We start from the raw sequence: 256,574 nt of genomic DNA on the forward strand, positions 1-256,574 counted from the left end.
GCACGGCCGGGAGTAGCAGCAGGCCACTTAGAGGGTCTTTGCGGCAACGACCCATGGCCTCCTTGTAGCTCAGCCGCTCCTTGGTGATGGGGTCTGTCAAATCCTTCTCATAGACTGATTCGTCCTGCAGGAGCTGGCCCAGGTCTTCACTGATCATCCCGCAGAGCACAGCCTGAGGGACAGGGATGCGTCCCGTCCTCTTGGGGTCAATGAGGCCCCCAGTCAGGTGTTGCGCCAGCAGGTGGGGAAGCACACTCTCCTGGGGCATCCAGCCCTTCTGGATGGCCTCGCCTACTGACAGCCTCTTCTTGGTGACTGGGTCCTCAATGCCGGTGAAGGCCTTCTGAGCGTTGAGCAGCCGTTGGGTGGAGGTGTTCTCGATGAGTCCCCGCTCCATCGCCTTGTGCACAGAGTATCGCTCTCGGCTGAGAAGGTCCACAATGCCCCCTGTGGCTGCCTGGGCCTCCAACAGCTTCTGCCCAGTGATGGGGTCCAGCATGTTCTTGGCCACGGCCGCCTTGATGCTGCACTTGCTCTCTGTGGTCGTGTCATAAACCCCGGCGATGGGGAAGCAGTCGTCAGTGAGCCCGAGAGAGAGGCTTGAGGAGAAGAGACCGGTACTCTGGGGGCCCGGGGAGCAGAGTGGGGACTTAGAGATGATGGATCCAATGGAGAGTGAGGAACAGGGCTTGGTCTCCCCCGCCACAAGCAGGGCAAACTCGGAGATGGGGAGGCGGCCGTCCTTGTACCTGTGGTATTCTTCCTTGGAAATCCGACGGCAGCGGAGCGCAGCCTCAATGGAGTATTGCTTCCCGCTCTTGCGGTCCAAGAGCACGGACTCCTCCCCACAGGGGCTGGAGGTGGTCACTTCCTCCCAGTCGCACTCAAGCTCCTGCAGCTGGAGGTACTGGCCTCTGTCGATGATGCCCCTCTTATAGGCCTCGTACGGAGACATGTCATTCCCGGTCTCCGGTTCCAAGATGCAGATCTTAGTTGAAAGGTTGGTCTCCCGGGTCTGGGTTTCCTGGTTGAGTTCCTCCCGGCTCACCTTGGTGTGCAGGTCCCGGAGGGTCCTCTCCTTCTCATAGATCTTGTCCTTTTCATGGAGAATGGCTGCCTCGAGCTGCGAGAGGGCCTGGCCACGCTGGGCCGCCTTCTGGCGCTCGCTCTCCGTCTTCTGGCTTAGTAGCCTCCCTTCCTCCTGCAGCTCCCGGGCCTTCTGCTGCTTCTGCCGCTCCAGGTCTCGCAACTCTTGCTGAAGTCGCCCACAGTCCTGGCTCGCCTGGTCCCGGGCCTTCTGGAGATCAGCTTCCTCACGGGACCAGGACCTCCTCAGAGCCTCAGCCCGGTCAATCCTCTCCTGCAAGCTCCGTACCTCCTCCTCCCGGGCCCGGTGGGCGGCACGCTCCCGATTGAGGGTCTCCCACACTCGGGCCCTTTCCCCCTCCAGCACAGGGTCCTTCTCCACCCGGATCACCTCCTTGTAGATGGTCTTCTCCTGGGATTTGGTTTTCTGGAGGACGTCAACCTGGACCTGCAGGCTCTTGCACTCCCGGTGGAGTTCCATCACCCGGCTCTTCTCTTGGTCCAGCTCCCGCCTCAGGGCTTCCGTGGACCTCTCTAGATCCGGATCCTTCTCTAACTTGACCACTTCCTCCATGATGATCTTCTCCTGCAGGGCGGGAGGCCGCTTCTCCAGCTCCTGGATCTTCAGGGTCAGCTGCCGCAGCTCCTTCTCAGCAGCCAGCTTCTTGCTGCGGTCCTCCTGGAAGCTGAGCAGGGCCTCCTTCTCCTCCACAGCCGCGCTCAGCTGCCGCACCTCCAGCTCCAGCTGCCGCCGCCGCCCCACTTCCTCATCCAAGCTGCGGCTCAGCCGGCTGTGCTCCTCGTGCAGCTTGGGGTCTTTCTGGGTGACCACCACCTCCTGCACTACAATCTGCTCCTCGGGCCGCCTGCGCTCCAGCAGCAGGTACTTGTTCTGCAGCTCATAGACCACGTCCTCGGCGGCTCGCCTCTTCTGGACCGCCTCCCGCACCTCCTGCCGGAGCCTCTCGGCCTCTTTCTCCAGCACGGGATCCTTCTCGTGCCGCACGACCTCTTTGCTCACCATCTTGGTCTCCACCTTGGACCGTTCGCGCTTCCACTCATCCCGTTCTCCCTGCAGGCGGATCAGCTGCTCCTGGCAGCGCCCATGGGTGTTAACCAGCTCATTGAGCTGAGCCTTGAGGCGGTCGATCTCACGGAGCACTTCGGGGCTCTTCTCGTGCCTCACCACCTCCTGAGTCACCTCCTTGTATTCCACCACGGGCTTCTGAGCGCGCAGGGCCTCCAGCTCAGGCAGCAGCTTCTCCACCTCCCTTTCCACGCCGCTCCTCTTGCCGCCTGTCTCCTGCAGCTGGGCCCGGAGCCGGGCGATCTCCCGCTCCGTCTCAGGGTGCACCTGGAAGATCTCGTTGACGCGCTCCTGCAGCTGTACCTTAGGCTTCTGCTTCTCCACCACCCTGTACTTGCCCTGCAGGTCTTGTAGCTCCCTGGCCAACACGACGTTCTTGTTCTTCTCCTCCTCCAGGAGGCTTCTCAGCCTGGACGCTTCCTTGAGAAGGCCAGGGTCCTGCTCCACCCTCTTGACCTCCTTCACGATGACCTTGGGCTCCACCGAGCTGATCACCAGTTCCAGGTCTTTGATGCGCGCCTGTATCTTGGCAACCGCCTCCTTCGCCCCCTTCCTCCTGGCGGCATTCTCCTCAACCTGTAGCCGGAGAGTCTGGACCGCCTTGACCATCTCCAGATCCTTCTCCACTTTGACCACCTCCTTCACCACCACCTTCTCCTTCACGTTCGTCTCCTTCTGCTCCAGGGCCAGCAGCTCATCCTTTAGTTCTTCCAGCTGGGCCGTCAGGGCGCCATTCTCCCCACGCAGCTGTTGTATCTCACCGTGCAGCTGGGTGGCCTGGCTGTCCAGGCCAGGATCCCTCTCAATTTGGGTGACCTCTTTGGTCAGCAGGTGAGGCTGCATGGCCCTCCTCTTGCCCTCCAAGTGGACGACCTTTTGGGCCACCACCTCCAGCTCGGCCTGCAGGCGGGCCCGCCTCTTGCCCTCCTCCTCCACCTGGGATGACATTCTAGCCATGTCACTCTCCAGCTGGGGGTCCCGGTAAAATTCCACCACCTCCTTCTCTTCCAGCCTCGCCACAGGCTGCTGGGTCCTCAGCTGCAGGAGCTGCTGCCTCTGCTCCTCCAGCTCCTGCTGCACCTCAGCCACCCGCTTCCGCTCTTCTTCTAGCTGGGACTTCAGGGCCTCTGACTCTGCCCCTGCTTGCGCTGGGTTCCCGGATCCCTGCCTTGCTCTGTGTGTCACTTGGATGCCCTCACTAAGCTCCTGCGGTGGGGGAGGGGAAGAGAGAGAGAGACCTGAAGTGAGTAAAGACTGGAGCCCCATTTTTCTGTACCCCACCTCTGAGGTCAGAGACCCCTCCCTGCTTTCTGTAGATCCCAGGTCATGGAGCTGAAGACATGGAATGCTTAAGACACGAGATTTTGAGCTCAGTTAAATGGTATTACGGTAGAAGGCAGGGTCCAGGTCCTTTGCAGCAGATAGTACCCACAGGAACCTCCCAAGCCTCCTGGCTCTCAGGCCCAACCTTCTCCAGTAGAAGCTGAAATATGGCTCCGGAAGATAAAAGCTGGCCAGCCACCGGAACCATAGAGAGCTCCTGATCTGCTCTACCAGCAACGGAGACCCCAGGTGGCCTGTCATCAGTGTGACTGGGCCCTACGGCTGATGGTAGAGTGTTTCTTGGCTCTCTGGGGCTAGAGGCCAGGTCCCCATCAGAGGATTGCCTATGGCTAAGCAATGACTAGAGGCCATCTCCAGGGTCTGCCCGGAATAGGGACAGGCCTGTATGAACTTCTAGCGAAATCTTCATGCCCAAACCCTCCAGGGGCTAGAGGCTGCAGGAGAGAAAGGATGACATCCAGGCCAACACCAGGCCAGATGGGCTGCCATGGGCACAGGGTGGGCACTGTCTCTTTACTTTCTCCAGCATCTTCTTAGCGAACTCCAGCTGGTACAGCTGCTGCTGCTGGGCCGCCGAGACCTCCGTGTAAGCCTTGGCAAGGTTCTTCTCCTGGAGGTCGTGAAGTGGGGGAGAAGACGGGAGTCAGCTCTGGCCTGAGGAACTGCGGGGTTAATAATGCCAGCTGCTAGGCCCTGCCAGGACCCGCCTCACCTGAGCCTGGATGCTCTCCTGCAGGGAAATCACTCGGACTTTCTTAGGCGCTGACACTGCCAGGGTGGGCTCCAAGGAGCAGCGGTAGGTATCTGCTTGCAGCTCGTAGTCCTGAACAGGGAAAACAGTCACTGCCAGAGCTGAAGGATTGGAGTCTGGAAGAGGGAAGGAGGCTGGGGGAGAAGGCGGGGAAGCCAAAGTAAAAGCATTCACCTGGAGAGCTTCCTGCAGGTCCTGGGTGAGGCGGGACACTGTGGCCCGGTCCTGCTCACGGCCCAGCACTTCTTGCATCAGCCTCTGCCAGGGAGGAAGCAAGAGTCACAGGGGCCGGGAAAGGCTCCTCTCCACTAACTGGCATCTCCAGGGTCACAAGCAACCAGATACACAGAGGCAAAGGGGACCCAGAGGTGCTTGGCTTCTCTGACACTGTTCTCCGGGACCTTGTCTGATGGCTCTAGGAATTCTGTCTTGGCCCAGAGGTTCTCTCATTGTAGCTTTAGTGGCATTAGGCCAAAGATCGCTGGCCCCAGCTGCCCAGTGAGGGACTCTGCAGTCCTGAAGAACACGCTGAATAAGCTTCCAGGTGATGCCAATGGTACTGGTCAGGGACCAGTCTCTGGGAACTACTGGGCATCCCACCCATCATTCTGAACCTTGGGTACGCCCTATGATTTATCTAGACTCTTAAAAACAAAACAAAAAACAGCCGGGCGATGGTGGCACATGTCTTTAATCCCAGTACTCTGGAGGCAGAGGCAGGTGGATCTCTCTGAGTTCGAGGCCAGCCTGGTCTACAGAGAGAGAGTTCCAGGACAGGCTCTAAAACTACACGGAGAAACCCTACAAAACCACCAGGTGGTGGTGGCACACACCTTTAATCCCAGTACTTGGGAAGCAGAAGCAGGCAGATCTCTGAGTTTGAGGCCAGCCTGGTCTACAAAGCGAGTTCCAGGACAGCCAGGGTATACATAAAAACCTTGTCTTGAAAAAAAGCAAACCAACCAAACAAATAAAAACAAAACAAAAGTCTCAATGCTCTAAGAATTCAAACTTAGCCGGGTGGTGGTGGTGCACACCTTTAATCCCAGCACTCGGGAGGCAGAGGCAGGCGGATCTCTGGGAGTTGGAGGTCAGCCTGGTCTACAAGAGCTAGTTCCGGGATGGGCATCAAAGCTACAGAGAAACCTTGTCTCGAAAAACCAAAAAAAAAAAAAAAAAAAAAACCAAAAAACAACAACAAAAACAAAAAACAAACAAACAACAAAAAAAAAAAACAAAAAAACCCCCCACAAGAATTCAAACTTCATTTTTTTGGGGGGGTAAAGGTACTGGGCCCTCTAACCCCCCGGGCTTCTGCTCTGGCTCCCCTGAGGCCTCCCTGTCTCTATCCACACGCCTTTTATCCATTGTCCATTTGGAGCAATAGACCACTTTCAAACAATTTGAGGGTGACCCTCTTCTCCCGGGGCTCTCAATGCTGTAACGTCAAGTCCAGATTCCTTCCGGTGCTGAGAAGGACCTGGGTGGTCTGTCCCTGCCTCACAACCACACCTCCTTTCTCTGGACCACAGTCCTCGAGTGGGTCATTGCTCCTCTACCGACCTGCCAGGCTTTTCCCCAGGTCATTTGCCCTCGCTCCCATAAGTGTCCACCAGGGGGCGCTCGCACCGAGCTGGCGTCTGGTCTCGGAAAGCGTTTATCAGGCGCAGGCATGGGATGGGCAGATTCCGCGCGGCAGGAGGTTTGCCCGCAGGAGGGGGTCTGTACCCTGCACTCCTGGCTCCTCACCTACAGCCTTGACAAGGATCGGGATGGGCACACAACAACGGCTGGAATCCCACCAGAGGAAAGTGCTGTTCCAAGCCCCTAAACCTCCTGGCCTCAACTGTGAGGCCTCTTGCTTTGGAACCTTGGCCTCCTGCATACAAACAGCTGTCCCTTGGGAGGAGGGGTGACTGGAAAGAACAGGTAGCTAGAGCCCCCCCCCCCCCCCCCCCCCCGCTCTAGGCCAGGCTCTGACTCAGAGCATCGCGTAGCCCCTGCCCCTCACCTTCTGTGCTTGCAGCTTGTAGGCGATTTGGCTGGGCCCGTCGCTGGGCTGCACCTCGTTGCGGGGCAGCTGCTCCAGCCAGGAGTTCAGGTTGTCCCTGACATTTGTGAACTGCTGGTAGATGAGCCTGGCGTCTTGTAGGGTCTTCTCCCTGCCAGAGGACAAGGTCCCATACGGGAGTGAGAGCTGACCTCCAGGGAAGGGTTCAGGAGGGAAGGGTACACAGAGGAGGTTGATAGTGTCCCCATCCTGAGACGGAGCAGAAGGCCTGAGCGAGAGACCCTGTAGGTCCTCTGTATCTCAGAGACACAGTGGACAGTACCTGCCTGGAACAGGTACGGGCCCCGAGTCAGTATGGTTTATCACCCCGTTGTGGAGGGAGGAAACAGCCTCAGAGAGGTTGTCACTAGCGCAGCGGCAGCCAATGGTGCCTGAGCCCCCCTCCAGTCCACTCACCTCGAATCCAGCTGGTCCCCCACGGCGTGGTAGCGGTCAGTGAGGACGCGCACCTGGCGCTGCTGGTGCGGCAGGTCTTGGCAGAACTCTTGGAAATTGTTCTGCAGTGCGCCGCAGGCGTGCTCCGAGGCTTTCAACTGGCGGTGCAGCCCCAGCACGCAGGCCTGTTGCTGGAGCAGCTCTTTCCGCTGGTGCTGGAGGAATAAAGAGCCAGAAGGGAACATGCGTGCTCCAGGCTCCGTGGGATAGCCGACCACTCCTCACCTGCCCCTTCCACCAGGAATCTGTTGCTGAGCCTACCTGCAGCTCACCGACCCTCTCCTGCAGTGACCCGGAGCCTTCAGGGATGGGGCCCTCCTGGGCCAGGGTGGCCTCAAAGCCCCGGATGACCCTGTCTGCCTCCTGGATCTGCTGCTCCAGGCCCAGAGCAGCTTTGGCTCTGCGGTGAGGAAGTGACGGTCACTAACTCAGTCATAACCACCAACTCCCTCCAGATGCCCCCTCCCGAGCACTCACTTCTCCCCGTAGAGGCGGCACAGGCTCTGCACGTCATTATACTTATTCTTGACCTTGGTGAGGGCCACAGGAAGCTGCAGGGCAGCTGGGCCCACAGGCTTAGTAGACAGAAAAGCCTCACAGGCCTGCTGGGCTGCCTCCTTCTCAGTTCCCAGGCTCTGGAGATGCTGTGCTGTGCCCTGGGTCAGGGGTGGAGTGGGCAGAGAACGCAGGTCAGAGATCTCTAGGTCACCTGATCCTATGCCCACGAAGGCATCATAAAAGTTGGAGGCCAGGGGCCTAGAGAAATGGCTCAGTGGTTAAGAGCGTTGACTGCTCTTCCAGAGGTCCTGAGTTCAATTCCCAGCAATCACTTGGTGGCTGACAACGACCTATAATGAGATCTGGTGCCCTCTTCTGGCCTACAGGCAGGATACTGAGTAAATAAATAAATAAATAAATATCTGATTCCTAATTCTTTAAAAAAAAGAAAAAAAAAATTGGAGGCCAGGCCTGGCTAGTCTCACCGGCTTCGGGCTGGGCAGGCAGAGCCCTGACTCAGCTCACTGGGGGCTGCTGCCCGCCGATCTTATATCACAACTAATTCACCCATCCCTTAAGGCAAATGTTTGAACTGGGCTTTTAGTGGTCTTGCCAACACCTCTGATATGGCAACTGACATCAAAACCAAAGGACCACCGGATGCAGTGTTTTATGGCTGTAATCCCAGCCCTCAGGAGGCTGAGGTGGGAGGGCCAAGAGCTTGAGGCAGTCTGGGCCACAACAGAAGACTCTGTCTCAAACCAAGCAAACAAACAAAAAACCCCACAGACCTATTTTGGTGTAGGTCTCCAACATCCTGTACCCACATCCTCCCTTTCACGAACGTCCCATCTGTGAGACTCTCCAATGAGTACCCAGCCTCCCCCACCAATGCGAGAGCATCTATGTGCAGCACCTGACTTCATAGCCTCTGCCCTCCTCCCTTGCAGGCTAAGCTGCTGCCTCCCCTCCATCCAAGCTGTGCAGCAGATAGACCAGAACAGGTTATACAACAATGTAAATGAACATGGTTCGCATTTTTAAAAGCCAAACACTAAATGGCATGCTGTATTTGAACAGAAACCGGTTTGGAAGGCTGACTGGAGTGCTTGGGCTTCTACCCAGGGCGCTTCCAGGGCGCTGGGTTCATGTGTCAGAAAAGGTGGTCATCACTGACTGACACAGCATCTCCCCATCCCTCCAGGGAAGGTTTCCATGCCTTGCTGAGAAATCTCCCCCTACAGGGTATCCCAGACTTCCCTGAGGGACCCACAACCCTCGCCAGAGAAACGTCGGTGTGGGGGGTCTCTCTCTGGCCAGGCATGGTCACACTTTCACCCTCAGGATACCCGAAGGATCTGGGGACCACTCTGGACACGAGGAAACTGAAGCTCAGAAAAGCGACATGTCCAAGGTAACAGAGCCATAGAAGAACCAGGATGGGAATCTTGGTTTCTGAGCCCCAGGAGTGTGAGCCTCAGAGCGGGACCCTTTCTTTTCCCAGGCTCTCAGTGTTGCTCCTGTACCTCATGGCCGTGGATGCGGTCCTCCAGGTCTGTCAGCGGAGTAGACCGGTTCAGCGGCGTCCGAGCCCAGGTCAGCACCTGCTTCTCTATCTTTTCCAGGTCCCCAACCAGCTGGGTCATCTGTGTCAGGAGTTTCTGAGCCTGTGGGTCAGCTGAAGCTGAGCCTGCTGGAGCTGGGGGCAGAAGTGCCAGTGAGGGTTCAGGCCTACCTTGTGTCTGCCTAAAATGGTATGGAGGACCTGGAGGATGGACTGGGCCTAGAGATGGAGTACCGCCCACCGCCACGGCCCTCCCATCTGGCCCCTCCCTGACCATCCTCTGGTACCCTGCTGGCCAGGTGGTAAGGGTTCTACCACAGCATTCTTAAGACGGCTCTTCACCGTAGACAGTTTCTGCTTCAGGGTCTGCAGCTCCGTGGCCAGCCTGGAATGAGGAGATGAGAGAAGTGTGTCTCTCTACCTGTCCAGCTCTAGCTCCCACCACCTCAGGGGAAACATGGGCCTTGGTGCCTGTGGGCATCTTGGGATGAGCCACCTGGAGGCCCTGGCTACAGCGTCAGGGTCTGGTGCTGGGATCCAGAGGCAGGCTGCGGGGGCGCTCTTGGTCTCTCCTCCGGGGCTCTGAATCACCCACGTGTATGGGTCAGCATTGTCTTTGAGTGTGTACTGCTCTCCCCGAAGCAGCTGCACCTGAGGGAGAGGAGAGGGGCTCGTGTGGGACCAAGGATAGATAGGAGCTGGAGAGATGGCTAGGGTCAAGATGGGTAGGTGCTGGGGACAGGCATGGGTGGGGTCAGCGGCTGGAACGGGAGCCGGAGGAGGGGTGGGAGGGGCTGGGGTAAGGACGAGGACAGATCAGAGGAGGGACAGACTGGAGAGGGGTGGGGCTGGGTCAGGGAAGGAGCGAGAAGAGGGAGGGGCAGGGAGGAGTGGATGAGGAGGGTAGGTCGAGCTCACACCTCTCCTGAGTCCCAGTCACAGATGCTGTCCACGCGCAAGGGCTGCTGGGGTGGGGTCCTGCGCTGCGACAGTGGGGCCACCTTCCGACTCTGCTGCTGCAGCTCCCCGACGGCCCTCTCGGTCACAGCCAGCTGCTTCTCCTCTGCCTGTGGGGGACCCAGGGAGCAGGAGCTCAGGTCAGGCTGCAAAGAAAGCCACCTGCCCGCTTTCTATTTCCCAAGAGGGGTGTGGCCTCCATCAGGGAAGAAGTCTCAATCAGACTGGCTGTGGATGGATGAGGATAAAGACGCTGGCTAGTACCACAAAGGCCTCCAGAGGGGAAGCCACGGGGTCCTCAGAGCTCCCCCAGCTTCTCTGGTCACACTGCAAGTGGCATACTGAAGTGTAGGAAGTTTAAGGCTTCTGCTGGAGCAGCCCTTCTCCTGGGGGCCTTGGGGCTGAACTGGGGACCTCTTTTCTGGAGTCAGCTCCATGCCCAGGAGCAGGATGCAGATGGCCCAGTGGGGCCGTGTGGGGACATCTCACCTCCAGCTGTAGCAGGAGCTCTGTGGCAGAGCCAGAGGAGTCCCCAGCCACGAGGCCATACTTGGTGTCCAGGTTGGAGTTAAGCTTTGCCAGGGTCTGGTTGATGGAGTCCGCCTCTTCCTGGAACTAAGGTCGCCCAGAGAGTCAAGGGCAGAGTCGGGGAAAACCTGCTACCCAGGGACCCTGCATAGTAGCTGGAGCCCTGACCAGGCTGAACTCACTCAAGTCAGGCTAAACCAGGGCCAGCTATGCTCAAACAAAAACAGGTTAAATCTCAACCAGCTAAACGAAGACCAGCTACAGCTACCCAGGCACTGGGACCTTTATAAAAGGGAGTGTCCACAAACGGGGCGTTTTTGGTTCATTGAAAATAACTTTTAGTGTGTTATAAGACAATCTGCTGTTTCTTTGTACTCAGGGCTCTGGTGCATGCTGCCTTCTACTACTGAGCTGTGCCCCTAGCTACTTATCTTCTTCCTCTTCCTCGTCTTCCTCTTCTTTTTTCTTGAGATAGAGCCTCAGTAAGTAGCCCAGGCTAGCCTCAATAAGTAGCCCAGGCTAGCCTCAGTAAGTAGCCCAGGCTAGCCTCAGGCTTGTCACCCCTGCTTTCTGCTCCGAGTGCCCTTTCTCTCACCGTCATCACACTAGACCCTGCATGCTATTTTATTATTATTAATTTTGGTTTTTTTTTTTTTTTTAAAAAAAAACAGGGTTTCTTTGTGTAGACCAGGCTGGTTTCAGACTCACAGAGATCCGCCTACCTCTGCCTCCCAAGTGCTGAGATTAAAGGTGTGTGCCACCACTGCCCAGCTACTAATAAATTGTTGAAACAGGGTCTTACTATGTAGTCTTTGTTCACCTTAACTTGCTAGGTAGACCAGGCTGTCCTGGAACTGATAGAGATCCTCCTGCCTCTGACCGCCCCAAGCACCTGCACTCATCTGCACACATTCAGACTCAGACATACATATGACAAATAGTTTAAAATTAAAAAGGGGGGGGCTGGTGAGATGGCTCAGCGGTTGAGAGCACTGACTGCTCATCCAAAGGACCTGGGTTCAATTCTCAGCACCCATGTGGCAGCTCATAACTGTCTAAAATCCAGTTCCAATATATCCAACACCCTTATACAGATATACATGCAGGCAAAACACCAATGCAAATGAAATAAAAATAAATAAGTATATAGAAAAAAGAAAAATGAGCCGGGCGGTGGTGGTGCACACTTTTAATCCCAGCACTCGGGAGGCAGAGGCAGGCGGATCTCTGTGAGTTTGAGGCCAGCCTGGTCTACAGGACAGGCGCCAGTGAGCAGGCGATATAGCTCGGTTTAGGGTGTGTAGAGAGGCCCTGGGTTCAATCCCTAGCACCATAACTAGGTGTGATGGCACATGCCTTAATGCTAGCCAGCACTTAGAGGATCAGAAATCCATGGTCATCCTCAGCCATAGAGTGAATCTGAAGTCAGCCTGGGTTTCATAAGATACTGTCTCAAAAACAGTTATTTTAAGAATTAGAGCCGGGCGGTGGTGGCGCACGCCTTTAATCCCAGCACTCGGGAAGCAGAGACAGGCGGATCTCTGGGAGTTCGAGGCCAGCCTGGTCTACAAGCGCTAGTTCCAGGCCAGGCTCCAAAGCTACAGAAAAACCCTGTCTCGAAAAACCAAAAAAAAAAAAAAAAAAAGAATTAGAAAATAAACTCGCGAGGGGTGAAGGATGTAGTCTTGACATCATTCCCCTACGGGGTTGCAGGCTGAACGCCACGGTTCTGTCTTTGCAGTGGGCCCTGTATTCTGTGCTGCCCTAAGCCCCCTCCCCGGCCGCCAGCACCCTGGTCCCCAGCCACGGGCTCACCCTGCGGTAGTCCTCCACGTGCTGCAGCTGGCTCTCCTGGCAGATGCAGAGGTTCAGGAAATTCTGCCACTCCATCTTGAGCGCCTCCTGGTGGACCTGGAGCACAGCAGGGTGAGCGCTGGGGTCTCGCCACACCCTCCAGCCTTCCATCCCGTTTGGGGGCTCACGGGCGGGACCTCCACACCTGAATGGGTCCAACGGCTGGGTGGCCAAGTTCCACCATGCGTTCTGCGTCATCCTCCAGCTGGTTTATATTCCGCTCCTGAGCCAGCAGTTCATGCTCCTTGAAGTGCTAGAGACAAATGAAGTGGGGATAGCCATCAGCAATAAGATAGCCCTAGACACCCCCACTGCCTGGGCCTGTCCCCACAGACCTCATACTCTCGCCTCACACCCGTGGGGTCAGGCATGAGGTCACTCCAATCCTGCTGCAGGATGCGGCCTTGCTGCTCCGCCAGGGCGCTCAGCTGCCGAGTGCAGCCCTGCAGGTGCGTGTACAAGCTGCCCAGACTCTGTCGGCGCCATGAGGCCGCCTTCTGTGCTCAGGAGAGAAGGTGACAGAGGTGGTACCAGTGACCCCAGGAAGGGTCCAGGTAAGGAGGTCCCACCAACCGCAGCACCCAGGCCTAAGCCCATCTCCCAGCTCACCAGCAGGTCACGGTATTGATTCCTGATGTTGGTTGCATCCTGCATCAACCAAGGAGAGAAACAGGGCCAGTGAGAAGCAGGGTGTAGGGTGATGCCCTCCCCCAGCATCTGAACCGCTTCCACCAACATCTCTCCCTTGAAGGCCAGCAGATCTCCCCTGGCACACCAGGCCGGACAGGGATGCACTCACAGGTCCCACCAGCGTCCGCAGCTGCTGCCCGTAAGCCTCGATCTCCCTCTGTAGGATGTTGTGCTCGGCCACCTGCTGTTCCAGCTCTGCCATCCCAGGCCCGTACTGGCCCTCACAAACCAGTTTCTGCAGAAGAGCCCAGTCCTCAGTCCCACCAGGAAGGCCTGGGTTCCTACAGCTTGGAGAACAACTCCCCACCCTGTCCCTACAGCCACTGGTACCCTCCCCACTCAGGAGAACCAGGGTTAACCATAGAAGCGAAGACCGGACAGGCCATGTGAGCAGCCTGGATGAATGGCAGCTCTTCCCCACAGCAGGGACATGCCGTCCTCATGTGGCCATCAGGACTAAGCTCTGAGACACCGGTTCTCAGAACTCAGGTTCCACACTGTGCTTCTGTGTTATCTGTATCCTGAAACCTCAGCAAGAGCTGCCTGGAGGTGGCCAGCCTGACCCAGGACCTGCCCTTCCCCACAGTCCCTGGCTGTCATCACAATGCATCAAATGAAACCGCTCAGCATCCTGTGCCTTGGTGTGCCCACTGCCCATCCTACCCCACTCCTCCGGGCAAGAGCCTTGTGCCTTCCTGGGAGGTCCTCGCTCTTCACTGTGACCCAGCCAAGTCCTCCCACCTCTCGGTGGCTTCTGCAGGAAGCCTTCCCTGGCTATGCTGCCTGCCCTGCTGGCTCCCCTCCTGGATTCCCGAGCTAGCCCCAGGTTCAAATTCAAAGCCCCAGTAAACACATTCTGTCTTGCTCTCTGACGGCATCGGGTGTGGGTTTGAGATCCTGGAAAATACGTTGATACTAGGGCACCCAACCTGTTTCTGTTCCAACACACGTGCCCAGTCGACCCTGGGCCCCACATCCGGCGGCAACACCATCTTCTCATACAGGGCGCGGTATTCTGCACACTCCTGGGTCACCCGTTCGTGCAGCTGCTTGATGCTGCCAAGGGGTAGCCATGGGGTTAGAGCTGGGCTGGGTTCTCCGGGGACCCCCACGCTTCCATGGTGAGGCCCAGCTTACTTACTCCTTCTCAATCTCCTCAGCCTGAGGGTGCTTGAGCCGCCGAGCCTTGTCTACATCCAAGAAAAGATCTTTGAGTAGCACCTCGGCCTCCTTCAGGTTGCGGCCGGTCTCCTGCTGGTGCTCCAAAGCCTGGTTCTGCTCGCCGTTCTGCCGGTCCTGGCGTGAGACACAGAGCCACGTGCAGGGCCCAAAGCCTCACATCCATGTTTTTTGTTGACCTGTTCCTGCCAGACTGAACCCCGTCCCCACTTCGGCTTGGTTTGGACCCTGGTTGCTCCAGCCCACCTTGGAGACCACCAAGCAGGGGGCTAGGGCATCCGTGTGGCAGGTGGCAAGGACACCTAGGTCAGATAGCAAAGGGTCCCTCTATTTTATTCCCGAAGTAGGAAGTGTGACGTAGAAAGAAAGTCGAGCCTTCCCTGTGACTGGGGTGGGCTGCGAATGGTTGAGGGCTAGGCAGGTTGTCTGTCCCTCTTCCCAGAAGGCCTTCTGGGGACCCCTAGGCATTGACTCTGGGCCTCTGGGTTCCCCAGTCCCTGGTGCAGGGTCCTTACTTGTTGCAATCTCTTCTGAGTCTCCAAAATGTCCCTCTCCACCTGGTCAGCGTTGGCTTGCATGCGGGAGATGAGCAGAGCCAGCTCCTGGGTCGCAGCCCTGGAGGGTGACCAGGGATAGAGGATAACATTATGGGAAGGCCCTCTGTGCCTGCCATGTGGGACCTCCCCTGTCCTCCCACAGGGAAGAGTCCATCGTCTGAGCTCTGAGGTGCTCAGCCCTAGACAGGGGTGAGGGTACTGTCCCCTATCCCCTGCAGAGGGTTTGGAAAGCGACAGTCCAGGGCCATGTGCTGCTATAAAGCATGTATATATACCTCAATCACTCCAAACCCTGTCCAACTACCTGCCTGCTTCCTGGGGTGTGTGGGGAGGTGGCCCAGGGAGAAAGTCAATTACCTAAGACAGCCCGGTTGGCTTCAGGAGGCACAGCTGAGCTGAGTGAAGACAGGGAAGAAGTGGCATGTCCCCACCCCAACTTCCTGCCATTCCTGCCTCGTCTGCCCCCACCATTCTTCTTGCCCAAGGGACTTCAGCAGTATGGAGACTTTAGTGACTCCCTGGAGGAACCAGTGTTGGGACAGAGAGAGGCCACGAGATGGCTGGGGTACCCCGATATCCTCCAGGGACTGAAGAATCGGGCCTCTGACCTGTTTCGCCCTTTAGCACATCAGGGAGCCTGTTGTTCGACCCTCACAGCCCCCCTCCCCCTGCCGCCCCAGCTTCTTCCCTAGGCCTCCTTCAGTGTCCTCTGCAGAGCTCCTACTGTGAGCTTGCCCTCTGAGGGAGAGGAGCAGGCAGACTTGAAAAGCCATCTGCTAGGGCCTCTTGTGCATGGCACCCTGCAGGAGTCACAGTCCAGGGAACCCAGAAGTGTTAGCTGAGCTGCACCTGGACACTCATAGGGCAGTGCCCGTGAAGACACAGCCATCTGAGAAGTCTGTAGCCAAGAAGACCTCGGTGTGCTTCTTCTTGCTAGTACACGGTACATAGCCGTGAGAGGCTTGCTCATCCTGCCTCTGCCTCCTGAGGGGCTGAATTCACAGAGATATGCTTCCACATCTGGCTTACTTATTACTGTTATTTCTGTTATTATTATCATCATTATTATCCTTAAAAACACAAACAACAATAAGAACCCCAAACAAACAAGTCTTATTCTGTAGCCCAGGCTGACCTGGAACTCACCATGCCCGGCCCTGAACACAGAGTTCTCATTGGCATTTGAAGAATTAAGCCGTTAATCCCAACACTCGGGAGGCAGAGGCAGGCGGATCTCTGTGAGTTCGAGGCCAGCCTGGTCTACAAGAGCTAGTTCCAGGACAGGCTTCAAAATCACAGAGAAACCCTATCTCGAAAAAACAAAAAAAGAAAAAAAAAAAAAAGAATTAAGCCGTGAGAAACACCCAGTTCAGACCCTCACAGTTAGCACCCAGGGCACACTGTTCTATTTTTATGTGTATGGATGTTTTGCCTACATCTGTGTACCGTGGGCATGCCTGCGGCCAGTGGAGACCAGACAAGGATGCTCTGGACCTGAAGTTACAGCTGTTTCTGAATGTAGGAGCTGGGACTCAAACCCAGGTTGAGACAGGATCTTACTGTGTACCCCGAGCTATCCTGGAATTCACTATGTAGATCAGGCTAGCCTCCAACTCACAGATCCTCTTGTCTCTGCCTCCTGAGCGCTGGGATTGAAGGCGTGCACGGCTACCACCACCACCGAGCACCTTGAATGTAGGACACCACTCTTTCTCTTGCAGGGCATCCCCAGAGCCTAGGGCAGTCCTGGCACACCGAGGTCCTCAATAAAGAAGAGCTAATTGAATAGGCACCTCTGAGGGGAACAAGGAGCCCTCAGGGGGGCTTGTGAATAGAGCTACAGAAGTCCGGAAGGCAAGGCCAGGAGGCTTCCGGGACTCCAGGGAGCACCCAGCCTCAGGTTGGGTCTCCCAAGAGAATGCACTCCACCCTGGGCTGGGCTCGGTGCCTTGTGGGGACAGGTCAGTCTAGTGAGAGTCTTTACCGCTGTCTTTCCTGTCCGCCCAGATGCTCAGCCTCTGGGTTGTCACCCTGATCCCTATCGAGGTAATGGGTACCCAGACTTCAGCCTTTCATCTATCTTATCTTGACACCTCTGCACCCCAACACCTGACTCCAGGCAGGCTGCCACCTCCTCCTACTGAGGGCTTGAGGCCAGTGAGCGGGAAGAACATGGCCAAGTCTCTTTGCAGAGAGCTGGTGACGGGAGTGTGGTGCCACCTCCTCTCACCCCCATGAAAAAGGCCTCCTGACTCTTCACAGCCAAGACCCAGAGCTGGAACCTGGGGAAAAGTGTGTTAGGTGGGGGATGTAGCCCAGCCCAGAAACCCTTCTCTTGAGCTTCTTGGTCCTGCCCACCCTGGGCCCACGCTCCAGGACTGATCCAATCCAGTGGACAATCAGAGTGGCAAACAGGGAGGGAGCCAGACTCTGAAGTTCCCAGTCACCTTGTCCAGCACCTCTGCAAAGCCACCCTCCACCTATGCCCCCCTCGCACCCCCAACCAGCAGGAGAATGTGGGCAGCAGCAGGCTATCCATCCCTTGCTCAGCCTGGGCCAGAAGCAGGAGCCCTTGGCCTCAGGACACCAAATGTCAGAACTGGGCTCCCAGGTAGCTGGGATACCGGGGCCCTGCACCACCCTGATCCCAGCACCGCTACCCAGGGGCCCCGCTCACCGATTGTGCTTGTTGGGGGAGCCCTTAGGGGACCCCTTGGCTGGGGAGCCTTTGGGGGACCCCTTCCCCTGGGAGCCTTTGCTCAGCCCCTTGAACATGGTGGTGAAGCAGGTACTGGCTCAGGCTGGGCTCTCCTGGCAGGAGGGCGGGAAGGCGACGCGCGTCCTCGCTGGCTACTAGCCGGGCTCTGGAGAGGTGGGGCGGCGGTCGGGGATGGCAGTTTCTGGGAGGCCCCTCCCTGCAGGTGTGGTGTCTCGGTCAGGCCCGGCCCGCGCATGCCCCAGCGCCCGCCCGCTCGCCCGCCCCGACGTGCGCGGCCAGCTCCTGCACAACCAGTCTGGGAGGAGAGGGCACAGCCCAGGGGCGGGGCGCCAGCGCGACTCCCACGGAGGTTTGGACTTGTTAGACCCACACGCCCAGCTAAAGAGCAGCGGTCACACCCAGGTGGGGAAGTGGCCGGAGCAAGGCTAAACAGACCGACCTAAGCACATAGGAAGGCGATGGCTCAGCGGGTCCTAGAACTGGGCTTAGCCAACACCGGGGCCCCTTGCACAGAGGTCCACTATCAGTCAGGCCCCCACCCATAGCTCGGGAGAGGTGGGGCCACCGGAGCCTTGCTCTGTCTCCCACGGGGAAGCTGGGAGATAGTCCCACCAGGCAACTTTTTTTTTCTTTTAAATTTGAGACAGGCTCTTGCTGTGTAGCCCAAGCTGGCGATCCACCTTCCTGCCTCAGTCTCCGTGCTGTGATTACAGATGTGAGCCGCCATCACTGCTCACACCTGACACTTTAAAAATGCAGGTGCTACCCAGCTGGTTCCCCATGGGTCCCCCAGCTCCATGCATGGTTAGGACCCACGGAAGATTCTAATGCTAGCCTCAGAGAGGCCAGGCTACCCACTGTACACCTTCCCTGTCACTACCCGAATTGGTCAGGCCTACAGCTAAGCCTCACAGAGGTCACCAAAAAGTTCATGGTACCCTGGTTGTTCCTCTGTCCGGTTTCCTGGTAGAAAAGCCACTGAGTGACCCTTGTGGTTTCTGCCAAGTCAGGCTGAGTGTTGGGTTATCACACTGATTTAGTGGCTTTTCCTCACATCAAGGGCTGTTTCTAGCAGCACCTCAGGGCGACGGAAGAGGCCCAATCATCCCTTGGCTACATCTCACTGAGAAGCTACTGAATTTGGCCACCGAACTAGAAAGGAAGATTCAGTTTTTGTTCCTGAAGAGGTTGATAGCAGCAATGGGTGTGTGTGTGTGCATGTGTGTGTGTTGTGTGTGTGTGTGTGTGTGTGTGGAGAAGGCCACAGGAGGCCCTGCCAGAGCAAACAGCCATAGGAAACAAGGAGGCCCACAACATCCTCTGCTCTAGGTACAATACAGCATGATTAGGGAGATGGCACCAGGGATACGAGCCACCCAGCCTCTGTCCCAGCCCTCTCCTACTTTAACCGGGTGATAGTTTCCTGCTAAACACTAACGTCCCCGCCTGCAATCAGCTTGTCTCACAAGGGACCATTTAAGTGACTGCATGGCCCAGAGGTCCGCGCTAACTACCACCTTTCTCTCGGACCTGTGTCCACACAGCTGTCTTCACCCTTGAGACAGGGCCCAGGAGGCAGTGACTGTGGGAGGTGGGGTAGGGTGGTAGACAGTACCCAGGCCAGCTGGTCTGTGCCCCAGAGCTCCACTCCTCTGCGGAAGCCCTCCAGGCAACAGATGAGCACTGTGGGGCCGGTGTGTGCTCAAGGCTCAGGGGCTAATTGACTCATTGCAAGAAAAAACAAGAGCTGACTCCCTGGTATGACTGTAGGATCCAATTAGATGGCTCCCAGCTGAGGGCTGGCCAGTGCAGGCAGGGCTGCCCAGAACTGTCTCGGCAGGGGGTTCCTACCCAGACAGCAGCAGCATGGGTCCCAGGAGAAAGAACGGGGACTTGGAAAGAGCTGTGATTGTGTTCCTGTCTCCATGAGACCTGCAGTGTTGCACACGGTAGCCACAGACTTGTGGTCACTGGGCATTTGAACACGCCTAACCTGAGCCATGTACAAAATCTCTCCCTCTCCCTTCCCTCTTTCTCGGTTTCTCTAACAGCTCTAGTTGTCCTGGAAGTCACTAGAGATCTGCTTCCCTCTGCCACCCTAGTAAGTGCTGGAATTAAAGGCATGTGCCTCCACCTCCTGGCAAGTCTGTTTATTTCACGTTATTATTAATGAATTGTTGCAATGAGGTTTTGAGCATATTGTTTTTTTTGTTGTTGTTTGTTTTTTGTTTTTTTTTTTTTTTTTTTTTTTTTTTGGTTTTCCGAGACAGGGTTTCTCTGTGGTTTTGGAGCCTGTCCTGGAACTAGCTCTTGTAGACCAGGCTGGTCTCGAACTCACAGAGATCCGCCCGCCTCTGCCTCCCGAGTGCTGGGATTAAAGGCGTGTGCCACCACCGCCCGGCTATTGTTTTTTTTAGAACAGGGTTTTTCAGTAGTTTTGGAGCCTGTCCTGAACTAGTTATTGTACACCAGGCTGGCCTTGAAATCACAAAGATTCACCTGCCCCTGCCTCACGAGTGTTAGGATTAAAGGTGTGTGCCACAGCCGCCTGTCTCCCTGCGTTTTTTATTTGTCTTTTACTGCTGGGGATGAAGTTCAGTTGGCAGAGTGCCCGCCTGGCACTCGCGAGGCCTTGGGTTCAATACGCGGCCCTGCACAAAGCCTGCGCAGCAGCACTTGAGGTGCAAGCACTGGAGTGACAGAGGCAGGGAGACAGCAGTTCAAGGTCACCAGCTGGAGCTGTCTTAAAAATAAATGGCTAGGGGCCAGAGAGGTGCTTCAGCAGTTAAGAGCACTCACTGGCTACTCTTCCAGAGCACCCCAGGCTCAGTCCCCAGCACACATGTGGTGGCTCACAACTGTCTGTGACTCCAGTTCCAGGGGATCTGATGCCCTCTTCTGCCCTGAGCATTGCATGGATGTTGCGCATATGAAAGCATGCAATAAAGCATTCACATAAAAATTGAAAAATAAAGCCAAGTGTTGGTGGTGCACGCCTTTAATCCCAGCACTCGGGAGGCAGAGGCAGGCGGATCTCTGTGAGTTCGAGGCCAGCCTGGTCTACAAGAGCTAGTTCCAGGACAGGCTCCAAAGCTACAGAGAAACCCTGTCTCGTAAAACCTAAAATAAAATAAAATTTAAAGTAAATAAATACGTGGTGATGAGGGAAGCTTTGTTAACCAATCACCTCTAAGAAGTGGAACCTAATTAAGGCGTGGCTACCTGGAGCCCAGGGAAGAAGAACTGGGATGGACCAAGTGCTCACACTCACTGGGTGATTCCCGCGGGACACAGCGGGCTTGGCCTTCCCATTCTCATGGCGTGAGTTTCCTCTTATAAAAAGTAAAAATATAATTGTTTATCTTCAAGCTGGGCTGGTTATTTCACGAGTCAAGTTAACATTTACAACGTGGCTTTAGTGAACTCACCAATACAGGTGAGGCTTGCATCTGTGGCTCCCATCGGAATTCTCTGGGATACAGGTGGGTGTATTGACAAGGCTTGTTACCCCAGTACTTGAGAGAAGGTCAGGGGTTCAAGGTTCAAAGTTCAGCTATGTAACAACTTCAAAGCCAGTCAGGCCTCCATGACCACCACAAAACAAAAATTCTATAGCACAAGCCAGGAATACATTCCTGTACCATTCGAGGCAGAGGCAGCATTGATGCGGCCTTAGAGGCCAAGCTGGTCTACGTAGTGAGTTCTAGGACAGCCTGGGCTTCATGCCAAGACCCTCTCTAAAATTGAGAAAGAAACAAGAACAAAAAGACTCAGAAGCATAGGTCTGACCTACCAGCAGGTGTCCACTTCCACCCCTGTAGGTCATGGCTTCTGGTTCTCCCTGTCCCTTGCCCTGCATCCTCCTCTGTGGATCCAGAGGTTGGAGATCAGATGATTCCCAGAGTGCTCCAGCCCTCTCCCTGTGACTTTGGTGGTGGTGTGCTCACGCCCCCAGTCTGCAATACCAGCTACAGGGCCTATGGGGTCTGGGGAGGGCTGAGCAGACCGGGAACCACATAGCACAGCTAAGTACAAGTGCAGCCAGGCCCTGACGGGGTACTTGGCAAAGACGCCAGGGCTCAAGCCTCTTCCAGCTCAGGGGCTCCTTCAGAGGACCTCGTACCCTGGAAGAAGATGGAGGTGATCCTCTTTTCCCTGGAAGTAGGAAATGGTCCTTAGTTTGCACAGGATCTGCCCTCTGACCCTTGAAGAACCTGAATGACTTCCTTCCGTTATGTTATGCTCCTTGCCCCAGTGAGGAATAGAGGAGCCGCCCACCAAGTCCTCCAACTGGGCCTAGAGAGGACCGCTGGGTGGGGGAGTTGGGAGAAGACTCCTTCCATCCGTCATCCATCAGATGCACAAGGTTGGGCCACAGGAATCTGCAGGGCTGTCTGGGGGAGGTTCTTTTGGCGGGGTGTCTGATAAAGTGGAATGCCAGAGGAAGGGCTGCCTGGGGAGGAGCAGAAGGTGGCACAGCCCCCTGACTGAGACAGCACCAGGACCGCGTGGAGGGCGCTGTAGCTCTTCGCTCAGGGCCTTCTACACCAAGCAACGAGAAGCAGCACCTAAAAACCACCCAGGGCTGCCAAGCTTCATCCAAACCACAGTGCCCAAGGCAGTAACCCACGGTGGAAGGAGAGGACCCTTGAAAGTTGCCTCTGACCTCCACACCCACACCACGGAATGGAATGTGTGCACCCCTCCTGATAAGAGGAAATCAATTTAAATGTGTCATTTGAGATTAGTTTTGGAAACTACACGTTAACAATCCCCCTGTAGACATTTGCGGCGCCCTCCCCATGTACTAGATGGTGTATGGATGTCAGGGATGAGCCCCTCACACGCACATGGGGACAGCTGGGCTTCCTGCCTACCCACGAGTGCCCCTGATCACAGATGTTTCCCAGGCTCTGCAGACCTCTGGCAGGGCAGCCACCGGGCAAGTATGTCTAAGGCTAAAAGAACAGCAGGTTGGATTGTTCCAATCGGCGCTGTCAGGGTACAGGCAGCTCTCAGTTTATCCTCTCGTGCTTTGGGGCACCCCATAAATTCTGCAGCTCAATCTGCTTTCCGTCTCCTTCGTAGCAACAACTGTCTTCAAAATAAAAATAAGGAAGTCAGAAGCAGCACATAGCTTTGCTATCTTTGGGTATTTTCTCAGCCCTCAGAAGGTGCTGAGCTCTCGGGGCCGCAGAGAGCAAGGGGCTGCGTAGAATTCTGCGAGCGACTGGCTGCTCTGTGTAATTAATGGCGTGCCGTCATGGCGGATGACAGTGAGCAGGGCCCTTCTCTCCTGGACAGGGTGAAGCCAGCACCCCAGCTTTTAGGAAGAAGCACTTCCTGCAGTCCAGGGCCACTGAGACAAGGACTGCTTGGTCATCATGGGCTGTCACCTCACTGCCTGGGTATGAGGCTCAGTCGCTGTCAGGGCAAGGACACTGGAGTCAAACCTGGCAGGGTCAGGGGTTCCAAAAATTTACTCTTGACAGGCTCCACAGCTATAGGGAAACCCTGTCTTGGAACACACACCAAAAAACACAAAAAACAAACAATGCAGGACTAGCTTATCCCTGGAATCCCCTGTCAATCAGGAAGATGAAAGAGACAGGGACAGTTCTTTTAGGAAGGGAAGTGAGCCACAACAGAACAGGGTCCACTTCCTGGGCCTAAGGACTGTGACTCAATCTGCATGAATATCCATGAGTCTTGCCAATATGAAAAATTTATGAGCTAGAGATGTCAGTTCTGACCCCCGCCAAGTCCGTTTTCTTACGTAAATACACTGTGTGTCCCAAAAGCAATGTTCTACATCATTATGTCATGGTCAGCATGAGGTTGACAATGGCCAGTGTTTTCCAGGGAGCTGAAGGCAGAGACACTGGGAGGAAGGAAAACCACTGAAGCATTCTGAAGAGCACCTCCAGAATAGTGTGTGTGCACCTCTGGCTCTACCACTGGGGGTGTGGATGCCCATGGGGCAGTGCTGGAGAACGAGACAGAGACCCTCTTCCTAGGAAGATGAGGAAAGCAGCAGAAAAGACTCTTCAACTCTGTCCCCCATGGTGCATAGACACTGGCACAAGGTGGGCTGAAGGCTTCCTGCACAGCAGGGCTTTGGAGCACTGAATAAGTCAAAAGGGGCAGAGGACGTGTACAGGGAAATGCAGAGCTAATGTGGGATCCCCTCTGCTGTGAATATCACTGGTTAGTAAAGGAGCTGCTCTGGGCCTATAGCAGAGCTGTAGGGGAACAGAGTTAGGCAGGGAAAACTAAACTGAATGCTGGGAGAAAGGAGGCGGAGTCAGAGAGAAGCCATGGAGCTGCTGCTGGAGACAGAAGTGCTGAAACTTTGCTGGAGGCCACGACCTTGTGGTGATGCACAGATAAATGGAGATGGGTTAAATTAAGATGTAAGTTAGCCAATAAGAAACTAGAGCTAATGGTGATTTAATTAATACAGTTTCTGTGTGGTTATTTCGGGGTTGAGTAGCCCTCTATCCAACACAGAGCCATGGCCGCAGCCTGTGCTGCTGCAGCACCAAGGAGTAGGGCAGACCCAGTGTGTGCAGGACCTGGGCTCCATCACCAATCCCCAAAGAAAATTATATGACCTGGCACCCCCTCGCACGTTGTACTAAAGCCAGCTGTCAGCTCTTGTCAGCCATCTTGCTCTATCTTCAGAGCGAGGGAAGGGAGGGAGGCAGAGGGGCAAAGGAAATTCTTAAATCACAAGCAGATTGTTAAACTTCAAAACAAAAAAAAAATAATGAGTCCCAGAACAGACAAAATTATACATAATAAACTGCTTCGAGGCTCCCTGATGCCCAAGCAATTGCCTAGGGCGTCTCCGGAACCCCGGCATGTTTCCTCCACCCGGTATGCAGGTATGCATGCTGGGATACAGTCTGCCCTTGCTCCATCCAGTGTGTTCTGGTCTGAACCACATGGAGCCAACATTTCATTCCTGGTGGATTCCCCCTCCACGGTAGAACAAAGAACCTTTGCTCTCCAAAGGGACTCCAGAGGTTTATTCTTTCTTACACTGCTTGTTGGGATGTCCATTACTGATGCTGTAGCAGAAATTAGAGAAAAGTATGTCCACAGAAAACAGCGACAGGGTATGGAGGAAGAGGACGGAAGTGGGATGGCATCTGCACTCACAGATGGGCACTCTGGCAGCAGCTGGGCTGGCCAGGCAGGACGCACCTGCCCTCGCGGCCGCTGAGGAAAGAATGGGCACAGTCTCCATCATCTTTGTCTTTTAATAGAAGATTTGGTTTCATTGTTTATGTGTAACATAGTTAAAAATAGAGAGCTCTGCTTGTTCTCAGAGGAGGGGTAAGGCTGACCATAATCCTGGGGTACACTGCCCATGCTTCAGCCACTGACAGACTTCAGGGGATTCTGGATGCTCAGAGAGAGGAGGAGTTTGTTTCAAATCCATGGGACCGAGGACCGAGGACAAACACTCCCAAGATCCCCCGAGTCTGGTATGGAACTCCCAAACACATTGACCAAAAGTGATCAGCCATGGCTTACAAGGGCTAGGACAGCAGTAGTCCCCAGGAGGCACAGGGGACAGAGACCCCGACTCTGGGCCCAGCAGATGACAGGTTATGAAAGTAAGTCACAAACACACAAGATGTAGGGACTCAGGGCTGAGATGCTGAGCTTTGCCCGCCAGCCATTTGCAGACCTGGATTTAATGCCATGGAACTTGCTGGGTCTGTCTCACAATATAGAGTAAGTCAGGGCCTCCCTGCCCCCGAGGAAGAGCCTGGTTAGCTCCTGAATCCAAAGATGCCCTTGATGTATCCTGTGAGGCCACTCTTGGTCTTCTGCTCCAACTTGTCCTCGAGAGGTGGGAAGGCCACATGGTTGAGGGCCAGGTCAAAGAATAAAGGCTTGCAGGGGATGGGCTGGAATCCTGGTGGGAAGTGCACGAGGTTGGCTTGCTTGGTGACGAGGGCAGGGTCCAGGCAAAAGGTCTCAAACCGTTCAACCAGAGGCTGGAAGACAGATCAGAATGTCCATCAGAAGGCCCACAGTGGTATGCTTACTGTGCTGGGCATGCAGCTTACATGTGCTTTCTTTCGGTCTCAGTTTGTATGGGCACGTGTGAACACCTGCCTGATGTCTACATAGCATGTTCCTAACTTATCTTTTATTATTGTTACTATTATTATTTTTGCTTTTTTCTTGTATGTATGAATGTTTTGCCTGAACATACCACCCGCATGCCTAGTGCCTGCAGAAGTCAGAAGAGGGCTTTAGCTCCCCTGGAACTGAGGTTAGGGATGGTTATGAACCTTCACATGGCTGCATGAAATCAAACCTGGGATCCTGCAAGAGCAACAAGCGCTCTTAACTGCTCTCTCTCCAGCTGCACGTTCCCAGCTTTCATTATTTACTGACACTGAGGCAAGACTGTTCTCTACTTCCCTGGGGACATGGACAACTAGCAAGGCATCTAAGTCGTTTGTGGGTGTCTGGGCAAGAAAAGGGAAGAATTAGGGGTGCCTAGAATCGGAGTGGAGTGTTTTCCTACTCCCCAAATGCCACAGCTGCCTTACCTTATTGTCTTTGACTTGAGAAGATGGCTCTGCTTGATGGGAGTCGTTTGCATCTGAAAATTTTACAGGGATTCAGTAAGGATGGGGACTCCGCACATGCTTGCCACATAAGGCTTTCCACCACGGTGGTCAGCATGGCTCTAAATACCGAGCAAAGCCCGTCAGCAGGGGCAGAGAGAGTGTGAGGCTTCCCTCTTGGTTGAAGAAGGGGAATAAACAGCGACAAAGCCCAGATCCACTGTGGTTAATCCCTAGGAGCTGTGGGGTTTGGAAGATGCTGAAGAGAGGGGCAGCGACTGGGCTTTTCCAATCCCTCTGCACAGTCAGTGCCTCGTGTGGTAGACAATAAGGCCAGGAAATAGCAGTCTTAAGAGAGTAACCCAAACAATGCTTTCTATGGTAAACCAGTGGCGTGGGTGTGGAGGAAGAGCGCCAGAGGTCTGGGGCGGCTCACCCAGGATGGCTGCAGCCTGCAGCGAGCACTTCTCCGACCGCACTTGAGTGATGAGCTCTTGCACATCAGGCAGGTCCTGCAGTAACAGACAACACACACTCACCAACAGGCCAGGCGGAGCAGCAGCCACATGAGCCTGTGCTAGGTGACCTCACTGGGGCTTTGTGATTTTTTTTTTTTTTTGGTTTTTCGAGACAGGGTTTCTCTGTGGCTTTGGAACCTGTCCTGGAACTCGCTCTTGTAAACCAGGCTGGTCTCGAACTCACAGAGATCCGCCTGCCTCTGCCTCCCAAGTGCTGGGATTAAAGGCGTGCGCCACCATCTGTGAGATTTTTTAGACTTAAAAAAAGAAAAAGAAAAAGTCAGTCAGGCAGTGGTGCTACATGCCTTTAATCCCAGTACTTGGGGAGAAGCAGATCTTTGAGTTTGAGGTCAGCCTGGCCTACAAGAGCGAGTTCCAGGACTCTGTTTCAAAAACAAACAAACAAACAAAAAACCAAAAAAAAAAAAGTCTATTTAAAAAAATGTCTCTACTAGCCTGGTGGCTAATGCTGTAATCGCAGCATTTGGGAGGTAGAGGCAGGAGAACCAAGTTCAAGGAAAAGGCTGACACAACTGAAAACAACGCCCGCCCAAGAGCATCCGCACCCTGCTGGTCAAGCTCAATGCAGCATGCAGCCCAGGCCCGATACCTAGAGTGCACACAACTGCTAACTCCATCTTCAGGAGCACCCGGGGGAGCTCTGGACGTCCAGTTGGCAAATGAGAGCCCCTGAAGCATGTCAAGGGCAAATGCTGGGCCACCCCCCAAGAAAAAGGGTGGGATGCCCAGGCCTCACCCAGCTCACCCCTCTGCAGTTGTCTCCCCCTCCCCCTCCTTTAGAGACAAGGATCTCACTAAGGCTCCAAGGTTGGCTAAACTCATGGTGCTTCTCCTGCCTCAGCCTCCCCACTGTTGTGACTATAGATGGAAGCCATGATGCCAGTCTGCCCCACCACTTCCTTTTGTTTTTTGAGACAGGGTTTCTCTGTGTAGTCCTGGTTGTCCTGGAACTCACTCTGTAGACCAGGCTGGCCTTAAACTAACACAGATCTACCTGCCTCTGCCTCCTGAGTGCTGGGATTAAAGGCGTGTGTCGTCACTTCTACCATGCTCACAATGGCTGTGTTCTCACCCATCCCTCCTCTCTCTCAAATACTACTGGCCTCTGACATCGTCTTCATCACGCTGAGGACTGAAGTCCGGGACTCGAGCACTCTGAGCAATGCAGGGTCAGCTGTCTCCACAAACGGTGAGCCAAACTGTGGCTGCAACAACCCATGTGCTCTCCAGAGGGCACAGCCAGGCTCTCAGGGCATGGTGTGTTATGCACACACAGCAGCCGCTCTGTGCTGGCCTGGCCTGTGACCACACCAGTAACACCCGCTTTGCTTCTAAACAGGCTCTGCTTACAGAACATGGCTTCCTTTACGTAGCCAGCTATTGCTCATTTAACTTTTTAGGGTCTACATGGTCCTGTTGGTCTAGAACTCATTATGCAGCCCAGGTTGGCCTAGAACTCAAGCTCCTCCTGCCTCCGCTGCCTGCGTGCTGGACAGCAGGCTGCAAGTGCTGGAGGCTGCATCCCTAAAGGCAGCCAGTCCCTAGCAGGTGTTATGCAGGAAGAAGGTCACGCCTTGACATCAGAATCACCATGGAGCTTCAAAAACTCCAGTGTCCACTCCAGATCCCACCCCAGTCAAAACCAGACCCTCTGATGAGGACACATCAATCTTTTAAAACTTTTGTCAGATGACTTCCATGAGTAGCCAATCTGAGAACAAGACAAGGGTTTGTTTCTTTTTAACGGGAGAAGTGGCATTTTCCACTCTGTCTCTGTGGAGTCAAGGCTGGCTCTGAGCTTGCTCTGAAGCCTAGAGTAGCTTCACACTCCTAATCCTCAGCCTCAGCCTCTGCAGGGCAAGGGTAACAGGTGTGCCCCACCACAGCTGGATGAAATGCTGTCTGTCACAGCTACGTCCTCTTCAGGCCTAGAGCAGGGTAGGTCACACCAAAGATGACTCAGGATGATGGGAGGGGAAGGGCTTCCTCAGAAGCTGCCAGCTGCTGTCTCCTCATAGACCCCGTACCCCTCACCGAAGCTTGGAAACAAGGAGAGATCACCAGCTTACCTTCAGGCTGTTCTTGAAGGCGCCCCCATCAGAACTGACTTCATTTGCGTACTTCAGAACCCTGTCATAGAGCACGAGGGCTTCGCTCCACTTCTTCACCAGCACGTAGGACTGAGCAATGAAAAAACACCTGATGGGGAAAGAGTCACAGCGCTCTAAGGCAACAGTTGCCTGCCGCCAGGCTGTCCTTGCTGTCAGGCTCAATGTGAAATCTGGAAACAGGATTCTTAACTCTGGATCCTGGTCTGGGAAACCCCACCCTAGCCCTTAGCACACGTCAGCAATCTGGGTGCTGGCACACTTCCGGGTGCGCTCCAGCAGCCCCAGCACCTCCAGCACTGCGGCTCCAGCACAAGCCCCTGACTTCTGCTGGCTGCCTGCAAAGGAGGCGGTTCCCAAGGATGGTGGCAACTAGAGGCCGGCAATGGAGCAATGCTGATCAGATCCAACAGGAACCCTCATTCACCGTTGCCTACATGTCGAAGACACAACTGTTTATCCATCCCTAATCAATCATTCACCGTTGCCTACATGTCGAAGACACAACTGTTTATCCATCCCTAATCATCTCTTTTCAAAAACCAAACCAAGATTTATGGGGCCCAACAGAACCTTAGTATTGCCCCTGATGAGCAAAGGCAGGGCGCCCTAGGGAGTCCAAGAGCAAGCGAGCCAGTGAAAGATGAGGGCGTGCACACTCTCCTCTACCATCTGCCTAGATCCCTGGCTTTGCTGAGTGTCCACTTCTGAGTGAGTCACACCTGGCCTCATCTCAGGAACTGAGATGCCCAGCGTCCTCCCGCTCAGCTTGGGTTCCCTGAACCGGCTGTTCTAGTCCGCCAATGCCCTTTCCAATGCTTGGCTCTTCCAGTGCTTCCACTGGGAGGGAAGAAGCAAGAGAAGGGAAGCCCAAAGTCTCCCAGAATGCAGATGAAGAACTTTGAAACGACTGCTGCCATCTTTGCTGGGGGCTCCCTGTAAAAACTTCCTATCAGGCCGGGTGGTGGTGGCGCACGCCTTTAATCCCAGCACTCGGGAGGCAGAGGCAGGCGGATCTCTGTGAGTTCGAGACTAGCCTGGTCTACAAGAGCTAGTTCCAGGACAGGCTCCAAAACCACAGAGAAACCCTGTCTTGAAAAAAGCAAAAAAAAAAAAAAAAAAAAAAACTTCCTGTCAACACTGAGCGTCCTCCAATGACCGCGTGGGACCACAGGGCAGGACGGGCTGCGAAGCTTACCGCTGGGACACACAGCAGAACCCTGCTCATCCTGAAGGACATTACCTGTAAGCTTTGAACACCAGGGTCTTGAGGCTTATCTCTTTCTGGAAGGTTCTATCCTCTTCTAAGCCAGGAAGCTGCAGCAATTCCACCAGATTCTGTACAACAGATGCAACAAGAAAATCCATGAGAGGAGTCTCAGAGAGATCCTGTCAGAAGACCTTCCAGGGACAGACAAGGGCAGAGACAGCGTCCACACTAGAATAGTAGGAATCAGGAAAGCGACCTGGCAGTGCAGGCCTGGCGCCCTCCGGTTCCCCACACCAAAAGTGCATTTGTCCTTCACCACTCAACGCCTCTCTCCAGCCTTCAGAGACTCCTCAGAACACACAGACCAGAACACCTTTAGACCGTCCACTCATCTGACAGGCAGTTGGTCTGTGTATGCATACACCTACATGTATGGATATGTGTGCACACGCGCACATGGAGGGCAGAAGTCAGCATCAGGCATCTTTCTCAACTCTTCTCTACCTTTCTTTTTTCTTCTTTTTGTTTTTATGTTTTCTTTTCTTTTTTTTTCTCCTTTTTTTCTTTCAAGACAGAGTTTCTCTGTGTAACAGCCCTGGCTGTCCTGGCATTCACTCTGTAGACCAGGCTGGTCTCAAACTCACAGAGATCTACCTGCTTCTGCTTCCCAAGTGCTGAGATTAAAGGTGTGCGCCACCACCATCCGGCTTCTTTTTCTTGAGACAAGGTCTATTATGTAGCCCTGGCAGTCCTGGAACTCACTATGTCGACAGTCCCAGCTGGCATCAGCCACAAACTAACAGATCCATCCACCTGCCTCTACCTCCCAAGTGCTGAGATTAAAGGCCCAGCACCATCTTTTTTTTAAAAAATGTTTTAGTTTTATTTATGTGTATGTGTGTTTGTGTATGCCACCTGTGCAGGTGCCCAAAGAGACCAGAGAAAAGTCAGATCCCCAGGAGCTGGAGCTACAGATGACTGTGAGTGAGGTTTGACCTGAGTCCTGGGACCCAAACTCAGGTTCTCTGCAGAGGACTTAAGATGCAGGGTCCACTGACCTTGAACGCACTACAGTTTGCATGGGCATCCCAGTGCCAGGATCTCAGGTGTGACTCACCATGCCTGGCCTATGTGTAACAAGCTTACTAACTGACCAACTCTCAGCCGGTGATAGTACGGATTCAGTCTCTGGATGCCCTCAGACCTTTGGAAAGCACTTAGTGAATGCCTGTGGGTGCATTTATCACCTCAAAATGCCTGAAATATGGAGCACGAGGCTTCTGATTACTCCAAGACCTTTCTTTGTCTTCTGCTAGTCACTCCTGGCTCTCAACAGCCCTTCACTACCCAAATCATTTTGTGTTCAAGATAGCAGAGGGCAGGCTGCCTTTCCAGGCCCCAAGGATTACCTGCAGAATGATGTCATAGAGCCGGATGAGGTCCTGAGGCCTGGGAGAGCGCTTGCTGTCGTCTTCTGGCTGCTGCTGCAGCAGAGCCCTGTGCAGCCCTTTAGCCATGTTCTCGTTCCTCCTGATGGCTGTTGACAGCTTGATGTAGGTCAGGTAGCTGCAATGCACATGCCAGTCATGTTCTGAGAAGTACTGGAGAGACTGGGGACTGACTGGGGCAGTGAGGGTGGTGCTGCAGGGTTCTCTGACCCTTCACACCCTTTCCCAAGGCCTCAGAGCTCTCAGTCTTCAGGAAGCAGCAGCAAGTCACCATGTGGCCCACTCACTCTAAGAGGCTACGCCATGGATGAGAAGGAGAAAGCACTGTGGACACAGCTCAGTGGAGCGTGTGCAGAGCCGGGGAGACTATAGCCACAGTGGGCATAAAAGACACCAAGTCAAGAATAGCAACATTTTGAGAGATAACACGTAAATAGGTAAAGAATGTTAAAATAACTGAAAAAATTAAATTTGAGAAATAGGTGAGGTTATGAGAGAAATTTTCCTAAAAGTAGTTATTATACACAAGTAGGTATAGGTGTACAAAGTTCCATGAAAATACAAAAGGTACTTGATTCCTGACTCATCATTTTTATACCAAAGCTGCCCTCCACAGCCTGAACCAGCCTTCTCTGCAGGTGGGAAGGTGACCTCAGGGCAAGGGCTTCACTGTCTTGCGTCCTCAGCCTGAGAGGCCCTGCTCTAGTCAGGAGGTGAGCTCAGCTCTGACTCTGGGCTCCACACACAGGTGCGGAGCTCTCCAGGAGCCTCTTTCTCCTCAGGCTGATTAAAAAGGATAACATCTTGGGCCAACCGTGTGTGATAATCAAGGATCGGGAGTCATCTGACAGTCAACTGACAATCACAAATACCAAACCCCCAAGACTGGAGATCAAGTGCTACAAGGGAAGAGAGTGTGTGTGTGCACGTGTGTGTGTGTTGTGTTTGTTGTGGGGGCCTAAGGCAGGCATGCTAGGAAAACCTTGTCACCGAGTTACACCCTGCTGGGCCTCTGGGAGTTGAGTATTTATGAGAAGCATCCATTACTGTCAACAGAGTCTCTCAGTAAACTCTACCTCTGCTGAAACAAAACAAACAACAACCAAACACAGGAGAGGAAGGGCTGGAGACGGAGGACCACAGTTACTGTGTAAGTTCTAAACAGTCAGCAAGAAACTTAAAGATTTCAAGGTCAAATTCAAAGGGAAGTTGGGTGAGAAGTGGAATTTTCAAGTAAAATATCACTTTGTGTTTTCTTAAGGATACTCTTCTTTTTTTCTCTGAGATGAAGCAGCAAGGCTCCGTGTGCTCTTCTACTAGTGTGACTTGATGGCCCAACACATATTTTAAAAAACATATCCAAAATCCTTACACTGAACAAGGTAACTATTTCAAAGGAAGAGAAAGAAAAATGAAGCTGACAAGAGAATTGAATCATGTGCATAAAAGAGCAAAAGGGGCCAGCACACTGGCTCAGGTCTGCAAGCCCAGCTCCTGGGAGGCCGAGAGGGAAGGGCTGCTGGGAGTCAGAGGCAGGTCTGAGCTACAAAGCGAGCTCCAGGCCAGGCTGGGCTGCATACAAAGGCTCAGTTTCTAAAGCTAAACAAACAAACAAGTAGAAGAAAAGCAGCAGTCTCGCAAGAACATAAGCAAGCAGTTTGACACAGCCCTACCCAGGGCACATTTGTTGTGGGACTGAAAAGGCCACAAGAACACAGATGGGTGGCCAATGACCAAGAGCACAGGAAAAAGCCAGGCACACTCTGAACTGACGCAGAGTTGCAGGTGGAATTAAGTTGAGCTGAGATGCTCACAACAGCGGACAGCCTGGGAGACAGAGGAAAGGGAGCTCTAGGTCACAGCAGCTCCAGAGGGACTGACTGAGGCTAGGGTAGTGGCTCATGCCTCAAATTCCATGCAGAAGATCGAGGAGGAGGATTTGTTATATCTAAAGAAGCTCCATTTGATGCTAGCCATCTATCTTGGTATCCACCAGATGTTTGTCTCCAGTCCCTGGAAGGAAAATCCTTCCCAATAATCCTGACTAGTGACCCCTCAAAATGTACAGCCTTGACTGTCTACTTCTTAAAAGTGCTTTTCTTTGCTTCTGTAACTTGCTTACAGACACCCAGAGACTGTTCTGAGTTGCCTTAGCCACTGAATTTGTCAGAACAGAAGAGTTTTTACTTGCTTGCATAGATATCGAAGGTCTTTGTGTGGTTTTCCCCTTTAAAAGTCCTCCCTCACACCCCTCCTTCATAGCAATCTCAAACTTGGCTCAGAGACTGTTGGTCTTGCTAACATCTAATAAATCTTTTAATTATAATTGGATTGAGTCTATGGTCTGTTCCCTGCGGTCAAACTTTATAACAGATTCTCAAGAATTTGAGGCCAGCCTAGGCTACCAGTGAGATCCTGCACAAAAAAACAAAACAAAACAAAACAAAAACAAAAATAACACACCCACACAAGCCAAGGCCTGTAGCAATGGATTAACTAGCGAAGCTGCTGGCTACACAAACCTGGACCCCTGCATTCCTCCCTGGAACCCACAGAAAGGTGAGAGAACCAGCTTCACAAAGTGTCCTCTGACCTTACATGCATGAACCCCCACAAACTCATCAAGTATGCACACAATTTTAAAAAAAAGTGAGGGCTGGGGAGATGGATCTGTGGTTAAGAGCATTGGCTGCTCTTTCAGAGGACCCAGGTTCAATTCCCAACACCCATATGGCAGCTCATAACCTTCTGTTAACTCCAGATCCAAAGGATCCAACACACAGACATACATCCAGGCCAGACACCAATGCATATGTGTGTGTGTATGTATACGTGTATATATGAAAACCAAACCAAAAGGCCCATTCACTGCCCCACAGCTTTAAACAGAACCAAGCTACTAGCTCTCTCTCCTGAGCAACATAGGCACCTACTGAACGAGACAGAGAAGTACATGCAAACCCATGAAACTTTCTATTAAAAAAAAAAAAAAAAAAAAAGAACGCAAGCAAGCTGGGTGGTGGTGCATGCCTTTAATTTTAATCACAGCATATGGGAGGTAGAGGCAGATGAATTTCTCTTTCTTTCGTTCTTTTTTGTTTGTTTGTTTTTTTGAGACAGGGTTTCTCTGTAGCTTTGAAGTCTGTCCTGGAACTAGATCTTGTAGACCAGGCTGGCCACGAACTCACAGAGATCCGCCTGCCTCTGCCTCCCTAGTGCTGGGATTAAATATATGTGCCACCACCGCCCAGCAAGCAGGTAGATTTCTATGAATTCAAGACCAGCCTGGCTCTAGAGACAGATCTGCAGTTAGGAGCACTGGCTGCTCTTGCAGAGGGCGGGGTTTGATTCCCAGCACCCACTCTGCAACACAGTGGCTCACATCCAGTTCCAGTGGATCCGATGCCCTCTTCTGGCCTCCACAGGCACAGGGACACACGTGATGCACAGACACACACGCAGGTGCCCCATACACATAAAATGAAACTCTAAATTGGCATAAACACACAGAAGTCAGCTCCCCTCACCTGTGCAGGTACTGGAGATTAGAAACCTTTCCCGACTCTCCATCAAGGGTATAATCTCTCTGTTTCTGAAAAGGTAAAGAAGGCAAAAGTAAAGCCCACAGATTCAAGTGTCGCACCCTCAGACAACATTACAACATGACAAGATGATCCAGTTGCCTTGAGTGACAGATGCTGAGCAACAGCCAGTTAGGGTTCCTGTCCTCTGTTCGGTGCTTTACCCCAAACACTCGGATCAGAGTCCCCAGGTGTGAGGACACACACCTGCAGTCCTAGCTATCATGAGACTGAGAAAGGAATGCCCACGTCTGTTCACAGTCCAGGACACCTAATGAGACGCTGGCTCAAACTAGCAAACACAAACAAAAACCCAGAGACTTGCCTAGCACGCTCAAGACCCAGTGTGTAGAACCATGAGACCACGGCACCACAGAGGGTCCCCTCAGACCCAGAGTCGGCTCCCCTGGCTCCCCTGCTCTGTCAGCTGAACAGCGGGAACAGCCCCAGTGCAATCTGCATCCTTAACCACTAGCATCCGTGGAGATGATACCGCATGGGGTAGAAGAGACTGGCAATCCTCCTGCCTCTGTCTGCAGAATGTTACAATTCTGCACCACCTCACCTTTATGGCCATCTCTGTGTAAGTTAAAATGCTGTGCAAGAACCAGTGTAAAGCACTCATGGCTATCAACCTCTGCAAGCCCAGCTCTTCAGGGAACAAGAGCTGAAGTCCACCTTGGGCTACATGCCTAGATTCTAGATTCTGCTTCAACAGAACCTTGACAGTGTAGTCATCAACAGGGAGAGACATTATAGCGAGAACTAGAATGTGGTGACCCAGAGATATAAAATGGTTTTTAGGTTTTCAGTCCAGATGCCTGAATGGATCACACCATGGAAAAGGGGAGCACCACACACCAGGAGTGCTCCTGGAGACAAGAGGCTGAAACCATGGGATGGATCACTATGAAGAAGAGGCCATGAGAATGAAGTCATAAACCTGCAGCCCAGAGGCCTCTTGTTAATAAGCTAATCACATCTGCAAATGCCCCAAAGGCTAATGGTGATGCAGGGACCCTGGGCCACCCTGAGGACAGGACAGACGGGGAGGAGGCAGCACCAGGCAGGAGATGGTCGCACCTGGTCAGGCTTGAGCTCTTCCCGCACGGCCTGCAGGGCATCTCGGCACTCACTGAGCATGGACTCGAACAGCCGCTCCTTTGTTTCTTCACTTTCAGCCTAAACAGTGGCAAATGCATCAAAAGACCGTTCTGAGCAAAACGGAGGAGGGCACGGTAGTAACAGATCCTCTCGCCGCACTAACACACTTACCTGACCCAAGATATCCTTAGGTTTTTATTTTATTTTAAATAATGTATATATGTGCTTGTCTGTGTACATACAGTTCAGGTGCCCATGGAGGCCAGACGGCATCAGATCCCCCGGAGCTAGAGTTGTGAGCCACTTAACACACGTGATCTTAACTCCAGTCTCGTGAATCCCTTAGCGTGTCATGATATACGACGATGGAAACTACACTGGAAAAGTGAACACGCTGAAGAGAGCCATGTCTGCAGGCGTCACCTCAAGCTGCCAGGGCCCTGTGCTTGGAGTGCCTCCCCACCACAGAACGCACCTCCAATGATTCTGCGAAGGCCCTCACCTAGTGCCCCTGGGGGAGTCTATAGACCCCCCAAGGATGCTGTTTCCTCACACTGAGGAAACAACACAGCAGATGTCTCTTCTCCTTCTGTTGTCAAGCTGCTGCACGTCAACGGAACTGCCCTTTTATTGCTACAATGCCTTCCCTAGACGAAAACATCCCTCCCTCCACTGGTCCCAGTGACCAACACATGCACAACTAACTCCACTGTTCACTCTGGAGAACCAATGAGTTTATCTGGCTTACAGAGCAATGAGGGTGAGGGACCACAGGCAGGAATAGGTGACCTTAAGGCTCTCCCACTGGAAGGCTTGTGCCCAAAAGGGGTAATGGCTCCTCCAAGCCTGTGCAGATGGAGTCCCCTCCCTCAGCCTTTCCCCCAAGGTCCTGTACTATTAGGGGAGAATTCATGCAACTGGATATTCAGGTGAGGGTGCTATGGCCCTACTGGCACCCTCCTTCTATGAGAAATGTGGACAGTCAGCAAGCTCAGCTATGACAATCTCTTGTGAACAGCCCCAGCCAAACTCCTGAATATGGCGCCAGCATGGCTCAGAGAGGCCTGCAAACACCTTTACAGATACAAGCCGATTTCTTTTAGAGTCAGGCACAAAACACATTACTAATCAATATCCCACCAAAAGATATTTCTCCTAAATGCCAGACTAAGTTGTCTTCTCTAGACGTCCTGATCCAGTGTCATACATATGTGGCCAACGCAGAACAACTTTTGGGCAGAAATGATTGATGGGATCGAGTTGACGATCTTTGTACAAGTACTGGGCGTCACCCTCCGCTACACGGCCTGGATAGATGACAAAGTGATTCACTCACTGAATGCCTGCCACGCCACATTATCCGCCCTAAAGAATCTGACAGAGCAGGGAACGACAGACGGCAGAAAGCAGACAGACCCGTGCTACTGGCAGGCCCAGTGAAATGAAAACAGCAGCATTCCATGGTTATGTTTGACTTTCCACAGAACTAACAGTCAACCTGAAAAACATTAACATCCAACCAACCTCCCAGAAAGCCCAGCACCCCGCCCAGAAGGCCCACTCCTGCAGGAGATGAAGGAGCTTAGAGAAAAAGCTCTACTTTCCAGAGTAAAGAATCTCCTCTGTGGATTGCCCAATGTAAACCAACAGACCCTTCCACTTACAGGTCACTTGACTTTCCTGTCCCTCACTAACCGGCGCCAAATCGGGGCCATGGCTTCCTGTAATTTGAAGGCAAACAAAGCCTCACCAGCTGGTTCCCGCAGCAGAGCAGCCTGCGGACCAGCACAGTGCAGGACGGACGGTGCTCCAGCCACGCTCCACAGTGCGGCAGGTATCGTGCATCAGCATTTAACTGAGATTTAAACGAACAATCCAAGCACATCACAGTACTGTCTGTCCAGTGCAATTCCTCATAACCATCTAACCAAATTCTTTGTATGCTTGTTTGAGACAGGGTTTCTATGTCTAGCCCTGGCTGCCCTGGAATTGCTCTATAGACCAGGTTGGCTTTGAACTCAAGAGACCAACCTGCCTCTGCCTCCCAGGTGCTGGGATTAAAGGCATGCACCACCACTGCCTGGGCTCTAAATTTTCAATGTAAGATTTCTGTGGAACTGTGACAACTGAGTAAGGCACATGACCACCCCGGCACCACTTAGGACTCAGTCAGCCACAACAGGATCAGCCCCAGCACCCATCTGAACCCACATATCTCACAGATCCACCAGAGCGCTCCTTTCAGATGGGTGGGGTTGTCTGACAGCGGGCAATAACGAGGCTCTGTCTTCCCTATTGGTAGGAAATGTTAAAGGATGCCAGAATGCTAGCCCTCTTCACAGCGGTCATCGGCGGTCAGATTTCCCACGGCTCCCACATGCTCTATGCTGCATTCAGGGTTTCATGAACATTTTCCACAGTGAAGGAAAAGGCATGTCTGAAGGGGAAGACTTGTTTGTCATGTGCCACCCACACTGCTCAGTGACTCAGAGACCACCAAGTATCAGAGAACTTGTCACAAATCTTCCTGCCCAGGGCAAAATGTCTCCAAACAGGAAGTCTTTATGTATTAACAGCACATTTATTCTAGAACCTATACTTGATGCCAAGATGACTCCTGAAAGGAGACACGCCTCCCGACATGCAGAGACAGGATTCCCTCTCCACATCCCAGCAGTCCCGTCTGCTGCAGAACCAGCAGGAACATGCTCCACACATAAAGGGCAAACTCCCTGAGTAAGAATGGGAGCTTGGCTGGACCCGGCTTCCAGGTGTGCCTATGGCACAGGGTCTGAAGCCTACTAGGTCAATCAGAAAATTCTAGATCTGTTTAATGAAACTCCAAGCATGGGGCGGGGGGCAGCTCAGGCTCTCTTCTCCAGCGGGGCATCCAGGCCAGCAGAGGCAAGGCCATTGGATTGGGCTCCAGCGTCTCCACTACTGAAGGGGTCCTGGGCTGTTTTCACTTGTTGGTAGGGACTGCTGGAGATGGTGCAGTGTGACTAAGAGACACACGAGGCAAGTCTAGCCACATTCCCTACCACACCCATAGGAGAAGCAAGGGCACAGGAACCAAGCCTCACCCCACACTGAGAGAGAGGTCCAGAAGACAGAGACACAAGGAAATATGCTAAAGAAAAGGTTTTGTTTGTTTGGGTTTTTCCTTTTTTTAGGAAAGGGTAAGTGCTCTCAATCCTACTCAGACATTAAAAAAAGATCAAATCTACTTATTTTGAGATAGGGTCTCACTGTGTAGCCCTGGATGGCTGGAACTCACAGAAATCTGCCTGCTTCTGCTTCCCTAGTGGGAGGTTTAGAAGGTACTGGCCACGAAGCCTTAAGACCTGAGTGCAATCTCTAGGAGCCACACGGTGGAAGGGGAAAATTGACTGCTTTTAAGTTGTCCTCTGACCTCCACATGCGTACATGGACTGACCATGGTAAAAAATAAAATATAAAAATTTAATGATATAAACAGCTCTTTAGATATAAGATATAATATAAAATAGATATAAAATAGCTTTTATTTTGAGAAATCTATTCTCAATAGTAATTTAAAATATAGAAAAAGTCAGATATGGTGGCGCACGCCTTTAATCCCAGCACTCAGGAGGCAGAGGCAGGTGGATCTTTGCAAGTTTGAGGCCAGCCTGGTCTACAGAGTGAGTTCCAGGACTGAGAACCTATTTGAAACAAAACATGAAAACCATCTGAGGCATAAGTCGACGGCAGAGTGATTGCCGAACATGCTTTAGGGTCTGGGTTTCGTCCCCAGCCCTGCAAACCCAAAACCAAACAAACGACAAAATCTCTTCTATGGAAAGCTTTGCTGCATCCTCACTATGGGTGCTATGAGCCACGCGCAGCACAGGTCTGATAACAGGCAAGGCGGCACTTAGGAAGCACACTGCTATTATGTGTGCTGTGACGGATGACAAACAGAAGACATGCATTTAATTCTGCAAGCACATACTTAAGAGTAATGACTAGATGAGCTGACATACTGACTGGATTTTCATTTTATTTTTTCCTTCCCAGTTTCTTCTTTGGTCAGTCTTGAACTGCCTTCTTCCTTCTGGTACTAGAGATTGAACTGAGGTCTCCAGCATGAGTATACTTCTTACCCATGAGGTAAGTCCCAGCTCCTCCAACTGCTTTAGGGTGTCTGATGTCAATCCTTAGTCACAAAAAACCCAAACACATATGTGTGTGTGTGTGTGTGCCCCTTCACAAAATAAATGTAAAAAACTAAAATAAAATTAGTTCTTCAAGTTGGGTGTAGAGGCACACTTTAAATGCCACCACTTGGGAGGCAGAGGCAAGTGGATCTATATGAGTTCAAGGCCAGCCTGGTCTACAAGAGCTAGTTCCAAGACAGTCAGGGCTGTTGCACACAGAGAAGCTCTGTCTCAAAAAACAAAAGCAAAAATTAGTTCTATTAGCTGTTCAATCTTCTAGTTTAAGAAAAACAAATTTTCTGGTGTTGTTCCATCATTCTGCCCTTTAAGCAAAGCAAAAGAAAGTGGCAGAGCAACGTGCAATACAATAAATAAATCCTTCAATTACTGAAAACTCCCCCCGCCCAAAGCAGCCACAGTGGAGAGTGGCTGGAAAAGTCTGGATGCTCAACATCCTCATCAAGTTGCAACGCAGACTCCAGGTCCCATTCATGACCTGGGGTTCACTGGTAACTGCCAGGCCTCAGAAATACCCAAAAGGCCATGGTCAGAACCTTGCTGTCTTTGAAGATGCCCTTCCTCTCCCGTGGAGGAGCTCCAAGAGCCTCAGTCATTGCTGCCTCACTAACCAAGTGCTCCAGGACCTGTGTCTCTGGGACTGCCTCTGGCTGTTCTCAGCCACAAGCAGGCAATTATGCAGTAAGTAGCTGTCAAGGACAGCTTTTGCACGACTATTACATACAGAGCACATGCAGAACAAGACATTCTGGTTCACCCAGGCTCTTCTGCAGGGCCCAGGAATGAGAGGTGGCCCTGAGGGCGCGAAGGCGAGGACACAGGTCAGACTCCAGGAGTCTAAGCAGCTGCACCACCTGCTGGCCTGCTGTGCACCTCTGCAGGGAGCACCCCCCCCCAAGGGTCACTGTAAAACCCTCCACCCCATGAATGTAATTCCCCGCTGCTTGACTTAGCCAAAGGAGTGCATCTCTAGATTTACCAACTCCCAAACCATTTGGGTTTGGGGAGGAAATGAGCACCCTGAGGGACTACAGCTTCAACTCTAGGAGACCTTCAGAAACACAGCTGGGAGCACCACAGGCCTCTCCTCCTCACCTGGACAATTGCAGCTTCATTGTCGGCCAGTCCCAGTAAGAAGATCCGCACCTTGTCGATCTTCACCGGAACCGTCCTCCCCCTCCACTCCACCTCACTCATGGTAGCCGCCTGCTTGGCTCGAGTCTGAGTGATCAAGGCCTGCAATGCAGTTTAAGAAGTTAAAGTGTGAACAGCGACAGTGTGACAACAGTGCCACCTACCAGCTGTCTCTTTCTACAACCGACACAGCACACCCTGAAAACAGACAGGATTTCTACTTATTCAAAATTTTCTCTGGTATCATGAATTTCAGTTCATGGGAAGTCAAATACTTCCAATTTTTTACATTTCTACTTTTTCTATGAATCTATGTTACTTGTTCAGGAAGAAAAAGGTTTTCAGGTATAATGGCTCACATCTGTAATCCCAACACTTCTAAGGCCGAGGCAGGACTATCATGAGTTCAAGATCAGCTTATAGAATGAGCCTGAAAACCTTCATCCTAACACTTGGGAGGCAGAGGCAGGCAGATTTATAGGAGCTCAAGGCCGCCTTGTCCACACAGTAAGATCCAGGCTATCAAAGCCACACAGCGAGGTAGAAATCAAGTTCACTAATGGATCCTTGGATCCTGGCACTCATCGGGCAGAGTTAGGTGGATCTCTCCAAGTTCCAGACCAGTCAGGATTAAACACACAAAAGAGTAGACATATAGATAATATACACATATTGATAATAAATATACATGGGCTGGGCGGTGGTGGCACACGCCTTTAATCCCAGCACTTGGGAGGCAGAGGCAGGTAGATCTCTGTGAGTTCGAGGCCAGCCTGGTCTACAAGAGCTAGTTCCAGGACAGGAACCAAAAAGCTACAGAGAAACCCTGTCTCGAAAATTAAAAATAAATAAATAAATAAATAAATAAATAAATAAATAAATAAATAAACAAACATGTAAGTTAAATACTTAAATATTAAGGGAACAGCTTTGTAATGCAGCTACAAATATAAAGATACATATATTAGTAGCAAATCTCCCCAGGAGCTGAATTACATGTTGTATCTAGACTGTTTCAAATCACCTCCCATAAACATGTATATCATAGATTACCTCCAGTTTCTCAGCAAGGAGCCCCTCTGTGCCCCCAGACCTCAGTCTCATCTGCATGAGTTCATTGATAGCTGACTGGTCCCCTGAGAGACAGACAGAGAGAGAGAGAAATCTTTTATTCAGAGTGACAGTACTTCCCCTCTAACGAAGTGGGCCCATTCGTTACTACAGCAGATCAACACATCTGCTCTGAAGACAAGGTTTTTCAAAAACAAACTGACTGGGGCATTGAAAACACTGGTAGGAATGGTGGCTACGTGTCATTATACATGTCATTACACTGATCTAAATTTTCAAGAACTCAATGTCAAGCTGAGCCGTAGGATTAATTATAGATTTTGAGACATTACGGCATGTTAACGTAGGTGCAACTGTACAAAAGTACTACCCTGGCGGGCTGGAGACGGCTCAGTAGTAAGAGCGTCTGCTGCTCTTACAGAGGCCCTGGGCTCAGTTCCCAGTAACCTTACCAGGCAGCTCTCAGTCAGCTGCCCTAGTTTGCGGGATCTGATGCTCTCCTCTAACCTCCTTAGGCAACACATACACACAGTACACATAAACTCAGGCAGGCACAAACACACAAATAAAAACATCTGTGGAGATGGTGGGAGGGAGGCTATGCAGGCGTGGGCTCAGGATGTGCATGAAAATCCTCACATCTTTCACTTAGCTTCACTGTGGACCTGAAACTCCTCCGAGAAAGTAAAAGATAGCCCTGGCTGGGCCTCTACACGGTTCTTGGGGAGTAGAGAAGATAAAGGGATGCAAACAGAAGCCAAAGAGCCAGTCTGTAGATTGAGTGAGGCTGTCACCGACAGCTCATCACCGTCACCACCCTGTGTGTACACGGGTTCACGTGCCGCAGTGCACGTCAGCAGCTCTACTTTTGCTGTCTTCAGAACTAAGGCCAAGCCAGGTATAGCAGTGCACGCCTTTAATCCCGGCACTTGGGAGGTAGAGGTAGGTGGGGCTCTAGAGTGTGAGACCAGCCTGTTCTACATAGTGAGACCCAAGACCAACCAGGCAAACACTCTCAGGCCAAGGATGGATGTTAACACAGAGAAGTTACATAAGCCTCCCAGCAAACCATGTCCGCGGAAGAACAAGGCCTCGGTGCCTGCTCACCTATGTTGTAAGCACAGTAGCGGATGTTGGGCGAGATCTCTTCCACACGCTGGTTGTACAGCACAGCCTGCTCCTCTGTGAACGCACTGGCCAGCTTCTCATAGATAGTTCTGCAAGCAAACAAATGTCAAAAGCCGGGTGGTGGTGGCGCACGCCTTTAATCCCAGCACTTGGGAGGCAGAGGCAGGCGGATCTCTGTGAGTTTGAGGCCAGCCTGGTCTACAAGAGCTAGTTCCAGGACAGGCTCCAAAGCTACAGAGAAACCCTGTCTCGAAAAACAAAAACAAAAAAATAAAAAAATAAAAAAACAAAAACAGGAGCCAGGTGGTGGTGGCACATGCCTTTAATCCCAGCACTCGGGAGGCAGAGGCAGGCGGATCTCCGTGAGTTCGAGGCCAGCCTGGTCTACAAGAGCTAGTTCCAGGACAGGAACCAAAAACTACGGAGAAACCTTGTCTCGAAAAATCAAAAAAAAAATCAAAAAAAACAAAAAACAAATGGCAGACACATGGCAGACATTATGGCAGCCATATTTAAGGAAAACAAATTCACAAAAGACACATGGTCAAAATAAAAACACAAGCCCTTTGAAGGTATTTTACTGACGACAGAGTAGCATAGTCTAAGGATAAAAAGAGAATAAACTTGCTATAAGGAAAACAAACTGTCCTAACTTCCACAGAGACTGTGCCTTAACTAGAGCAGTCCCTGCGTCTGGTCGGGAGGACTTACTTGCACTTGTTAAAAGCCTCAATGGCAGCTTTCCATTCTTGATGTTCAAAGCGCAGCATTCCTGAGAGGTAAGCTGTGTAGGCCTACAAGGGGCGGAAAAGAACTGCTAAGCGACGGGCTTCCCAGCTTTGCCTTCTGAGCTGCTTCTGGGGTGCTATGGAAGGAACCTAGGGCTCCGCATATCCTAGGCAGGTCATGCTCAGCCCAAAGAACCTGCTTCAGCACAGTGATCAGGGCTCTAGCCCCATGCCCCTCCATGGATGGTTTCTAACTTTTTTTTTTTCTTAAAGATTTATTTATTATGTACACAGTGTTCAGCCTCCATGCCTGCAGGCCAGAAGAGGGCACCAGATCTCATTACAGATGGTTGTGAGCCACCATGTGGTTGCTGGGAATTGAACTCAGGACCTTCCCAAGAGCAGTCAGTGCTCTTAACCTCTGAGCCATCTCTCCAGCCCTGGTTTCTAACTTTTTTTTTTTTTTTTTTTGGTTTTTCGAGACAGGGTTTCTCTGTGGTTTTGGAGCCTGTCCTGGAACTAGCTCTTGTAGACCAGGCTAGTCTCGAACTCACAGAGATCCGCCTGCCTCTGCCTCCCGAGTGCTGGGATTAAAGGCGTGCGCCACCACCGCCTGGCCCCGGTTTCTAACTCTTGACAGCAAGGAATTCACTGTGAAGACCAGGCTGGCCTGGAACTCACAGAGTTCCACCTGCCTCTGCCACCTGAGTGCTGGTACTAAAGGTGTGTGCCACCATGCCTTGCAATCAGGTTAACTTTTCTTACTCAAATGTGTGCAGGTGTTTTGCCTGCATATATGTCTGTGTAGCACCTGTGTGCCTGGTGCTGCTGGAGGACAGAAGGGGCATCGGAGGAGCCCCTGAGTTACAGACAGCTGTGGGCTGCCATGCTGGGTGCTAGGGACCCAGGACCTGTGTAAGAGCAGTCAGTGCTCCTAGTCACTGACCTCCTCTCCATCCCCATCAAGTTGACTTTTAAAGAGAAAACCTTAGTAAAATGATAGAGTGACGCACAGGTCATTTATGGTGCATTTCTCCCCAGGAGAAAACTTCAAAACAAAGGGCCCCTGAGGGAGGCACAGCTCAGGTAAGAGGGTCTTTTTTTTTTTTTTTTTTTTTTGTAATTTTTATTTTATGTACACTGGTGTTTTGCCTGCATACATGTCTGTGTAAGGGTGTTGGATCCCCTGGGACTGGAGTTAGTTAAGGCAGTTGTGAGCTGCCATGTGGGTGTTGGGAACTGAACCCCGATCCTCTGGAAAAGTAGCAAGTGCTCTTAACTGTTGAACCATCTTTCCAGCCCCCAAGGGCAGAGCATCTTACTTCATTTCACTTAGTACCCAGTTTCTAGACCAGCCCATAGGCATCAGAGGTTCACTATCTGGCCTTGGAGACGCTCAGCAGGCAAAAGTGCTTCAGTGCAAGCCTGAGTCTGACTCCTGGCAGTCAAACCTCCCCACAATGTTTCTTACTTCCACAAACATATCATTGGACGTGCATGTCTGCACTCACACACAAACACATCAGACACAATAATAATTTTTGTTAAGGTTCAAAACTGCCATGCATGGTAGTGCACACCTTCAAACCCTGAACATTCAAGAGACTGAGGCGGGATAGTGAGAGGCTGGCACCAACCTGGACAGAAAGCCCTGTGCTCTCCCACTCCCAAAGAAAAGGACCTGAACACATGGTTATAGTCTCAGGACTTGTTCAGGCTTGGCTGTAAAGTGAGCTCAAGTTAAGCCTGGACTATATAAGGTCCTGTTTTAAAAAACAAAAACTTCCAGGACAGGCTCCAAAGCTACAGAGAAACCCTGTCTCGAAAAACAAAAACAAAAAAATAAAAAAATGATGGAGGAGTTACTTTCATTTAATAAAGAAACTGCCTTGGCCCATTTATAGGCCAGCCCTTAGGTGGGTGGAGTAAACAGACAGAATGTTGGGAGAAAGAAGCCGAGTGAGGAGTCACCATGATTCTCCCACTCCAGACAGACACAGGTTAAGATCTCCCTGATAAGCCAGCTCATGGTACTACACAAAATATTAAAAATGGGTTAGATCAATATGTAAGAGCTAGCCAATAAGAGGCCGGAACTAATGGGCCAGACAGTGTTTAAAAGAATACAGTTTCCGTGTAATTATTTCGGGGCATAAGCTAGCCATGCGGGCGGCCGGGTGCTGGGGACGCAGCCCTGCCGCTCCTAATACAACAAAAAAACAAAAACAGGAGCCAGGTGGTGGTGGCACATGCCTTTAATCCCACCACTTGGGAGGCAGAGGCAGGTGGATCTCTGTGAGTTCGAGGCCATCCTGGACTATAGAGCAAGATCCAGAACAGGCTCTAAGGCTACAGAGAAACGCTGTCTTGGAAAATCAAAAACCAAACCAAAACAAAAAAACAGGGCTGCAGAAATGGCTCAGTGGTTAGGATAGTTAAGAGCACTGGCTTCTCCTTCAGAAGATCCAGGTTCAGTCCCTAACACCCAATTAGCAGCTCAGAACTCTCTTTAACTCAGAACCTAAACTCTCTTCTGGCCTCTGTGGGTATCAAGCACACACATTGTGCACAGACATACGTGCAGATAAAACATCCTCAAACATAAAATAATTAGCTGGGCAGTGGTGGCGCACGCCTTTAATCCCAGCACTCGGGAGGCAGAGGCGAGTGGATCTCTGTGAGTTCGAGGCCAGCCTGGTCTACAAGAGCTAGCTCCAGGACAGGCTCCAAAGCTGCAGAGAAACCCTGTCTCGAAAAACCCACCAACCAACCAACCAACCAACCAAAATAAATAAATAGAATAATTAAAAACAAATCAGGCAATGGTGGTGCACGCCTTTAATCCTAGCACTCAGGCAGGGGCATCTCTGTGAATCTGAGGCCAGCCTGATCTACAAGAGCTAGTTCCAGGACAGGCTCCAAAGCTACAGAGAAACCCTATCTCAAAAAATCAAAACAAAACAAAACCAGGTTGAATATAACCTTTAGTATCTATCATCCCCAGCATGCACGCAGAGTACAGACATGCAGGCAAAACAGCTACACACATAAAATAACTTAAAATAATTGAATATAATTAATCTATCATCTCTAAAAACAAACTGATTACCAAAAAATACTTCTGGGAACTGTCCCAGGTATAAAATATAAAACTTTTTACCTATGTACTAAAAGAAGCCTGACTATCATCAAAGTATTACAGCTAATTATGAAAATCTAAGAGCTGAAAATAAGAGACACTAACTTCACCCTCTGAGAGAGAGGGCAGGGCTGTAGCTACCGGAGCACGTGCCTGGCCGCAGGAGGCCGTCAATGTATAAGGTAACAACCTACTCTGTTTAGCTGTAGTTCTTTTTAAAGTCATGACTCTAGTCTCCACAATAAAGGAAAACTGGATGTGGAGACAATGACCTGAGCCTCTAGCTTGGTCTTGGCATCCACGCGGTTGCTCTCACACAAGCGTTCCAGTTCCTCGGCATGCTTCACAGCTTTGCGAAGGCGAGACAGCAGGTGAAACCGTTTTCGAGGCTCGGTGTTGGCTTCCTGTTTGAGTTGCATGGCATAGCTCCAGGCTCTTTCTGCATCCATCAGAACCAGCAGCAAGTACCTACAGTAGAGGGTGGAAGATGAACGAAGGCTCACCTCTGAGGGACAGTGCCCTGTCCCTCCCTCAGGACGCCATCCTCACAGCACAGGCTCCAGGCCAGCATCTCTGAACCAGCTAGGCTCCACCTCACGTTTCTAGTCACCTGCTAGGGCTAGCCCACTGAAGAGCCTCTACCACTCAAACCAGGCCAGCCTAGGACTGGAGCCCAGGTAGAAATCAAGAGCTTAAGTGCAGGATAATATGCGGCCACGGTGGTGCTCACCGGGAACTCCAGCACATAAGAGGCTGAGGCAGGGGGATCATAAATACAGGGAAGCCTAGGCTACAAAGTGAGACCCTATCTCAAAGCAAGCAAGCACACAGACTTCCAGAAACAAGAGCGAGGAAGTACTGCACTAGAGCCTGTGCTGGCGCCCACGGCCTTTCTTGCGAGCTGTGTGACTGTGGGGGCTCCAGCCTGTCTCACCTCACTCTGCACTAAATACCTAACACAGACCACAGCTGGCACTTCCTGACGGGGCAGTAACCTAAGTCTGCTATGATCTTCAGTTTTTTTTTTTTTTTTTTAAGACAGGGTTTTTTTGTGTAGTCTAAGTTGTCCTGGAACTTGCACTATAGATCAGGCTGGCCTCAAACTCACAGAGACCTCCCTGCCTTGGCCTTTCAAATGTTGGGATTAAAGGTGTGCGTTACCACACTTGGCTATCAGACTTTTTTTTTTTTTTTTTGGTAAAGGCCTCAGTCTAAGTAAACAATACTTAAATGAATTAAAGAAAACTGTTTTGTGTGTGGTATATACACCTGTGTGTGCATGTCTATGTGCATGCACTTGGAAGTCAGAGGTCAACAACGGCATTATCTCTACAGTCTCCACCTTGCTTTCTGAGATAGAGTCTCTTGCTAAGTTCACTGACTGGCTGGACCCCAGGGGATCTGCTGCTTACCCCTTCCTTGTGCTGGGTCACTCCCTAGGGGTCTGCTGCTTGCCCCTTCCTTGTGCTGGGTCACTCCCTAGGTTTTTCTCTCACATGCTTGCATGGAAGTACTCTAGCAATAGTTACTCTTGCAAACAGGAGGCAAGAGAAGAAGCTGGTCCACACCGAAGCTCCGGAAACTTCTCCACACACTGTCTTTTCTGGCGGGGATAGGGCCTCACACAACTCATGCTGCCCTCAGATTTGCTACGCAGCCAAGGACAACCCTGAATTCTTTTTGTTTGTTTTTGTTTTGTTTCTTGAGACAGGGTTTCTCTGTGTAACAGCCCTAGCTGTCCTGGAACTAAACTCACTCTGTAGACCAGGCTGGCCTCGAACTCACAGAGACCCGCCTGACTCTGCCTCTGGAGTGCTTGGGTTAAAGGTGCATGGCACCACCACCCTGCCAGACGACCCTGAAGTCTTAATCCTCCTGCCTCCACTTTCCAAGTGTTGGGATTACAGGTGAGCTACTGGGAACCCCAGTCAGGGTTCTGTGTGTGCCAGACAGGCACTCCACAAGCTGGACTACACCCCAACCCCTGCACAGCTCTTGAGCAAACTACTGGATCTCTTCACCGATAGATGCAGGAAGAGCACAGCACAGCCACCCCACAGAGCAGAGATGCTCGGAGGGCAGGCAAACGAGAGAATTCAAGAGCCAGATGTGCCACCTGGCACTGTGCAGTCCAGAACTTAGAGCCTGGCACCTGTTATCAGTCAGGAGCTCCTCGGTTACTTTCTTTCCGGTGAATTTGTGTCGGTTCCCCATCTTAAAGTTGAGTGTTTTCCGGAGACGCCTTTGTCTTCGAGAGCAGTAGCCCCTGTGAGGAAACACAAATCAAGGTCCACTCAGCCCAGCCGGTAGTACTTTGAACAGAACAGTCTATAATAAAGAGGGGCAAAGATTCCGAGGACGGTGACATCACCTGTCAAACCCGAGGGCCAATGTGACTGCTGCAACAGAGGACAATGGAATTCTACAGACCTATATGTCAAAGCACCAGAGCATCTAATTTACAATATAAAATGATTAGATTTTCCCCCTTCTTGGCTTTTTGAAATAAGGTCTAACACTGAGGCCCAAGCAAGTATGGAACTCACCAGATAGACCAGGCTGACCTCAAATTCCAAGGTAATCTTCCTGCCTCCATTTATCAAGTGCTAAGATTACATGTGTTAGCCAAATGTCTTGCTTAAAATATTTAAATATTACCTCATCATCACAGTTTTTTAAAGATTTTTTTTTCTTAATTCTTATGTGTATGGGTGTTCTGCCTACATGCATGCCTATACACCACTTATGTGACTGGTACCCTCACAGGCTAGAGGAGGATGTCAGCTCCCTTGAGACTGGAGTTACAGTCAGTTAGGAGCCATCATATGGGACTCAAACTGGAGTCCCAGCACAGTCAGTGCTTTTAACAGCTGAGCCATCTCTCCAGCCTCCAGAATCACACACATCCCTTCCCCCGCCCCCCAAGAGGGTTTTTCTGTAGCTTTGGAGCCTCTCCTGGAACTAGCTCTTGTAGACCAGGTTGGCCTCGAACTCACGAAGATCCTCCGCCTGCCTCTGCCTCCCAAGTGCTGGAATTAAAGGCGTGGCCACCACCGCCCAGCTTCCACACACAGTCTTAACAGCTGCCAGGAAGCGGACTAAACACAAGAGCCAGTCATGGCAGTGCACATACAGCACGAAGATCAAGTCAAGAGGACCAGGAGTTTAAAACAAATTCTGTCTACATAGTCAGCCCGTGCTATGAGACCCTGTCCCAAAACCCCAAATAAATAAATAGGTAGTAAAGTCTAAATCTGAAATCAAAATGCCCTTGATCCCTATTTATTTCTAGGTCTCTAGAATAACAAAGAGATTCGTCTGTTTTGGTTCCATTGTTGTAACTGTTTATAAACTCATATGCTATAAGAAACTCAAAATGAAAGAAAGACGGAGTTGGCCCTGTGCTTTGGACTGGGTGTGTAACTAGTCTCTGCCTAAGGAGCAAAGAGCTGGACAAGCTTCACCCTACGTAGCAGGCTAGAGTACAGATTAACTTTTGCTGCCGGAAGGAAAAGAGACATATGAGAGAGTGCGAGCCGGTCTCTGTGGAGGTGTGGCCTGCATGAGAGCACAGCTGTGGAGGAGCATCAGCTGCTGTGCCAGACAAGTTCAGAGCTGCTCACGTCCCCAACACAAGGACAGCACCAATCAGCATCTGCTTACTAGCAACCACCAGCCTGGTGAGGCTGGTTCTCATGAAAACCTGCTGTGTAAGAAAACCGTGGAAGAGAGCTGCTCCCAGCTGTCATCAAGCTGTGCCTGAATAACTGAAGTCATGTGACTAGACAATACCCAAGTGCAACCCCAAACAAGGAAAGAATATGCTCAGAATTTCCTCCAGCAAGGGAACAGTTAGCACAGAGAACATTTCACAGGCTGCCAGGTTACGTTGGTGCAGGGGACCGAGTGAGTGTGGGCTCATTCTGTTAAAAGGGACACGTGTGCACCACGCAGAGAAACTTCCTGTAACTAGAGTAGAACTTCCTGTACTCTCTGCTTCCTCGCTCTCCTCATGCTGCTCCACTTGGCCCCGAACCCTAGTGAGTCTTCCTCGGATGCCATCAATAGGCTGAAACTGGGGTCAGGGAGATGGCTCAGTGGGAAGACATCAGCTGACAAGCCAACGACAGGCCAGGCCGATAACCCGAGTTCCATCCTCGGGATTCACGTGCGGAAGGAAGAGAACGGACTTCCTCAAGCTGTCCCTTGACCTCTCCATGTGTGCCTTGGCATGCACGTACCCACATACAAACACATGTGAACACAAAGTAGATAAAAACATACTAAGACAAAGGGCGAGAAAGAAGGCTTGATGGTCGAAATCACTTGCTGCCCTTCCTGAGGACCCGTGCTGCGTCCCCAGCGCCACATCAGGTGGCCGGTTCGTAGCCTCCAGCAGTAACTCCAGCTCCAGGGAGCCAACGCCCTCTTCTGCTCTCCATGGGCACCAGCCCGAAGGGAACATCAGATCCCCTGGAACTGGAGTTACAGACAGTTGTCGGGCCACATGGTGAGATGCTGCCTCAAAACGCAAGACCTATGTGAGTTCAAGACCAGCCTGGTCTACAAAAGCTAGTTCCAGGACAGGCTCCAAAACCACAGAGAAACCCTGTCTCGAAAAACCAAAAAAACAAAAAAAAACACGCAAGACTTAGGGATGAACACAGCAACAGAGCACACGCCAGTGTGTCTAAGCTTCTGTGTATAACTTCCGGGGTCATAAAATAAACGAAAAAAACAACAACCTGAGACTGCCAGGCGTGGAGGCCCATACCTGAACTACCAGCATGCGGCAAGCTGACTTAAGACGATCCGAGTTCAAGGCTAGCCTGGTTACATAGCAGTTCTGAGGTAAGAGTTTTAGAGTAAGACTACCTCCAAAACAAGAAAACATAAGTCAGGTGCCCACCTGTAAACCAGGCACTCGGCAGGTGGCAAGACAGCACGTTGGAGGCCACTGTACTACACAGACCCTGTTTCAAGAATACACTAACCCAACTACACCTAAGACAGATGCACTCTGAGATGGGGCTGTAGCTCAGTAATACAGATCTTGCCAAGCATGCAGTGGTCCTGAGTTCAATCCCAATAAAAGTAAAGCTGCATCTGAAAAGGGTGCAATCTACTCTATGTGAAGATATGACCACGCTACACCTGACTTAGTAAGGGAAGACTGGGGTCAGTTATGTCAAAGAGCCCATCAGAAAGGGTTTCTGCTGACCAAGCCTCAGTCAGTTTAAGTATCAAAATATTAGCTTATAAGTCATAAAACCAACTGCACACTATGAGCACATACAGAATATACATGAATATAAGCCTAACAGGAATACACATTCACAGAATTGATGTGGGATTCCCCTCTGTATGCTGTGAATGCCACTGTTTAATAAAGAAACTGTCTTGGCCTGTGATAGGGCAAAAGAATAGAGCTGGAGGGAGGACGACAGCACTAAACTGAATGCTGGGAGAAGGAATGTGGAGTTTAGAGAAGCCATGTAGCCCACTGGATACAGAGGCCAGAACTTTAACCCGTAAGCCACAGCCTCACGGTGATACACAGATCAATGGAAATGGGTTAAATTAAGATGTAAGAGCTAGCCAATAAGAAGCTAGAGCTAATAGGCCAAGCAGTGATTTAATCAATACAGTTTCTCTGTGGTTATTTAGGGAGTCTGGGCAGCCAAAAAACTAACAGGTAGCCTTCCTGTTATACAGAATCTCAGTTTTCTCCCATAAAATACTTTCAGAGTAAAAAGAGTGACTTTACCCCGAGACCCTCCCAACCTCCTTAGTCAAAGGCCACAACAGACCTCAGCCAGCACACAAACCACACTGATTGTTATATTTTTATGTGTATGAGTGTTCTCCTGTACATACGTCTGTGCACTAGATACACACAGTGCTGTATGAGTGTTCACCTGCACGTATGTCTGTGCACTAGATACATGTAGTGCTGACAGGGGAGTTGAGAGTTGACGAGACTGAAGCATTTGGGTGCCAAGAATCAAATCCAGGTCCTCTGATGCTTTTAACCATTGAGTCATAAAATTTTAAGCCTCATATAATTTTAAAATTATACTGGGCAGTGGTGCACACCTTTAGTCCCAGCACTTGGAAAGAGGCAGACTGATCTCTGTGAGTCTTTATAGGCTAGCCAGGTCTACAAAATGAATTCCAGGACAACCAGGATTGCTACATAGGGAAACACCGTCTCAAAAAACCAAAAAAAAAAAAAAAAAAAAAGAAAGAAAGAAAGAAAGAAATTACATACCTTTTGAAGACTCAATATAAATACAATGCTGGACCATCTTGGCATACTTTTTTATACAGCAGTGAGTAGGAAACTAACAAAAGCAGCTACATTATAAAGTATCACAATTACTGCCACATTGTGTTCAGGACACTGACCTGTACCGCTGGAAGTCTCCATGCCGTAAGCCATGCTGCTGCTGGGACTCCTTAATAATCTGAAGAACTAGAGCCGAGATCAAGGAAAAGCTTACAGCAGTGGTTCCCAGCCTTCCTAGGGCTGTGACCCTTTAATACAGATCCTCATGTTGTGGTGACCCCCAACCATAAAATGATTTTCATTGCTACTTCATGACCTTACTTTTGCTACTGTTATGAATCGTGATGTGAATACCTGTGTTTTCCAATGGTCGTAGGCGACCTCTGAACACCCGTGAGGGCCTGAGGACGCTAACCCTGGATTCTTTCGTCAACATTTTCAACAGCTATCTTGTCAAAGGACAAGGCTGTTTACAGAAGAGTGAATTGTCCCCGATGTCACTATTTTCAGACCAAAGGGGAGGGCAGTCTGGTAGGTGACGCGGAAACCTAGCAGACGAAACAAAGCTGCTGGATTTCAGTGCTGACAGTCCACCTGGACCTCACACAGCACTCATGCAAACAAACCGGTTATGTACGACAGGGGCTAACTACACGTCTCGGTGCTGCCAGTGCTGGCCAAACTTAACTTTCCTTAACAGCTACAATGCTTCCAAAACCTGTAATCAACACATGTCAACCAAGATAAGCCAGTTTAAAAAAAAAAATCCAAGTTTTTCCTTCTTCCTGGAGTTCATAATAAAACTAGGGCATTCTAATATTTATTAAGAATGATACAAGTTGGAGAGATGGCTCAGTGGTTAAGAGCAGTGACTGTTCTTCCAGAGGACCTGGGTTCAATTCCCAACGCCCATATGGAAGCTCATAGCTGTCTGTAGCTCCAAGATCTGACACCCTCACACAAACATACAAGCAAGCAGAACATCAATGCGCATATCAAAAAAATAAAAAAAAATGACATAACACTACCAGAGCAAAAGCAAAGCCACAAGTCCAGGAGAATTTACACAGAAAGCTAATGTTTTATTTCAGAAGTCCCTCTAAATCATCTCCATTTGATATGCATCTCAAAAAGCACAAAGGACCCAGGCAGTGGTATCGTGTGCTTCTAATCTCAACCCTCAGAAGGTACAGAGAGAGAATGAGCAGGAGTTCAAGGCCAGACTGGGCTACACTGCAAAACTTTCGTCTCAAAAACACAAAAATGGGCTGGAGAGACAGCTCAGTGGTTAAGAGCACTTGTTGCTCTTCAGAGGAACCCAGGTTCAATTCCCAGCACCCACATGGAGGCGCTTAACCATCTGTAACTCCAGTTCCAGGGAATCCAGAACCCTCTTCAGGCCTCTGTGGGCACCAGGCACACATGTAGTACACACACACACACACACATGCAGGCAAACACACACATAAAAAAACACTTTAAAATATTTAAAAGCACACAAAACCAAAAAAGCCACGTACTACTATTGCAACCACACAAATGATATATAAACTAATAAAAACCAGGAAATGATTCCTGAGAGCTCTACACCCACGCGAACTCATACATCCAAGAAAGTAATTCCTCCAGCTCTTCGCGAATACCCCGACAAGACAAAATACCTACAGACCTACTCAGAAGACCACACACGACATAAAACACAGTAAACAGGTAAGAAGCCTTTCAAAGCACCCAGCACCTAACAGCTGTCCGACCATGGCCCTGCGCTGAAAAGTGAAGGCTGCGCTTTCCTCTCCACAGTTCAGGGGCTCGAGGTGCCAACCCGGCGCCCCGCGGGGTGGTCAGGGTGTCAACCCCAGCTCAGCCCTCCAGCTGGACATCTGAGGGGCAACGGAGGGAAGCTGCCCAGCATCTCCACACCATCTGGGGGAAAACCTTGGAAGGCGAGGAGCGTGCGAGGAAAGCCCGGACGAGACGCAAACCCTGGCCCTGTGAATGCCGAAAAGGAAGAGCAGAGGAAAGCGCACGCCTCGGCCTCCGCAGTCCGGGCCGGCACCCGCTGCCTCTCCCGCCCCCAGCCCTCCAGATCGACACGTAGTCATTGCTAGTTAGGCCACCGCTCTAGGATACTCTCCAAACTCAGGCTATCCCCGAATTCTCTGTTTGCCTTCGATCCGGCTGAAGGGCGTTCGTTTTCTTTATTCTCGTCTCCTCCGGCGCCGCGTCCACCGCCGCTACCGCCGCCGCCGCCGCTGCCGCCGCCGCCGCCACCACCTCCACCCGGGACCTGCTTCTCAGCAGCCATCTTGCCCCTGCGCCGCAAAGCAGGACGGGATAGAGGAGACGAGATGACGCGCGGCGGGAGAGAGCGGCTCCTTCCCGGCTGGCCAACGGGACACTGGAGGACTCCGCCGCCGCCGGCGTTTTTCCTATGCCTAGCCGCGTGTTGGTGTGCGTCTGCGCATCCCGGGTGGCTGTAGGTCCTGGCGTTCCTGAGGACAGTGTTACCCCACCTCCAGTCCACCGAGGGCTGGAGGACTGGAGAAAGACACTCGCCTCCTGCATCCCTGCACCGAAGGGTGGTGGCGCGCGCCTCTAATCCCAGTACTGGGGAGGCTGAGGCTGGAGGATTGCCTCGAGTTCGAGGTCAGCCTGGACTGCATAGTTAGACCTTATTTAAAGAAAATGGGGGGGAGGGGGGGAGAAAAAGCGAAAGCCTAAACACTTGGGTTTCCTGATTGCAATGTATTTCAGCTAGGGGACTCAAGAAATGAGCGTCCCCATTCTAGGGAGCACCGGACTTGAATGTAACTGCACCCAACGTTTTCTTTCTGAGGTTGATGGTGACAAACATTGACCTCAGCCAGAAGGCAGTGTCCCCAAGAGGGCTTGAGACCTGTGACCTTGTCTAGATTGTGTGACCATCAGTCAGTCCAAGGATGACATACACGAATCTTTGGGGTTGGTCACACCCGGACTCTCGAGTCCTGAGGCCGTGCCAGGCCCTGTGCCAATCACTGCGGGTGCAAAGATGCTGGGCAAGAAAGTCAATCTCGCCATGAGCCAGTTCCCTCATCTGTGACAATAGGATAGCCACTTAAAGTGGATACTAAAATGGGCATGATGGCTCATGCCTGTAATCCCAGAATTCAGGAGACTGAGGCAGGAGGACACAGAGTTCAAGGCCAGCTTTGCTACGTGGTTAAGTCTGAGGCCAACTAGGCAATATCAGACTGCATCGGTCCTTTCCTTCCTTCCACTTCGGTTGGATGGCAAAGGGTCGCTACCCTTCCGAGGTGTTAGTTACATCATTCCTCCAGACGCACTCACAAATCTTCAATTCTCATCAATAAAAACAACGGTGTTGACAGCTCCCAAATGCCGATCATATTCCTGAACAATCTCTCCACTGCACAATCTTTCTGCCAGACGTCCCAGCCACAAAGAGACTTTGCTTGTCTTCATCGGGATTGAACCCGACACAATAGGGTGCTTTTCGGTTTGTAAGCCTTGGCTTACCCTGTCCATCTCTGTGTCCCAGAGCTTCAGGTACCTGTCAGAGGCCGCACTGAGGACCTGTGTCCCTGCAGTGTTGACAGAGATTCCCTCACAGCTTTACTGTGACCAATCAATGTGTTCAGACAGCACCGGTCTCCATAAACTTCCCATAGCTTAACTTTACAGTCCATGGAACAAGACAACAACAAACGTCCAGAAGAGGAAACAGCCTGACCACACTGACACCCTTTGTGTGTCCAGACCACACAGGAATTTGGTTTTAGGGAAGACAACATTTTCAGGTGACCCAGATGACCGTAGATTAACACCGACATCCTGAGGTGTGTGCACGCAGGGCCTGCCTTGAGTGTCAGACATTTCTTCAACATGTAAGATCGTCTTCTCCTCCCCATGTCTCTCCTCTTCCCATTTGCCTTTTTTCTGCCTCTTTACAGTGTAAACGGAGGCTGCTGGTTCGTTTTCCATCTGCCCTGATTCAAATAATCACACAGAAACTATATTAATTACAACAGTGTTTGGACAATAGCTTAGGCATATTCCTAGCTAGCTCTTACACCTTCAATTAACCCATTTCTATTAATCTGTGAATCACCACGATAGTGTGGCCTACTGGTAAGGTTCTGGCATCTGTCTCCTTCGGCAGCTACATGGCATCTCTCTGACTCTGCCTACTCTTTCTATATTTATCTGTTAGGATTTCCTGCCTGGCTTTACTCTGCTAAGCCATTTGCCAAAACAGCTTTATTCATTAGCCAATAAAAGCAACACATGCAGAAGGACATCTCACTTCATTGCTGTGATTTCATCCAACTCCTTTTGTTCTTCTGAACGTTTGGCTACATCTTTTTCATCCACAAATTTGCCCATGGTCCCAAGAAACCATCAATATTAGAAGCATCATTTTCTTTGAACTTTTTCCTCTTTTCTGTTTCTTCTGACCAATTTCAAATACAAATGTCCATCTTTGCTGTTCAAAGATGAAGTCATATTGATATGAACTGCTCTAGATGTCCAGAAATCTCATTTCTGGGAGCAGCCATAGGAGCAATCTCAAAGGTAGGGTTATATTGAATTTCTTTGACAGTAGGGTCAAGGTGAACTCCAATTCCAAATCTTCCTCAACTGCCACCTCTGGAGCTGAGTCACTGTCACTGTCAAGAGAGAGCTTGGCTGAAGGCGATTTAGTCAAGCACATGAGAGAGCCGGCGGTTGGCAGTGGATACTTGATGGAGGAAGGTCATTTGTCAATAAACAAACTGCCTTGGCCCATTTGATAGGCTACCCCTTAGGTGGGTGGAGTAGACAGAATAGAATGCTGGGAGGAAGAGGAAGTGAGCTCAGACTCGACAGCTCTGCTCTCTGGGACAGACGCCATGCTCTCCTCTCCAGAGCAGACGCGATGAAACTCCAACCCAGGATGGACGTAGGCTAGAATCTTCCCGGTAAGCGCACCTGGGGTGCTACATACATGAACAGAAATGGGCCAAGCAGTGTTTAAAAGAATTGTGTGTCGTTATTTTGGGGCATAAGCTAGCCAGGCAGCCATGAGCCGGGCTGTGGGAAGAGGCCCACAGCCCCTACTACAGATGGCGCCCACGTGGATAACTGCATCCACAGAAAGCCTGAGAAAGCTTGGGAAAGAATAGAGTAAAGCGTGTTTTCTTGGTAGCAGCAATTTCTCGGGTCTGCTCTGCTTGCTAGAGGCAAGCAAGTGCTCTCATCTAAGAGAGGCTTCCTGACTCAGCTTCAGCTGTGAAACCTTGCAGCTCATTTAAGAGGTCCTGCCACGAAATACTTAAAACGGTGTTGGTGAAAAGCTGAAGGCATGCTTTTCGGTTTTCAGCCGTAGCAGGAAAAAAGTTGTGCTGTTTTAAAATGCCGGCTTTCTGGGCCATCCTGCCAGGGCAAACTCTTGACTGTTTGAGGCAGGAGGGCCGACTACAGAGAGAGGACTTGATTGTTGTCTGTGGATGTAATGCTGCAGTTTGCTTGTTGGCAAAGACCTTGAAACGCCACAGAGTTGTGATAAACATGGCTACAGCTGGTATCTCCGCCATGAGGCTGGAAAGCTAAGGAATGGCACGGCTTTCGTCCTACTGATATTGCTTGGTAAATTAAAGACTCATGTGGTCAGAAAAAGAGAGATATACAGTAAAGAGAGATTCAAAGACAAAGAAAACTTTAAATGATTTACAGTGTGTTTAAAAATATATGCAGGCTGAAAGTTAAAGTTCCTAAAAGTAAAATAAGGAAGAAAGAGAGTAGTTGGGTGTGGTAGTACACACCTTTAATCCCCAACACTTGGAAGGCAGAGGGAGATTGACCTCTGAGACTTCAAGGTGTGGTAGCACACGCCTTTAATCCCAGTGCCTAGAAGGTAGAGACAAACTGATCTCTGAGAGTTCAAGGACAGCCTGGTCTAAAGAGTTATTCCAGGACGAAGATATACAGAAAAAATAAAAGTAAAAGTAAACAAAATAGAGTTAAAATAAAGCTGCACAAAGATGGAAAATACACAGAGAATCTTGATACTGTATGCTATTATGCTCTCTTTGAATTGTTTGAATGCTGAGGAAGGAGCAACAGCTGCTAAAAGATATTTGTTTATAAATGTTGCTGAACTAATCCAAGATAGATATTTTCAAAATACCTTGACTTCAGAATTTGGATCTAAGGATATGATACTTTGGAAAAGAGTTTCTTCTTTTGTTTTCACAGAGGATGAGACTCTTTGGATTGCTTCTTCGATCCCAATATGGTATGATAGACCACGCCCTCCTGAAGGGTTGCTGTGAACACCCTTAAAAAATTGCTTCGCTCAACTGCCAACTGAGATGAACCTAGCAGACAGGTTATCCCATAAAAGACCCGAATAACAGCGCCCCCATTCAGCAGGAAGCAGTTTGGAGAGAAAAAACTGCGCCCATGTTCCCATATATTGTTTATAAATGTTCTTTTACATTTAAAGGGGGAGATGATATAGATGTGAATAATTTGCATTGATATGAATCTTGGTTTACTGATATTAATTTAAGGTCAATTTTATTATATGTATATGTATTTCTGATATTGATTAAGGTATTGTGATTGTGTAGTTCACTTAAAAATGTAATGTCTATAAGTTGTTAATGGATAATTATCAATAATAGTCAAGTTTGTAGTCATGTTAGTTAGATTTTCTAGATGTGCATGTATATATTTCAGATAGGCATTCATCATATCTTTCAAAGGCTAGAGAATATGGTATTTTAAATGTTTTAATAACTTAGGGTTTTTCATGACAATGAGACATTCTGCTCCTGGCAGCACCAATCTACTTCAAGAAGAAGATGGGCATCGAAGAGGATCCTTATGGAGTTTGATAGCCATTTGGGCAAGAAACTGCTCTTGCCTGGACTATTTTATAAACTGGACACAAAGAACCCGCAGAGAGAGGACTGCTGAACTTGCCTAAAGGTGAGATGATCTTTCGGGGTTCCTGATTCATGAAAGAGTCTGGGAGACATTCTGCAGGACACAGCAGATAAGTGACTGAACTGCCTTTAAATTTCCTGCTTCATGGAAACGTCTCTGGATACTATGGACCTTTAGGCCAAAGATGGATGCCCCAACGGTACAGAGGAACTTTGGGTGACTGTCCAGGCAGTGAGATGTCTCTGTCATTTCTAGAGTTTAGAAGTTGCTTACTTTTTGTTTGCTTAGGTAATATTGTATTCTTCTGGAGTCTTTGATGGAGTTGAATAATAGATAGATAGTTATAGTTATAGTTTTCCTTAGTTATGATAAAGATAAAATAGATGTAAATATTGTAATTTTTACTTGATAACTGTTTTGTTATATGTAATTTTGCTATGTTAAAGTTAAAGCCTTCCTTTTTTTTTTTTTTTTGTTTAAACAGAAAAAAGGGAAATGATGGAGGAAGGTCATTTGTCAATAAACAAACTGCCTTGGCCCATTTGATAGGCTACCCCTTAGGTGGGTGGAGTAGACAGAATAGAATGCTGGGAGGAAGAGGAAGTGAGCTCAGACTCGACAGCTCTGCTCTCTGGGACAGACGCCATGCTCTCCTCTCCAGAGCAGACGCGATGAAACTCCAACCCAGGATGGACGTAGGCTAGAATCTTCCCGGTAAGCGCACCTGGGGTGCTACATACATGAACAGAAATGGGCCAAGCAGTGTTTAAAAGAATAGAGTTTGTGTGTCGTTATTTTGGGGCATAAGCTAGCCAGGCAGCCATGAGCCGGGCTGTGGGAAGAGGCCCACAGCCCCTACTACAGATACTGACTGCCCTCACTGTCGGAGTCCGATTCATACGAAGCAGCTAGAGCTGCAATCGCAGCGGACATGACTGCAACAGATGCCCTCTGCTGTGGTCAGGCCAGGGCGGAAGAAGCAGCGACTCCCAGGACCTCACTGGGTGCCAGATGTATCACAAATTCTAATTGGTCTTAAGCTCAGAGAAGCAGGGCAGCCACAGAATACTCAGATCCAATGGCCCAGAGCGCCTATCTCTACAATCCTCAGACTGGGTACGCTTGAGATCCTGTCTCCACCCACTTTATATTCCTGTCTCCACCTCCCTAGTGCTGGGATTAAAGGCATGAGCCACCTCCATTGCCTGGCTCTGTTTCTCTTTCAGTTCAATCTCAAAGGTGGCCTTGAGCTCCTGATCTTCCTGCTTCTTCCTTCTGAGTGCTGGGATTAAAAGTGTGTGCCACCACTGCCTCGCCTCAGTGGCTAACTAGTGGCTAGCTCTGCCCTCCGATCTTCAGGCAAGCTTTATTTGTTAGAGCACAAACAAAAGATCACCACATCTTTTAGTGTATCAGACTGTTTCAATAACATGCATGGGTGGATATGATGATTGTCACCCAGCTCCAGAGATAAACCAAAAAACAAATACTTTAGATGAGTGCATGGTTTAGCGTGTGAACCGTGGTTAAAGCTGCTAAGAAGGGGCTGGAGAGATGGCTCAGAGGGTAAGAGCACTGCCTGCTCTTCCAAAGGTCCTAAGTTCAATTCCCAGCAACCACATGGTGGCTCACAACCATCTATAATGAGGTCTGGTGCCCTCTTCTGGCCTTTAGGCATACAGACAGAATATTGTATACATAATAAATAAGTAAATATTTTTTTAAAAAAAGTAAAGCTGCTAGGGAAGAAAGTGCAAGTATGTTAGCATTGTAGTCAAAGTCTTTCACAGCCTCCTCGTTTTACTAGACTAAATGCCACCACCCTCACAGTGGAGAAAGACAGGGCCAGGGACACTGCTCAGTTAGAGTGTTCCTCTGGCATGTATGAAGTCTTGGGTCCAAGCCTCAACACCACATAAACCAGGCCTGAAATCCTAGCATGTCAGAGGGAGAGGCAGGAAGATGGAATGTTCCAGGTCTTTGGCCAGCCTGGTTACAGGAGACTCTGTCTCAGATTCATGCAGTGGGGGGGGGGGGGGGAGTGAAACGTGTGATGGTAAACAGGCAGGAAAGAGGCTTAGCCTTTAAAAATACTTATTGTGCTTGCAGAGGACCCGGTTCTGTCCCAGCCCCCTCTCCATTGGCTCTCAACAATCTACAATTCCATTCAAAGAGTCCTGAGCCCTCCTCTAGCCTCCACAAGCACCACATGCAGGTGTACATACAGATAAACAGGCACATACATGCAATTAAAAATAACAGGCCAGGCTGGGCGGCAGTGGTGCACGCCTTTAATCCCAGCACTTGGGAGGCAGAGGCAGGTGGATCTCTGTGAGTTCGAGACCAGCCTGGTCTACAGGAGCTAGGACCAGCCTGGTCTACAAGAGCTAGTTCCAGGACAGGCTGAAACCACAACCAAAACCACAGAGAAACCCTGTCTCGAAAAACCAAAATAAATAAATAAATAAAAAATAACAGGCCAGGCTGGGCGGCAGTGGTGCACGCCTTTAATCCCAGCATTTGGGAGGATGAGGCAGAGGCAGGAGGATCTCTGTGAGTCCGAGGCCAACCTGATCTACAGAGTGAGTTCCAGAACATCCAGGACTACATAGAAGAGACTCTCCCCGTCCCCCCCCAACAAAACTACAAATTTTATTTTTTTTTCAGATTTTTAATGAGTATGAGAGTTTGTTTGTGTGTCTGTGCACCCTGTGTGTGCAGCACCCTCAGAAGTCAGAAGAGGCTATTAGGTTCCCTGGAGCTGAAGTTCCAGATGGTTATGAGCCACCCTGTGGGTGGGAATCGAACCCAGGTCCTCTGCAAGAGCAGCAAGTGCTCTGAATTGTGGAGTCATCTCTCCACCCTCACAAGAAGTTTAAAGGAAGTCTCGCCCTCAACAATGGCCACTTTCCTTGTTCATTCAACTCAGCCACACCAACCGCGACTTAGGGACACAACCACACGCCTACCTTACGGCAGAAGGTTTTCCTGTTCTGTCTTTATGTATTCTCCCCAGTAGTGGGCTGTTTCCTCACCTCCACTATATTCAAATGTCTGGTGTGCATGGTAAGTGGAGTTTCTCTGTGTCCCAGCAGCCACTCTCAAATAACCATATAGAGACTTATTATTAATTATAAATGCTCAGCCAATAGCTTAGAGTTGTTTTTAACTAGCTCTTGTAACTTAAATTAACCCATTCCCACTAATCTATGTGCTGCCCTGAGTCTGGTTTTCTTCATGTATAAACTCTCCATGTTGCTCTTTCCACATCTGGCTCACGACTCTGGTGACTCAATGACTCCACCTTTTCTTTCTCCCCCAGAGTCTCTCTGCCCTGAAAATCCTGCCTAGCCATCGGTCAATCAGCTTTTTATTAACAGTGAGATCAACACATCTTCACAGTGTACAAAAGGACTGCTCCACGACACGCGTCGTTTTGTTTTATGTACATTGGTGTTTTGCATGCATGTATGTCTGCGTGAGGATGTCTGATCTCCCGGAAATGGAGTTACAGACTGAGCTGCCACGCGGGTGCTGGGAACTGAACCTGGAAGAGCAGTCAGCGCTCGTAACCGCTGAGCCATCTCTCCAGGCACTAGTTATATTTCGGTTTTGTTTTTGTTTTGACAGAATCTCGTTGTGTTGTCCAGCCTGGTGTTGAGTTACTGAACTCAAATGGTCTTTCTGCCTCTGACTCCTAAGTAGCTGGGACCATAGATGTGCCTATGTGTCCTACCACATCTGGCTAAATAATTTTTCTGCTGTAGGGATATGACTTGGTGGTAGAGTGATTGCCCAGAACACATGGGACCCTGGATTCAATGCCCAGGACACACACACACACCGATAAATAATGTCACCTTTCTTTCTTTCTTTCTTTCTTTCTTTCTTTCTTTCTTTCTTTCTTTCTTTCTTTCTTTCTCTTTGTGGTCTTGGCTGCCCTGGAACTCACTATGTAGCCCAGGCTGGCCTTGAATTGACAGAGACTCTCCTGCCTCTGCCTCCTGAGTGCTGGGATAAAAGCTGTACATCACCATACCTGGCACATCCCCAAACCTTAAGTCAGGGTTTCACTGAGTGGCTCAGGCTGGCCTAGAACTCACTCTGCAGCCCAGCTGGCCTTGAACTTACAATCCTCCAACTTCAGCCTCTCGAGTGCTTACATTTCAAGCCTGATTCAACAAGCCCGGCTCTAGGAAAAGAATGTTCCTGGTTAAGATCTGAATGGTAACAAGACTTGATCCACTAATAAACTGGCTTCCAGTTTCACACCTCCCTGTGTTTGGTTTGTGTGTGGGAGTGGGGTGTTCATGCCTGCGTGAGTGAGTGTATGTGCGCCGTATTTGTTCAGGAGTCTATGGAGCAAAAGAGGGTATAGACCTCCTGGTACTGGAGTTACCGGAAGTCTTGGGTGTTGGCATGTGGGTGCTGGGGACCAAACCTGGTATTCTGCAAGAGCAGCAAGTGCTCTGAAAGGCTGGGCCACCGTTCCAACCCTTCTCCTAGTAGTCTTACCTCATGCTTCTTTGAAGGCAGCGTTTCCAGGCCCATTCCATCCCATAACTGAGGTGAAGTTCATAGGCTGGCAGCTGAAGGAGACCTCTGCATATCAGGGCGCTCTCCTGGACCCGGGATTAGGCACAAACCACACCCAAACACCTGTTTTCACAGAGAGAGTCTTTATTAAACGGGGGTGGGGTGTTGAAATGACTGCTTTCTGATTCAGTAGCAAATGTAATTGCTGGTGTCATTTTCAAGAGGAGAAGAAAGGGAGGTCTGTGTTAGAATGGGTGAGGATGTGACAGTCAAGGAGATAGGGGACAGGGACAGGGAAGGAGGGGAAGGGGACAGAGGTATTTGTCCCAGAGAGACAAAGGACTGCCTCTGGATAGAGAGGACACAGATGTGGCCCATAGGAAAATGTCAATTTATAAAAGTACAAAGGGGAAATCCCAAATTAGGATGAGGTATTTAATTTTAATTGGGCATGTGAATTAGGTGAGCCAAAGGGGACTTTTGATAGCTGGACTTTGGTGGTCTGCCTAGGGAGGAGGAAGTGGTTAAATGAGGGAACAGCTTGGGGGCCAGCTTTAGGGATGTGATCTAAAGGATTTTAGCAAGGTAGAGGGATGGGGGAGAAGGGCAAGGCTCCAGTGGGCTAATGTTCCTTCAACAGTAGTGCCTGTTCAGAGGGAAAACATTTCGTGGATGGAAAAAAGGGAGCGAGATGAAAATACCCATTCTGGCCACAGGCATGTTGGGGCATGGCTGTAATTCCAGTGGAGACTGAGGCAGAAGGGTTGTGGGTTCAAGGCCAACTGGGGCTCCACAGAGGCACCCGGTTTCAAAACAAACAGCAACAAAAATCCTCCTTTCCTCCTCCTCAGGGTTTTACTCTTTGGAGTTCCTGTGCGACAGGGTGAGGTGAGTCAGAATTGGAAAGAGGCATGGAGTGTATGACTGGCCGGTCCACTTTGTCTGTCGTGTGTGTGTGTGTGTGTGTGTGTGTGTTGGGAGGCAGGGCGACCAACGACGGCTCCTGGACCCGGTGTCAGCCCCCTTATTCCCGGTAGTGGGGTGGATCTCTAAAGGGCACCCCACGTCCCGCCCGCACCCTGGTCCCTCCACCGCTCCGTGCGGACTGGGTCTAAAGCCGGGCGAATCCCAGGACTGGAGTGCCGACAGCACCTCTCCTGGCGGCAGGGCGCAGCGGGGGACCGTCCTGCACTCTGGGTGCTCGCTCCTCCTCCCGTTCCCTGCGCACCCCTGCTCTCGCTCCTGGAGCTGGAGCAGAGTCTCACTGGGGCGCTGCAGCGAGGGAGCTGCGCGCTCACTAGGACCAGGACGGCTGCGGGAGCCAGCGCAGCGTCCGCTTCGGTGACACCATGAATGGCTCGGGCAGCCCGGGGACCGAGGACACCAGCCAGGAAGCCGGCAGCAGCGGCTGGCAGCCGGAGGCGGTCCTGGTGCCCCTGCTTTTCGCGCTCATCTTCTTCGTGGGCACCGTGGGCAATGCGCTGGTTTTAGCCGTGCTGTTGCGCGGCGGCCAGGCAGTCAGCACCACCAACCTATTCATCCTCAACCTGGGCGTGGCCGACCTGTGCTTCATCCTGTGCTGCGTGCCTTTCCAGGCCACCATCTACACCCTGGACGGCTGGGTGTTCGGCTCGCTGCTCTGCAAGGCCGTTCATTTCCTCATCTTCCTCACCATGCACGCCAGCAGTTTTACACTAGCCGCCGTCTCTCTGGACAGGTGAGCGAGCATTCCGTTGTCTCTGAGAACTGGGTACCCTGATACGAGCTTGGGCTGGAGCCGCAATTAGGGATCCAGGAGCGATGCGAAGCGTGGGCGAGAAGACGGAAATCACAGTGGCTTGAGGCAGTGATATCCAAGCGGGAGCGGAGGAGAAAAAGGATTTAAAGTCAGTGACTAAGACTGTCCCTCTATTAAGTTGGTCTTCTGACCTCAAAGGCTGGAGAAATCAGCTCCCTGGAGTCTTCACATTATTAGTGCTTGAGCTTAATGTCTCTATGAAACGCTACCATCCTCAGAGCTACTGTCTAAGGAACTTGCTCGGGTAGCCAGATGGTAAATTGAGAGCTGCAGGGAAGCATCTGGTTCTTGGCACCAAACTCAGAACGTGGACCTGTTGTCTGGCGCCTTAGGCTTGGGACTGGGCTGTGTTTGGGAAGGATCCATGCTGAAGCCCAAGACAATGTGAGTGGGGGCTCCTAGCTGTCTCTCAAGCGCCCTCCAGGTCAAGGCTCCTGGCCAGAGAAGCCAGCGGTTTGATGCTTCTGCTCTAGTTAAAGAGCAGAGAAAAAAACTTCTAGAATGCTCTGGAGGGATCTTGGCTGGAAAAGACACTAGGAACAGGTCCTGGGGAGGAAATGATCCGATTCTGATATTTCCCTCCCTTTTCCACACCACTTGGACCTCCCCAAGAAGTGCGGTGATCCCCACTCTCCTCCCATTTCCACCAGGTGCAGGTGTGAGTTTCAAGTCGACTGGTGGGATGCACAGAACTCCCGCTTTCTCCAGGAATTTCCTTGCTGTTCCTTAACCCAAGTCCTCTCCAGGTTGTCTGGCAGAGCCTCAGGCACTAGGGATTGCCTTCCCAGGTTATCACTAGAGGATAATAATCACTGCCCTAAGAGTCCAGGCAAACTCTCCAACTTTTCGTCTTTGGTGGTTTTGGGGTGTCTTTTCAAATGGAGTAAACCGGTGGCACATTGCCAGAGACAGCCGAAGAACCGTCTAGACCCCCGCCTGGTTTGCTCCCAGGTACTGTCCTAATTCTAGGATCAAATTAGTATCAGAGACACTGGGTCTGCCCTCCAGGCATAGGCCATATAACCTTTTTGTTAAATGCCTTCCTCCAGAGCGAGGGTGGGGTTGGCGGTGGCCTAGCAGTGAATCCTCTCGCTTACCCAACACATCCTTGCTCCTCACTGTTCCGCAGGTATCTGGCTATCCGCTACCCGCTGCATTCCCGCGAGCTGCGCACACCTCGAAACGCGCTGGCGGCCATCGGGCTCATCTGGGGGCTAGCGCTGCTCTTCTCCGGGCCCTACCTGAGCTACTACCGTCAGTCGCAGCTGGCCAACCTGACCGTGTGCCACCCAGCATGGAGCGCGCCTCGACGCCGCGCCATGGACCTCTGCACCTTCGTCTTCAGCTACCTGTTGCCGGTGCTGGTTCTCAGTCTGACCTATGCGCGCACCCTGCGCTACCTCTGGCGCACAGTCGACCCAGTGGCGGCAGGCTCAGGTTCCCAGCGCGCCAAACGCAAGGTGACACGCATGATCGTCATTGTCGCCGTGCTCTTTTGCTTATGTTGGATGCCCCATCACGCGCTTATCCTCTGCGTGTGGTTTGGTCGTTTCCCGCTCACGCGCGCTACTTATGCGCTGCGTATCCTTTCACACCTAGTTTCTTACGCCAACTCGTGTGTCAACCCCATCGTTTATGCGCTGGTCTCTAAGCATTTCCGTAAGGGTTTCCGCAAAATCTGCGCAGGCCTACTGTGCCGCGCCCCGAGGCGAGCCTCAGGCCGAGTGTGCGTCTTGGCGCCTGGCAATCATAGTGGCAGTGTGCTGGACCGCGAGTCCACAGACCTGACACACGTGAGCGAGGCGGCAGGGCCTCTTATCCCAGCACCCGCGCTTCCCAACTGCACGTCCTCAAGTAGGGCCCTCGATCCGGTCTATTAAAGGATCAAAGGGCATCTAAAGACATCGGCAGTGTGACCTGAGGACACCTGGGGGTTATGCTTCGGATGTTTGAGCGTTGCAGTCAAAGACTCAAAATTGTAGGGAAACGTTCTCTGTTACTAAACCGCACAGATTGCTAGTCACGTGACATGAGCCTTCAATCCCAGCCCTTGGAAAGTTGAAGGAGGAGAGAAGCAGGAGCCCTGGAGTTTGAACACCCCTTGAACTACATGAGATACAGTCTGAACAATAATAAATTTCTTAAAAGGCTGAAACCATTTCATATGCTGTGATGCACGTTGGATTTATAATATGAAGCCCCAAACCCGGGGTAAAAAGCCTCTGGGACTTTACAGGGTGTGGGAGGCTTTTCCTAGTGGGGTGCAGGGTGCTTAGCTTAACCATTAGAAATTAAAGTCCCTAACTGAAGCTAGGGATTCAGTGTTGCCTAACATGTGCCCATATAAGGTGCTAGTTGTACATACCTAGGTCATCAGCCAGCTCCCACGAGTTGAAGTTGACTGATGGGAGACAAGCATCGCTTGTGTTTGTGTGCCTAGTTTGTCTATGCACAACCACACGAAGGGCTCCCTGAGGCCTCGAAGTCAGGGCAGCCTGACCAGTGCTCCACTCTGGGCCTTGTATTTGTTTCCTTGCCTACAACTGCACGGGACCAAGTGCCCAGCATTTAAATTTTGCTTAGGGGTCAAAAAGTCACCTCCCAACAGGTTCCACTCCACACACAATACAGTGATAAATTCTAAGGCTTCAGGTTGGGGCAAGTTAATTCGGCAGAACAGGGTTTCGGGTCACTGGTCTCTATCTGTCCCCAGTATTTAAGGAGCAGCAAGGACATGGAGGTCCCCATTGCACATAATGGAGTGTGCTGACTTTTGTCACAGGCACCACTAAAGCACACAGCCTGCACCCCAACCCTAATTAGGGCTTGTAGAAGAGACACAGTGAGGCTGGAGAGATGGCTCAGCGATTAAGAGCCCCTCTTTCGGAGGTCCTGAGTTCAGTTCCCAACGAACACATTGTGGCTCACCACCTGTAATGGGATCTGAAGCCCTCTTCTGGTGTGCGGCATACAGACAGAACACTCACACATAAAAGAAGGAAAAGGAAAAGAGACAAAGATCTCAGTCTTGCCTCATAGGGCGATGAGTTCCAGGTGCTGGAAACAGAGTAGGAAGGGACACGGAGACACGTGCTGTGGGTGGGCCCTGAGCTTTGGCTTTGTGTGTTTGTGGAACTGGATGGGAGAAGTGTTTTGTCCAAGGCTGAGCCCTTGCACAGAGCAGCTGGCTCCATCCAGTGGTTCAGAATGGGCTGAATGGAGGTTGTAATTTAGGCCCCACTGCTCTGACCAGACAGACCCTGATGGCTCTGTGGATCCAGCTCCACCTAGCCTTCCTCTAAGCTCAGCACCAACCAGCTCTTGGTTTAGAAACCCAGCTCCCAGGAATCAGCAGTTGGTAGGTTGAGGGCTAAAGGGTTTTTGTTTTTCCAGACAGGATTTTTCTGTAGCTTTGCAGCCTGTCATGGACTTGCTCTGCAGACCAAGCTGGCTTTGAACTCACAGAGATCCACTTGCCTCTGCCTCCCCAGCGCTGGGATTAAAGGCATGTGCCACCACGGCCTAGCTTGAGGGCTTAAAGTTTTAAGTGTTAGGATTCGGGTCCTGAGATAAACCTGACCTTGTCCAATCTGCAATGTTAGTGTGCATCCCCAGCACGCAGTCTCGCTGCCCTGGAATTCACTCTGGATACCCAGACTCACTATCCAGGAAGTGTGAGGTAGGAATTTCAGGTGGGCACCACAGAACCCCTCCCCAACCCCCATCTTTAGATGCCTCTTGGGGAATATTATCCTTTTGGTAGCAGGAGCAAGAATTTCTCTAGCAGAACCCTGGTGGGGCTGGCAAAACTGGGGTGGAAGCCTCCCCTTGTGATGGCACAAGAATGGGCTGGGCTCCGGCCGTGGCTCTTCTCCCTGTAGGCTATGGTGAACTGACCGGTCCCAGACCCACAGGTCTGAGTGCAGCACGATGGTCTTGTGGAGTTGACCACAGCGACTGTAGCCTGAGTTTCAACCCTTTCAGCAACACTGCGCTCAAAGAGCCTGGGGGGTGAGACTGAGTGGGATGTTAGGGGCGCTGGTCTCCAGGATCAGCGTGCACCCCCATCATCCCATCCCAGTCTTAGGGCAGCTGAATGAACAGAGAGGCAGTGTCCGCGCCTCCCTCCAAGTCGTCCACCTCCAGTCCCTCGAGGCTCTTCACAGTTGTCCTCCAGAGTCACAGCTCCAGTTCTGGGAGCTGCTCCACAGTAACTGGTCCCTGTCACTTCATTCTCTTCTCTCAGCTACAGTGTCTGGGCTAAGAGTGCCAGACTTAGAGGCTCACCCTCAAAGGCAACTGAAGGGGCAGCTACCCAACACACATGCACAAACTCGCCAGGTGTCAGTGCTCCCAGGAAAGCCCAGTCACTGCCCCACAGGCCCTAGTGTTTCTGGTGAGAGACGGTGGACAGAGACGAATCTGCAATCACCTCCCTGCCACGAGGTGCTGTCAAGTGCATTTATTTCCACGAGGAAAACTCAACTCTGCGTCAAGGCTCTTCTTTAACTGGAGGCCATCCGGTGCGCCCCCAAAGGCCAGGGAGACCTTGCGGATTGGCTCCCTCTTCCACCTGCCCTCAGAAGCCTGCAGCTTCCGGGGCTTGTCTCTCTCAAGAGATAACATATCCTACCCCTCTCAGTGATGGAGCTGGCGTTCCAGGCCCATGTGGTAGAGGAGACTGTGTCAAGAAAGAACATGTAGCTCATGACATGAAAGCTCAGGTCCCACTCGGAGTCCACCTGGGAAGAGGCTGGTATAGCCCGGTGGAGGGGGAGAGTGATGGTATAAATATCCCCAGAGGCATGGTGGTCTCCCTTCTGCTTGCTCTCTCCACACCCCAGGAAATGCCTTTTTCCTTCCAAGCTGCACCCAAAGAACACTGAGCCCAAGTCCATCCTGGTGGGTTGGTTCCCAGGGAGACACTGCTGTTGGCCGACGCGTGAGGGTCGAACACTGCGTGCACTGCCTACAAAGTGACACTGTTGCTCAGCTCCCTTGCCTTCCACTCCTCCCCAGTGCAGGCTCTGCCCAGTTCCTCTTCCTGCAATCCACTGCTCAGTAAGACCTGCTCCCCTGCTCCCACCTGTCACCAAGACCAGCTGGGTCCAGGTCCAGCCTCTGTCCCTTCCAACGGCAGCTGACTTATTCACCTGCTGCTGCTCTTCCTCAGTACCAAGGCTGCCATGGAGACACAACCCTGGAGACAAGAGCAGCCCCAAGCCTGTGCCCAGAGGGGAACTGAGTGATGGGAAGAGCCCAGGACCTAGTGTGGAGGGTAGGCAAGGGTAAGGCCCACCCCAGGAGTGCGGCTCGTGGAGTTGTAACAGAGCAGAGTGGTAAGCTGCGCACCTGCAGCTGGCCGGACTCGGAGACTGGGTGGCTGCAGGCTCTCGGCATCCATCTGTTGGCACCTGGCTTTGGGGGCCATCTTTATCTCCCCAGGTAGAAGCATTTATGAAGCCAGGCAAAATCATTCCCCCCAAAGGCCCAGATGGCCCCTGAGAGAAGCTCATGCTTGGCAAATTTCTCTAAACGGGTGCTTCTTCCTCTGGAGGAGGCTTAGGAAGAACCAGACCCAAACTTTAATTAGTCGAGGACCTAAAGAAGGGACACTCTGGACTAAGAAGCCCTGTTTTTCACCCTTCTGCTCTGGAAGACAGTTCCTTTCCCTGCCAGCAGCTCCTGGAAGAGGAAAGAGTTCAAGAAAGGGCTGAGCTACAGTTGCTGAGCACACCTTCTTCCTCATGTATGTGGGAGTGTGATGTGCAGTCAGGTCATGTATGTGGCCAGTCTGGATGTGGGACACATGCAAGTGTAACCTGGCCCCTGCCAAGGTAGCCTCCTGGTGGACAGCCCAGCCTATAACAGGGTGGGGTCTAGGAATTCAGATTTGAGGGTACAGCACAGTTCCTATGGCTAGGACAGTGTCCCTAGAGAGGGTCAGCTCCATTCTCTAGCAGGAGGCACATGCATCCCGAGTGCCCTGTGTATAAAAGCAAAACAAACCACCACCCAAATGGACCCTAAGGGTCTGTCCTTCCTGACACAGCTATTCATTGCCAACCTACAGCCCAGCTTCACCCTCACGGCCTCACACTTTGCTCCTGAATTGCTCCCCTTTGTCCGCCAGTTCCCTGCCCCTCATGCTTCTAGGCTAAACTTTCTGTAGCCACCACTGTGTGCCCTGGGGCGTGAGCACAGAAGGTGGGAGCCAGGAAACAGATGCCTGAGGGGCTGCCCCCACAGGGCGGTTTACAACTCCTCCAAACACTTGTTACAGTGTGCTAGATCCAAAGGGACCAGAGAAAGAGCCCTCCCGCCTCCTGTCACCAGGGGACTCCCAGGTAGCAGGGCATTCCAAAGAACTGGGGCTAATGCACAAGTCTCAGGGAGTAGGTCACATGACAGCCTGGCCTCCAGCTCTGCCGGCTGCCATTTGGCCTGTTCTTTGAGTCCGCTCATCTGTGGGCTGAAGAAGATGGAAGTAGACCAGGGTGGAGTCTGTCATCCCATTCTTGACACCCACACAGCAGCTGGGGGCACCAGCCTCTGTCTCCGAAGTGCTGGCTGCATTCCACAATGAAGCTCAAGATGTGAGAGGACCCCATATTCTGGGCAAGTGCTAGTGTGACAGGAGATGTGGGCCGCGGGGGAGCTGCAAACAGCAGGGACAGGGTTCCCGGCGCAGAGGTATACTAACACCAGTTCATTTGCAGGGGAGATGCAAACATCAGGGACAGGGTTCCCGGCGCAGAGGTATACTAACACTGGCTCATCCGCAGGGGAGATGCAAACAGCAGGGACAGGGTTCCCGGCGCAGAGGTATACTAACACCGGCTCATTCGCAGGGGAGCTGCAAACAGCAGGGACAGGGAGATGTGGGCCGCGGGGGAGCTGCAAACAGCAGGGACAGGGTTCCCGGCGCAGAGGTATACTAACACTGGTTCATCTGCAGGGGAGATGCAAACAGCAAGGACAGGGTTCCCGGCACAGAGGTATACTAACACTGGTTCATCAGTCCAATGACGTGGGAGTCTGGAGGAACGAGGCAGCACACGGGCAGGCTTAGGCGGAGGTGTCGAAAAGGCGATCGATCATGTCGCCCACCTGCTCCACACGGTACTTGATGTACTTCTCAGGGTTCTTGGTGAAGGGCACGCTGCCATACCTGACCAGGCACCATGGTAAGAGGTCAAGGGGGAGAGAATCTCCACTCTCAGCCTAAGTGTGAGCTCCCCTAACCCTCCGACCGGGTGCTAAGATGGCAGGGGTACTCCTAAACGACATTCCAAAGCCCAGAGCACCAAACATGCTGTCTACCCTATTGCAAACTTTTACTTCCCTGAGGAAAAGAGCATGTAGGTCACCTGGAAAGCGGGCAGCAGAGGGCCCAGGAGGGGGTGGGCTCACCTGTGCAGAAAGGCCCCATAGGTCTCCTTGACAATGGTTTTCTGAGCTTGTCGAATCTTGTCCCTCTGCTCTGTGTCTGGAATGGCCCAGGCCTTCTGAATCTTGCACAGCTCTTCAAGGCCATCATTGAAGCCCTGACCACCAAACAGGAAGGAAGGAGGGACCAAGAGACAAAAGCTTTGTGTCTGTGTAGCCGATGTGGCAGCAGCAATCAGCAGGAGGGAAGCCCTTGACTCACCTTGAAACGTTCCTTGATCACCTGCCGCTCCTTGTCCCGGAGCTGGGGGTCCAGAGAGCAGAGGGAGGCAACAGAGAAGACCTTGCTCAGAGCAGAACCACGACGCCCTCTTCTGCCCCCAACCCTCTCCTGCCGCCCTCATGGCCTCACACCATCTCCGTCCAGAGAGATGCTTGTCCATTTCTCCTAAGATACAAGCATCACATGGGCCTGACACCCCTTCCTGGCACAGGCCTTAGGCCTACCTTGACTCCAGGCTGTAACATCGGAAGATTCTTCTCTGTGATGTAATCAGTCACCTTTAACCAGCTGCCAGACAGCAGGGTGAGAAGACAGAGAGAGGGGCAACTTCAGACAGCTACTTCTTCCCTAAAGTCAGCTGGGTTTGTTTTTCAAACCTCTCAATCTACTGAAGGTGGGGGCAGTAGGAATTATCTGGGTCAGAGATGCTCTCCTTGGGAATGGAAAACGCTCAAGCTGCTCGCGTTGACAATTAGGAACAGGAAGCAGCAGGCGCTCGATAAACTGAACAAATGTTGCCGACCAGAGTTCACACCAATATTGTGGCAAATTAAGAGAGAGAAACAGATGGGAAAAGAGGGAGCAGAGGACAGATAAACAGGAAGGAAGTGGGAGATACTCAGAAAGAAACAGGCCAAGGAAACCAGAGGACCAGAGAAATGCCCAGAACCTTTCCAAGTTCAAGGGCTCCCACAACCCCACTCTTCTCCAGGACTAAGCATTGTTCACATCTCTGACAGTCCCCTTTTCAACCATTCTTAGCCGTGACACTTGACAGACCATTCTGAAGAGGCTATGGGGAGGAGGAGGGAGCTGCTCTCTCCACCCATGAGTGCTGGGGCTTAGCTAGTGGCCGCTCCTTACTCAGCCTGCGCATACTCAGCCTAGCACTGACAACGAACCCCAAGAAGGAAAATAGACGGTGGGTTACCAGTGACACAGCAGGAACTGCTGGCCTCATGCTATGAGGGGCTGACAAGGAAGTGTGGTGGGTTCAGGGGGACCGCAGAGGGCTGGTGGCCTCTTACCTGCGCTGGTAGGTCTGGATCTGCTGCTCGATGTGCTCCCGGTAGGAACGCTCAGCAGTCTTCTGGGTCACAGCTACCAGCAGGATCAGCTCAGACCTGAGTGAAGGAGGAAGAAGAAGAGAAAGAGAAGAAATTCCTGGGGTCCAGAAATTGCTGGCCTTAGCGGCTTCCCATTCGGAACCTTCCTGAGCTCAAATGGAGGCTTGGTTGCTGACCAGAGACTGAAGCACATAAGGCTAGGAGGCTGCAAATGCAGCGTCCGGTCCTGGAAGGCAGAGGCTGGCATGGCTGCCCAGCCAAGGCAGGGCCACTTACTTCTCCAAGGACTTGAGGATGTAGTTATAGTTGTTGTGTAGGAAGATGGCACTCAGTGCTGGGTCCTCATACACCTTGGACTTGCTCAGCAAGTTCAGCTGCAGGTTTCCCAAGACTTTGCCTATACAGAAAGACAGGGCCACGTACATCACAGGATCCGAGCACTACGGACTGCCCTGCTTGCTGTCCTGACAACTCTTCCGTGTTCTGACTCCCAGGCCTCTGAAGCCCTTCTCAGAGCTAGGGTCCTGAACTAGAATGCAGGTTACTATTCCATGGTCAGGGAGGGACCCAGGAATAAGAGGACAGCACTGAGGCCAGGGAGGGGGGACAGAGGGGGTTCTGCCAGGGAGACTCACAGATATAGGTGCTCAGCAGGCGCTTGCTGAACTCGGAGCTGTAGCTGGTGGCCGAAGAGCTGGTTTCTGAGAGGAGATGAGCTGTTACTGTGGTGGCAATGGTCACCCTTGAGGGCCCTTTCCACACCCCAGGGGCAGAGGAGGAAATGTTGGGGCAGGCAGGACTGAAGGAAGAGCTCAGGCAGATGTGGGCACCTGCTGAGCTACAGGAAGCATTATGGACTCTTTCTGGATCTCAGGGCTGTCCTCTACAATAATGGGCTAAGGAACCTACCCATGATAGCAGGCAGGCAGGTAGGAGAGGTGTAGGGTACCAACGCCTTCCCCGCTTTCCCAGCCTAGTCCCCAACATAATAAGATGGGTGGTATCTATTAGATCCTTTTACTTATTTGCCAACAGCAAGGGTTTCTGGACAGGGCCACCCTGTCTTTCCACCTTCTCTTCACATGCTCCTGAAACCCCCACCCTGCTGATGCACAGCAGGCCAAGGGGAAGGAAGGGCCAGGCTAGCCAGGGGGTGTTCTTAGGGTGCTAGACCCATTAGGGTACTGCCTGAATAGACTTGGAGACAGAAGGCAGCTATGAAGGGAAGAGGAGAAAATAAGGGCATCCTTAAAGAACTCATGCCCCTTTGCCCTGCCCCCAGTGGGTTCTGAGAACTGGTTCCCTGGGAACCTTACCCACCGGGCTTTGGAGGGGAGAATGGGGCTGGGGGACACACTGCTTACCTCGGGGGTCTAAAGGAATATTGTATGTGTCCCCAAGAACTACGGAGTGACAGGCAGTGCACACAGAGGGGGAGGAGGGAAACAGAGGAGGGAGAAAGATGCAAAAGTGCAAAAAACAGGTTAGAAATGGCTGTGTCACCCCAAGCCAAGCAGACCTTCCCCCATGACAGCCAGACACAGCCAGCAGACACACCAAGCCGAACTAACTCAAGACCAGAACACACTGGAGAGCGCAGCCCGAGAGAACCAGCAGCTCCTTGGCGTCTTGCCCCCCAAACAAAAACGCCCAGAAGAGCAAGCACCCTTCCTTACATGCCAGCCTCCCAAGCTCCAGCCCCACCAAGGGGCAGCGAGGAGATGGAGCAACAGAGTAGGCAGACGATGCAGGAGGAGTGGAGGAGCACGCAAGCTGGGCACAGCAGGATGAGCACCTGAGACCTGCAGTGCCCACCCCAGAACTGACAGCCAAAGGAGCAAGCAAAGGGTTGGGGTTCATAAGACTGCCAACAAACCCAGCCCTCCTTATGCTCACTCTCAACAAGTCCATGGGGCTTGGGCTCCCCCACAGGCCAGTCTTAATCCCACTCCACCCCTCAGCACACCCTGCCCTCACCCAGAGCAAGTTAGGGGCCTCCTAGGGGCCTAACTCTATGTCCCCAGGCAAGAGGGGGCAGAAGGGCACAGGCAAGCCTAACTCGGGTGTTGTGTACCTTGAGAGGCCAGCATGGCACCTGCCGTCTCCTGAAAGTCCAGAAGCTGCTGTAGGAAAAGGATGGCCTGGTAGAAAGAACACACCCGAGAGGGTCAGGGGTAGGCCCAAGGTAATGGCTTCCTATACACCCTTCCAACTAGCAGGGCAGGTCTTGTGCCCAGGGTCTTCACAGTGACAAGAGCAACCGGAAAGTCAAGTGCTATCTTTGGACTCTGGCTGCCCGAGAGGGCCTGTGTGCTGGAGAAGCTGGCCCCTCACCACCAGTAACTGAAGGGAGGGTTCCCACTGGTGCTGTACCCCCAGCGTCTGAGCTGGAGTGCTTTGTCCCACCTCGCCAGCAGCGTTTGAGTATCACCTACGTTGCTTGTGAGCTCGTGCACGGTGCCATCCTTGGGCATGTTGTATTCTTTGTCTGGATCATTCTGTGGGAAGGAAAAAAAACAGCCTCTGGTTCCCAGAAAAGGGCTCTCACCAGTGGCCTCTGGTTCATCGTGAGCCCTAGTTGGCCTTCCTATGGCGCCACCTCCTGGTACATCGGAGTTATGCTGCCCCTCAGCCTCAGAAGCTGAGCAAGACAAGGATGTCTGCCTCCAAGGGCATCAGTGCCGGGGAAGAAACAGCAGAGCCCAGAGGGTCTCCTCAGGAAACCAGCAGTGCAGGGGTTTTTCTACAGAGCAAACCTGACTCTCTTGAAGGCTTGCTCTCTGAGGGGTCCCCAGAGCTCAGTGAGCAAGTTGGGTCTGGTGAAAGGGAAAGGGGCTGCGGGTACCTTAATGTTGTCAGCAAAGTCTTCTAGTGCTTTGGCTCCAATGGTCTCCATGGAGGTGATGAGGCTGGGCAGCTTGTTCTTGGTGCTGGCTGCTGTGCCCTGAGGAAGGATGGTTGACATCTTCATCAGAGTCCTCTCACTGTCCTCTCCAGAGGGCTGTGTGTCTAATTCCTAGCCCTTACTCCAGAGCCACATTTTCCAGTTCAAGGTTAGCTAGAGCTCTTCTCTTACCTGGTGAGCATCCTAACTTGTCCAAAGCCCCTCAGAGCCACCTCAGAAGAGAGGTAGGAGCGCATGGAATAAAGCAAGCCGCGTGAGAAAGGCCCACATACCTGGAGCACCTGGTCAAACTCAGGCTTGGTCTGCTTGAGGTGCCGCAGGATGGGGAAGACTGTGAGCACTGTGGAGAAGTCATGGCGGATGATGGCTTTCCTGGCAGCAGACACGATGTTCTCCCCCTCGAGCATCAGTCCGTCCAGTGCATCCTGGGAGAAGGACAAGGACCCTGTCAGGAAGGCACAGAGCAAAGCAGGTTCCTAGGGACAGTGGGGGCACCCTGAGGGTGTGAAGGATGGAGAGGGGTCATGGACTACACCAGAGTCAAGGGTTTCGGGTGACAGGCTGCCCCCCCCCCAATAGCTTCTGCAGTAAGTCACATGGGCCGGTGTTCAGAGCTGCGGGAGGGCGGGGTAAGACCTGAATCAAGGAGTCAAAGGTTTTCTTCTGATGGTGCTCGGGGATGATGTCCGTCAGCAGCTGGTATTCGCTCTGGGCCAGCTTGACAAAGGCGCTGACGCAGTGAATGTAGGCGTCAGTCTCCACATCCAGCATGTCATCTCTCCCTGGAGGGACAGCGTGTTCCTGAGCGCCTGGGCTAGCCCAGAGCAGCAGTGAGCAGAAAGAGAGACTATGTAACAGGTTGCCATGAGAACGGCTCTGGCAGGTCTGGGAGAGCAGGTGCCAAGTCCAAACGCTGTCCTGGCATCTTTCTACTCAGCACAGGCAGCACTCATGGCCCCAGAGCAAATATGAGAGGTGGTGGAGAAAGCTCGAGGGAAGGAAAGTTCCTAAACCAATGTCCTGGGTAAGGTCGTCTGACCCCAGGCCTGAGGATTCTGAATTGGGCTTGGAAGAGGGCAGTGTGGGATGGGCAGGCGGCAGTGTCCACTTTAAGAGGCAGTCACTGTGGTCCTCAATCTGGGAGATGAGGCTCCTATAACGGTCATTACCAATCTCACCAAACCCTAAGAAGTATGAGGGAGCAGAGGGCTATGGCCTACGAGGCTGGCTGAACTACAATACTCACTGGCCAGTGGCCCGTGCTTGTTCAGGGCCTCAGACAGGTGCTTAACTCGGAAATCCTGCTCGTGACCTAGCAAGATGTCAGTCGCACAAACACAAGCAGCGTTTATCCAGGGGACAGGCAGCTGCCCCTTGGGGTATAGGGAAGAAGCCCTTGATCTCCAGGAGCGGAGTGGAGCGTGAAATGGGGCATAGGGAGGGAGCACCGAGGAGGGCTCTGAGCCCCTCCACTACCTCAAACCCCACTGGGAACAGCCGTTTCAAGCCTGACTCTCAGGGAGTGCTTAGGACCATCCCTGGCTGTTTGCTTTCTAACATGGGGAGGCCAAGAGAAGGTACATGGCCCCAGGGAAACCGAGAAATGTCGGTGTTGAGTGAGGACAGTCATCCTTTGCGTCCCAGGGCAACTCTTTTGGAGGAGGTGGGTCCACCACCACAGCTGGACTGGCTGTCCCTCTCCTGGCGGCGGGGGAGGAACATGTTCTCTAGGCAGCCCTGTCCCCTTAGCTGCAAGAAGCTCCCTTTCTACAGAGCAGTAGCCGGGAGGTTTTGACCAACCTGGTCCTGCCCTGCTGATCTGGGCGTGAAAGGGCTGCCCCAAGACAATTTTCTCTAAGTTTACACAGGACACAAAGACAGAGACAGGGAGGACGAACCTTAGGAAGGGCAGAGCCAGGCAGGACAAAGCCAGGGACATGAAACTTGTCCTTGGGCCCACTGAAGACTGAGGAGCATCAACGGTTTGCCACTCCCACCCAGCCCCCTCAGGATCTGCCCCAAGGCCTCCTGGGAGAGGCTCTGCCCTGCCTAATGAGTGAGTGGACTCATAGTAGAAGTGGGGTGACGGAAAAGGAACACAGGGTGGTTACCTTCCAGAGGAATGAGGTTAGAGCCCCCCTTTTTCCCATCTAGACCATGCTGGGAATACTGTTTCAGAAGGTTCTGAGCCTTACGGATCGTCCCTGTCACCAGAGCCACAGAGAGGAGAGAGGAAGACCTAGGAAATGAGTGAGAGAAAACAGCAGCGACCCTCCACCTGCCCAGCCCGCACCCGCCCCAACAGCAAGTGTGCCCCTCAACACCTCTGCCAGCAGGTCCTGCCAGGGTCATCGGAGACCCTGAAGGATGGAGAGCAAAAAGTATGGCCAAATTCAGCCCTGGGCTTGGCACTGACCCTCAGTTCTGGATCTGAGTTCACTTTAGGAGGGACAGGAGGTGACTAAAAGGAGGGGCATAAAGATCCAGCTGGGAAGGAAAAGGTTCTGCTGAGTAGCGTCCTAGAGGAGTGGGCTGAAGGCCTAGCGGCAAAGCTCTCACACTTAAGGGCAGGACAGGGTAACCTGGGGGTTTCCTGGAGACTAGCTGAAACTCCAGGCTGAGTTCCCTGAGCATGCTCAGTGTTGGGACATAAGCCAGACAGCAGCCTAGGGCAGGCGGCCCTGAGGGGTTTGGGGTTGGGAAAACAGGTCTCAGCTTCCTGCAGAGCTATGATGGAGATGGAGGCCCCCACACCCCAGAAGACACTCAGCCGACGCAGTGATGGTGACAAACTGAAAAGCTAGGAGGGGCTACAGGAGCCACCACCCGCAAGTAGCTGGTAAAGGCGACAAGCTCTTGCGGTGGGGGAAAAGAACAGATAGCATCACAAACGAGAACTAATGAAGTGTGGCAGCCCGGCTCCTGGGATGCAGACAGCTCAGAGCCCACAGTGTGAGGACACAGGCAGCTTGTCAGCCAGCAGGCACTGCTCCTAGTTAGCAAATGTACCGGGGAGGTGAGTCATGCAGGAGCAGACTGCACCACCTTTCCTGAGACTTCTCCACAGCTGAATGCAAGGCTGCTGTCCTCACAGCACCCACCAGGCTATGCAGGGCGGGGCAGGGTTCAGCAGGCTCATTCTGTTTGTACCACACTGAAATTAGCTACCACTAACTCTTTCTGGCAGGCCAGCTCACATCTGCTTCTCTCCATGTTCCCTCCTCAGTGAGCACCCTAGTAATTGAGTGAGTCAGATTCCTGCCCCACAACCTACCCAGGAGCAGATGGCCTGTGGGCCCAGCAGGGACCTAACCAGCACACTGGCTGCGAGGAAATGGGGAAGCGACCTGGCAGCAACCGAGTCCATCAGGTGCCCAATTAGAAGAGCAGATGCTGAGGTTGGTGCCTCAGAGTGAGGGCCTGACTCCATCACCCTCACCTCAGTCTGAGTCCACTCACTCCTGCCAACTCCTAGAACCCTCCAGAACCACAGGGGCCTCACAGTCCTTTGCATCTCCACAAGGACGGGTTAAGTTGATGGAGAGCCCTGGGGTATGTCTACCCATCTTTCTGAGAGGCTAGAACCTGCAGGCCAGTGGACACTGGAGCAGGGCAAACAAGGTCCTAAAACCTAGTTGGCTTGTCAAAGAACCAGGAGGAAGAGGAAGCGAGCAGAGCAGCTGAAGCCCTGGGAGCCTCATGGACACAGCTCCTCCCCATAGGAAGGCATGGACCCCAAGCATGCAGGCAGCTGGTCCATCAGGGGTGTTAGAAGAGTCCCTGTTTCCAGCAAGTTCTCTACTGGGGCGTCCAGGAACCTCACTAAAGGGTAGAAGACAATACATGTCCTGCAGAGGCCACCAAGCCCAGAAGGCAGCCTCTCTTGGCCGTGTCTCCAACCTTAAGCAAAGCCTGAGAAGCAGGTGATGTGGTTGCTCCAAAGGGCTTGGAGGGCTGGGGACTGGAAAATGAGGGTGTGCACTCTACTCAAGGCCTGCTGTTAGGAGAGCATGTTCCCTAGCCAGGTCTGAGCAGCAGCTGGAAGCCCACGCGGGTGCTCGTTCCAGCCCACTGGCTTTCTCTCCTGGTGCTACTGGAACATCCTATCTCTCCTGGGGCTGAGGACTGCCAGGCTGACAGAGACAGTTAGCCTGGAGCACAGACCATATGGACCTGAGGTCAGGAGTGGACAGTGGGCTGCTCCCAGGAGAGCGATGTCTCACTGCCCGCACCCACCTCTATGCCATGCCCACTTTCCAACTAAGAAGCAGTTTATATTCATTTGGCTCTCTGGAAAGCTGGGGTACCTGCCCCTTCTCACCCAACTGGACCACACAGCAAGGGGAAGGAGACCTAGCAGGTCACTCTGACCTATGGCCTCTGCCACCCTGCCTCAGAGACAATTAAGCACACTAGTGGCCCTGCCTCTCCAACCCCAAATCTTATGGAAATCACATAGCTGCTGGGTACAAGAATCTACAAGGTCTTTTGGATAGGGGACATTTGCTCTATCCTGTGTCCCTAGGAGCTGGGTGACCACAGACATGGACTGATACTGCTCACCCCAGAGTGGACAAAGATAACCCTGTAATTCTCCGGCTAAATGGTCAGGGTGAGCTCACCTGGCCGCTTGACGGGTTTCTTGGTAGGTGTGTCTTTCCTCTTATTGGGGATGGCAGGGGAGTAGGGCACCCCAGAGGAGGAACTGCTTTTGCGGAAATGCTCCTTCAGGCCTTTGATGGAGCGGTCCAGCTGGCTAGAGCGGATCTGGTAGTAGACATTCATGAAATCTGGAGAGAGACAGGAACAGAAGTATGCCAGCGGCCGGGGCCCCCACTCTGCTTCACATCTGTACAGTGGGGCAGCAGAGGCCATGATGCCACTGGTTAATCTCATCTCAAACCAGGCAGAGTCTCCAAGGGAAAAGCTATCCTCCAACAGAACAAGCGAGGAATTCCCGTATGCCAGGCAAGCCCTCTCTACAGAGCTACCACCTACCCTACCAGCTTGTGTTGGTAGCATGTGTTTTTCTGCTTTGTTTTGCCTTTGTTTTTGTTGCTGGTCTATGTTGGGGGGGTGCGAGGTATAGGTACTAGCTGCTTTCAGAGAACCCAAGTCCAGTTCCCAGTACCCATATCAGGTGGCTCACAACCACCTACAACTCCAGAGAGAGAGAGAGGGAGGGAGGGAGGGAGGGAGGGAGGGAGGGAGGGAGGGAGGGAGGGAGGGAGAGAGAGAGAAAGAAAGAGAGAAAGAGAGAGAGAGAGAGAGAGGGAGAGGGAGAGAGAGGGAGAGAGAGAGAAATGCTGGGGGAGGTGGCGGGAAAGCTGCCATTCTTCTGGACAGGGAGCCCTGTCCAGTGCTGCTCACCTTGGTTCCGGCCGTACTCCACCAGCCAGCGGGAGATGCGGATGACATCCTGGAGCACACTCTCAGGCAGGTGCTCCAGGGTCACATCTTCCTGGACCTCCAGGTCATCATCACCACTGATCAGGTCCAGGATGAGCACAGGGGAGACAACCTTGCTGTGCCGGGTCATCAGACTGCGGAACTCAGACTCCAGGGACTCCTTCCCCCGCTCAAACAGCAGCTTCTGTGAGGACAAGGGAAGAAGGCTGCTGAGCTGGCCCCTGTCCTTCCTGCCCTTGGGCCTCTGGAACCCCAGCCACTCCTCCCTCAAAGCACGGAAGAAACCCTAGGAAGCCTGACTTGGCAATTTCCTTTCCTTCGGTTTCTCAAAACTGATGGTTGCTCCAGGTATGGTGGCGCACACCTTTGATCCTAGCACTCAAGAAGCAGAGGCAGGTGGATCTCTGTGAGTCTGAGGACAGTCAGGACAACACAGTGAGGTCCTGTCTAAAAATAAACAAAAAATGCTTGATGTTCACAGGTCAAACTCTGCTTAACAAGCATTAGTTTATTATTTTCTCATTTTCACTGCTAACTGTCCTCTAGTTAGAAAGGGATTTGTAGGGCTGGAGAAATGGCTCAGTGGTCAAGGTCCTGAGTTCAATTCCCGGCAACGACATGGTGGCTCACAACCATCTGTAAAGAGATCTGGTGCCCTCTTCTGGCCTGCAGACACACATGCAAACAGAATACTGACAATACTGTATACATAATAAATAAACAAATCTTTAAAAAAAATAAAAAAAAAAAGGGATTTGTAAAAGAAACAAGCAGGTAAGTTGGTACAGTATGCTGCAAACAGATGAACCTTAAATACATTATGCTAAACCAGTGCTCGAGAGGCAGAGGCAGGTGGTTCTCTGGGAGTTTGGGGCCAGCCTGGTCTACAGAGCAAGTTCCAAGATAGTCAGAGCTACCCAGAGAAACCTGTCACAACAACAACAACAAAACAAAAACAAACCACATTACACTCAAACAGAGAAGCCAAGGCCGAGGAAGATAGGTCAGTTAGGAATTTGCTTGCCATGCAAGCACAAAAACCTAAGTTCTATCCCAGCACCCACCTAGACAGCTAGCTAGGTATGAGCCTGGATGTGGTGGCATACACCTCTAATCCCAGCACTCGAGAGAGAGAGAGAGACAGAGTCAGGCAGCTCTCTACACAGTGAGACCCTGTCTCAAGAACAAAAATACAAACATGTGCACATGTGCTACGGTGGTGCGGAAGTCAGAGGACCGCCCTGATACGGTGACACGGAAGTCAGAGGACCGCCCTCATACGGTGACACGTGGCTTAACCCTTGCTCAGGTGTGCGTGTAAAGACAGGCAGATCCCTGGGATGCAGCAGCTGGCTGGTCCAGCCTAATCAGTGAGCCAGCTCCAGTGAGAGACCCTGTCTCAAAAAACAAGATGTCAGGGCTGGAGAGATGGATCAGAGGTTAAAAGCACTGACTGCTCTTCCAGAGGTCCTGAGTTCAATTCCCAGCAATGTGGCTCACAGCCATCTATAATGAGATCTGGTGCCCTCTTCTGGCATGCAAGCCAAAAGAGTCTACATAATAAATAAATAAATCTTTAAAAAATAAATAAATCTTTAAAAAAAAACAAGTCCTCATTACTGAGGAACAGTACCTCAGGTTGGCCTCTGGCCTCCACATACACACGGATACATGTGCACCCACCCACACATCTATAGATAGACAGACAGGCGCACGCACACACGCACGCACGCGCGCGCGCGCACACACACACACACACACACACACACACACGCAAAGAAGCACCTGACAAAAGACAGGTTTACCACTGAGGGGCTGTGGTATTGCAGCTACTGGTGTACTAAACTACCTCCCCTAGGGAGATCAGTCCTCAAAATAGCCAAGTGGACCTTGGGCAACCCAAGACCACTGGCTAGTTACTGGCTCATCACACAGTATCACATACCCCTCATTTCTGACAGAGCCCAGGGCCAGAGGAAAGGGGCAAGGCTGCTCCTAAGCAAAGGCCTTCTGCGGCTGGGACGGGCTCCGTGGTAGACCACTTGCTTACTATGTGTGAGTCCCTAGGTTCAGTCCCCAGCACCATGTAAGCACACTGAAAACAAAACACGCAAACAGTCGAGGGGGGAGAGGGGCACTTCCTAGTGTGGGGTGTCTTACCTGAAACTCTAGAACTAGGGGATGATCTGATGCCCCTTCTGACCTCTGAGGGCACTGCATGCACATGGTGCATAGACATAAAATAAACAAATTATTTTAAAAGATTTAAAAAAAAAAAAAGGACTATTAGTGTCTAAGGAAATAGGCCAGGGCTAAAGAAATGGCTCAGAGGTCCTGAGTTCAATTCCCAGCAACCACATGGTGGCTCACAACCATCTGTAATGAGATCTGGTGCCATCTTCTGGCCTGCAATCATACATGAAAGCAGAACACTGTATATGTAATAAATAAATAAATATTTAAAAAAAAAAAAAAAGAAAATAGGCCAGTGGTAGAACGCTTGCCTAGCACGTGTAACGTATTTGATACTTGGCATCCCCAACTTCCAAAAGGGGGCCAGCAATAGGATGAAGGTGCAGATAGCCCTCCACGGACCCCTTCTTGTGGTTGGAAAGATGGTTCAGGGGTACTTCCAGACCAAGATTCAATTCCTAGCACCCACATGGAAGCTCACAACTGTCTGTAACTCCAGTTCCAGGGGACCTAGGACCCTCACGATGACATACATGTACGCAAAACACCTATGCACATACAGTATAAATAAATTAAAAAGAAGACATGTAAATTAGATTAGAGACCTTGGTATGAGGAAATATTTGTGTAACAATTGATAAATACTCCTTTGTACAGCTGTCTAGGGTTTAGGCCGTCAGAGAGGCTGACTCTTCCTGCTGCCGTGCAGGCCTTAACATTTCATCTTGAGCGCCTTCTTTCTTCAACCGACCCACGCTGACAGAACGCCCTGACAGGGCACTTAGGGCACACATTAAATCACACAGCTTGGGTTCGGGGAGATGAAAGATTCTGAAGGTCACCCGGGGTCAGAGTGGGACAACGGCAGGCACACAGGCCACCAAACTGTGCTTCATAAGAATCTCAAGGGCAACAACTCATGTTTGGTTTTGTGAGCCCCTATTGGCCTGAAGTATGAAATACGGTCCAGGCTGGCCTCACATTTGAAGTAATCCTCCTGCCTCTGCCTCTCAAATGCCAAGAGTACAGGCACTTGACATCATGCGTGGCTGAAATGGTTAATTTTATGTGATTTATTGGTTTTGTTTTATGGCTTCGAGACAGGGTTTTGCTATGCAGCTTTGGCCAGCCTGGGATTCACTATGTAGCCCAATCTGGACTTACAGCAATCCTCCTGCCTCAACATCCTGAGTGCTAGTGAGGCACCAGGCCGAGGTAGACCTTCACTTTACTGAAGTGGAGAAATCACCAATGCATATATAAAAATCAAATGTTAAACTTACATTTGAAATAATTTAACTAAACTATAAAGTATGATCAAAGAAAGTTATGTCTATAATTCCTGAGGCACAGGACCTAACGCCTACATTTTGAATACTATGTATCTTATTCTTTTTATTTAACTTTTCAAGACAAGTTTTCTCTGTGTAGTCCTGGCTGTCCTGGAACTTACTCTGTATACCAGGCTAGCCTTGAACTCAGAGAAATCCACCTGCCTCTGCCTCGCAAGTGCTGGGATTAAAGGCGTGCACCACCACTGCCTGGCATATCTTATATACTTTTTAGTATTTTGAGATATGGCTTTACTATATAACCCAGGCTAGTCTGGAACACTATGTATCTCAGGCTGGCCTCAAACTCATGTTCCTCCTGCCTCAGTCTCACAAGTGCTAAGCACGAGTCGCCACACCTGGCTTCTACACGCTTCTTTACACTGGTCCCGTGTTGCTCATGAGACCAGGAATGGAGGTCTCATCTGTCTCACAGGATCCCACTGATTTCTTACCACTTTGTTGAGCTCGGGACTGTCTGGGCTGTTGTCCTGAAAATACTCCACAGCCTTCTGGATTTTCGCCATGCTTCCCAGGTATTCTTCCAGCCTGCCTGTGGGACTGGGCAGTAAAAACACTGGATCAGCCTTGGAGAATGGGGGTTAAAATGATGGACTGAGGACATGGTATGCCAGACGGGGAGAGAATGCACACGAGAGACACTAAGCTCAAATATGTTTATTTCCCTTCTGGGCCTTGAGTCACTGGGCCAGGAGACATTAGTTATGCAACTTCTGCATGCAACTCACCCCTCCCTGATGATCTTCTCAGTGTCGCTGGCTACGTGGTAATAGCTGATGACGTGGTCCAGGCAGGATAATGTCTTTTCTACATTCTCCTGCAGCCTCTGCAGATTCTCCGTCTGCTTGTGCACGGGGATGATGGAGTTCTCCAGCTTCATGAGCCGGCTCTCGAAGGACGACAGGATAGACACCTGCGGGAGGAAGGCCTTTGGCTCTCAGGTCTCAGGGTTATCCTGGCATCTCTTACCTTTTCTTGGTTTTCTAGACAGTAAGCTACATACAGGAAGGAACACAGTGGGCTTGTCCCTAATTTGGTATGATACGTGATTCAAGATAAACTGGTGAAATTTCATCTTTTTAATTTTTTTAAGATTTATTTATGGGGGAGGGAAATGGGAAACGGGGAACAGTTGGAAATTTTAATTAAAAAAGAATAAAAAAAAAAAAGATTTATTTATTTTTATGTGCATTGAGTTTGTTTGCTTGTTTTTTCCTGCATGTATGTCTCTGCAAGAAGGCCAGATCCCCTGGAACTGTATTTACAGACAGTTGTGAGCTACCATGTGAGTGCTGGAAATTGAATTCAGGCCCTCTGGAGGAGCAGCTGGTGCTTGTCTTCAGGCAAGAAAAACATCAAACTAATTCTTCCTAAGATGATCACCCTAGGGAGATGGAGGGATGGCTTGGGGGGGGGGGATGTTAAGAGCACTGGCTGCTCTTGCAGAGGACCTGACTTCAGTTCTCAGTACCCACATTACTGCTCACAACTAACTACCTTGAAACTCCACTGCCAGAGGGTCTGATGCCCTCTTCTGGCCCCTGAAGGTACTGCACACTCACAGAGCAAATACACACAGAGTAAAAGTAAACTTTAACAGAGAAATGAAGCTGGGCAGTGGTGGCGCACACCTTTAATCTCAGCACTCGGGAGGCAGAGGCAGGTGGATCTCTGTGAGTTTGAGGCCAGCCTGGTCTACAAGAGGACAGGCTCCAAAGCTACAGAAAAACCCTGTCTCGAAAAACCTAAATAAATAAATAAGAAATAATAATCACCTCAGAACAGCTTCCTTTCTACCCTTTGAAGCCCAATCTCAATTTCTGTTCTCTCTGACATTTTCCTAGACTAAACAGGAAGTGTGGCTTTACGAAGAGTAGTCCCAAATACATTGTTGTTACCTTCAAAACCTCTTTCCCTAAAGGTAAATCGCATGAAAGACGTATGTGACTTTATTATATTTATTATTGTGTGACTAAACACAACTGCAGGTTTGTATCTACTCAATCTGGGTTCCAGTTTCCTCTAAGAATAAAGAAGCAAGTGGGTGGTGGGACATACTGTTAATCCCAGCCCTGGGGAGGCAGAGGCAAGTGGATCTCTGAGTTCAAAGCCAGCCTGGTCTACAAATGGAGTTCCAGGACAGCTAGGGCTGCACAGAGAAATCTCGTCTCGAAAAAATAATATAAAAACATTTTTTTAAAATGATATAAAAGCATGTTAAAGTACCCATCATATACCAGAGCGCAACAGACATTGATTTCTACGTCCCTTCACAGACACGCTGGGAAAATGGCGTTGTCTGTTTTAGCAGACGAACTAACCAAAACAAGTCATGCCCGCTAAGAACCTCATACATAATAAGCTGTGGGACAAGGGCTAGGTCTAAGATCCATTAGCTCTCTGTGATGGTGCTATCCCAAAAGCCCTTGGGACTTCGCTGCGTCGGTAATCTCACGGAACCAGCCTTCCAGGCGAGCACTCAGCACCTGAATGACAATGACAGGGGCCAGTCCCAGCCCATCTACAAGGTATATCACTAAACGTTTGCACCGCACACAACAATAAGTCCAGACCCGCAGTGTCTTTAGTGAGGGGGCGAAGACCAGGGAGCAGCTAGCGAAGCCCACACAGTACCACCGTTGCTACCCACGCTGGACTCGGGCCCGGTACCCGTCCGTCACTAGCCCCTCCGCTGCGGCCGGCGGTGGGCTGTCTGCGGCCTCCCAGCTGAGGGGCTACTCACCATGTTCTTAGTGAGCTGGTCGCTCTTCTCCAGGCTGTCTCGGATGAAGGACAGCGTCTCCTCCTCCTGCAAGGAGTGGAGGGAAGGACGTCACGCCGAGCGGGCGGAGGGAGGAGACTACCACCGCCCGCCCCCATGGCCTACCCCCACCCGCGTCTCTCCTCTCCCCCGACAGTCCATGCCCTGGCGCCCTGGCTTCACTTTCTCCCCTGCTTCACCTTCTTCAGCTTGTCTTCGATTTCTCGCCGCCGGGCGGAAGCCTCCTGCGGTGGAATCATCGCAGCAGACAGCCCTGCTCCCACTGCCCGCTGACTTCGCTCAGAAGCCCGCTCGGCTTCCGTCCTGGTCACACCCACTTCCGTCCTCCGCCCCGCCCCCGGGACGCGCTGGTGGCGCCATGTTGGGAGTGGCGAACTGAAGTGTGTACCTGTCGCCCCGCCCCTCACGAATAGGCTGCGGGCTGAAGCCATCTTGAATGTGGTTGGAATTGCTGACTCTTGACGTCTGAGACTGCTCTGCGGCATTCTTTGAAAGACAGACGCCTGCTGGGAATGCTGGCTCACACTTCCCGCGCTGGGAGACTGAGGCAGGAGGTCATCCATCAGTTTGGGTTACATAGTAAATATCAGGCTAACCTAGGCTACAGCGTCAGACTCTGTCCCCAAACCAAAGAGCAAGAAAACAAAAATTGCACCTGATTTATTTATTTGAGACAGTTTCTCTATAGTTTTGAAACTGGCTATGTAGACCAGGCTGACCTCTGCCTACCCAGTGCTGTTAGATTAAAGGTGTGTGCCACCAAACCCAGCTCACCTGATTTAAAATAAAAAAGATTTAATACATTTATTTTTGTGTTTCTGTGTGTGTGAGCATACACATACTATGAAACAGGTATACAGGTTGGAGTCAGTCTTCTCTTTCCCAGAGGGATTGAATTCAGGTGTCAATCTTGGTGGCAAATGTCTTAATCCACTGAGCTATCTCACCAGGCCATGATTCATTTATGGTGTGCGTGTAGGGGTGTTTTGCCTACATGTATGTGAAGTCTTTGTGTGCCTGGTTCCCTGGAAGGACAGAAGAAGGCATCAGATCCCCTGGAACTGGAGTTACAGTTGTGAGCTACCATGTGGGTGCTGGGAACCTAACTCAGGCCTCCCTAGAAGAACACTAAGTGCTCTTAACTGCTGGGCCACTTTCCCAAGCCCCTGATTTATGATAAAAGCTCTGGATGAGGTGACAAGTTTGTTTCCCCAGATCATACGCTAAAGGTCATGTCTAGAGACTGTTTGCCCAGATCACATGTTAAACGTCATGTCTGGAGACTGTTTCCCCAGATCACATGTTAAGGCCATGTCTGGAGATGGATTCCACACAGAGTAACACAGTAAATACCTGCCGGCCATTGGCTCCTCTGATGAACCAGGAGCTTTGGGATCAGTCCTATGGTTCTTGTTTGTGACTGAGCAGGTCTGTGTGCCTGCAGGGCTACTGCTTTTCTATCCAGAGCTGTTGGTTACTTGGGGTCCCTGGAGAAGGAGAAACCAGTGGATCAGGGCCCCGTGGAACTGGATCTGCATCAGCTCTTACAAAACCTCCCATGATCCTTCCCTGCCCCAGCTGCACCATCTTTGCTGCTGTTAGTGGTGTGGGTGACTTTTTTGCTGGTGTCTGTGAGTCAGGCATCCAGGCCTGGGAAAATAATCAATTAGGCACGTGCAAAGGCTTTCTTTAGATGTTATCATTGGCTTTCTTTAGACAATATCATTGGCTTTCTTTTGTGTGCATAAATAAGCTGGAGATGGAGCTTAGTTCTGGAGTGCTTTCGGAGTCTGCATGAAGCCCAGAGTCTGATCCCCAGCACTGCCTCTAATCCTAGTACTTGAGAGGTGGAGGCAAGAGCAGCAGAAACTCCAGGTCAGGACTGGGGAGCTGCCTCAGTCCAGTTGGAAAAGTGCTCGCCACTCAAAGGGTGAGGACCCACATAAAAAGCTGGCCATGGTGGCATAGGCCTTTAAATCCCATGCTGGGTGACGGAGACCCTGACTGTCCAGGGCAGTGTAATCAGTGAGCCCCTGACATCAGTGAGAGAACCAGCACACACACACACACACACACACACACACACACACACACACACACACAGAGCCTGGGCCTGGGATATGAGTCCCTACCTAGCTTAACAACAACAAAGGACATATGAGCCTTTCTGCGGGTTTTTCAAATGCCTTCAATGTCTCCGTGTAATCTGGCAGCTACCCACCGAGCGCTGAGAGCCTTCTGTTTGCACATCCGTGTTACAAACACCATCCTTGCACTAGCTCTTGTAATCCTAACGCTAAACTGGGAGTGGGGAGCAGCTGTTGTCTCCCTTCCGAGGCAGAGGAAGCGCTGGTTCCTTCGGTTGTCCTGAGTCAACACAGCTGGCTCAGAGGAGGGACAGCTGAGGCTCGAGCGCCAGCCAGCGAGAGAGCGCAGGAGTCTGCCGGCTTGCAGCGCTGCCAGGCTGACTCCCGAGCAGGCCGTTATGAAAAGCAGGTTATGTTTATGACAACCGTCACGACTGAAACGCGGACGGAATCGGAAAAGAGGCTAAATGACTCTCACTCCAGTGCCTGGCATGTATTGACAAGTTAGCATGAATTCAGTGAAACTTGTAACTCTCCAATTATATTCAACCCAAGCCAGCTAAGCAAAGATGCCAATAATAGCCCAGTGCCCTGCCGGCAGCTCACAGAGTCTCTCCCTGGAGGGAGGATGCCGGAAGAAGAGAGGAAGAAGACATGGGGATCCCTCCCACAATGGTGTGCTCTTGGTTTAACTTCCTCATTCTAGGCTTTGTGCCCTTCCTGGGGAATCGACTGCTCGGGTCCTCCAAATTAGTGTTTCCTGGCCCTGGAGCAGAATTGAAAAGACCTATGTATTTAAATAATAAGAAATGGAGTCTCACTATGCAGCTCTGGCTGTTCTGAAACTCATTATATTTATATTATTATTTAGACCACGCTGGGCTAAAAAAATTTTTTTAAATCCTGTGAATAAATTATTTAAATGCCATGCTATGTGTTTTTCTTCATTTAAAAACTAGTCTGATTATCTTATTATTCATATTTTTCTATGAAATAATGTCCTCTGTCCCTTTTCTTTTTTGTAGGGGGTTTCAAGATAACCTGGCTGTCCTGGTGCTCGCTCTGTAGACCAAGCTGGCTTTGAACTTCCAGAGATTCTCCTGCCTCTGCCTCTGGACTGCTGGGATTAAAGGCGTGCACCACCACTACCTGGCCCTTTGGCCCTTTTCTATAATGCTATTCACATTTTCTTATTGGTTTTCAGAATTCTTTAGATATCAAAGACATTAGTCACCACTTACAGGAAAAGTTTCTCTTTTATGTGGTTGTTCTCTGTTGCTGGTATTTGCCTCTGCTAATGTTTAAGATTTATTGATTTGTGTGTTTATCGGTGTGAGTGTATTTCCGTGGGAGTGGATGTGTGGGTGAGCACAGCCACGGAGGCCAAGGGCATCCAGGGTCTTCCACCACTCTGTGCATAGATAGCCCTTTGATGTTTGTCTGAGACAGGCTCTCACTGTGTAGTCCTGGCTAGCCTAAAACTCACTATGTAGACCAGGCTGGCTCCAACTCAGAGATCTGCCACCTCTGCCTGTGGTGGGACAAAGGCTGGTACCACCACCTCCTGTTTTGCCCACCCCTTTGAGACAGGCTCTTACCCTAGATTTGCTTGAGCAGGCTGGAAGGCAGCAAGTTCCAGGGACTCTCTACCTCTGTTCCTCCCTGGAGCTGGGATTATACGTATAGGTAATGATGGGCAGCTTGCTAGTGGCTGCTGGGATCCACAGCTCTGGTCTTCAGGATGGCACCAGGGCTCTTAGCCACTGAGCCATGGCTCCCGCCATTAATTTTTATTTATCCTTATTTGTGGGAATCTATGTAGCCCAGATTGAAACCTCAAATCACCGTGTGGCCAAGGGTGACCTGGAACTCCTCATCCTCCTGCTTCCATCTCCCACACTGCAGGTGAGCCACCATACCCGGCTTCTAGTATTTTCTTTTCAACGCTCACATCATTGAACCATCTGAGTTTTCTCCCTGGTGGAGATCTAATTGCTCCAATAACATTTTCTCAGTAATTCATGATCACCTGTGATTCAAAATGTCGCCTATAGCATGAATTAAGTTCCGGAGGTATTTGGACCTTTTCCTGGGGTTTGCTTTTACACCTAGGACAAGCACCAGCAGGAGACCCGCAGACTTGCACAGCTTGAGAACTGAGTTAAACTAACATTAGGCTGGAGATTCTTCCTTGGACTTTTGTTTCTCAAAACACAAATTCCTAGATTTTATTCTTTTTTCATTTATCTATTTGTTTTATTATTTTATTATATTTGAGACAGGTTTTCTCTATGTAACAGCCTTGGCTGCCCTGGAACTCACTCTGTAGATCAGGCTGGCCTTGAACTCACAGAGATCCACCTACTTCTGCCTCCCAAGTGCTGGAATTAAAGGTGTACACCACCACTACTGGGCTAGATTTTATTTTATTTTTAAAATTTTTTAAGGTACATTTTGTTTTGAGTTTTCTTTGGGGACAAAAGATACGTAGCTCAGACTGGTCTCAAAATGGAGATCTTCCTGCCTCAGATTTGAAATCTCTGGGATTACAGATGCATATCGGCTTGTCAGGTGCTCTTTAAACTTGTGTTTATGGCCAGCAAGATGGTTCAGTGGGTAAAAAAGGCTGCTGTCAAGCCAGAGGACCTGAGTTTGATCCCCAGAATCCACATGGCAGAAGGAGAGAACCAACTCCTGTAAGTTGTCCTCTGACCTCTCCATGCATGGTGACACTTGCACACATACACACACACACACACATACACACATACACACACACACATACACACACATACACACACACATACACACACACACATACACAGAATAAATAAGTATAATCAACATTTTAAATTTTGCCCTTAGTACTATGACTTGAATTCCCTGAGCAAAGTGGTTTGAAGTCAGATCCTCTGAGCGTAGGGGACATCATGACAGGAATCTTGCCTCCTTAAGGGATGGAGCATGAAACACAACTCTGGTGTGGGGGGACCGAAAGGCCTGGTGGTGATCCTGGTGGTGACTTTGATGTGGCAGCAGAGTGAGGCTCAAGGCCAGGAAGAAGATCCCTAGACTTCACAGGCAGGAGCAGGAGTGGAGGAGGGGCCAGGTCAGTGGGAGCCCGCTGGATGGATCAAATGCAATTAGGACCACTCTCTTCACAGCTGACTGACAGAAGGAGGGAGTCAGCCAGACCACTGGACTGATGGAATCACCATGGTAACTAGAAAAACCCAGCTGCCTCCTACCTCCTGGCCTTGGCCCTACCTAGTAGGTGTTTAGGGTGCTCAATAAATCTACGGTGAACAAATGCATAAAGAAGCTAACTCCGAGAGTGTCAGGGAATGCCACCCCCGAGTCCCAGAGAAGGAAAGCTGAGTGTATCCTTGAGGCCTCCATGAGCCTCTCTGACGTGAATCAGGCACAACCCACAAGCAGCACTAATTCGTATCCCTTCCTCTAGTACCCACAACCCCCTTCCAGCCTCCCTCCCAGCAACGCACCGAGGATAGGTCAGAGAGTCAGGGGCTTTGAGGCAGGACTGTGGACAGCAGGGAGGCCACGGTGAGGGCTGCAGATGGCACAGCACAGAGGAGCTCCCCTGTGAGGTGGGAGGGTGAGCTGCCTGGGTTTTGCCAAGGTGAAATTAGCTTTGGGGATTTGTGAAGCGTGAACCTCATTTGCAACAACGCCTCCGTGGGCTTGGTCTGTAGGCAAACCCCTAGGCCATTTTCTTGACTAATAATTGATGTGGAGGAGTCAAGCTTGCGGTGGGCAGTGCCGCCCTGGGCAGGTGGCCCTGAGTATGTAAGAAAGCAATCTGAACAAGGCAGGGGGTTCCTCTATGGCCTCTGCATCAGCTCCTGCCTCCAGCTTTCTGCCCTGAGTTTAGATAATCTGTCATTTAGTTCACTGCGACTCTCAGGGACCTTTGGTGAGGCAAGTGTCTTTACCCTCCAAACCATCTTTGCCAGTCTGGGGCTACTCCATTTCTTCTTTTTCCTCTTTTCATGTGGGATGTGTGTGTGTGTGTGTGTGTGTGAGTGTGTGTGTGTGTGCGTGAGAGAGAGAGAGAAAGAGAGAGAGAGAGAGAGAAAGAGAGAGAGAGAGAGATAGCCCATTTCTACAGGTGCTTGTGGATGTAGCGATTCAAGTTTGACTTAAGAAGTTATCTTCTACTAATCTTCAGCCTCAATAATTGAGGCAGGGTTTCTCTATCAAACCCAGAGCGTGCAGACACAGTTTAGTTAGTGGGCTTGCTCGGGGATGCCTATCTCTGCCTTCTTTCAAGGCTGGAATTACACACTGCTGTGCCCAACTGGCAATTGTGTGGATTCGGGGTGTGGGTCCTCACACTTGCAGGACAAGTACTTTAACCGTTGAACCCCCCACCCTCACCCCTACTTTCACCCCACCCCCCAAGCTGTTCTTTTTGTTGTTGTTTGAGACAAGGTCTTATCATGTAACTCTCTAACTGGCTTAGAACTCCTTATGAGATCTGCCAGCTTCTGCCTCTCAAATTCTGGGATTAAAGGTGTGCGCCACCACGGCCCAGCTCAGGCTATTCTTAAAGATCCAGAAAACTAAACTGACTAAAGAGGTGGCGCACTCCTTTATCTTGCCTAACCTGGCTAACCAGCAAGCCCTCAGGCACCTCCTGTCTCTGGGTTTTATTTTTTTTTATTTATTTTTTTCCTCATTTATTTATTTATTTATTTATTTATTTATTTATTTATTTATTAATTAAAGATTTCTGCCTTCTCCCCGCCACCACCTCCCATTTCCCTCCCCCTCCCCCATCAAGTCCCTCTCCCTCATCATCCCTAAGAGTAATCCGGGTTCCCTGCCCTGTGGGAAGTCCAAGGACCACCCACCTCCATCCAGGTCTATTAAGGTGAGCATCCAAACTGCCTAGGCCAGTACGTGCAGTAGGATCAAAAACCCATTGCCATTGTTCTTGAGTTCTCCGTAGTCCTCATTGTCCATTATGTTCAGCAAGTCCGGTTTTATCCCATGCTTTTTCAGACCCAGGCCAGCTGGCCTTGGTGAGTTCCTGATAGAACATCCCCATTGTCTCAGTGTGTGGGTGCACCCCTCACGGTCCTGAGTTCCTTGCTCGTGCTCTGTCTCCTGCTCTTGATTTGGACCTTGAGATTTCAGTCCGGTGCTCCAATGTGGGTCTTTGTCTCTGTCTCCTTTCATCGCCTAAATGTTTTTCTTTGGGTTCACCTTTTTTTTTTTTTTTTTTTGGTTTTTCGAGACAGGGTTTCTCTGTGGCTTTGGAGCCTGTCCTGGAACTAGCTCTTGTAGACCAGGCTGGTCTCGAACTCACAGAGATCCGCCTGCCTCTGCCTCCCGAGTGCTGGGATTAAAGGCGTGCGCCACCACCGCCCGGCTTGGGTTCACCTTCTTAATTAGCTTGTCTCTGGGTTTTAAACACATCCTATGCCTGGCTTTTATGTGGGTATTTGACCCTCAGAGGTGTCTTCCCAACCTGTTTTCTTATGGTTATTTATTTTTATTTTATGTGCATTGGTGTTTCGCCTGCATGTATGTCTGTGTAGGGTGTTGAATCCTCTGGAACTGGAGCTACAGACAGTTGTGAGCTGCCATGTGGGTGCTGGGAATTGAACCTGGGTCCTCTGGAAGAGCAGCCAATGCTCCTAACTGCTGAACCATCTCTCTAGCTCCCTATTTTCTTATGTTTCATTAGATAAGATCTCACTGTAGTTCAGGCTGGCCTGGAACTCACTATGAATGCCAGGTTAGAATGATCCTCCTGCCTCCACCTCGCTAGTGCTGGGATTATAGACCTCACAACCATGCTCAGTTTTCTGTGGGTTTTTTTTTTGTTTTTGTTTTTTGTTTTTTGTTTTTCAAGACAGGGTTTCTCTGTGGCTTTGGAGCCTATCCTGGAACTACTCTAGACCAGGCTGGTCTCGAACTCACAGAGATCCGCCTGCCTCTGCCTCCCGAGTGCTGGGATTAAAGGCGTGCGCCACCATCGCCCGGCTGTGGGTTTTAAAGAGACTGGGGATCTAGGCCAAGCTGATCTACAGCTGTATGACAAAGCAGACCAAGGAGGCACTCATCTGGCCTGGCAGAACAGGCCTCTAGGTAAACTTTTCTTTCCCGCCCACCAGTTCCCAACAAACAGACATGGAAACTTAATATAAATTATAAATACTCAGCCGATAGCTCAGGCTTATCACTAACTAGCTCTTACATTTCTGTTAAGCTACGTAACAGCTTATGGCTTTACCCATCCATCCTCCAACACGCCTTGTTCCCCTGCATCTCCTGGAGACCTCTCTTATTCTCCTTCTTCCCAGTATCCTATTTGGTTATCTCACCTATCTTCCCTTGGCTACTGGCCAATCAGCTTTTTATTAAACTTCTTTCATTGGGTCCTAGTGACAAATCCTCACAGTGTACAAAAGGGTCATTCCGCAGCACAGGCTATAACACCAACTGGTGCTGGAGCTGGATTGTCTCAGATTCAAGACGTACGGACTACAGAATGGCTTCAAGAGCAGGATACATGATTTCATGATCACAGACCTTAGATGAGAACCTATTTCAACCATTTTCCTAAACCAGTAAACTTCTAACTGTTTTCTAAATACAAAGCCCAGGGGCTGGAGAGATGGCTCAGTGGTTAAGAGCATTGGCTGTTCTTCCAGAGGACCCTGATTCTATTCCCAGTGCCCACATAACAGTTAACAACCATGTGAATCTCTCTCCTGGCCTTGAACACTGCACACACGCGATGCACAGGCAGACATACACATATAACACCCTATACACAAAATAAAATAAACAACTCATATAGTTAGACGGACAGATGATTGTGGCTTCACTCTCTGTCAAAGAAGCTGTTTTTATTTTTGTTTTCAGCAGATGGAGGCTATTGCAGAGGTTCACAACTGGTCAAAAGGCAGAGAATAAGTGACCGTGGGGTGCCCAGTCCAAATGACGCGTGAACAACGGAACTCCACCTAAAGCTCAGGGAAGGTCACGGAAGAGGGAGTTTTCGGAAAGATTGTCAGAGCCAGAGGACCAGGAAGACGGCTGCTAGATCATGTCTTGTAGACATGATGGGGGACATCACACCCATGAAATCTCAAACAATATGTCTGCCTAAACGTGACCTGCACAATGACACCAGCTGCGTGCTAATGTGGGCACGAGAAATGTCATATGGGGAGGGGCTCGACCCTAGCGGGGAACTGGAGGGGGGAGGGAAGGGTGAGAAATACGGTCAGTACCCATGAAGGAAATTCTTTTTAAAAAGGATTAAAATGTAAATACAAAAGAAGTTAAAAAGAGAGCCAGGTGTGGTGACACCTTTAGTCCCAGCGCTCAGGAGGCAGAGGCAGGCCACCAGCTGTGAGCTGGAGGTTGGCTTGGTCTATATGACAAGTACCAGGCCAGCATGATGAGACCCTGATGGGAGGAGGGGGAAAAGAGAGTGGCTCGCATCTGGAGCCCTAGGTTCAATCCCCTGAGCATTGAGAAAGAAAGATATTTAACAGTTATCCCCGCTGTCTCTGGACCTGGTGAACTTAGTCACCTGGACACCGAAGGTCACCAAGACAGACACCCTGCCCCTGCCCACCACACTCAGATATACACCAGCCACGCACACAGCACTCCATTCAGAAGCCACTCACACTCACGTGCACACTATATGCACACCCACACCTTTTCATTTACACACGTATCCTTTAGTGCTCTCACACACACGTGCACACTGGTTCACACCTCTTGTCTTTTCAAACCACAACCTTTTCACTATCCCTGTATCCTCGTCTGGCTCAGGAACAATGGCGAGGGCAAAGGGGCGTCTCTCTGCTGTGCCTCCCTGCCTCAGGCAGCTCCAGGGGACATTAGAGCCGGGCGGCCATCTCCGAGGGGAGGCGACGAGCCGGGCAGAGACCGCCAGGGGGCGCCCCTCCCTTGCCTTCGCCTGGGCTACGCTTGAGCTCGGAATAGAGGCTGGGTAAGGGGAGAGCGAAGTGCAAGCCGAGCCGAGGCAATGAGAGAAACGTCCTGGGAATCCGGATACATGTGGGACGAGGGACCCGCGGCTCGGCTTTGGCAGCCTGCTGGGTGCCCTGCGCGCCCCAGATCTGTGATCGCTCTGGGTTCTTCTTAGGGAGGTCAGCGGCTAACTATGTCCTCGACGGCGGCGTTCTCACAATCCTGGGCTAGCTCCCGAAGCGCAGGTGCAAACAGTTGCAGTCCCTGGAGCTGCCCAGTGGCAGCTCCCAGCGCGCTTCCGCAGCCCAAGCGTAGGCCCCGACGCGCTCCCTCGGCCCAGCTGACCCTGCAGGCGTGCTTCCACAGCCCAGTTGCAGCTCCCAGCGCGCTCCTGCAGCCGGGGTGCAGCCCCTGGCGCGTTCCTGCAACGCAAACGCTGCACGAACTGAAAGGCAGGGTCCCCAGGGCTCTTGTTCCCAGACCGTGACTCAGCGCTTTCGCGTGCAGGGCAGTTTGACGGCGGCGGGTTCAACACACCATGAGGACCGGGGGCACTGGCTTCAGGCAGAGGGCTGGTGAATCCGGTCGCTCTGCAGGTTCACTAACCCAGCTGGGGCCTTCAAATAACCTGTCAGTGTCGGTGGCCGCGAAAACAGCGGAAAGCCTCTCTTCCCCACTAAGGTTGCAGAAAAGAAAGTTTCTTTGAAAATTTGGGGTTCACAACGAGTCTGTGTGATGCGGGTCCCAGGAGGGACAAGGACTGTGGGGATTGGTTAGAGGGGAGGCAACCACAGCTGCATGGCTGACCAGAGAAGCACAGATGTAGCATGGGTTTTCGAAGGTCCGGAAGATGGTTCCAAGGAAGACATCCACTACACGGGAAGTAGGCTGTGTCTCCAGAGGAGAGAAACCAGGCCTCAGTTACAACTGAGGTAAGGCGCCTCTGAGGGGCAGCCTAGGTACCAGCATGCGGCTTCACTATGGCTGGAACACAAGTGCCCCAGGTGCAAAGAGAGGTGGCTACCAGAGAGATAAGCTGCGCTCAGGCAGGGGTCTCTAGAGCTGCTGAATAGGGGTGAGGTGCGGGAAGGGCTTGACTGAGCAGGTGAAGGCCAGGTTTTCTCCTCCCCAGTAGAGGCCTTATTCCCATGATTGAGAACTACCCTGAGGCAGGGGTTGCCCAAGGTTTGGTTTTACTGAGCGTGTTTAAGTGTGCCCTGAGTACCCGAAGAAGAATCTTCCAGCCTGAGGTTTGTCGAATGAATGAATGAATGAATGAACGAATGAGCAGAGAGGCCAAAGAAAGGTGCGTGTAGCTGTCAGTGTACACGACCTGGAAAGACATCACATACAACCAGGTGTCTTTTTAAAAAACAAATAAATAAATAATAAAGGCTGTATTAGTGTTTTATGGTTGTTTGGAATGGTCTTTGTATGTAGCCCAGGTTAGCCTAAGTCAGACTTTCTTCAGCTTCCATACACCACCAGGCCCAATGAATAGGAGCTTTACAATACGGCCAGGAGAGAGAGCTGGGCTGGGCAGTGAGGCATGGCGTCCACACTAGGACAAGTCCCCACTGACTGGTGCTGCCCTAGTTTCGCTGATCAGTCACTGAGCCTTGTACCCAGGCCCCCCACTCCACTGGTGACTCCAGGCAAGTACCACGGTGAACCTGGCACTGCCCCTGCCCACCTTAAGCTCCCCTGCAGGGGAGACATGCAGTCTGCACTGAATGGAAAGGAAAGTGAGACAGATGTCCACACAGTACCAGGGTGCCGGGAAGCCAGCCTCATCTGTGCTGGCATCCTCTTCTCTCTCTGCATCTCAATGTCGCCTCTGTAGGTGACATAGGAGTCCCCTGCCCCGAGACTAAAGTGTCCTGCTTGTTTCCATGATGCTGCATCCCTGCTCCAGACCAGCAGGAGCTTCCTGTCTGGGAATCTGGGCCTGCAGCTCATCAAAACCTGTCTTGGAGCCTGAGGTCTGCCAGAGGCCTGGGCAGCTAATGTGGCCACCTCCCAGAGCTTAGAGGACTCAGTAGGACCTTCCTCTAGAAGCGTGAGCTGCAGACCATAGCCGGGAGCTGCAGACCATAGCCGGGAGCCCTAAGGCGTTTGTGCTCCGGTAGAGGACCGTAAGAGTTCTGGCTAGACAGAAGACAGACGATGTCCGACTCTTGTCTTGTGACCTTGAGGTGTTGTGGCGACTTTCAGGATGAAGCAAGAAAGGTGAGGGTTGTCCCCAAAACTGAGCTATAGAACCAGCAGATAAAGGAGGACCCCGGGGGAGGGGGCTATAGAAGTCACAAGAACTATAGAAAGAAAAGAAAGGGGAAGGGAAGAGGAGAAGGAAGGGGGTCAGTCCAGTGGGGCCCTCATGGTGGTGCATTCAGCACTGAGGAGGCAGAGGCTGGGTGACCTGTTTGTGTGACTGGTCAGTGTATGTGTGTGTGTGTGCACGCGCGTGCTCGTGTGTGAGCACACGTGTGTGTGTGTGTGCGCGCGTGCGCACGCGCACATACACATGCATGGATATGTGTGCTAAGGAATTGGGGAGAGTGTTTGAAGTGTTCTTACCTGACAGGGTCCCTTACCCCTGTGGAGTAGCCAGCAGCGCCCTGGGCACACCTCCTAGGATACACCTGCTTGCCTCCTGGCTCTGCTTTTCTCTTTGCCTTTCTGCTGAATACCCATGCCTACGCTTTCATTGTCATCTCGGTGTGGCCCACTCAAACATGGCACATAGCCTACATGTGCGGGTCTTTTCCCAAACCCAGCCAAATGAAAGGCAGAGGGAGAGAGAGAGAGAGAGAGAGAGAGAGAGAGCGCTACGCTACAAAAGCCTCCTTCGAGAATGTTCATAAAAGCTTGTTTACAATAGCCCCACACTGGAAACAACCCAGACATCCATCAAGAGGAGAATGGGTAAACAAAGCGAATACTACTCAGCTATAAATAGGAACAAACAAGAACGGGTAAGATGGCCCCGTGGGGACAGGTGCTGCTCGCAGCATGGGACTGCTAACCTGGGGTCAGTCTCTGGAACCCGCATAAAGCTGGAAGAAGAGAGCGGACACGGAACTCTGGCCTCCAGACATGTGCGCTCTCTCTCTCTCTCTCTCTCTCTCTCTCACACACACACACACACACACACACACTTAGCTCCCTCAAACAAACAAAGCTGGTCAACCTCATATCTGAGCATTTGATTTATATGACCTGTACTTCAGTGAAGAATGAAGAGGACCCGGCGGGGGGGAGAATAGAAGGGGGGAGGCAATGGCATCAGACAGATTTCAACAAATCTGAGCTGAGATGAGGATGGGGCCCAAAGTGACGTCACAGCACAGAGGAAAGGACCCCTTCAGGAGGGGTAACAGAGAGAAGTCACGTGGTTTTCTCCCTAGACTCTGAAACAGGTCACAACACAGAGCTGGAGTGTGGGTCCTGGTCGGCACCCCACCTTCCCTCTTCGTCCTCACAGCCCACTCCATGAGGGTTTATTCTCCAGAGCAGTTGGGCCAGGCTCTGGGCGAAGCCATGCTGGGCACTCTGGGTGGGAGGGATCAGACGCCGGTCTGACAAAGCTGCTAAGTGCATCCAGAGACAGGAGACCCCAGCCTCATTCCTTCAGGCAGTAACCTTCGCCCCAGGCTCCACCCTTCTAGGACCCTGCTTGGTCTGCCTGTCTGTCTTGGATTTGTTGGTTTTTCAAGACAAGGTTTCTCTGTGTAGCCCCAATTGTCCTGGCACTTGCTTCGTAGACCAAACCAGCTTGGAATTCAGAGATCCACCTGCCTCTCCTTCTAAGTGTTGTTTTCTTTTTTGTTGTTGTTGCTTTGTTTAGTTTAGTTTTTTTTTTTTTGAGACAAGGTTTCTCTGTGTGTCTTTGTCTGTTCTGGAACTCACTAACTCACAGAGATCCGCCTACCTCTGCCTCCTGAGTGCTGGGATTAAAGGCGTGCGCCACCACCATTCCCAGCTTCAAATGCTGTTTTTTGTTTGTTCAAGATTTCTTTATTTATTCTGTATACACACACAAGAAGAGGGCACCAGATCTCATTACATATAGTTGTGAGCCATCATGTGGGTGCTGGGACTTGAACTCAGGACCTCTGGAAGAGCAGTGCTCTTAACCTCTGAGCTGTCCTTCTCTCTAGCCCTCCACACCAGGTTTTTGAGGCGCTGGGGTCTGGAGTCCGGGTCCTCATGCAGGCAAATGAGCCCCAGCCCAGTCTCAGCACAAAGGATCCATTTTTCCAAGGCTGGATTTCATTTGTTGCTTTATCTTCCCAAATCTTGTTGGGAAAGGCCTGGGAGGAACCAGACAGAGCAAGCTAGGTAGACAATATATCTATGACCCACTGCCAGCTCCGGGGACCACTACACACCAGAGTTAGGGGTGATCCAGTAAAATGACTCTCCTTTACCAGATGCCGGTGTTCTGCCTGTCCTGGGGCTGTTCTGTGTGGAACTGGGTGCCCCTTCCCATTCTGTTCTGTTGTCTCGCAAGCTCCTCCTTCAGAAGAGACGAGTGGAGTCTCTGTGCTTGAACATTTGAGCAAGGTAGGGAGGCAAGGCAGTGGGGGAGGGCAGCGGTGCATCACTCTCTTTATAAATGATGTATGCCTCTCCGGTCCAACAGATGGACTGTGCTTAGCTCGTTTCTTTCTCCCTTGCTTTCCAGCTGAGGCCCTCCTCAACGCCCTGCTCCCTCCAATAAAACCTGGAGTGGTGTGTATGTGCGCGTGCACGAGTGTGTGCATGCGTGTGTGTGTGTGTGTTTGTGTGTGTGTGTGTGAATGAGTGTGTGAGGTCCATCTATCTGCCCCACTCCCATCCCATTCCAACCTTCCAGGCCGTCCCTATCAAACCAGGAATGCTCTTTTATTAATTTCGTTTTTGTTTTTCGAGACAGGGTTTCTTTGTGTAACAGCCCTGGCTGTCCTGGAACTTGCTTTGTTGACTAGGCTAGCCTCGAACTACATTTCTTTATTTGTTGAGAAAAGGGTTTGTGTAGCCCCTAGGTGGCCTTGAACTTTTGATCCTCCTATTTCTACCTCCCAAGTGTTAGGATTACACGTGTAGGCTGCCAAACCTCATTTATGTGTGCTGGGGATCAAACTCATGGAGGCTTTAAGCTTGTTTGGCAAATAGTATACCAACTGAGCTACATCTCCAGTCCCGCCAGGGCTAATCTTTAGCCAAACACCAGGTGTTGGGGGCCTCAGGCTCCTCTTGGGTCTTCCCTGTTCTTAGTATCGGAGCATGGTCACCCATTATCTTTTTTTTTCTCTGTAGCTTTGGAGCCTGTCCTGGAACTAGCTCTTATAGACCAGGCTGGCCTCAAACTCACAGAGATCCACCTGCCTCTGCCTCCCAAATGCTGGGATTAAAGGCGTGCGCCATTGCTGCCTGGCCCAATATCTTACTTAGTGTTGCTATTGCTCTGATGAACACTATGACCAAAGGCAGCTTGGGAAGGAAAGGGTTTATTTCAGCTTCAATAATCCAGGAAGTCAGGGCAGGAACCCAGAGGCTGGAACTGGAGCGGAGGCCACAGAGGAATTGCTGTTAATGGCTCACTCCTCATGGCTTGCTCAGCCTGCTTTCTTAGAAGCGCCAGGGCCACCTGCCCAGGGATGGCACCACCAACTGTGGCAGCGATTAGCTTCCTAGGGCTGCAAACCTTTCGTACAGCCCCTCATGTTGTGGTGACCCCAAACCTTAAAATTATGTTCATTGCTACTTCGTAACTGTAATTTTGCTGTTATGAGTCATAATGTAAATATCTGTGTTTTCCGATTGTCTTCGGTGACCCCTGTGAGAGGGCCATTTGACCTCCGCCCCCCAAAGGGGTCACAACCCACAGGTTGAGAACAATTGCACTGCAGCCTGGGTCCTCATACACAATCAATTAAGAAAATGTACTGTAGACTTGCCTATGGGCCAATCTGGTGGGAACATTTTCTCATTTGAGGCTCCCTCTTCCCAAATGACCCTAGGCTGTCAAGCTGATATAAAATCTAGCCAGCATTCCCAGGACCATAGGCACATCGGGCACGGAATCCTCAAGTTCTGTTCTCTGGTACTGTGGAGTGGGGCTAAGTGAGGAGGACTGAGTCGGGCAGAGCTCTGTCCTGCTGACCTTGTGGTTAGGGTACAGATTGGGGACTGACCCTACGGGTTTGGATGGAGGGGGCTTGAGTGCTGTTTCCTTTCGGCCTTTCATGACTTTTCTTCCCTCCTCACCTGGTTCACGTCTTCCACAGATTCTGGGCACGGTGACCTCAGTCAACACTCAAGGCCTCCACTGCCTCTTCCACAGTTAAGAAGCCCAAATATGCAGGATCAACAAAGGAGTCTCTTTCTTTCTTCTCTAACAAGGCAGTGTTGGCTAACCTCCAAATTCTCCCTGAGCCTGAGTGCTCTGGCCCCAGACTCTGCACCCCTGAGTCAAGTCACAGCTTCCAAAGTTTTGGGGATGTGCCCAAACTCAGTCTGTGCCCCGGGAACCTCTTGGCATTACCAAAAGCATTTTGTGAAGGCTATCTTGCTGTTTTTCACCCCAACAATTCATAATTTATTCATTTGCTATTCAGCACTCTGACCACTGTGTTTTATTCCTTCGGTGTAGGACTGGGCAGGGTGGGCAGGTTGTCTACCCCCAGGACTCCGCTGACGAGGAATAGGGCATAGGAAACGGACTCCGGCGGGGTCTGAAACCTGCTTTGCCCTCCCTACTTCTCCTTACTCAGTTCATCTCAGGTACTGTTAGCTTAAGGCAAGTCGGAGGGATCCTCAACACTCTACGCCACAGATAGAGCCCATGGGTAGAGCCGGGCAAGCGGGGAACATTCGGCAATTTCCTGGTCCCAGCTTAATTCCGTGGACAACCAGCAATGCCGGGAGGGCGGCTGGTGGTTTAGGATTTTCTGTTGGTTGTTGGTTGGCTGGTTTTGATACAGGGTCTCTCTACATAGCTCTGACTATTCTGGAGCTCACTATGTAGATCAGGCTTGCCTCAAATTCACAGACATCCTCCTGCCTCAGGTGTGCACCACCACACTGGGCTAAACCTAAAGTACTTGGTATTCCAAGCAGTCCCCTATCTAGGTACTAACCAGGCCCAGGCCTGCTTAGCTTCCAAGATCAGAGGAGTTCAGACACATTCAGGGTGAAGGCCTTAGCAGAGGTGGGTACAGCCAGGGTGGGCTGACGGGGGTGGCAGCAGCAGTCCCTGTCTGGTTCCTGGGGGGGGGCTTGCTTTTCTAGGAGCTCAGCAGAGCTACCCCAGGCAAAGGACCTGGGGCCTCAGAACTCAGACGTCCTCTCTGCCTCAGATAGAGGTGCTATGACCCAAAGAGCAGGTGGGGCCTGGTGCCAGGTGGTTAGGACAGCAGGGGCTGGAAGGGCCAGCTGGGAAGGCCCTCCTTGTCCCTCTTTGGTTACTGCACAGCTCCTTGGCTTCTGGGGCACCGTCCTTTGAGTGTCTTTGCCTGATTCTGACGCACGGCACACAGGGAACATTCAGGTCCCAGCTTGCCCGCCTGTCCAGGTGGCTGTGACCTGCCTCACCTGGAAGAAGCAAAAGGAAGTGGGCACGCGTCCCCTGGGAGGAAAGCAGTAGCCCACCCCCTCCCCCACCACAGGCTTCTGTGTACTCCCTCTCCTGCTGAGCTGCAGCTCACACTACTTAGCACAGCCCTGGCCTGGGTGGCCTCCCAGAGTGCCCTCCCCTTTCCAGCATCTTCCCCTCCGGTGTCACCTGTGTTTTCCTTCTCCTCACACAAGAATGTGTCTGCAGGGCCTGGGCTGCTGACCCATCCCATTGTTAACAAGGCTGTACTTTCACTCCCCACCGGACAAGCCCAGGCCTGCCCCATGGGCCAGTCATCACCCCCTGCTGCTAGAGTCCATATACACCTATTCACCTTTGGGTCTCAGCCAAGGTTGGAGCCTGAGCTGCACCTGACTCCTGCCCAATCCCCACTTCCTTCCCGTCCCTCTCCCTTGGCGCTGCCCAGGGATGGGGGTGGGGATCCAGCTCAGTCCTGCGGAGCATCTAGGTTTTTCCCTGGGGACTTCCAGATGAGAGTCACTGGACCCCAAGGTGTCCTGTCCTATAGAACATTAAGTACTCAGGGAGAGAATGGGACGCCCCCAAACTCAAAGCATGGGTCCTCTCTTGTGCCCACCTCCTGCCACGTTCCCAGCTGGCAGGGAGAGGGTGCATGGAGGAAAGAGAAGCCGGAAAGGCTGGGAGTCTGGGGACTGGGGAAACAGCTTTCCCAAATACTTAAAAATACTGGGGTTCGGCAGGGTATGGTGGCACAGGTGGTACTTGAGGGGCAGAGGCAGGTGGATCTCTGTGAGTTCAAGGCCAGCCTGGTTTACAGAGTGAGTTCCAGGATAGCCAAGGCTATCACACAGAGAAACGTTGTCTTGAAAAATAGAAAAAAAAGAAAAAAGAAAAGAAAAGAATAAAAGAAAGAAGAAAGAACGAAAGAAAGAAAGAAAGAAAGAAAGAAAGAAAGAAAGAAAGAAAGAAAGAAAAGAGGGGTTCAGGGACTAGTGGCTGCAAAAGAGGGGTTTGAAGCCTCGAACTAAAGACCAGGCAGCTGGGCTGGTGGCACAGGTCTGGAATCGTTGGCACGTGGAAGGCTGCGTCAGGAAGGTGGAAGGTCAAGGCCTGTGTGGAGAGCAGAGTGAGTTCAAGGCCAGAGTGAGCAATTTAGTGAGGACCCTGTCTCAAAAATAAAAGCTTACTCTGTGTGCTGAGTATATAGCTTAGTGGTAGTGTGTGCCTGACATGTGTGAAATCGGAAGCCCAAGCCCCAGAACAACAACAACAAGCAAATCAAAATATATAAAACAAACCCATAAGCATTGTGAAGAAACCTGTACACCACTGAGGAAAATATCCACAGACCAGCAGCCATGCAAAACGGTGCCTCAGATAAGCCAATAAATAAAATCCAGACACGAAACCACCGTGTATCTAGCGATCCGATATGTGTGGGAAGGAAGAGCCTGCCCCGAAGTCACACGGAGGAAGTCAGGAAAGACGGTGATGCTGGCACAGTGTCCTGGGCGATTGGAGCAGTTCTGTGGACTGGGCAGGGTCATGCGTGTCTCCTAGTTTTAGGGAAGCACACGTTGAAGTGTTTAGTGATCACGGGCCTCGGGCTTGCTAGCTAGTGCTCAGTGATGCTCCGTTTAGCCTCACTGGTTGGGGACCCACGCTGAATCTATAAAGCAATGAGAGGCAGAGGTTTGGGAGCCGGCTCAGGGGCGTAAGAGGGCTTGACCTTGTAAACATGGAGTCCTGAGTATGTGCCCCAAAGCACCCATAGCAAAAGCTGGGCATTGTTGCACGTGCCTGTAACTCCGGAACTCGGGGAGGGAGGCAGGTCCGTTGCAGGAGAACCTGATGGCCGACTGGCCTAGCCAAAACGGCGAGCTTGCGGTTCCGTGAGAGACTCTGTCTCAAGGGAATTAGGCAGAGAGCAACGGAGAAAGAGATCCGCTGTTCTGCTCTGGGGAAGACGGGTGCCGCCCCCACCCCTCAGGGCAAGCCTTCACAGTTGAAGTGTGTGCAGACTTAGAAAATCGGTGCTGGGCGCCATTCAAGATTCTAGTCTGATTGGTCTAGGGTGCAGCCATCTGAACTCCATCAGAATCTTCAGGAGTTCAGAGTGAATGTCAAGTGTAGCTAAGGGCATGCCTCGTTCTGCTCGGCAGCATCTTTAGTCTTTGGCCTTGCATTCATCCAGGGGGTGGTTCTGCTTGCTCCAGATACTGCCTCTCTTTCCAGTATAGGCTGGGGCAGGCAGTAACTCGCCCCACCATCAACCCAGGGTGTGCCCACCTTGGCCAGGACCGAAGGCTGATCCCAGAGGCTAAGGAGAAGGCAGGAGAGCCTTTGTTCTTTTAGTGCTGTGGTCTGAGAGAGGAAGGGGAGCGGGGTATGTGATGGGCAGAGACACAGGGAGGTGTGGAGCAGAGGCTTTTCCTGTGTGCTGGGTGAAGGGATAGGCTCTGTGAGGCCCCAACCCGCCTGCCTGCTGTGTGTGAGCCCTTTTGGAATATTTGGAATAATTAGCAAATGAAAACAGCTTGTTCTGCAGGGGAATGCCAGGCTGGCCTCAGGCCAGACTCAAGGACTGAGGGACAAGGGGAATAAGGGACGAGGGGAAAGAGGGGCCCATGGAGGCTGGGCAGGACTGCTCTGAACAGCACTGGGTGCTGCTGTTCTCTCTGTGTGTGTGTTTCTGTGTGTGCACCTGTGTGCAAGACAGCTGCTCCGCGGGGAGGGGCCAGGCACGAGGGTGCTACGCAGGGGAAAGTGAGGTAGTGGTGGTAGGGAAATGGGTCCCAGGCAAACACATCTGAAGTGAGGGGACTGAAAGGGACAACCTGAGAGCCACCTGGACACACACCCCCTGTGCCTTGGTTTTACTATCAGAACTCCGGCAGCCTGGAACTTCACAGTCTGGGGGTGGGCATTAGTCTCAGCACTGAGCCTTACTTTAAGGTAGGCTCCTGCCTCCCCAAGCCTGCATCAGGCTGGGTCTGGTAAACACACTTCAGAGCGGGACAGGAGGCTCCTCTGACCTCCCGCCCTGTCTGTAACTCCAGGAAAGGGCTAAGGGAGGGTGGTGCTGGAGGGAGTCCTGGGACTCTGGGGCGGGCGAGCCTGGGCAGGCCCTCGTAGTGGGGGATGGCTTGAACCAGGGAACAGTGGCCTTTGGAGTCCCCGGGGAGGGGTGGCGCTGACCTTTCTCTGTCTCTTGTTCCTCTGGGCCTGAAAGCCCAGCTCTTCCGTTGTTATGGATGGAGGTACTGAGGTGTGGGATACAAGGGCTCCTGAGAGAGCCACCCCTCGGCCCTTTCTTCCCTAGGGATCTAGGTTGAGGGGAGAACCTTCTACAAATCTTCTCTGTCCCATTTTCTGGTTATTTCCCTCTTGACATTGGAAAGAAATGTGTCAACTTCCCCCCATCGAAGTTACCACATTTGGCTCTGCCTTTCCCCCAAAAAGCTGGAATGATGACCCATGTTCAGGTTTTTAAAAGTTTTATTTTGAAAAAAAAATTATCGTAAAGAACTTTAAATGAAAAAGGTTAAATTGCCCCACATGGAGGGTAGATATGGATACCAGCCCCAGGGGTCAGGGTGGAGCAAGACCTGGTTTCCCCCAGTGTAGACAGGGGGCATAGGGTTGTCTCCTTCCTGGTTCCAGTGCTCCCAGCAAGCTGGGCATCCCTCCCAGTTAAGTCTTAGCTATAACTATATGCACTACGTTAGTCTCTCCCCCCGACCTAGCAGCTTGGCTGCCCCTGCCCCAACCACCCCGAACCCCAACTTCCGTTGCTCTCAGCCTCAAGTCAGCCTCAATCTTGTTTGCAGCCTCCTCTCTGCCGGCGATAGGCCAGGGAAAAGGCCCCAGAGGCCATCGTGCCCCACCTTGCTGCCCCCTCCCTATTTCTGCCTTCTCTGTTCCTTTCCCCAGTCTCTTGCCACCTCTCTCCCTAGCCAAGGCTGCCAGGGCCTCCAGGGAAGCTCTGCCAGGAGGGGCCTCCAGGGGGTTAATTTGCCGTCGTCTAATTAGCATTTGTTGGTACCTGGGAACTTTCTCTGGGTAGAGACCCGGGAAAGCAGCAGGGGTGGGTGAGAAGAAGCAGGGCCTTGAAGAGGGCCCTGTTCAGTTCCTCCCTGGCCTGGCAGGACCCCTCCAGGCTTCAGTGCTCACAGTGCAGAGGCCAGGGGCATGCCTTTGCCAGTTTGGGGGCTTGGGGGGACATAGGTCAATGAAACACTGTGTATATGGGGGTTGCTGATGAGGGGGAGGCAGCAGTTTTGGTCCTGGGCCCCCAGTTCCAAGTCTTCTGGGCTTGGATATGAGGACACCCCCAGCTGGCAGCAGTGTGGCCTCACGGAGCCAGCCTTCAGAGACCTGGCCCAGTCCCTGCCGGGGTGCTGAGATGTCCACGGGCCTTTTTCGGGAGGCAATCTGGGCCCTGACTTGGGCACTGTCCGGAGATGGGGTGGGGCCTGACCTCTTCTTACAAGAAGGCACCCACACTGGCCCAGTCCTGCAGGTCAGCGGCCAGGGTGGCATCCCCCGCTTCAAAGAGGGGCTCTGGGGGCAGGCAGCCGCTGCCGCTCTCATCCCAGGGATGCTGGAGGAAGGATGTGGCCAGAAAGGTCTCATCAAAGTCCAGGCTATCAGCAGCCTGCTCCACTGGAGGTCCCCAGGTAGCAGGGCAATCGATGTGGCGGCCGTGGACGGTGAGGTCCACATCTCCATGCGAGGCGGGGCTCAGTGGGGGGCTTAGCTCTAAGGCCTCCAGGGAGCTCAGCTCTTCACCCAGAGTGCCAGCCTCGAAGATGGCCTCCCAGTCAAAGTTGCCTTTGAGGGGTTCCAGCTCACCCTGCTCCTCCTGGGTCAGCAGCAACGTGCTGGGAGGCCTTAGGACCTTGGCCACCCTCTTGGGCAGCGGCTGCTTTCGCTTATGCCCCAGCCTGCCCTCTCCTGTGCCCCAGCCCCCCTCCCCTGTGGCCTCCTCGAACTCCCGTAACAGCTGCTGGGCCTCCGTGTTCACGGTCAGAGGCCCGCCCCAGGGGCCAGTGCTGGGTTCCTGTGAGGCCTGGCGGGCGAAGGCAGGGTGGATGTGGACCGGGGGCAGCCTCCGTTTCTTGAAGGCCCCACTGAGCAAGCGCTCTGCATACTGGGGGTCAATGCGCCAGAAGCCCCCCTTGCCGGGCTCGTCCTTCTCTCGAGGCACTTTGATGAAGCACTTGTTCAGGGACAGGTTGTGGCGGATGGAATTCTGGGTACAGCGAGAGAACAAGAGAAAACGCACAGGGGGATCAGCGGAATGGCGGTGAAGTGGCACTGTGCGCGCCTGCATGCTCCCCGCATCTCTTCTCTGACTGGCTAGGGGTGGATCAACCCGATGCCCCTGACCAGGCAGCTGTAGCTCCAGGACTCTGGGACACCAGCCACAGGGCATGAGGAGCCCGGAGTGTGGGGAGAGGGGGCTGTGGGAAGGGGGGGGCTTTTGTTCTCTGTTGCCGGGATATCTGCCTGCTCAGTCATCTGAGCTCTGAGCCACAGGGTGGCTCTCAGTGCCACCCCCAGTCATCCTCCCTCCCTCCCTCCCTTCCTCCCTCACCCTGCTGCTTGCAGGTCCTGGCCAAAGCCCTCAGCTCCCCCACGGCCTGGACTGCCATCTCCCTCTGCCTGGCTGGTTCCCTCTGTTTGTGAAGTGAGTGGGTTAAGGGAGGGGGCTGGGTGACAAAGGAGTGTGTGTGTGTGTGTGTGTGTGTGTGTTAGTGCGGCTGGACATTTAGCGACTGCTTGTTTGTTGAGCCAGCTGCTGGCCTAGGCCTTCACCCCCCACGGTCTTCTCTTCCCACCCAACCCTCAGTTGATCATTACCCAGCCAAGTGCAGAAGGCTCATTCCTGGGGCCTGAGTTGGCCCAGCTCTCAGTAGGGAGAGGATGGGGGTCTTCTGACCCAGGGCCAGGGCCATTTGGAACGGCTCAGGACTGCCCTCGGGTGCCTCAGAGGAGACCGGGCAACCCTAGGCCTCTTGAAAGCCGTCTAAAGCAGTGTCCACTTGGCCTTATCTTGCCCTGCTCACGTTCGGTTGCTTAGTTCTGGTCACACCATGCCGGTGTCCAGGAGCCCAGGCTAGGTTAGCAAGGCAGGTAGGTGGGTGCTGAGTGCCCCTTTGGCCATCGAGGCTGTGTGTTTACACGGCAGCCTGGGCCCACTGGCTGCCCTGTGCCAGGTTCCAGAGACTTGGAACCCGAAGCCATTGCAGCAGCAGCGCCTCTGTGGAAAGCACCCGGCTCAGGTAATTGCCCCCCAAGGGAGGCTGGCTGAGAGGGGGGGTGGAGGCAGGAAACTGGGGAGGAGTTGAGGTGGGAGGCTGGGTCAGTGGCTTTAGGATGATCTCATGACCCCCCCGCCTGGATGACTGATCGTCACGTCCATACTGTTCATCTCTGCCCTACTCTCAAGACCAAAGACAACGAGGCAGCGTGCAGAACCTGGCAGGGAGGCCACCTGCGCTCCATTTTGTCTAGGAATTCTGGGATGTAGGACAAGAGTGTTTCTTTATAGTATCGTCCTCATAGGAGGCTACATCTGGCCTGCAGAACCAGTGCCCTGCTGGTCCCTCTTCCCCTAAAACTTCAACTTCTGTACCCCAAAGCCCTGACTCCAAGAGGAGAGAGCATTTCCAGAACTTGACAGGGGCCCTCTCATGTGAGGCCTGACCTCAAACCCAGGTGCCTCCTTGGCCTTGCAGAGCTGCTACGTGAATCTGGCCAAGTGCCAGAGCAGGGAGTGAGGAGGGAGTGGCCACCACCCACACCTCTGCTCCCCTACCTGCCAGGTGGGATCCGCATGGCGAAAGTAACAGAAGTTGTCCGTGATCCACTTGTAGATGGCCGACAGAGTGATCTTGGTGGCCTTGCTGGCCTGCATGGCCATGCAGATGAGAGTGGCATAGGAGTAAGGAGGCTTCACATGTGGGTTGGTGGCGTAGTCCACGTCGTCGGGGGGCGGGGCCTGCAGTCCCGGGGGCGCGCTTCGAGATGTGCAGGACGACGTGGGTTTGCCCGGTGTATGAGGTTGCCCAAGGCAGGCTGGGTCTGCAGCTAGGGGTGACCCGGGTGCCACCGAGCCTGGCACTTGGTGGTAACCGTGGGGGTCGGTGCCCCCCGGGGGCAGAGTGGGGTCCTTGGCGTTGAGAATGGAGAATTCCTGCAGCCACTGCAGGCTGGTTAGGCTGTCATCCAGGGCGTCTGGCTCCTCCATGCCTCCCTCCGGCCCGGCTTCCTCCCCGGGCCCTGCTCCGCAGAGGCGCAGCCAGCTCTCCGCCATATCTGCGGGGTCTCTCCGAGGGGGCGGTCAACATCCACGGGCTGAGCCGGGTGGCCCGCCGCGCTCTCCTGCCCGCTGGTACCCGAGGCTCCAGTTACACAGCCTCCAGAACACTCACTTCCATTCCGCGACCCGCGGGGTCGCCTCCTCCGAATAAGAATGTGGGGCCTGCGGGAGCAACGCGGAGCTGAGCACTCTTCCCCGACCCCTAGGTGAAAGGGTGAGCGTTAGGGGGAACCCCTCAATTCGTCCTCGAAGCCTGTGGCGAGGTCAGGGTCGGACCCCTTGTCTCTACCTCTCTCCATCCGCCCTTCGAGGGGGCATTGGCGACAACGAGGGAAGAGGGTAGGGAGGCCCAATCTAACTTTTCTCCCAAAGAGTGGCAAACTACGATCACACCCCAATAATTCAGAAGGGCAGTACGACGCGGCTAGGACAAGGGGAGGTCATCTGATCCGTGGAAAGAGGTATTAGGATGAAGGGTCCCGGGAAAGAAAGGAAGGACACAGGACCGAGTTATGGAGAGGCAAGAAGCCATTTCCCCCAAACTCCTCAGATTTCAGTCATCGGCCCCACCACTTTCGTGGGCGAGCGATGGAATGGCTAGCCAGCAGGTCCCGATGCCCTCCCATTCCGTGACCCACAGCCCTGCCAAGTGCCTTACCTGGCTCAGAGCGCAGCCGGGCCAGAGGAAGGTTCTGGAAGAAGTTCCTCCCACCTCCCGCGGCTCTCTGTCCCCAGCTCGAGGGCTCTGCTGGTGCCCCTCGTCGGGCCCCCCCCTCGCCCGACGGCGCTTCTCTGAGCGCCGACGGCCCGGGGACCGGCATTAAGTAGACGCTCGGAAGGCTTCTCCTGCTGCCATGGCGACGCTCCGCCCCTATAAACAGCTTCCGCTGCTGTCATTGGCCAACATGTCTCCAAGGAGACCGCGGGCCCTTGCTGCTCCTCTGGCGGCAACTCTCTGGAACTCCCTCGTTCTGCCGCCCTCTCCCGCGCCACCCAGCCCCCTACCCGCCACTGCGACTGGGTTCTGTGCATTCCCGCCCGAGAGCCCCGCGCTGGGTCGCACGGCGGGCACTCGGCTCCCGCCCGAGGCCCCGGGAACCCCTCCCCCTCGCGTCCGGTATGACCGCTGCGGGAACCGAGCCTCGGATTCTGGAGACCAAGCCTCCGGGAATCATGCCTTTTGAGTCTTTTTCCCTCACTGGGCTGCCAGTGGCCTTTGTTTGGTTTCTGAGACCTTTCCCTGGTCCCTGAGTGTCTTCTCTGGTGCCCGCAGACGTGTGTGACTCTCTGATGCCACCTGTCGCTTATATCCGCAGAAACGGCCACACAGCTCGCAGACACACCGAGGAGGGTAGGGTAACCCAGCGTCTCCCGGTAAGCAGTTTCTCCACTCGCCCTGCTCAAGTTCCCGGACGCTGGCATTCCAGAGGCATCGGCTGAGGTGCCTCTCCTCCCAGACAGCCTAGAAAGCACTGCCAGTGGATAAAAACAGGAAAGCCACGGCCTGCCACAACCTCACAGAGAGGTTATTCTGCTAATTTAGTCAGGAACTGGTTAAATGACAGGAAGCAAGAAGTATAAGGGACTCAGGGTCCGCGCCTTCCCTGCCGCCACCAGCTTTGCCGTGCTTTAATTATTGAGGAGCTGCAGGATTGGAAGTTCTCCGGTTTAAGGCGACTGCTGGGGCAGACAGAGCTCAGCTAGAAATGGGAGTTGGGAGGGAGGCTCTGCATGGAGACCACGCAGAAATTTCTGTCTGGTACCCAAGGGTATGCCTTGCCCACTCCTCCACCTGCAAGTAAAAATACTGAAGAATGCTCGTTCATTTACAAATGAACTTACTTCGTGGTTAATAGCTCCCCTTCCCTTGTACACAGTTTTATTCATTTTGAAGCATCATGCAGCAATCCATAAATATTGCATCTTGATGTCCCCACTGTAGTGTGCCAACAAGTGTACTCCAGGGAGTGTGAAGGGCACACAGACGGCACAAACAGCACACACACACACATACTTGCACACACCAGGTGTGCAGGCCCTAAAAGTGAGCAACCAGCATGCCAACACCAGGTAGACAGGACTAGCTCCCCAGTGAAATAGATGGCTTAGTGTTTGGGTCCAGGAGATGCCCCAGTGGGTATCAACTCTGGGAGGGATGAAGTTAGGTAAAGCAAAGAGGCTCTTTGAGGATACTGAGATCACCGTAGAACCCAGAGCAAGAAAAATGAGGTGGTGGTGTGGTAAGGAGCCAAAGGCCTTGCAGAAGAAGGCCCCCACCCTACTCTCGGACAAATGATGGACTGTGTTGAGTGTAGCAGCTGATGGAGGTCCACCTCTGCGGGTAGGCTAGCGTGAGAGGGCAGGAAGAGCAAGGCAGAGTGATGGGCACGCTCTAGCCTTACATACTGGTTTATGGGGCTTAGTCCAACTGAGCACTTGCTGTGAGGGGAAGGGGGAAGGGCTGATCATAATGGCTTTTTCTTTCTTTTTTGAGAGTTCCTGGCCACTGTGGCTACTGTTTACCTGAACTTCCTTCATCTCGGCTACCTCCCTCCTCCTTCTAGGTCACACCACACTGTGAATACTGCTTGCCTCCTGCCTGCCAGGGGAGTGGGTCTGTGTGCAAACGCCCCAATGCTAAGGGGACTTCCCTGGTTTTGCTTCATTCTTTGAGGAAGTGTGGTTATTGCTTAGCTTTTACTGGTGTAAACCTTAGTGTTGAAGGGGTCATCAGAATGCTGGGGGAAGGGCATCAAGTGGGATTTGAAATGGCAGAGTCCACAGAGTATTCAGAAAGGGAGCCTGGGGTCTCAAACTCAGTCTCTCGCACCTCGGGCTCGACAGCAGCCTCCCTCTAGGAGTGTGATTTCCACATTCCTGGCCTCTGCAACATTCCTGGCCTCTGCAACCACACACAAGGAGAGCTACCCAGGCCTGTAATCCTAACGCTTGAGCAGAACAGGCAGGAAAACAAGAAGTTCAAGGTCACCCCAGCTATGGCAGCAAGTCCGAGGGCAAACTCTCCACCCCCCAGCCCTCAGGACCCTGGGCAGTGGTGTTTTAGAAAGCTTTTGTAGGAGCACACTTGTCAAGTCTAAAGCTCCTCGTATCTTACCCTCGTAAGTAACTCTTCCTAATCTTGATCCCAAACCATCTCAAATTCCACTAAACAATTACCTTTTCCAAAAGCTAGTAAACAGGCATCTAAGAGCCATGTGAAGCCCACTGAGCTGAAAAGGGTGGGACACCCAACAACTTCCTGCCAGCTTGCTGCCATGGCTTTGTCTGAGCGCTGCCTGGATGGCACCTCTAAGCACTGGTGAGCCCATGCCCTTTCATCCATCAGGTCCAAAGGCAGGGGAGTAGCGCACTAGGGAAGGGAGGTCTTCTAATCTAATCCTTTGGTCCCCAGGTGATCCTGCAGCTGGCCTCAGAGCCTCGGTGTTCCTTGCACCAGGTTGAGAACCATTGGTCCACAGCTTAGCCTAGTTTTTCAGCTATTAAAAGGGGGTGGAGAAAGGGCAGTTGGGTTTGAGACTCCCTCTCAATGGCTGCAGTGAAGATGAGCTATGGTGATGGTCAGGCCTAGCTAGCATTGTACACAGGGGTGGCCCAGCAGGCCTTCCTGACTGCACCTGAGGAGGACAAGGCCTTGTAAGGGTGGTCATCCTAGCTGGGGGCACAGGAGGCACAGGAGAATGGCTGTGAGCAGATTTGGCTTTCAACCAGCTCTTTGCCACCATCTCCTTTAGGCTTGAGAAAGGAACTCCTGGTGCTCCAGATGACCTCCCTCCTGGAGCTAACCCCGACCACTTCAAGTTCAGTTTCTAATTGGTCACGAGGTGCCAGCGACCAGAACTTGTGCACGGGAGGGAGTCTGAAACAAAGTTGCCCAAACTCCCCAGTCTTCTTGGTCACTCCTCAGGAGAGGAGGCTAAAGGAACAACCCTCAGCTCAACCAGCCCAATGGGCTTGGCTGCTGCGTTACAGTTCACTGAGCAGCATCAGCCCACACCAGGAAGGCTTCAGGTTCTTTCTGAGAGGGAGGGATCATGATTACAGGAGATGAGGATCCTGCCTCCATGTGAGTACAGAGTCCACATGTCTTGTTGAAGATGCCTAGAAGGCCTGTGGTCCAGCGAGGACAGATGGAACGCAAGGACAGGAGGGGAGCCCAGGTCCAGGTGCAGGTGCTCTCAGACAGCCAAAGGATCCCATACACCAGGCCTGTTCTCGTCCGCGTCCTCCAGGTCCGCGTCCTCCAGGCTGCTAGATGATAAGTGCCGGCACCGGGCACTGTGACGGTTGACCATGTTATCATCCTGCTGCCAGGTACCTGGAGAAGAAAACCAAAGGCTATGGGAGCCGTAATAGATCAAGTCTACATGGTGTCTCCAGCAGGGCAGCATAGGAGCCAACACAGAATCTAGTGTGTAACCTGAGACGCCCGAGTGTGCGTCACTCAGGAGAAGAGCAGGGGAAGGAGGTGCTGACATGTGCCAGGTCTGTTCCTCCCTAACTAGCCATGGCCTGTGACCCACGGACAGACATGTTTGTTCATGAACTTACCTAGTGTCCATTTTGCATGTTAAGTGCTTGGTTCTGAGATTTCGCCTATGTTACAAGGCTGAGCCAAGCAGATGTGCAAAGAACACACTTCTGACCTACAGCCTCTGTTTGCTGTGGGAAGTGCTATGGGAGCCAGGGGTGAGAGGGGGCTGGCAGCATAGCAGGGCCAGGGAAGGGACGCCTTGGGCAGGACAAAGTGTGGTGTTCAGAGCCCCTCCTCTATACCTCTGTTTATCTCTTCCTCACCTGAGCACCCGGGATTCCCTTGCTCCCAGCCCCTGGCTGCCACTGTGCCCACAGTGGAGAGTCATCCCTGCTATCTCTCTGCGTCTGCTCTGATGCAGCCTACCAACTCCTGTGTTCGCTCTTGCTGCTCACATTCACATCTGCATTGCACCTACCTAGGCCTCGTCCCTAAGTCATAGGTACCAGGGGTCTGATCTTTGACAGGTCACTTAGGGCCTTGGCTTTCTCCTATCTCCAGTGAGGTGAGTGTGACCCTCACAAGTTTGCTGTGAGGCCTGCATGTGGTCACATGTAAGTATCCCAGCAGCATAGCTGACTCAGAAATGTGCTGTGGCCAGTTCCCTGCCAGCTTGGTTTGAGGGACCGTCATGTGTTCCCTGCGTCCCTCTGGCTGCCATCTAGCTGGCATGTTAACTCTCTGTTCCATTCTCTCTAGAAGAACTAGTGTGTTCTTTATACAATGACGGGTAAGGCCTTACTCTTTCCGGGCTTGGCATGTTTAGGGAAGGGACTTCATCTCATGGGCTGTTAGACAAACCTCTGTAGGAGCCACTTCTGCACCCTGGAGCTCAGAACGGTGCGTGACAGTGGGAGTGGGGCGGGGGGCGGGCTTTTCAGTGAGGTCAGCTAACTGTAGTGTTGTGCTGAGACCAGCTTACAAATGGTCAGTCAGCCTCAGATTCAGCAAGCTCAAGACATAAAGCCCTTTAATGGCAAACGTGCTAAGATGAAACAGTTGCCAACTGCTCATTCCTCACAAGTGTTCTGGTGTGGGGGTTTTCTTCTGTGGCTATAGTAGCAGTCCACAGTGGAGCCCCAGGAGAGGAGGGGGACAGGGTCTTTCACACCTGGGCTGTTTGCTACTTGGAGCATGAGTCAAAGGTGCTTCCTCCTATCGGCAGGCAGCACACTGAGTGAAGGGAAGCGTATCAGGCAAAGAATGTTCAGTTAGGAACCCCAGATAAAATGAGTGGTTTGTTCAGTTATATAATTTGGTAGATGTCATACCTATTCCTCAATGTCTATGGGGCAGGACTCCGGAGCTGCGGCTGTTCAGTAGGAGAGACCAAAAGCAAATGGTGAACAAGAGAGAAGACACACATGCACACACAGTAAAACAGCAGCAGCCACATCACTACCACCATGGTCACTGCGGCCAGCATCCATGACACTGGGCTGTCCTGGGTTGTCCTGACCAAATTCATAGACATCCTGATGCAACATTTGCTGCCCCAGGAACCCCAGCCAGGCTGTGGACTGTTCCTTGTAGAGCAGGTAGGGTGCAGATGGACTGTGTGTAGTGAAGGGTATGGTGAGAGAATGGAGCATCTTTTCCCTGGAAGGACCCACAGGGTCCAGAGCAGCCCTGTGGCTGCTGCCTCTCTACAGCCCACTTGGAGGACAGCGTTGATTCCCAGGGGATGTATGTCCCCATGAGTGTGCCATCACATCTGGCTGAACCCAGGCCTCTGACAAGAAAATAGAGCTTTGAGACTTGAACCCCCTGTGGGGGACGGGGGCACAATGGTGCTTTCCGTTTGGTTCCCTTTTGGGGCATCCAAAATGAGAGGAGGACGAGACCCCCAGAGGCCCACACAGGACACTTGCTCTTTCCCCTCAGAGCCTGCTACCGCACATTCTCAGGGCTCTCACTTTGCAGCCCCCGCTGGCCTGGAACTTGATATGCAGATCAGTCTGGCCTCGAACCCAGAGAAAATCTTCCTGCCTCTGTCTCCAGAGTGCTGGGACGAAAGGTGTGCATGACCACATCTTAAATCATGAGGCTTGAAGACTGAACTTCAGGTCTGTGTATGTTTTTGGATTGTGTTGCATAGGCCTACTCCTGTGTTACTCAGTCGTGTGACAGCTGTTTGGAATTTCACTAAAAATCCACCATCTCTTCCCTTTTCCATCACATAGCATGCAGAGCCTCCTGAGAATGTTCACTGCCCCACGTCACTCTCCCTCCATCCATGTAATGTTCCTGGAAGCCACAGAGACTTCACATGGTCATGTCGTTCAAGGTCCTATCACACTCCCCTTTCAACCTTCAGGAGCTCTTTCAGAATGTACTGGGCTCAAACATGAGGAACCAGAAATCTACACTCGGTCTTAGAGCCTCTGAAGGCCTGGAAGCTTCTCACGGGAAGAAGGGCTGCAACGGACAGGCACCCTCAGGCCCCTACAACCCTGGGGAGGGTGGGTTTCTGGGCAGAAATCATCTCTACACCCTCTGTGGCCTTCCTCTGAGTGTGCTCTCCATGTGTCCCCCATGAAGGGGTGGCACCCATGAAGATGGAAACAGACTCAAGCAGGGGCAGGACCTATGGGAAGTGACCCTTGTGGGGAAAAGAGCATTCGAGGAGAGTGAGGAGCCAGCCAGCCTGTGAGCACAGCCGAGATGAGTGAGCACACTGTGCGCTCAGGCCGGGATGAGAGTGAGCACACTGTGCGCTCAGGCCGGGATGAGAGTGAGCACATTACTGAGTGTGAAAGGCACTTGGTCCATGGAACCTACACACAGACTCTCCTGGCTTTGACCCAGGAGATATCACAGAGTACCCTGGCACCTTTGCTATCAGTGTGGTTCTGGCAGAAGCAACGGAGGGGACACGTCTCCTCCCTGCAAGGGTCCTTGGACTACGCTTAAGTGCTGCTTACACCCGAGTCTCTCTCCTGACAGTGTCACAGCTGACTGATTTCATGTCTGGCCAAACTGAGAACCCCATTTAATCTTAAAAAGGCTGGCTCTTGACATTACTACAAGGAAGCCATGGCTGCTTGCTTCCTTTCTGGACTCTTCTGTCCCCATACTGCACCCCTCCCCATAATGAAGACGCATTGACAAGCAGGATGTCGGGAGGGAGGCTTGGAGAAGAAGCAACAGAAAGAACAAGCTTGGTCTCCATGGCACTGTGGGCTTCAACAGTGACAGCAGGCTCCCTCTGCCAAAAGCAGGGCTCAGTGTAGATGCCCTTGAGGAGAGGCTGGCCGGCAAAAAGCCACCACAGACACAGGCAAAGCTAGGCACAGGCACCATCTCACCATATGACCAACCAAGGGTGCCTTTCCATAGTCCTTGCCACAGAAGCATGTCTGTCTTTGTTCAACAGAAATGCACACATTCCCACAAACTCTTCCCCTCAAAAACGCTTCAGTGTGCTGAACACAGGCCCTTGCCGATTAGTCACTGGAAGCTTGTCTAGAGCCCTAAGCGAGAGCACTTTGTGTGCACACACCAGTGAGCTTGCTGTCGGGCTGAGCAGAGGCAGGACAGTGCTGGCACAGAGTGAACATGGACTCTCACACAAGTCAGAGAACACAAATGAGTTAAAAGATGAGCAAACCAGACAGACAGGCCTACATTGGCATAAAGACATGGAACATGAACGGACAGATGGAAGCAAGGCCCGGAGTGGGAAGGCAGGATGAGTGTGCTGGTCTCCAGCAGCTCCAGTCCAGGCGTAACTGGGCAGGAGGTGGCCATACAGATCAATGTCCTCCTCCGCCACGCTCGGCGGGAAGGGAGTGTGCCTGGGGCCTGTGCGGGAGAAGCAGGTGATCTGATGCTGTCTCTCAGGTCTCACTGAAGGCTGGGACCTGGGCAGTATCTGCAGGACAAACTAAATAGAGAATAACTGACGTGCCCTTGGGAAGGCTGGAGAAAGTCTCTCCTGAGCAACTGGCTTCCCTTGCCACAGGCTTGCATGGGGCCAGGGCCTGCTGGGACTGTATCTGGCACAGGCTGAAGGAGAGTGGCGACCACAGAAGGTCCTGTGGCTCAACACCTTCAGCTACTTCGCCGAGCGAGTAAAGCACTGGACCCAGGAGTGGCTGTTCTGAAGCTGAAGCAGGTCTTCACTGGGGACACTGAGGAATCACCAAGGGCACTGTGAAGTGGGCCTCTGTGCTGGAGCCAGGAGGGAAGGACATCTGGCCCAGCACGGCTCTTAGGAAGTGGGCTTTGATGCTGCTGAGTGGGCACACTGAGGCCAGTGCTCGACTGTGATTTAGTTTTGGTTTTCAGGATGGTTTCTCTGTGCAGCCCTAGCTGTACTGGAACCTCCTCCTTCCTCCAAGTGCTAGGGTTAAAGGCATGCATCACCACCACCCGGCTAAATTTTAGTATTTCTTCGGGGGGGTCTAGCTCCTGGTCTGCAGCTTGCAGTGATCCAGCTGCCTCTGTTTCACAAGTCTGGGATTATAGGCGTGTGCAGCATGACTGGCCTTGAATAACTAAATGGTCGCTTTGCAGATTCAGTTTGATGTCATGAAGAGCAATGGGCATGCTGAGAAGTTGGGGCCTCAGAGAGCCACGTATCCCTGCCCTCTGACTTCTCATTTGGGATTCAAGGCTTGCATGTGTGATCACTGGAGAGCTAAATCTCACTGGATCAGAAAGTCACTCATTGGCCTACAAAATGCTTTTAGATTTCTTTGTTATCCTCAAACATGTGTCCCTTGAAGAGCTATGGTTCCAATTCTAAAAGCGCATTCCTCCTTTCCAGGGCCTCCACGGGGAGGTGTCTGACTGCTCAGACTTCCTGAGGATGAACACAGGACAGTCCACCTGACATGGTGTCTGTAAGACTGTAAGACTGGCTGACCAAATAGTAGGGTGGGGTTGGGAACTTTTGCCTATTTTCTTATCGGAAGCTGTCAGAGCAGGAGCTGCTCTTGCCTCCTCTCAGCAGCTGGTCCTCAGCACCTGCGCACACCCTGGCCTTCCTAGTCAGAACTGCAGCACAGGCATAGACTGTGGGGAGAGCAGGGGAGAGCAGAGGGTGTCTCCGTCAAGTTCATGTTCAGCAGCTGCCACTCACCGGGTAAGCAGACCTCAGAGCACAGCTTATTGTCCAGTGCTTTCACGCTTGCGATGTCAAAGTCATTGTTATTGTCACACTCCGTGCCTAGAAATGCGCATGTCCTCTGGCCTGTAACGGAGTTAAGGCAGTTAGACAAGGGCTGGCTATGTTTTCTCTACTTTGCTGTCCTCAAAATAAAAGTCTTAAGGATGGAGACAAAAAGAAAAAATCAAATCATGTGTCAAAAAAAAGACAATAAACCGAGTGAATAAAGAGTGGACAAAGGAACCGAGTTGTGTGGGCATGTCCGGTTACTCGCATCGTCCTGGCCGATTCCCTCCGGCCCCTTTCTAGTTGCTGTTCCCTAGTGAGTCTGATCCCTGCAGAGTGCTGCCAGACAGGTCGGACAGACCACTCTGGAGGACAGCTGCACCCAGGCCAGCCCGATGACGCTACGGCTGGCAGAAGCTGGAGACAGCCATGAGAGAGTACCCTGTCCAGGCCTGTGACTCTCAGGCATGAGCAGAGTATGCTTAAGACCAAAGGTTCTGCAGAATCATATGCAAAAAACGACAACTCACGGCCTCAGTTCCATAATTTTGCACGTTGCACGAGAATGACTGTTGACACAGTTATGTCTTACTCTCTCTGGAGACTGAAGTTGTTACTCTATGTTTCCAGCGACTGTCCAGAAGGCCACAGTCAGTGAGAACACGAGGGAGAGTTGAAGTGATGTTTTTCTTTGGTGTTCCCCCTTTCTCTCAGTGAAAGGAGGAGAGGAAAACCCTCCATGTAAACTACGAAGAGCCAGGCGGCCACAGCCTGAACACCTGTGTGTCTTAGGAGAATCATTCTTTGGGGAAACCATCCCTCAGGGTGACTTTGGCCTGGGCTCTGAAATGATCTTCAGAGGCAGTACAGCTGCAAGCCCTGGGCAGATGTTCAGGAATGAGAGAGGCCATCCTTGGGACTATTATCTTTGAGCCTCTTGCCAGTGGAAGCTGTCGAGTCCACATGCACCCCTGACACCCTGAAGCAAGGGCCAGCGCTAAAGCAGAAGCAAGTAGGATGACACCTGCTGGAGCAACGGCATCCAGGCCATGGCGCACATGCCCGGGAGCAGAGCGAAGGGGTCTGGCTTCTGGGATAGGCACGGTGACTTCTCTGACCGCCCCCTCTTCTTCCTCCCCTGCCCTGCAGGACAGGTCTTGTCCAGCCTCACTGGACATAAAACTGTTCCTACTGAAGACCAAAGGCTACAGTGCTGCCTAAGTGAGCCCAGCAGAGAAGCCCGTGCTTCCTCAGCCATACCGTCTTAGATGTTCTTCACTAAAGCAAAACCAGACCAGCTACCAGAGTCCTGCCTCTCCTGGGGAAGAGACTCTGCTCCACTTGGGGTGCCAGGGCAGCCCAGGAGCTCAGTGAGAGAGCTGCCACAGGAGGAGGCGTGGGAACAGAAAGTACACAGTGTCTTCTGCAGCACTCCCTCTAATCCTGTGGATTCTGAGTCCCAGGAAGAGCTGAGAATGTCACTAAGGTCACTGATACCCTGTTTGCCTGACATGCCATCAAGATAACCAGTCCCCACAGCCACCTAGCTGAGCACTGCCACTAAGTCACGGTAGTTCCCCTTTCTTTACCCCTTAGCAGATACCCAAGACAGCAACATGGAAGAGCAAGCACCGGGTCTTTTACCATCTTCTTGCATGGGCGATCTATCCTCTTCCTCTGTGATATCATTTCCCTAGGACAGAAGGAAAGCCCATGAGTCTACCAGGAAGTCAGAGGAGCCAAGTGAAGACAAGCCATCCCTGCGGTAGTAATGTCCATGGCCTGCATCCACGCACATACTTCCCACCATGGCCAGGGGTGCTCGGTCAGTCTTAGAAAGGGCTGTCAGGAATATCCTTATTACAGCTTACCTGACACTAAAGTAGAAACAAGAGTCGAATGAAAAAGCAAATCAAAGTGACATATGGGCACATGCCTGTAATCCCAGAACTTGGAAGACAGAAGCAGGAAGGTCACCTGATGTGTGACCTGTAAGGTCGGCTGTAAGGCCAGCTTGGCCTATCATAGCAAATTCCAGGCCAGCCTAAATTCCTAATGAGTGTGCATAGTTAAACCCTGTCTCAAACCAGCAAAAGAGACAAAATATAAGAGCAAATCATGAGGACATAATGCTTTCAGAAACTCTTTAGGGGCCAGTTACTGCCCAGATGCCCTGAAAGGATCCCTGTCAACAACGGTGGGCCCTGGGCTACACAACACACTCGGGGCATCTGCACCCACAGCTCTGCACAGGGCTCCTGAGTGGGGTGTGGAGCATGTCCTGTGGGGAGCACCTGAGACCCAGTGGTCCCAGTACACAGACTAACTGCATGACAGCAGGCATGAGAAAGGTCTCTTGACCTCACTCCCTGGGTATCACACTAGAATCAGTGTCTCCTGCAAGCAGGACAGTGCCCAGGTCCCTACCCACACCCCCTTCTAAATGATCTACTCATGCCATCCAGGAAGGCTTCTCCAGTATTCCTCTACACAGCCATTACCAGCCAACACCAACAGTTAGAGAAAACAGCTGTGGGAAAGGATGCTGCTCTCTGTCAGCTAGGTTACCTCTGCATCCTGTTCTCCAGCTGGAAGGTCAGCAAAATTGCTGTCTGGGGACTCTGCTGGTGTCCCCTGTAAAAGAGCAACAAACCATAAGGGTACCATCATCATAGGCTCTCCAGTTAAGCTCTTATGACAACAAACCCAAGCTGAAACTTTCCTGAGCACAAGGTCTGTGGCATATAGAAGCCAGTCTAAGGGAGTGCCTTGCTCCCCGCAGCACCCCTGCAAGTACCTGGACATCTATGAAGCTGCCTCCCTTACCTCTCCTTCTGAGGGAGCCCTGCTGGCAGCCAGGGGAGAGGGCAGAGCCTCTCCCTCTTCTTCTGTGCCAGGGGCAATGTAGGAGCCAGACATGGAGGACACCGTATCAGTGCTGATCTGGGAGGAGGCCATGGACATGACTGACTGGGCCAGGCTGCTGCTAGCAGGGTCTGTGGAGAGAGAGGTTAGGGCGGGGACAGGACCATGACTACTAAGGAGCATGTGCACGCCCTTTACTAGGGCCACAAAGAGAGGTGGACAAAGGCCCCATGCTGCCCTCTCCAGAAAAAGGTTTAGGCTGAAGGCTTCCAAAATTCTGCTCTGAAACCCAGGGACTAAGGCAGTGTTGCAGCTGCTACAGTGTACAGGGAACCTCATCGTGCAGGAAGGTGAATGAGAGCCCCCTCCCCGGTGTGGGACCTATTTAGTCACCAGCTCTGCTGTTCCCATCCCCAAAGGAAGTCACAGCGGAGCTAGGGACTAGGGGAGCAAGGAACATTCAGCCTCTCCCTGATCCCTCAGGTACCTTCTGGGGAGGAGATGGTAGAGGAGAGCGGAGTCCCTGTGCAGGACGACTGGTCGATAGCCCCTGATGATGACAGGGTAAGGTTCTCACTCTCCGGAGTCACATCACGTCCCTGGGGGTGAAGGACACAATGGGACATGAAACCAGCACAAGCCTAGCATATGGGCAGAAGGGGAAGAGCAGAGCTGGGTAGGGACACGGGAAACAGACACCAGGAAGGACAAGGCGCTCTCTTGTGGGCATGAGTGACAGGAGAGGGGGTGCTGGCTTCTGTCAGCACTCTGTCAGCCAGGGCCTGGAGTGAGGGGCACACAAAGGCGGCAGCTCCAGTGACACAGGCTGCCCAGCAGCTGTCCCTGGGGGACATCCCGGGATTACGAACAGCTTTCCTTTAGAAAGAAATGAACATGAAACCAACAGGGCCCCACTGCCTTCAGGACCCTCCACACATATGCTGGGAGCCCCTGCTCAGTGGATCTGAAACAAACTGCACCTCTGCTTTCCACCCGCCAACCCCTGAACACAGCCTTGCCGTCCTGGGTGGACGAGTAGGCACAAGGCTGGCTCTCCGTCCCAGGCAGGCTTCTGTCATGGTAGGTCAGGCCTACACTGCTGAGGCCTCTCCTGGCCTCCCACATGTGACTATCAGGGGGCTTTGTAAGGCAGAGCTCTCACTATCCCTGGGCCTGCTCCAAGCTCCCTGAGTGTTTCTCTCCCTGTGCCTATAGACTTCCAAGATCCAGGCAAAGGCTCTCCCTCCGTGACTGTTTTCCTGATGTCCTCCACTAAAGGGACCTGCACATCACGCTGCCGCATGAGAGCACTCTGTCTGCCCTCTCTCGAGATAGCCTCAGTAGCCGGTTGATACTGAACTTGATGGATAGCCCAGGCTGGCCTCACACTTGTGACCCCTTGCTTTAGCCTCCAGTGCTAGAACTACAGGCAGCCTGGGAGGTGAGGCAGGAGGATCGGGAATTCAAGGTCATCTCCAGCAACAGAGTGAACTATGCAAGGCCCTATCTCAACCACCCTGCCATGCAGTCACTCCGGAAGGACTTACAGGACAGCAGCAATGAACCACACACTGTGCTGGTAGTTGTGTACAGATGCCGTCCCAACTAGACATGAACTCCCGACGATGGAACACCTCCCATCTGGAGCGCCTTTGGTACCCAGTATGCTGCCCTCGACACTGCTAAGGTCTGTGTGAGGGACATGCACGGAGGAGAGCTCCAGGCATCTGTCCCCTGCTGGCCCTGCACATCTCCCAGCAGCCCTCTTGCTGTGGGTCCCTGCTCCTGGACCAATGCTGAAACTGACCGCCCCAGTCCTAACTTCACGGTTCCCTTCCCTGTCTGGCATGCTGACCCACACAGCCATCTAGCCCACCATCACCCCACTTTCAAGCATGTCAGTGCCACAAGGGCCAGGGGGAGCCAGGCTGCAGACACTGGGGAACTCATGAATCTCAGGAAACCTCTGCAGCTACCACCTTATACATTGCTGAAAGGCCTAGTGAGCTGATAAAAGCAGGGGGACCAAGAAGTCATGCAGACAGATGCCTGGTGCAAATATACAGGGAGGGAGAAGAAAGCCCGCTACCTCTTCAGGATGCTGGGCTGACAGTCTCTGAGACAGCTGAGTCTCCGACTCACTGCAAGAGCGCTCATCTTCCTCTTCATGTAGCACAGAAGAATTCTGGGAAACAGATCTGTAAAGTCCAGAGGAAGAGCAGTTGAATGCACTGTCCACTCAGGAGATCGGGGCTGGCTCAACCTCTCCTTGCTCAAGGCGCACAGGGGAGGACTGGAGGAACCAGGCCCACTCTCAGGGGCAGGACAGAGACTCCTCTGCCTCTAGTTCCTCGACTTTGAGAAAAACACTAGCAGCCCCCTCCCCCGTCTCAATACCTTTATCTGTGAGATAGCCTCCTTTGCCATAGAAGCTGTGTTATGGTGTGTCCTATGGATTTAAATATTCAGGATATAGGGCCATTTGGTTCCTTCGACTTCAGATTAAGCCAGGGCCCCAAGGAATTCTGTCTATACTACTACTCAGTGTCCTTCCTATACATGACTTTCCTCACCCCAACCATACCCTGCCAAAGAACACGCGGCCCTACGTACCCATAGACATATTATTTCTATCTCCCTCCCCACTGCAAGCATGCCTCTCAGGTCTTCTGTGAGCGAGCAGCCCCGGGGACCGGGAGAGTGTGACCTAGGCGTGACTACCGCAACACTGAGGAAGGAAGACGGAACACTGCTAGGCACTGACTACTTACTTCGATAGATTCTTTTTGAGTTTGAGTCCTTGGTTGCTGCAATCAGACAGGCGGTCAAGGGGGGACAGCGTCCTGACGGGGGGCAGGTGGCCATCACTGCCATAAGATGGTAGCATTCCTGAGAGGTGGCCATCTCCAAGAACATGCAGTGGAGGAACTGCTGGGGATGGGGTGAGGGGTCCATTGAGGGCCTCCAGGAGAGACACCACTTCGTAGCCTGGTGGAATATTCTCTGATGACTACAAGAATCGAGACAGGCCAAAAATTAGGTATTTTTTATATTAGGCCATGATCATGCTTCCTACTGGACATTAAGGATGGGTTTTGTTTTTAGGCATCAGCTCTGGTAAGAAAGGCTTTGGCTAAACACGAGGAAGGCAGTGTTGAAGAGCCAGCCACGGGTCCTAAATGGCCCTTCACGAAGTCTGTTTTTCCGAAGATGGAAATAAATGCTCACTATGGGAAATCTGCAAAATGCATCATAGATGAAAAAAATTACCAAAAGTCATCACCCAAAGTAACTTTTGGTGGCAATCTAGTAATTTTCTAATTATTTTATTTCTATTGTTTATGATTTATGACTACTCTATAAATGACAATCCTAGGGGCTAGAGAGATGGCTCAGTAGTAAGGGGCACTTGCAGCTCTCGCAGAGGACCTGAGCTCAGATCCCAGCACCCACATCAGTAGCTCACAGTCACCTGCAACTCCAGCTCCAGGGGCCTAATGCTGCCTTCTGACCTCCAGGGTACGTGCCCAACATTTGCATATTCTCACACAGGCAGACACACATACATAAATAAAATTTAAAAATAACAATTTTGAATCTTGTTTATGTAATTTAACATAAATATTTCCTTTTTCTTTCTGTTTTGGCTTTTCAAGATAGGGTTTCTGTGTGTAGCCCTGCCTGTCCCAGAACTTTCTCTGTAGTCCAGGCTGGCTTGAAGCTCAGAGATTTGCATGCCTCTGCTGGGATTAAAGGTGTGCACCACCACAGCCCAGTTCCTTTTTCTTAAGACAGGCTTTCACGAAGTCCAGTGTAACCCCAAACTCACTGTGTCCTACCTCCATCTCCCAGTGCGGGGTGCAGTATGACCTGCTCTAACAGTGCTCCCGTGGACATCCTTGTCTATAGGTCTTTTCCAGGCTGAGGGGTGGCTCATGGTAGGATGCTCGCCTAGCACAGGAGGCTTGGGTTCCATCCTCAGTGTCCCCAGTCTACAAACCCCTTCTCTCAGGACACTTTCTCAGTATTAAGTCACAACTTTAGACCACCATGTATAAATGTTTCTCATTTTTTGAAGAGCCCAACTAATTTTTTCTCTGTGTACAGTGTGTGCACACACGTGTGTGGGTGTGTGCCCTGAATCCACACGCGGAGGCTGGAGGATGCCAGATTTCGTCCTTTGTCTCTTTCCAACTTATATTTTGAGGCAGTCTCGCTAACCCTGCAGCTCACCATTTGGACAGGATCCAGCTGTCTCTGCCCCACTATACTGGAGTTACAGCTACGCACAGGAAACCATGTGCAGCTTTTACGTGGGCGCTGGAGGTTTGCATTTGAGTCCTCCTGCCTTCACAGTAAGCATTATCGTCCACTGAGTCATCTCTTAGCCCCACAAATGTTTCTCGGCTCTTTATATAAAAAGTCAGTTTGTTTCCTCAAGGGTTTTCCTAGTTACCTTCCTTACAAGCAATACAGAATATTCAATTTGTTTTGGAGTGGGCTTTTTGGGAGGGGGATCCTGAAATGGAGTGTCTTTCAATTTTTTTTGTAATTTGGAAGATGAAAAATGGTATCACATTTTAATTTGCATGATACTGATTTTTTAATGTGGTGGAACCTTTTTGGTCTTTGTGAGTGTGTGTGTGTGTGTGTGTGGTTTTTTGAGACAGAGTTTCTTTGCATAACAGCCCTGGCTGTCCTGGAACTTACTCTGTAGATCAGACTGGCCTCGAACTCACAGAGATCCACCTGCCTCTGCCTCTTGAGGACTGGGATTAAAGGCGTGCGCCAAGACCGCCTGGCCCCTTTTTTGCTCTCCTGTGGCACCAAGGACTAAAGTCAAGGTTGCATGCAGTACTAACTGAGCTGCATCCTCAGCCCTTGCTCTCCTCACTATGGCCCTAGGTGAGCACTCTAAAAGTGATCACCCTTTAACTGGCCACACCTCCTAGCATGAGAACTTTGTGTCTTATGTAGGGACGTACTGCCTTCAGTTACCTGCTGCTTTGTTCTTCTGGGCTACAGCAAAGACATTAACTTTCTTCTGATACGTGTGCTGTTAAAGTTCCTTTTTATAGGTATGGAGAAAATGAAAAATTGCCAGAATACATCAAACAGAAATTACAGTGTCTTTCGTCCATCCTTCTGATGTTTTCTAGTCCAACTCCTAGTGTTCACTAACTAAAGTCCTTTCAGATGTCTGTATTTAATAAATGACTTTGTTTGGCTTTCAAAAAAAATTTCGTTTACTTTTAAACTTTACTTTTTAGAATTTCAAGTTTTGAACTTTTATTTTCTTTCTTGAAATAAAATATTGTTGATGTGTATGAGTATTTCCCTGAATATATGTCTGTCCACTACATAGGTATAGTGCTCACAGAGGCCAGAAGAGGGTATTGGATTCCCTGGATCTGGAGTTATAGACAGCTGTAGGCTGCCATGAGGTTACTGGGAACCAAACCCAGGTCCTCTGTGAGAACAGCAAGTGCTCTTTTTGTTGTTGTTTTTGTTTTGGTTGGTTGCTTGGTTTTGTGAAACACGGCTTCTCTGTGTAGCCCTGGCTGTCCTGGAGCTTGCTCTGTAGACCAGGCTGGCCTTGAACTCAAGACAACCACCTGCCTCTACCTCCCGGGTGCTGGGACTAAAGGAACTGCAGGAAGTGCTCTTAACAGCTGAGCCATCTCTCCAGTACTTCTGTTTCTGTGTGCTGGGTCTGGGTATGTGCCTGTGACGGCAGGTGACTGAAGAGGCCAGAAGATGGCACTGGATCCCCCTGGAGCTTGTGTTCTATGTGTTGTGATCACCTGGAGTGAATCCTCTGCAAGAGAGTACCTGCTCTTAACAGCTGATCCATCTCTTTAGCCTCAGAATTTTTATTTTCCTGCAGTGGTAGAGATGAACCCAGGGCTTTACATATTCTAGGCAAGTGTAATAAAATTAACTTAGTTTTTAATCTTAAAATTTCCTTTATTTAAAAGAATTTGGGCAGCAGTAGTTGAGTAGCCATGTAGCCCAGGGTTGCCTGAAATTCGCAATGTAATTAACCTGTTTGTCTTTGGTTCTTAATCCTTGGACTTCAGTCCTGAGTGCTGGGTTTGCTGGCGTGTGCCGCCATCCAGGTTTAAGTTTTGTTGGTGGCAGTTCTGTGTGTTGTTTGTGAGATGGGACCTAGCTGTGTGGCCCTGGCTGCCCTAGCCCTTACAAACCACGTAGTCTAGGGTGGCCTTGAACTTCCCATTCTTCTTCTCAGCCTCTCGGCTAAACTTTTTGTGGCTAAATCTACATGTCCCCCCTGTGGTCTGGTGTGTGTGTGTGTGTGTGTGTGTGTGTGTGTGTGTGTGCACGCCTATGTGCACGAGGACACATGGAGGCCAGAGGCTGATGTCAGGTGTCCAGGACGACTAGCTACCCAGTTCCAGCGGCCCCACCTGTCTGCCTCTTCTCTGGATTACAGGCATTCACTGATGCAGCTGACTTTATGTGGATGAGAAAATCCAAACTCAGGTCCTCAAGCTTGTGCAGCAAATACTTTCCCAACTGGACCTCCTTCCCCTTTCCCCCTAACACCCCACTCTTTTGTGATGTTTATTGCTTGAGTATTGTGTAATCCATATTCAACTGAATAACCATGTATGCTTTATTCTGGGTTTGCAATGCTTTACTCAGCTTGTTTGTTGGGTTTTTGGTTTTTTGAGACAAGGTCTCTGTGTAGCTCTGGCTGTCCAGGAACTGATAATGTAGATCAGTCTGGCCTTGAACTCACAGAGATGTACTTGCCTCCGCCTCCTGAGTGCTAGGATTAAAATCAGGTACTGATGTGCCTGCTGATTTAGTTTTAATAGTTAACTAATTATTCCATTTAGAATCTATTTCATAAGGATTAAATTGATAAAATGGGGCTACAGAAATGTTTCATCAAGTAAAGGTGATTGTCACTTGTTGAAGGAGCTGCGGGCTGTGTTCCTGCCACCCAGCTCCTGGCCGTCTGGCTAGCTTATGCCCCAAAATGACAACACACAAACTGTATTCTTTTAAACACTGCCTGGCCCATTAGTTTCAGCCTCTTAATCCATTTCTAGTTATCTGTGTGGCACCACGAGGTGTGCTTACCAGGAGATTCTAGCCTACGTCCATCTTGGGTCGGAGCTTCATCGCATCTGCCCCAGAGAGCAGCGCCTCGCATCTGAGCTCACTTCCTCTTCCTCCCAGCATTCTGTTCTGTTTACTCCACCCACCTATGTTCTAACCTATGAGGACCAAGCAGTTTCTTTATTAATTAACCAATGGCCTTCCTCCATCAGTCACTAGCCTGATGACTTGAATTTGATCTCGGAGACCCACAGGATAGAAGGAGAGAATCAATTCCCACAAGTTTTCCCCCACCATATACTTATTCCTCTCTCTCCCTCTTCCTCTCTCTCTCTCTCTCTCTCTCTCTCTCTCTCTCTCTCTCTCTCATACACAATAAATAAATATATAAATAAATGTAACTTGAAGTGCTAAAATGACTTCCTCCCTTATAATTAACTAACCAGTTTTCCCTATAATTTCTTCTACCACTGGGTCAGTCAAGACAATACAAGAAGTTGTTGCTTGGGTGTTGCTTGTATAGTGCTAGTGACCTCCCAAGGCCTTGCATACGCTAGACTCACGCTCTATCCCTGAGCCACACTCCCACCCATTCTCGACTGTTTTAAACCCTCACAGCTTCTGGGTTTACTTTGACAGTCTCTTTACACCACAACACTAAAGCCAATCATCCGCTTGGCTTGCAAGTTCTGATGCCAGAAAAAAAGGATGAAGAAAGGCAGCCACTTTCTTCAAACATTCAAGTAAGGAGAGTAAATTTGATTCAAATCCAAAACACTCGTTCCTGTTTCTGCTTGGGGGAGTCCCAGAGTTGGTTCCCGCTGTAGTGAACTCCACAGATGGCTCCAGGACGCCAAGTTCCTGAGGGAGAAAAGGAACTTTCGAGAGCCAGAATTCAGCGTCAGCTGTAGCAGTAGAAAGTTGTCTAAGATTTATTTATTTTTATTTATTTTTATTTTATGTGTATGAGTGTTTGCCTGCGTGTCTGTGCACCATGTGTATGCTTGGTATCTTTGGGGATCAGAAAAGGGTGCCAGGTCCCCTAGAAGTGGACCTGTCATCTGGGTGCTGGGAATTGAACCCAGGTCCTCTGCAAGAGCAGCCAGTGCTCTGAACTGTAGAGTCATCTCTCCAGGCCAGTGTTAGTATATTAGTATGTTTTCCTACAACATGATCCCAGCCAGTCTAAAAAAAATTGCTCCAGCACGCTCAGGTTTAATTTTCGGATGTAATGCCAGAACAAAGCTATGTGTGCTAGCTTTGTAACCCCCATGTAACCCCCATGCTTGGGAGGAAGAAGCAGGAAGATCACTGGGAGCTTGAAACCTTCTGAAGCCCTACATAGCAAGTTCCACACCAGCCACGGTCACAAGGCCAAACCCTGTCTCAAAAACAAAACCCACAGGAAAAATATCAGGGGCACAAGAGAGAGTATCTGTTTCTGAGAGGCCATGAGACCAAGCCCAGCTTACTGAATGCTCTTCAGAGTCCGATGTCTGGGATGAGATGATAGGGTTAAAGCTGGTTGGAGACAAAGGGCCCAATTTTTTCCTCATAGCTCGGATCTGAAGCAGTGCCCGGAAGGCTGTGAAGAGGAAAGAAAACATCAGGACATCCTGTTTCAGGATTAAGGATGAGCAGAGCCCAGACAGAAACTGTGCTCCCTTCAGTGTCCGCCATCTGCTACGCCCAGCAAGTGCTCTGATGTTTCGTGTCCCCCGTTCCAGCCCTCACTGTCATGCTCCTCCAGGACTCACGCAGCCGGCAGATGGGGCAGTTGTTGGCCTGGTAGCGCAGGGTGTCTGCACAGGTGTTACAGAGGCAGAGGTGACGGCAGGGCAGGATCAAAGTGTCTCGGACATCTGAGAGACACACCACGCACTCCGCACTGTTATCGCTCACTTCGTCCTCAGCCACCTGGCCAGAAGAAGAGACCCGGCCAGTGACACAGAGCCTTCCACCCCCAGCTGACTTACAAGGAAGCTCGGCTGAAGAGCAGACACACACTCAGAACAGGATCTACCCTGACAATGAACTTTAGTTTACGTAGTGATTTTTTAAATTAGTTTTTATTTTATGTTATGTGTATATATGTGCTTTGCCTTTTGCATGCCTTGCGCTTGCAGATGCCAGAAAAGGGCATCAGACCCCCTGGGGCTAGAGTTACAGACAGCTGTGAACTGCCACAGGGTGCTGGGAACTGAATCTGGTCAACTGAAGAGGAGCCAGTTCTCTTAACTGCTGAGCTCTCTCTCCAGCCCTGGGCAGGGCTTTTGATACTTGGCTCCCCCTGCCTCTAGGAACTGCTTGCCTGAAGTTGAGAGACTGGACTAATCCCCTGAGCTCATTCTTCCTCTGAAGGTCTGAACAGAAGGGACCTAGGAGGACACAGAGATGATGGTGAAGGGAAAATGTGAGACCCTCCTGGGAAGCAGAGCTCAGCTGAGCTCCAGAGCAGAAAGGCAGGTCCAAAGCAGCCTGTTTTGCTCATTTCTAAAGTGGCATAACTGATAATCTAAAATGACAATCTCCTAGGACCCGGCTGGCACACTAGACCTCAGCAGAGCACAGATTTTCACTTTGCCTCCAAGGAAGAACAAATCCCAAATTTTTAACAAAACTCACCTTAGAATCTTGTGTGTTATACTTGTTTTCAATCCCGTAGATCTCCTGAAGGAGGTAGCTGACCCCATCTACCTGAATAGCAAACAGCGAAGACCAAGAACAGCTCACTACCTCGAGACAAAAGTAGAAGCCCCGCCTTTCCCCATGAGCCACCATGGAAAAACTCAAGGGCCTACATAGACAAGGGACATTTTTATTTACTTATGTTTGCATTTGGGAGGGGAAAAGAAAATCAGATGCTTAGTTCACCCACCGTTATATCCAACAAGGAATGTAACATTTTACAAACTGACATGTGTAGTGCAGCTCACTACTCCAGATAGTTACAAACGGCATAGACTCAACGGGGATGGAAGAGTGTATGTCAGAGTGTAAGAAAATTCCAGCTCTAATAGTGATAGTGGTATAGATGGCCGAAATGTGGCTCAGCTGGTGGAGCATTTGCCTAGAATGCACAGCGTCCCAACAACACATAAACTGGGTGTGGCAGTGTGTGCCTGTAATCCCAGCAATGGAGAGACAGCGGTCAGAGGATCAGAAGCTCAGTGTCACCCTCAGCTCCATGCGTAGTTTGAGGCCAGTCAGGGATACATCAAACTAAACAAAAAGAGGAAGGGGAGAAAGGAAAGACACAGACAGATGTGGTGGTACATGCCTGTAGTCCTCACACTTGGGAAGCTAAAACAGAAGGACTGTCATGAATTTGAGGCCAGCCTGGTCTACACAGCAGTATCAGGCCAGACTCCACCCCAATAAGAAAAGATAAAGAGCCAGGTGGTGGTGGTGGCGGCGCACGCCTTTAATCCCAGCACTCGGGAGGCAGAGGCAGGCGGATCTCTGTGAGTTCGATGCCAGCCTGGTCTACAGAGTGAGTTCCAGGACAACCAGGACTGCTACACAGAGAAACCCAGTCTTGACAGGGAGATGCAGGACTTCTGACCTGGGAACAGACACTAATAGTGCATACCCATAAAACCACACTCATCTCTTTTACTATTTTATAATAAAAGATGGTTTTTGTGTGTTTGTATGTGTACTTGAGTGCACACATGTGCACCATCTATGTGCAGGTGCTAACGGAGGCCCAAAGATAGGATGTGATTCCCTGGAGCTGCAGTTACAGGCAGTTGCGAGTCACCTGATGTGGGTGCTGGGAACTGAAGCAGGCCCTTGGAGAGCAGCCAGTGGCTAGCTTTCCAGCCCAACCCTCTCACTTCTCTTCTAATCTTATTTATTTATTTATTTATTTATTTATTTATTTATTTATTTATTTATTTATTATTTTATGTATGTGAGTATGGGTCCGGGCATGCCATAGAGAATAATGTAGAGGTTCAGTGGAAAGCTTTTAGGAATTGGCTCTCTCCTTTCCACCATAGATTCAGAAATCAAACTCCAGTCACTAGACTTCTATGGCAAGAACCTTTACCTACTGAGCCATTTTAAAACCTTAATTATCTGTGCCCAATCCTACTCTATGAGACTAGGCCTTACTAGTGCCAAAGGTGGCTTTCCCCTTCTCTTTAGAATTCCACCCCTATATTCTACCTCACCTCTGCTCCTACAGACCTAGCCTAGTTCTGATATCCTACCCAACTCTCAATGTTGACAGTCTGTCGCTAAGACAAACCTAGAAACAGGTGTAGTAGGAGGCCGCTTGTTCATTTGGGCGCCAATTTGTTGTAAGAGGCTGCTTGTTTGTTCCTAGCTGCTCAGCCCCAAAATAATCGCACAGAAACCATATTATTTGCAATACTGTTTGGCCAATAGCTTAAGCGTATTTCTGGCTAACCCTTATGTTAAATTAACACATCTCCATTAAGAGGGTGTAACACAGAATCGGGTGTTACAATAAGCCACCACCTGTGTCTCTGACCCTCTTTGCCAATGCCACTGGCTACACTCGTCCCCTAACTTCTATGGCATCTGCTCCTACTGGTACAAAAGTACAAACTGTTGGCACACGGTGGGGCTCGGCCTCCCAGCAGGCATATGCAATCCTGCTGGTGGTTCCTGAAGAGGGCAGATGTCCAGCAAGCTGTATTTCAGAAAAGCAACGCTAGGATAATTTACGCTGAGGGCTCTAACTGGCTCTGAATCAGACCCAATACTTCGTCCTTTTGTTTGAAATGTTTCTCGTCATGACATTTTAAGTAAAAAGAATTCTCCTTCACCCTAATGTCAGGAGACAAATCTTATTCTTTCACTTTTCAAGATAACTGTACCCTGGGAGGCACCAATAATTCCAAAACAATAAAGGCACTAAAAGTCAGTGTTCCTTTCAGACCACCCACGTAGTTCCTAACAGACAAAAGTGCTCCTGTCCCAAAATCGTCTTCTCTGAGTGAGAGAAAGGAGGAAAGAGAGAAAGAAGGAAAGAAAAGGGGAAGGAAACAACAGTATGTAGTTTTAAAACTTAAAAAAAAAAATCATGAAAGAAGAAAACGAGAGGACAGGTGTCTAAGAGCTTCTGGCCTTCGAATACTCACCACTTGCTTCTGCTTGAGGGGCTTAACACAGAAGGTCCCGTCCGTGTGCTGGAATAAAAGCACATGTTACAACCAGCAGAGAGGGCTACTTTCTTATTACCCGCTGGGGTGTGGGAGTCTGAATGTAATTGGCACCCATAATCTCTTAGGGAGTGGTATTAGGAGGTGTGGTCTTGTTGGAGGAAGTCACTGTGGGTGTAGGCTTCTTTGAGTTTTCCCATGCTCAGGATACTGCCCAGTGTCTCAGTTGACTTCCTGCTGCCTGCAAGATGTGGGACTCTCAGCTACTCCTCCAGCACCACATCTGCCTGCACACTGCCGTGTCCCACCATGATGATAATGGACTGAACGTCTGAACTGTAAGCAAGCCACCCCAATTAAATGTTTTTCCTCATAAGGGTGGCCTGTAGTCATGGTGTCTCTTCACAGCAATAAAAATCCTAACTATCACTGGGCATCCGCAGAGAGAAGAAACAGACTTGGAATATGCAAGAGTGGAGTAGTGACCAGCTAGATCACTCATCTGATGAAGAGGACACTGGAGATCATGGCAGAGCTAAAGCTCCTGAGCGCAGTCCCAATGGGGCACCCTTTCAGCAGAGGGGCCTCACCACAAAGAAGAGCACAACATCTCATGAAGTTACCTACCTTCTCAAAGGTGCCCAGAAGCACATGGCAGTGGCCAAAATACTCTGAAAGAAACAGGCGTGTGTTTGAAAAAGGCCAAACAACACACTGCTAGCCCTCTCCCAAATTCTTGTTTCTCCAGAACCCACAGTTTGGTAGACCAACGGTGCTGGGTTACCAGAACAGGCACATTATAGATACCATTATAAACCCCACTTCTCAGGCTGGAGAGACGGCTCAGCAGTTAAGAGCACTGGCTGTTCTTCCAAAGGCCCTGAGTCTAATTCCCAACAACCATATGAGGCTCACAACCATCTATAATGAGATCTGGTGCCCTCTTCTGGCCTGTAGGCACACATGCAGACAGAACACTGAATACATAAAGAATGTATACAGTCTGACTGAGACCCACAGCTTCTGCTGGGATGGTATCACAAGAGGGAGCAGGTGCAGCAGGGAAGTCCCCTACCATCTCCTTCATCCACCACAGCATGCACCACCAGAGGGTAAACCTCCCGGTCCAGATCAAAGCCGAGCTGCAGGAAAGACAAGGAAGACACAGAAGACGCCACATGGTTGGATGCTCATGGGTCCGTCAGAAGGGGGTACTGCTCAAAAGCACTGCCCTCAGCTCTGCAACCTGTCCATCAAACCTGCAGCTGCCCACATCTGCCTAACTGATAACCATCTAGTTCCTAGAATAAAGGTCCCTAACCTTTTTGCAGCCCCCCCCCCACCTTTTTTGTTTTGTTTTGTTTTGTTTTTCGAGACAGGATTTCTCTGTGGTTTTGGAGTCTGTCCTGGAACTAGCTCTTGTAGACCAGGCTGGTCTCGAACTCACAGAGATCCGCCTGCCTCTGCTTCCCGAGTGCTGGGATTAAAGGCGTGCACCACCATTGGACAGGTATATTCTAAGCAGACCTTTGAAAAGCATGAGGGCCCACCATACTTACCAGTGAAGCATGGCATTCCAGCATCTGGACAGAGTTCCCATGGCTGGCATGGGCCCTAGGTCAGTGGCTGGGCCCTTCTGAAGTGCTGGCGGACCCTGAGCAAGGTAACTTACCTCTTCTTCTGCCCACTCTGAGGGGTCCACAGTGTGGGAGGGCAGGCAGAACTGCTGGCACACCCCCCGCTTGTAGTGCACGGTCTCCGACTGCAGGCTGTTGTCTTTTGGAATGTAGCTATGGGTGAAGTGGGAGTAGAGCTAAAGTTAGAACTCAGTCCAGAAGTCTAACAATTCCCACGGTCTCACTGTTCTCAATTTCCAACAGCACTAACTCAGAAAGACCTTCTTCTTTTTGCTCTAACATGGACTATTACTGGGCTCATATATTTAACCCATACATCTACAGGAAGAGAGCTAAAATAAAGAGTAAAGATTGGAAAAGAAAATTAAACTCAAAGTCCAGACTCTGCCTGCTGTAAAGAAGGTCCTCCTTCCTAGGTGGGCACGAAGGCCAGGAAGCAAGCAGCTTACCTGCTGTGCTAGCTTACCTGGCAATGCCATTTTGGAATTCTTCAGTGGCCTGATAGTAGATGGTGATGGCTACCCGGGCATCTGTGTCAAAGGTGAACTCGACATTGTAGTGGACCTTAGCTTTGCCCGCCTCTTCCCCATGGCTCTTTACTTCCTCAGCACATCTGAGAAATCACAATCCCCCCATAAATACAATCCCTCACAAACACAATCACCCCAAACACAATCACCCCATAAACACAATCCCCCCACAAACACAATCTCCACACAATCACAATCACCCCAAAAACAATCACCCCAAACATAATCCCCCCATAATCACAATCCTCCCTTTGGAGGAAGTGGATCAGGATTTTTGTTGTTGTTCTGTCTACTTTTCAAGGCAGGGTTTCTCTGTGTAGCCCTGGCTGGCCTGAGATCTGCCTGCCTCTGTGTCCTGAGTGCTGGGACTAAAGGTGTGTGCTACCATTGTTCATCAGGGATCAGAATTTTAAGACTTTTTGGGCTGGAGAGATGGCTCAGCAGTTAAAAGCACTGGCTGCTCTTTCAGAACACCTAGGTTCGATTCCCAGCACCCCACATGGCAGTTTACACTTGTCTGTAACTCCAACTCCAGGGGATCTGGCACCCTCACACAGGCATACATTCAGGCAAAACGCCAAAATAAATAAATAAGAATATTCTGGGTGGCCGGAAGGTGGTGGTGCATATCTTTAATTCTAGCACTCAGGAAGCTGAGGCAGGCAGATCTCTGTGATTTCGATGCCTGCCTGGACTACAGAGCGAGTTCCAGGACAGCAAAGGCTACACAGAGAAACCCTACCTAGCAAACAAAACAAACAAACCATCCTTACTTTTCTTTAACCCCCTAAAACAACACTACATACCTAGCTGTTTGGAATGATAGATTTGTATTTTTGCTGTAGCTATCACTGTGTTGTCTGTTGGGACATTTAGACTATTCACTAGGTCCTGCTGTCTGTGGGGAATAAACGGCCTGTGTGAGTGCTTGTGCCACTCACTTTATCACTTTTCCACTTTAGTGACGATCACTAATCACACGCCTGAGTGCCCACAGGCTGTTGGAGACACTGCAAGTGCGGCATGCACTTAGCCCCACATCTGAACAGCACGCCCTGTTGCTGAGTCTTGTTTTTATTGTTTTTATCTGCTCCCTCCCTTTCTCCCCTCTCCCCTTCCACCCTCTCCAGTGACCACCATACTCTGAATTTACTCAGGAGACTGTCTTTTCCTCCATCCTATGTAGATCCATGTATGTCTCTCTTAGGGTCCTCTTCACTGTCTAGGTTCTCTGGGGTTGTGGACTGTAGGAAGTCATTTATGAGTGAGTACATATTATAGTCTTTCTGGGTCTGGGTTACCTCACTCAATATGATTTTTTTCTAGATCTTTTTCTTAAGGTCCTTTTTTTTTTTTCCAAGAAGGATTTCTCTGCAGCTTTGGACCCTGTCCTGAAACTCACTCTGTAAACCAGGTTGGCCCTAACTTACAGAGATCCACCTGCCTCTGCCTCCCAAGTGCTGGGGTTAAAGGTGTGCGCCACCACTGTCCCTGTTGTTGAGTCTTGTCAGTCTTTAGGCACTGTCTACTGACTTTCTACTGCTGACATAGTTTGTCTCCTTCTTCCCTCTGACCCATGCAGAGCTCTGACATCTCCACACTGCAGGGAAGTCACAACCCTATTAGCACAGCACCTAGCTGTCTTGCTGTGATTTCATAAAGGCTATTTACAACTTGACACAGAGGAAGCTATGGCTGGCCTTCTTTTCCTGCCTAACTCCCCGAAGGGAGGACTCACTGGCCTTTTAGTCCTTTGGTTTTTCACATACTTATCCTGAATTTCAACCCAAACTCCCTGACAGCATACTGCACGCCTACAGACATCCAGATGCATAGGGGTCCACTTAGCTTGTCACCCCCCAAATAGTGTCCTGCAGCAGAGCCCAGGCTGGCCTCAACACTATTCTGCCTCTACCTCCTGGGTACATGTCATCATGACCAACTTAAAGTAGGATTTTATATCCTAACTTGAACACCTCACTACTCCATAGCTTGTTAGGGTATCTGCAAACTTCAGCCCTTCCTTTAATAATAGTTTTTTTACCTTTGTTTTAGATCCACAGAATACAGATAATATTTAAAATGCCTGGGCAGGTGAACGTTCTTTCTGTACAGAACGGTGCCCATGTCTCAAATTACACAAACACGACAAGGCCTTATCTTAGGGCCCGTGCCTCAGCAGCGCCTGGCAGCTGGCATCCTTCAGACACAGGCAGGAGGTTGTGGGCCCTAGCAGAGGCTGCTCTTTGACTCCCATAGAGTGTCTGTTGCCTCATGAGCAGAAGGGCATTTGGGACCTGGTCTGAGCCCTCAGGAACTTACTTGACAAGCCTCAGCGTGTCCTTTCGGATGTTGATCAGGCTTCTGAGAGTCTTCACAGGTTCTTGGGGAGGTGGGGCAGCGTAAGGAAACTGTCAGACACAGAGTGGGAGAAGCAGTGTATTTATAGAGACCACAACTCTCCCCAACTGGAAAGGGGCTCTGGGGTAAATGAAAAACAGCACTGTGAAGAGAGGCAAGAAGGAGGAGCCGAACTCTAACTGAGGAGGCGTCTCTAACAGAGTAAATCAGCTTGTCCAAGGTCAGTGCTAATAGGAAAACCAGCATTTAATATAATATCCAAAAAAGCAAGATTTATCTGCTTCCACCCCCACCCTCCCATATACATGAAGCTCATTTGGGTTAGTGTTCAACTATTGGAGAACTAAATAGAAAAAAAGCCAACTCCCTACTGAAATTCTAAATAACAAAGGACTTACTGTGGCCAAGTTAACCACAAAAAGCTTTCCATTTGACCTCAGATGACAGGAAGAACCTACAAGTTCTTTTCCTTCAGGGAGGACACACAGGATCCTAAGAATTTAGGGAGTGAGAATAAAAGAGAAACCCATCAAGTGTGCAGGGCAGAGGCTTGCAAACACCAAAGGACAAATCCCTCAGATGATCACACAAGGCAGTGTAGACAGGAACCTAGAGGTATGCGGGTGGTGGAGGCTGGGCTGGCTTCATCATTAGTACACATTTTCTTTCCCCATCTGAACCTTCCGATGCAGAGTTCTGAGACAGTGATAAAGGGGAACAGAAGACTTTCACTGGGGATGAGAAAATGTTCTCAGTACTCTTGTTCTTTAGGCAATACAGTTCAAGGGTCTCTCAACATGCTCCATGACGTAATGCGTTCTGAGAGACTGTCTCTGCTGGGACACACAAAGACAGCTATGAGAAGGCTAGGCGGTGTTATCTACCTACCATCATACACGCTGACTGTCCCTGATGGAACTGCCATTAGGCTGTGACGATGAGTCACAGGAAGCCTACTGGTCTCAGTAGCTCCGCAGTACATTGTGGGTCTCCAGACCCCACAACTGTCCCTCCACAATGCTGGCGTCAGGAAACAGGACGCCACGTTATGCTCTAATCATGCCTTCAGACATTGACTAAATGTGGCTATTTTTATTGGGAAAACAACTTAAATCAAAATAAAGTACAATTGACTTTCATCTTTTTTTTTTCCTTTTTTTTTTTTTTTTTTGGTTTTTCGAGACAGGGTCTCTCTGTAGCTTTGGTGCCTGTCCCAGAACTAGCTCTTGTAGACCAGGCTGGCCTCGAACTCCCAGAGATCCGCCTGGGATTAAAGGCGTGCGCCACCACCTCCCCGCCTACAACTGACTTAAAATGCTGTCAATGGGATTTCTGATAATTCACATATTTGACTATGACACTTAAGAAAACACATTCATACACCTTTAATCCCAGCACTTGGGAGGCAGAGGCAGAAGCAGAGGCAGAGGCAGAGGCAGAGGCAGATGGATCTCTGTGAGTTCAAGGTCAGCATGGTCTACAAAGTGACTTCCAGGATATTAGGGTTACATAGAGAAATCCTGTCTTTAAATACAAGAAAGAAAGAAAGAAGGAAGGAAGGAAGGAAGGAAGGAAGGAAGGAAGGAAGGAAGGAAGGAAGGAAGGAAGGAAACACATTCAACAGGGCAGTGGTGGTGCATGCCTTTAATCCCAGTGCTCACAGAGGCAAGCCAATTTCTCTGAGTTTGAGGCCAGCGTGGTCCACACAGTGAGTTTCAGGACAGCCAAGGCAACATAGTGAGACACTGTCCCCTCAGCCTATCCCACAAAAAAAAAAAAAATGAAAAAGAAAAGAAACATTCTCAAATGTCTAAAAGTGGAACTACTAGATCAGAGTAGCACAGTTTAAAACAGTCTATCGGATGTGAAGAGCATGCCTATAATACCTACATAGGGAGGTAGAGGCAGAAGAATAAGAAGTGAAGATTGGTGCTTATTTTTATTACTGCTTAAATTTTTATTGTAATTTATGTAGGGTTGGGGGCACACTGCCACAGCACATGCATGTGGAGGTCAGACAAGGCTATGTAGGTCCCAGGGACCTAATTCAGCTTTAGAAGCAGGTACCTTTCCCTGCTGAGTAATCTCTCTGGCCTTTAGCTTTTGTTTTGTTCTGTTTCTTGAGATAGTGTCTCATATAGCCCAGAATAACCTTAAACTTCTGATTCTCCTGTCTCTCAGTCTCTCAAAGTGCTGGGATTATAGGCATGTGCCACAAGCAGCTACAAAAGACTTTGTTGATACATAAGCAAGTATGTGTGTGTTTATTTGTGTATGTATGTATGTATATGAATATGTGTGTATGTGTGTATATGAATGTGTATGTATGTGTATATGTATGTGTGTATGTATGTATTATGTGTGTATTACTAATGAAAGTTGCTTTTTAATGACAAAGCATTATATAATCAAGCAGAGAGCTTTAAAAACAAAATGCACAAGATCACTTGTGATTTTATCACGATATTGAAGTCAACGTTTTTGCAGAATGTATTTCTGCCCCTTCTTCACTGTTTCCCAGTGTATATGATTAGAGGTCTCCTTCTCTTTTATAAGCACATGGCAAACATTGGCACCACATACAGACAGCTGCATACTTTATTTAAACAGTTGGTTTTACTTCTTTGCTGATGTGTGTTGTAGATGCCCTTGTCCCTGCATTCTGCATGCTTGTTTGATTATTTCCTTGAGACAAATTCCTAGGAGTGGAATTACTGGATCAAAGAGTAAGCATATTTTTAAGACTTTAAAAGTCATTTTGCCAGACTGCTCTGTGAAGAGCGTAACAGGAGGCTTTAATACAGGGAGAGGGAAATTCTAGTCCAGCTCCCATCTGTGGCCCATTTCTTCACCCCCTACTTCCTAGGCTGCCATTTAAAGGAATTTAAAACAATTTTAAATAAGCTTAAGCAAAAAGTCATTAGGCAGGAAAATCTGACAAAAGCACTAAGTCTATTCTAAAGCCAAAATAAATGACTTTGGGATTAACTTTTTTTTTTCTGGAGTAGCAAAGTTAATCATTTCATTTGCGCAGGTACTGGATCCTTTTAAAAAACTCTTTTGGAGAAACCCAAAGCCCTGATATAAAGAGATTTACGGGCCCTTATTTATTTATTTGCTTTTTTTTTGGAGACAGTGTCTCTCTAGGTAGTCCTGTCTGTCCTAGAACGGGCTATGTAGTCCAGGCTGGACTTGAACTTAAAGAGATCTACTTGCCTCTGCCTTCTGAGTTTTCACCTCCCCACCACTGAGAGCACATTCATGTGCCACCATGCCCAGCCTTTTTATGTATAATCTTGGAACTGAACTCAGGTACTCAGAACTTTACCATCCTTGTTTTACTTTTTTTTTTTTTTTAATTATGCCAGGCAGTGATGATGCATGCCTTTAATCTCAGCACTTGGGAGGCAGAGGGAGGCATAGTTCTGTGAATTCGAAGTCAGCCTGATCTACAGATCAAATTCCAGCATAACCAGGGATACACAAAGAAACCCTGTCTTGAGCCGAGCGGTGGTGGCGCACGCCTTTAATCCCAGCACTTGGGAGGCAGAGGCAGGCGGATTTCTGTGAGTTCGAGACCAGCCTGGTCTACAAGAGCTAGTTCCAGGACAGGCTCCAAAACCACAGAGAAACCCTGTCTCGAAAAAACAAACAAACAAACAAAAAAAAACAAAAAAAGAAACCCTGTCTCAAAAAACAAAAACAATTTTTAAAAAACTTATGGTAAAATATACATACCTACATAACATGACCTTTACATTTTTTTTTTTTTTTTTTGGTTTTTCGAGACAGGGTTTCTCTGTGGCTTTGGAGCCTGTCCTGGAACTAGCTCTGTAGACCAGGCTGGTCTCGAACTCACAGAGATCCGCCTGCCTCTGCCTCCCGAGTGCTGGGATTAAAGGCGTGCGCCACCATCGCCCGGCTTGACCTTTACATTTTAACTACTTCCATGCACGCGGTCCAGGGGCATTAATCATATTCATATGTATGTTGTTCAGCCATAGCCACCATCTAGTCCTAGGTCAATATACTCTTATTTCCTATTCCTAAAATGAGTCAAGTCTCTTCTCTCACCAGTCTGTGAGCTCCTGGAGAAGAGACCAGAACAGAAGAGAAGCTCAAACTCCGCTGCCGACTGAACAAATGAAGAATGTCAATGTTAACACCCCGTTTGGCAGACAAAGAAACAGACCAGGCTAGATGTGTAACTCAGTGTACAAGGCTTGGATTCATAAGAAAAAAAAAAGCAGCTGAGACTCAGAAGGTTCCAGAGCTAAGGAGCAGTAAGGAGAAACATGATTGGAACCGACGAGCGTGTGGGAAACCATTTCAAACAAGCTCCATGCCAGTTCTGGAAGCAAGTCAAACGCCCTAGAACAAACCCTGTGCTTAGACTGCATCAGGCACACATGAATGGCTTCTCCTCTACATGTTAACGAGAACATGTGAGGTCTCCACTGAGAACAGTTTTCCTAGAGCACAGCATGTCAAACCTCTGTCTGTGAGATCTAATGGAAACTGCAGAAGATAGCAAAGGACATTTTGGCCATGGCGATGCGGGAAGACATCACCAGCAGCTTGCCCAAAATGCACAAAGATGTACTACTGATGGACATTTCTAAATCATGGTGATTCTCCCCTAAGGTTTTTATTTGCTGGCCTCGAACTCAGAGACCCACCTGCCTCTGCCTCCTGAGTCCTGGGATTAAAGGTGTGGCAACCCCTAAACTGTTTTCAAAGAACAAAGCATTTGCCTATTTGTTCAGCGTTCTCACTACATTTGAGCGCTGAACTGGACAGACAATAGAGGGATGAGTCAAGCAAACTGAATCTAAGAATGACTGAAATCCCAAACACTGTGAACCCAGCACCGGAGCATAATTCAGGTTCAACCAGAGACCTCATTTCGTGGACCCAGGGGCCTGCCAATCAAGGCAACACTGCCTGTGTCTGCAGAGCAAGTTTCTCTTTGGCCTTTTCCTCTGCTGTTATTTCCTTGTACATGCTTCTTGCATCAAAGTGCCACCTGGTGTCCAAAGATGGAACTGCTATTTTAGGCCCCTATTTTACACATGAACAGGTGTGTAGTGTCTCTGCTTTCGTACAAATGTAAATAATCACACAATGCAAATCTTGTTTTCATCATGTTGATTTCAAATATCTTGTTAAGCCGGGCGGTGGTGGTGCACGCCTTTAATCCCAGCACTCGGGAGGCAGAGGCAGGCGGATCTCTGTGAGTTCAAGACCAGCCTGGTTTACAAGAGCTAGTTCCAGGACAGGCTCCAAAACCACAGAGAAACCCTGTCTCGAAAAAAAAAGGAAAAAAATCAAATATCTTGTTAACCTTACCTAAATCTGAATAAAAAATCATTTTGTCATAGAAAATATGGTCACACTACGTGTTAGATAAGAACAGAACTGGCTGTGTACAGTGGCACATGCTTCTAATTGCAGCATTTTGGAGGTAGAGGCAGGAGGATCAGAAGTCAAGGTCAACCGCAGCTACACAAGAATTCTGAGGTCAAGGTGGGCTCAAAAACAAAATAAAATACAAAACCAGAAACCAATATTTTACTCCATTTGAAAGTACTGAGCAATCCCAGTTGTTCATAAAGGAAGTCTATAATCCATTCATAAAAATCGATAATTCACTCCAATAAAGTTTTCTTTAAGTTTGATTTGTGTGTATATGGAGCATCCAGAATAAGGTTTAATATCCCCAGGAGCTGGAGTTGGAGGCAGCATGAGCCAGACAACATCAGTGCTAGGAATCGAACTCTGGTCCAGTGGAAGAGCAGCAAGTAACTCTCAGAGCCGGGCCTTTTCTGCAGGCCTAGTAGAAAGTTTCTGCAAGCAACTTGTGACTTTCTGTGCGCTTGGAGGCTGGTCTGCTCGCACACACATCTGTATGAACAGTATGAGCTGTGCACTGTCCCTGCAGGTCCTCAGAAAACTCAGCGTGCAGGTGTGTTTGTCTCCTTCTGACGACCTCACTGACCAGAGGGTTCTGCCCTTCTCCATGATAATTCATAGTGCTGGCCCACCTGTGGCGGGGCCAACATCATTAGAAGGAGGGCACTGCAGAGTTGGCTCAGCAGTTAAGCGTACTTGTTCCTCTTGAATGCAACGTGGGTTCAGTTCCCAGCACCCACATTGGGTCTAGTCCCAGGGAATCCAACATGTTCTTCTGACACCCATGGTGCACATACACACACAGAGACAAAACACTCACACACATAAGATAACAAAACAAATAAGTCTAAAAACATAATAAAAGCATAAATGGTTGAGTAAGTTCGTATTCCAGTTAAAACTTAAAGAATTTTAGTTCAGTGCTGGGTGGTGGTGGCACACTCGGGAGGCAGAGGCAGGGAGATCTCTGTAAGTTCCAGGGCAGCCTGGTATCTAGAGAGTGAGTTCCAGGACAGTCAGGGCTACACAGAGAAACCCTGTCTTGAAAAAAAAAATTCAGTTAAATTCCTAGTGTCTAAAAGAAGAAAGGCAAGGCAGTGGTGGCACACACCTTCAATCCCAGCACTTGGGAGGAGAGGCAGGTGGATCTCCATTAGTCCAGTCTGGTCTACAGAGTGAATTTCAGGGCAGCTAGGGATACACAAAGAAACCTTGTCTAGAAAAACAAAATCAATTAACAGAAAAAGAAAGAAAAAAGGAGAATCAACACTTTGAACAACCCTAGAAATAAAGGAAGGTGTCAAGATTAGGCAGTAAGAGTTGGGTAGTGGTGGTGCACGCCTTTAAACTCAGCATATGAGGGGGGCAGAGACAGGTGGATCTCAGTGAGTTTGAGGCCAGCCTGATCTACAGAGCGAGTGCCAAGACAACCAAGACTACACAAAGAAAACCTGTCTCGGGGCTGGAGAGATGGCTCAGAGGTTAAGAGCATTGCCAGCTCTTCCAAAGGTCCTGAGTTCAATTCCCAGCAACCACATGGTGGCTCACAACCATCTGTAATGGGGTCTGGTGCCCTCTTCTGGCCTGCAGGCATACATACACACAGACAGAATACTGTATATATAATAAATAAATAAATATTTTTAAAAAAAGAAAAAAAAAGAAACCCTGTCTCAAACAAACAAACAAACAAACAGATGAACCAGCCAGAAAGTATGTGGCGCTTGCTTATGAGCAGGCAGCTGCAGCACAGTGTGGCCCGAATGTGCTTCCCCACGCACTGCTTGAAGCTCTAGAGGGTTGTTCTCATGCAGCTGCTCTGAGGTGGGGACAGGGGGTCTACACACTGATAAACACACCAGCTGATTTCACAGCACACAGGTCAGAGGCTACACTGGAGGAACAAACACTGACATTCTGGGTCGCATTGTGTTTTGTTGTAGACTAAGATACATTTCTGTGAGACTTTTTTTTAGAGTAAATGTTTCCTTACCTAAAAAAGCAAAGAATGTTTATTAGAAAAGATGTAACTGTTGTGGAAATAGAGACAGTACACAGAGAAGCTGTCCACACCCTGTCCTAAGTGTATCACCACAACACACACCTAGTTTAGGCCCAGACCTCCTGCTTCAACTTCCTGAGTGCTGTGAGGTCAGGAGTGCACAGCCAGGGCCGGTTCACATCTGTGCTTTCGGGCTTCTTTTCTTAGTTTAAAATTATTCCATTATTTCTGATGTGTATGTGCACCGTATGCATGCCTGGGGCCTGCAGAGGCCACAAGAGGTTTTTGCTTTTTGTTTTTTGTTTTTCGAGACAGGGTTCCTCTGTAGCTTTGGAACCTATCCTGGCACTTGCTCTGTAGATCAGGCTGGCCTTGAACTCACAGAGACCCACCTGCCTCTGCCTCCTGAGTGCTGGGATTAAAAGCGTGTACCTCACCACCAGGCACCAGAATAGGGCTTTTTAAAAATGTGTTTTTTGGTGTTTTGACTGTATGTATGTCTGTGCATAACATGTGTGCCTGGTGCCCACAAAGACCACAAAGGGCATCAGATCCCCTGGAGTTGGAGTTACAGCTGGTTTCAGCCACCATGTGGGTGCTGAGAGTCAAATCCAAATCCTCTGGAAGAGCAGTCAATGCTCTTGACCACTGAGCCATCTCTCCAGCCCCCAGAAGAAGGCTTTGAACCCCCTAAAAAACTGGAGTTACAGACAGTTGTAAGCTGCCAGTAGATGCTGGCAATAGAACCTGTGTCCTCTTGTAAGAACCACTAGGCCATCTCTCCAGCCCTGAGTTTATTCTTCAAAATGCTTGCAAAAATAAGATCATACCATTTACACTTTGCCTTTTTTCACTTAATGATGCATATTTCCTACTAGGTCAACTTATTTTATTATTATTTTTTTCCTTATGTAGCTCTGACTAGTCTGGAACTCACTGTGTAGATGAGGCTGCCCTGGAATTCAGAGATCCACCTACCATATAGCCTCGACTTCATTGTCTGTTTGTTTTTGGGGGGTGGGTGTTTTGAGACAGGGTTTCTCTGTGTAGCCCCAGTTGTCCTGGAACTCCCTCTGTAGATCAGGCTGGCTTCCAACTCACTGAGATCTGGCTGCCTCTGCCTCCCAAGTGCTGGAATTAAATGTGTGTACCCACCATACACCTGCTTTTTCATTATTTTTTAAGCTTTGTTTTTTAAGGTGTACTGGTATTTTTGCATGCATGTATGTCTGTGTGAGGATGTTAGATTCCCCAGAACTGGAGTTACAGACACTTGTGAGCTGCCAGGTGAGTGCTGGGACTTGAACCCTGACCCTCTAGGAGAAGTGCTCTTAACCACTGAGCTGTCTCTCTAGTCCCATAATGTTAACATCTTATGGGATAGAAGTTATTAAAGTCAGAAAGCTATTAAATCATCTACAAATCTTCAAATTTCCCTACTTTCCTCACTAACATCCTTCTTAATCAAGTGTCAATATTATATTCCTCCTCCAAACTTGTTATAATAACATCTCCAAACATACAGAAAAGTTTAAGGGATTCTGTAGTGGTAAACAGCGCATTACCTGGAATTGACATTAAAACACACAAGCGTATGCACATTACTAATCTCAGAACCTGGGAGGCAGAAGCCCAGGCGGATTTCTTTGAGTTCAGGCTAGCCTGGTCTACCCAGTGAGTTCCAGGATAGTCAAAGCTACATACCCTGTCTCAGAAATAAGCGATAAAATAAACAAAACCAATATGCTACAGCCCAAGTTGGTAGTATACCCCTGTAATCCTAGCATTGGGAGGTGGAGGAAGGAGGATCAGGACTTCAAGGCTACACAGTAAACTTAAAACCAACCTGGGCGTGGGCAGTGGTGGTGCTTGCCTTTAATCTTAGCACTCAGGAGCATGAAGCTGGCCAATCTCTGTGAGTTCAAGACCAGCCTGGTCTACAAGAGCGAGTTCCAGGACAGGCTCCAAAGCTACAGAGAAACCCTGTCTCGAAAAAAAGGAAGAAGAAGAAGGAGAAGGAGAAGGGAGAAAAAGGGAGAAGGGAGGAGGAGGAGGAGGAAGGAGAAGGAGAAGGAGAAGGAGAAGGGAGAATGGAGAAGAAGGAAGAAGGGAGAAGGGAGGAGGAGGAGGAGGAGGAGGAGGAGGAAGGAGAAGAAGAAGAAGAAGACGACGACGACGACCAACCTGGGCTATATCAAATCTATCTGGGGAAAAAAGGGCAGCAGTATGTTTGTTACTGTGCTCTGCTCCATATAGTATACTATCATTTGATAAATTAATTAAATAAATATTTAAAATAATGGCCCATTTTAATTTGATGCCTGATTTTCCTCTGCTTTCTCTACTTCTAATCTCTCAGCTACAGATGCCCTCAAAGCTTCCCAGTGACTACTTTAGGCGGGTGATGCTTTAGACTTTTCCTCCATTGGTTTCAGCAGAGAACAGTTCAGGCTCCATTTGAAAACTGTGATGTGAACATGGATTTGCCTATTTAACCAGACATATCCCTGAGACAGACCATCATGCCTGCTGTAGACCAGAATAACCTGTTCTGTTTCAACTGCAATAAACTCCTTTTTCCCGTACTTTCTGCTAGTCTTTACAGCAGTTCAGGAAGATGTAGTCACAAAACCAAGAAAATGCAAAACTTCCTTTCCACTCAAAACTACCAGAGTCAGTCACAGGACTACTCTGTACACAAAAATGCTGTGTTTGGATTTATCTACCAAAGAAACTCACCCCAGAAAGCACCCCCTATTCACCCACTTACTACTCCGCAGGGTTTCCCGGCAATAAGCACACAGGATCAATGTCACAGCTATATGACATCGCACCTAATGTTGACTTTTTCCAAAATGTTTAATTAGACAATTATCCAGTTAAGCAATTTTCTGTCAACAATAACAGGTAACAAGAATGTGGAAACAGCCTATCTCAGAGCAAGGCAAACAAAATCACACTCATGTTGTATGATGACATCCAGGCGAGATTTCTCTTTCTTCTTAGGGTCTGGGTTTTGACTCAGCACCAGTCTGACTCTATACAGCTCTGTGAACTGCTTATGACAAACAGAGCACTGACCTCCAGGTCCCTGTGAGAAGACACCTCCCTTCTCGGAAGACTGAAGCACCACCCGGTGGTACTACCACTCTGAAAGCCTGCCCTGTAGAAGACGGGCTGCCTTTACTTACAAAGGCTTCTTGACTAAGGCCAACTAATTTTAGGTGGAGACAAAATGCTGACAGCAGACACAGTCGCCCCTTCCTTCCAGTGACTGGTAGATGATGGCTAATGGTCAGAACCACTTCTTTCAGACTGGCTACCCTTCCTCCAAACACACTTCCTGACTCTCCTAGTAACACAGCTCACAAACAAAGAACTGCTTTCAAAGAGGCAGTTCTGAAATGCCTGACACAACATGAAGCATATACTCCAAGAGGCAAACGCCAGGGCTATCTGAGATAGGGTTTTAAAATACTACATATAAGCACGCGCACACACACACACACACACACACACAACACACACATAAACCTTTTCCCCAAAGAAACATTTGAAAGTGTTAGTTTTCCAGATTTTTAAAAACAGAGACATTTGGTTTTGCCCAATTACTAACAAGGGCAGTGAAAGCAAAATATTCTTCATCTCCATTTCAAAATCACAAACAATCAAACCTTTAAAACAGTCTTCCAATTGAGAAACTCCAAGTTGTCCTTCTGTGTCCCACTGAAATAGTCAACTTTAAAGCTACTGACTTGAGAGCCCAGAAACATTATAAGAGTTATTGAGTCTCCCAATATCCTGGGAGACAAGATATTCTGGCTGGGCATGATGATGCTCGTCTTTAATTCCAGCACTCAGCAGGCAGAAGCAGACAGATCTCTGTGAGTTGGAGGCCAGCTTGGTCTACAAAATGAGTTTCAGGACAACCATGGTTGTTACACAAAGAAACCCTATCTCAAAAAACCACACATGCCGCGCGCACACACACACACACACACACACAAATCTCATCTCTGGCTGCAGAAAAGAGAAGTACCATGAAAACTGGAAACGGATCTGTAAGCCAGTTATGTGCAGAGTCCCAGCTACTGTGGCTGGTCTGTATATCTGGAGATGCGGCCGTTGGAAAAAAGCCATTGCTAAATCAGTAACTATGAGACTGTACTTTCTCTAGCTGACCCTGAAATGCAGATCTCCGATTAAGGAAAACAAACAGCACAAAATAGAAAGACAATTGGACAGACAGACAAGGGCCATGTTCTAAATTTAAACAAGGTGTAAAGCAAAGACAGAACAACAGGTAATTCTTTAAGAAGCAATTCATGGGCCAGCAAGATGGCTCTGTGGGAGAAAGCACTGTTAAAGTTCCATCCCAAGTACCCAAAGAATGGAGAGGGAGAACCAACTTCTGTAAGCTGTCCTCTGCCCTTCATGTGAGTGCTGCAGCATGTGTATCCCCCAATCTCACCACATACACCACAAACACATGTTTTTTAAAAAATCCCCAATAAGTAAATGTAATAAAAATAAGCAATTCATACCACTTATTTTCCAACATCAGTCATATAGCTTAAGTTTATAATTTTCAGCCTGGCCATCTGTACAAATGTTCTTTTATGCTAGGTAAGAATCTGTAAAAACACACAGCTCCAAGCCAGGCGGTGGTGGTGCACACCTTTAATCACAGCACTCGGGAGGCAGAGGCAGGCAGATCTCTGTGAGTTCAAGTCAGCCTGGTCAACAAGAGCTAGTTCCTTGGCTGGAGAGATGGTTTAGCGGTTAAGAGCGCTGGCTGCTCTTCCAGAGGACCTGAGTTTAATTCCCAGCAACCACATGGTGGCTCACAACCATCAATAGTGGGATCTGATGCCCTCTTCTGGCCTGCAGGCATACATGCAAATAGAGCACTCATATGCATAAATAAATAAACCTTTTTTAAAAAAAGCTAGCTTCAGGACAGCTAGGGTTGTTAAAAAGAGAAACCCTGTCTTGAAACAAACAAACACAACAAATCAAAACAAAAACCACACAGCTCCATAATTAAGCAGAGATCAAAAGTTCAGGAAGAGGATTTAGTAACTAGCCTCTAATGAAATTTGGAAAGGAGGTGATTTATAGTAGATAAACCTGTACTGCCTGGACCAAGTGATCAAGACTGATCAGTATGGGTCAGGAATACTGTGAACCTTTGAAGTGATGTAATAAGAAGGACATCGCAGCATTCTTCAAAAGTGCATACCCTCAGGAGTCACCAGCACTCAGGAGGCAGAGGCAGGTGGATCTCTGTGAGTTCAAAGCCAGCCTGGTCTATCTAGCAAAATCACATCTAAAAAAAAATTAAAATTAAAAATCTGTTAACTCAGACTTTGAAACAGGATCTACCAAAGGAAGACGTATGAGGGCTTCGACAAGTTGTTTTACCTTACCAAGCCTCCATTTCCTTATGAATAAAACATATAGTAAGAAGTTACCTAATTATTTATGGGATTAAAGTTTGTATTAATCAAGATCCATAAGAAGGGACTAGTGAGAAGGCTCAGTGGGCAAAGTCATCAGATGCCAAACCTGATGACCTGAGTTCAATCCCCAGGACCCACACAGAAGGAGAAAACTCCTAAAGGTAGCCCTCTCACGTCTTCTTGCATGTGTAATGCATGTATGTGCACACAAAACAAATTAATACATTTTATTTAAAAAGTATAAAAAAACTGCCAGGAGGTGGTGGCGCACACCTTTAATCCCAGTACTTGGAAGGCAGAGGCAGGTGAATCTCTGTGAGTCCAAGGCCAGCCTAGTCTACAAACTAAGTTCCAGGACAGCCAGGACTACTACAAAGAGAAACCCTGTCTCGAAAAAAAAAATTATAAACAACCACTTATGTTTCCCCACTTGGAAGTAACTGGGAGTGAAGGGAAGTGTCTGCTGGTTAATGTAAGATGAGGACCGACAGCATCAGCTTACAGCACAGTCATTTGCTCTGTTGGTTTCACACAGGGAACAACTGTGCTATAAAGTAAAAAGCAATTCACAAATGTATATATATATATATGTGTGTGTGTGTGTGTGTTTCTTTCTTTCCCTTCTTCCTTCCTTCCTTCCTTCCTTCCTTCCTTCCTTCCTTCCTTCCTTCCTTCCTTCCTTCCTTCCTTCCTTCCTTCTCTGTCTGTCTGTCTGTCTGTCTGTCTGTCTGTCTGTCTGTCTTTCCTGAGATAGGGTTTCTCTGGGTATCCTTGGCTGTCCTGGAGCTTGCTCTGTAGATCAGGCTGCCCTGGAACTCATAGAAATCCTCCTTCCTCTGCCTCCCAAGTGATGGGGTTAAAGGCATGTGCCACTGATGCCTGGCTCACAAAAATATTTTTAGGGGCTGGAGAGTTGGCTCAGCAGTTAAGAGTCCTTGCTGCTCTTGCAGAGAACCAGGGTTCAGCTCTCATCACCAGCATGGTGGCTCATATCTGCCTGTTAACTCCAGTCCCAGGGAATCTGCACCCTCTTCAGGATTCAATGGGCTCTTGCACACAGGTGGTGCCTTAAACTCACACAGGCGAACACATGTACACAAGAACAAATTAAAATTAATTAATTTTTTTTAATTATAGTAAGTAGAACACATGGCTTAACACAGTTAATTCATATATTAGGTCTGCTCCTAAGGAGAAGAGTATAGGACTAATTTCTGTATAACCAGAGCTCCTGTTTCACTAACTCATGGACAGGCAGGTCTGAGCTAGAGAAGGAAATAAGTGAGCCCCTTGGGGATGCTGCTTACATGTTACCTGTTAGACTTTTTGGCCTAGAAGCCTTAGCTTTTATAGCCTTTAGCAAAACTGTTTCATCAAAATAGAAAAATTGCTAGGTATGGTGTTACAGGTAATCCCAGCATTCAGAAGGGAGAGGCAGAGGGATCACAAGTTCAAGGCCTGAGTGGCACCCAAAAAAGAAAAAGAAAAAAAAGGCAGAAAAATTAACCAAAATTTTCTTTGAAATGTGACACCAATAAGCACTGTTTCCCGTAAGGGACCACAAGGCAACAGGAAATGGGTGAGAGTGTACTGGGTTTCAGTATGTTTCAAAGACATTTCGAGGAAATTCCTGCACCCCAGATGCTTAGAGCTTGTCTGCAGGACACCATAGCAGCTTGCTGTCTCAGCAGCACTTCCAGTCAGAGGCTGACACCACACAGTGCCTTCCCCACACTTGACTTCCACCTTCCCGTGTTCACCACTGTGTGTGTGTTCACATCTGTGTGTGTGTGTGCACGTGTGAGCTGCTGCTCGACCTTGTCAGCTTTAGGGGAAGCCCACTTTGATGTGACTTCTGTCCCACCTGTGTGATGAGATCAGCACACGCAGGAGTGGATGCTGGGAGAACGACTACAGACAAGACCCTCAGAAGAGCACAGTATGTGCCCACGTGACTCACTAACCTGAATATTTGCCTCTCAGACTAAAGGGCACATGTGCACAATGAACACTCACGAAATAACTAAAGTTTAAAAAAAAAAAAAAAAAAAAAGGTTACCAGGTAGCTTTGTTTGCTTTTGTGATAAGGTCTTGCTATGCAGCCTGGCTGGCCTCGAAATCACTCCATAGACCAAGTTGGTCTTGAGCTTGTAGCAATCCTCCCACCTCTGCCTCTTCAGTTCTGGGTGTGCCACAGTACTGGACCTGTGGAACAATATTTATTTACTTTATTTGGTATTTAATATTTCTTAAGCTAAATGATTTAATAACCTAAGTGTGATACTAGAAGCCAAAAGACCAGAACCTCGTCTCTTCTCTCGCTGACTTGATAGAGGACACTCCAGACAAGCCATTGTAAATGTCCCTGGACACCAGTGTCCGCATCTATAGAACAAAAGTTACAGTCCCTGTCTGTTCTACAGGCAGACTGAGATCAAAGTAAAACAATTTGAAAGGAACCACCAAAACACAGGCAGTGGTGGCATGCACCTTTAGGCCTTTAGTTCCAGGAGGCAGAGGTAGGGGGGACTCTGTGAGTTCAAGGCCAGCCTGGTCTACAGAGACAACTAGGGCTACACAGGTAAATCCTGTCTTGAAAAAACCAAAACAAACAAAAAACACAGGCTATCATCAGTGATAACACAGAACACCTGCTTTGTTTTTAAATTTTTTTCTCTTTTATAATGCCATTCTGAAGGTGCCTGCACATATGTGTGATATGGGATTTCCCTCTGTATGCTGTAATGACCATTGATAAATAAGGGGACTACTTTGGGCCTATAGCAGACCTATAGAGGAACAGAGCTAGGCGGGGGTGAGGGGTGGGGGACTAAATTGAATGCTAGGAGAAAGAAGGTGGAGTCAGAGAGAAGCCATACAGCCTACCAGAGACAAATGCTGGGAATTTTACCCTGTAAGCCACAGCCACGTGGTGATACACAGATTAATGGAGATGGGTTAAATTAAGATGTAAGAGCCAATGAGAAGCTAGAGCTAATGGGCCAAGCAGTGATTTAACTAATATAGTTTCTGTGTGATTATTTCGGTTCTGGGCGGCCGGGATGAACAAGTGACCTGCTGCTACACATGTGCAAATACTCATACACATACACACAATTTAAAATAACAAAAAATCTTAAAAGAATATGCAAAAGAAATATAAGCAATTAAATAAAATATAAGCAATTAGATAGCTCTTATCTATACATTCCAGAGCACCTGGAATAAATGCATTTAGAAAACACTTTGCTATAACTCTGGAGAGATTGTAGGTTTCCCATAATGTTGGGATTTAGCCTCTGGGGTTGAGAAGCAAATCTCCAACAGAGATATAAATTCCAACACTAGTGGGTGCCAAGCCTTGAATCCCAGCACTTGAGATGGGAGTCTGAGGCAGGCAACGCTCTATGAGTTCAGGCTAGCCAGGACTACATGGTAAGAGACTCTATTTCAGAAGAGGGAGAAAGAAAGACAGTGTCTTAGTTAGGGTTCCTATTACTGCGATAAAACCATGGCCAAAAGCAGCTTGTGGAGGGAAAGTTTTATTTCATCTTACAACTGTCAGACCGAGGGAAGTCATGTGATGAGGACATTTTTTTCAATAGAAGTTCTGCTCCCCAGATAATTGCAGCTTGTGTCAAGTTGTCAAGCAAACAAAAAAATAAAATAAAATAAAACCAAGATTTCCAAACCCCCAACAACCTTGAGTCACCCTCCTTGCCTGTGCCCCAGGCACTGGCAGCCAGGGACCTGTTCCCATCCTCATAGTTTGGCTCTCTGCAGAGGACAAAACACATTCTTTCCAATGTTTAAATCAAACAGCCAAAGGCCACATTTGCTAGGCACAGAGCTGCACATTAATCTGGGAGGGGTACATTAGGAGAAGCAGGAGGGCCAGTGTCTAATGGGTGAGAAGGCAGAGAATTCCCTACAGCCTGGGAGGGCTCTGCAGGCTCCTCTGAAAGCAGCAGACTTTCAGTGAGAGGTGAAGCAGCTTAAAAAGACAAAAGCGTCTTCACAGGCTCCTACACAGATAGCCTGCTGTCTTCCATGGTGGCACACTTGACATGGTTACGTTTACTGCCCTTTCAGATGAACTTTGGTAGTGACCCCCCACACACAAACGTGGTGCGTACTTGTGATCCTAGCAGTAGGGAGGTTAAGGCAGAGCAGCAGATGAAGGTAAGCCTGAGCTACAAGAGATTCTTTCTCCAAATAAACAAATAACTTGAAGAAAACATCAAACATCCATTATTGTAGCTAGCTAGACGCTAATACAGATTAACACTCTTGCCTGTGAGACTTGGTGTGATGCTTACACTGCCTTATTTTGTGGCCAGTGAGTGTTGTCTCACCAAACTCTGCAAAAACCACCTGAGTGTTCTGCACACTTCTGGGCTGACACAAACTGAAGCTCAGAAGCACGGGAATGTGGAAGAGGGACAGCAAAGCGACGGACAGAAGACCGAGCCCAGGGTAAGCTGCATATTACTTTCTATTAGTAACAGAAAACGACACTATAGCTATCACAAATTTTAAGCAAAATCTTTTATAAGGAAAATTCTTGTCCTGGGCTTTGGAAGCCTTAACTATACTGCTTATCCACTCCCCAATCTGGGCAATACACTACTTACACATAGTTCACATTCTAGAGCAGATGTGTGAGGTTAACCCTCATTCTTGAAGAGTAGCTTGGAGAACTGGTGGAAAATGTGGAGTTAAGCAGTGCTGCTCAGCCCTGACCACACAGATCTGAAACCTGAAGAACTGAGCGTTAAAAGGAGGCCTTGTAGTCACCGCAGCAGCTCACACCCACACGCGTGTGTGTGCCTGGAGGTGCTGAAAAGGCCGTACGGGGATTAAGGATGTCTAAGAAGAATCAACGCACAGGAGACTGGGAGAGGAAATGGTCACAGACCTATATGAAGAGAAAAGATAAAAAAAAATAAAAAGAGAGAGAGAAAAGACTAAGGGAAGACGACAGGAACTAGTTGTAGTCTCAGGTAGACCCTGCCTGGACATGGCGTGAGACTGGGATCCTAGCACTGAGGAGGCCGAGGCAGGAGAAGCACCAAGCTCAAAACCAGCCAGGTCTGTATACTAAGACTGTCTCGGAACAAGACGTAACAGCAGTGATTGCTACAGATGGGATTTTGGAGGTGAATTACCCGACAGTGAAGAGGAGCCACTGTGGGGGCACAGGTATGATATATGGTCCCTGGAATTCTGTAAATTTTTCTGCAAGGTGAAGGGAGACAAGAGCCATGTGGCCCTTTAATATGATGGCTGGTTTGATGTCTCTGGGACAGCGGGTATAGGAGAGATGGTTAGAGCAAGACCATAGAATTGACGGTGGTTATTAGAGGCTATCCATGCAAGCCATTTGTGGTGGTGCACACCTTTAAAGCCAGTACTTGGGAGGCAGAGACAGATGGATCTCTATGAGTTCAACACCAGCCTGGTCTACAAAGCAAGTTCCTGGACAGCCAGGACTACACAAAGAAACCCTGTCTCAAAAAACAAAACAAGGGGCTGGAGAGATGGCTCAGAGGTTAAGAGCATTGTCTGCTCTTCCAAAGGTCCTGAGTTCAATTCCCAGCAACCACATGGTGGCTCACAACCATCTGTAATGAGATCTGGCGCCCTCTTCTGGCCTGCAGGCATACACACAGACAGAATATTGTATACATAATAAATAAATATTTAAAAAAAAACAAAAAAACAAAACAAAACAAAACACCCAGAAGACATCATGTATCAAAAAGAGAAAACGACAACCTCAGATATAGCAATCAACTCTAACATCCAGAAAGCCTTCTCTAGCAACACTGAAACACAATCATCTCCTACAGGCACAAAATAGTGTTTCAGAGCAGCAGAATTTAGGCTGCACACCTGTAATCCCAGAACCTGGGAGCCTAAGGGAGGAGCCTAAGGAGCCTAAGGCCACCTTAAGCTATACAAGAAAATCCTGGCTCAAAACCAAAGCAAAGAGAGGCTGAGGAGTTTATTAGTAGAATGCCCACCTTGCATGCAAGACACAGCATAAAGTTATAGATATGGTGGTTCATACCTATGATCTCTGCTCTTGGGAGGTGGAAACCAGAGGATCAGGAGTTCAAACGAGTTGTAGGCTAGCCTGAGCTACAAGAGACAGACAGACAGATGAGGAGTACGGATGAAAGAGGAAAGGCTGCGGCGTTAAGCACTGCGGTCTCAGTGAAGACAAGTCTGCTGAGTGAAGGAGATGGAGGTGTCTGGGTATATTTACTGGAAAATCCCAGATATCCAAATTCACTGGGCTTGTGAAGGGGGCTACTCCCTCCCCCTGAAAATGGAGTACCCGTCTTTACTCTTCTCCTCTTTGCTTAATGACTACACAGTAAGTGTAACATTTGATAAAGCAATACTTGCCCTACAGACCTGCCCCCATTTTCTCTCCTGGCTACCCCACCAGAGGTTCATATATCAGTAAGAGAGGAGGGTTTTTTTTTTTTTTTTTTTTTTATGCCAGAGGTGTTGAGGGACCTAAACAATAATATATCCCCTGGCAGGCCTTGAAGAAATGGGAAATATGATAAGTCTTTGGAGGAAGCCTTCAAAAGTCTCTACACAGAACAGGCTGTAAGTCAGGAAGACTCCCCAGCTGGCTGTATCTCCTGGGAAAGCCTAGAAGATATTCTTGTTGTTATAGTCCAGGTTCTGCCTCTCCTATGGGTCAGCATCAGCGTCAGCTCCCGTGCATCAGAGTGCTCTTCACTCCTGCTGAGACCGGGGTCTTATTTGGGTAACTGGTCATGTGCACTCAGTTTCACACTTCGCTGCATGTCATCAGAGTTCTCAAAATTGTATATTAATTGATCTCCAACTAAATACCTACTGTGAGGAGCGGATGGGACGGCTCACCTGCTATGAGTACTTATTCTTGCAGAGGACCCAAGTTCGGTTCCCAGCACTCACACAATGGCGTACATCTGTCTGTGGCTTCAGTGCCAGGTCATCCACCACTGCCTTCTGCCCTCTGAGGGCACATATGAACGCGGCCCATACACACACATGCAGGCAAAACACTCATGCATGTAAAATAAAAATATCTTAAAAGCTGCCAGGTGGTGGTAGCACACGCTTTTAATTCCAGTACTCAGGGGGCAGAGATAGTGGATCTTTGACTTTGAGGCCAGCCTGGACTACCGAGTGAGTTCCATAATAGTCAGAGCTACACAGAGAAAACTTGAATCAAAAAGCAAAAAAAATGTTAAAAAAAAAAAAAGAAAAGAACAGAGAAGGCAGGAGGCGTAGCTCAGATGTAGAGAGCTTGCTTAGCATTCAATAGGACTGGGTTTAATGCCCAGCAATGCAAATATAAAACAAAAAATCAAAAACAATTTCTTCTCTTCTTTCTTCTTCTAGTGAGTACAATATGTTTGGAATTTAAAGTGGTCTTGAGATTCCTGCCGTCAAGGATGCACTAGGTTTACAGCAAGCATGCACACACCATGTTCCTCGTTCACCCCATAATTCATTCCTAGCTTCTTCCCTTTCCTCATAAATCCAGGTTCCACTGTAACCTCTTTCTATTATTTCAATTCACAAAACTAAACCCTGAAGTCTACGTGCTAGACAGATAAAACTACACTCACTCCCTGATGTTTCAAAGCATGCAACATCCTATTTCACTGACCTTAGCTAACCCAGAACCACCTGTGTGCCTGTGTGTGTGTTGTTTTGTTGAAACAAAGTCTCATTCTGTAGCTCAAGTTGGCCTCTAACTCACAGCAATCTTCCTGCTCTGGACTTTTGCATGTGCTAGGATTACAGGAGTGAGCTAACTTCAAAGGCCCAGTGAATCGGGGTGGGGGTGGGGGGGTGGGGGGGGCGGTGGTAGAAGTGGGGTGTTCTCTATGGATCAGGGTTCCCCAGCAAATAGACCCAGACATCTCCATCCAAGTCTAGGGTTAGTGTGTCACCACATCTGGAAAACAACAGCACAAGCCCTAAAATAAATGACCTCCTGCCTCTCTGAGGCTTGGTGACTGACCATCACCTTAACCCACTCGCAAAGCCCGTCAGTGCAAAGCACACTTGGTACAGCAGTCACAGCCCTTCAAACATGGGCCCATTGTCTTTTCAGCTCTAAGCCGCATCCTACAAACCAATCCTTATAGACTACTCTGCTCTGGAAGCCCGAGTGCACTCCGACTGCTCTGCTTCTTCCTCCAACACCTTCTTCCCCAGGTCTTCCTCCCTGGACATAGTGCTCGAGCCCCTAGGTGGTGCCTTTCTCAGATGCCCTTGCTCTAGAACACTGGGTCCACTCTCTGTGCCAGGGCGCTCGTCTCCTCTCCATAGCACTTACTCAGCACATCCTGGCCAGAGGAGAGTCTGCTTACTCAGCCCTGCTTTCTACAGGAATAGCAAATGGCTGACAGAAAAGTCCTCTCTCCCTGTCTCCCAACCTCATTCCCACAACGTTGTTTGTGAAAAATCCTATTTCACAAATTAATATACCTAATTAAGTTCCTTTAAACACCTTGGTCTGAGATGGGCACTGCAGTAAATCCAATAGTTTTAGCTCCCTAGTAAACTGAGGCAGGAATCACTTGAGTTCAGAAGTAAAAGGCCAGCCCAGGCAACACAGCAAGACCACATGTACATGTCTGATGACCTGAATCTGATCCCTGGGACCCACAGTGCAAGGAGAGAACCAACTCCTGAAAATTATCCTCTGACTGTCATATGTGTGGATGACATGCAGGCAGAAAAGATTTAAAGACAGGGGCGGGGGGACCCTTGTCTCTAGCTGGGCACGTTGGCACACTTGTAAACCTTGTCTCTAGCTGGGCACATTGGCACACTTGTAAACCTTGTCTCTAGCTGGGCACATTGGCACACTAGTAAACCTTGTCTCTAGTTGGGCACGTTGGCACAGCTGAGCACACTGGCACACTCGTAAAACCAGCACTTGAAAGGTGGGGGCAAGAATCTGCTACACAGCAAGTTTGAAGACAGCCTGGGTTATAAGAGACTATCTTTAAATAATCATAATCATAATAATAATAATAATAACCTTGTTCTTGTTCAGGAGGTGTAACTCAGTGGAAGAATATTTGCTTGGAAATGGCTTGACCCTGGATTCCAGCCCCAGCACTATAAAGCTAGGAAAAATGATGCATTCGCCTGCACACATGCTAATAAAAACATACAATTTGTGGATGGTGCATTTGGCACAGCTTTTGGGCACTTCTCTAGAAGAAAGGGAAGCAAAACACACATACATTTCTTAGCTCTTACTGCCCTTGCTGCAGAGCGCAGGAGGAGGAAGTTACAAAACAGACTCCACTTCAGAGCACACAAAACGATGTGCACTATCAGGGCTGGACTAAATGCAGCAGCTATGCCACAACCAGGAGGAATACTGTGCGGACTCCTGGCTACAAACAGCACAGAGAAGGAAGGCGCTGCAAGAGAGCAACAACCCCGACTGACTACTTAGAGCTTTAACAGTTTCCCTCAGCAAACAAATCTACATAAGGGAACAAAGGTGAAGCTCCTGCTCAGCCTTCGCTTTCCAAGGCAGGGACAGTCTTTACTGGTTCTCCACTGTGGTTCCCAGAGGCCTTCAGAAGCCTGGGTATCACTTAACATGGCACTGAAGAGGCTGGGAATACGGGTGTACACTAGTAACCCCATCTCTTTAAAGATAAAGCAGGAGTACCTTGAGTTTAAGGTCAGCCTGGGCTACACAGAAAAACCCTGCTAAAACCAAACAGCAAAAAAAATATAAAAAATCCAACCAGTACCTCAACCAATTATATACGTGCTAAGGGTGCAGCTCAGTGCTTCATGTGCACGAGGCCATGTGTTTAATATGGAGCACTGTAAAGATAAGCCTGTAACAGAGTAAAAATACAGTGGATGGTCCGTCCATCCACAATGAGCAGCAGCCGGAGAGGTAAGTGGCTGAAATGCTGCTAAGATAGCCATGACTGTTCCAGGCTGCTTTTCCTCCAGCAGCCTGAAGGCATCTGCCAAGCATTACAGTCCTCTAGAGTCAGAACCAGCCCCACTTCATGAGAGCAATCTGGGACCTACCAAGGTCAGAGGGTTTCATGGCAAGATTAAATAAGACTTTAAATCTTGATTCCCACTCTCTTCAGACATCTTTTTGTAGATACATCTGCTCATTCATTCAGATCCGACCCTGAAGAATCGGTTAACTTCTGCCCTGATGAAGTATTCTAAGTGTTCTGTCCCTAGCACTCCAGTAGGAGCCACGGCGAGCTTGGGCAAAGGGAAGGCTTTTCAGTTGCCCATTCAGAAACGACAGGAAACACCTGTTAAATCCTACAAACCCCAAGAGCCAGGAGGTCTGTGGCATTTCTATTTCAACATGACGATTCATTTCAACACATTTCTCTGCCCCCGCTCCCTCCCTCCCCGCCCTGGGAAAGAGGAGTGGTTCTTGCCCCTGCTGCTGGAGGGCTTTAAAAGGCTGTCCTCTGCTCTGTAACCTGTCCTGTCACTTGAGAGTAGAAGTCACTTCTTCAGAACTAAAGCTCCGTGTCTGCTCTCAGTTTCAGGATGTCCCCTAATCAAACATAAAGAGCGTCCATGGCAAAGCCCAGAGGTCAGCTCAGCTCGGCAGATGGAATTACATACCACATACTCGCTCTGGGAGGGAATGCTCCAGGAGGCACTCCAGGACGGCATGGCAATTCTTGATCCTTTTAGAGATCCACCAAACCCACAGATGCTCGTGGTGATCCAACCCACACAAACGGATCATGGCCAGGACTCAGAAAGGACTGGGTACACCTGACCTTATGACAAAAACAGAAGAGAGCTAGGACTCTGAAGCAGACAGTGGGATCAAATTCTGATGGCTCCCGAACAGGCTTGGCAATCCTCATGAGTGCCGTTCTCATTAGTCTGAGGACGAAATGAGATAACACACATGTAGTACTCAGAACCACCAGCCTGACAAGGTAGGAAGGGTTCAATACATGTGGGTCATTATTATTAGCAAATGTCATGTAGGGAGAGAAAGAAAACACATGATGTATAGTATTTTTATTTTATTTTATTTTATTTCTCAGACAATGTCTCATACTATAGCTCAGTCTGGCCTCACAACAATTCTCCTGCCTCTGCATCCCAAGTGCTGGAGTTACAGGTGTGAGACATCATGGCTGGCCTATTAGTTTTTTTTAAAGTGTCTCCATATGTAGCCCAGACTGGCCACAAACTTGATATCCTCCCACCTCAGCCTCTTAAGTGCCAGCTTACAGACATGGGCCCCCACACCCAACTTAATATGATTAAAAACAAAATTTCTGTTCGGTATCAAACATACTTAATAATGACTGCTACAAAAACATACCAACAAGAACAACAATGTCAATACTCCATGGCAGAGAGGGACCTCATACTTAAAGGTCAAGGCTGCTACCTAGTAATTCAGAAGGAGCTCAGTCATTCAGGGGCCTGCACGGAGGTGTAAACAAGGTGACTCACCTTTGGGAAAGTATGCCATCATGCATTAGCCTATATGAAAGGAGCTTTTGCTTATCTGTAAGTCATCTTTTTTTAAAAGATGTATTTATTTTTATGCACATTGCTGTGAGGGTGTCGGATCTTCTGAAACGGAGTTACAGACAGTTGTGAGCTGTCATGTGGGTACTGACAATTGAACCCTGGTCCTCTGGAAGAGCAGTCATTGCCCTTAATCACTGAGCCATCTCTCCAGTCCTGTAAGTCACCTTTATAGCCAGAAGAGGTCACTGAAATGCGCGCGTGCGCACACCCACACCCACACCCCTCACATTTGAGGAAAGAAAACAGAAAAAAGGAAGCTAATTCAGACATCAAGTCCATTTTCTAAACTGATTTGGTGAGTTAGGACGTGTCCTCATCTGTCATAACCTGATTTGGAGCAGAAGGTGTGTGTGTGTGTGTGTGTGTGTTGTTTCTTACGTATCACAGACAGGCCTAGAACTTGCCATTCAGCCCACATTGACCTTGAATTCGTGAAAATCTCCTAAAGACTCTAATGTCAGCTGAGCAGCAGCACGCTTGGCTGCACCTTTATTTTAGTACTCATGGAAACAGTACCACAGAGTAGAAGAGCGGTCACCCAAGACAGAAAAGATGAAAACTACCGCTGCCAACAACACAACCTTTTCAAATTCAAGCTTAAGCCAGGCAATGGTGGAGCACGACTTTAATCCCAGCACTGGAGGCAGAGGCAGGTGGATCTCTGTGAGTTCAAGGCCAGCGTGGTCTACAGAGTGAGTTTCAGGACAGCCAAGACTGTTTCACAGAGAAACCCTGTCTCAAAAAAACTAAAAGTAAAGCTCAGACAGAAGTCCGCCACCAGGGCACTCAGACAGAAGTCCGCTACCAGGGCACTCTTCTAAAAACATAATTTCTCCAAGTCACTCGCCAGCCCAAATTCTTTAAAATCTTCCCCACAGGCTGAGGAATGAAAACCTCCCAGGTATCGTAGCCCACTCGCCCTTCCACTGCCTTTGCCATAGGCCAGCTGCCTCCCTTATTTGTTTCAGGAAGAACAAGGGCGGTCACATCAGCCTGTGTCTACAGCACATACCACACAGTACCTGGCACATGGTGGCCACGCAGTAAAGTTTGTCAAGTCTACAAATACAGGAATGCCTTTAGACACACACTTGGTGCCTCACTCCAGGTGAGGACCCTTTTCCCGCCCACCCAGGCAACAGTCAGTTCTCAAAGCCCCACCCCAGTCCCTCTGCACAGCAGCCCAGCAATCCATCATAGCGCTCCCTCCACCCTCAGTGGCTCTGGAGCTGCACTCTTCCTAACATCTCCAGTAAGTGTGCTGTATCTGTCCCACTCGCATGGCAGGCTTGTGACAAGAGAATTTCAGAGGCAGCAAGAGGCAACGGGAAAAACTGATTTTAGGAAGGAAGACCTACTTAAGAGATGGTGAAAAAAGTTTATGTCAAACACCTGCAGAGGACCCAGGACCAAGGACACAGTTCCTACATGCTAGCTGCTACCATTGCTCAACTTTCAGAACCTTAGTTCTCTCGCAGATGAAAGGAGAGTGACAGGAGGTCCCAGGACAGGTAGATGTGGAGGCTTAGGCTTCCAAACCTGCATTCAGGAGGTCAAGGCAGAAAGATTGCCATGAGTGCCCTATTCCACATAAATAAGTTCACTATACCAAGTGAAACAATTAAAAAAAAAAAAAGACTGGGTTTGGTAGTCCACTTTTAATCCCAGCACTCTAGAGGCAGAGGCAGGTGGACCTCAGTGAGTATGAGACCAGCCTGGTCTACATAATGAATTCCAAGACAGTCAGCTACATAGCTGTCTCAAAAACCAATAAAATAAAACGACCCTCTGAGGCCTGGAGATAGAGCACCTATCCATCATGGCAGACTGACTCTCCAGCATTCAGAAACAGAGTCCTCTTTTGGTGAGGTATTCATGTGGAGAACAACGTCTGGGCTTCCTCAGCACACAGAGACCACTCAAGAGCAACTTGACTGTTATGTTTTTGTTTGCTTTGTTTTCTCAAGATTTATCTATTTGTTTATCTATTTTATGTGCATTGGTGTTTTGCCTGCATATAAATCTGTGGAAGTGTGTCAGGTTCCCCTGGAACCAAAATTACAGACAGCTGTGAGCTGCCCTGTGACTGCTGGGAACTGAACCTGGGTCCTCTGGAAGATCAGCCATCTCTCCAGCCCCCACTGGCAGCTCTTCTGTAGGCTCCTGCTACTGAGCCAGTTGCAGTGGCCATACCTATAGCCCTTGTCGCTCAGGACTCCGAGAGAGGACAACAGAAGGTTTGAGGAATGAGATGAGCAAATGGCTAAGAAAGGTGTATTCAGCCAGGTGTGTCTCAGCACTCAGAGAGGCAGAGGCAAGAGGCAGGTGGATCTCTGTGAGTTCCAGGACAGCCAAAGATACACAGAGAAACCCTGTCTCAAAAAACCAAAAAAAGGGCTGGAGAGATGGCTCAGAGGTTAAGAGCCCTGACTGCTTTTCAAGAGGTCCTGAGTTCAATTCCCGGCAACCACATGGTGGCTCACAACCATCTGTAGTAAGATCTGATGCCCTCTTCTGGTGTGCAGGAAAACATGTTGTATATATAACCAATAAATAAATCTTTAAAAAAAAAAAGAGTTAGACTCTTTGGAATAGAATGTTTAAAAAAAAAACAAGAAGGAAGAGGAAGAGGAGGAGAAGGAGGAGGAGGAGGAGGAGGAGGAGGAGGAGGAGGAGGAGAAGAAGAAGAAGAAGAAGAAGAAGAAGAAGAAGAAGAAGAAGAAGAAGAAGAAGAAGAAGAAGAAGAAGAAAAGTGTATTCTATTTTGTTTTCTGTTTCGAGACAGGATCTCACTATGTAGTCTACTGGTTCTCAACCTTCCTAATGCTGTGACCCTTTAAGATAGTTCCTCATGTAATTTTGCTAATTACAATAAAAATATCTGATACAGTGTGGTCCTGTAAAAGGTCCTTTAAGCCCCAGGTTGAGAACCACTGATGTAGCCTAAGATGGCCTTTAGCGTGCAGTAGCCCTTTCGCCTGGGCCTCCCAAGTGCACACTTGCGTGCAACTCTGAAACCAGGGGAGCTTCAGTCCATCACTCAGCAAACACTGACCAAGGTTTATCGTTTTGTACCCGGCTTTCTGTTAGTCTAGTGCACAACAGTAAACACAGTCAAGGCAAATAATAAACAGAGGAAGCGACAAACAGGGGCTGGGTGCTAAGTGCCATGGGGGGGGGGCGGGCAAGCAAGGGCACCGGCCAGGGCTCTTTATGACAGAGTATGGATTCTCGGGAAAGCTCCAAGCTCTGAGACTCAGCCCCCACCTCCCCACCCGGCACCAGACCGCAACAACTTATCTTGGGCTTTCCCTAGCCTACGGGCACACCTGGTTCCTCAAGCCCCCTGTTGCACCAACAAACTTGTTTGTCCCAGGACTGATGGAACTGGTCACTGAGCCCAAGCGTCAGAGTCAGTAAAAAGATTATACCCCTACCGCCACTGGCCTGTTTCCCAGGAAGTTCAGGTCGCTGTTCTCTCCAAACAGGTAACCTTCTGGATGTGTGGAGTCAAACTTCTCTCCTCCCATGATGAAGTGGCTGGCGAAATAGCTGCCTGGAGAGCGACAACAAAGAGAATCAGCCGAGCAGATGATGTCAGACTGGACGGAGCAAAAAAAAAAAAGAGGCTAAGACTTCAAACGAAAATCAGATCAGTTTTTCCTCCTAATTTCAGAGCCTGTCACAAAAGCAGCAAAACAATATCAGACAACCCCAAACAATAGACAAAAGAGGTCACTACTGTTCTTGTAACAAGCTTGAATCCTCATCCTGATCTAAAAATACCATTAACCAGGGGCTGGAGAGATGGCTCAGTGGTTAAGAGCACTGACTGCTCTTTCAGAGGTCCTGAGTTCAATTCCCAGCAACCACATGGTGGCTCACAGCCATCTATAATGAGACCTGGCGCCCCCTTCTGGCATGCGGGCACACATGGAAGGAATGCTGTACACATAATAAATAAATATTTAAAAAAAAATACCATTAACCAAAAGGCAGGAAAGTAAGTCCATGACTGCCCACAAATGAACCCATTTATATTCTGCTACTGATAGTCTGGATGGGTGTACACTGTGTGTGTGAGGGGTATACAATGTATGGGGGGGTGTATGCTATGTGTTGGGGGTATACACTGTGTAGGAGGGTATACACTGTGTGTGTGGGTGGGGTGTATATACTGTGTGTGTATGGGATATACAATGTGTCTGTGGGGTGTACATTATGTGTGTGGGGTACACAGTGTGTGTGTGTCAAGTGCCCAAGATCAATATCACTGGGACCTGCAGCTTACCAACTAGACTCGCTGGCTGGTCAGTGAGTCCAGAGATTCACTGTTTCCATCTTCCCACGGCTTAATCTACAAGCAGATCACACTTAGTTTTTCACACGGGTTCAAGAGACTGAACTAAAGGGTCTCATGCTTACATAGCAAGCACTTTACCTACTGAGCTAGCTCCCTAGCTGCTACTTGGTTTTGTTTTTGTTTGAGATAGGGTGTCACTCTGTGTAACCCATGCAGGCCTAGAACTCACTATGTAGACCAGGCTACTCTGGAACACAGAGATCTGCCTGCACCTGCCTCCTAAAAGCATGCACCACTACCACAGCACGTTTGTTTTTTGAAACAGAGTTCCACCCTGTGTAGCCCATGCAGGCCTAGCACTCACAATCTTCCTGATCAGCCTCCCAGTTGTTAGGATTACAGGCGTATACTACCAGGCTCAGCTGGTCCTGAATTTCCCACATCAACCTGAGGTGGTTCCTGAGCATCTGAGAACCTTAACTACGGGTATCAGTCATATTTACACACACAATTCATTTTTGCCTGATCTTTTAATCCACTAAGTCTCAGCACCTGCCTGTCCACACTTCCATAATCCTGCCAGCGAAGGCTCTTCACACTCACACCACACGAGGGAAGCAGCTAGGCAGGCGTGAGGGCATGTACCTGTGATCCTAGAACTTGAGAGACGAAGGAGTGAGGACCCGAAGTTCAAGGCCAGTCTGAGCTACAAAGTGAGACCACCTCAACAGTAAATACAAGAAGCTTAGGGATGCTCACAAGCAGCCAATGCAATGGTTCTCAACCTGTAGGTCATGACCCTCTCACATGGGTCATGGGTCCCCTGAGACCATCAGAAAACACAGATATTTGCATTGCAAAATGTAACAGTAGCAAAATTACAGTTTGAAGTAGCAACGAAAATAATTTTATGGTTGGGGGTCACCACAACACGAGGAACTGTTTTAGGTCACAGCATTAGCAGGGTTGAGAACCTCTGATCTAGTTGTGTGTTTTAACTTTGACAGGGACACAAATTCCTCTTACTCAAACTTCTTGGGCTTTTTGTTTGTTTGTTTGTTTGTTTTGAGTTGTTTTTGAGATAGGGTCTCCTGCAGCCTAGGACGACTTGAAACTTGCTAAAGTAGCTGACGCTGGCCTTGAACTCTTGCCTCTGCTTCCCAAGTGCTAAGATAACAGGCATGTGGCGCCACACCCTGCACCCTCAAATTCCTCTAATCTGACTCGAATCCAGAGAGGATTCAAACCTTAGAAATCTTTGCCAATTCTCACATACACCCCCACTCTCAAATTAACACAAAGAAATTAGGAAGCCACAAAGCCTTATGTATAATACAGCTAGGATAACTAAACTCCCAGTCAACTGTGATTTTTGAGATTTTTCAGCAAGCTGAAAAACTGTCTTTTAGCATTTTTGGCTACAGAGAAGCCACCGGAAGAGGGAGAAGACATCTGTAACAGAAAACCGGAACTGGACGTTAAAATTTTACTTTCTAAACATGGAGCTTTAGTCCAGAAAGGCCTATTAAACTCAACCATGTGGCTAAGATCACTCACCAAAGTGTGAGGTAGTTCTCAAACGAACACTCAGGAAAGCACGTACACAGAGTGGCAGCACCCAAATCAAAGCAACCCTGAGCTGCAGCTTGAAGGAGCCAGCTTAACCTAGAAACACAGTCTGGCTGCAGTGACCCAGCATGCAATGCGATGCCGCATGCACTGTGCCCCAGGACAGCACCACTATCCATTATTTCTGACACGCACTTGCTGGCCCTATTTTCCAAGCGCATAATTGATAGAGGGGAGGTGCCTGGTGGCCTTCAGTAGAAGGCAGTCTTCTCAAATAAACTGAGCCATTGCTGTTGCCTCTGAGTGAGATGTATTTCCTATACATCAGGGGACTGAATATTTCTTACACATCAGATGAAATTAGAAAAGAAGATTCTGGTTGGGTGTGGTGGTATGTGCCTATAGCTATATAACCCGAGCTACATATTGAGATCCAGTCTGAAAAAACAAAGCAAAACAAAAAACCTAAAAGCTGAGATGTAGCTCAGCTGCCTAACATCTTTGCAAGGCCTTGGGTTCCACCCTTAGCCCTGGGAAGACAAGACAGCTATTAATTTGTTCATTCATTCATTTAACATGGAGAGTGCCTTGTCCCAAGAGGAATAGGAAACATTAAGTGGTGATGTGCACATTTTTAATCCCAGCATTTAGGAGGCAGAGACAGGCGGATCTCTGTGAGTTCCTGGCTAGCCTGGTATACATAGTGAGTCCCAGGACAGCCAGGGCTACACAGAGACACTCTGCTTCAAGAAAAGAAAGAAAGAGTTGTACAGCATGTGTTCAGTGTAGGCCCTGGTGCAGTCAGGCAGGAATATGGGGCAGGAGGTCATTGGGGATTGATTGTCTTATAGAGGTGGAGGCAGGCAAATCTCTACCTGATCTACAAAGTGAGTTCCAGGACAATCAGGGCTACACAGAAAACCCTGTCTCAAAAAACAAGCCAATAAGAAAAATCTTTCTAACTTAGTTTTGTTTTTCTTTTGGCTCCTTCCTGTGTGACATTTCTTTTGGTTTTGTTTTGTTTTTTTCTGAAACAGGATGTCATTGTGTACCCATGATGGGTCTGAAGTAGCCCAGGCAGGCCTCAAACTCTCCATCCTCCCATCTCCACTTTTAAGTGCTGGGGGGACAGGTGTATGCATTCATCCACACCCCCACACCTGGACTACCTGCCAAATTTCACTTCCAGTCTAGGAAGACGGCTTGCCGACTGACTAAGCTATCTGTCAGTCTCTTAATCTCTCAAAGACATTTCCAGTCCCCAGGCCATGGTGAATGCTATTATCTACCCTGGGCTCAAGTAGCCCAGGACTCTGTAGCTGGCTTTTAAAGTCTACCCCCAATGCCATTTGCGCCCTCTAATTCCATCCTTTTAGAGATCGAGATCTTTATTTTATTCAGAAAGACTAATGGCTTTACTGAGAAGTAACACACCCAGTATGGAATTCATGCCTTGCACAACTCGGTCGTTTTGGTAACTATCACCACAAGTCCAGCTGAGAACCTTTTCAGCCCTCCAAAGCATTCCAGTGTGCCTGGCACCATCCCACTGCCTCACCAGGCATGGTGGCCAACACCTTTGTCTTACTCGCTGTTCTACTGCTACCATGGCAACTCTTACAAAAGAAAGCCTTTAATCGGGCTTGCTCAGTTTCAGTGGGCTAGTCCATTATCATCATGGTGGGAAACAGCAGGTATGGTGCTGGGGCAGGAGCTGAGAGCTTTACTTACAGGAAACAGAGTGAGATACTGGGCCTGGCAAAGGCTTTTTGTTTTTTTTAAAAAATATTTACTTATTATGTATACAATATTCTGTTGTTGTGAGCCGCCATGTGATTGCTGGAAATTGAACTCAGGACCTTTGGAAGAGCAGGCAATGCTCTTAACCACTGAGCCATCTCCCCAGCCCCTGGCAAAGGCTTCTTAAACCTCACATTCCGCCGGGCGATGGTGGCGCACGCCTTTAATCCCAGCACTCGGGAGGCAGAGGCAGGCGGATCTCTGTGAGTTCGAGACCAGCCTGGTCTACAGAGCTAGTTCCAGGACAGGCTCCAAAGCCACAGAGAAACCCTGTCTTGAAAAACCAAAAAAAAAAAAAAAAAAAAAAAAAAAACCTCACATTCCCCGGTGACAGCCACACCCCTTCCAGCAAAGGCACACTTTCAAATCCTTCTCAAACACTCCAACAATTGATTGACATAAGCTTTCAAATATATGAGCCTGTGGGGTCCACTCTCATTCCTGTACCACAACTGCAATCCCAGCTCTGAGAGGCTGAGGGAGGAGCGCTGCTCTAATTTCAAGGCTAGCTTTGGGCACACAGTTAAATACCAGGTCATTCAGAACTGTCTAGCAAGGCCTTGTTCCAATAAACAAAAACTGCCTCTCAAGTGCTAGGATCAGAGCTGTGTGCTATATTTGGCAGTGGTCCATGGTACACCGGGGTTTTGTTTGTTTTGTTTGAAGCACAGTTTCACTCTGTAGCCCAGGCTGGTCTGAAATTCACAGAGATTAGCCTGCTTCTGCCTCCTGAGTATTGGGATTAAAGGTGTGCACCACCACATCCAGCTAGTCCTTCTGTTCTTAATGTACCTCAACAAATTTAATGTGGTCACACAGCTGGGAGATGCCAGCGTGGGATAAAATCTAGCTCTGTTTTAAGTGAAAGTTGTATTTTGCTGGCTTTATCACAAAATAAATAAATAAAATCAAAGCAAAAAAAAAAAAAAACGAAAAGGGTTGTTAAACTGCTGCAGTCCCCGGTTCAACTGATTAATCCCTTCCATTCTCAAGCTGTCGCCTCTGAAACCTCATCATCAACCATCCTGCTTTGTTATTTATTAAAACATTTGTTATGTGATTAGTCAATTGGACCAAGTGCTGTGGCAGCTAACAACTACCCTCTTCCAAAATTTTTTATTTGGTTTTATTTATTTGTTTTGCAATAAAGTCAACAAAACACAGGCTTCAGCTTAAAAGAGAGCTAGATTTTATCCCAATGCTGGCATTTAGCAGCTGTGACCATATTAAATTTATTGAGCTTTGTTGTTGAGCTACATTAAGTAAAAAGTTATTTTTAAATACAGTCCCATTTATTGGAATAATCAGGTACATAACTCGATTAGTCCAAAAGTTAATAGCAAGGTTAATATTTTCCACTTACAGGCAGGGTATCTGTTTATGAAAAGGTTTCTCAGCAAGAACTATTAGCATGAGACAGTGGCTAAAATCTAAAATTATTTATATATCTGCTGTGAGAGAATCCTTCCATACACTGTAATATGTATTACTCTTGTTGGCTGACAATAAAGCTGATTTGGCCTATAGGAAGGCAGAATACTACTAGGTGGGAAAGTCAAACTGAAAATACAGGGAGAAAGAAGGGCAGAGTCTGGGGATGGGAGCCAGCTGCCAGTGAAGCAAGATGCTAGAGGACAGGTAAAGCCACAAACAATATGGCAAAATATAGATTAATAGAAATGGGTTAATTTAAGTTGTAAGAGCAAGTTAGTAGTAAGTCTGAGCTATAGGTCAAGCATTCTGTAATTAATAGAATCTTCTGTGTGCTTATTTGGGATCAGGCGGTCAGGACAAAAGAAAAACTCCACCTCTGTTTACATATGTCTGTCCTATACAATATAAAATTTTCATGACTCAAGAAAGTTTGAAGGTTTGGGTTTAGAATTTCACCACAATAAGCAGAGCACGATTACTTGGAGTCTAAACATACTGGGACGCGTTTTGCTCTCTGGCATGTTACATAGTAATTATGTGTTGAAACATCTCTTGGTCTAAACTTTCTATCTAGTTTCAGATGCAGTGCGGTCTTCAGTCTGTTTCATTTCTCATTTTACTCTGGAGGAGGAGTGTTTGTTGACCGTACTGGTCCTTCCACTAGATAAGTAAAACAAAAGATCGTGGTATGGTGTAGAAAACAAAATGTTTTTGAGACTAAAGGGTCTGATTTACAATTTTTGTTTGCCTCTGCCTGAAAGGAAATGTTCCCTGGGCTCTATCAATGTGAGCATTTATCATCTCAGGCATTGTCCCTCTTTTCCACAGTGCAGTACAGGAAAGGAAAAGCCAAACAGGTTCATGCCCTACGGCTGTAAGCACTGGGTACACACAAACCAACACAGCTAAAACCGTGTGCATGCATTTATGCAGAGCAGGGAGGTTTGCATCCATCTACACTGCTCCTCATCTGTGCTCCTATTCATTCTCAGCCATGGTCTGTCTTCTGTCACTGAGCTCTTTGGCCCACAGGGTCCACTTTGGTCACTGGGACATAGGCAGAGGTGCCTTAAGGCTTGAGGATGACACTGAGTTATATACCTTTTGTTGATGGAAATCTTTACGAATAATTCATAGGTTTCCAAAGTATTTGTTTGTTTACTTATCTATTTTGTGTGTGTTGCAGTCGACAAAAATCTTCAGAGAAAAAAGTTAAAAATGTATTTATTCTGAACAGAAATCAGAATATGGCTTTGTCTTTTGAGACCGGGCCTCTCACTGGCCTGGAACTCTCCAAGTATGCTAGGTGGGTTGGTCACTGAGTCCCAGGGATCCACCTACCTCTGTCTCCTCAGTGCTGGGATTACACACATCTCCTGCCTGGCTTTTTACACAGGTGCTAGGGATTGAACCTGGTCCTTGGGCTTGCTTGGTGAGCACTTACCAACTGAACCATCTCCCCAGTCCCTATTTTTATTCCTTTTGAACTGATTGCAGGAGCAGAATTGATAGATCGAAAGCTAAACTCATGTTTAACAAAGAATTACATTTTACAGTTTTATTCTTTCATATGCATGCTCAGAGTTGTGCCATAGCTTATGATAGACTTCAAAAGGCAATTAGGGGAGTTAGTTCTTCTCGTCTACTCTGTGGGTACCTAGGCTTGAACTCAAGACGTCAGGTATCTTCTTCCACTGAGCCATCTTACTAGCCCATAGTTGACATTTAAAAGATTGCCAAATTTCCAAAGGAGCTGGACCATTTCCCATAGCAACTCATGAGGGTTCTAATTTCTCTGCATTCTTAACATTTGATAGTGTCAGCCTTTTTCATTTTAGGCATATCCTAGAGGGTATAAAGTGGCATCTCATTAAAGCTGGATTTTTTTGCTTTTGTTTTGGTTTATTTTGGGTTTTGTTTGTTTGTTTGTTTGTTTTTTGAGATAGGGTTTCTGTGTAACCTTGACTGTCCTGGAACCAGGTTGGCCTTGAACTCACAGACGTTGGTGTCTTTTGAGAAAGGATCTTACAAAGTCCAGGCTGGCCTCCAACTTGCTACACAGACACAGACAAAGACAGCCTTGAACTCCTCCTGATCCTCACGCCTCTACCTCCTGCACGCTGGGACTACAGGCAGCACCACCATGCCTTCTTCCTCAGTGACAATTCCGTGGAATTTCCGTCACTACACTTCCCAGGGATCACTGCTTCCAGGCTGTCAGTTGCATTTCCATAGTAATATCTTGTCTTCTCATCTCTTCAATGTCTTTCTAAAAAATATTTTTGATATTTTTAATTATGTTTGTGTGTGGGTATGTGCCTGTGAGCAAAGGCCAGAGTACTGGATCCCCTGGAGCTAGTTACAGATGGTCGTGAGCCCTCTGCTGTGGGTGCCTGGAACTGAACTCAGGTCCCCTGGAAGAGCACTATGTGGGAGTGTCTGTGTAACAGTTTGTGCACGTGAGTATTGTGTTTGGTTGAAAGAATAACCTCAATTCCCTAACACCCCTTTATACAAAAAGTCCGGATTGTTTGGCTGGGAGCTTCACCCCAGTTCCTGGAATAAGCTCCCTCCCCTGGGAGTTGCCTCAGTCTAAAGCCCACCAAACGGTGACCCCTCCCCAGGGAGGGTCAAGAAAGCCTGTCAAATGGTAACCCCTCCCCAGGGAAGGTCAAGACCACTCCCACAGGCTATTTAAACTGCCCCCAGAGGGGGCTGGAGAGATGGCTCAGTGGTTAAGAGCATTGCCTGCTCTTCCAAATGTCCTGAGTTCAATTCCCGGCAACCACATGGTGGCTCACAACCATCTGTAAAGAGGTCTGGTGCCCTCTTCTGACCTGCAGACACGTACACAGACAGAATATTGTATACATAATAAATAAATAAATATTTAAATAAAATAAAATAAAAATAAATAAATAAACTGCCCCCAGAGAATGAACACATGGTTTCCAGGTTTCCTGTGGTTTCCCCTTTCCTCTCTTCCCCTCTCCATGATTTCCCCAGAGCCACCCGGGAGCATTTCATTAAACACGGGCATCTTTTAATCAGTTTGATTGGAATTATTTGTGTTGGCAGAGAGGCTTGTCTAAGAGAAATGTCTAACATTGGGGTTCACAAAGGCCAATGTTGGAGCCCCTGGAGCTGATTACATATGACTGTGAGCCTCCTGCTGTGGGTGCTGGGTATCGAACCTGGGTCCTGGGGGGGGGAGCAGAGTCCTTTTATCCACGGTACCATTTCTTCAACCTCTACTACAAATGTGTTTTTAATCTTGAAGGAATCCAAGTTATCAGTTTTATTTTTTTACTTGTGCTTTTGCGACGTGGGGAGATAGCTGGGTGGCAGAGCACTTTGTAAAGTCCTGGGTTCGATCCCCAGCATTGAGACAACAAAAAGATGTTGCTGGTTTGTCCTTTCGGTATCATTTCCAACCTTCTGAATAACCCAGATCAAATACTTTCTATGTCTTCTAAGATTTTACATTTAACTCTTACCTTTAGGTTTGAAATGCAACTTTCTACCATATAATTCATCTAATTTAAATGGTATAATCCAGGTACAATGATACATGTTTATAATCCCAACACATGGGAGGTGGAAGCAAGATCTACCCTCACTTACATAGCAAGTTCGAGGTCAGTCTGAGCTATATGGGGACTCATCTAAAAAAAAAAAAAGGCATACATACATGATCTGAATATATATGTATACATATTATATATAATCAAATACATAGTGTGTGGTTTGCAGCATATTCAGGGCTGAGCACATTTACCTTTATCTAATTTTAGAATGTTTTCACTACACTAAAAGAAACCCACTAGCAGTCATTCCTCTTGTCCACTCCTCAGCTTCAGGTGAAGCTACTGTCTCTGGATTTCCTTCTCGTTTGTCTGGAAGACATGAAACTCTATCGTGGAAAAGAAGGAAAATGAATGTCAAAAGCAGATTTCTTCCCCCTTGCTGATGTGGGATTCCCCTCTGTATGCTGTGAATACATTTTATTACCATTGGTTAACAATAAAGCTGTTTTGGCCAATGGCTTAGCAGAATATAGCCAGGCTGGAAGAGCTATACAAAGAGAGTAGGCAGAGTCAAAGAGACGTCCCAAGAAGCAAGATATAACAAACCATGAGTCTCGTGATAAAATATAAAATAATAGAAACGAGTTAATTTAAGATATAAGAGCTAGCTAGGAATACACCTGAGACACTGGCCAAGCAGTGTTGTAATTAATATAGTTTCTGTGTGATTATTTGGGTCTGGGCTGCTGGGAAGCAACACGCAGCCTCCATTTACACCTTGCTCCTGATATTAGCAGGGAAGTAATCAATCAGTATCACCATGATGCGTATTTCCTGTGAATGTCCATCAGCTTGAGGAAGTTCCTTTCTAGTCCTAATGTGGCAAGTGTTGTTTTATTATTTTGTTTTGTTTTTGTTGTTGGGTTTTTGTTGCTTTTGTTTTGTTTGGTTTGGTTTGGTGACAGGGTTTCTCTGTGTGGCCCTAGCCATCCTAGAACTTGCTCTGTAGACCAGGCTGGCTTGGAACTCAAAGATTCGCCTGCTTCTGCCTCCTGAGTACTGGAATTACGGGTGTGTGCCACCACTGCCCAGCTGTGTTGTTTTTAAATCACAGATGAATGGAAGGTCTAGCAAATGTTTTGTCTGAATCTACTAATACAATCAGGAAGCTTTTCTAGTTTATTCTATTGGTATGGCATATTAACTCTGGCTAACATCATGTATGAAAAGGCATTCATATTAATAGGTCAGAACCTATTAATTAAGCTTGGTCACTGTATAGTCTGCTAGTCTGTGTTCTTTTGTTTGTTTGTTTTGCTTTTTCAAGACAGGGTTTCTCGGTAACTTTGGAACCTGTCCTGGAACTCGCTCTGTAGGCCAGGCTAGCCTCGAACTCACAAGAGATCCGCCTGCTTCTGCCCCTGAGTACTGGAATTAAAGGTGTGCGCCACCACAGCTCGTCTTAAATAGTGATTTTTGAAGACGTGCTTAGCTGTTAATTTTTTTTATGTGTTCCAGCACTCTTGCAACAACTAAAAATTCCAGCCGGGCGGTGGTGGCGCACGCCTTTAATCCCAGCACTCGGGAGGCAGAGGCAGGCGGATCTCTGTGAGTTCGATACCAGCCTGGTCTACAGAGCTAGTTCCAGGACAGGCTCCAAAACCACAGAGAAACCCTGTCTTGAAAAACCAAAAAAAAAAAAAAAAAAAAAAAAAAAAAAACTAAAAATTCCAGCTTAGCAAAAATATTAAAACAGCCAAGTACAATAATTACAATAATACACCTGTAATCCTCATTACTTTAGAGCATGAGGCATGGGGATTAACAGTTTTGATCAATATAGTAAAATCTTGTCTAAAAAAAAAAAAAAAAAAGGAAAGGAAGGAAAGACAAAGATGCCAGGAACTGAAGAGAGATGACTCACTGGTTACGAGCCTGTACTGCTCTTGCAGAGGACCCAGGTTCAGTTCTCAGTATCCGTACTGGGTAGCTCACAACAGCCTACATGCCTGTAACTCCAGCTTCAAATGATACAGTACCTCTGCAGCCACACTAACCTACACAACCATACCTCAACACAAACACATAACAAAAAATGAAATAAACTGGGAGGTGGTGGTGCACACCTTTAATTCCAGCACTTGGTAGGCAGAGTCAGGCAGATCTCTGAGTTTAAGGCCAATCTGTTCTTCCAGGACATCCAGGACTACGCAGTGAAACCGTATCCAAATAAATAAATAAATAAATAAAAATTAAAAAAATAACAAAAATAACATAAAAATTTTAAAGAGGACATCATGTTTACACCGTGTATGTCAACTTGCCCAGGTGATAATATTCAATGGTCTGTCCAGACACTAGTCTAAATATTGCTGTGAAGGAAAACACAGGGACATAACAGATATCAAAATCACACGGACTAAAGCTGTCAGAGAATATAGCTCACTCGTAGAACCCTCAGCCAGCATTCTTCAGGGCCTGGTTTGCCCTCCAGCACTACCTATACAACAACAAAATGAGTCCCAAATCACAGGTCTGTTGGCTCACACCTGTAGTCTCAGCACTGAGGAGACTCAGGAAGCAGGAGTGGTAGGTAGTACAGGCCTAAAATTCAAGTACTGGAGAGGTGGAGGTAACAGAACCACAAGTTCAAGGTTACTTGGCTACGGAATGTGTTTCAGGCCAGCCTGGGCTGTATGAGATGGCTGTGGGATATCCCTTCTATTTGCTATGAATATGTTTTACTCCCACTGGTTGAAATAGACTGCTTTGGCCTATAGCAAGGCAGAATAAAGCTGGGCAGGAAAGCAGGATGGGACAGAACAGAGAAATCTCCGATTACAGAGACCCTTTCTCAAAAAAAGATAGACCTTTTTTGTTGTTGTTGTTTAAGTTTAAGGCTGAGCAAGTCATGGTACTCAAGAGGTTGAGGCAGGATTGATAGTTTGAAGTCAGCCTATACTGCAGAGCAAGACCCTGTCTCAAAAAAGAAAAAGAAAAAAGAAAAACTAGATGCCATAGTGGATGTCTTTAACCCCAGAACTTGAGGAAGAGACACACAGATCTCTGAATTCAAGGCTATCCTGACCTACATAGTGAGTTCCAGGTCAGCCAGGGCTACCTACTGAATCCCTATCTAATCAAAAAGAGGAAAGAAGAAAGCAGAAAAATTAAAGCCAACCTGGAATACACAGAAAGATTGTTTTCAAAAACGGAGCAAACGAAACATTCTGATGTGCCTAGTCGGGTATAGTTTAGTTGGTAAGAGCGTTCACCTAGCACATAAGAAATCTTGGGTCCAGGGGCTGGAGAGATGGCTCAGAGGTTAAGAGCACTGGTTGCTCTTCCAGAGGTCCTGAGTTCAATTCCCAGCAACCACATGGTGGCTCACAACCATTTGTACTGAGATCTGGCTCCCTCCTCTGGCGTGCGGGCATACATCAAGGCAGAATGTTGTATACATAATAAATAAATAAATCTTTAAAAAAAAAAAAAAAAGAAATTTTGGGTCCAAACATAATATACTCAGCTTGGTGGTGAATTCATCTGGTCCCAGAACTTGAGAAAATCAGAAGTTCAAGGCCATCCTTGGCTGCAAAAGTCAGTCTGAGCCAGGTGGTGGTGGCATTTGGGAGGTAGAAGCAGGCAGATCAGATCTCTGTGAGTCTGAGGTCAGCCTGCTCTACAGTGTGAGTTCCACGACAGGCTCTAAAGCTACACAGAGAAACCCTGTCTTGAAAAACCAAAATAATAATAATAATAAAATAAAATAAAGAAAAAGAAAAAGTCAGTCTCAGCTAAATAAGTCACTGTAACAAATAAAGCTTGCCTGAAGATGAGAGGGCTGAGCTAGCCACACTAGTCAGCCATAGAGGCCAGGCAGTGGTGGCATACACCTTTAACCCCAGCACTAGGAAGGTGGAAGGGACTTGACTGGGTGAGAGGAGACAGGAGCTCAGGGCATTCAGTCCCGAGGATCCATGGAGACAGGATCTTGCCCATTTTGGTCTGAGGATTCAGTAGAAGTAAAAGGTCTCCCCAGCCCCAGTAGCTGGCTCCTTTACTTCTCTGATCTTTCAGGATTTATCCCAATATCTAACTCCGGGTGTTTATTGAGATCAATCAGAATTTTCACTACACTGGGAGCATTATTTTGGACTGTTAAACACTGACTGTGTTAGTGAAGAAAGCTTTGGAGCCACATGTTGTGACTCAAGCCTGTAATCCTAGGATTTGGGCAGCGCAGCTATGGCAAGAGGATTGCCCCAGGTTTGTGGCTCACCAAGGCTACACATCGAGTAGCCAGCCAACAGTGAGAGAGCCTGGCTCAAAAACAAGTCCCCATCTCCCCAAAAAGGTTTTAGGTAAGTCCATTACTCTATTGCACACCGTTTCTATTTCTCTTACCATCCTTCGGGAACAGCCTTTCAAACATCTACCATGGTTAATTTCCATCCATCCGGGCCGGGCGGTGGTGGCGCACGCCTTTAATCCCAGCACTCGGGAGGCAGAGGCAGGCGGATCTCTGGGAGTTCGAGGCCAGCCTGGTCTACAAGAGCTAGTTCCAGGACAGGAACCAAAAGCCACGGAGAAACCCTGTCTCGAAAAATCCAAAAAAAAAAAAAAAAAAAAAAAAAAAAAAAAAAAATTCCATCCATCCGTGGAGGAGGAAGGGCAAATGTTCTCCTGAGGCAATAAGCCTACTGAAAGCTCCAAGCTCAGCAAAACATGATCCATATTCTGATCAATAAAAGTTGAGCGACTTAGGGAAAAAAAAAATACCAAACCACTACTGCATATTTTCGTTTTTAAGAAACAAAATGCAAGTCAGGTATAGTGGCTGACATTTGTAATCCTACCACCATAATGGGGGGGCTAATTATACTTTCCTTTTTGTTGTTGTGTTGGCTTTATTTTGTTCGAGTCAGTCTCACTGTGCAGCCCAGGCTGACCCTAAACTTAATAATCCTCCTGCCTCAGCCTCCAGGGTGTTAGGATGCATTTTTAAGAGATAAAAGTACAGTCATAATTAGCAAGAGTTTTATTAAAACACTAAGGATCCGCAGCTTCATCTCAGGCCTGTCCACAGCAGCTCTTACTGCAAAGGCTCGCTCATTCTCTGGCACAAAAGCAGCGAGCACCAGAGCGGCTGGTACACACTCGGCAGGGAGGCAGGTTCATTGTCTAGTCCCAGCTTCCACCTGGCAGAAACCCGATGGACTGCTGAGAAACCAGCTCGACTCATTAGCGTGTCTTTATCCTATCAAAGGGAAAGCGGAATCCTCTCCAATTCTGCACCTCACACTCTGCCATCATCGATCTCCCCAGCAGGTCCTCAAGACAGAGGGAAAGCGGTAGACTTGGGTCCCCAGGGGTCTTGAGAACAGCAAGTAAAAAATTGATTAATTAAAAAAGGACAGATAGCGGGGTCATTCGCCAGCAGCTCAGCGGCTGTCCTTCGCTCAATTCGACTACTTTGTCATTTTCTCTCTTCTGCTGTCAAAACTGTCCCGCAATGCGAATGCTGACGCTGGAGATGGAGGAAGGCATTCATTCACCTTTTCGAGGGACGGCATGCGCCTGAAAAACACTTTTGCCCTGTCCCCAGCCATCCCGTTGCCAGCAACTAGCAAAGGGGCAATCCAAGTGACTCTGTCCAATTCCCATACATTTCTGCTCACTTCGTTCCCCCCCCCCCGCCCTGCCCCACACCTCCGGAAAAAGCTAAGGACTGCAGGAGCAAGTTCGTGTCCGTCCCCCCCACCGCCCCACGCCGGCAGAAACCCACTCCTAACCGTCCCAGCGGCCAGGATGAGCCAAACCGGGGACGACACCTGGCACAGGTGCCTGCCTGTCAGGGATGTCTCTCCAAACCCGCAGTCGCTGCAACGCCGCATCCCGGGCATGCGGCGCGCGTCCCTGGCGCAGAGCAGAGGACCACCGAGGCCATCCTCGCTGGACGGTGACCTCGGTGACCCCGCAGGCACCTGCAGTCCCCGGCGCGGCGTCGCCAGGGTCCGGGATGGAGGACACCTCCCCGCCCTGCACCCCCTCTCCCCCCGCGACCTGCCCCGCTCCGAGGCCGACTCGGGGACCGGCCGGGCCACCGCCGCGTCGCTCGCCCTCCCCTCCGCCCGGCCCCGCGGCGCGCGCCCGGCCCTCACCGGACTTGGGCGGGTAGCGGTACACAGAATTGGACGGGATGTCCACCTCCTCCACGCCCGCGTGCTGCCGGCTTGTCAGGGCCCCCATTACCGCTGCGACCGCGGCGTCGCCGGGCTACCGTCTCCGCGCCTCAGCGCGCTGGCCAGCCGCACGCCCGATGCGGGGGTCGGCGTCCAGCCGCGGCCCGCTCGGCCGAGGCGCTGCGGCGGAGGCGGCGGGGAGCGGCCTGCAGGGCGCGCACCATTCTCCGCCGGGCACCGCGGCGGCGCCTCTGCCTTGAGGGGGCTGCGGGGCTGAGCCGGGGGGCGCCGCCGCCTCAGGCCGCGTGATGTCAGCGGCGGCTGGTGAGCGAGGGAGGGGCGGGAGGGGGGACCGCGACGGCCTCAGCCAATGGGGCGGCGGGGCGGGAGCGCCCGCGGGCCGGCCAGCCAATGGGAAGCGAGCTGCGGTGGGAGCCGGCGGCGCGTGCTTCGCGCGGAGGCTGCGGCGCGGACGCGACCCGGGGCTCAGCGGCAACGATGGGCAAGCATCTGAGTGTCCTGGAGCTGCCCCGCCATGGCCCAGAGGCCCCGGCTGCGTCAGGCGGAAGGAGCGTGGTCCCCTCCGGGCTCGAGCAGGGTCCCGGTTCGCTCACCGCGGCCCCCGGGAGGCCTGCCTCGAGCTCGCGCGCCTTTGTCCCTGAATCCCAAAGCGAGCCGCCCCGCCCTGGCAGCCAGGGCCCCACCTCCTCCGCAGCTGTCGAGGTCAGACCCCAAAGGGGAGCATCCACCTCCCTCGTGCCCCTCTCGCCAAACCCCAAATGCTCAGACAACCCAGCGTTCCAAATGGTCAACAAGACTACATAGGGGTGGCTGGGTGACCCGCTAAGATGTGGTCGTCTCCTCTGTGTATGCTGTTTGTGCCCCCTTCCCAGGGCAGCTCAGATAGCCTTTGGGGTTTGACTTGGTCGAGCATCAACTCAAGATTGTCACTTTCAAGCCTGTCCCTTTTGAACTGTTCTTTGGAGACTTTGGAAAGGCCTATGTGTGGCCTATGGGTGAAAAGTTCCCGAACAAAAAGGGGGTCAGACCTAGGTAGAGCAGACCTAGGGATTCCGTGTACGCGCGTGCGCTCACACAGACAGACACAGACACACACACACCACGAAACAGAAGTTCGGGCATGCAAAAGACATCATTGCTCAGTTAATTACAGACATTTCGGTATTTGTGGGTTTGATGAGGTTTTGGAATAGTTTTGTTTATTTGTTTGTTTTTGTTTCCCTGGAGGGGAGACTGATCAGCAAGAATTTGAACTGTTTCAGCATGACTTCAGTATTCAGCAACACACAGAGTAGTTTGGGGTGACGGCTTGCTTGCCTTGTTTAGGTTTGTTTTTTTTTTTTAATATTTATTTATTTATTATGTATACAATGTTCTGTCTGTGTGTATGCCTGCAGGCCAGAAGAGGGCACCAGACCTCATTACAGATGGTTGTGAGCCACCATGTGGTTGCTGGGAATTGAACTCAGGACCTTTGGAAGAGCAGGCAATGCTCTTAACCACTGAGCCATCTCTCCAGCCCCTTGTTTAGGTTTGTAAAGCTGTTTTATAGTTCTAGCTGTCTCTTGGTTGTGTGTGTGTGTGTGTGTGTGTAGTTTGCAAGGGGACTGTGGTTTAAGTTTTGGTTTGTTTTTTTTTTATTACATTTTATTTGTGTCCTGTGGGGGGTGTCCTGTGCCACCAGATGATTCCAGTAGTCAAAGGATAACTTACAGAAGTCTTTTCTCCTTCAGTTGTGTGGGTTTGGGGGATAGAACTCAGTTCTTCAGGCTTGGCAGGCACCTTTACCCTGCCACCCGCCCCCACTTTTTGAGACCAGATCTGGTGTAGTTCATGCTGACCCAGAACTCCCCCTGACACACACAGGGATTTCTGGCTGTCCTGAAACTCACTCGGTAGACCAGGCTGGCCTTGAACTCACAGAGATCCTCCTGCTGCTGCCTCCCAAGTGTTGGGGTTAAAGGCCCATGCCACCACCTTCTGGCTCAACCTAGTACTTCCAGTTACCAAGGCTGACCTTGAACATTGGATTCTCCTGCCTCCCCCTCCCAAGTGTATTCTGCATTTTCATTCATCCTCTTAGTAGTAACCAACTGTCTTTGCTAAAGTTATGAGCAATCGCCTTGGTTTTCTCCAAGGTCTCCTGGGTGACAGGAACCCTTCCCTGTCATTCATATTGGCTGATACCGAGGGAGGCCAAGTCTCTGCTCCAGACACACTCATCCAGGGCCCAGAACTCCCTGGCAGTTTGGAACTCTCCCTGCAGCCCCTGACCTAACTATAGGCTTCCAGATATATCTTAGGGAAGGAACTGGAGCCATATTCCTTTCTCTACACACAGGTCTTTCCTTGCACGTGCTAGGTGACCATAAACTACTAGGGACCGAGACTCTAGAGCCATGTGATTCTAGCCTTTGGGAGGTAGAGAAAGGAGCTTAGGAACTTCAAATACATAGAGTTCAAGGCTAGCTTAGGGCTACATAAAACCTTGCCTCATACAACAGAAACCACAGATAGACAAACAAAAGCAACACATCAATTTTTATTTTCAAGATGCGGGTCTCCCATCTAAGTACTGACAATGACAAGATCCCCTGTCGGTGACTCTGGAGAGATGGTTCATCTTCTTTTCTCGCAAGGGACCTAGGTTTGATTCCCAGCACACAGTGCTTCATAACCATCTGTAACTCCAGTTCCAGGGGATCTGATGGCCTCTTCTGGCCTGAGGCACAAGGAACTGCACATGGTACACAGACATACATTCAAGCAAAACACTTATACAGGACCAGGCACAACGGTGCACAACTTCAGTGTCAGCACATGGGTGGCAGAGGCAGGTGGATCTCTGAGTTTGAGGCCAGCCTGGTCTACAGAGTAAGTTCCAGAACAATCAGAGCTATGTATTGGCACTCTGTTTGGAAAAAAAACAACCAACAAACAAAAATTAACAACACTCATACATATAAATAAATCTTTAAAATATATCTTTTCTGTTCTAGTCCCGCCTCTGCTTGCTTGAAACCTGAGGTGGATTCATTCCCATCTTCCTTTTTTTTCGAGACAGGGTTTCAGCGTGTAGACCAGGCTGGCCTCGAACTGAGAGATCCACCTACCTCTGCCTCCTGAGTGCTTGGAATAAAGCCGTGCACCTGGCTTCATTCCCATCTTCTGTCACACTTTCTTTCCACCCTAGAAATCCATCCCTCCTTTCATGAAGAAAGCCTGTCTACAGGCTTCCAAAGAGACAGAAGACACAGAAACGCTAGCAGGGAGATCTTGAGCAAGGCTTGTTTTTTGTTCAGATTACCATCTGGGAGCCTGGCAGTTCACATGGGATGTTGTGAGGTCCTTTTGGCTGGACCATATTACCACAGGGACAAACAGATAGTCTCCTCCCCATCCCCCGATTTTAACCTTTCACTCATATGGAAATCCAATTAATGTATGTTACTAAACCCTTAGAATCTTTATCTCAGTTTCTTTGCCTGAAAATACCACAGACTATGGTGGTATATGCCTGTAGTCCCAGCACTTGGCAGGCAGGAAGATCACATTTGTAGGCCAAGCAAGGTCTCATGTAAGCCTCAGCTGGCCTCAGATTCCTTATGTAGCTCAGGATGACTTTGAACTTCTGATCCTCCTGCCTCCACCTCCCAAGTGCTAGGTTTACTAGCATGTCCAATCTATTCAGTGCTCGGGATGTTGGAGAGTGAACCCAGGGCTTTGTGGATGCAGGCAAGCAAGCTACCAACTGAGCTGTATGGCAGCCCCCAAAGACTTGTTTATAGAAAGTGACGATGGGAGAAAGAGAAAGGGATAGCTACTTTGGAGAAAGCTCTGGATCAACAAGGGTTTCTGTGAATTGAGTTTGAATTCTCGTCTACGGTCTAAACACACTAAACACACTGATAAAGTTTTGGAAAGAGCCTCAGTCCGCACCTAGGACAAAGGTGAGGTAATCGGCTAATCTCTCCAAGGAGCCTGGCCTGGAGCTGCAGAGACCTGCATTCCTCCCTGGACCTTCCTTAGCTTCCTTCTGTTCACTCCCTGGAGATCTGGGCCAGGGAGAATGCCTGAGAGAGAAGACTCAGAGGAGAGGAAAAATCCAGAAGTGACAGCTATCAGGTGAGCTATAAAAATGCTTTTCACTTGAAAACCTGGTCCAGGGAGGATCCAACTCCGCACAGGGAGATTATGTGTGGGCACCAAGTAAGTCTCCTCATTTGTGTAAATCCCTGTATTTTTCAGCGTCCCTTGAGAGAACGCCTTCAGAGAACCAGCCTTCCAGGGTCCCGGGCATGGTGGACACGCAGGACAAAAGAATCCTAGGACAACTAGTTCCTTTGAGTTTCCATTTTGTTCCTTTTGGCTGCCTTGCTTTCAACCCACATGTACATTTTCCACACAGAACACATGTGCTCATTTTGACAGTTCCCCCAACAGGAAGAACTGGGGCCTGCAGGCAAGAGCTGACAGATACTGCCCTGGAGCACAGCATTCTGCAGGCAGCGGGGCCAGTGAGGTAACGCATGCCTCAGGAGATCTGTCAGAGTTCATACTGGGCCGGAAGATTGGGGATGGGTCCCTCTGAAGAAACACAGATGTCTCCCAAAGCCAGATCTGTCCAGCAACACACATGCTCTGATCCCTTCCTTGGTGATTGGCTTCAGTTGGCTAAAGCCCACATCGGGCTGGGAAGACAATATGGTTGGTAGAGTGCTTGTCTCAAAAGCTAGATGGAATGTGAATTTGATTCCCAGAAGCCACATAAAAATACTCGGCACAGTCGGGCGGTGGTGGCGCATGCCTTTAATCCCAGCACTCGGGAGGCAGAGGCAGGCGGATCTCTGTGAGTTCGAGGCCAGCCTGGTCTAGAAGAGCTAGTTCCAGGACAGGAACCAAAAGCTACAGAGAAACCCTGTCTCGAAAATCAAAAAAAAAAAGGGGGGGGCTGGAGAGATGGCTCAGAGGTTAAGAGCACTGACTGCTCTTCCAGAGGTCCTGAGTTCAAATCCCAGCAACCACATGGTGGCTCACAACCATCTGTAATGAGATCTGGTGCCCTCTTCTGGCCTGCAGGCATACATGGAGGCTGAACACTGTGTATATAATAAATAAATAAATCTAAAAAAAAAAAAAAATACTCGGCACAGTCGGGTGGTGGTAGGCAGAGGCAGGCCTGGTCTACAAGAGCTAGTTCCAGGACAGACTCCAAAGCTACAGAAGAACCCTGTCTTGGGAAAAAAAAAAAACCCGACATGGTGGCAAGTGCTTGTCTGAGTCCCGGGGAGACAAGTGATTCCTAGATCACAGCCAGCCTAACCTACATGATGCACTCCAGACCAATGAGAGACGCTGTTGCTGTTCACCTCCCTTGAAACAGTAACTCTCATTGGTGGACAGTGTTCCTGAGGCTACACTGGGGTTGTTCTCTGGTCTACACATGCACACACACATCCATTTGTAGTGTCACCTGCAGATAGTTGTGCATCTTGCTCAGGTGAGCAGCCTATACTAACACAGGCAGTAGCTATCCTAAAGTCTTTGGAACCTCTGACTAAGGCCCATGTAGCTCAGGCTGGCCTTGAACTTGCAGAAATCATCCTGCCTCAACCTCCCAAGTACTGGGATTACAAATATGCACCCTACACCCGGATCCCATTTCGTCTCTTGTCAGATATGAATTCACCCTTTTTACAAGTATCATTGTCAGGTTGGTCCTCCAGCACAGAACTCTCAGCTCCAGTGGCTGCAAACCTCAGGTGGTTCTATAACTTAACTCACTTTTCCAGTCAAGAACAAAGTGAACAATGGTGTTTATACAGAGCTGAATAGCAGGGACTCCTCGAAGGTGGACGTCCAGGGTAGACCTTGCCCTTAGCATCATGGTCCCCATCTCGCCTTGCTGTGTTTCTGACCTGTTGCTCCGGGATCTGGCGCTTGAAAAGTGAGAGTCCTCTGATATTATTTCTGCTCAGGTGTTGGAGGAGGCCGCTTGTTCATTCCTGACTGCTCAGCCCCAAAATAATCACACAGAAACTGTATTAATTAAAACACTGCTTGGCCCATTAGCTCTAAATTCTTATTGGCTAGCTCTTATATCTTAATTTAACCCATTTCTAGTAATCTGTGCATCACCACAACCAGCAAAGTTTCAACATGTCTGTCTCCAGCGGCTCCATGGCTTCTCTCTGACTCCACCTTCTTCCTCCCATGCTATAGGCCAAGCCAGTTCTTTATTATTATTATTATTATTTTTATTTTTTGGGGGGGGGATTTTCGAGACAGAGTTTCTCCGTAGCTTTTGGTTCTTGTCCTGGAACTAGCTCTTGTAGACCAGGCTGGCCTCGAACTCACAGAGATCCACCTGCCTCTGCCTCCCGAGTGCTGGGATTAAAGGCGTGCGCCACCACCGCCCGACCAAGCCAGTTCTTTATTAATTAACCAATAAAAGCAACACATAGACAGAAGGACCTCCCACACCACTCAGGGATTACTTTGAAAAAATTAGGGGTGAATATAATCAAATACATCTATGAGAACATCTCGATGAAGCCAGACACGGTAGTTCCTGTCTATAATCCAACACGTGGGAGTCTGAGGCAAGATTTCTGTGGAATTCAAGGAAATCCTGAGCTACGTGGTACGTTTCAGTCCAATCTGGTCTACCAACTGAAACCCTCTCTCATCGGAACCATTATAGTGGAAGGAGATAATCAACTCCTGGAGATTATTCTCTGGCCTCCGCATGTATGCGCTGGGAAACACACAGACGGAGAGTGGGGAATAAAAGGAGAAGCGAAGAGAAGTCAGGAGTTAGGAGGTCATTTCTGGTTTGCTTTATTGGCATGACAGATGGTTTCTATCAAATACCAGACCTTGTAAGCTTGTTTCTGTACTCCAGTCCATTTCTGACTTCACTTCCCTCATTGTTGGCCTGACTTCCTTTGGTTTGGGGCTAACTCCACCTGGGGCTGCACATTCTGTTCAACAAAGCCAATGAGCAAAGAATGCGCTACTGATGTTTCAGCTCAGTATCCACTCATCTGCCTCCACATCCTTCCAACGAACGCAAACGGACCAGGCAGGCGCAGTGCCCAGCATCTGTCTCTCTTTACCAAGAGAAGCTGGAGTCTGGGGGAGGCAGTGTAGTGACAGCCCAGACCTCTAACAAAATAAATACTCAACTGCGGTTGCTTAGAAGATCAAAGGGGGAAAGTGAGAACAAATTCTCTTCCTTCTCCCAGGGTGTTTCTGTGTTTCTATTCTCCCCACCCCTCCACCACCACACACACCTTTCATTGCCCTCCCCACTTCCCCCAACAGCAGGGCCACAGAGCCCCTACCCCCTCAGCCTCTCCTAGAGTTTCCTCAAAATGCCTGTACTGGCTGGATCGTTTAACTTGGAAGGAATCTTAGGCAATCCTGACCGATGAGAGCTGCAGCCAGCCGACAGCAGTACCTCAGGACCCAGGAGTCTCCTTGTGTGCTGCACTTGCTGGCCTGCCTGCTTCCCTCTCTCTGGCTCTGTTTTGTCAGGCTGAACTGTGAGGAAGAGTCAGCTCAAGGGAGGAGTTCAGAAACCCAATCCAAGCATGTGTCCGTGCCCAGCTGTCCCCATCACAGCGCCAGCAAGCGGTGTACTCCACTCCCACGAACTTCTCCGTGCCTGTGCTCAAATCGAAAGAAGAAAACCACTCTTGGGGCTGGAGAGATGGCTCAGCAGTTAAGAGCACTTGCTGCTCTAGCAGAGGAGCTGGGCTTGGTCCCCAGCACCCACACAAGGCAGCTCACAGCCACCTGTAACTCCTGCTCTGGGAGATCTGACACCATTGGGCCTCAATGGACCCCTACATTTGTGTGTACCTAAGCTCATACAGGAACACAGACACATAAAAATAAGTTAAAAAAAAATTTTAAAGAAAACCATGTTACTTTGAGGTGTGGTGATTCACACCAGTGATCCCAGCACTTAGGAGGCTAAATCTGGAGGGTTGTGAGTTCAAGGCCAACCTAGGCTAAGTAACAAGAGCCTGTCTCAAAAAAAGGAGGAAGGAGAGGAGGAAAGGTTAATTCAGAAGCAGGGGCAGAAGGATCAGGAGTTCAAGGTCATCCTCGGCCACACGGTTTCTAAGTTTCTAACCAGCCTAGGCTATATCAAGTGACTCAGTCTTTAAAAAAAAAAAAAACAGTGGAAGGGAAGCTGAATCTGGGAGGTAGCCCAGTTGGTAACATGCTTGTCTTTAAGCACGAGGTTCTGACTTTGATCCCCAGAACCCACATTTAAAAAGCCAAACATTGTTGTGGCACAGGATTGCAATTCCAGTGCTAGGGAGCTGGAAGAGGCAAATCCTGGGGCTGGCTAAGCAGCCAGCCAGCCAGCCTGGCCTACTCAACAAATACCAGGTCCCACTGAGATCAAGCCTCAAAAAACAGGGTGGGTAGCACCTGAGAAATGATGATTTTAACTCTTTTTTTTTTCTTTTTTGGTTTTTCGAGACAGGGTTTCTCTGTGAAACAGCCCTAGCTATCCTGTGAACTCACAGAGATCCGCCCGCTTCTGCCTCCAAGTACTGGGATAAAAGGCGTGCGCCACCACTGTCCAGTGAATGACATTTGATTTACAGACGTGCCTGCATGCTCTTTCACATACAAGCATGCACTCTCACACGTGAACTCAGGAGACATCAAGAGAGAGAGATCCCATAGCCTTCCTCCTCGGAAACCGGAGTAGAGGCCAGGGCTGCAGTCCATGAACTCCTTAACCCATCAGCCCAACCCCCATGGCCATCTAACCCCTCCCAGGCAAAGAGACCAAAGAGCAAAAGAAAAAAGCCAGGTGAGGCAGCACTGAGGGTGAGGATAGCAGCTCCCAAGTACCTCGTGAGCATGGAGGACTGGCAGTCTGTCCTGGTCCACTGCTGACTGACCAGCAGTTCCTTACAACAACACATTTACTCCCCAGCTAATTGCTTGTTTATATAAGTGATAACTGTCTGCTTAGGGCCCTTCAAAGACTGGGGAGAGCCCCACCAGACAATAAACAGAGCTAGCGTTTACCATCTAGGTGCTGTTGGGAGGATTAGGCCCCTCCTACGCACCATGAGGTGTGTATTTATTATTTGCTTAGTCATCTGTGGTTATCTTCTATAGTTCAAGATGAAATCTATGTATGAAAAGGAGTTTGAGCAAGACACAGCCCACACCTGTTATTCCAGCGTACAGCAGGCTGGGGTAGAAGAAAGTAGGAGAATTCAAGGTCATCCTCCTCAGGCCAGTGTGAGCTACCTGAGACCCTGTCTCAAAACAGAATCCTCAAAGGCTAGGCATGGTGATACATGCTTTAATCCCTGAGTATATGTGCTCCCATACAAAAAAAAAAAAAAGTTTGGAAAAGAGCCAGCTTCTGTGGCTCTCACTTTATGGAAGACACTCACCCCCAAGCAAGTTCCTCCCTCTATTTCCCCTGAATCCCAAATACAGCCTGCTGTTCCTGATCACAGTGTTGCTTGGAAAACCGCCTTCCACGCATGCCCTTCCCATGCCTGTCTGTCAAGGCAAACCCCATCTCAGCTCAAATCCCACCTGTTCCCTGACACCACCTGTGAGCCCATGGCTCGCGGCTGCATTTCTCCCTCAGAAGGCCGAGTGTAGGAACTCACCTGCTACACGTAGGTGCTCCCAAGCCTCCAAAGTCAAAAGGAATAGGTACCGTGTGCCCATATTGTTCCCATTTCCAATAGGAAGATGCTGCAGCTCACCCAGGTACAGGAAGCAGGAACTCACCTGAGGTTCATAGGAGTCCACAGCCAGGTCTCCCTCAAACATGGCCAGTCCACCAGCCTCACAGGGAAAGCCTATTGCAGCGACCCAACAGTGACTCAGGCCTACTCACTGTCCTTGTGACCGCTACCTTGCCTGTCTCCACGCTCACTGCTCCTCCTCCTCCTGGAGACAGGGTCTGGTTTTGGTTTTAAGATGTTGCTTTTTGCCTGGCAGTGGTGGCGCACGCCTTTAATCCCAGCACTCAGGAGGCAGGAGGCAGAGGCAGGCGGATCTCTGTGAGTTCGAGGCCAGCCTGGTCTACAAGAGCTAGTTCCAGGACAGGCTCCAAAGCCACAGAGAAACCCTGTCTTGAAAAACAAAAATAAATAAATAAAATTATTTTTTATTTATATATGTGTGAATGTGCTACCAGTGCATTGCCCACAAAGGATTCCCTGGAATTGAGAGTTACAGGTTGTTGTAAGCTGCCCAACGTAGGATCTAGGAACTGAGTTCAGCCCTTCTAGGAGAGCAGCAAGCTTTCTTAACCAGTGAGCCATCTTTCCAGCCCATGAGACAGGCTCTTTCTAGGTAGTTTAGGCAGATTTCAAGTTCCTGGCTCAAATGATGCTTTTGCCTCAGTTTCCTGGGGAGGTAGGATGACAGAGCCAACCAGCACACCAGGCCAGCCCCGGTGGATTTGTGTTTTGTCTTTTTCTTTCGTTTTCAGAGGCAGAGTCTCCACGGTAGGCAGGGTGATGGGAGACTCACAGTGCTCCTGGTACAGCCCCCCAAGTGCTGCGATTGTGGGGACCACACACCCTGCTCTTCTCTTTCCCCCAACTCACCTCCTTGCTGCTGCTGTCTTTTGTTTCTGTATTTGAATTTAGACACCACCTCTCCTCCTTTTTAAAAACCAAGTCCTGGATCAAACCTAGTGGGTCACACCTAAAATCCTAGCCCTGCAGAAGCTGAGGTAGGATAAAGAATGTGAATTTGAGACCAGTTGAGGGTACATGGTGATCTCAGTCATGCATCGTCTTGCCTGCCTTCGTGGAAGTCTTTTTTTGGTTGTTTTGTTTGTTACAGAATCTCTTTCTGCCTGGAACTTAAAATCCTCTGGCCTCAGTCTACCAAGTGGTGGGATTCCAGGTATGCACCACCCCCACACAGACTCCTGGTCTTCAACCTTTCTCCAAGAACTCTGGCAGAGAAGTAATGGAACCGCCTTGAAATGCTATTGCGAACTCTGCTTTTGAAACCATTTTCCGGCCAGGCACCCTATCTCATTGCTCAGTTCTTTCCCTTTAGGTTCAGTCTGGGGTTTGGGAGTTGTTTTTACTCTGTGCGTCCTGACACTCTGGCTCCAAACACAACTCTGACAGATCTAGAAGCCGTCGGAAGGCAGGACACAAGGCTTCTCTAGCTGCCCCTGAGCTTCAGAGCGCAGCCGACCTGGCCAAGACGGGCAAGCATGTTGACCTGGCAAGGCACATCCTGGGGGTTTCCCACTTCTGTGTGCACGACCCAGTGCTCCTGTGCACACTAAGCACTTCCTTCCTCTTCTGGCCAAACCCTGCACTGTGTTTATGAACAGCCGCACGCTGGGTCCAGAGAGTAATCAGTGTGCTCTGCCGTCTGGGAGTCAGGAAACAGCACTCCGGTTTGTTCACTGTGGACAGGGAATCTTCACCACCGAACTGTAAAACAATCCGGAGCTTTATCTTAAATAAGCTCTGGTCTAAGATTTTCTTTTTCTTTTCTTTATTTTTGAGACATAGTTTACTCTGTAATCTAGGCTGGCCTGAAACATGCTATATACTCCAGGCTCACCTTGAACTCTTGGCAATCCTCCTGCTTCATTCTCCTGACTGCTAGGATCACAGATGTGAGCCACTATGCCTGACTTTTCCAAGATCAATCTCTCTCAATTCCCCCCCACACACACACTTCACAAGGCCAGTCTCCCCTTCTCCCCCATCCCCATGCTCCCTTCTTCACCACCCAATTACTTCTTAGGGCCTTGGAAGTTACTGGAACCTTATTGTCTTATGAGAAACTTTGTATCTCTTTTAACATTGCTCTCTTCTCTGCTGGGTCCTGGTCAGTTTGAATTCCTATCCTGGACTTGGGTAGCCCACACTCCAAGGCCTCCACCCCCACCTCATCTAGGGGGGGTGACATCATCCTCAGGGGTACTCAGGAGACAGAGGCAGGGAAATCACTGTAAGTTTGAGGCCAGCCAGGGCTGCATAGGGAGACTTTTAAAAAAAAAATTAAAAATAAATAAATAAATAAATAAATAAATAAATAAATAAAGGGCTAGGCACACACCATTAATCCCTGCACTTGGAAAGCAAAGGCAGGATCTCTGAGTTCAAGGCCAGCCTGGTCTACAAAGTGAGTTCCAGGGCAGCCAGGACTGTTATACAGAGAAACCCTGTCTTGAAAAACAAAATAATCCGAAAAAAAAACAAAAACCAAAAACCCAAAACCTGTGGTCTCCATATGCATATGCACACACAGCCCTCACATGAATATGTACATACAGGCAAATAAAATAATAAAACAAGTAATAATTTTAAAAAATCCCTGCACGGGGCTGGAGTACAGCTCAATGATAGAGTGACTGTTTACCATGAGTTGCGAAGGAGGTGGTTTGAGGGAGAATGGCCTCCATAGGCTCCTGCATCTGAGAGAGAATGCCCTCCTTAGCTCCTGCATCTGAGAGAGAATGGCCTCCTTAGCTCCTGCATCTGAGAGAGAATGACCTCCTTAGCTCCTGCATCTGAGAGAGAATGGCCTCCTTAGGTTCCTGTATCTGAGTGAAAATGGCCTCCATAGGCTCTTGCATTTGGATGTTTGGTTCCTAGTTGGTAGACTGTTTAGGAAGAACTAGGAGGTGTGGCCTTGTTTGAGGAGTTGTGAGGTTTCAAAAGCCTCACACGGAGCCCAGGCACACTTCTTTTAGTCTCCATCTTGTGGGAAAGATGTAAACTCGCAGTCATTGCTTCAGCACTATGTTTGCCTGCCGCCATGCTTCCAGCCGTGATCACCGTGGACTCCCCTCGGAAACTGTAAGAAAGCAAGTCACCAATTAAATGTTTTCTTTTATAAGCTGCCTTGGTCATGGTGTCTTTTCATAGCAATAGAATAATAACTAAGACTCCTAGTATTGCAAAACAGTAATCAAATAAAACAATAAAACTAAACCTGATGACTTTAATCCCAGAACTCATGAGACTGGGGCAGAAGGATTACCCAAAGTTCAAGACCAGTCTGCTTTACATAATGAGTTCCAGACCAGAATAAAGACCAAGACTCAGGCTCAGTAGTGGTGGTACACACCTTTAATCCCAGCACTTAGGAGGCAGAGGCAAGCAGATCTCTGAGTTCAAGACTAGCCTGAACTACAGAGCAAATTCCAGGACAATCAAGGTACATAGAGAAACCCTATTTCGAAAAATAACTAACTAAATAAAAATAAGTGAACCCGTAGCCACTCATAGCAGACACACCCGCCATCCCAGCACTCGGGAGGCTACAGCAGGAAGTTGGGTGCACGGCTCTATTCCCAGCACTAGGAGGCAAAGGTCAGTGGGTCTCTGTGAGTTTGAGGCCAGCCTGGTCTGCAGAGTGAGTTCCAGGATAGCCAAGGCTGCACAGAGAAACCAAAAAAGAAAATGAAAATAAGTCAACTAGGTAACTAGCTAATAATCAACTCCCAGATCCAGAGATAAGTGAACAATCTTGAGCTTACACTGTTGCCCAAGAGCCTAGTTGTCTGAAACCAGTGACACCCTTTCCTCCTCCACTTCAGAGAAGTCACATGACCCTTCTGGATGTAACAGAGCGTGCTCCTTCTGAGCTGATTGAAAGCTTCGTAGGCTTTTGTGGTCTGTGGAGGAGCAACTTTGCTTTGACTCAACCTTAGCACGGGGATGACAAACAATAGGGACAACTGTGTGTCAATAAAACTTTATTTACAAAAACAGGCCCCAGGGCTTCAGCTAGCCAGCTGGAAGAGTCAACCGTCTGGAAAATGATGTCACTGCCCTGAGGGTAGTTTTTCTTGACCCACTGACCTTAGCAAGGGTGAGAGGTAAAACCGTGGCACTGAGTTACAGCAACTTAACTTAGTCTAACCTGGTGAGCCTGAAAAATCTTGGGGCCAATTTGTCAGTACTGGCACTTTTTCCCCAGAGAGAGGAAGGACCACCCCTCCACACCCAGAGCAGGTGCCAACCAAGCCTGGGCTCCCCCAGCTCTGTCCTCCTCCAGGTCCACCACCTTCCCAACACGTGTTTCAAGTGGGGCTTTTTGAGCACTATCCCCATCCAGGCATTATTATTATTATTATTATTATTATTATTATTATTATTATATATTTTTTTGGTGTTATTTTGGTGTGAGGACTGGGGCTTGCATCTCAAATGCTTCACCAACTGAGTCAACTTCCCAAGCCACCACATTGGCTTTTGTTTTCAATTTTTTACAGGTGTGCCCTGTCCCCTCTCACACTCCCCCCTACTTTTCTCCCCTTGCCCTTCCTGTAAGTCCCCTCGGTTCCCCTGGACAATCGCACTTCCACCTTCATTTATCTGTGTACAATTTTGTGTACTATATAAAAATCTAGGAACACAGATAAGAGGCAGCATGCAGTACTTGTCCTGCTGAAACTAACTTCCTTCACTTACTATGATTGTCTCTGTTTTTCTGCCAGTGACATGTGGAGCCTGTCCTGGAACTCGCTCTGTAGACCAGGCTGGCCTTGAACTCACAGAGATTCACCTGCCTCTGCCTTCTGAGTGCTGGGATTAAAGGCCTGTGTCACCCCTGTCCTGCAACTTTGTTCTTTATGGCTGACAGAAACTCCGCTGTGCAGGAGCTGGAGAGGTGATGGCTCAGTTGAGAGCTCTCGTTTCTCTTTCCAGGGGCCTGGGTTTGATTCTCAGCACCCACATGGTGCTGAGCCACCTGTATCTCCAGTTTCATGGGATCCAATGCCCTCTTCTGACCTCCGTGGTCACCCGGCAAGCACATGGTGCACAGGCCCACAGGGAAACATTCATACACATGGGACAGTAAGTATAAGAATATTTTATTCCACTGTGTGTGTCTAGTGCATCTTCCTTCACCTTTCCTTTTCTTGGACAAGGTTGGTTCCACGACTCAGCTGTTGTGCACAGCGCTGCGATCAACATGGATGTGCAAGTGTCTGTGACATGTTGTCCTGGAGGCCTTCTGGTAAATACCCAGGAGTATTTGGTCTCGGAGTCTACCACACCCAGGAGTGGTAGAGCTGGGTCTCCTTGGGTATTTGAGATGGGGGGTCTTGCTATGTATCCTTGGCTAGCCTCTAAATTCATAGTGGTCCTCCTGCCTGGAGCTCTTGAGTGCTGGGATTACAGATATATCCCACCATACTCAGCTCCCAAGTGCTTACAACCCAATTCCATTTCCTTTATTTACCCCAATCCACTCCTGCTTCTGCTCTAATGAGCCTCCTCGGACCATTTCCTTATGATCTATAATCGCTAGCTTGGCCGGGCGATGGTGGCACACACCTTTAATCCCAGCACTCGAGCCGGGCGGTGGTGGCGCACGCCTTTAATCCCAGCACTCGGGAGGCAGAGGCAGGCGAATCTCTGAGTTCGAGGCCAGCCTGGTCTAGAAGAGCTAGTTCCAGGACAGGAACCAAAAAAAGCTACAGAGAAACCCTGTCTCAAAAAAAAAAAAAAAAAAAAAAATCCCAGCACTCGGGAGGCAGAGGCAGGCGGATCTCTGTGAGTTTGAGACCAGCTTGGTCTACAGAGCTAGTTCCAGGACAGGTTCCAAAGCCACAGAGAAACCCTGTCTCGAAAAACCAAAAAAAAAAAAAAAAAATCGCTAGCTTGATAAGAATTGCCTCACTGAGTCACGAAAAGGATGAAAAGCCAGCTCGTTCAGAGAGGTATCCAATTGGTTCGGGGCTGCCACTAATTTCACCCACCAGGGGAGATATGAGGAATGAACTGAGTCTCATCGATAGGCAGACCAAAGCCACTGTAGTTCCTGGAAGGTCAGGACTTGAGAACTGGAGAACTGGAAAATAACTGATGGGGATTTTGCCATCAAGACAGGTGAAGAAAGCAGAGTAGGAATTTGGGAAGGGTCTTCCTGGGGACTGCAGAGGTGCCGGCTTTAGACCTCTTGAATTGTGCTCAGTAGGAAAGTACAAGGATGCCTGCATGGCTCCTTAAGAGTGTGTGTGTGAGCTGGGCGATGGTGGCGCACGCCTTTAATCCCAGCACTCGGGAGGCAGAGGCAGGCGGATCTCTGTGAGTTCGAGGCCAGCCTGGTCTACAGAGTAGTTCCAGGACAGGCTCCAAAGCCACAGAGAAACCCTGTCTCGAAAAACCAAAAAAAAAAAAAAAAAAAAAAAAAAAAAAAGAGTGTGTGTGTGTGTGTGTGCATCTGTGTGTGCATCTGTGTGTGTTATGTACAGGCTTTGGGTCTTTGTTTCTCATATATATTGCTCTATTAAGTGAGGAGAGTGAAGAACAGAGCTAGTGCCAGGCTGGCTCGCAGTCCCTTCAGTAGACAGCTGTTCTCATTGGGGAGCTGGAATGCCCAGCTCCAAGGCCTCGGCATTACTTTCCCAGGGAGATTCTGGCAACTGAAGAGGAAGCAATAGTCCAGCTTGAGGAGGAGGAGATTGTGCGGGAGGCAGTCCCTCAACCCTCCCTCCCTTTGTCTCCCTTCTTCTGAGGACTAAGACACACCTAGCAACCCGAGGTGGGGCTGTCTTATCACCTGCTGGCCAGGTACAGCACAGGGTGTTCAGACCACAGCGCTGCTTTGAGGGAATGGCCTTAACTAGGCTGGGAGTGGTCTGGCCTTTGTCCTTTGTGAGGCTCCTGACGGTTTGTGGAAAACATAATCTGGTATAAACCAGCAGGGACTCATCCCTGGGGGATTAGCCGTGGTTTTCTGTCTGCAACAACACAGAGGAAAGGTGTTTCCTACCGTGTCAGTACCACCCAGGGAGATCCCAGCAGGCTGACTGGACTGGAAAGTAGAACGTAATGTTTAGGGGCATGCACATAGTGAGTCTACAAACTGTTTCAGGACAGCAAGGGGTAGGTAGACAGCATAGCCTTTGATTGTAGACACTGGGGTGTGGACTCAAATCTCAGTTTTGCCCTGAAGTCAGCAAGTTCCAGGCCAAGCAGAGCTACATAGGAAGACCCTGTCTTTTATTTAAAAAAAAAAAAAAAAAAAAAGTGGACATATTAGAGGAAGACAGGCGGGCAGGAAACGAGGGAGGGAAGGGAAGAAAGGAGGGTGGGGATGAAATGAACTTCCTGACACACCCAACCTTGATCTTGTTCCTTGTGACCGTAACTACCTAACCTTGCCTTGAACGGTTCTGTGTGCTCCCTAAGCTTTAGGCTTCTTAGGAATTCTGCACCCTCCTCCCTCTCCCTCTCTTCTCGAGACAGGATTTCTCTGTAGCTTTTGGAGCCTGTCCTGGAACTAGTTCTTTTAGAACAGGTTGGCCTTGAACTCACAGAGATAGGTCTGCCTCTGCCTCCCAAGTGCTGGGATTAAATGTTTGTGCCACCACTGCCTGGCTTGAATTCGACACCCTTAAATTTTCCTCTCTGTTTTGTTGGAGCTGTTTGAGTCCAGGGTATAAGAGGTAGAAAGGAGGAAGAACCTGGAAGCTAATGTGGGCTTCTGATCCCAACCCTGGGATCAGATGTTCAAGGTCAGTTTTGGCTGCCTAGTGAGTTCAAAGCCAGCCTGGGCGATGTGAAGACTCCATCTCAAAAAACAAAGTAAAAACAAAAACGGACAAAGACGTGGAAAGGAAGGAAAAAGGAATAGCCAGGAAATTAATCGAGGGTGCTGTAAAGGCGAGGGTGGGACAGCCAGTTCTCTACCCTTCTCTATCATTACTGAAACGAGCGGGTACCCTTCTGCCCCTCAGGACCTCCCTGGCGGATACCTCAGAGCCTCTGAAACCAATTGAGCCCCACTGAAGTGATCATTGGTCGTGCAGGAGGTAGCGGGGTGTGGCACCACGTGTCACTACGTGATGCTGGGCAGAATCCTTTCCTCCCGTGTCCCTCAGTGCCTTGCCCGGAAAATGGGATCCCTGGTGGTCCCCACATGAAAAGGAGAGGTGCCTAGCTCCCCGGAAGTGCTGAGCATGGGGCTGCCTAGAGTTAGGATCCAATAGCTGTGAGCCTGCTTTGGGGCTAGCTCACAACAATCTTGTTCCATGTGCACCACACAGGGAAAGACAGACTCAGATTGTTGCTGCATCATCGCCAGCTCGGTTGCCCTGCCGTTGATGCAGCCAGGATTTTGTTCTGTGTTTCATTTGTTATTAATGGGCATGTTTTTATGGCAGTGTTTCACTGGCCTTGCATTGTCCTCTCAGATTAAGATAATAACACCTTCAGTTAATAATACCTTCCTCTTGATTTGCTTTCATCTCAAGAGCTCAAAGTCCTCCGCAAACATGACCTCATTCATTCTTCCCCGGTCCAGGGAGCCGGGCACTCCTTCGGCTCCCAACCATTCATCTTCAACCAGATTCTCAGAAGCCTAAGTATGGATTAAGCCCTTCCACCTGGCAGGAGCACGGATCACAGGCCCAGCTCTGAAGCTCTCCTGCCTTGTCCTGGAATGACCTTAGACCACAGATCTCCTGAGCCCCAGCCCCTCTGGCTTAGGAGCTCGCCTGCTACGCCCATCCCAGGTGTCCACAGCTGTGTCCACACAGGGAAAACATTAGATAATCCTTAGGGAAGAGATAAGTTGCCTTGATGTCCAGGAAATAACAGGTTTGTCAGCTTTCAACTATTGCCTCCCTTGAGGGTTGGATTTGAATTCTCTACATAGCCCAGGCTAGCCTCCAACGCGTGAGCCTCTTGCCTCAGCCTCCCAAAGGCTGGGATGACAGGCCTTCATACACCATGGTACGCATGAGACCTTTTTAATTGAGACCTGGAGGCTATAGGCATGTTCTCTTAAAATGGCTGGACCCAAGCTAGACCTTGCTACTCACCACCCTGACACCTGGATGCACTTGCAAAAGTCCGGAGCCCACAATGACAGTGCTTCCTTGTTCTGGGCAGCTCTTGGCCCGAGAGCCTGGCAGTGCAGACTGCTGGCTGGTCCCTTGTTTTCACCTTGCAATTACCTGGGAGAGAAGAGCTGGAAGTTGTTCAGGTGCCGCCCACTCTGTCCATCCACACTTCTGCATCCAACCAAACTGTAATTAAAACAACAACAACATTCAGACAGAAAACGGTGTCTGTCCGGACTTTTCTAAAACATGCACACACTTTTCTTCTTATTTTTTGAGCAACACAGTACAACTATTTTAATAGTGTTTACATCCTGTTAATCATTATGGGATGTTTTAGAAATTATTTAAACTATATGGGAGGCCGGGCGGTGGTGGCGCACGCCTTTAATCCCAGCACTCAGGAGGCAGAGGCAGGCGGATCTCTGTGAGTTTGAGGCCAGCCTGGTCTACAAGAGCTACTTCCAGGACAGGAACCAAAAGCTACGGAGAAACCCTGTCTCGAAAAATAAAATAAATAAACAAATAATATGGGAGGCTGTGTAGGGGTTATGTACAAATGCTATCCTATGTTATGCTGTGCTATATAAAAGGAGTTGAGTATCCACAGATTTTGACTCTAGGGGCCCCTGAAACATGGATGTTGAGGCTGTCCAACAGCACTCATGACCTCAGCCCATGGGAATTTTGGGGTATCCAAGAATAATTTTAGCACTCCTACTTCCTCAAAACAAACAACAAACAAACAAACTGAAAGACAAATTACAGGAGATTAACTCGTTCTAGCGCCCAAAGCAGTTTTGTTGTCTCAGGGCCCTGGGGAGATAGCTATGGTTTCCTGCACGCTAGGCAAACTGTCCACCGCTGGGTTCACTCCTAGCTGTGCTTTAACTGGTATGCAGACATTGGCTGTAACCTTATCCTTCTGTATATTCTTCTCAAAAACAGTCAAGTGTCTTTAGATGGAAAATCGAGTCCATTTAAGTGAAATAAAAACAGGGCTGTGGAGGTGATGCAGGGAGACCGGACTCCCACACACCTGCCTCCCGCAGCTGAGTGGATAGGAACAGGGCTTGCTTTCTTCTTGTCCTTCCGTTATACACACCCCTAACGAGTTAAAATATCTCTGTAATTAGTTCTGATGAAAAGCAGTGTAAGTCGTCTGGAACCAGAGGGTCCTAGAGTAAATCCCTAATCCTGTCCTCTAGATCAGGGAGGGAATCCCCCAGACCCCCTTCCCCACGGTACAGAACCACAGATATGTGAGGCTTTTACTCTACAATGTGTAGTATTTACCTATAAGCCAAGTTCATCATCCCGAGTATCTTAAGTCATCTTTAAGTCAGTTTAATACCCAATACAATGGAAATTTTATATGGATATATGTGCCATACATTGTTGCTCAGGGAATAATGGATGATGACAAGGGAAAAAATAACCTTCATGCTGAAACCATATACATTTTTTTGTTTGTTTGCTTTCGTTTTTGTTTTTGGAGACAGGGTTTTTCAGTAGTTTTGGAGCCTGTTCTGGAACTAGCTCTTGTAGATCAGGCTTTCCTGGAATTCACTTTGTAGAGCAGGCTGGCCTCTAACTCACAGAGACCCGCCTGCCTCTGCTGGGATTAAAGGTGTGCGCCACCACTGCCCTGCAAAAAAAAAAAAATTTAAGCACTGGGTTTTTAAACCCTGAGATTGGTTCATACAAGGCATGCCCGGCCACTGACCAGGGCCTTTTTTTCTTTGGTGTGCCTGCGTTTGGCTTCTTTTGAGATGGTGTCTTAAATTAGCCCTGGCTGTTCTTGAACTCACTACACAGACAAGGCTGGTCTCCAACTCAAAGAAACGCCTGCCTACGCCACCCCCTTCCCACCCCGCCTGAGTGCTGGAATTAAAAGCTCGCATTACTACACCCGGCTCTTTCGTTGCTGGTGGTGTTTTTGTTTTTGTTTTGTTTTTTTCCTTTTTTGGAATTGAACCCAGGACCTCACGCTGTGCGCTGTTTCAGAAGTTTTCTTTCTCTCTCTCTCTTTTTTTTTTTTAAGTGAGACTGTTTAGAAGCTATTTAAAACTTAAATACTCTTGAGAGTCGAGTAGCTTGCAAAGGTTCTGTGTTTTCTATTTTGATCGTTCTGTTTCTCGAGATGACCACATCTTTCAGAGGAAATGAGTCAAAGCCACTCGGTCTTGCTTTTCCAGCTGAGCATGTTCGGTTTCAATGAAGTAATGAATGAACTTGGCCAGCACCACCCCCCACGCCTACAACAGCAAACACTGGGGGCCTCCACCAATCAGCGCGCACTCAAGGCTTTCGAGTTGCGTTCAAACCGGCCTGCGGTAGGCCAATCAGCGCTCCAGGCCCCGCCCCCCGACGTCGCTCCCAGCCAACCACCGACCAGGAGGAGCCAAAACACGGAGGTCGGCCAATGCCAGGGCGCCCCCGCGGCGCCGGTTCCGCCAATGGGCGCGGCCGGGCCCGAAGAGCAACAGTGCAGCCGGGCCCGCCGCAGGATTCGAATCGAACGTCCGTGTGGGAGCCGGCGGCCGGCCGGGCGGCGCGCGGGCCAATCAGCGGCGGCGGCTCGCGGCCCCCGAACGTTAGGCCCGGCGGCCCCGCCCCGCGCTGTTGTTTGCGGCGTCGGCGCTGCCGCGCGAGCCGGACCACAACATTCGCCGGGCGGCGGCGGCGGCGGAGCTGCGAGCGCGAGCCCGGGGCGGCCGCCCAGCGCCATGTCGGTGAACACGGACGAGCTGCGGCACCAGGTCATGATCAACCAGTTCGTGCTGGCCGCGGGCTGCGCGGCCGACCAGGCGCAGCAGCTGCTGCAGGCGGCGCACTGGCAGTTCGAGGTGCGCGTGGGGGCCGGGGCCGCGGCGGGGGAGGGAACGGGGGAGCGCGGGGCGCGCGTGGGCCGCGGCGGTGGCGGAGAGGCCGGGGCGGCCAGGCCTCGCTCACGCCGCCGCGGCCCGTGTTTGTCCGCAGACCGCCCTGAGCACGTTCTTCCAAGAGAGCAACATTCCCAACAGCCACCACCACCCGCAGATGGTAAGTGCCCCTCGGGGCCGCGGACGGGGCCGCCCGGTGCGGCAGGTCGCTGTCAGGGCGCCGGTGACAGCCATGTTGCCGGGGAGCGGCGCGCCGCGAATGTAAACAAAGAGCCAAAATGTCTTCCAGGAAAGAGCGCTCCCAGGCCGGCGCTGGCTCGCCCAACTTTGGGACCCGCCTCCACCCTCCTGGATCGGGGCCTGAGGCCCTGCGCCGGGCGCTGTGCCTTGGGCCTAGGGGCCCGGGTGGAGGGGAGGTGAAGGGGAGGGAAGAGAAACGGTCCCCGGTACGGGTAGGGAGTGGGGAGTCTGGTGGCAGAAGATGGGGAAGGAACTCGTTGATAATCAGACCTCTGGGGAGCCCAGGGGAGGGAAACCGAAGTAGGGACTTGTGGGTTCTGCAACGCGCAGACACATATACACACACACACAGACACACACCAGTGCTGCAGGAAGCAGTGAAGGCATAGATCCACCCTGGCTCCGGAAGCCCAGCTCTGCCCCTGAAGGTTGGATGGCCCTTCCAAAGCTTCGGGGGAACGTGCCCTGTATGGAGGATATACAGATTTATAGACCTGAGACAAGGTCAAGACTTTTCTTTTGTGGGTTTTTTTTTTTTTCTTTCTTGTTTTGTTTTTCGAGACTGGGTTTTTCTCTGTAGCTTTGGATCCTGTCCTGGAACAAGCTCTTGTAGGCCAGGCTGGCCTCGAACTCAAATCTGCCTGCCTCTGCCTCCTGAGTGCTGGGACTGAAGGTGTGTGCCACCACCGCTGGGCTAATGGTTTGGTTTGGTTTGTTTTTGTTTTGGTCAAGACTTCTTTTAATCTCGGTACGTTAAAAAGCAAACAGTTCAGGAAACAGAAGTGCCTCAAACCTGCATTTGTCTTCTCATTCCAGCTTGGCTCCAGGCTAAAGCCTTTGCCCTCCTGGTCAGTGGGTACTCTGCTTCCTTGAGGCCCAGGCCATCCCTTCTCCACTCCAGTCCTTAGTTATCTATTAGCTCCGAACTTGTCGGAGGGCCTGAGCCCAGGGGAGGGGTGGTAAAACATTATTCCCGCTGTTGGACATTTTTGGCATTTTTTTCCTGGAGCGTCCTTGTCCCTGGCTCTCTCAAGGGACAAGCTGCATATGGCTCCTCTACCGTGTCTTGTTCTTGGCACTGTTTTCTTTCAATCAGCAAGGCCAGAAGACAAGAGTCCTCCGCCTTGATTTAAACTAGCTTTTAGCATTTGGAGCAAGTTGGGAAAATAAGAGGTGCTGAAGCCAAGCTCTTAGGATTCATCGTCTTCAAGACCCCTCTCCTGCGTCCAGCCGCGCACAGACTTAGCTTCCTGGACCTGAGAATACTCTGCCTCCATTCCTACTCCAAATTCCTTCCTGCTCACAAGGCCACTCAGAGAAACACAGCCATGCTTAGGGGCTTGGAACAAGGAAGCTGGCAGGCCCCAGCTTGAACTGGAGTCCTGTTTGGTTCCTTCTCCCCTCCCCCACCTCTGCACATCCGGGTGTGTGTGAGAGATACCCTTTGGAAGCTCCCCTTGGGGAGGGAGATGGCTGGTTGTGTAACACAGACGTTATAATCAGTGCATCCATCAGGGACACGTGCTGGGTGCTTCCCCAGCACAGTAGGGAACACCGGCCCTGATCTGAGAGTCCTGTTTTTGAGACAAAGTAATTAGAAAACTTTAATAAAAATGTGAAAATCCAACACTTGGGAGGTTGAGGCAGGAGGATTGCTGCGAACTCCAGGTCAGTCTGGGCTCTTGTCTAGCAAGATCCTTTCTGAGATGAACACAGTCTCTATAAACCAGTCACCACCAAGTGGCCATAACTGCTAAAGGACTGTCCTGCATGCTGCCAGCCATGGTTTGTGGAAGCATTGTAAATGATAAGGGTCCCCGGTTGTGGGGGGAGGGGCAAGGCGGGCAGTTACAGAGGGGAAGCCTGAGGACCTTGGCCCAGCTAGGGACACATTAAGATCACAGGAGGGCCTTTAGTGTACTTAAAAGCCCCTGCTTTCACCAAAGCAGAGAGGCCCAGGGATCTGCCTGAGGTGACTCGGGCAGGTGGGCACAGGCCCCGTTAACCTTCCAGGCTGTTCTCCAGAGCAGGCCGACTCTGAGAAGACTGGGGAAGTCAGTCACGGGGCTGTGATGCAACTGACCCTGCCCGCTCACAACCCCCCATTCATTGTTTCCTGCAGCAGACAAGTCATGGGGGTGGGCAGTGCAATGATGGGAGGAGGGAAGTGTCTGGGTGGGGCTAGACCTGACTGCGGCCTTTGGCCTTCCTTGTGGGGGCCTTGGAGCAGACAGTGGTCCGAGTTCCCTGGGAGCTGATGTGGCACAGCGTCAATGGACAGGCTGAGGTGGGGTCCTTGCCTCACTTTCTGACTTTGCTTTAACTGGAGTGACAAAGTTCTAGCATCCTGTCCTGTGTCTGCCACCCCTACCCCCAGTGCCCTGTGCCTTGGGGAGGAGCCAGTGTTGCTAAAATTAGAAGCTGAAAGGACTCCTGGCCTCCTGAGGAAGGGAGACAAGGCTTTGAGGTCAGAATCGGTTCCTGTAGGTCTTGAGCTCTGATCCACCTGTTCCCGGTCCATGGGTTAGGCAGTGGCACTTGTTACCCCCAAGGAGTGTGCTGCTAGCATCTGGGGCTGGCATGGCAGACTGCATGTTTGTGCAGGAGCCCAGACCTGAGTAGCACTTAACCCTGAATGCAGAGTGCTGTTGGGCAGAGGCTTCAGCACCTGCACGCCTGGGACCCTGCACAGTCCTACTCCACAGTTTGCACCTACTGTGGGTGCGTGCTGTCATGACTTAACCCTTGGGTCTCAGTTTCCTCATTTGCAATACGGAAAGAAGAATTGAGCTAACAAGATCTACTTGTAGGAAATCTGAGTAGAGGGGGCCAGAGTCCAAGACCTGTTGGCTGAACGTGCAGAATGAATGGAAACCCCAAGAAAGTGCGGGTTTCCTGGCTGGTACTGGAAAAGACCCTGCATCTGGCCTGCTCCGAGGTGCCTAACACCCTGGGGCCATCTGAGGGTGGATTGTGGAGGAAGCCAGCTGGCTCCCCTAGTCAGGAAAGGAGCTGGGCTGTGATGTCCTGGACTGCTCCTTGTCCTTTCATGTTGACACCTTAGCTTTGAGTTGGAATTAACCATTGCTTCCCTCGCCCCTTGGTGTTTGCAAACACTGGGTAACACCCTTGGATTTTGCTCTTGACTGAGGGAGATAGGTGGTCTGTTGACTCTGTCTGTGACTAGAGGCACCAAGACCCTGCAGGTAGCCCTCACCCTCACTTTGTTTCCTCCACAGATGTGTACTCCCAGCAACACCCCTGCCACACCACCTAACTTCCCTGATGCACTGGCCATGTTCTCCAAGCTTCGAGCCTCTGAGAGCCTGCAGAACAGCAACAGCCCCATGACAGCGGTGGCCTGCTCACCCCCTGCAAACTTCAGCCCCTTCTGGGCTGCATCCCCACCCAACCACCAGACGCCGTGGATCCCACCCTCTTCCCCCAACTCCTTCCATCATCTGCACTGCCCACAGCCCACGTGGCCCCCTGGAGCAGCACAGGGGCCCACCCAGCAGAAAGCCATGGCAGCCATGGATGGCCAGAGATGAGACTGGATGGCACTGGGCTGGAGCAGGGGCAGTCCAGGGTTGTGGGGACACAGAGCAGGGCTGGGGAGGGAGGGACATGTGGCGGGGTTTCTTGAAGATCGCACTGGAAGATTTTATAAGAGAATTTTTGTGGGTGGGGGTACAGTAAACGTCCTGAGCCACTTGGGTTCTTCAGGAGTTTCTCTTTGGGAAAGTTTTTTCCTCTTTTTAATATATAACTATAATATATATGAATATAAATGTATGTGAGAGGGGCCTGCACGTGAGGGAATCTCCTTGTCGGCACCTTCTTCTGCCTAATTTGGGGTAACAAGGGTGCTCATAGTCAGATGGAGTGAGTTTGTAACTGGGTGGATATGCTGCCTTTAAAGTCACATTGGCCATTAGGAGCCCCCCCCCAAAGGGAGGTCCCAAAAGGGTCCTGTTGGAATCATCGACTTTCCTGCTTCATTGGTGGTAGATGGCGTTTTCATCTCAGCTGGTGGTGGCCTCAGTGGCCCTGAAACTCATCACCCTGTCCCCAGCTGAGTGTACTGAGCTCCTAGGACTGAAGAGTTGGCTGACCTCTGAGTGGACACTTGGCTGTCCCATCCCTTACTGTCCTGGCTGTCCCACAGGTCTCCAGCCTCTGGCTAGCCGCAGAGGAGGACAACTCAGGAGAGAGCCCTTTGGATTGAGTTCCTAGATTAAAAAATCACATCTCACCAGGGTGCAATTTTAATTTAAAAACTTAAAAGACTTTTCTAACTTCCCTGGTTTGTGGTGCTTTTATTTGCTTTGGTGGGCAAGGTCAGTTGGGGCTCTGGCTGGGGCGGCAGTGGTATTGTCGTGCGTCTGTTGTATTTCCTTGGCAAGGATACATGATCCCAGTTGAGTTGTTGGGAGAGTAGAGGCAGGGGCAAGTCCTTCCCTAGTTGCTGTACCCTCTCTCTCCCTCAACCTAGAAGCCATTGCTACCATGGGCTGTGTGGTTTCTCAATGGCTGTGGCCTTCAGGCCTCTACCTCTGTTAACCGCTCTACTGGGCAGATTTCTTGGGGCCTGTTGAACAAATACAGCCATGACCCAAATGTGTCAACCCAGGCTGTCCCAGTGCCACAAAGACTGGATCCTGAAGGGGCTGGGTGGTGGCTCCATAGGCGGAGCATGCTTGCCTGGCTGTAGGAGTGAGGTTACTCCTGGAGCCCTCCTCACACTGTTCCCATGGGTCTGAACCCTTCCTGCCACTCCTGAGCGGTTAGGGAGTAGGATGCAGAACTGAGTGGGGAGGGAGTGTAGGGCCCCAAGTGAAGTGAAACTTCAGGGCCAGCCAGAGCCACCCCACACCCCTTGGTGGGGTAGAGCGGTAGCCTGCTACCCTCCATTGCTGTGACACGTGGTTGGACTTACAAGCTTGGGTTTGGCCTTTCGGTTTTGTTTCCTGGTTGTAACCCCCTGGGTCTCCTCCCAGAGCTACCCCCTGCCCACCTGTGCTTTCCCGGGCAATAAGGGGAAATCCCTGACTGACAGACAGGGGCTGCTGGGGCATGGGCAAGGATCCATTCAGATGCAGGGCCAACTTGGAGAAAGGGTGGGGCAAGCCATACCCAGGTATGGAATGGTGGGGGCTGACCCTTCTAGTTTAGGGAATGTGGCTCCTGTCCCTTCGTGGCTGTAGACAAGTCATGGGCATGCTTGTGCAGTGTCCCTGTGAGGCTTGTGAATTTGGCTTCTAGACCAGGGAAACTGAGCCGACCTTCTGACATTTCACTGCCAGAGAGGGACCAATGTGAGAGAAACAGGAGCCGAGGGGGTGGGGCTGGCTCTGCCCCTTGCTTCAGGGGTGCCCACGGGATTCGTTGGCCAAGCCACTCTTTCCACCCAGTCACAAGCAGGATCCTGGAAAGATGCAGAGAAGGGAGGGGAACACTCCCGGGCAGCCTAGGGCAGCCTCTGTCTCATGACGCCCCTGGCCAAGCCCTTCAGTACCAGCAGTGAGAAACCCGTTTCCTACCACACTTTTTCCTGTGTGACTGTCGTCGCCCCCTCTTCTCACACCTCAAAGTGAACATTTTGCCCCAGATGCTTTCCCATGTGAGAGGGAGTGATTCAAACTGCCGTGGGGGTGCCCCATCTTCCACTCTGCACACCTCATTCTGAGGTGGGAATAGAAACTGCTTCGTTTTGAGACTGGTTTTGCCATGTAGCCTTGAGCTCTGGCCTCTCCCTCCTCAAGTTGCTTAGAGGGCTAGGGTTACAGGGGTGTCCCACCACACTCCCCCAGAAACTGCTTTGATGATTCGGGGTTTCTTGAACTCAAGATGGGCCAGTCCTTTTTTTTGTGGACACCTAGGAACTGTCTGGAGGCCCCAGCTCAAGATTGAGCCGGCTGGCAGCAGTGCTGGGAGCTCTGATCTGTCCAGACCCTGAGCCTCAGGAACCCTGGACAGTGGTGACCGCAGGTGAGCACACTGGGCTGAGTGGCCATGGTCAACAGAACCCTCGGCCTCATACAGTTAAGAGTCCTGTTGCTCACGCCCTTGCTCTCCAGACAGCCGGGCACTGAGCCCCTCCACAGGGTTGCCTTTCAAGCTCCCATCTGCAGCAACTCATCCAGAAGGGCTGCGGAACATGGCTGATGGAAATCTGCCCAGCAGTGTGGGTTTGTTCTGGCTGCAAGCTGTGTGTGGAGCCAGGAGCTGCCCTGAGGCAGCAGCCAGGGAGCAGGCAGCAGATACACCTCACCTCCAAGTGGAGCTAGTGCACAAACACCACGGGTCCCAGCCTACTCAGAAGGCCCCTGGTTCCCAGAACCAGGTCGGATGTCTTGCCCCAGCTATCCTCCGTGCCCTGGGTGCAACATTCTGCCCTTTCTGAACTCCTGTGTCCTTAGAACAACTCACTGGAGCTTTAGTTCTAGCTCTCTCTGACCATAAACTGGACTTGCTGTCCAGGGAACAGTTTGCTCTTCAGATGAGGGAAGGCCCCGAAGCCCAGCTGCTTGGCCAGCAGCGGGTACCTGCCTCCTGCTTACTCTGTCCTTCTTGAAGCAAGACAGCAGAGAAGTCTCCTGGCACTCAGACTCTTTTTTTCAAACCTTTTATTTCTCTCTCTGTTTAGTGAGCAGTGGTGGACCTCGGGCCCCGGGTGGGCTCCTCCATCCCCTCCCTAGGAGGCACATCCATGTGGACATTCAGACCAGATGGGCCGCCCTGCAGACTTGCCATCTCTGTAGGGATGGATGCGTGGGCCACATTCGGCTGGGAGAGACGCCCCTCAGAGGAGACGGGTCTGTCTTTCTTTTGCCCTGAAGGAACTGAAAGACAGGAGGGGCTCAGCTTGCTCTGCCTGGTCCCCCATGCCCACCAGGGTCCCCTCTAGCTTGCCCAAGGCCTAAGCAAATTGTGAACAACATTAGCTAGGCTGCTGGGCTGGACCTCACAGTGCAAGCTTTCATGGGTGTTTTCTGAGTAAATGCTTAAGGCCCTTTCACGATCCTTGGAGGGGAGCCCTTAGTAATAACGTCCCTCTGCAGGAGGACGGAAGAAACGGCCTCTTTGATGACCTCCTGTTCTTTGAGAGGCAACACTCGGATAGGACCAGAAATTTTTCCACATCACTCAGAGTCTCCAATTTCTTTCTTTTTTTTTTTTTTTTTTTTGGTTTTTTGAGTGCTAAGTATTTCTAAGTAGAAAGCACCTGAGATAAGAAAGCCAGGGACCCAGGAGAAAGTCACAGAAACACACTGTGGTGGCCCATTCTCATTGGTTACCAGTGCCAGCCCTTGAATCCCAGCTTGGCCACTTCCTGTTCCCCCTCTCACTGCCCCCCCCCACACACACTGTTTCCCTAGTTGTTCCTGGGCTAATGTTGGCTTCTACCTTTTAATGTAGGTGTGTGAATTAAAACTGGCTCATAGACAAAACCACCTGACCAGCCTGGCCAGCGAGAAGCCCTTAGTGACAGTGGGGTACCATGGCCGCCGTGCCCACCTTTATAGTTTCCCCTCCCATCTCTGCTACAGGCTCTCATGCACGCAGGGATGGAGGTATGGTACAGAGAGCTCGAAGGTCTTAACTGGGGTGCAGGGACGGTGAACGAGTGTCGAGATCCCTGGGTCTCCTGCAAGCCCTCAAGATACTGTGTGTGCAGACTGTTAGCAAGCCACCCTGCCTCTTAGGGGTGCTGGTCCTGCACACATACACACCTATGACAGATGTGGGGAGAGACTGGCTTAGTTACCTGGTGGTGTAGGCCCTAGCCTCACCTTCCAGCGAGGACCACAGGCCTTGTGTGGTAGGACCCAGAGGCCCCTAGCCCCTTGGCCTTCTCTCTGGTCTAGCTTCTCAGCGGAGACCAGGGACTTTAGGGGCTTTCCAGACTAGAGGACACCTACAGGATAGGGTCAGAGTGGTGGAGGTTGGAGGGGGTGGTTGTGTCCTGGGCCCGCAGCCTGGCTCTTAGAACATTTGTGTGCCTGGAGCCAGAGAGCAGTGTGCATCTGTCCCTATGTCCTCTTGTGTGGAGAAGGACAGAAGCGGTGTTCACCTCACAGACCTGGCACACACCAAACATTCAGCACCTGAGTTTTCTCCATTCTCCCTCCCATGCCCAGCCTGGGCTGGAAGAGAAGGCTGTCCGGAGGGAAGGAAAGGCCTGGGGGTAGCGTTCAGGCTTCCAGAAGGAAGCTACCTGAATTGCTGTCAGCCAGCATCTGGGCACTCTGAGGCCGAGAGGGTGGCAGGCCGCCGTTGCCCAGGGAAGGCTGTCTGTGCACGTGGGGCCGGGCATGCTGGGCCTGCTGAGCCTGCTGAAGCTGCTGCATCTGCTGCAGCTGATGCAGCTGTTGTAACTGCTGTAGCTGCTGTAGCTGCTTGGACTTGTGCTTTGTCATTCCTGGGGCAGGGAAGGACAGGAGGCAGGTCAGCACTGAGAGCTGTGGGGACCCATGGCGATGAGGAGCCAGCCAGGGTGGGACCTTTACAGCCTAAATTTGTGGCTATGCCCCTTAGAAACACTCGGTTCATCGGCCTATCTACCTGCCCGTCTGTCCCTCCATGCACCCATCACCCAGATTCTCTGAGGACTTGTACACATCAGCCTTGTATAGGGATTAGGAGTTATGGCCCAGGCTCAGGGTTCAGGAAGCAGACAACGGGGAGGGCTCAAGGCATGATGGGAAATGGTCCGGTATGAACTGGAAGTGGGCTTTCAGGAGGCTTGGTGTTGGAATCAGATAACGGCCCTTTGTTGAGTTTTGGAAAGTCAGTTAGGGCTGGACCGCACTGACAAGGGAACTGAGGCGGAGGTAGGAGAGCTCCTAGGTGGGGGTGTGATGAGGGTGAAGGCCAGCGAGAAAGGATAGAGCCTCTGCTGGGCCATTGGCTGGGTCTGGCTGCTGCCTTCCACCGGGAAACAGCCACCTGGCTCTGGGGAGGAGAAAGAAAAGGCCTGGGGCCCAATGGTCCAGACATGCTTGTACCAAGAGAGACAAATGTCCTCTGGAACCCAAGCAAGAACCCAGAAGGAACTCAAGGCTATCTGGAAGCTCACCGTCTTTCCCTAGGATGCCTGGCAACCTTGTATCCATTCGTCCCTTGTAGATGTGTCCATCGAGGCCCAAGATATCAACCTCATCATGCTACGGAGAGATATGCGTGCTGTTATCACTGTAACATTCTGAGTCTCCTCCCCAGACACCGTCAGCAAGCCGTGCTCAGGGCCCTCCCTGGGAATGGAGGAGGGGAGACCTGCCTGTAGCCCTGGCTTTGGGGAGACTGAGGCAGCAGGCAGCCCACCGACTTGAAGGCCAGTCTCAGAGATAAAGCTAGTACCAGCCCAGCTCATCCAGGACCATAAAAAGCAAGACCCCTGTGTGGAGTCTGGGCTGAGTGCAAGCTGGAGGGAGGGAGAGTGGGGGTCCAAGGCCTGTGGCAGAAGGCAGTAGTGTGGTGTCTGGGAGATGGGTGGGAGGAAGGACCGATTCTACTCAGCAGAGAGCCCGGGGCCTGAACTGAGCAAGGACTGTACATCCCAGCTACTTTGGGAGGCTGAGGCAGAAGGATCAGGAGTTCAAGGCCTGCCTGAGCACCTTTGTGAGAAGATCATGTCTCAAAAATAAGAGGCGGGGGTGGGGGGCTGGAGAGATTGCTCAGCGGTTAAGAGCACTGGCTGCTCTTCCAGAGGACCTGGGTTTAATTCCCAGCACCCACATGACAGCTCACAACTGTCTGTAACTCCCATTCCAGGGCATTCTCACACCGACATACATATACACATAAAATAAAAATGAATAAATCTTTTTTTTTAAAAGTAAACAGAAACTGGGGAGATGCTTGCCTAGCAACCCCTAGGACAGGGAGAAAGAGAAGGAAGGTAGAGGGGGCTCAGGGCAGAGGGCCAAGTGATGGGGCTTTGGGTGGCTTTCCAGAAGGGGCCTGGCAGGGTCATCCTCCCCACGGCTCCCATCAGACCTTCATGGCAATCTGGATCTCCTCCAGCGGGGACAGGTGCTGCGGGCGGTTTCGGCGGTAAGGGTAGGTGAGGGTGTGGCTGCCCCCACAGCGCCGGGGCACCGTGGAGTAGGTATAGTCTGCCGTATCTACCCCCCTAGGATGCAGACACGGGAGTCGCTTTGAGTCACCAGGAGTGTTACTGGCGACAGGCAGGTGTATAAGCCTGAGGCTGTACACACCACACACCACGCATACGCGCCACTCTGACGCGCACACACTCTCACCCTTCATTCCCCACCCCACCCCCCCATCCCTAGCGATGGGGTGAGGCCTTTGTTCTTACCCCCGGGGCCAAGCTTGGTCCTCAGGGACCTGGGTGTCCCCGGGACTCTTGTGCTCCTACCGTTTGTAGCACGGGTGGCTGAGGCATTGAGCGTGCATCAGCTCTCGGATCATCTGGCTGCTGGCCTTCACGGAGCCTCCGAAGTGGATCTGCACCTTCTCGATGTCCATCAGCATCTTGGAGTGCATGCTGCGCAGGCGCCCCACACTCCGCTCCATCTGGGACAGATCGCCCCGAGAGAAGCTGCCACCCAACTTCAGGCTGTGAGACGGGGACGTGGGGGGGGGGGGGCGCAGAGGGAAAGAGGTCAACCCAGGGTCTCGACGTCCATCAGCGCCTTGGAGTGCATACTGCGCAGGCGCCCCACACTCTGGTCCGTCTGGGACAGATCACCCCGAGAAAAGCTGCTGCCCAGCCTTAGGCTGTGAGATGGGGCAGAGGGAAAGAGGTCAACCCAGGGCTGGACAGAGCTCCGGATGTTTTCTCCTGGGCCTTGTCTTCACTCTTCCTTTGGCTCCAGGACCCTGTTCCGCAGGACCCTGTGTCAACTGGGCTAGGGACCCACGCCATGGGCCCTTGATTGTGGGCTGAGGTGTCACTGGACAGCTCAGCAACTCTGAGACCTGTGAGGGACCAGACTGGCAGGGAAGGTTTTTCCCTATGTTCAAAAGCCCTCTTCCCCCACAAAACAAATACTTAAAATGTAACAAAAAATTTAAATTCAAAACCAACAAAGTTAATCTAGTGCCGCCCCCCATCCCAATCCTGGGCAGAGACTCTCAGCAGCCCTCCCAGGGTGCCCTCTGGAGCCATCTCAGTCAGTCCTCCTCCTACCCCACCCCTGCCCTACCCAGGATCCCACTGTCCCATACTTGCGGCTCTGCTGTCGGACCTGCTCTAGCTCAAACACAGTATAAGGCCGGATAGAACGGTGCCCGGGCATGCTGGGAACTACAGGGGTCATAGAGAGGACTCTGGGCGGGACAGAAGAAGGGGAGGGCATGAGAAATCCCACCACTCGGTAGCGCCAGCCACCCACTGCCATGTTCTAAAGAACATTCCTAATTGCTCAGTGTGGGCCCCCTAGGAAGGACCAGGGACAGAAGGGGACCCAGGACAGGAGGTGAGATGAATGGGGACAGGGAGACACACCCCCGGTTGTGCTGTCTTCTCCCTACCACCAGATGCTGTGGGTGAGGTGTGGACACTCACTGTCCAGTCACCGATGTCTCCAAGGGACGGTCGCAGGACAGGCAGTGGAAGTGAGCCAAGAGCTGCCTGTCAGGAATGGGATTATAGCACAGCAGGTGAGATCCAGAGAGATTGGCTCCCCCGTAGGATGGTCATTTTGGCAGCTCAGTCTACGAGGTTGCCACCTCCTACTTCCTACCCTACTTCCTGGGCATTCACCTGGCCCTAACCATCCCTTCCAGGCACACATCCTGAATCAGCTGTCCAACTCAGTGCCTTCTGTAGCATTCTGTGTATGCCTTTGGTGCCCCCTGGTGGTCACGAGTGGGATTTCCCGGCTCTGGTTCCCCAGGGGCATCTTAACCATCTTCACGCCTCAGGGTAGCAAGCACAACCGAACACCAAGAACCTTGCACCTCCTACTGCCTCTCTGCACCATGATCTGAAGGATACGGCCAACTTTTTGAGGGGGTGGGGTTTCAAGACACGGTTTCTCTGTGTAGCAGCCCTGGCTGTCCTGGAACTCAGGTTGCATGTAGACCAGGCTGGCCTCAGACTCCCCTTGCCTGTCTGTGCCTCTCAGTGCCGAGATTAAAGGCTACCACGCCCTGCTTAGTTATTCAACTCTAAAATGCAGTCCCTCCTCCTGATTGACAGTCCTGGGCAGAAAAGGCCCTCTGGGGCTGCCCAGCGTGCCACCTGTAGGTTCCCCAGTCTTCCTGACCTCACCTGCGCATGGCAGCTGCCTCGTCTGCCTGGTAGAGTGGAGAGCGCTCTTTGAGCTGCTGCCGCAGCGATTTCCAGCGGTCCTCCAGCATCTGCTTCAGTGGGTCCAGCTCCAGGCGGTCCAGCTGGGAGATGGGCACCGTGTGAGTTTAAGGCAGCAGGTAGATGGGGGAAGGGATCTAGCCTTGGAGAAAGTGGGCGTGTCTGACGGCAGGGCCTTGCGTGGAGAGCAGCCCAGCCCGCCCTGCGCCTCCTCCCGCCCTCACCTTGCTGTCCATCTCCGCCAGGAGCTTGTCCAGAAGTTTCTGCCAGTCCTGCTCCTGTCCGCTCATCTTGGCCACCAGTTCCTGCATCATGTGGTTCAGCTGCTCGGTGGTGGCGTCAAATTGGATCCGGCTCACTTTGGACGCCAGAGCGCTCTTGTCTGCTTTCTGCCAGAGAACAGCGCGGGGGCGTGAGTGTTCCTCCCGGAGTCTGCCCCCATCCCTCCGTAACCCCACCTCCTGCGCTGGCAGGGGAGGAGACAGGAAGGCTCCCGGGGTGAGTTGCTCACTACATCGATCTCCATCTCCAGGTGATCTCGGTCAGCCTTTTCCTTCTCCAGCCTCTCTAGGCCCTGGTACAGCACCTGGGGACCCACAGGACAGAGGAAAGGCAGAGTTAGCGATGCTGAGTGGCGGGGTGGGCAGGGTGGGATGAGCCTCGGCTCCACCCAGGTGCCCTGGGCCTGCTCACTTCAATGTCTTTCTGCTTCTGCCGATGGTCCTCAATGAGGTTGCTGGTAGTGATGTTGAGCTTCTCGCAGTCGCCCTGGACTTGCAGGATGGCGCTCTGCACGTGACCCAGCAGCTCCTCATCCTGCAGCAGCGACAGGGAGGCTCTTGGGAGGCTTCTGGGCCTCCTCGTAAGCAGTCCCCCTTTAGCCCCCATAAGCAGTAGGCTGCCTTTTAGAACTACAAGCAAAAATCGGGTGTGGTCATGCCAGCTTGTCGTCCCAACACTCAGGAAGCGGAGTGATTGGAAGTTCAAGTACAGTCTGGGCTGCGCAGTGAGGCTTAACAGAGAAGGACAAAGCTCGGGAGGTGGCCCCACACGTAAAATCATTGTCGCTAAGCCTGGTGACCTGACTTCAACCCCCAGGAACTACATGGTGGACAGAAAGAACTGACTCATGCAAGTCGTCCTCTGACTTCTGCAAGTATGCCGTGATATGCATGCGTGTATGCATGCGTGCGCGCGCGCGCGTGTGTGTGTGTGTGTGTGTGTGTGTATAATAAACTTATAAATGCTAAAAACAAAACCATCACCCAACACATATGCTCACTTCAAAGTCATTCTGGCTTCCCCAAGTGGTATTCACTGACAGTTCTGTCCCTCAACTGGATGTTGTCACCCGTCCCCCACGTGTTGATGGACTGGCATCAGTGGCCTTTGGAGTCCTCAGAGAGGTGACTGAGTCTTAGATGTGCTACGTTGTCCCACGGTCCCTGAGAGGTGAGGTGTGGGCAACAATCTGGACTCCATCTGAAACCCTGAGTCCAAGAGCAGAAACCAGGATCTGGTGATGACCCCCACCCCAGCCGCAAGCTTTCCCTCCTGGGGAAGTCTAGAAAGGGCTGGAAACACTGCCAAGTGAGGGGAAGCTGTGCCAGTGCCCCTGTGTTCCATAACGGGCACTGTTTCAGCCTTGGTCCACCACCCTCCCTGCATTCCAGCCTCTCCAAAGCCAGCTTTGCTGCTGTCTTCACGGTGAGCTGGGTAAGAACCAGCCTTATGTGGGATCTGGCTAACGGGCTCCAGCATGGGAGCCTGACCCTCAGGCTCTCACACGGGGCTTCTGTGGGCCCTCTCCTGCAGCCACCCTGTGAAGGAGCCAAGCAGAGACTCACCTGGCTCTGCAGCTTGGCCTTCTTGGAGGGCCTCGAGGCAGCCAGGCCGCTGACCATGTCCTGCAGCTGCTCATAGCGCTGGACCAGCAGGCTGACTTGGTGGCCCACATCCAGACTGCAGGCTGGGCAGGTGGCCTCAGGGTCGATCTGGCCGGGCACCAGGGTGTTGGTGGACTTGTGTGGGGTTATGCTCAGGGACAGCAGCGTGGAGGAGGAGCCCAGCATGCTCTCAATGATGGTCCTGAGCTTGTCCAGCTGGACGCAAGGCAGACATGAAGGGGGCAGAAAGGATGGCCAAAGTCACATCTAACCGCTGCGGCGGCACATTCAGCCTCTGCCTCCTCAGCACCTCACAGAGGATACAGCACACACACAGCAGACAGTTGAACTCTTCCCCATCAAACAGTTTTCAAACACTTTTTTTCCCCCAGTGGACAGCATTAATGACAGAGGAAGCACCTATGTGGGGAGATCCCTCTAGCCAGTGTGGGGGTCCAGCGTGAGGACGCAGCTTCTGTAGCTAAATTCTAAAAGGATGGTCTCCCATGACACAATGCTCTTTCAGCACTGGGAGTGCGGACAGCGGGCTTTTTACACACACTCTCTCACTCAGGATGGAAACCCTTAAGGATAAGCCAATGTGAGAAGCACAAATACAGCTAGGGATCTCTTGGGGTCTGAAGGCATAAGCTCCTTCCAGGGAGAGCTGCTCAGCCTGGCCCTTCTGCTTGCGTCTCTTCCCATGTGTTACCACCAATGGTTGGTCCTGGGTGGCCAGCTCGATTCAAGAGCAACCAACCTAGGCTCCAGGAAGGGACACCATCCCCTCCTGTTGGGCAGTGACACCAAACAGATGCAGCCGGAGCTTAGGGAAGATATTTGAGAGGGTGAGAGACACGCGTTGCTGAGGGACAGAATGGAGGGAGGTTCGCACAGCCAGGATGGATGAGAAGAAATGTAAACACATACGAGCCAGGCCCGGGAGGTCAGGGGGAGCTGCCTGCCTCAGGCTGCCCGAGACTGGGGTTTGCTCCTGCAGGTCCACATGCAATGCATTGCCCTTTTGTTCTGGGGTCACACAGTCATCAGCTTGCTAAGAAAGGGACCTGAGTGAAGGCCAGCGTGACGGACGGCTGCTAGGAGAAAGAAAGGCATCCGGTTCTCTGGGTCAGTCCTCAGGAAAGTTGGCTGTCTCAGTGGAGCCTTCAAGAACAAAAGGCGGCCAGGCGGTGGTGGCGCACGCCTTTAATCCCAGCACTCAGGAGGCAGAGGCAGGCGGATCTCTGTGAGTTCGAGGCCAGCCTGGTCTATAAGAGCTAGTTCCAGGACAGGAACCAAAAAGCTACAGAGAAACCCAGTCTTGAAAATAAAAAAAACAAAACAAAACAAAAAGGCGAATTCCTGGGAAATGAGGACCAGGAACATTCCAGAAAGAACAGCATAAGTGTGTTAGGAGAAAGGCAGGAAGGCCAGGTAGCCAGAGCCTGGCAGTGCAGGTAGCATGGAAAGTGAAACCTTCTGGAAAGGACGCTAGGCTACCAGGAGCCCAGGTATGGAGGGCTTGTCTGGGAGCCCGGCTGGGTTCCATCCCAGCACTGCAGAGAGAAAACACAAACAAAGCAAACAGAAATGTTGCAGAGGAGGTGGGGGTCGGGTGGGGTAGCTCTCTATGTGGTCAATGTGAACCTGGGGCTGGCAGGTGTCCCTTGACTCTCTGAGCCTCCTTCTGCCCTTACAGGACAATCAGCTTGGGAGAAGGAATTTGGGAAAGGGGGAGGTTGTGGGTGTAGCGCAATGAAAACACAGTCTGGCGTGTAAGGTGCTAGGTTTGATCTCTCTAGCACCATGTCTGCTCAAGTACACAGGATGGCACACAGGATGGCCAACGGGCACAGGAGAAGGTCTCAGCATCACAAATTACTGGAGAAACGCAAATGCAAGCCACAGTAACAGCACACACCTGTCAGAATGTGTGTGACTTTCCTAAAGGAGGAAGGAGGGGCTGGAGAGATGGTTCAGTGACAGAGAGCACCTGTGCCTGTGTGACTCGTCCGGAGAGCCTGAGTTCACACCCGGCACTGGCAGCAGGTGTCTGAGCCCCGTGAAGCTCCAGCTCCAGGAACCTGACGCCTCTGCCCCCTGAGCAGCACTCCCTCCACACACCCATGGCACATGCGTCACCAATAGACAAGCTTGTGCGGGAAAGAAGAGTTCTTGGGACCTCAGTCTTAGACAAAAAAAAAAAAAAAAAAAAAAACCACGAGCAGAAGACAGCGTCTCCTCCAGGGAAACTACGTACACCAATACCAAATGGTGACATAGCCCCGAAAACATACATATAAGTGACATATGAACTAAGCAGGCTGTACTTTTTATTTATGTGCCTTGGTGTTTTGCCTGTAGGAAGATGCTGGGTACCCAGGAACTGGAGTTACAGCTGTGAGCTGCCATGTGGATGCTGGGAATTGAACCTCGGTCCTCTGGAAGAGCAGCCAGCGCTCTTAACCCTTGTGCAATCTCTCCAGCCCACGATAGTTGTACTTTTTGTTTTTAATGATTTATTTATTCTTATTTTATGTGTATTGGTGTTTTGCCTGCATGCATGGCTGGAGGTACAGACAGTTGTGGGCTGCCATGTGGATTCTGGGAATTGAACCCAGATCCTCTGGAAGAGCAGGCAGTGCTCTTAACCACTGAGCCATCTCTTCAGACCCCTGTACTTTTATATTTATGAATACATACACACACACGCACACACATACCGCACACGCATGCACACACCCGACCACCAACAGCAATGGAAGAAAAAGAGGCCATCAATTTGAAAGAGAATAAATAAGGGAGGGCTTATGGGAGGACTTGAAGGAAGGAATGGGAAGGAGGAGATAATGTAGTTTTACTAACTCAAAAAGCAGGAAGAAAATTATCAAAAATAATAAAATACTCTTATTATGACAGGTGAATAACAAGGAATACACAAAAGGAAAGCGGCAGTGAAGGAACCTGTCTCCTACACTGACGCCCTTGTCCTTTGGCATCGGGGTGGGGTTGAGCCCCAGCCCATAACCCCTCCCACCCTGCAATGCTTTGGCTGGGAAGCATCCCTCAGAGGCCCGTGCGGCTGAACCACCCTTGGTCCACAGCTGCTGCTCCCTTCGTGCAGAGGCAAACAGAATCTGCTAGCTGCCCGTTCTGTCCGCCACACTTTCTTTGTCATGGCGAACTCTACCCTTCTCTAAGCTGCTTTTGGTCATGGCATTTTACCACAGCAATAGAAAAGTAACTCAGAAGCCGGGCGGTGGTGGCGCACGCCTTTAATCCCAGCACTCGGGAGGTAGAGGCAGGCGGATCTCTGTGAGTTCGAGACCAGCCTGGTCTACAAGACCTAGTTCCAGGACAGGCTCCAAAGCCACAGAGAAACCCTGTCTCGAAAAACCAAAAAAAAAAAAAAAAAAGAAAAGTAACTCAGAACTGATCTCCACTGGGTGAGGACTGCTCTCTGCCTCGGACTCTGGGGGCGGGGGTGGGGGTGGTGCTGGGGCCTTGACCACGGACCGCTCACCTGATCCTGTAAGTAGAGGGAGGCTTCAGAGACTGAATTCTCCATGGCGGCCTTGCCTCGCTCTTGGCTCTCCCTCAGCTCAGACAGCTCCTTTTCGATATCTGAGACCGTGACCCTGCAATGTCAAAGAACAACGGCTCCTGCCACTGGCCCAGAACTCTTTGCAGGATAAGAACATCTGGAAGCTCTGTTTAAGAGTCCCAAATGGAGTCCTGTGGTGGGGACATAGCATCTCTGGGCTCCTCCCGATCCTAGTGCTGGTGTCTGCCAGGCCTCGAAAAGACCAGGGTAACCTGAAGAGTTGGTACAATCCAGGTGAGAGACACTGGTCAGCACACGGGGAGGCAGAAGGCCACCTCCACCGCCTGGGCTTTAACCATGACGACAGCCAGGGTGCCAGCGGAGAGAGGGTGTCACCTGAGGATGCCCAGCTGCAAGGTCAGCTGGTTGGGCTTCATGTCCTTCCCTGAAGAGCTGTCATCCTCTATCAGCCTCTGTATCTTCTCCAGCTACAAACAGAAAGCCGGGAGGTGAGGTGTCAGGCGGACCCTAGTGTCTGCTGCCAAAGGCAGCCCTCGAGAGATCCAGCCCTCCGCCATCTCATGGCTGAAGCTCTGACAGTGGCCTCTCCCTCTAGATGTGACATGAGGAACAAATGCGTGTCCAGGGCCCCCTGTATTTTAAAGGCTCTGCGTACCCATCTTCACGGCTGAGGTGGGGTTGTGTTTTCTATATGACTGGGTGATAAGGATCCGCTGAGACCCCAGCATAGGGGGAGGGCCTGTGGGCATCCAGCCTGGCAGAAAACGCCCAGTCTCTGATTCACCTCAGGACGCTAAGGAGGCTGACCCTCCCTTACGCACTCTGTCCTTGTCCTTCCGCACTTCCTTGGTCAAGGACTTCAGGCTCTTCATCTGCTCCTGCAGGTCCTGAGGTATGGTCTTTTTGACTGTGGGATACGGAGACTGCCATCAGGGTGTGGTTCCCATTGGTTTCCCTGCCTGTTTCCAGTCCCTTGGTGAGGAACTGACCCCAGAGGTCAAGCGGAAGATGACTTGGTCCTGCTTCTCTGGTGACTGAGCAAGGAGGCAGGGGAAGCAGGGAGGACCAGTATGTGCCCAGCGTCTCACCTGCTGCCCCCGACATTCTCATCTACCACTGTGTGAGTGAGCAAACATTAAGCTTCGTTCTAGAACTCTCTTGCTTGCCACTCACCTCCAGGCTCTGGCCTCCCTTGAGACACACGTCCTGTCCCTCCGCTCCCCCCCCCCCCCCGCCGTAGTTTCACACCTTCCTCTCTGTTCCTCAGGCCTCCCCACAGGCTGTAGGTGTGAGAGGAGTCACATCTGGGCAGGAGCGTGTTCTGCTTGTGGGGCTGGGGATGGGGTGACACCCAGGAGGAAGGCCAAGGCTGCTTTCCCTCCACAGGAGGTGACACTCACCCATCGTGGAGAGGATGTACTGGACTTTCTCCAAGTCCGTCTGGCCGGAGAGTTCCTCATCCAAATCCTTCATGTGCTCCTTCAGTTCCGTATAAAGGCTAACAAGCTCACCCATCAGGCGAAATGTTTCCACCGCCATGGGGAAACTTGGGGCCAATTTCTCCAGCGACTCCTGCCGCTCGCCATGGACCTCACTGCCTGAGGAGAGTTGGTGGGGGTAGCTCAAGGACACACGAGTACTGGAGTCAGTGGTGTCTTGGTCTGTGGTCGCCAATTCAAATTGAACAAAGGCTTGTTTCCTGCTCGGATCCCAAGAGGACTGGCTAGACGCATCAACTGTGTGTCCTCGGCTAGGGTAACCCAGGACAGCCTGTGTTTGGTCATACTGGATTCTTGGGCCTTGATGATCTGGGCCCTGACGGTCCGTGACAGGAAATATATCTTGCCTGGCTTGTTCAGGAGTTAGATATAGATCTGATGGAAAGCCACGGAGCTCTATGCTTGGTGCTATGAAGCCTGGTTGACTTGAAATGGGTTGTCTCAAACCACGTGGATGAGGAGCACCAGGCTGAGGAAATCCAGGAGGGTATGTACCAAGTGGAGCCAAGCTAGGCATGTGCACACCAGGCTGAACCAAACCATAAGGGGCCGCACCAGGTTGAACCAAGCCACGAGGGCCCGCACCAGGCTGAACCAAGCCACGAGGGCCCACAACAGGCTGAACCAAACCAAGAGGGCCTGCACCAGGCTGAACCAAACCAAGAGGACCCGCACCAGGCTGAACCAAACCAAGAGGGCCCGCACCAGGCTGAACCAAACCAAGAGGGCCTGCACCAGGCTGAACTATTCCTGGTTGCATCATACCAAGCCCAGCTGCCCTGGGCCGCAACAAACCAGGCTGATCTACCCTGGGCTGTAGTGAGCTAGGCTGCACCAGACCACGCTGAACTGCTCCAGGCTGCTGAATTGCACCAGGTTCCACAAAACCATACTGATCCATGCCAGGTTGTGCTAAACCCTGTTGACCCATTCCAGGTTGGGATAAGCTGCTCTCCTCTGCACCAGGTGGTACTGAACCACTGTGATCTATTCCAGGTTGCATCCAATCGAGTTGATCTATGACAGGTTGCATCAAACCACGCTGATCTTCACCACTTTGTGCTACACTTGGCTGAACCAAACCATATTGACCTACACCAGGTTGGACCAAGCCAGGTGAATATGTATCAGGTTGCATCCAACCACCAGGGAATGTCCCAGGTTGCACCAGGCCACGCTGAACTGCACCTGGTTGTGCCATATCGAGTCGATCTACACCAGGCTGTGCATAACTCCAGTCTGCACCAGGCTGCACAAAAGCACTCTGATCCATTCTAGGTTGTACCAAACTATCCTGAATTGTACCAGGTTGCATCAACCCAGGGGCATAAGCACCTGGTTGTACCAATCCCTGCTGACCCATTCCAAGTTGTGCCAAACCATGCTGTTCTACACTAGGTTGTACCAAACCAGGCAGAAATGCACCAGGCTGTACCCACCTAGGCTGATCTGTGCTCGGTTGAACCCAAACAGGCTGACCTGTGCCAGGTTGCACTAAACCTTGTCCTGTGCTAAGTTGTACCAAATCAGGTGGATATACACCAGGCTGAATCAAGCTAGGCTGGCCTGTATCAGGAGGTACCAGCTGTTGGTCTGTGCTGGGCTGTACCAAACCATCCCAATCAGCACTAGGTTGTACCAAATCACGTTGCTCTGCCCCTGGCTGCACTGAACTCGGCCTAGCTGTTCCAGGATGTGCTGAACCTTGCCAACTTGTCTCAGGCTGCACTGGGCTCCGCTGTTCTGCCCCAACAGGTGCTGAACTTCGCCTATCTGCCTCAGCCCTCACGGAACTCTGCTGATCGGCCCCAACAGGTGCTGAACTACGTCTATCTGTCCCAGTCTTCATCAAAACACGCGGGTCTACACCGGGCTGCACCAAGCCATGCTGATCTATACCGGGCTTCACAACACCATGCTGATCTACACTGGGCTGCACCAAGCCACGCTGATCTACACCGGGCTGCACCAAGCCACGCTGATCTACACCGGGCTGTACTACACCACGCTGATCTACACCGGGCTGCACCAAGCCACGCTGATCTACACCGGGCTGTACTACACCACGCTGATCTACACCGGGCTGCACCAAGCCACGCTGATCTACACCGGGCTGTACTACACCACGCTGATCTACACCGGGCTGCACCAAGCCACGCTGATCTACACCGGGCTGTACTACACCACGCTGATCTACACCGGGCTGCACCAAGCCACGCTGATCTACACCGGGCTTCACAACACCACGCTGATCTACACCGGGCTGCACCAAGCCATGCTGATCTACACCGGGCTGCACCAAGCCTCGCTGATCGACACTGGGCTGCACCAAGCCACGCTGATCTGCTCCGGGTTGTGTGAAGCCTGGTGCTGCTAAGCTGGGCTGTCCAAAGCCTTGTCGATCTGTACTAACTTGCATCAAACCAGGTGACATCAAGCCATATTGATCTGGAAGAGATGGAGGGAATGCACGCTGATCTACGCCAGGTATTACCAATCCCTGCTGATCCACACCAGGGGTGATTAGTCCTTGCTGACTTGTGCTTAATATTACAAATCCATGCTGATTTATGCCAACTGGTATCAACCCTTGTCTACTCGTGTCCCATGGTCCTACACCACTGTCATACGTGACAGCCTGTTCCATGCCAGGTTGGTCTGTTCTAGGAAGGATCATGGCTTGTTGATACATGCTGAGTGGAACTGCAGCAAGCTGAGTTGTACTAGCTTTTTCCAGTCTTTGTTGACCCCTGTCAGGTACCGACGGTGGCAGTACACCACTCTGATCCATAGCGAGAGGCATCAATTCCTGGTCATCCATCTCTGGCGGTAATACACCCAGCTGAGGTATAGTGAGGGGTATCACAGCTGGAGGGTAAGGGCCAGGATAGAGCTCTGGAGGTTGATCCATGCCAAATGGTGTGATCCTACGCTCCTCTGGCCTCGGCAAGACTTGGTCCTGACTAGCGGGTGCCCCAACATGCTGGTCTCTGACTGGAGGGACGACTTTTGGGGTTGGGCCAGGCTGTTGTTCGTCTCTTCTTTTGCCTGTGGGAGCCGCAGACTCTCTCATCCTCTGGCGATCTGCTTCTGATGTGACCTGGGATGGCTCCCGGGCCCGTGAGGGCAGATCTCTGGCTCTGCTCTGGTCTCTGCTAACAATCCTCTCAGGGGGGCGCTCCATACCGCTGGCTAGCATCTGTTCTGGGCCACCGGTGAAACCCAGAGCCTGGCCATCAGTGGGGGTCTTGGGAAACAGTCCACTTGGAAGGTCGCTTGATGTTGGCAATGTCATTTTACGCTTGCCAAGCGTTGCTGACGATGAATCTGAGCTCTGGGGAAAGAGGAGGAGGGAGAGTGGTTACAATGGCTAAGAAAGTGGAAAAGCTGAAAGCAAGGCCATCTTGGGTATTGGCTAGGATGACTTAAGGCCCTTGCAGAAAAGCAGCCCTGTGTGAGTGTGTGTGTGTGTGTGTGTGTGTAGGTATGTGTGTGTGTGAGTCTGTGTGTGAGAGTGTGCAAGTATGTGATGCCGGGCATTAAACCTGGGCCGTGGAAGTATTAAGCGGGTCCTCCACCACTGAGCCGTATTCTGAGTCCTTCGTTTTGATTCTTTATTTTGAGGCAGGGGCTCCATAAATCATCTAGGCTGGCCTTGAATTTCTCATCCTCCTGCCTCCACCTCTGGAGTGCTGAGATTACAGTTGTGCTCCACCATGTGCAGTTCATCAGTGGTGCGAGGACTGACCCCAGCGTTCTGTGTATGCTCAGCAAGTAACACCAACCAAGCTACAGCCCCAGCCCCTGGCTTGGCTTTTTAAGACAACCCCCGGCTTGGCCTTGAATTTACAACTTTCCTTCCTCAGTCTCCCTGCCTCTTACAAAGACCTTTGTGGTAATAACGTCTTATCTGCAGGATCCAGGGGATTCTCCTTCAAGATCCTTAACCTCATCAGACCTACAAAGTCTCTTGTCATTGAGAGGGAATAATGGAGGTTTTTAGGAACGACGTTCTTGGGGGCTATTTAGCTAAGCACAGAGACTAAAGACACATTCTGCGAAATCTTTGAAAAGTGACCACAGCAGCGACAGAAGTTGTGGGAAACAGAGTCCTAGACAAGGTGATGCTGTTTTTTGTCAAGGGTGTCAGATGAGGCCCACACCTGTCTGAGGATGCTTCATGTATGGGCAGAGCAGCAGCCTAAGGAAAATGAAACTTGAGCCAGGACAGTGGTGGCGCACGGCTTTAATACCAGCACTTGGGAGGCAGAGGCAGGCGGATCTCTGGAAGTTTGAGGCCAGCCTGGTCTACAAGAGCTGGTTCTAGGACAGGCTCCAAAGCTACAGAGAAACCCTGTCTCGAAAAACAACAAACAAACAAAAAGAAAAGAGAAAAGAAAAAGAAAAACTTGGTTACTTGCTTCAGAATATATTCCTGGGGGAAGTGGGCTGGGACATGGGCCAGTGGATAAAGACATCGGCCACCAACCCCTGGGACCCATGCTGTGGAAGGAGGAACCCACCTTTTTTTTTTTTTTTTTTTTTTTGGTTTTTCGAGACAGGGTTTCTCTGTGGTTTTGGAACCTGTCCTGGAACTAGCTCTGTAGACCAGGCTGGTCTCGAACTCACAGAGATCCGCCTGCCTCTGCCTCCCAAGTGCTGGGATTAAAGGCGTGCGCCACCATCACCCAGCAGGAACCCACCTCTTTAAGGTTGTTCTCTGACCTCCATTCAGGCATCGTGGAATGCACACAGCCGGACACACAGACACACAGAATAAATTGAAGTGTAATGAAAGTATATAATATATATTGCAAGGTTTTGAAACGTTAATTGAGAATAGCTCCTGGTTAGTAGAGGCAGCCTCTAATCTGGGCAGACCACCTGCTCACAGGCTTGTCTTCGTCTTCCTCCAGTTTTAACTTCAAAGTTCTGGGCAGATTTGGAATTTGGATGCCTCAAGATTATGAGGAGGGCCAATAGTGGTGGTGCATTAAACTCAGCACTCGAGAGGCAGAGGTAAGCAGGTCTCTGAGCTCAAGGCCAGTCTGATCTACAGAGTGAGTTCTAGGACAGCCAGAGATATACAGAGAAATCCATCTTAAAAACTCAAAACCAACCAAACAAAGAATGAGTAGAAACAAGATTTCTTATGTGTGAATGTGTGTGCACACATTTTTAGTTTGTGAATGTGTGTGTGCACATTTCTTTTTTTTGGTTTTTTTCGAGACAGGGTTTCTCTGTAGCTTTGGTTCCTGTCCTGGAACTAGCTCTTGTAGACCAGGCTGGCCTCGAACTCCCAGAGATCCGCCTGCCTCTGCCTCCCAAGTGCTAGGATTAAAGGCGTGCGCCACCACTGCCCGGCGAGTGCACATTTCTTGTGTGTGAATGTGTGCACGCATTTCTTATGTGTGTGTGCACTTCTTCTGTGTGAATGTGTGTGCACCTTTCTTGTGTGTGAATGCATGTGTGCGCAAATTTCTTTCTTTCTTTTTTTTTGGGGGGGGTTTCGAGACAGTGTTTCTCTGTGTGTGCAAATTTCTTATGTGTGAATGTGTGTGTGCACATTTGTGGAGGCCAGAGATGGTCACTGTGTGTCTTCCTCAATCCCTTTCCTTACTCTTTTTGAGGCAGGGTCTCTCACAGAACAGCTCACCAATTCAGCATGGCTCACTGCCTAGCATGCCCCAAGGATTCTCTTATATCTCCCTCCTCAGAACTTGGATTACAGGCACACACCTCCGTGCCTGGCTTTACAGGGCTGGGGACTAAACTCGGGTCTTCATACTGCATTTGCTCACTGACTGACTCTTCCCAGCCTACCCTGGATTTTTCTCTTCTTCCTGGCTCTCAACAGGGACCTGAAAAGTAAGACTTTTGTCTTTTGCTTTACCTTTAGACCTTTATCCTGCGAGGCACCGAAGCTCGGTGTTTCATAGGCTTTGTTTGTTTTGTTTTTGTTAGACAGGGTTTCTCTCTGTATCCCTGGCTGTTCTGGTACTCACTCTGTAGGCCAGGCTGGCCTTGAACTCAGAGATCCTCCTGTTTCTATTTCCCAAGTGCTGGGATTAAAGGCGTGTGCCACCACTACCCAATTTGGCTTTTGTTGTTGATGATTTTTGTTTTTTGAGACAGAGTTTATCTGTGTGGCTTTGGAGCCTGTCCTGGAACTCGCTCTGTAGACCAGGCTGGTCTCGAACTCACAGAGATCAAGCTGGCTCTGTCTCCCAGGTGCTGGGATTAAAGGCAAGCACCACTACTGCCTGGCTCTTCACCTTTTTTTTTTTTAATTAAGATTTTTATGATTTAGTTATTTTGAGACAGGATCTTATTATGTAGTCCTGGCTGACCTGGAACTCTTGATGTGGACTAGCGAATCCTGTCTACAAAGGTCATGTGAAAATAACCAGGGTTGCCAAGCATGTGGCGATTACGTCTACCAGCTCAGGATGGACAGACACATTATCGGGGGGCCTCTTGCTAGGTTACTAGCTCCAGTTCTGATCAGCCTGGTCCTAAGGGTCGAGGAATGAATGCTTTTTAGGATGGGCTGTAAAGGAAGTCTGAAAAGCTAGAGAAGCAAAGGAGAATGGGCAGCATCCTCTACTCAGTGCACTGGCAGAGCTCGACAATGTGGGCACTGGCATACAGTCTAGGTGCGAGGAGGCTTAATCTCTCTCCACACTGCCGTTTGGACTCTAAGCTGGGGCAACATACAATCGCAATACGGAGACAGAGCATGAAGGTGTGCTTCCCAAACCCAGGAATTTATCTGGTTCACTCAGGTCAATGTCATCCTGGGAAAATTATTTTAGATCTCTGCAACATAGAATGTACAGAATAAATTATGAAGATGCAAATACCAGAATTTGGAACGGTTGGTAACTATAAGACGTGTTCTCTGGAGCCCCGCCCAACGCCACTGCCCAGGACCCCTGTGGGTTTACCCCTCTTGAAGCCTTCCAGCCATCAGTGATTGCTTGTTCCAGCTCCTCCCAGGTGACCATGGTGAATTCTTCAGTACCCGGAGCAAGATTCAGCCTCCGATTCAATTGATCCTGTCAGGAACAGATCGAGACACGGACACACACATGTGCAAACATGACTACACATAACACATTCATCCTGCAGATCTGACCCACAGGCTTGAGTGGGTGCTACCACCAGTCCCAGCCTCAGAAAGATTCACTGGCTTTCAGCCACCAGCCAGGAGGACAGAACTGGCCAGCTGGTTTGTCTCCCATCGACTCTGAATAGAGCCCTGAGCAGAGATGGCAAGGACTCTCTTCTCCCCACTATCGAGATGTGGTGTCTCTTAGGGGCAGAGTGCCTGTAACCTCATCCCGAAAGGACATAGATACTGGCGGGGGGGAGGGGAGTTGGGACCATCTCTAGAGAGAAGCCAGGGCCCTTTCCCCAGGGCTTGTCCATATTACCAGGTATTCTTCTCGGTCTTTGACTACCTTCTCAAGTTCATTGACACGCTGAAGGAGCTCCTGGAAGCAGAGTTTGGGAATGGGCTGTCACCCAGCCCTCCTATCTGCACCACATGCACATGTACACACATGCGCATGCTCACACATGCACATACACACATATACACACTGCCTTGGTGCACAGGAGAGAAGGAAACGAGGTGTGTGTGGCTCTCAGTGAAGGGCTGAGTTTCTACCTAGTTTTATCTGGGAGGTAAAGCCAGGTTCCCAGTTCTTTTCCTTGTCAGTGGGAAGGAGAGAAGTGGGTTGCCGAGGCAGCAGTAGCAATAGTGCCCAGTGTGCCCAGTCCGTGTTCATGTGGCCTGAGACTGCTAGCCCTCGCTTTGCCTCACACTGCCCACTGCCAAAGCTTCTAGCCCTACAGCACAGGGCCTACCTTGACTCTCCAGAACCAAATACCAGGTCCCTCAGCATCCTGTCAGTCTGAGCCGTGGCAGGAGAAAAGCCCTCAAGGGTCCCAGCAAGTGACCAACACCTCAGTTGTACTTTAAGACTTGTGCTGACCGCCAGGATCTAAGACTAGATTCTGAACAGACCTTCCAAACTCGAAAGTCTAGAAAAGGCCGGGCATGGTGCTGCGTGCCTATTATCCCAGTCCTTGGGAGGTGGCTAAAAGGATCTGGAGGTCAAAGTCAGCCTTGGCTACACTGGTAAATTCAAGGCCAGGGGGACTACAAGGAGACCTTGTTTCAGAAAAATAGTGGGAACTGGGTGGTGGTGCGTGTCTTTAATAATAGCACTCAGGAAGCAGAGGCAGGCAGATCTCTGTGAGTTCGAGGCCAACTTGGTCTACAGAGTGAGTTACCAGGACAGGCACCAAAGCTATACAGAGAAACCCTGACTCGAAAAAATCAAATCAAAACAAAACAAAACAAATAGTCGGGCAGTGGTGGTACATGCCTTTAATCCTAGCAGGTGGGTCTCTGAGTTCCGGTCAACAACAACAACAACAAAATTACATACTGAAGGAGGCTGCTACCCTACAGACTGCTGCTCCCACTAAAACTGGCTACACCCGCGTCCACCCGCATCCACCCGCATCCATGTTTATCCGTATGTAACAACTCTGCTGCTTTGTTCCGCTGTACATGATAAAGACACTTCAGGATGGTGGTTTCTTTTTCTGAGAGCCTGTACTACCCAATCTCAACTTTCTCCCCCAACCCAACCCCCAACTCCCACCCCCTTCTCTGTGTGTGCGCCCGCGTGTGTGTTCCTCGTTCCTTTGCTGCCTATGCTTTAACCTCCGAACCAAGTCTGTAGCTCCTCTTGATAGGTTATTTATTTATTTATTATTTTGATTTCTTTTATTTATTTATTTATTTTTTTTTGGAGACACGGTTTCTCTGTGTGGCCTGTGTAGCTTTGGAGCCTGTCCTGGAGTTCAGTCTGCTTCCAGAGTGTTGGGATTAAAGGCATGCAGCACCACTGTCTCCCTCTTGATATGTTATTAATGACCCTAGGAAACTGGGGATAGGGCTGCAGAGACGGTGCAGCAAGTAAGAGCACTGGCTACTCTTGTAGAGGACCAAGGTCAAGATCTGTAATTCCAGTTCCAGGGATTTTACGCCCTCTTCTGGACTCCCCAGGCACTGCATGCATTGTGGGTGCACGCACCCGCAAGCGAAACACTCATACACAAAAAATAAAATTAAAGCCAAGCAGTGGTGGCACTCCAGGATAGGCACCAAAACTACAGAGAAACCCTGTCTCGAAAATCCAAAAATAAATAAACAAATAAATAAATTAAAAATTAAAAAAAATAAGATAAATAAAATTAAACCAGGCGGTGGTGGTGCACACCTTTAATCACAGCACTCGGGAGGCAGAGGCAGGCGGATCTCTGTGAGTTTGAGGCCAGCCTGGTCTGCAAGAGCTAGTTCCAGGGCAGGAACCAAAAGCTACGGAGAAACCCTGTCTCGAAAAGCCAAAAAGAAAAAAAAATCACAAACATACAATAACAAAAAAAAGAAAGAAAGAGAGAATGAAAGAAAGAAAGAAAAGAAAAAAGAAGAAGAGGTGTGTCAAAGGATCACTCCATTTGTGGGATGTGGCCCCTGGGATGTCCTCACCTGGACGTTCAGCTCAGGTGACTCCTGCACCTTCCGGTGGGCTTCTTTCAGAATCTTCATGTCTTCTATGAGGTCTTGGAGCACACTCGAGGACTGCAAGAGAATAGAAGCCGTGTGAAGCCGGGACTAGCACCTCTATCAGCTTAGGAACTGCAGGGTAGCCGGAAGGCGCAGAGGCTCCGCAGGGTCAGTCTACCTACCTTGGCTGGGCTGGTATCTTCCTGAGTCTTTATGAGCTTTGGTTCCGTCTCGGGGGGCATCCCCACTGTGGGCTCAGACTTGTCCACGATCTCCGTGGATTCGTAGATCTTTATGGGCTTTGTCAGAGATGTCTGTGGGGATATATGTGGGGATATATGTGGGGATATATGTGGGGATATATGTGGGGCTAGCAGAGCCGTCTCCTCTTCCGTCTTGGGGAACTCCTGGAAGAGGTCAGTGCCTGTGGAGATGTGTTCCACGTGCGTGGCAATGCCCTGCACTTTGTTGTCCATATTCTTAAGCTGCTTGCTGAGGTCCAGGACCTGGCTGCCCAGGTCCTTCACCTGGCTCTCCAGGGTCTGCTGAGATGACTGTTTGGTCACACTCCGCCGCTTCTCTTTGCTGGTTGACACTTGTGGGGTGCTGATGGCATCTCGGATTGACTCAGCTGAACGGCCAGGCTCAGTCGCCGACGGGTTGTGGAAGTCAATCACTACCTGTTGGAGGTTGAGGCTCTTGAGTATGGCCACTATCAGGGTATGAAGGGCAGTGAAGTTCACCGCTCCCACCTCTGGAGTGCCGATCGCCAGGTCGGCCAGCTCCCGGAGGGTGACCCTGTTGGCCGCTAAGGGCGGCATTGTGTGCTGTTGGGATCCGCGGGGAGCCCCAGGGAAGAAGGGCGAGCTTGGCTCGCTCCTTGCAGAACTAAGGGGCCATCAGGGCTCTCAGCAGGTGACCCTGCTTATGGCTTTGTGGCCTCCAAACTGGAGCCCTAGGCTCCTCTCCTCCGTTCCGGCCAGTGGACGTTTGGAACGAGGGCGCACGGTTTGCAGCCCCCGCGTTGCTGAGGCGCGGGACTGCAGAGATTCTAACTAAGAACGTGCGCTGGGGCCAGCCCTCACTGCGACCATACTCAAAAACTACGGTGGAGGCTTAGAACACACCCCAAGGTGCCTCCAGTTTTTCAGTAATGCTCCCAACGAAGGGGTAATGGGCCTGGGCCAAGAGCATCAAGTCGGTTTGGAAGGAGAGGCTGCGGTGTCTTTCTGTGGGTCCACCAGACTCCAGGCTCTCAACAGAGACAGCCAGATAGATCCTGGTGGCTCTTGTAGGCCACCAGGCACACAATGATTTAAGGGGCATCATGGCGACTTGCAGTTAGGTAGGCAGGTCTAAGGGATATAGTGCCCGTGGCAGGTGTGTGTGTGTGTGTGTGTGTGTGTATGTGTGTCGGGGGAAGGGAGAGTGGGGTCTTTTCACCTCTTTGGGGAAGTTTCTAGATAATTTTGTTCGCTCAAGAGTCTGGCAAGGCTGCCCTACCCTCATTTAGCTCAAAAGGAAGGTTTTAACTTTTTTTTTTTTTTCAAGACAGGGTTTCTCCGTAGCTTTTGGTTCCTGTCCTGGAACTAGCTCTTGTAGACCAGGCTGGTCTCGAACTCACAGAGATCTGCCTGCTTCTGCCTCCCGAGTGCTGGTATTAAAGACGTGCGCCACCACCACCTGGCAGAAGGATTTATTTATTTATTTATTTATTTATTTATTTATTTTTGGTTTTTCGAGACAGGGTTTCTCTGTGGTTTTGGAGCCTGTCCTGGAACTAGCTCTTGTAGACCAGGTTGGTCTTGAACTCACAGAGATCCGCCTGCCTCTGCCTCCCAAGTGCTGGGATTAAAGGTGTGCGCCACCACGGCCTGGCCCGGCAGAAGGTTTTAACTTTAACACAGTTAAATTATATACAACAAAACAGGTATCAAGTAGAAATTACAGTTAGAATATCCAGTCCATTTGTATTTAGCAAAGATCAGAGAAAGTATTCTGTTATCTATCTTTGTGAGTCTAAAGTTTCATATGTAATTTACCTTTTTAATCATACTATTGTGATTTTTTTTGTCTTTTGTTTTACAAGATAGGGTTTCTCTGTAGCTTTGGAAGCCTGTCCTGAAACTCACTCTGTAGACCAGGATGGCCTTAAACGCACAGAAATCTATCTGCCTGTCTCTGCCTCCCGAGTAAGGGGATTAAAGGCATGTGCCACCACCACCTGGCTATTATATATATATATATAATATATATATTATATATATATTTTATCATGGACAGCATACTGTCAGCAATTAAGGCAAGGGAAGTTTCTTTGCCTACATAACTAGCTTTTGCCATAAAGAAAGCAAACTCCATGCAAAGTTTCTTTGATACCTGTTGTCTTCTTTTGAAGTAAATGGGTCTTGTCAGGAGCAGACATGTCTCACTGTCATGAAAAGCCTTAGGTTATTAAACATATTAAATGCCGTGTTCTATAGGTCTTTGAAGTGTTTGAAGATCATCTATCAATCTGTCTATCTATGTAAACATATCAGGGTATGACCTTGAAAACATACTTAACATGACTACAGATTTGATTTTTTTGTTGTTGTTGTTTTTGTTTTTTCGAGACAGGGTTTCTCTGTAGCTTTGGTGCCCGTCCCGGAACTAGCTCTTGTAGACCAGGCTGGCCTCGAACTCCCAGAGATCCGCCTGCCTCTGCCTCCCGAGTGCTGGGATTAAAGGCGTGCGCCACCACCGCCCGGCTTACAGATTTGATTTCAATAGGCAATTCATTACCAACTTGCATTTTTCTATTATCCTAAACAGTTTGCCGTAATTTTCAAAGACTAGAAATGTACATTAAATTGTTAAATGAGCTGCATGTCTTAAGAGTCGGAACATATATTCAGTACGCTCTAACAAAAATAACCTGAAATTTGTATCAATATACAAAAATCCATACCAGTGTAAAATATTTAAGACTAGTTGGTTTTTAGATTAAAGTGGGTTCTGTAATCTATCCTTTTGTCCTATTATCTCTGTATCCCCCTCCCCATTTTTCTTTTTAGAACAAGATCCCTGAATCTAATCTTCTTTTCTCAGCTTTTTTTTTTTTCTGACCATTACCAATAACAACTTGTAACCAATCCCGTTAAATGATAACAAACATCTGTAACCAATATTTTGGGAATGTGGGCACTTTTCTTGTTGTCTGGGGGTGCTAGTATCTTTGGTGGACCCTTGAGAAAACTGGGATAATAATGAACTCTAAGCTGGAGTAGTCCATGAGGTTGGACCATCTCAGTTAGCAACCTGGAAAGTGCTGTGGATGCAGAATTTTCAGGAGACTCTAGCAGAGGCATTTTGAAATGGTGGGTTACCTGGGCCATTCATTTCCATTGGTGTTTGGTCCCCTCGGTAAAATACATAAACTTCTTTTGGTTTTTCTTTTTTTATTTTAATTTTATTGCTTTTTATTGAGCTCTACATTTTTCTCTGTTCCTCTCCCTGCCTCTTCCCTCCCCTTCAACCCTCTCCCAAGGCCCCCATGCTCCCAATTTACTTAGGAGATCTTGTCTTTTTCTACTTCCCATGTAGATTAGATCTATGTAAGTCTCTCTTAGGGTCCTCATTATTGTCTAGGTTCTCTGGGATTGTGATTTATAGGCTTGTTTTCTTTGTTTTATGTTTAAAAACCACTTATGAGTGAGTACATGTAATAATTGTCTTTCTGGGTCTGGGTTACCTCACTCAAAATGATGTTTTCTAACTCCATCCATTTGCCTGAAAATGTCAAGATGTCATTATTTTTTTTTCTGCTGTGTAATACTCCATTGTGTAAATGTACCACAATTTCCTTATTCATTCTTTGGTTGAGGGTCATTTAGGTTGTTTCCAGGTTCTGGTTAAGACAAACAATGCTGCTATGAGCACAGTTGAGTACATGTCCTTGTGGCACGATTGAGCAGTATGTACCCAAAAGTGGTATTACTGGGTCTTGAGGAAGGTTGTTTCCTAATTTTCTGAGAAATTGCCACACTGACATCCAAAGGGGCTGTACCAGCCTGCATTCCCACCAGCAATGCAGGAGTGTTCTCTTCATTCCACAACATCTCCAGCATAAGTTGTCATCAATGTTTTTGATCTTGGCCATTATTACATGTGTAAGGTGGAATCTCAGAGTTGTTTTGATTTGCATTTCTCTGATGACTAAGGATATTGAGCATTTCCTTAAGTGTCTTTCAGCCATTTTAGATTCCTCAATTGAGAGTTCTCTGTTTAGGTCTGTACTCCACTTTTTTTATTGAATTATTTGTTCTTTTGATGACCAATATCTTGAGTTCTTTGTATATTTTGGAGATCAGACCTCTGTCTGATATGGAGTTGGTGAAGATCTTTTCCCATTCTGTAGGCTGCCATTTTGACTTGTTTTCTGTGTTGTTTACTTTACAGGAGCTTTTCAGTTTCAGGAGGTCCCATTTATTGTTTCTCTCAGCGTCTGTGCTGCTGGGGTTATATTAGGAAGTGGTCCCCTGTGCAAATGCGTTCAAGTGTACTTCTCACTTTCTCTTCTATGAGGTTCAGTGTGGCTGGCTTTATGTTGAGGTCTTTGATCCATTTTGACTTGAGTTTTGTGCATGGTGATAGATATGGGTCTATTTTCTTTTTTTTCTTTCTTTTTTTTTTTTTTTTTTTGGTTTTTCGAGACAGGGTTTCTCTGTGACTTTGGAGCCTGTCCTGGAACTAGCTCTTGTAGACCAGGCTGGTCTCAAACTCACAGAGATCCGCCTGCCTCTGCCTCCCGAGTGCTGGGATTAAAGGCGTGCGCCACCATCGCCCGGCTTTCTTTTCTTTTTTTAAAGATTTATTTATTTATTATGTACACAGTGTTCAGCCTCCATGTATGCCTGAAGGCCAGAAGAGGGCACCAGATCTCATTACAGATGGTTGTGAGCCACCATGTGGGTTGCTGGGAATTGACCTCAGGACCTCCGGAAGAGCAGTCAGTGCTCTTAACCTCAGAGCCATCTCTCCAGCCCCGATATGGGTCTATTTTCATTCTTTTCTTTTTTTTTTTTTTTTTTTTTTTAAATTTTTGAGACAGGGTTTCTCCGTAGCTTTTTGGTTCCTGTCCTGGAACTAGCTCTTGTAGACCAGGCTGGCCTCAAACTCACAGAGATCTGCCTGCTTCTGCCTCCTGAGTGCTGGGATTAAAGGTGTGTGCCACCATCGCCCGGCCTATTTTCATTCTTCTACATGTTGATATCCAGTTACGTCAGCACCATTTGTTAAATATGCTTTCTTTTTTTCCATTTGATATTTTTTGCTTCTTTGTCAAAAATCAGGTGTTCAAAGGTGTGTGGATTAATATCCAGGTCTTCGATTTGGTTCCATTTGTCCTCCTGTCTGTTTTTATGCTAGTACCAAGCTGTTTTCAGTACTGTAGCTCTGTAGTAGAGTTTGAAGTCAGGGATTGTGATGACTCCAGAAGTTCTTTTATTGTGCAGGATTGTTTCTGGCTATTTTAGGATTTTTGCTTTTCCATATGAAGTTGAGTATTGTTCTTTCAAGGTCTGTGAAGAATTTTGCTGGGATTTTGATGGGCATTGCATTGAATCTGTAGATTGCTTTTGCTAAGATTGCCATTTTTACTATGTTAATTCTACCTACCCAAGAGCATGGAAGATCTTTCCACTTTCTGGTGTCTTCTTCAATTTCTTTCTTCAAAGATTTAAAGTTCTTGTCATACAGATCTTCCACTTGTTTGGTTAGAGCTATTCCCAGATAGTTTATGTTATTTGTGGCTATTGTGAAGGGTGATGTTTCTCTGATTTCTTTCTTAGCCCATCTATCATCCGTATATGGGAGGGCTACTGATTTTATCTTGCATCCTGCTACATTACTGAAGGTGTTTATGGGTTGTAGAAGTTCCTTGGTAGAATTTTTGGGGTCGCTTATGTAAACTATCATAGCATCAGCAAATAGTGAGAGTTTGACTTCTCCTTTTCCGATTTGTATGCCCTTGATCTCCTTTTGTTGTCTTATTGCTCTAGCTAGGACTTCAAGAACTATACTGATAGATATGGAGAGAGTGGACAATCTTGTCTTGTTCCTGATTTCTTTGTGATCACTGGGAGTTTCTCTTCATTTAGTTTGATGTTGGCTGTTGTCTTGCTGTATATTGCCTTTACTATATTTAGGTCTGTTCCTTGTACTCCTGCTCTCTCCAAAACCTTTATCATGAAGGGATGTTGTATTTTGTTGAAAGCTTTTTTGGCATCTAATGAGATGATCATGTGGTTTTTATTTTTCAGCTTGTTTATATGGTGGATTAAGTTGACAGATTTTCATATGTTGAACCATCCCTACATCTCTGGGATGAAGCCGACTTGATCATGGTGGATGATGGTTCTGACGTGTTCTTGGATTCGATTTGCCAGTATTTTATTTAGTATTTTTACATCAATGTTCATGAGTGAGATTGGTCTGTAATTCTTTCTTAGTGATGTTTTTATGTGGTTTGGGTACCAGGGTGATTGTAGTCTCATAAAAAGAGTTTGGCAATGTTCCTTCTGTTTCTATCGTGTGGAACAGTTTGAGGAGTATTGGTATTATTTCTTTGAAAATCTTGTAGAATTCTGAGCTGAAACCATCTGGTCCTGGGCTTTTTTTGGTTGGGAGACTTTTGATGACTGTTTCTATTTCTTCATCAGATTACGACCCCCAGAGATACCATCAGAAACCAGAGAAGTCCAGACTGCAACAGCAAGGTTTATTGTTATCGTTAGCATAATGCGAGCCAGTACGGAACACGTCTCCAGCACTCCTTGCAGTGAGGCAGGGAGGAGTTAGAGTTCTGTGAGGCTAGCTTTCTAAAGGCAAAAACTACAAGCCCTTCAGGCTGGTCGGGGGTCTTGGTGCAATTTTTATTTTTACTTCTTGAAAGTCTTTGCTTTTTCCCATCCTGCTTTGTCAGCTTGTTTTGTCTTTAGAGTCAGGTTACACTGTCCCTGAGTCGGGGCATCTTGTGGTTTATCAGACACCACCAGATGGTCAGGCCTCCTGACTCTTGTGCTTTAGAATTTCCTGAGAAGAGAGGGTTTGGGGTGGGGCACCATCAGCTCTGGGAACATGAAGCTAGTCTGAGAATAAGGGGTGAGGGTCTTACATTTCCCCCTTCTCTTGGTCCTAAGGGGGCTCAGTCATGAGCCTGCTTGCTATAGCTCATGTATTTAATTGGCCCTGTTGATATTCCATACATTGTATAAGGCCTGAGTGAAGTGTACCCCTGTTGCACCATAAGCTGTATAGTTCCCAACCTTTGCTTCATAGATTGGAGTATTCTATTAATAATACAGGGCCTGAAGGTGCGTATTAGGAGGAAGAGTAACAGAGGCCCTATTAGGGACGAGACAAGGGTGGTGGACCAAGAAGATTTGGAATACTAGGCCTCAAACCAACTCTGGTTGGCTTCATAGTCTCTTTATCTCTTTGCTATGCCTTCACCGACTTTTGCTGTAGAATCTTTAACAATTCCTGAGTGGTCTGCATACACGCAACATTCTTCTCCCAAAGCTGCACATAACCCCTTTTCTTTTAGGAATAGTGAATCTAAGCCCTTTCTGTTCTGTATCACCCCTTCTGCCAGTGAAGACAGAGATTCTTGTAGCTGGGTGATGGAGGTTTCTATTCTTTGAATGTCTTCAGCTATTGATATGCAGAGGTCCACATAATAACGCAGTTGGGTGAAGAGGGGGGCTGCCCCTGTCTCCAATCCTGCTAAGCTGGTTCCCATCAGGATGGCTAGGGTAAGGGCTGTGACTGGCTCTCTCTTATGTGTAAGAGCGTACTGGGTAGCCTCACTAAGGCTTAACAATTCCTCAGCGGCATGGTAGGTTACCCTGGGAACCAGGCATATGAGGACACAAAACCCCTTCGTTTGATTCAGCACAGTCACATGGTCACAGGATGTTAGGCCAGAGGAACCTGCACACCAGGTAGCTGAGACCAAATATCCTGATTGGTTGATGAGTGACATAGTGTGACTGCAGAGGAATGAATAGCGGTCTTGTTGGAGGGTTAAGGAGGTATTTGACTGCCATCGACAAGAACCTTAGGTCCCCTTCTGTTTCTGTTGATTAGCAGAGCCAGCAGAGGGCAGTTAGTTCTGGCTCGGAACTATTTAGAAGTATGAATGACTGTTGTGGGACCGTAAACAGGGGCTTTGCAAGTTCTGTGGATCTACCAGATGTGGGGCCAGCTTCCTAGCGTGTCTTCAGTGTTGGTAAAATTGAGGTGCTGAAGGCAATTGCCAGGGTACTGATAGTTGGCTTGGGAATAGAGGAAGAGCTTTTCTTATCTGAGCGGGGATTGTTACCTTATTGGGGCCTAATGCTACAGTCAAAGGGGTGTTGCAACAACCCACAGGGAGAACAAGATCCCTATGTCTTCTCCCCCTGGAACATATAATCATAATCCCCAAGTCTCGCCTGTTAACCAGTTAGCCCTTTTTCCCTCCTCAGTAAAGGTGATATTGATTTTAGACTCTAAGTCTCCTTTGCCAGTCCCCCACTGGGAGGCGCTGGTTTCACATCCCCAGGCAGCACAATAAAATACTCCAGGCCCCCTACACTGGCGAGTTTGCTTACCCCCCCCCCCCAACATACCAGTCACAATGTCGGAAAGCAGGGTAAGAGTTTTGGAAAGTTTGCTCAGTGTTTTCCCAAGAGTCCTTTGCTAAAGCACATAGGTTGAAAGTTAGCTGGGGGACCATGTGTCCAGGGGGTGAACGTCAGTGGCCAGCCTTAAGGTTTGCCCAGTCTCAGGGTTAGTCAGGGTCCAGGTTAAGTTCCAAGGTGCATGGGGGTTTTCAGGATTCCCTGGGTACAGATGAAGTAGCAGGTGCCTTATCAGCAGGGTGAATTTCATTTTCAGGTTTCCAACGGAACTTTAGCTTCATAGGATCAGAGGGGTGCTTGGAAACTTTCCAGGTCCTGTCTGGAGGCTTCTCAGCTGTAGGCGCCACCGGTCTGGCATAGGAGTGGTGAATCCAGGTGGAAATACCATCCACTTTGAGAGAAGTTAGGGTGGTTAGGATGACAACATAGGGCCCTTTCCACCGTGGCTCCAGGGACTTGCATTGGTGTCTGCGGATCAGGACCCAGTTACCAGGCTCCAACCTGTGGGGCTCATGGGAAGAGGAGGAGGAATATAGTGCCTGCAACTGAGGCCAGATATCTGCCTGTATTTGGGGCAGCACTTCTAGGCTCTCTAGGAGGTTCACTTCTTCCAAAGGCAGGATTAACTCGTCCTGCAAGCTAGGCACAAGGAGTGGAGGTAGACCATACATTATATCAAAAGGGGTCAGCCCCATCTGGTATGGGGAATTTCTTACCCTGAACAAGGCATAGGGGAGGAGAGCCACCCAATCACTGCCAATCTCCAAGGTTAGTTTGGTAAGGGTCTCTTTTAGGGTCCGATTTATTCTCTCAACCTGTCCTGAACTCTGAGGGCAGAAAGCACAATGCAATTTCCATCAGCCCCCAGTGATGGGGAAGTTCAACCAATCACATCTGGTTAGGGTGTGGCCACCTGGAACCCAGGTAGAAAAAACAGAAGATACAGGTGCGCTTGCTCTCTACGCTGTGCTCGCCAGACCATTTCGGATTTTGGGCCTCCCACTCTGGTAGCGTGAGTTCCCCCCTTTTTCAGTTATTAAAAATATAACTGTTGTTCTTGAGCTGGTCTGGTTATTTATCGAACCGACCGAATACGTCAACACCCCAGTGCAGTGGCTACTCCCCGGCTTACCTGTGAGACGAAGGCAGGGCCATTGTCTGACCCTATCATGTGTGGGAAGCCAAGCCTGGGAAGGATCTCTTCAAGTAACTTCTTAGCCACCACATAGGCAGTCTGGTGTTTGGTAGGATAAGCCTCAGTTCTGAGTCTGTAGTGTCTGTAAAGACTAACAAATATTTATATCCATATTTACCTGGTTTGACTTCTGTGACGTCCATTCCCCAGTACGTTCCTGGGGGAGTTCCTCTCATTCGGACCCCCCCTTCTCCCTGTGTTTTATAGGAGTTTACCAGTTGGCACGCTTTGCGGTCACTTACAATCTTATAATAAGACAGTTTGCTTGCCAAATCTTTAGTGAAGATCCAGAGATCGGTTCTCGAAGTTTCCGAGTTCCCAAGTGGGAGGTTCAGTGGATTCTCTGGAGTAGGTGTTTCCCTAATAGTCTTGGAAGGAGCACCTTTCCTGTTGGGAGTCTCCACCATTTATCTCTTTTTATAGGCTCCCTCTATTTGGGCAGCCCAGGTTTCTTCATCCAAATTATAATTCTGCTAGAGAGGCAAGCTACGAGGACCTGGATCAATTAGTAAGGGTAGAGTCACTGTAGTTGCTGCCTCCTTTGCTTTTTGGTTTGCTAGATTGTCTGGTGTCCTGGGCAGCGCATTACTGCTAGCTTCTTCGGAAGCCAGAGTGCTTCTAGCAATTCTAATATTTCCTGCTTATTTTTGATAGTTTTTCCCTCCGCGGTGAGCAGTTCCCTTTCCATGTAAATCTCCCATGAATGTGCAAGGTGGAAAATGTGTACCTGCTGTCCGTGTAGACGTTGATTCTCTTGTCTTTTCCTAGCTTCAAGGCCCTTGTTAATGCTATCAGTTCGGCCTTCTGGGCCGAGGTGCCAGTGGGCAGGGCCTCCGCCCAGATTACCGTGTGGTCTGTTGTACCTGCAGCCTCAGCATACCTGTGCCCATTTCGCACGAAACTGCTCCCATCCGTGAACCGAGTTTCTTCGGTGAAATGGATCTGCGCTCTCATTTTGGTGAGCAGGTCGCGCCCTAACAAAGAGTATGGACACTCAGGAATGACTAAGAATGAGTGGATTACCCGTCCCACTCCCAAGTCCACCGTTCTTCGGGTAGTCCATTTATAAGGTTTGGTGCCCGTCGCACCTTGCACCAAGGTCTGTTTCCCTGACGGGGCCCTCGGGTGTCAAAAGTACTGAACTTTCTGCCCCTGTATCCACCATGAATTAGATAGGTTATAGGTTTTCCCTCCACTCTTAGGGTTACCTTAGGCTTGGGGAGGGGGCCGTGCCCCATCTCCACTAGTTACTGTCTTCTTCCAAGGCAGCATGGATGGGAGTTGACTTTTTTCCCAATCCTGCCAATGCCTCTTTTGTTCCTTTTTTTTGGGGGGGGGCACTCTCTGGCCCAATATCCAGTCCTTTTTCCTTGTAATACCTGCACTGATTCTTTCCTAACTTAGGCTGGAACTGTAGGCCTCCCTCCTGTCCCCCTGCCTCAGTGACCAGGAGTACTCTTTCCATTTGAGCTCGCTGCCTATCCAATATTTTGGTTAGGTTCCTCTCTTGTCTTTTGTCCCTCTTCTCCTCTCTTTCTCGATGTTCTCTTTCCCTTCTCTCTTCTTTCTGGTCCTCTGTTTCTCTCTTATTGTAAACCTTTTCCACCACTTCTACTAAGTCTCTTAGGCCCCTCTCTCCTATTCTTTCTTTCTTTCTTTCTTTCTTTCTTTCTTTCTTTCTTTCTTTTTTTTTTTTTTGGTTTTTCGAGACAGGGTTTCTCTGTGGTTTTGGAGCCTGTCCTGGAACTAGCTCTTGTAGACCAGGCTGGTCTCGAACTCACAGAGATCCGCCTGCCTCTGCCTCCCGAGTGCTGGGATTAAAGGCGTGCGCCACTACCACCCGGCTCTCCTATCCTTTCTAAAGACTGTAATTTTCTCTTAATGTCTGGTGCTGCTTGATTGACTTCCCCAGACTCCAGGCCGTAGGGGGAGTATTGTTTGAAAGCCCCCATCAGCCTCTCCAGGTACGCAGCCATTGACATAAGCTAAGCTAACGGCCTGTTGTGCTTCCCCAGACTCCGGGTCAGAGGGGGAGTATTGTCTGAAAGCCCCCATCAACCTCTCCAGGTACGCAGCCGGGCTCTCATCCCTTCCCTGCCTTACATCATAAACGTTTGCCATATTACTAGGCCTGTGTGCCGCGGCCTTGAGGCCTGCCAATAGAGCCTGGCGGTAGATACCGAGATTCTCCTCACCTTCTGCTGTGTTTGTGTCCCAGTTAGAACGGGTTGGTGGGAAGGCTTCTGTGACTAGCAGAGGGTCCGCTAGAGGGGTGCCTGTATGTCCTAGGACCAGCTTCCGGGCATTCTCTAAGATTCTGCTTCTCTCCTCTATCATAAAGAGAACCCCCAACAACTGTGGCGATCGCCCCACGTAGGGGCATGGGTAAGAAGAACAGTGTCCAACAGGTTAATCAAATCCTGGGGGTCTTTGGAAAATGGTGCGTTCTGAGCCTTCCAGTTATATAAGTCACTGGTAGCAGAAGGCCAATAATGGAAGGGTTGGCTCCCTGAATCATCAGGAGGGCCAGCGGGTCTGAGAGGAAGGGCCCCCATGGAGTCTGGGTGTGGGGTCCCTGCCCTCCTGTCTACGTGGGTAGACAGTGCTGGTGGCTCTCCTCCCTCCGCCCCTGACGGTTGTGGGACTGGGGCTTCTTCTACAGGAGCCGTAGGACACGCTCGGGGAGACTGAGGGAAATAGGGAGGTGGAAAAAGCTTTGTCTTGGCTGTTCCCCCCTGGAATCCGCAGCAGGCTTTGTCCTATCTATTCTCCTTTTTACCAGTTGAGGGAGCCCTAGTCTTAGCAGCCCAAACTTGAGTGCCTGGGCTCTGCTGTGGAGTAAGGATTCAATCTAAGGAAAGCGTGCCCTACCCAGTCTATCCGCTCCCTCCAAGTAACCACACAGGGGACTTGGTCAGGATGGCCATAGCGGGGGCAGAAGATGTTCTCCTCCACCCGGTGGATAGTTGCTGCATCAAAGGTTCTGCCTGCTGGCCACCTGACCTTGAAAGTGGGCCACTCAGCTGAACAAAAAGTGACCCACCTCTTCTTGACAATCACACTGTTGTTGCTGGCGGTATCCTGGACGTCCTGTCAGTGAGCAAGAGTTAAATCTAGGGGTGTTAACGGGGTATTCCCCATTGCTGAAGGAGAGAGTTGAAGATAGAAGTCAAGAGAGAAAGAAAACAAAGCAACAATTACCAGAACAAAACACAAAAAGACTTTGACAATATTCTGGGACAAAACACAAGGTGGCACTTCCTCCCGTGGTGGAGGCAGATACCCAAACACACTCCTAATGGGCCATTGAATGCACAGGAATGGCTCCTGATTGCTTCCCGAAGGAGGTTTCCAAAACCAAACCAAACCAAAATTTACCTGTCTTTTTCTATGTGCATTGGTGTTTTACCTGCATATAAGTCTGTGTGAGGGTGTCAGGTTCCCTTGGAACTGAAATTACAGACAGTTGTGAGCTGCCCTGTGACTGTTGGGAATTGAACCTGGGTCCTCTGGAAGAGCAGCCAGTGCTCTTAACCCTGGTGTGGGACAATGGCCTATATTCTGTCAATTATATTTTAAATAAACACTCATTGGCCAGTAGCCAGACAGGAAGTATAGGCGGGACAACCAGACAGGAAGTAGAGGTGGGTCAAGGAGAACACGAGAATTCTAGGAAGAAGGAAGTCCTAGTCTGTAGCCCTGACTTAGCCACAGAAGAAGCAAGATGTGACTGCTTCACTGAAAAAGGTACCGAGCCATGTGGCTAACATAGACAAGAATAATGGGCAAATATGGTATAAGAGTTAATAAGAAGCCTGAGCTAATGGGCCAATCAGTTTATAACTAATGTAGACCTCTGTGTAATTTCTTTGGGACTTAATGATTGTGGGAACTAGGCAGGACAGAAAACTTTTTCCTTTGCAGCTCTTAATATTCTTTCTTTATTCTGTATGTTTAGTGTTTTGATTATTATATGTTGAGGGGACTTTTTTTTTTTATCCAATCTGCTTGGTGTTCTACAAACTTCTTGTATCTTCATAGGCATATCTTTCTTGAGTTGGATTTCTCCTTCTGCTATCCCTATTATTCTTAGGTTTGGTCTTTTCATGGTGTCCCATATTTCCTGGATATTTTGGGTTAAACTTTTGTTAGATTTAGTGTTTTCTTTAACTGATGAGTCTACTTCCTCTATTGTATGTTCAGTGCTTGAGAGTCTCTCTTCCATCTCGTGTATTCTGCTGTTTATGCTTGTGTTTGTGGTTCCTGATCGTTTTCTCATGATTTCTGTTTCTATAATTCCCTTGGCTTGTGATTTGTTTATTGTCTCTATTTCAGTTTTCAAGTCTTGAATAGTTTCTTTCTTTCTTTCTTTCTTTCTTTTTTTTTTGGTTTTTTGAGACAGGGTTTCTCTGTGGTTTTGGAGCCTGTCCTGGAAGTAGCTCTTGTAGACCAGGCTGGTCTCGAACTCACAGAGATCCACCTGCCTCTGCCTCCCAAGTGCTGGGATTAAAGGTGTGCGCCACCACTCCCCAGCTTCTTTCTTTTTTTTAAAATAATATTTATTTATTATGTATACAATATTCTGTCTGTGTGTATGTCTGCAGGCCAGAAGAGGACACCAGACCTCATTCCAGATGGTTGTGAGCCACCATGTGGTTGGGAAGAGCAGGCAATGCTCTTAACCGCTGAGCCATCTCTCCAGCCCCCAATAGTTTCTTTCATATGTTTGATTTTTCTTGGTTTTCTTTAAGGGATTTGCTGATGTCTTCCAAGTTTTTGTTTTTTCCTCCATTTATTTGAGGGAATTTCTCATTTCCTCTTTAAGAGTTTTAAACAAGCCGGGCGGTGGTGGCGCACGCCTTTAATCCCAGCACTCGGGAGGCAGAGGCAGGCGGATCTCTGTGAGGAGGCCAGCCTGGTCTACAAGAGCTAGTTCCGGGACAGGCACCAAAACTACAGAGAAACCCTGTCTCAAAAAACCAAAAAAAAAAAAAGAGTTTTAAACATTCTCCTTAAGTTATTTTTTAGGTCATTTTCTTCTGCTTCACCTATATTTGGTTATTCAAGTCTTGCTGTTGTAGGGTCTCTAGATTTTACTGGTATCGTGTTGCTCTTTGTGGTGTTGTGTGTGTTCCTACCTTATCTACTCATCTTTTCCTCTAATTGATCTGGTTGGGGCTGTCTATGACTCTGGTGATTAATCTTCTAGGTGCCAGTAGATCCAAGGTTCAAATGGTCGTTCCTCGTGGTACAGTCGGTGCCATGGTTCTAGTTACCCCGTTGGTCACTTTGTGTTCCTGGGTCACTCAGCACTCCCAGGGTTTGCTCCATTCCTGTGGAGTTTGCCATCTCAGGCCTGCTCTGGTCTAGGCTGCTGGCTCAGACCTGTTTCTGTAAATGACCCCGGTCTGGATCTGCTCCTGCAGAGGTCTCTGGCTCTGATTTTCTCCCTTGGAGGCCTCAGAATCGGGTGCGCTCAGACCTACAGAGGACCTGGCTCAGGCCTAGTTCCTCAGAGGTCCCAGACCCATGCCCGGACCCGCAGAGGTTTCTGGTTTCTGCCTCCTCCCTTTGACATCCCAGACCCATGCCCAGACCCACAGCGGTTTCTGGCTCTGGCCCACTTGCTCAGCAGTTGCTCCCCTGTACCTGCTTCTGTGATATTTGCTGTCTCAGGTCTGCTCTGGCCCAGGTGGCTGGCTCAGTCCTGCTTTCAGGGTTCACTGCTTCAAACCTGCTCTGGTCTAGGTTGCTAGCAATCTTTGCTACATAAATCTTAAAATATCTTTATTTATTTATTTATTTATTTATTTTATTTATTTGGTTTTTCGAGACAGGGTTTCTCTGTGGTTTTGGAGCCTGTCCTGGAACTAGCTCTTGTAGACCAGGCTGGTCTCGAACTCACAGAGATCCGCCTGCATCTGCCTCCCAAGTGAAAATATCTTTTTTTAAAACCAGGGAGGTGGCTGGAGAGATGGCTCAGAGGAATAGAGCACTGACTGCTCTTCCAGAGGTCCTGAGTTCAATTCCCAGCAACCACATGGTGGCTCACAACCATCTGTAATGAGATCTGGTGCCCTCTTCTGTACGGCAGGATACATGAAGGAAGAAACCTATATACATAATAAATAAAAGTCTTTTTAAAAAAATAAATAAAACCAGGGAAAAATGAAAATAATAACTGAAATATAAACGTAATTTTAGATTTGAAAAGGACTTTAGTTTTCAACTCTACTTTTGCAAGTGTGGCTCAGAGGTCAGCCAATCCTGTGAGCTCCACAAGAGCTGTCCACCTTGCCTTTTAAGACTGGGTGTCAGGGTTGGAGAGCTGGCTCTTCCAGAGATCCTGAGTTCAATTCCCAGCGACCACATGGTGGCTACAACCATCGGTATTAGGATCTGATGCCCTCTTCTGGCCAGCAGGTGTACATGCAGAGTACATAAAAATTATATAAATAAAATTTTAAAAATAAATTAAAAAAAAAAAAGACTGGGTGTCATGACACCTCCAGCGAGTCAACAAGCTCCAGTCTCTCTCTGCCTCCCCCCAATGCTTTGAATTACAAGTGAATGCTACCGTGTCTGGTCTTCTGTGTAGGTGCCAGTGATGGAACTCAGGTCTCCTCATGCTTCTGAGGCAAGGACTATACTGAGTTAACTCCCTAGCTCAAAACTACAGACCTAGCTAGTTATCTATCTTGACTAGTTAAGAACAAGCCTCGCTGGGCGGTGGTGGTGCATGCCTTTAATCCTAGCACTCGGGAGGCAGAGGCAAGCGGATCTCTGTGAGTTCGAGGCCAGCCTGGTCTACAAGAGCTAGTTCCAGGACAGGCACCAAGGCTACAGACAGACCCTGTCTCGAAAAACAAACAAACAAACAAACAAAAAACAAAAACAAAAAAAAGAACAAGCCTCATGGCATGTGCCTTTAATCCCAGCACTTGGGAGGCAGAGGCAGGTGAATCTTCAAGTTCAAGGCCAGCCTGGTCTACACAGTGACTTCCAGGATGGCCAGGGCTACCTGGTGAAACCCTATCTCGAAAAATAAAACAAACAAAAAACCTCATGATGATGTGAGATGTCTGTATGCTATGAATGTTTTATTACCATTGGTTAATAAAGAAGCTGATTTGGCCAAGAGCCAGGTAGGAAATCCAGAGATACAGGGAGAAAAAGGGTAGAGGAATGAGATCTTTACCAGTTAGCCACAGGGCATGTGGTGATACACAGATTAGAAATGGGTTGGCTTATATGTAGAGCTAGCCAGTAAGAAGCCTGAGCCATCAGCCAAACAATTATAATTAAGTCTCCAAAAGCTTATTTTATGAGCAGCTGCAGGGATGGGACCAGGTGGAACCCAGAAAACTTTCAGCTACACCGTGAAGTTGGGGAAAAGGCTCAGAGGGTAAAAGCATTCACGACTCAAAACCCACACAGAAAGGCAAGCGTGCCTGGAATGCTAGCACTGGGAGCTCACAGGCCAGTCAGCCACCTAGACCAAGGGAAGCATCTGGTTCACGTCTAGATCACCCCACCACACACAGTTCTTCCTCTACCACCAAGCTAATTATCTTAATGGCTGAGTTCTTTGCTCAATTTTCCCTATGTGGATCGTTAACAGAAGGTAACTTGTTTGTGTGCTTGAAAAGACCACTGTGCACCAAGTCCTAATTGTGGGATGGGAACCCTCCTCCTCATTAAGGGATGAAAGTGGAGAGGAAACTTCCCTGTGGTGAGATACAATTGTACAAATAAGACTCCTTCCTGTCTAGCAAAGCCCGTAAGCCAGCCCACTTTCCCGAGAATGCCTCATCTCTATGATACCTGGCCTGACCTGGAGTTGCTTAGACAGAAAGCTCTGCTGTCTGCAGGCCTCCGGACCACGTGGACTGGAACCATGATGCTAAGTGTAATCTCTCTTTTTTTTTTTTTTTTTTTGGTTTTTCGAGACAGGGTTTCTCTGTGGCTTTGGAGCCTGTCCTGGAACTAGCTCTATAGACCAGGCTGGTCTCGAACTCACAGAGATCTGCCTGCCTCTGCCTCCCGAGTGCTGGGATTAAAGGCGTGCGCCACCATCGCCCGGCTAAGTGTAATCTCTTAAGCAAG

At 50.0% G+C, this 256,574-nt stretch overlaps 8 protein-coding genes and 1 pseudogene across 13 annotated transcripts in view; 2 read left to right on the forward strand and 7 right to left on the reverse strand.

Annotated features, from left to right (window-relative positions):
• Positions 1-17,400, reverse strand: part of Evpl (envoplakin) — a 17,530-nt gene extending 130 nt beyond the window's left edge. Inside the window, exons 1-22 of the mRNA XM_057774647.1 lie at positions 17,279-17,400; positions 14,560-14,659; positions 14,007-14,161; positions 13,795-13,921; positions 12,975-13,100; positions 12,785-12,823; positions 12,511-12,672; positions 12,321-12,428; positions 12,137-12,232; positions 10,283-10,408; positions 9,757-9,903; positions 9,333-9,487; positions 9,124-9,221; positions 8,799-8,971; positions 7,252-7,430; positions 7,036-7,174; positions 6,736-6,929; positions 6,280-6,430; positions 4,443-4,526; positions 4,230-4,340; positions 4,035-4,127; positions 1-3,379 (exon numbers count right to left, since the gene is read on the reverse strand). The exon at positions 1-3,379 is cut by the window's left edge and continues 130 nt beyond it. Of these exons, the coding sequence (XP_057630630.1) occupies positions 1-3,379; positions 4,035-4,127; positions 4,230-4,340; positions 4,443-4,526; positions 6,280-6,430; positions 6,736-6,929; positions 7,036-7,174; positions 7,252-7,430; positions 8,799-8,971; positions 9,124-9,221; positions 9,333-9,487; positions 9,757-9,903; positions 10,283-10,408; positions 12,137-12,232; positions 12,321-12,428; positions 12,511-12,672; positions 12,785-12,823; positions 12,975-13,100; positions 13,795-13,921; positions 14,007-14,161; positions 14,560-14,659; positions 17,279-17,376 (6,040 nt within the window). The 5' untranslated portion in view covers positions 17,377-17,400. The remainder of the gene's footprint in view (positions 3,380-4,034; positions 4,128-4,229; positions 4,341-4,442; positions 4,527-6,279; positions 6,431-6,735; positions 6,930-7,035; positions 7,175-7,251; positions 7,431-8,798; positions 8,972-9,123; positions 9,222-9,332; positions 9,488-9,756; positions 9,904-10,282; positions 10,409-12,136; positions 12,233-12,320; positions 12,429-12,510; positions 12,673-12,784; positions 12,824-12,974; positions 13,101-13,794; positions 13,922-14,006; positions 14,162-14,559; positions 14,660-17,278) is intronic.
• A 6,405-nt stretch (positions 17,401-23,805) lies between these two features.
• Srp68 (signal recognition particle 68) lies at positions 23,806-55,900 on the reverse strand. Its single transcript, XM_057774718.1, has 16 exons — positions 55,720-55,900; positions 53,709-53,775; positions 49,453-49,566; positions 47,573-47,768; positions 44,145-44,227; positions 43,413-43,522; positions 42,288-42,370; positions 41,196-41,336; positions 35,884-35,982; positions 34,747-34,811; positions 31,181-31,337; positions 29,805-29,899; positions 28,523-28,652; positions 26,351-26,426; positions 25,897-25,949; positions 23,806-25,332 (listed from the first exon to the last, which is right to left on the reverse strand). Exons 1-16 carry the CDS (start codon positions 55,892-55,894, stop codon positions 25,105-25,107), a joined length of 1,872 nt encoding a protein of 623 aa, XP_057630701.1. The 5' UTR covers positions 55,895-55,900; the 3' UTR covers positions 23,806-25,104.
• Positions 55,901-56,892: 992 nt separating this feature from the next.
• On the reverse strand, positions 56,893-61,455 carry LOC130877093 (pre-mRNA-processing factor 17-like; annotated as a pseudogene).
• A 4,896-nt stretch (positions 61,456-66,351) lies between these two features.
• Positions 66,352-68,977, forward strand: Galr2 (galanin receptor 2). Its single transcript, XM_057776264.1, has 2 exons — positions 66,352-66,775; positions 67,986-68,977. Exons 1-2 carry the CDS (start codon positions 66,408-66,410, stop codon positions 68,734-68,736), a joined length of 1,119 nt encoding a protein of 372 aa, XP_057632247.1. The 5' UTR covers positions 66,352-66,407; the 3' UTR covers positions 68,737-68,977.
• A 4,573-nt stretch (positions 68,978-73,550) lies between these two features.
• Exoc7 (exocyst complex component 7) lies at positions 73,551-90,526 on the reverse strand. 4 transcript variants are annotated; one of them, XM_057774066.1, is made up of 20 exons: positions 90,416-90,526; positions 90,198-90,263; positions 88,183-88,367; positions 87,889-87,994; positions 83,871-84,093; positions 83,123-83,290; positions 80,612-80,704; positions 79,137-79,282; positions 78,773-78,925; positions 78,441-78,539; positions 78,031-78,093; positions 77,670-77,736; positions 76,960-76,998; positions 76,231-76,296; positions 75,872-75,992; positions 75,557-75,652; positions 74,753-74,816; positions 74,508-74,549; positions 74,270-74,403; positions 73,551-74,027 (listed from the first exon to the last, which is right to left on the reverse strand). In XM_057774066.1, the coding sequence occupies exons 1-20, from the start codon at positions 90,473-90,475 to the stop codon at positions 73,925-73,927; spliced, it is 2,094 nt and encodes a 697-aa protein (XP_057630049.1). In that variant the 5' UTR covers positions 90,476-90,526; the 3' UTR covers positions 73,551-73,924. The 4 variants fall into 4 exon arrangements, with proteins under 4 accessions (XP_057630049.1, XP_057630051.1, XP_057630050.1 ...); XM_057774068.1 differs by lacking the exon at positions 80,612-80,704; XM_057774067.1 differs by lacking the exon at positions 76,960-76,998.
• Positions 90,527-111,374: 20,848 nt separating this feature from the next.
• Foxj1 (forkhead box J1) lies at positions 111,375-116,000 on the reverse strand. Of its 2 annotated transcripts, none has more exons than XM_057775286.1 (3): positions 115,874-116,000; positions 114,712-115,377; positions 111,375-113,142 (listed from the first exon to the last, which is right to left on the reverse strand). In XM_057775286.1, the coding sequence occupies exons 2-3, from the start codon at positions 115,207-115,209 to the stop codon at positions 112,375-112,377; spliced, it is 1,266 nt and encodes a 421-aa protein (XP_057631269.1). In that variant the 5' UTR covers positions 115,210-115,377; positions 115,874-116,000; the 3' UTR covers positions 111,375-112,374. The 2 variants fall into 2 exon arrangements, with proteins under 2 accessions (XP_057631269.1, XP_057631268.1); XM_057775285.1 differs by having other exon boundaries at positions 114,712-115,417.
• A 1,072-nt stretch (positions 116,001-117,072) lies between these two features.
• Rnf157 (ring finger protein 157) lies at positions 117,073-188,117 on the reverse strand. Of its 2 annotated transcripts, XM_057774417.1 has the most exons (20): positions 187,772-188,117; positions 172,412-172,530; positions 144,465-144,553; positions 142,079-142,225; positions 141,648-141,765; positions 141,051-141,117; positions 140,603-140,646; positions 139,955-140,002; positions 137,466-137,537; positions 136,598-136,757; positions 136,313-136,425; positions 130,523-130,761; positions 129,841-129,949; positions 128,239-128,350; positions 127,713-127,882; positions 127,455-127,520; positions 126,531-126,579; positions 124,854-124,964; positions 121,039-121,079; positions 119,434-119,551 (listed from the first exon to the last, which is right to left on the reverse strand). In XM_057774417.1, exons 1-19 carry the CDS (start codon positions 187,857-187,859, stop codon positions 121,039-121,041), a joined length of 1,962 nt encoding a protein of 653 aa, XP_057630400.1. In that variant the 5' UTR covers positions 187,860-188,117; the 3' UTR covers positions 119,434-119,551. The 2 variants fall into 2 exon arrangements, with proteins under 2 accessions (XP_057630399.1, XP_057630400.1); XM_057774416.1 differs by lacking the exon at positions 121,039-121,079 and having other exon boundaries at positions 117,073-119,551.
• Positions 188,118-209,161: 21,044 nt separating this feature from the next.
• Positions 209,162-214,078, forward strand: Ubald2 (UBA like domain containing 2). Its single transcript, XM_057774942.1, has 3 exons — positions 209,162-209,509; positions 209,643-209,705; positions 213,025-214,078. The coding sequence occupies exons 1-3, from the start codon at positions 209,390-209,392 to the stop codon at positions 213,334-213,336; spliced, it is 495 nt and encodes a 164-aa protein (XP_057630925.1). The 5' UTR covers positions 209,162-209,389; the 3' UTR covers positions 213,337-214,078.
• A 2,352-nt stretch (positions 214,079-216,430) lies between these two features.
• Qrich2 (glutamine rich 2) lies at positions 216,431-239,428 on the reverse strand. The gene is made up of 21 exons (XM_057773998.1): positions 238,790-239,428; positions 238,596-238,682; positions 236,458-236,517; positions 235,969-236,079; positions 229,787-232,355; positions 228,923-229,183; positions 228,344-228,429; positions 227,898-227,989; positions 227,481-227,595; positions 223,919-224,173; positions 222,765-222,887; positions 222,583-222,657; positions 222,296-222,460; positions 222,033-222,154; positions 221,325-221,390; positions 220,985-221,086; positions 220,173-220,373; positions 219,788-219,923; positions 218,868-218,955; positions 218,007-218,210; positions 216,431-216,630 (listed from the first exon to the last, which is right to left on the reverse strand). The coding sequence occupies exons 1-21, from the start codon at positions 239,426-239,428 to the stop codon at positions 216,431-216,433; spliced, it is 5,757 nt and encodes a 1,918-aa protein (XP_057629981.1).
• Between the last annotated feature and the right edge of the window lie 17,146 nt (positions 239,429-256,574).

The sequence above is a fragment of the Chionomys nivalis genome, chromosome 7 (assembly GCF_950005125.1).
Source record: "Chionomys nivalis chromosome 7, mChiNiv1.1, whole genome shotgun sequence".
NCBI lineage: Eukaryota > Metazoa > Chordata > Mammalia > Rodentia > Cricetidae > Chionomys > Chionomys nivalis.

Excerpts from the sequence above, each read along its gene's own strand:
- Foxj1 (XM_057775286.1), bottom strand. The coding sequence starts at position 115,209 with ATGGCGGAGAGCTGGCTGCGCCTCTGCGGAGCAGGGCCCGGGGAGGAA. Across the intron at positions 113,143-114,711 it reads ATGCGGATCCCACCTGGCAG|AATTCCATCCGCCACAACCT; the intron begins GTAGGGGAGCAG and ends CGCTGTACCCAG.
- Srp68 (XM_057774718.1), bottom strand. The coding sequence starts at position 55,894 with ATGGCTGCTGAGAAGCAGGTCCCGGGTGGAGGTGGTGGCGGCGGCGGC. Across the intron at positions 43,523-44,144 it reads GAGGCTTTTAACAAGTGCAA|AACTATCTATGAGAAGCTGG; the intron begins GTAAGTCCTCCC and ends GTTTGCTTGCAG. Across the intron at positions 42,371-43,412 it reads CTACTGTGCTTACAACATAG|GGGACCAGTCAGCTATCAAT; the intron begins GTGAGCAGGCAC and ends TCTGTCTCTCAG.
- Ubald2 (XM_057774942.1), top strand. The coding sequence starts at position 209,390 with ATGTCGGTGAACACGGACGAGCTGCGGCACCAGGTCATGATCAACCAG. Across the intron at positions 209,510-209,642 it reads CGGCGCACTGGCAGTTCGAG|ACCGCCCTGAGCACGTTCTT; the intron begins GTGCGCGTGGGG and ends GTTTGTCCGCAG. Across the intron at positions 209,706-213,024 it reads GCCACCACCACCCGCAGATG|ATGTGTACTCCCAGCAACAC; the intron begins GTAAGTGCCCCT and ends TTTCCTCCACAG.
- Galr2 (XM_057776264.1), top strand. The coding sequence starts at position 66,408 with ATGAATGGCTCGGGCAGCCCGGGGACCGAGGACACCAGCCAGGAAGCC. Across the intron at positions 66,776-67,985 it reads GCCGCCGTCTCTCTGGACAG|GTATCTGGCTATCCGCTACC; the intron begins GTGAGCGAGCAT and ends ACTGTTCCGCAG.
- Rnf157 (XM_057774416.1), bottom strand. The coding sequence starts at position 187,859 with ATGGGGGCCCTGACAAGCCGGCAGCACGCGGGCGTGGAGGAGGTGGAC. Across the intron at positions 172,531-187,771 it reads CCGCTACCCGCCCAAGTCCG|GCAGCTATTTCGCCAGCCAC; the intron begins GTGAGGGCCGGG and ends GTCGCTCTCCAG. Across the intron at positions 130,762-136,312 it reads CGGACTCTGAAGAGCATTCA|TCATCAGAGAATATTCCACC; the intron begins GTAAGCTGGGCT and ends CGATTCTTGTAG.
- Qrich2 (XM_057773998.1), bottom strand. The coding sequence starts at position 239,428 with ATGCCGCCCTTAGCGGCCAACAGGGTCACCCTCCGGGAGCTGGCCGAC. Across the intron at positions 236,518-238,595 it reads AGGAGTCACCTGAGCTGAAC|GAGCTCCTTCAGCGTGTCAA; the intron begins GTCCAGGTGAGG and ends CTCTGCTTCCAG. Across the intron at positions 229,184-229,786 it reads GCCCAGGGCAGCTGGGCTTG|ACCAAGACACCACTGACTCC; the intron begins GTATGATGCAAC and ends TGGCGACCACAG.
- Exoc7 (XM_057774066.1), bottom strand. The coding sequence starts at position 90,475 with ATGATTCCACCGCAGGAGGCTTCCGCCCGGCGGCGAGAAATCGAAGAC. Across the intron at positions 79,283-80,611 it reads TAACCTCATTCCTCTGGAAG|GGAGAGATGACATGCTGGAT; the intron begins GTAACCACCCTG and ends CTGTCCCTCCAG. Across the intron at positions 75,653-75,871 it reads ATCCTCAAGTCCTTGGAGAA|GTCTGAGCTGATCCTGCTGG; the intron begins GTAAGTGGCCCT and ends TCCTTCACTCAG.